The 219,086-nt window shown below is 34.6% G+C and overlaps 4 protein-coding genes across 8 annotated transcripts; 1 reads left to right on the top strand and 3 right to left on the bottom strand.

Moving 5' to 3' along the window:
- Nucleotides 1-4,871: 4,871 nt before the first annotated feature.
- Nucleotides 4,872-76,150, top strand: LOC120636231 (tyrosine-protein kinase Abl). Its single transcript, XM_039907600.1, has 15 exons — nt 4,872-5,269; nt 27,952-28,057; nt 36,135-36,247; nt 39,396-39,595; nt 40,846-40,944; nt 45,822-46,070; nt 51,104-51,387; nt 53,063-53,339; nt 60,066-60,216; nt 61,656-61,824; nt 64,327-64,415; nt 70,545-70,729; nt 71,468-72,946; nt 74,142-74,404; nt 75,384-76,150. The coding sequence occupies exons 1-15, from the start codon at nt 5,143-5,145 to the stop codon at nt 75,385-75,387; spliced, it is 3,795 nt and encodes a 1,264-aa protein (XP_039763534.1). The 5' UTR covers nt 4,872-5,142; the 3' UTR covers nt 75,388-76,150.
- On the bottom strand, nt 54,871-57,559 carry LOC120636229. Of its 2 annotated transcripts, none has more exons than XM_039907598.1 (4): nt 57,430-57,559; nt 56,715-56,845; nt 56,208-56,283; nt 54,871-56,141 (listed from the first exon to the last, which is right to left on the bottom strand). In XM_039907598.1, exons 1-4 carry the CDS (start codon nt 57,485-57,487, stop codon nt 55,936-55,938), a joined length of 471 nt encoding a protein of 156 aa, XP_039763532.1. In that variant the 5' UTR covers nt 57,488-57,559; the 3' UTR covers nt 54,871-55,935. The 2 variants fall into 2 exon arrangements, with proteins under 2 accessions (XP_039763532.1, XP_039763533.1); XM_039907599.1 differs by having other exon boundaries at nt 56,715-56,829; nt 57,429-57,553.
- A 22,855-nt stretch (nt 76,151-99,005) lies between the features above and the next one.
- On the bottom strand, nt 99,006-112,588 carry LOC120636001 (alpha-tubulin N-acetyltransferase 1-like). 3 transcript variants are annotated; one of them, XM_039907226.1, is made up of 7 exons: nt 112,365-112,588; nt 111,297-111,449; nt 104,307-104,478; nt 102,933-103,084; nt 101,108-101,195; nt 99,812-99,852; nt 99,006-99,165 (listed from the first exon to the last, which is right to left on the bottom strand). In XM_039907226.1, the coding sequence occupies exons 1-7, from the start codon at nt 112,466-112,468 to the stop codon at nt 99,114-99,116; spliced, it is 762 nt and encodes a 253-aa protein (XP_039763160.1). In that variant the 5' UTR covers nt 112,469-112,588; the 3' UTR covers nt 99,006-99,113. The 3 variants fall into 3 exon arrangements, with proteins under 3 accessions (XP_039763160.1, XP_039763161.1, XP_039763162.1); XM_039907227.1 differs by having other exon boundaries at nt 101,108-101,192; XM_039907228.1 differs by having other exon boundaries at nt 101,108-101,189.
- A 10,755-nt stretch (nt 112,589-123,343) lies between these two features.
- LOC120636666 (adenylate cyclase type 5-like) lies at nt 123,344-174,281 on the bottom strand. Of its 2 annotated transcripts, none has more exons than XM_039908230.1 (26): nt 173,976-174,281; nt 170,012-170,202; nt 167,637-167,788; nt 165,797-165,917; nt 162,773-162,929; nt 162,112-162,261; nt 153,397-153,518; nt 153,201-153,293; nt 148,754-148,900; nt 146,954-147,112; nt 144,670-144,814; nt 140,157-140,257; nt 136,912-137,068; nt 133,838-133,935; nt 133,535-133,619; nt 131,519-131,635; nt 130,921-130,998; nt 130,680-130,831; nt 129,845-129,984; nt 129,243-129,352; nt 128,078-128,297; nt 127,580-127,711; nt 126,429-126,553; nt 125,866-126,018; nt 125,206-125,356; nt 123,344-123,727 (listed from the first exon to the last, which is right to left on the bottom strand). In XM_039908230.1, the coding sequence occupies exons 2-26, from the start codon at nt 170,194-170,196 to the stop codon at nt 123,345-123,347; spliced, it is 3,633 nt and encodes a 1,210-aa protein (XP_039764164.1). In that variant the 5' UTR covers nt 170,197-170,202; nt 173,976-174,281; the 3' UTR covers nt 123,344. The 2 variants fall into 2 exon arrangements, with proteins under 2 accessions (XP_039764164.1, XP_039764165.1); XM_039908231.1 differs by lacking the exon at nt 123,344-123,727 and adding an exon at nt 124,442-124,701.
- Between the last annotated feature and the right edge of the window lie 44,805 nt (nt 174,282-219,086).

The following is a 219,086-nucleotide window of genomic DNA, read 5'->3' as shown; positions in this document are numbered from 1 at the left end:
TAAATTAAATAGCTGAATCTAACAATTTTTTATAATGAAAAAACTCTTTTATAATTTTAATGTATTCTTGAGTACAGAATACCTATTATTAGCTAATATTAGTATAGCACTATTATTAAGTCGCATAATTATAATATACCTTCAATAATTTTTATAAGGTAATTGTGTCAAACCTTTCTATTTCATAAATTTTACCGTGTCACCTAAATTTATGTGTGTACCATTTAACTGTTTTTTTTATTTGGTAACTGATAAATTACTGTTAATTAGCAATACATCATTACTTACTTACTTACATACAGTGTAATATTACTTAAGTACCTAGTATATGTTATATTAAATAAATTGGAATTGAACTTCAACGTTAATCATATTTTAATATAACTTCGTCAGATAAGTACATAAACATAATCTTCAACGTCAATAAATTAGACAGTCTCGATTGTGCTTAAATAATATATAGAATTTTCTTATCCTACTTTATTCACGACGCCCAAAATTTTTAACAGCTACACTGTTTACTTACAGAAAATTCAACTGAAACAGAAAATATTTATAGCAAAGTCAGAGTGTGCTAAGAAGTCAAATGCTATATATAGTACAAGAAGCTATCCTGAAGTTGTCGACAGAATTCCAAAATGCCGTTAATTCGTGCTTTGAGGCTGCTAAAAAAAAGAACGCTAAAGGTCGACGATTTACCTTAGAATGGATATACGAGTGTATATTGATTCGTTTAAAAAGCAAAAACACGTATCAATTCCTGCGTCACAGAAATATTTTACCTCTTCCCTCGATCAATACACTAAATAAATTTATACGGCAAATTAGCTGTTCTGCGTACGGCTTCCAGCCTGCTACTTTCTTTGCCTTAAAAGAAAGATGTCAAACAATGGAGAAAGGAGAAAAACGAGGAGTTATTTTGGTTGACGAGATGAAGTTGAGTGAAGGTATTTTTTTTGATCAACAATCAATGAAATTTTCTGGTTTTGTTGACCTCGGAAAGCACACCCCAGAGGATTTAAAAAATAAAACGGCAGATCATGCTTTGGTATTCAAATTTGTACCTTTTAAAGGTAGATGGGTGCAATCATTGGGCTGTTTTCTCTCAAACCATTACATAAACTCATTGTGGAATGTATTATACTTATGGAAAATAGCGAGATCAATGTTGATGCTGTGGTTATGGATGGTGCGTCTTGGAACCGAGGTGTTTGGAAAATATTCGGCGTAGATGAGAATAATATCAGCTGTGAACATCCATATGACAGCTCACGACGACTATGGATGATTTCCACCATTTAGTTAAATGCTTCCGAACCTCGACCTTAGATGATAAGCTGCATGAGTTTAATACCTTAAACTCATGCAGCTTATCATCTAAAATGTACTCTATTATACCTAATAGAGTACATTTTCTTATATTACGAAATTTTGCTATGTTATTCTTGTTATCAAGATTATATATTTTGCAGACTCCTTTTGGGACAGTAAAGAAACGGCATTGGGAAGCATTGTTGGAAGAAGAAAATTATCGTCAGCCAAACTTGAAAATCGCTTACAAATTAAAACCTGCGCATTTAAAACCAAAGGGTTTCCAAGCAATGAATGTTCCTCTTGCTACAGAAGTTTGTTTAATATTTTGATATTTCTATCTATTAATGAATTATTCTATTAATTAATTAATCTATTAATTAATTAACAATTAATTAATTAATCTATTAATTAATTAACAATTAATTAGTTTTATTATAATATTTTAATTTCGATGCTTACTTATAGGTATTCGGTCATGAAGTATCCGTTGCCATGGCTCATTATCAATCAACCTGCGACGAATTAAAAGATTCAACTCCGACGCAAAATTTTATTGATCTAGTTTTTAACTTGATCCAAGCGATGTCATCACGTATACCGAGAGATGCTTTATATGTAAAAGATGATTGCCGTCAAAGACAGGTAAGATTGGTTTTGAAAATAAAAAAATAATCAGAAGTTAAAAAAATTGTAGGTTTCTTTTGAAGAATATCACTCGACTAAGCTTTGACTCGACGATCATGGCAATAGTTACCACGCCTAAATTGTCAGGTACTCAATGCCGAACCTTTATGTGTCATAGTAAAAGTATCTTAGAAAAATTTATCGGATGGAGATTTTGATAAATTAAGCATATTTTAAAATCATTTCGTTAATTTGTGTGATAAAATTTTATTTTATACACCGTTTTGACATTTTAACACTTATTTTTAACACTTCATTTCATATTAAACATCTTTCAGGCGATTTTCAAATTCTTAAAATTCCTTGAAGATTGGGAATAGCTTGAGAAGAAAATACCTGTTTCGAGAAGTACCTTACTGGGATTAAAAGTGACCTTACGAGCAACTATTGGAATTTTAGAAATGCTTAAAATCGAATGTAATTTTAAATATTTAATGACTGCGACTTTATCGCAAGACCCGTTGGAGGTTATTATAATTATAATCATTATATTATAATTTTTAGTAAAATTCGTTCTATTTTGTAATAAATATTTATTTATTTTCTATTTCAGAGATTTTTTTCAGTCATGAGACAATCATGTGGAGGTAACGATCATCCTGACCCTAAAATGTTTGCTCAAGTATATCGCTTAGCATCTTCCTTCTCCTTGATACGTCCTATAAGAGGGTGCAATGTTTCAGGAAAAGATCTTTTACGGAGTCTAATAGAGGCTAAGCATGTCTTAACAACATCTGATACACAAGGCAAGGATTCGTGGCTTGAAAATATTGACGAAATGTTGCAAAGTCCTCAATCATTAGATAAAAGCTCTTCAATCGACTTGGACCACGATTATAACCAGGCGGTAACTAGCGATGCGGTCCAATCGTACATAGCTGGTTATATAATTCGAAAATTAAGAAAAACCATATGTCAAATTTGTTTAGAAGCTATAGAGACGCATGCTGAAGTTGGTAAACAATTACAGCGGAATGATGTTATCAATAAAATGGACTTATATGGTGGACTGCGGTTTGCAAGTAATCAATTATTTGATATGACAAAGCAATTGGAAACGTGTGTGTTAAGAGCTGTCAGTAAAAACTTGACTAATGTTGAAACAATTTGCGGAATAACTATGGAACTCAGAAAAGAAACTGTTATGAAAATTGGGTGCTTGAAAAATGAAAATAGTTTAACTGCAAAGGTTATAGATATTTATATTGTTATGTTATTTATAAATTATTAATTGTTATTTATTATATTTACAATAAAATATTTAATTTATTATTGATAATGTTTGTATGACATTATGTCTTTTATTGCTGTTAATTTATATTGTTCATTACGTGTTCAGTCCATGTTACATGACTGCTTTTGTAGTAATATTGAAATATACTAATTTATAGAAATAAATAATTTTTTTTAGCGAATAATATTGTTTTAATACGTTCAATGATTAAAGGTATCTATGTTTTTTTTCTAAAAAATTTTTAGATGCAGAAATTGATTGCTTACAGGAGAAAAATTTTATATTTTCGTTTTGCTCCTGATGAACTTTTGTACTCTAATTTTAAACACATTCGTTTGTTTATTTCATTATATTTATGTACTTATTTATTTTGTATAACATAGTTATTTCTTCTTATTAATATATTAATTTATTTTTTGATATTTACACATAAGCGTTAAATCGTTAAATGATACGTAAAAAAATAATCATAATATATTTTTTCCCACTTTATGCGGATTTTTAAAAGCGCGCCATAACTTAGCGGAAGTTTCTCTTTCCTTGTTTATTTTTCAAGCCTACTCTAACAATATTTATATTTGGCGCTTCTTTTAAGAGTTACCCTGATGCATATGTGGCGCCACCCTAATTTAATACATTTTGACGACACTTTTTCATATACACAGATGACTCTCCTTACCTCTATACTCCATAGTTTAAGGCAATTTATGGAGGGTAGAGGTAAGGAGAGTCATCTGTGTATATGAAAAAGTGTCGTCAAAATGTATTAAATTAGGATGGCGCCACATTTGCATCAGGGTAACTCTTAAAAGAAGCGCCAAATATAAATATTGTTAGAGTAGGCTTGAAAAATAAACAAGTATGGAGATACAAGGAAGTAAGGTTATATTTACCACAATATTTTGTACAACGTAAGTTGTTGAAATTCTCAATAATTAACTACTTTAGTCGATAATGACATTAAATTTTTTAACTCGGCATACTTCAATTCATCTACGATTGCTACATTCATACCATACCCTGTGCATCGACCAGCGCCATTGTGGAGGATTTTTGAACTGTTATTTAGCGCAACAACTGGACACTTTTTCAACTTTTCTCCCATATAAGATGACTCACCTTACCTCTACCCTCCATAGGTTGAGTTTAAGGCAATTTAAAGATTGGTGGACAAAGAGTAGATACTACTCGGTGATCACAGAAGATAATACTTGGTGCCTTATTCTTTTAGTTGTCACCACACCTTTCCGATACTATAGGACGACTTTCAGACAAACATAGTAATACACTCACAATCGCAATAAATGTAGCGTAAAATTGTAATACAATTTATTTCACTAAAAGCAATTGCAGTTTCAATATCGATACTAAGGATTATTCAATTCTGAATCAGATTCAGTCATTTTAACATGAAAAAAGGGAGTTGAAAAGAAAGGGAAAAGAGGGAGAAATATTTTTCAACTATTAGCGGTACAAATTGGTTTTAAAATTGGTCTTTATTGGAAAGTGTGTAGGGGCTCTGTGTCTGCAAAGTATAGACTATAGATGTAGATTGCGATGGTGCTGCCATGGCATCCAATCCTAAATTTCGAAACTAAAAATCGACGTCAAACCAAACAATATGTCAGTCAGTCGCATATAATGGCGGAGGTTGTGTTTTTTATTTATACCATTAATTAAATCCGGTAATGTTTTTTTCTTAAATGATTGATTCCGTTCGTGTAGTTTAATTTGATTGGCTAAGCCTCGCTTTACTTCGTTATTGACTTTTAAATAATGAAATAGTGAGGATTTTATTGAGGATGGAGATTGTGTACGTTGTGGTATCGATAGACTTATTGAATTAGTGTGTCTGAGCGGAGAGTCGCTCGCCGGCGTCGGAGCCGAGAGGGTGGCGGCGACAACACGAGATGGGGGCTCAGCAGGCGAAGGAGCGTGGCACGTCCAGCGGTGCGTCCATGCGCTCGGCGAGAAACAAGCCACGGGTGCCGAAAGACCCCCGCATGCTTGGCTCGAACATATTCACTGAACACAGCGGTGAGTCATCCATATTTTGATTTCCTGCACTTTCATATTAAAATCGGAGGTCCAATTAAGTAATTGTATAGAAACAATTATATGTCCAAAAGATGAAATTCTTTGTCCTCTCTGGATTCTAACTTCGTTAAATCTCACCCCTCCCGATTGAATCTGAGTGCACTATTTTTGGAAAGTGTCAGTTTTTTATTAGACAAATGATGCAGCCTGAAGATGGAAATCTACAAACCTACTGCCTTTTTCGATTCTGACAGAAGTCACCTGTGGTGAATTTTAATACGAAATTTGCTCCTATCAGATTTTAGCCTCTTTTCAATTCAGTTCATTCTCCCCACTTGCTCTGACATGCCTGTATAAATAATTGCTGTCAAATGATCTATTCTGTATGAATACCTTGGAAATTTAACTGATTCCAGCTGCTGCTGCCGAAATCTTACACTATACAAAAAAAAATTATCATATCATATGTTAGTGTAAAGTTTTTATTGTAGATGCTCAAGTGCGACTGTAAATGAGAATTGCTAACCAATCTTTATATATTGTTATGTTGAATAGGTAGGTTTGTGAGATTTCAATTTGAATACAATACCTACCATGTCCATGAATTATTTTTATTATCATATTAGGATACCTACCTAAGTTAAGTTTGCAGGTATAGCTTTGTGTATACAATACTGACTAAGCAAGGTACCTAAGCTTACTAGAGATCTATGGCATTCCGTTTGCTTTATTGCTGCAGGGGGCTAAGGGGGCTTAGATTCTTCTGAAATAAATAATGAAATTTTTAAAAACTGATATTCCATGAAATTCTATAAAAATCATTACAGGAGGCTTAATTTTTTTTGTTTCTGGGATATTGTAGGTCCTTTCTTTTTTAAATACCTAACTACAGATATACTAAAAATGTGAACACTAAAAATCTTTTAACTTCCACTAAACTTTTTATAGAAAAAAGTATCAAATTAATACTCATAAGTAAAATAAAATGTTATTTCTCATATTGTTATGACTAAGTTCAGTTTACCTGTTACCATTAAACCCATACCTCTTATCAGTTTCAGCGACACATTAGTAGGTTAGGTTAGTGTTGGTAGGATGGTAACTAGTCAAGGTCGAAACCTCCCACCAGATTATGAGAAAGAAAATTAAGGAACTGAAGAACCCGAGAAAATTAAGAAACTGTAAATTTCTAAATTACTTTGCTGGGAACTGAACCCGGGACTTCCAGTCATAATTGCACTGTGTTGTCTCCAAATTTTTATGGGGATGACAGGTTGTTTCAACTTAACAACTTTTGTAAAGTTATTGAAATATGGGTGATAATGCAGACTATATTGGTGAGATTTTGTTTACTTCCTTTTTACCTTGATCCAACCAAACATGATAAAGTATGTGTGACTGAGGGCCTGCATTCTGATAACAAATAGTGTTATCGGGGGTAAATGAAATTCTATGCCAGTCCATGCAACAGCTAGCGATACTGAGTACTTTTTTTAGAACTACAACTAAATTTAATGCCACATCAAAAAACAAAATCAAACGCAGACAAAGTTGCAGGCAGCATGTTAGTCTTTATATAAAGTTTACAACTGTCTTGCGAAGTACTACATGTAAATACATGTTTTTATAATATATAAATATAATATATATATAATAACAACTTGGTTACTAAATTATTGTCTACGTAGCCATCTCTACATGGCACATTTTTTTATTACCAGCTCAACCCCTGCAGCGCTCTTTCTCCCAGTTATTATCACTAACTTGTGATTATAATCATTAATGCCAGCCAACCTGAATTGGAGAAGTTGGGTGGGTCTCCAAAACCTGTCTATTATGAGTGACAAGACCTTTGCCCAGCAGTGGAATATTATTAGGCTGACAATGATTATGATATAGTATATTACTGGAACTAGTAAGAGTAGAACTAGTAAAGCAACACAATTGTAATACTAATGCTTTAAACAAAATTATAACCTATAACACATAGTAACCCAGTGTGTTCTTGAAACAGAATATACTTAAAATATTACAAATTGATTTGATTGAATGTTGTGTGAGGTGGGGGAGAGGCAAAGCGATTGGTTTATAAATTTTGACTAATAGGACACTGGAAGTTGTATTTAAACTTTATGTGGAACTAAGTTGCCCATATATCCCACTTTATATTCGACAATAACCAAAATGACATTAATAGATAGCTCAGTTGCTGTGCGAGAAGAGAAGGACTAACCAACAAATATCCACACTTGCTTTTGCAATATTAGAAGAATAAATATTACTTGCATTGTAAACAAAGTATAATGGTCATAGCATAAATTAGGTGATTTGATAGTATAGTGTTATTGATAGCTCCTTAAGAGTTATCATTATCAGGTATGACTTATCAATGTTATCATTCAAGTTATATGCTACAATATGTGGTTACAGTAATAAAATTAACATTTTGGTATGAACAACCTATTTGGATAGATAAATTGAGGATCTGGAAAATTCTCCACCATTAAAGAATATTTGTTTTTTCCTATTTAAAAGGACATATGAATATTATGTGCTTTAATGGTCCACTATTAAAGGATTTAATTATAATGTTGCTTTCTCCATTCACTTTTGAAACAACTGGCTCGCTGTTTGTTGTGATACCAATCTCAGACAGGCCCAGACCAGACAATTAAATTATTCTTCTTTTGAATTTGAATGATTTCACATAATATGTAACATATATAGTAGTTTTTTTTCTTTAGGTTGAATTCCTATTTATAAAATATATTTATCATCCAGCACCTGCTGCTGAATATTTAAAAAGTTAGGTTAGGTTATTTAGGTATGAGTGTGTAATCATCAAATTACGACTACAACTTTTTCCCATCAAACGGAGCGTCCACTGCGCTACATTAGAATTTCCCAAAGAGCCACCACATCTGGTCCTCAGACTGTCTCACTCATCCGCTTTTAAAGCATTTAAAGCAAAATTCGGATAGTTCAACCTTGGATTAAGACGGCAGAAAAGCCCAACTCTCGTCCAAAATTGGACACTCTCCTATAGGTACTAATAGCTGATATTACTCCGATTATTTATAGTTCCAATAGTTTTACTAGGTAAAGTAATTATGGCATGCGATTGAATTACAAGCCTGACGTGAAGTGTAGGAGGAGGAGGGTGCCGACGAGTACGTGGAATGCAATTGTGTGTTAATACGAGTGTCCACGCTTCCGCTCTAACGAGATGCTCTGCTTGTATAGAAATCTTTATTATTTCAAATACCTATTTACATTCATTGAGACTGTTGAATTGAAAGCTTTTTGTTATAAAAATAAAACTAAGCCGTTATTTGTGTACATAGCAATATCTACGGATTTCTTTTGAACTGACACGTTAAGAGTTCCAATATAAAAAAAAAATTTAAACCTGGGCATCTATTCATTATCCTAATCTCACTCAAGAACTAAATAAATATATAGATTGATCCCTCGTTCATACATATTTATTGATTGATGACTTCTATAAATTCAAATTCATCCATTGGAGTTCCAAACGTGCCCAAAAACTTGTAGTACTAGTGAACTAGAGAATAATAATTCTTACCTGAAGTTATATCAATCTTTATACCTACCGCGTATTAACAGAGTTTTCTTAGCAGATTTTCATATTTCGTTCTTCATTCGGTAAATTGTGGCTGAAATAAGTTAAAGTGATTAAAGTCTTCAAAAATGAAATAACCTCTGTAATTTTCTAGAAGTAGGTACCCACCCACTTTTTGTTTTTTTATAGCGTAAATGAAGCTAGGCAATAACAAAGTTTTCTATACGAAAGTTATTTAATAACTAGGACTACAACTTCGTGAAAGTTAGTTCATAAGTCTTCAACTCTAGCTTGTATAGTCGTAGATCCAAACATATAACACACTCCAGACAATAATTAAACACGTCTGTTCTGTTGTTACGCTAACTTGAAATTCATGTAATGTTGCGTGAAGAATAACTGCGTCTAAGACTGATCACCCTTAGGATTAACACTTAATTTCTGAAGCCTTTAACACAGCACACCCCCCACCCTTAATGGATGTGCGAGGAGTTCAATGGTGCCAGCGAGCTGTCAGTTGGTCATACTTATAGCTGTAATAAACAGTAACACTTTGTATACATTGAAAAGGAAAATAACATTTAAATACGAAAACTTATAACAGTTTTAAGTTAATATATGACAATAATTAGATATCTATTTAAAATATAATTATTTCTATCAGTAGAAGTAAAAATAAACAATATTTTGGTAGGTTTTTTTTTTAAACTAAGCATTCATTTGTTGAAATCGTTGTACGGACGTAAAAAAATAAGCTACGAAAAATGTGAAAAGCATTGTAATAAATTCATCTCATAAAATTCTATTTGTCTTTTACCATCTATAATTGACTGTAGTTCTACCTACCGTTTTTTTTTAAGTAATTATAAGTCTATTAAGTATATACAATCAGCTGTTTGTTTATCATAACGATAACTATATATTATATAGTAAATGATCTAGTGAACTTCACCACCTCAGGAGCGTCATTTTTTGAAAATAATCTGAATAGATAGATAGATATAGATAGATAGATCTGGAGTGGCTTTTTTTGAGGTTTTCCCTTATTTTATTTGGCGAACATAAGTCAAAAAACATTGATTTATTTATTTATAGCGATAGACGGATTAAAGATTTAGAATATAATAGAACAACTAGATATTATCTAAAGGCATTTATCACAATGCAGTGTCCGCTTAATATACTTGTACTTGAGATAATTGTTCTCATTTCCCCTAAGATTCTTGTGGAAACTCTATTATTCTACATTGAATCCAAACCATCTAGCTGCGCACGTGTAAATAACGTATATTATACGATCTCTATTGTCTTTGTCACCTCGTTTGTGAAACATTTTCCTTCACTCCTTGTCATCAATATCAATACAATTACAAAATAATAATAATCAATACATTATGTACCTTCAATATCAATACAAATCCATACTAATACTATAAATACGCCAAAAACCGAAAGTATTTTAAGTTTAAGTTATTAAACCACTGTACCCATCATGGAGAAATGAGGCACAGGGTAGCTTGCATCCAGACATACTGAGAATTTTTTTTAAATGTTATAATACATTTTTTATTCCGAAAAAGTAGAGAGTTCCTACGAAACAAAATGTTCGAAAATTAATCAAGGATTGTCACGTGATATAGATATTTTTATATCTTGTTGACATAATACAGTGAGAGAGTAAGTCAGTGCAGGTATTTCGCTCCACTTTGTGTGCTGTGGCTGCAAATAGGTTATTTAATTTGCGATAAATACACGTTTCAAATTAGTTTATTGCACTCTGCGAATTTGCAAATGCTTTTGTAGTTTCATGTCTGTCGCTGTGTTAAGAATTTAACCAAACCGCTTTTGCAATTATTGGAATTTAATTGATCATTAAAAGTGAGGTCAACTAGTTTTAAATATTTTCCCATATTTTCAAGAAAAACTAGGAAGTTCTTTTTGAATCTCTTCTGTTTGAATTCACATAAAAGAGAGCGAATTCTTGTATCTTTATAGAAAAAATGTACGTCAGTTGCTATTTGGAAAAAAAACAAACACTCCAACCATCTCACATGTCACATACAAGACACCAACTTGAACTCAGACCACCGTGGTGGCAGGTTTTTAGGAGTAGCTGCATTTCCCATCTTCTGCGCTGTTACTCGTATTTCACTGTGACTGCCCTATTTTTTTTTGCTCTAAGCTCTGCATAACTGTCAATAATTAAATAAATTTAAAAACTTAGTACTTTAGCTTAAGGACGGCAAGACAGAAGAAAAGCCCTGACTGCCTTGTCCTGCCGTCCTTGAGCTATAATACCGTCATACCAAAAAAAAAAAGATTTTCATTTCTGATAAATAACCGAGGATATAAAATTATGATACATTTTTTTGTTGCAGACTGGTTAAAAAATGTACGTATACTACAGCTACCCGCGTCTTCGTCCGCGATAAAATTTTGATTTGCCCCGAAATTAAAAGAAGTCCCTGGGACCACCTACATTTATTTCCCGCACCTCAGAAAAACCGGGCCATGATTTTTACGATGTAAGGTCACAGGCAGATAGAAATACATACTCCCTATAACTCTCTATACTATAATTTTAGATCTTATATATAAAAGCGAAGTTTTAAAAAACCTTTTGAAAACCTTTGCATATAAAAAAAAGGATATTAGTAGTGCGCACCTCAGTGGTGGTTTAAAAGCATGCCCGCGATTCCGTCTGTGTAACACCTCCTAGCAATCTATCTTTTCTATTTATGAGCGAATTTAAAATATCACTTCCTACAACGTTGAAGTAAACCTACATGCCAGAGAGTTCTCCCGAATATTCTCAAAGGTGTGGAGTCCACCAATCCGCCCTGGGCCAGCGTGGTGGACTACGCCTTAACCCCTTCTCAGTGTGGGATGAGACCCGTGACCTATAGTGGGCCGGTAATGGGTTCACATAATGAAGCCATCCCTCGCTTATCCTTCTTCTACTAGACTCCTTTTCGCATTTAAAACTTATCGTCTGTTGTACGTCCATAGGCCTATAAATCACGGATGGAGTCATCCGTGATTTTTAGGCCTGTTTATTTCTAATAATTTACCTGAATTTTCGAATTCCGGTGTCTCTAACCTGAAAATCATAGGACTTTCATTGAAACTTCCACCCCATTTCACCCCTTTAGTAGTAGTAGTTGAAAATTTCTCAAAACCGTTAAAAGCTGACCTATGTTCTAGAAGGAACCTAGCTTTCACATTCCAAGTTGTCTGGATTTATAGTTCCTGAGATTTCGTGATTAGTCAGTGAGTCAGTGGTTTTCACCTTAACCGGCTTACAAAAAAGGAGGAGGTTAAGAACCTCGATCCAGAAATTCGGTTGTTTTTTTGTTTCTTTTTATATGTCCTATATCAATCGTATTTTTTAAAGTAATCCAATCGTGGTCGCCTAGATTTCCTCTTTATATAACGATTACTTCTAAGTTATGTATCCAATTGGATTGAATTAAAATGTATTTTAGTGCTTGATGATAAAACTATTTATTTAAATAAGAATTAATACTGCGATTCTTACGCAAGTCACGGTTACATCGGCGATTTAATAAAATTTTAGAACAAAAAAGCGTCTATTGCGGCTTAACTATGATAGTTAGTTAGTTATGATAGTTAGTTAATAATGATAACTTTAATTATGTAGTACATAATTTTTATATATCACCAATAGTTTTCTCAGCGCACGCGAATTAAGGAATTTTATAGGCAAATTTTTGCTAATTTGGGCGACATCATTGCAATTTTCTTAAGGATCACCAATTTTTTCATTATAGCCTATGTTATATCGTGAAGGTTAAGCTTTCTTTTGGCGAAAAAATGTCTAAAATCGGTCCAGTATTGGGTACAAAGAAAAAAATCTCTCCTCTCCTCTTTATAACATTAGCATAGATTATTTCCTTTTATTTTGCTACGTAACCTACGTATTTTTGTTTATAGAAAAGTAAGTTTAAATAAAAAAAAAACAACAAATAAAAAAATACGGGAAAATTAAATAATCTATGCCGTAAAGTTATTAGTTAGATCTATATATGTAATAAAAGTACGAAAAAAAAAAATTTTCATATTATTACTAGACTTCATAATATGCCAAAAGATTGAACACACCAATTAGTTTGTATTGATTTCTATTTACGTTGAATAGTGCGGTCAAGAACACTATGTTCAGTATATCTAGTGGGGATCAGTGTTCGTTGCTAACTTCCTGCAATTGAAGCTCGTTTAGATTTCACACCGACCTTGACTGGTACAGTGCGATAATCTGTATTATTACAGCATTGTATTCTAATTACATTTTAAACAGGTAACATGACAAATTGACAGTGCGGTGTTAGAGAGGCTCTTCTTTACATTAGGGTAGATACACAAATGTGTAGCAAACGTGTAATTGGCCTGTATCTTTTAAAAATCATTTGGTACGTTGAGATGCAAAGCAAATTTGCAGCAGTATAATAAATTCGTTACTCATAATCAGCTTTTCTGTAAGTGAACATTGAAACGTACTGAAACCTCGTTCGTTCACTCTGGGAGCACTTCTTAAAGTAAATGCGTGGCAATTGTGTGGACGGTGGTGGCGACCATCATTCCAGTAACACCCTGCCTTTGATCTGCTTTGAAAAACCAAAGCCACCCAGATACAATACAAGATATAAAATCTTAATATTTTTTTTTTTGGTGTTTTAATAATCTTAGTTGGCAGAATTGCAACAAAATCTCGGAGTGAGCAGATGTCTCCGACTGCGTTCGTGAACACTTCACTTCCTTCCTTCCTTTGCAATCGGATAAAAATATTTAAACAAAGCTTCATATGTAATAATAAAACTAGCCAAAAAAATAAAGCTTTATATGTAATAGTAAATATATATATAGTATAAGTCTTGTCAATTTTTCGCTCGCCTGAACTAATACGATTCTAATTAGAACTGCGCCTACATTACAATAGCCGTACACGACGCTATGAGTTAGTTAATTAGTTCGTGAGGCGTCCAAATCACTGGGGAGCAACGAGAGCCATTATTTAATTTTAAAATACTACAAAATAATAAGTATAATTGTTTCAAGTACAATTATTAAGGATCGACATTTTGATATACTGACTAGTATTTGCGTAGTCTAATGATAAGCATATTCGAATACGAAAAACGAGGCTCTTGGTTCGATTCCCTCGACAGACCATAAATTTTTATGTATTTGGATTTTCTTCCATGCCTCTAAGATCACTTTTAGTTTTCCGTCACGATCTCAAACGCAAGTTAATAATTCTTAAAAATCCTCCAACCTGTACAAGAGTCTTATAGGCCTTCCCTCACCTATGATATGGAAGGACTGTGTCCAAACGTACCAATACTTATTAGTTCGTTTTTTTAAGACTGTAACGATGATAATTCTGCAATTTTAGCTGTTTAATACCTAGATTCTAGGATCCTTATATCGGTGATTTATCTATCACTAGGCTTGTTAAATCAATTATGTGTTTCTGAACAGTACAGTGCAAAATTTATTTCAGTTTTAAACGTGTGCTAACTTACTTTAAGCGATAGCACTTTTAACATTATACGTTAAAAGTTTTCATCAGGAGTTAGCAGTTAATGGACGTTGTACAGTTTTTAGAGAGTTCCGAGTACAATGTGGTTGTGAGTTAAAATAGGGTATGTAGGGAAACAAGGTGGCGAGCGCCCAGACTGGTTTCAATTTTGTTCCGAGTTCAGACTGCTAGACTACTTTCTTATCAATTTACTATCCGAAATTTTATAAACAAGCACCTAATAATAAAAATTTACTCGATCTTATTAATGGCTACTCTAACTACTATGAAGCGGTGTAACGGTAAGCCTAGCATGTAAAAAGTCAAAAATATCTTTATTAAAGTAGGTAGGGTTAGTAGGTAAGGCTTCGTCATCCCTTTCGGAGGGACCGAGTTTGTTCCACGGCATGCACTTCTAACTATTCGGCGTTGTTTTAATGTTTTTTTAAAAATTAAATCCTTTGCTTTAACCGCGAAGGAAAACATCGTGAGAAAACCTGCATGCCTGAGAATATTATGGAGACAACGATTTCTAGCGGGCTCGTGAAGTCCGCAAGTCGCACTTGGCCAGCGAACTACAGCTCCAACCCTTCTTATTCTGAGAGGAGAACCGTGCCATATAGTGGGCCGGTAATACGTTGACGATGATGATGATTACTCTATTATACTTTGTATACTGTGCGAAATCCCATCGTGCAAATCGTTCTACATTGAAAGTCTTTTTTTCTTTTCAATGTTTAAGTTTAAGCTGTCCGTCACAATGAGTTTATGTCTATTTCCGTCTAAAGTCTCTTATTGCTCCCACGCTAAGAAAGAGATTATAAAATAAATATACCTACTTGATACTATAAAGCTGAAGAGTATTTTTATCAACGTACCTATATTTGGAAGCGCTAATCTTAGAAACTGCCTGTTGTAGTTTTTAATAATCTTATTTTTGCGTTGGATTGTGCGTCTATTGTCTAACCGACTTCAGAAACAATTGATCACCTCCTCGGTGATCAATTCGGATGTTTTTAATGTGTGTTCGGGCATAGCTCCGACACATTTGCAAAATCCTTTTATTTGTTTGAAAGGCATTTATTCTAAGACGGTCTCATTTAAAGTTTGTGTCATCATCATCATGACATCAACCCTTTATCGGCCCACTACGGGACACGGATCTCCTTCCGCAGAGAGACGGGGTTAGGCCGTAGTCCACCACGTTGGCCCAGTGCGGATTGGTTTATGGAGTACTCTCAGGCATGCAGGTTTCCTCACGATGTTTTCCTTCACCGCTGAAGCAAGTGATATTTTAATTTCATAAAACGCTTAGAAAAGTTAGAGGTGCGTGCTAGAATTCGAACTCGGCTCTCGGAAAGTGAAGCCGAAGTCCTAACGGCTGGGCTATCAACGCATAAATTTTATTTACAATATACATACAAGATTTTCCAAGACAGACACCGGAACTCTTCAAAAAAATGACAGCAAATCAACTTGCCAGCAGCCGATTGGCGCAGCGGGCAGCGACCCTGCTTTCTGAGTCCAAGGCCGTGGATTCCCACAACTGCAAAATGTTTGTGTGATGAACATGAATTTTTTTCAGTGTCTGGGTGTTTATATGTAAATTATAAGTATTTATGTACATAATTCATAAAAATATTCGTCAGTAATCTTAGTACCCATAACACAGGCTACGCTTACTTTGAGGCTAGATGGCCATGTGTGTATTGTCGTAGTAAATTTATTTTTATTTTTATGCAATGACTGCTATCGAGTAAATTTGCATTGTTTACGCAATCACACAACATTTACGCAGATGTATTCAGTATATTTTAAATAAAATAATTTAGCACAACATGGTTGAGCATAACATGGTTGAGTTAAGCCAGAACATCGATAAAAAAACATCAAAATTGATAACCTCCTCATTTAAGTTGGTTGATAAAATTAGGTGTAGCATACATTTCTATTTAGCACGATGATTGTTATGTTTTATGAGCACGTAAACGTATTACATGTGTGTACAGAATCTTAAATAGTATGGTTGCGCCTCCTTGGTGGTGACCTACTTCCAGTACCACCTGATGGAACAATCTTAGATATTTATAAACGAAATATATAACTGTCTTACTAAATGACTAACTAACTAACTAATCAAGAATAGTCAGGCACCTGATCAACTATTTTGAACGGATTCAGAAAAATACTTCTTTGCAATATTTTGTAGTAGGTTACAGTTCCTACGGATAGACAAAATTGTCTAAAAAAGTCAAAAACAACAAATAATAATAATACTTAAAAGTCAATTAATACCATACCATAAAATTTGTGTTAGTATCCGGAAAGGCAAAGGCAAAGAAATAAAATATAGTAAATAGTTTGGAAATAAAACTGGACCTGGTGCTGAAATTAGGTTCTAGGTTTTTTTAAGATATTAAAAACGGTAGTAACCGATTTGGTGCAGACGAAGTAGGTCAGCTAGTAATAGATAATAATCAATGTTTAAGCAGTTTCGTTGTATGTCTTCCTAGTCCAAATCCTGCCGAGGTTAACACATCCTTGATCATTATTAGGAGTATTATCTTTGGAAGTATCGCAAATCTAAAACTAAACATCAAATTTTCTATATGATTTTGAGTAGTATCCTGGTTTATTTTTGCTGCCCAAGGTCCATAAAAAGGGGACAAACGAAGGTAAAATAATTATTAAAATCGGTTCATTAACAAAGTTAAGCTCGAACAAATATATTATAAACTAGCTGTTGCCCGCGACTTCATCTGCGTTTGATTTTGTTTTTAAAGTATTCAGTATCGCCTTAAGTGAGTATTGTAGTATATATGTAAATATATATATAACATGTGACAAATAATTTGCAATAAAATAAAATTGCGACTATAATTATTAAAGATCTAAGATATCCTATCTCTTAAGTTGGACCAGACTGCTCACGGTGAGCCAATTTTATTTAAAATCGGTTAAGTAGTTTAGGAGTCCATCGCGGACAAACATCGTAACAGGAGATTTATATATATTAAGATATATAATCCGAAGGAATTAATAGTATTATTTATATATTAATAGTAAAAAAATAATACACGGAACATAAAGTTATTATTAATGAAATATATATCGAAATATGGTGCTAGGGATACCGTATTATACCTACTCATATCATAACATTATTTTAGAGGGTAAATCACATCATGCCCATTACACAAGTTGAGAAGAAAATGCCGCCAGGTGCTTGGCGCTCGGGCGCTCGCCCACATCCTGAAAACACTCGCTTGGATTCTACCAACTAGTTTTAATAAAGGCGTCTCTACTACTTAGTGCCTTTTGTGTATGAGTGCTACTCTCACGTTCAGGCAACACTAATCATAATGATCGAACGAGATCTTCAGAAGTTTCTACAGTCATACTGTTTTAAATATATTATATTTTTAAACTATATTGATCCGACAGAAATAGTGTTACCTTTTCATGGGAATACAATGTGAAAAGGTCAGAACTACTTTTAGCCCGTCAATTTAGTTTAGAGATTTTTGTTTAAATTAATCGCCACTATTTTAAGCTTAATTAATGTTCATGGCAGGCTTATCTGCCATATGAGAGCAGGGTTCAAACTCACCATGCTGGTAGGTGGCTTAAGTATGGAACTTGGTCTCTTATGTAACGAATTTTTTTAGATGTTTTTATTTATTTTTTATTCTACTACAAATTAGACCTTGACTGCGATCCCACCTGGTCGTAAGTGATGATGATAAGATGGTAGCGGGCTAACCTGTAAGGAAGCATGGCAGATATATTAAACACGTACCTCTAATCTATTTCCGATGAAAAACTGAAAATTCTAGTAGATACTGCGAAACTGATTATACCCACTCGAAACGAAGAAAAATATAGGCCAATTGGCATCTCCAAAGCCGGTTACATATACGAGTATACACACCAACTCTATTTAAGTTAGCACAACTAGGAACCTATATGTCGTTCTAACGATGAGACAGGTGGCCTAACTTGCTCCCCGAAAAACGGAATGGTAAAATCCTAGTTCGGATCTCCAAAGTTGCCAATCTATCAATCGCCTTGAATAAACGTTGCCTAGCCAGCGCAATCCATTGATTTGATTTGTCCACACATATTAGACCACTCTGGTCTAATTTCCCCCTGTGCCTATCTTATTGCTATGCCAAATACTCTTTAGACTGCTACAAAGACTGTAAATTGTTGAACTAACGTAAACTGATCCAGTAAAGAAATACTTGTAGCAGTGTGGTTTTCTTATTTGTAAATGTCGATGTTTTATTTTCTTAATTGTATTTTGCTCGGGGTGTTGTGTCTAATGTTTTCCCTTATTTCCTTTACTTGAGTAGGAAAATAATTGATAGAATAACATTCTCTCATTTGTTACGAACGCTAACGACGAACGAAAGAACAACTTATAAAGTACGTTTCTTCGGTGTTTTATTTTTATTAAGTTTTGTTGACTTGATTCCCTATTATTATTTTCATTAGCTGTTTACGCAGCTTTTCTCGAGTGAACTGTATCCTCCTTGATTTTGTGCGTAACTTTTTTTTTATTGTACTATTTTTAGAAATTTCCAGCATAAAAGAAGGAAAAGACAACAAACGCGAATATATTATGAAAATTAAGATATTGTTGTAGTGTATTGTTTAATTGTTGAAAAATGTATAATTGTTAACAATTATTAATTGTAAAGTCAACAACTTCTGAGAATGCTCCGGTTTCGGAGCTTAAGAAGAATAAGCTAAGAAATTATAAATTACACCATACAGATTCTCCTGCTGTTCGCGCTATAGCAAATTAATTATAGCAAATTAAGCTTAATTTTCATAATAAACGCCTACTTGTATCCAACAAACACGAATACGTTTATTGCTCGTGGTACTACCAAACTCAATTAAATTGCTCAAATAGAATATTTACATTTTTCGGTATTGTATCCTATGTAGATGTGATTCGAAGACGTTAGATTCTTTAGTAACTATCCCTCAATACTATGAAATATTCAGTAAGACAAAGTTAGTAATAACAGATTTGCGTTTTAGACATATCTTATAGGAACAGTGCACCTTGAATTCCGAATTATAAGTAGCCTCACTCTCTGGCGCCTGCTATTCCTAATTTCCTAAAAAAATTAAGTTAAATCGTTTAGTTTCTTATTTCACTTTCGTATATTTTATGTATAAATGGATAAAAGTTACGCAACCAAAACTGTAGTCGAATAATGAAAAAATATATATCGTAAAGTTTAGGGGTTTATTCAAAATGTCAAAAATTTACGCTTGTGACGTCGCGTCATGCCTTACATTCTGGTGACCGAACCTAGTGCGCGGGAGAATGCGATAAGTTCTATAGTTTTCTACGTAACTACGTTAAAAATGTCATTTTACAACAAATTTAAGAAATGGTTCCTTGCCAGATTTTAATTCTGTTTCGTGTGCATATTTTATTTACATATTTAACGACGAGATATTAAAAGTCATGAATCTCAAATTCGTGACTTTAAATATTTAAGCAATTAAACGAATAAAGTTTTTAATGAAACGATGATAAAATAGCCGTATAGGTAAGATATTGTATAAAGAACACAATATCTTCTGAGAGTTACCGTAAATTGCACTACCGTTTTTTATCATCATTAATGACTATGTCATTGTTATGTGACCTTGACTACTCTCTTCCGAACCGAGACAAAAACAAGGCAGCATGCATGTTATGGGGTACTGTAGAACCGGTTCCAATGATGCGAGTTGTTCAAATTGTTAGGTATCGATGATATACGCCTATGATGTTGTATCGAAAATCACATACCGAACTTAAGTTTGAAGCCGACTTCAATAAAATAGCATCTTCCCAATTGCACGCACTTTACCTACCCATGTCTCCACAATCTTCACGCATAAGTTTAAATTGGTTGAACCTATTTATTAATTCACATTTATTTGATAGCTTTTGCTTTATTGTGTATATATAATATATAAAAATAATAGACAGATCTGAAAGTTTGCATTATAATATATGATACCTACTAGCAGTGCGCCGCGACATCTAGTTTAGCGCGTGTGTTTCCCTATGGTATTGAATTTTATAAATCCTGAAACGTGTATTTTACCATTTTCAACGTAAACACCAATTATTTTCGATATACCTAATTGGAAAAAATTCGAACGACTTCTACAAACTTCCATCCCCTTTTGAACGCCTTTATGGGTGGAATTTAAAAAACTGTGATACCGTCCTTTATTGTTTGTAAACCGAAATACCAGCTTTGGTGATTATAAATAATTTAATACATAAAATATCCAAAAACTAAGAAGCTAATATTTATTTTATTTAAATTAACGCTTAGTGGTTAAGTTATTAAAAATGACACAATTTATACAAACTATTTAATATCTATGGGGTTAAATTGTTAAAAATTGTGCTTTCTTAGCACACAACCGAAGGAACGTCGGACATAGACGTCATAAAAGAACTTAACATCAAAATTACAAGTTTCCATCGATTAAGGCTGTTCGTTGATTAATCAGTTCTTTGAATTTCACATATATTTCATCCCTTATTTAAACCCTTTTGGTGGTAGAATTCTCAAAAACTGCAAAACATATAACTGCAAAATTCATTGATATGACTTGAAAAATTACAAACTTTCTTACAAATTGAGGGTTGATCTTCATAAAATCCTTTCTTAAAGCGTATTTACGTTTAAAAAAACCTACTCCTAAAACTTCAAGTTTTTAACTTCAGCGGCTTAAGTTGAGTCTTGATAATATCAGCTAGTAAGTACTTTTAACTTTTAATTTTATATAGATATCAAATATAGCGACAGCTCATTATATAGTGGCACTGGTTCATATTGTCCACACACATAACGTAATATACCATCAGAAAAGATCGCACTGCAAATTATTGCCGCGCGCCGTGCGAATGTTTTCTCATTATTTTAGTTACGGACTTCATAAACTCGGAGTTTATTTGCATGTATGAGAGGTGTCACTAGTAATCTTATATTTCCAGTGGAATTCTTGCTTTAATGGGAAAACAGATATCCATCTCTGTTCTTATATAGAGTACGGAATAAGTTCCACTCTGCATTAAGCCAGAACGATTTTGGGTGCGTTGATTAAAAATCACTTGTTTGGATTCTTTCATTTCTCAAATTTTGTGTAATTGTTATGCTATGTTATGAATTTTAGATAGTTAATGTATTTTGTATACCATATAGCGTAATAGGTATTAAAATGAACCAGACGAAAATCACAATTTGCCCTATTGTACTAAAACTTTGAGTTCTGCATCTGGAACTTATAGTTTACACGAAAACTAACACTAAAGCTACTTAGTGTATCCAGTATGTAGCTTTAGTGTAAGTAGTAAGTATTAAGGGGAAAGTATAGGCGGGATTCTCTATACAAACGTATTCCCCTATTACCTCCCTGAATGAAATAAAGTCTAGTGTAGATATTGCGCTATCATTTTTTTTTTCTTGAATTGCTGGATACCATTGAAAATCGGACATTCTAAATTCACCAATAAATCACTTTTTTCCGCCATGTTCCCAGGACCAAGACTCAAAGACCAATATGAAAAATAAATTACACGAAAGATAGATATATCAGAAGATAGTCCTAAACTGAACATTTCTTAAAATAAATAGGTAACACGAAAGAAAGAAAACGCAATATTTATTAATGATTCTTCATTAATAAATATTGCGTTTTCTTTACCTAAAAGCAATATTTCTTAAAATTTGTGTGCTAAAAATTATTAAATCGGCTCAGTTTTGGATGAGAAAACAGTGGAATGCAAACGTCGCTCTCGTTAATTTTTTGTTGGTAAAATCGGTCTGTGCTGCAGCTGTCCTCATCGCACTCTACGGGGCAAGCCAGGCTAAGCGAGACGCCAATATTTTTTTAAAGTATCTCTTCATCAAATTGACGCTATACCATTGTCTTAACAGTTTACTACTATATATGTATCTGTATTTAATAAGGGAATTTGTATAGAAAATGAGGATAATGATTGCTGTGTCTCCAGCCGCGTGAATCATCATCGCACTCCGCTTGCGATGCCCATATGCGGATTGGGGCTTCCGAGATACGTGTGTGACTTGATTTTAATTCGGGTTTACGCTGAGTGAAACTCGAAACTTCATCTGTTTTACATCAGCCACTTTAAACGAATTTGTCGAACTGTTTCATCTTTTTTGGTTTTATAAAAAAAGTTTGCACAGCTCTTTATGAGTTTTGTGATCCAGTTGTTCGTAATTGATGTAATGTAATTAATACACGCGTTGAATTTATGTACATTAGCTGGTTGTAAAGGCTAAATAATTTTCTAATAATTTACAGATCGAAATTTTTATTTTTACTAATTTTATACAACTATTGCCACTGAAGATAATATATAGGTACATTTTTACTAATAAATGCAACAAAAACGGAAAATACATTTGTATGGTTGCGCAACCATGTTTCGCTTCTTTTTTCGTATGTCAAATTACATATGTTAGAAAGAGACAAATCGATCTGGTACTATTTAGCCGCCGTACAACGTAATATTAGTAAAGCAGCTTTATTCAGATGCTGTTCACGGTGTGTTTTAATTAACTGGGAGAGTGTGACCAAAGCAGGGGCTTAAATCCCTCTTTTTATTCGGTTTGTAGTGACAAAAGGAGCCTTCGGATCAGCGTTCTGTTGGTGGGTTAAAAATAACTTTCGTTCTGGTATAAACAGAACGTTATATCAATATATTGCGTTTGTTATGAAAAGCCTATAAAAAGGGGTTCTTTTAATACAAACCGCTACTAAACATAGTTGGTTCGGCTTTGTACATAAGTGATTATAAAATTTTACAGTTGAACTCGAAACTTTTGACGGTTCCTGGCACTTTTCAATTTCATTACAGAAGAAAATAAATAAATAAAATTATATTCAAGTCTATGCACATTGCGTACAGCCTACAGAATTCTAGGGCGAGAAAACGATGGGCTGCAGTATTTTTATTATATTATTTTATTTCCAGTCCAAAAATGTTCGAACCAAATCTTAATTGTTCAAAAAGTGCAGATGAATTTTAGATCGCTATCTTGTTAGGTACTTTTAAGATATTTTCACTTTAGTACCTTGACAACCGCAATCGTGCAGGCTCGTCGCCCCCTTTTTCCTACAGGATCTTATATGTTCCCTTTAGGGCGCAGCCTATCACCTGCACCTTAAAAATGCTGGAGTGCCGAATTTCTTGCCATTCCGTATACCGTTGCTCGCCAAACACTTGCGCGAGGGGAGTAAGACACGGAAACATAAAACCTACCGTAAGTCATTATGTAACCAAATATTTGCGACGGACTATGTACCTGCGGTGTTTCTAAAACCTACTGTAATTTCTGCACTCATGAAAGTCGGGTGAGTAAGTACTTAATGCCTGCCGCAAGGTGTGATAGATTAGCAGAGGCCGTTAGCTCTAAAGTTCGAACTATGAGATTTATAACAATTCATGCAGCTCCAATCGCGTCTACTAAACGTGAGTACTAAGTTTGAGTACTTTGGAAATGACAGCCCTTACCGTTTTTATCTAAGCCATCTCTTATCTTGTTATATTATTTTGAAGGAATCTTTTCTCTCAAAGACACAATGTACATAAACAGGACACACAAACATGCTATCAGGTAAGTCCGCCACCATCTTAGACGGCATCATCACTTACCACCAGGTGCGATTGCAGCCAAGTGCTAACTTGTAGTGGAATAAAAAAAAATTATAAAATATTCCTTGAACTACCGAATCGTGACCAAATTGTTGCGGCCATTTCTATAAAATGACAATCGTCATCAACCTATAGTAGATTGCATTGACTCAATTTGTACCTAATGATTATTTATTTATTCAAGCCTTAGCTCAAAATAATAGGAAACCTAAGTACATGCATGTTATGCACCACGTAAACTTAGCATTGATATGAATAAATGACTATGAAAATGTACATTCACAAGTCGCATAATGATGTCGTTGAGGGTATTGTCTTTCTTTTATCTCTGAACAACAAAGTAGAGTGAGTCTTATACTCATATCTTAATATATATAAATCTCTTGTCACGATGTTTGTCCGCGATGGACTCCTAAACTACTTAACCGATTTTAAATTAAATTGGCACACCGTGAGCAGTCTGTTCCAACTTAAGAGATAGGATAGTTTAGATTTTTAATTATAGTCGCAATTTTATTTTATTGCAAATAATTTTTCTATAATTAATTGACAGTCACATGTTATATATATATAATACTACTATACTAATTTAAGGCTTAGCGATACTGAATGCTTTAAAAATACAAAATCAAACGCAGACGAAGTCGCGGGCAACAGCTAGTAGTTTTATATATTTTTAGAAAAGCGAAGGAAACATGTGCCTCCTAATTCTGTAACATAGAATTTTTGCTCGTAAATCGCCAGTCACTTTTTCATTCGTTTTTAAAAGTTACCCTGTCACTTTCAAGTTTCAACCAACTACTCTCATAATGTAGTGAGTATACAACATGGAATTAGAAAGGTTTTACTGGGCAGAGTAGATTTTTACCAAATCGTGCCGAATTTTGCATTTGCGGGATACAATAGGAGGTACAGCAGTTGACTGTTGTACTCAATACTATGATTATTGATTATTGATACTCAACCATCTAAACGTCCTTGAAGGCTGGCTGATATTGGTATTAAAGACGGAAATCCGATATCCCCCATGCTCCACTGTGGTGCTGCAAAATCTAATATACAAACTGCGTGAAATAAGCAATCCCTAGAAAAAAAAATATTTTCTTTAATTTAACAAATGTTAGATAGCGGTAATCGTCGTCGGTTCCTGCCGAAGGTAGGTACCTGCCGATTAGAGTTCGGTGTATTTACACCACAAATATGTCATATTAATGCATTGGTTAATTGGTTAACCCAATGAATGATATGTGATGTTTTTGTAACTAGGACACTACACTCTCGTTTATTAATTTACGCCCACAAGTATGTTAAGGATTCCGTATATCTGATAGATGTACGGTAAGCTTACTTCGCCTGGATCTGTCCGTCCATCGTCTTCTTCTTCTTCGTCGTTTACTACATTACTGAAGGTCGTGTCCGGAATCAAATTCCTTCGTTGCGATTGTTACTACAGCCGTCCATCAAAATTAGAAAAAAAGTAATTTATTTCAAGTAGGCCTAATATAAGCACTTTTGAAACGTCAATGGCATCCTTTTCTATCCTCGGCCTATTTGATAGCTTCTGTGATAGGGAGGCCTGTGAGCGACTTTACCTGGTCAGACCAGCGACGAGGTGATCAGCCACGTGGTCTTTTACCCTCCACCTTACCTACAAGTATTAACTTTTCCATATTACTGGGCAGGCGTCGAGCAATGTCCGCCCATCAGTCATAGTTATTTACTGCTCAACACTCATTTAGATGACCATTTGCAATCAGTTTATACGTAATTTCAGGGAATAAGTGTTACTGTGTGGCCTTCATAAAATAAAATATTATGTACTAGCTGTTGCCCGCGACTTCGTCTGCGTTTGATTTTGTTTTTCGAAAGACAAGTGACAAGTGGCATTCAATTTAGGTGTAATTCTACTGAAATTTTTAAGTTGTGCATTCTTATATTACACAAACACTTTCGTCCCCTCTCCCAAAAGAACTAAGCTTAATTTCTGGAAAAAAAACATCCTATGTTACTTCTAATACCTTCAGGAATATGTGATGATCGGCTTAGTAGTTTTTGCGTGAAAGCGTAACAAACAAACTTACATTCACATTTATAATATTAGCAGGGATGTCAAAGTAGGAATTAAAAACCAACGTTCATTAATTTAGACAAAATTGCATTTTATATCAAGAATTGTTCCGCTCTATCTTAAGAACCATCACCAAGTCAAGATGACCATCATTATCATTATCAAACTAGCACTAGCCAACGCCAAGGCACGAGTCACCTCTCAGACTGAGTAGGTTTCGTTTAGCTGTACTTTACCACGTTGGCCAAGTTGGGATTAGTAGTCTTCACACGCCTATAAGAACACAGTTGAAAACATAGCATATGCATTTTTACTCACAACGTTTTCCTACACGCAATTGAAAACGCACATAACTCCGAAAAGTAAGAGGTGAGAGAGGAGAGATCCGTGTTGGGGATCGAACTCGGTTTCTTCGTAAGGGTCTCTGAAGTCAACACGAGGCTGTGATATGGGAAAATATCTTTTATTAAAATATATTTTATTTATTTTAGTGAAAGACACACAATACAAATTTTGCATCTATATTGTCATTTTAATTTAAATATTGTGTGTTGGTACGAAACCTATAGTGCACTTGCCCCATTTTAAGAGTATTGCGAGAGTTTTTTCCTATAATTACGTCCCGCAGCAGTAATTTAATGACTTGAAAATCGATACTCTTTGATATCACGATACCCTGTGAGGAGATTGAAACTGTAGTCCTTTTTATAATAAGTCTGAAAATATTATTAACTAGACCATTTGACCTACTTATTTTCAACTTGAACTTATCTTAGCTGCCATGTTAAATATTTTTCATACCGTTCTACTATATTGGAGAGGAGGCTGTGCTCAGGTGTGAGACCGACTATGGTTGTTGTTTATGATAATTATGGTCAACATCTAACATTCCCAATAGCTATGGAAATACGATCCAACGAGGCAGTCGAGTAAGTCTGAGAGTAATGCTATGTTATTTCTTTCATCGTACTTTAGGGGTAAAATGTAATTAAGATATCTTTCTTTTTTAGACTCCTAAAACGGATAATTTCTTCAGTGTCGCGCCGTAGCCTTAACCAAGCCTTTCTTCAATGTATAATAGGATTAGGCCTAAGCCTTCTTAATGACGTCGCCGGCGGCTTACTTCGTTCCAACATGCTAACTTTCTGAATAAGTTAATACCTATCTTGTGAACTAGGTTTTCACTTCGTGAAGTCCACCGTAATTTTTTCAACGGTCTTTTAGTAAAGTCAAGTGAAAATGTCGATCGCTAGCCCGCAGTTTAAGCTCAAACCCCTTCTTTTACATGAAGCAGCAGGGCTTAACCCTCCTATAGGTTGATTTTATTTTAATTGTTTGGCGGTAGGTATGATATTTTTACTTATTAAAGTACTTACATACCAAATTTTTTATTGTCTATTAAGCTAGATAAGTTAGATTTTATTGAAGGGTTTAATATTCTAACCACTGTATTTAGAGAGCGACGTTTTACCACTTGTTCCAGCAATCTTGCATTTCGATATGATGATGAACAAAACTTCCATCTTAAATTGCATTATCAGTTACTACCAGCAGCAGACAACATTTGGTGGAATAAAAACAAAATGCGAGACATCTTAAGGATCTGGGAAATCTTCCTTCGATCTTTTATTCAATTTTTCTAAATCTTACCGCATAGATCTGAATTAGCACACTTGTCCACTTTTAAGAAAAATATCTTTATTCAAGCCCTGACCACATAACTCTACATTATTACTTAACATCAGTACAATGTCTATAAAATGATGTTTATTTGTTACAGAAGCCCTCCTGCAGAGTCGGCCACTGCCTCATATCCCGGATTTGCCTGACGGAGAAGGCGCCTCCGCCGCGCCTGCCACACCGCAACCGCTCGATAGCGCTAACAGGTTCGCAAATTGATTATTCGTCTCTTCCGTGGACGTTGCTAGTATTGAACGACTTAAATGTTCTGATGGATCGAACTTTATTATGTTTATATCTGTTGATACTCTAGAATTCATATCTAAGTAGTGGAACGTTGTATAAAAAATTAACTAAATCCGCCGACTACTTTTGAGATTTTTCGACTATAACATTCGGATATTATCGTGTTGTATGTATCTCGTGATGTATCACGAGGCAGTGAGAGGGGTTTTGTAAGGATGTTCTCAGTACCATCCTGCCAGTGCACCTTTTTTGTTAAAGCCGAACGAGCGATAATACAACTATTGTCGAGTCGGTATTCTAGTAAACTTTTTCGCTTTCCTGTGTTTTTAAATGTTGTGTGAAATAGGTATTTAAATTTAAAAAAAAGTTGTTTAGGGCACGCTCTTAGCATGCGATTTTATCCACGACCAGGAAGATAAATTAAGAAAAATAATTTTTTTATGTGCCATTTGTGTATTGATGAATAGAAATATTTTGTAGGAAACAGTAATTTAAGTCTTATAATTATTGTCAGCTGGATTATTTTCAAGTTGTTGCCTAATGACGTTATCGTCATGGGTTTGTCAAAATCAATCAACACGAATAAAAATTGCAAAAGTAATCCCAAAACCGGCGAACTAATAGTATATTGTACTATTACCCTATACAACGTGTAAATGAAAACCTAAATAATTCTTAACCGGCTTTAGAGGTATAATATGTACTGTCTCTTAAACCGAAATCTAAAATTGTTTGAGTAAACCACTATTATTGGTTTTACTTAAAGAAATCAGATATAGTTCTAAGATCACTCGCGTACCTAATTTCATGTGGCTCATGTCACTCTATTAGGTACGTGCCGCGTAGCGTAGGTACTATGCGCGTGTCGATCTTTTATCTTCAATAGGGTTGTCACAGGTAAACAGTTAGAATTCTGTGATGTCGTTGGAATGTAAAAATAAATATGCTTCTTTTGATTTAACAGGTTGATACCTCAAGAAATATATTTATGCATCCTTCAATATTATTTCGTAATTCTGTTACATGTTGTTTGAACAAAAACAGATGAATGTATGGTTAATACTTTTTTATTGCGTATGGTGGCAGATGAGCTGCAGACAATAATTATGGCATAGATGGCTCTATAGGTATCGACCTTTTAGTTGGGCACGTAGACTGGCGAAGACTTCACACGCCTTTGATAGCATTATAGGGGACTCCCAGGCATGCAGGTTTCCTCCACCGTTAAAGCAAGTGATATTTAATTGCTTAAATTTAAAACGCACATAACTCCAAAAGTATTAGGGGCGGGCCGGCCCTGAAGGGGCGGTCGTAGACTACTAGACTGCAACAGCTTTTATCATTTCGAGGTTGTCAAATTAAAAATTGGAACTTTCGATATCGAAGTAGATAAAACAGAATTGTTTCACGGTTGTTCTAGTTTTAAGAGGGTTGTTATTTACAAAGCTGGATGAAAACAACAGAAATAATTTTAATAAGTGATTCTTAAAACATGACTACATAGGGCACCTTAATTGTTTACAGGCAACCGGATCGATGTAATAATTGTTGTCAAGTATTCTCATTAGCTATTTTCCTTTGTTTTATGCTTTACTGTACACGTGTTACGTTTACCCGTGAGTTCTTTCGCGTAGAAGCTCTGATGATATATTCTTTCGATACAAACTTTCATCGCATGTCCTATACTTTTAAGGCTTATTCATATTATTATGCCTAAAGGCAAATAACTTACAATCATGCAATCACCGTTTAGGGTATATTTTAGTAAAAACTGAAAGGAGCACCTTTTCTCTTTTTCCTCTTTGTCTTATCTTAAAAACACACAATCACTTATTTTTCACAAAAACTTCTTTGTGTGTTTCAAATAAATCTCATGGGCCTAAATAAGGGTATTAGTTATTTTGAAATCGCAGACTTACTCTAATTCAATTTAATAGATGTATTTTTGTTTCCCGCGACTTTCCTTTGCAAACTTCATCATGTTTTTCTTCACAAAGCAATTGATATATAAATTGCTTACTAACATATTTTAGTGTCCTAAATACAAATGGTGTCATACAATCTTTCAACCCCCATTTAACCCCCTTGGCAGCGGACTTCCACAGTTTGACAGTCCTAATCTTAATTCTAATACCCTAATTTAGCAGACATGATTTCATAAATAAAAAGTGACCTCCCGTGTAGGGGACACGGGACAGGTCTGGGTATGGTGAAACAGAGGACAGTTGAAACATTAGATGGATTAAAGTAAGAGTATTGAGAGTTTCTTATAGTTTGTAGAATACAGAACAATGATTAGTTTCTATTCACATATTTTATTATCATTCTTATTTTATACTGTTTTATACCTAAAAGGGGGATTGGGGACAGTTGATACAATTATTGTGGGTACGGTTGAAACAGTTGTTGTCAACATCACTTGTTTAACCAATCACATATGGTATAGTCTATGAACGCGAAAATGTTTCAACCGTACCCAGTCTGCCCTATATAAAGTGTGTGGGTATGTTCCGTATAGGCTCTGAAACGGCTGGACAGATTTCAATGAAACTTTCAGCGAATCTCCGGATTGACCTGGCGAGTAATCCTGTAAAGTTTGGTGATTCGTAGCACTCCTATTTTTGAACTGTCAAATACAGCTTTTATTTACTATGATGATATTCTATAGTTGGGTGTACATGGGTGTAGATAATGATCTTCATCCGCTCGAGAAGAGAATATAAGAGAATGAATACGGAGAGAAATAAATGATTTAATATATTATGAGACTTAAATTAAAAATTTAATGATGTAAGTTTATTATTTAAATAAAATAAAGCAAAATCTAGCCCGGCGAAGCGGGCTGGGTACGCTAGTAGTATAAATAATCTTTTACTTGCCTGTGAAAACTCCGAATCTCAGAGAGACAGACAAATGTCTTTAAAAATATTTGTTTGGGTTTCGCTATCATTAAAATAATCACCTGAGCTTAACAAAAGCCAGTTATTGCGAAATTACAGACATGCACTTCTATTTTATTTATTTGTATAGATATTTATAGGTAATTGATTAATTCAACTTAGTGGGAGAATTTTGAACGTTCCATCAATACAGCGTTATGCTCATTATTTTAATAAACCAGAAGCCTTCATTTCGTTCGAGTACTTTTTAATTTAAAAGGATCTCTTGTGCTGCTCGCACACTGGAGCGTAATTAAATCACCGCACATAAAGTAACGCTGCAGCCGCGCTGCTATGGGAGGGAGGGGCTATGCAGCTCATTGGAGTGCGTCCTCAAAGTCGAATATTTTAATACTTAACTAGCTAATCTGAAAGACGTCGCCTTGCTTAACTTCTATTTTCAAAAAAAATGGTGATTATTTCTTTAATTCGGAAAAATATAGTTCTGAGCGATCACTTTTCGTTGATTATTATAATTTATTTTTATTTCATTTCACTAGCCGTTTCCAGCCCGCTTCGCTGGGCGAATTGAAAAAGGAAATAAATTACATTTTATGTTTCATTTTTATTTATTTTTTTCATATTTTTATTATTCTCCTTTTTTTATTTTTGTATGAACATAAATAGGCCCGGCGGATAGAACTGTAAGCATCGATATTGTTTAGACTTACTCAAATTCCAAATTCCATCGATTTAGCCTGTATCTTCATCCATCTGTTGTTTCATCCAGGTGATTTTTCTCACTAATATTCATTGTAACTTTCAATGTGCAATCATTATAACATTTCCGTGCCTTTCTTCCAAAAATTAATAATAATTGACATGAAGAAAAAAATTTGAAATGAGCATTGAAAGTTTAAGGTAAAGTCATTGCAAGTCTCATATGTGAAGTTGAAATCTGTCTAGGTTCAAGTGCGACGAATTTTCTGTTAACTAAAATTTTCTCCGTGACATCAATTTTTTATAGAAAATTAATTGTGCATGTTTTTTATGAATTCTATTGGAATAAGTAACTAAATTTCTTTTCCACATCTCATGTGCTTGGAAAATGCATTCATTTTAATCTGTTACATTTCCGCGATCCCGCAATAAAAGAATTCGTCGGTTATGTAGTCTGCAAAAGTAAAATGAATGTAAAATTCTTAGTCCGTTGATTGGATAGCTACATGTAAAGTTAAGTTTTTGAAACCTCTCAATGACTTTTTCTCCGCTGCCAAAAAGACGATTGTTGTAAGGAAATACACGAATATCCCCACCAAATTTGGAGTCTGTAGAAGTTACAGGTTAGAAATAAAAATTTTAGATTTTAACACCCACCCCCGCAATTCCTGTCGGAAGTAGACTTTATTGAAATCCATTTTGAGATGTTCTTTATGTGAATAATAAAAGATTCCTACCATATTTAGAATTTTTAGAAGCTATATTTCGAAATTGAAATTTTTTATTGTTAACACCCACCCCCGCGAACCTTATTGGAGGTGATTCATTGTAAAATCCGCTCGAAGATCATTTTTATATTACATATAGAACACTCTCACTAAATTTGGAGTCTATAGGAGCTATCGCTTGGAAATTGAAAATTTTTATTGTTAACGCCCCCGCAATCTTCTTTGGGGTGGGATATCGTAAAATTTGTTCATAAATCATTTTTACATCACTTATAGAAAATTCCTACAAAATTTGGAGCTTGTAGGAGCTTTAGCTGGAAAATTAAAAATATTAATTGTTAATACCCACCCCCGCAACCCCATGTGGGGTGAGCTATCGTAAAATTCGTTCATAGCCTATTTCTACACCTCTTACAGAAGATTCCTACCAAATTTGAAGTCTATAGGAGCTATAGTTTAAAAACGGGAATTGTTCATTGTTAACGCCCCCGCAATCCCCTTTGGGGAATGAATTTCTTAAAATCTATTCATAGCTGACCTCTACATAGCAAAAGTAATATTCCTACCAAGTTTCACGTTTCTAAGTCTTATGGTTCCCGAGATTTCGTGGTGAGTGACTATATAGATGGGTTTTCTTCGATTATCATCGAAATTTTTAACTTTTTATCGGGCTTTTTAAAAAATTTCTTACATACAAAACTTTCTCCTGACAATTCTGAAGATAAAAAAAAGCCCAATTGATCCAACCGTTCTCCACTACCGTGAGTAGATTCTTAGCTGAATGTAAAAAACCATAATCCGTTTAATACACTCTGTTAAAATCCATGAAAACAAAAGAATCAAGAGAAAATGCTTATCTTTTGTTTTTATTAGCGGGATAAATGTTCATAAAAGTAAAACAGCAATAAAAAAATGAAGGAATGTTGGAATTCAAAAAATAGATAGCCATAAACCATCTAGGAAAAATTTCGCATCGAATGGTGGTAGTTTCATGTCGATACGATCAGTGGTTTAGGCGTGATTGAGCCTCAAACGAAGACCATTTTCATTATATATATATAGATATTAGCGGGATAAATGTTCATAAAAGCAAAACAGCAATAAAAAAATGAAGGAATGTTGGAATTCAAAAAATAGATAGCCATAAACCATCTAGGAAAAATTTCGCATCGAATGGTGGTAGTTTCATGTCGATACGATCAGTGGTTTAGGCGTGATTGAGCCTCAAACGAAGACCATTTTCATTATATATATATAGATTTCATCCCGTATCTTGAATGTCAATTTCAATCTTGTCTTTTTGACTCGTTTAAGGAAATTCTTAAACCATGCAAGCGTCTGCTTTCCCCGTATGCCAAAACATTCCATTTTGCGAAGAAGTAAAGGTATTGAAACAGTGTCTTGAGGCCTAGGAATACACCGAGGCATTTAAGTTCTTCGTTGCAGTATTTGAACTGATTGAAGTTGAACTTTCGGGATTTTTGTTTAACAATTCACGATTCTGCGATGTTTTTGTGGAATTATTTTTACGTGTCGTTTATTATGGTATTCAACGAAACGTAAAAATAATTACGCAAAAACGTCGTAGAATCGTGAATTATCATACAAAAATTCCTAATCAGTTTTGCTGTATGTTTCTGCTTAAAAACTATATTCTGAATATGATGCACATTAAATAATAAATAGCCACGTTCGTCCAGCCGTTTCCCAGTGATGCATAGAATTATTTTAATTCATCAAAGCATTGTGGATGACGTCATCCACTTGGATTTCCAGAACTTTGGATTGCGGTTCGTTTTGTAATGTTCTGCAAGTTTCTATTGTTAAAATATATTAATAAAACAAGAAAATAATCTATAACAAATAAAATTATGACAGTTCTAGGTTATATTATCATCATATAAACATTATTCTAGGTTTTATAAGTTTCTAGCAAAAAGCTCAAATGTTGAAAATTTGATTTTGTGATTAAATATATTATAAACTAGCTGTTGCCCGCGACTTACTACTGATATTTTTGGGATGTGGATTCGGGTAAAAAAAAATCGCGTGTAATTTTTTTTATAGTTTTTGTGTAGTTCTTAGTTTTATTAATTACAGAATCGGTTTTAAAAAAAATATCGCGCTTAAATGCGTGATATTTTGTGGGTAGGTTTGCAATCATATATGTCTAAGAAATAATAGGCGAATGTCAACTGCTCATAATCTTCTACAAAATCGGGGCGTTGATGAGTGGAAATGCGTTAATTATTGTGGAGTTCGCCCGGCACGTCACCATCAGCTCCTTTATTGCTTACCTATGATATACCGTTATCGAAACGCAACCAGTGTAATACTACTACAATAAATAATAATATTGTGTAGTTTCGGTTGCCATCCGTGTTTCTTCATCATCAGTTTTACTTAACCAATTGGTGCATTTCGATAGCAAATGCTCAAGTTACTTAAAAAAATACTGAAATTGCTATAGGTACCTAAATAATATTTGAAGAGTTTTCTCAATTACTCCAGGGTTACTATACCGTCTCAAACAAAAAATATTTTTTCAAATCGGTTTATAAATCACAGAGTTCGGAGCTAACAAACATAAAAAACATAAAAAACATAAAACCAAATTGAGAACCTCCTCCTATTTTGTAAGTCGGTTAAAAATTTACAATATAACGGGTTCAATTCAATTCTTTTATTTGCATTAAACATTGTATGAATACATGTTTAGTCAAAATCTATGACATGCAAATCTTAATGTGTTTAGATAAACCTATTTTGTGGAAATGAACAGAAACGTTGCGGTTTATGGCCTTATGTTTGCCGGCTCGTCATTGCTAGATCTTCATATCACTGATATTGGATCATAATAGGTTATGCTATGTTATTGGTTTGTAATTTAAAGGCGAGCAATTTATATTAAACGTGTCATCTATTTACACATATAGTCATTTTATTATCTTTAAGCCTCTGAACATGACATGACATACAAGATTTTTTATTAATGGGTAAAGGAAAAAAGCGTGAGCAAACCTGCATGCCTAAAAGTAATGTTCTCAAAGACGTGTGAAGTCCACCTATCCGCACTTGGCTAGCGTGGTGCACTACGGCTTAAACTATTCTTACTGAGAGGAGACCAGTGCCCTATACCTATTGGGTATTGGGTTGACGATGCTTAAGGAATTATCATGATTAGGGCAATAATGAGATATTTAAATTATAAAGGTGACGAGTATTATACATGGAAAATTATATTAATATCGATTGTTTGGGCCTAGAGTACGACTGCTAGCATTATTTATTATAAAATGAAATTTCCTAAATCTACTAAGAACAATTTAGAATTTCTTTGTACTTTTATTTTATACTGAAAGATAACAGTAGTTGCTTATTTCCACTAATGTGTTTACTAATAAAGTTTCTTGTACAAGAATTGAGTTTGTTTTTTATATCCACTTGTATCACGAAAGTGAATAGCTATCTAGACATTAGCGTCTATTAGAAAATGACAAAAATAAACTTTCAACATAAAGATGGACACCAAAAGAAACTAATTAACTAAAACTGCTCCGATTAATTTAATTGATTTTTTTTATTAGATTTAGTGAAAATTAAATTATGAGTACCTACATGCGAAATTGTTATTTCGCACCGGTGTCCGGCACTAGTGCTCGAGTGCCGGGTCGCCGCTACTGATTTTAACATAACCTTCTTTGTGTCAGGTGGACTTCGAAAGAAAACCTATTAGCGCACCACGAGGAAGATGACCCCCAACTATTCGTTGCTCTCTACGATTTCCAAGCAGGCGGCGAAAACCAACTCAGCCTCAAAAAAGGTAATTTTTATTGCAAACACGCTATTCCTATAGTTCATAATCCAAACTTAACAACATTTAATGTTAAACATTATTATTTACGTAAATTATTACCTACCTACTTAATAATAACAACAGTTTCATTAAGTTTTTGATTAAATAACGACGAAATCACTTTCACACTGGTTTTTGCAAGTTTTTTTTTCTATATGCCAGACCGGTTTTTTTGTTTCATACCCACTTCCAGCGTAAGTAATAATCTGCTCGGCAGATAAGCTTTTGATGTGATAACTAAATTGTTCGCTTAACCATACACTTGGGACAATAATTTTTCACTTAGTGGAGTACCACCCAGCAAACATACACAATGAATTGACTCGTTCTCGCATTTATAATATTAAGTGAAGATAATGTGCACGTCCTGTTTTGAGAACGGCGCTGGGTTATTATTTAAAGCTGGTTCATTTTTAGTTATATTATTTGCAGTTTACATCAACTTAATAAATAAACACGTAGTACAACACGGTGTAGGAAATTTTTATTATAATTTTCTGGTAAATAATATCGTCACGAAATTCTCATATGATACTAGAGGAATGTACGAAATACTAGATATATTAACTCTGAATAGATATATTCAAATAACCATTTATTATGCTAGTTAACTTCTATGAGCTGATCTCAAGTCCGACTTTTCACTTTCAGTTCTAAAAAAGTGTAATGAATTAACCTTGCTGAAATCATTGGCATTTTGGCGACCGACAAGTGCGCTAAAAATCAAATACAAAACTTATAACTTTACTAATCAAAGTCCATTGGTTACCAAATTAATTGCCCACAAATTGTGATCGCCACAATATGAACAATTTAATTATTACTATTGACTGCCTATATTAACTTTGAGTTGACGAGCATAATAACAATAACTGCTAAGTATTTATTGCTATGCAATATTAATAAAATGAAAATTAAATAAATCGTTCTATTATTCGATAATATGAAAAGATTCTCTGATCTCTTGACTGGCTGCTGTGAATGTATTCAATTGAGCAGGTATTTAATTTAGCACAGCTCAGTAAGCTTTCATGAATAATTTAATCCTAGAGTAAGTAATTAATCGGATCTCCTATTTACGATATCCAGCTTGACAGGCCTGAATAATAAACTCCATTTCATTGGTATATTGGTATATATACTGGAAACGTTATTAATGGAAGAGTAAGTAAAAACAGACGTTATTTTTTAATAAACTGTAAAGTAAATATCAAATACCGTTATAGTTTTGCTATTTGGATTTATCGTTTGCTTAAAGTAGCTTATATTATATTGGACTAGTCTTGCTATTGCAAGTGTATGTATGGGGGAAACAAAATCTTTTATCGAATTTGCTACGAGTATTAATGATGTTAAAGAATAGCAAAACCGCGTAATGTTACTGATTTTATAGAGATAAGTAGGTACTTGGTGCAGTGCTATGTACAAAGTTGACCTCAGTTATTGTAGCTGAAAATTATGACCCAAGTGTCCGCAAAGTTCTATATAACAAAGAATTTGAACGGAATAAATCAAAATGGTCTCCGACCGATTTGACATGTTCTTTCATGTATCAATACATGTTAGGTGTAACGTTGATTATGTACCTACGCCTGTACTGTGATAGCTTACCTTTATGAAGTATGCGGATTTAATATAATTTTCACCTGGCGGAAATTAATGTAATTTTCCTTTAGACCGGGGTAGTAACTGGATCTAAAACAATGGATCTTGTGTTCTTATTTAATACCAAGTGACATTAAGACTTCCACATCTCAAGCATTTATGAGATTATTTATATTTTTCAGTCAAAGCGCAAAGCAAATTTTAAATAATTGAGATTAATTGACAGAGATTGACTTTAGAGGCGCGCAGATTGTGTGGTTAATAAATAGTACTTTCTGCACACTCGCGCTCCCTCGGCAGCTAATGACATCAGCAGCGACAAAGTACTTACTGCCAGCAATTTGTAGACCCCTTATTTCCTACGGTGAAATGAGTTGATGTTCATTAAAATTTGTTTTATTGTATTTTTGCTGAACTGTTATTTCTTTATTTATTAATACTATCCTAAATACATAAAAACATCGTATGTGAAAATTATCGTTAGCTGGTAAAAAAAATATTCTGGTACTACAGACTATAAAGACAAACCAATGAGAAGCTTTACATGTGCAAACCTCTTTAGCCATTTTCATAATCATTTTTTAATCATTTATTTGCAAAAAACATGTCAAATTATAGATTTTACAAAAAGTTATACAGAACCATGTTTAGCCCATTTAAAGGCGTGCAAATCTTAACTAAAAAATAATTAATAATATTCAGAATTTGATTATTTACAATTAATTTCATTAAAGCTATATAATTACATTAATTGAAAGTGTATTCATTCATTCATTTAATTACAATTAATATTTAATTAGTTATGCTTTAGTTTATTTAGCTTAGTTTATTTTGTTAACTCGCGTTAGCATACTTCCAGAAAGAAAAGTATAAAATAACTATATGTACCAAGATCGATAAAAATTCTTTATTCACATATCTATTATTCATCTTGCTAAATATCGTTTACCCATTTGCCGCTCATAACTGAATTTTTAATACAGTTTGACTGGACGAGGGATTATTAGTCAGCATTCGAAATTATTAACTTATTGAACGTTTACCTTACAAACGTTATTTGTTTTATGGTTAAGTCAACAATAATAACTGCGGAAAAAGAGAAGCGTGATATATAAGTAAAGTACTGATATCTTTATCGTATCGTCTGACTCTATTTAATTACCTTATAAAATTACAGAAGTCTGTGCTTCTTTTAGCTTTATAGTTAATATAATATCTTTTTGTTCTTAAATACAAATAATTTATTTTTCTCTATTTATATATAAATTAATTTATATAATCTTACTCTTAAATTGATCCAATTTAGGATCTTTGAGGTAGATAGATAGCTTATGTCCCATAAAATATGTTTTCTGGATCCTTAATTTGTAATTTATGTGATAATTTATTTATCTACAGCTAAAGGAAATTTATAATGTTAAAATACATATCAAGAATGTCCCGCGGCATCGGCATTGTATGATATGTATTTTTATATTATACATTTCTCTTATAGAGATTGTTATCGCAGGAGAGCAAGTGCGTATAATGAGCTACAATAAAAGCGGCGAGTGGTGCGAGGCGCATACACTTTCCGGTGGCGTTGGATGGGTGCCAAGCAACTACGTAACCCCGGTTAACTCCCTGGAAAAACATTCGTGGTACCACGGACCTATATCGCGCAACGCCGCCGAGTATCTGCTCTCATCGGGGATTAATGGCAGTTTCCTCGTGAGTACGATGCTTTAACAAATCGTCGTTGATAGCCCGTAATAACGCTTAGCGGATATTATCAATTAAGTACCTACTGATGGAGCTCCAGAACTGCTTGAAGCTACGTGTTTTGCTAAAAAAACAATTATTTTGTATAAAGAAGAACAACCCAGTTCAAAATATCTGTGTGTTTAAAATTTGGCTGATTAGTTTTTAAAATATGAATTTACTGACTCGTGTAAAATAAGCAACCATACACTTACGCGGCGAGTTAAGCCGTATGCGACAATCAACGACAACATAAAAAATACAGATTTCAATATATATTCGGTTGCTCGAGTTGAATTCCAAATTTTCCACAAGATAAAAAACTTTTCCGGTGGTAGGCTTTATTCAATTCCAGAAAGTTAGGCGTACCAAGAGCTAAATGCTCTCGAGGTAATTTTCTCAAGATCGTAGCGGTTTACAGACAGAAAGATGCACTATCACAATATCGCACTTTATTAATACTTTTGATTTGTGTGAGTCAAAAGCATCCTGTTGAAAATATTTTAAAATACAAATTGCAAACACACACTGCGCTTTCAAATGAACCCGATGCAATACGGCGTGTACGCGCAATTATTTATATTTCCTTTATGTCGTTTCTTCTTTTAAATATTGCCTTCACAATTTTCACTAGACTTGGCCCTCATCTTATGATTTTTGATCAATCAATACACAACGCTCCAATTCATCAATATGCAATGAACACGCTTGTTTTAATGATATAAAAATGGGTGGGTGTGACATGTTTAAGTCATGGATGGAGGAAAGTGGCCAATCAAAAAGAGAATATGACCTAACAGATGGAAGGAGATCGATTGGGCAGTCAGCTGGACAGATAGTGTAGACAGATATGCAAAAGCCATCGACATACGAACCCGGAAAATTATTAGAGATAAACGGAGAGATCGACTGGAGATGGTCAAGTGACAGAGATAATTGAAGAGAGATCGATTGGAGCACGCCCGGGGCAGTAGTGTACTGAGAATGTTAAAGTGTACAAGTTTTTGTAAAGTTGAAGCAGATAATTTTGCCTACATTAAATCAAAATTATTTAAAAATCAAATCTATTGTATATAAAACACTGCTCCACTTTTGGACACCGAAAGAAATAAAAACAAGTTTGTTATTTCAAACGCTTACCTGTATCATTAATGGGACCAAAATGTATGTTAAAATTGCCTTCTTATGAATGAGAACAATAATACTTTTGTTTATTCTAGGTACGTGAGTCCGAGTCTAGTCCTGGCCAAAGAAGTATATCATTGCGATACGAAGGTCGCGTCTACCATTACCGCATTAATGAGGACTCTGACGGCAAGGTAAGTAGGGAATTAGATCGTATCGACATTCCAAACACAGGCACAAACATTTGTAAAGCATTCCGTCTATCTTTTCTTTACTTTTAATGTATTAATTATGAGTCAGCCTTATAATATAGATGCCGCAGATTTTTTAAAACGATTAAAGAGAAACAATTCTGTCATGAATTTTTTTAGTGTTACTTTATCCGTTTACGCGTCACATGCACAATAATTTTTCTCGTTTTTGAAACATTTTTCATTGATGCTCCGTTCTTATTGGTCGTTGCGTAATGTTATTTAGTATATAATAGCCTTCCTCTATAAAGAAACGATTCAAGACGAAATTAAGTGCCGTAGATCCAGAGATTACCCCCTAAAATCTCACAAACTTAACTAACTAAGTAACTTTATAATATTAGTGTAGATTAAGCGTCCAGTGTATGAAAAAAATCGTTACCGCACCGAGTTACAATTTGAAACACTTCATAGTAATAACATTATACTTCGAAATTTGTGTCTTTTTAATCATCTATCATTAGGCGCATTAGCATGAGGTTATATCCCATAAGAAGGTGTAAATTCATCACTAACCGTTCCGCCTTGCAAGATCTTATTTGCAGAGGGTATTTGTCTTGCTATGCTGATATAACTCCTTCCAGGCTATCTCAGATGCTATCCGAACTGGATTATTTCCTTGCGTTCCTATGTAATTGAAATCGCCCTGTAATTGGAATAGTAAGCGCTTCTGCTGTTTAATTAATAGGAGTTCTATTTGATTTTATTTACCTCTTCACATTCGTATAGTTAATCAGCAAGTATACTTAAATAGCTGCTTCCTACAAAAGCAGTGCTTTAATATTTTAGGGTCGGTATCGACTCATTTACCTATAAGGTACTATATGGATGAGCCCTCTTATATTTTATACAAAATCTATTTAAAGTCATTGAAACTTGTTACCGTTACACACTAGACTCTATTTTAGGTGACCTTCAATACTTAAAAAAGTGTGATTTTAATGCAGAATTTGTCCTATTTATGTTCTCAGTGAAGTCCAATGGGTCCGAATCTCGAGCGCTAACAACGGGTCTGATATATAAGCTCAGATTCGCTCAGCGAGCGACGGTTAAGCTCCCATGTTATCAAATCAGAATTAGGCGATCGGTATACGAACTAGAGTTACCGAAATAATTCAAGGGAACGTTTCAATTTGAATACCACACATGTCACAACCGCTATATTTATTTATTTTCATGAATTTTTATAACAAGTCGCACTCGGGATGATCTCGATCCACAGTTATAGAAATCATGATGGTATTAAGTAAATAACTTACAAACTTATTTTAATTTAATTAAGACGGCCGATTGGCGCAGTTTGCAGCGACCCTGCTTTCTGAGTCCAAGGCCGTGGGTTCGATTCCCACAACTGGAAAATGTTTGTGTGATGAGCATGAATGTTTTTCAGTGTCTGGGTGTTTATATATATATTTTAAAGTATTTATGTATATTATTCATAAAAATATTCATCAGTCATCTTAGTACCCATAACACAAGCTACGCTTACTTTGGGGCTAGGTGGCGATATGTGTATTGTCGTAGTATATTTATTTATTTAAAAAAAAAAAAAAAAAAATATATTTTTATGCATATATACAAAAAATATGTATGAATCCTAAAAACATTACACTCGTCCTATAAAAATCAGTGATTAATCGTGAATACAATTAATCTTCAATTATAATTATTTCGTAAGCTATAATCGACAAATATAATGTTTAGTTCATCTGGCGTCTTCTTGGAATATTTTAAAGAGAAAAAATGGAATTTCAAAACAATATTACTTTCTAATAATTCGTTTATTTATGAAAAAAAAAAATTCTATAGGCATGAATACGGCACCTAGGAGTTGTCCACTATTTACTCAAATAAACATATGCCTGGGTTGGTTTTAAAGCTTTAAATTTCATTCAGTCAGTCTACACGTCTTGCTTGGTGTAGAAAGTGAGGCTTTATTATATTTTCTTTCAATTGGTCAACTTGGCTATCCCAACTCGACTGTTTACTGTGCGGTCCCCTTGAGATTTATTCATGCAATCTCTATAATTGGATAGGGGCGGTTTGAAATTGTATTTCGTCAACAGAAACTTCCAGACAAAGTTCAGTGTATTATATGCATCGGATAACCCGAAATATATAACGTATCCTTGCTGATAACCGCTATGTTATTAGGTCTACATTGTACTACATCATAATTAATTATTTTTTTACTTAGGCTGAGGTTATGCAAAAGAACACTTAATTTCACGCTATTAATAAAGAGATTTTATTTTATTGTTCACATTATACTTTCTTAAAAAATTAAAAGTCTTTGTTATTTACTTGTATGAACTTGGCTGAATACTGAAGCACAGTAGTTCAGTAGTCAACGAACAGTTGGATTGTTTTTCACATAATACATTCGTTATTTCTTTAAATTTAGTTATACTTGAATAGCATCGCATATCTCCTTGCAATATCCAAATAGCATAGCTCCTTGGGCATTCTGCTCTGTCATATGAGAGAGAGATGGTTGGTTAAATTTTGTAAATTATTACTTTATTAATAATAATCGGTTCCGACAATCTTACAACTAACCAACGTGCTAAGAAACATCGTATGAAATTATACGTTCCTTGTTTACAAACAAACAAGCAGTCTTACTTTCAAAAATTACTTGCTACTTTAGTTTTGCTATAACGATGTTATATATGACTGGTAAGAGATAAGTAAGCATTTTCAACTGCCGATCGTGACGTTCTCTATTACTGGGTATTTGGTGGTGTACCATCTCTGAGTGAACAATTTCAGAGGCACAACGCAAAATAACTAACACTAACAAAACTTGCTCAAACGGGCACGTTTGAAAAGGTGGACGTGGTTTTATCTTGCCTTATAATGCGAACAGAAAAAGTGCCTCCACGCTTATAATGCGAACAGAAAAAGTGCGCTCCAGCTTAGGGATATTGAGGTTTAAATCGTTAAAATATTAATAGGTTTAGATGATGAAGCGTATAAAATCTAAAAGTAGTTTTTTTAATCCTTTATCTTGAAAGCTTTACGAGAACATCCTTGTTTATATTAGATATTATGTTTGTCGATGGATCTAGGAAAGAAGATAGATCAACTAGATATTATTATAATCTCGCCTTTCTCAGCCCGCAGCTATTTACATGCGTTCCTATGTAATTAAATTCCTCCTATATTTTGATAACGTCTGAGTCCTATACCTACTAAAGGTTCAAAGTATGACATATGAAATTGCGGTATTTAAATATTAAAACATTAAACATTGAAATACCTTTCTTTCAAAAACTTTATATGCACGATGATTAGTTTATCTTTGAAATATCAACAGCACCTTTATTTATTTTCTGCTGTATGAAACGACAGCAATTCATTGAAAAGATACCCCCGCCGCACTTCGCCGTTTACACTCGAGACAGGAGTATCAACATGTCAACTCTATACCGGCCCACTACAGGGCACGGGTCTCCTCCTACAATGAGAAGGGTTCAGACTGTAGTCCACCACGCTGGCCCAGTGCGGTATGGAGGACTCCACACGCCTTTGCGAATACTATGGAGAACTCTCAGGCATGCAGATTCAATTTGAGAGAGGATCTTTTCCTTCATCCTTGATGCAACTGATGTTTTAATTGCACAAAACGCACATAACTAAGAAAAGTTAATATGTCTACGCTGGGATTCGTATTCGGCCCTCCGAAAATTTAGCTGAAGTCCTAAACACTAGCCGGTCATAGCTCGATTTGGTATATAATGAGAAGCAAAAAAAAAATTATAAAATTGAAATAAATACTTATTTAAATTGGTTACTCATAGTATCAATCCTTTTGGGGAAATAAGTGTACAAACTTTTATCTTTTCTATCTTGTGCAGATTTTAACTCAAGTAGAATGACAGATTCCTGTAACGACATGAATAATAATAATAAACAAATAGACACACGTTGAATTTTCTAATAGTTTTAATATGTAATACAACATGAAGTGACCACAAAACAGCACATAATTTTTGCAGCGTTTTTGGACATTGTTCCTGTATTTTTCAAAGAACAAAGATTAAGAGAAGAAAATTTGGACGAAAATACGCAATGTATTTTCGTCCAAATTTTTTGCCACTACGTTATTTGCCAATTCCATATTTTTATTCCTATTAAATAAAATGCTTCATTTCTAATAAGCTTGAAGAGAAAAATCATGTTAACTACCACGCTTACAAAAAAATAATTTATTAGAAAGAAGTATAATATCGACGATTATGTGATATAGGTAAATGTAAGTAATGACTTACATTGCCCACACAAATATTGCCCACGTTTTTCCTTGAAATACTTATTTAGGATTTCAATGAAGCGATACACATAATTATTTTATGAAATACTGCTTTCCACTTAGACTTTTAAATCTCTTTGATGTTTTTTGTTTTTCATTCGAACGAGTGTTGAAGTGGCGCTGAGTGTGTTGGAAAGTTGTGAATTTAAATGTATTTGTATGTAATGTAATTCACTCACTCATATAGGCATAAGGCTGCATCATTTGTTTGAAGCATTTTAAAAACAATTGTGAGTTCGGTCGTGACAATGTCATACACAACACAACAATATGGCAACATATTGTTGTGAAAATTTTGAATTACTTCTTCTAAAGCATTAGGATCGACGCAGCCGTAGCTTACGATCAGTGGGGTTTTTTTTTTTTTTTTCTCAAATAAGTACTGAGTGAAGGTACTTCATGTGTCTAATAAATACCGTGGCGTGGTATTCTTATCTTTAATATGAAGAATGAAAAGTACGCAATGCAATCGAATTTATAATTATTAACACATTTCTTTAAACAGGTGTACGTCACATCCGAGTCCAAGTTTGGTACACTAGCCGAGTTAGTGCACCACCATTCAGTGCTTGGCGACGGGCTTATCACTCAGCTCCTTTATCCGGCGCCGAAGCGTAACAAGCCCACTGTGTTTCCGCTCGCACCGCCCGACGAGTGGGAGATCGATCGCACCGACATTGTGATGAAGCACAAGCTCGGTGGAGGCCAGTATGGGGACGTGTACGAGGCAGCTTGGAAGAGGTGCAATATGACTGTGAGTACTCACCTTTACGAGCACATTATAAATTAATTTCGAATTCCAACGGATATTGGAGTTTTATTTTCGTTTCTAGGGATTTAGGTACCGAAAGGTTAAAGCGTCACTCAGGTGTCTCTCAGCCTTCCTATCAGTTCATATGTCACGCATCTCTTTTTCCCTTACGAGCACATTATAAATTTATTTTGAAGGCCAACAGAAATTGGATTTTATTTTTGTTTCTAGGGATTTTCGATACTGAAAGGTTAAACGTCACTCATGTGTCTCTCTGCCTTTCTATTAGTCCATATGTCTCGCATTTCTTATCTCGTAGACGGAATGAATTACAGAATATGTTTAAAGAGTTTTATTATGTGTATAAGTGTGTTGTACCCAAAATAGAATTTTGCATATATGAATAGTAGTATTACCATGATAATTAAATGTTTTTTTTTTTTCTTAAAAGGTGTGTGTTACTATTTAATAAAAATCACTGTAAGTACCAATACATGTATTTTTTTACCTTCAAATACAAATCAATAACTAGAGTTAATAGTTTAAGCTTAATTTTCTTACCGCGCCTCTTTCTTTAAAACTAAATTTGTGAGCTATTCAAACCTTCATTTTATGCTACTTTTAACAACAAACATCTGAAAACCGACTATATATTTTCATATTATATAGCTTTACACCAATTTAAACTAGCTTATAGGGTATGGGTAAAAATTTTATAAACACCGCATGCAAATAAATAATATTAAACTAGCTTACGACTACACAAACACACAAGGTACGAAACCTATTAAAAATTGAAAATTAGTAACAGCTAGGATGAACATGTTTTTCGTTAATGGAGCTCTCGGGGAAAAGCACGTAATAACATCCTGTTTTCCGTTGACTGGTGCAAGTTATAATGAACCACACTGTAGCCAAGTTATTAATACATATTTTTCTGTTTATTTGTTTAATTTTCTAGTAGTTACGAGTTTATGCAATGTTATGCAAAAATACTTTCCTTGAACGGTTTCACATTCCAAGATGTTCTGTGTATGGTAGGTATTACTTCTGGGCTAGGAGCCACAGGCAGAGGCAGGAGATAAAAATTATAAGATCCCCTGACAGGGGGTATAGTCGGGGATATATACTTTTTGTATATTATTAACGTGTCCATTTGCAAAAGCACCGAAACATGGAATAGGAGAAGTTTACCCCCGTTTATTATTACACGTATATTATATGGACATTATTTTCACTTGTGCGCCTGTGCTCTGATAGTTGATAAAGCTGTGGGAGAACATACATTTTTATCCTTTCCCCGGGGAGATAACTGCCTCCTGCCCATGCTAGCCGTGCTGGAGCAGGATAGCGACAGGTCCGCTTTGGCAACTGAACGCCAGGGTATAGTTTACGTACGTCATCCATAAAGTTGTTAGTATATTCAGTGTTATATAATAGTAAGAGTGAATGTGCAGGTATTCTATAATAACACAGTGGTATCCCGTTCGGAAGCGGTAACAAGCCCGCTTAGTTTCCGCTCGCACCGCCCGATGGGATTGAAGGCGGTCGGTAGGAGGAAATAGCGCAAACAGTAGGTTTTGAAACTTGCTGTTGAAGGGCATCCTGTCTCGACGACGATAAAATGAGCACATAACGGATAATATCATGTTACATTTATTATCAATGCAAATAAACAAATCAGATTGAGGTGTTTGTATGTGATTTTGAAATTTTGCTTCTTATTATCGTTAATTTCTTATTGAACAAAAGCAAAAAGCGTCCTTTCGCTTTAATTTTAATTGTTATTATTTGCGCAGGCTCGCTAGAATCCACCGCTATAGGTGTGTGTATTAAAACGGTTTTCTTTCAAAGTAAGATACATCTGAATATAGATCCGTTTCTGGTGTTAGACTTAAATTCCATCCTTAAACTTATAAAATGGCCTGTGTTTTTAAAGTTACAAATATATTATAATCTGCGAATCAACAACATTAAAATTGCATATTTTATGTAGGTACTTTTGTTATTTCATCACGCCGAGGGAACTGATATTTTGTCTGAAATTTTGAATGGAGGTAGCTTACACGATATATTAAAAGTTTTCCTACAGGGATAACTTTAACGCAATAATTGGCAGACGAAGAAGCTACTTAGAAGAAAAAAATTTTTATGGAAAATTAATATACTTACATATATCCGAAATTGTACGCGGGTGAAGTCGAAAACATTGCCGTGTTCATTAATAGGTCTTTTTACAGAAATTGCTCTGTACAAACATTGATTTTTTTAAAATCTTAATTCGACGTATACGTTTCATACAAAGCAGTGTACAAAGGTGGACTTATCGCTAAAGCGTTATCTACACTCAGAAGATTAAGCGGTAGAAATTACTAAGAAACTAGTAGGTGCGGAAATTTAATGTTTAATTATTTTAAAATATTGTTAATAAATTAGGATTGGTTATAAAGTGATAAGGTTAGTGTATACTTCAAGAAAAGTATCGCACATTTACTAGGTATGTCATATTGTTTTTCACGTTTACACTCGTAATATTACTTTTTACGGTTCAAAGCTCTTGGGCCATTAGCGAGATTATAACGCTGTTCTCAAATAGGTGTGTTACTGTCTCAAATAGGTGTATACTGTAGGTTCTACCAACTAAGTTTTTTATTTATATTTATCTTAGGTACGCTAACTTGTAACATTTTACTAGGTGGATAGTGTTTGACGTCCATGACATGAGAAACAATTTTATTTTATCGTGTTCAAATTCTGACATATTCTGTGTACTTTCGTTTTGAAGTTACTGGCCCGACAGGATCGCTTTGGCGACTGAATGCCGGGTGAAAAGTTGACGGCACGTCATTCGTGAGTTTCTATTTTTTTCGCTACGCTTTTTATCTGACGTAGAAAAGGCAGAGTTTTTTTTTGTTGCACCAACAAAAACTCTGTACAAAAGGCGAACAAAATTTGAAAAACATTCTATTTGTTTATTCTACTATTCTATTTGTAAAAATTTTTAATTGGCTACACTATACGAGTACTACTTGTTGTTCTGTTAGCTCTAAGGTTTCCTAACCAATGAAATAAAATGATGAGCGTACGTACTTTCGATGTCGTTTGGTCTAGTGGTTAGCAGGTCGGATCAGGCGGTCCTGGGTTCCGTGCCCAGGTCTGGTCGTCAAAAATCGTTAAATGTTGGGTTTTATTGTTATAAAACTCTCAGTACCAGCCATAAGTTCTCGCTTTTACGCCCGACGCGTTCAATTTATTGTGGGGTATCAATAGGCTGAGGATGATGAATCGTAATACGTTTGAAACACTTGAGATGAACTTGTAAGAGGAAAGCTTTCCACCTTGAACGGTTCTTTGATTCTATGCGGTTGTACGTCTCAAAAGCCTCACCCTGTAAAACTGAATATTTAAAGCCTTTAATGAAGTTAGTTAGCTAGGTCATAATATATGCATAATAAGAGATTAAAGAGTCTTTAATTGAGCGTGCCTGCCTGCGAAAATGAACTTCAAGGATGAATTGTAATGCTTCTAGGTCACCTTAATGTCACCGTCTTCATTACTGTTCAGTGTATCTACTTATTGCGCTACCTACGTCATATCATATCTACTTAATATGGCGTCGCAAAGACAGTCTGAATATTTGAATAGGTATAAGTGACTGTAGTCGCTTATGATAAAAGTGCTCTGTGATAAATACCTACGGTGAATTTTTTGAGCTCGTATCTTATATGGAGACGCAAAAATAATATGAATATTTTGCTTGTGATACAAGTGCTCTGAGTTAAGGTGACATTTTAAGCTCGAGCCGTAGACTAGAGTTCTTATAATAAATCATTTTTTGCTTTTATTTTTTAGTAGGTAAGCTTGAATTCTATCAATGCGTTCCGGCATCATGCTAAGTTTTTTTTTACAGAAAGTAAATAAACGTTATAGTAGTAAAAAGTTATACTCAGTTATTATTCAATTATTTGAAAAGGTGCGGCAATTATGACTCTTAGTTCTAATTAATTTCCCTTGTGGTCTTTTTTTTTTCATGGTCACTTTCTATTTAGCCATATGTATTCTTTGTAAAGTGATATACGAACCCAACTCAACAATATTAGCTACGTAGTACTAAGAAACTATTTCAAACCTAAATTCATTTAACTAGGTCGCACTATGCTTTGTTTGGCTACATAGCCAAGAAGCTAATGGTAGCGTTTTCTCGCAATTGATTTTAAAAAGAATGCATAAGTCGGTCATAAGATCAATTTTATCCTGTATGTACAATGGCTTGTTTTATGCATTAGTTGTAGGTACATTATTACTATTATGCTAATAACATCCTGTTTTCGGTTTCGGCTATGGAGAACATTATGGAGAACTCTCAGTCATGCAGATTTCCTTACGATGTTTTCCCTCACTCTTGAAGCAAGTGATATTTTGTCTAACAGCGCACATAACTAAGATAAGTTAGAGGTGCGTGCTGGGATTCGAACTAAGCAAAACGAAAGTGATGTCGAAGTCCTACCCACTAAGCTATCACCGCTTACTGATTAGTAATATTAATTGCTACATTATTTGATAACAGCTAGCTAGGCTTCCCCCGAGTCTGGATGATCCCTGATGAAGGAGTTAGTTACCATACAGATACAATTCTCATAAGTTCTCAATCAATCGTGCAAATTATCTGTGTTATTGGTACAAATTAATTGCAGATCGCTAGGTTCCGCTTGAGAGCCCTGTTATCCTAGACGGTTAAATTTTTTTTTTGGTTTGTAGCTCTGAAATCCTTACCAAACATGCGACACAGGGTTTTTTTTTTTTTTTAACATCGTTTAAGATCATGCTAGCGCATTATTTATAGCTCCGCTAGAAAGGCCTTAAGTGATCTGAAGTGCTTGACAATTAAAGGACGACCAAGCGATTGCTTCCTGAAACTGCCAATAAGTCAACCAACGTGTGATCATAGCGCCAAGACTGATTGCAAAGTTTAAACAAGAATAAAAAAAAAAACGCTTAGCAACAAAGTAATATGCTTACTTTCCCTGCATCACCAGGTGGCGGTAAAAACTCTCAAAGATGACACGATGGCCCTGAAAGACTTCCTCGAGGAGGCGGCTATCATGAAAGAGATGCGTCACCCCAACCTCGTGCAGCTGTTGGGTGTGTGCACCCGCGAGCCTCCATTCTACATCATCACGGAGTTCATGAGCCGCGGCAACCTGCTTGACTACTTGAGGACTGGAAACCGCGAGCACATCGATGCGGTAGTTCTCATGTACATGGCCACGCAAATTGCATCCGGCATGAGCTATTTGGAGAGCCGCTCCTTCATACACAGGTATGTTTTTGATGTACATGCATGTTTTGTTTATCGATTTTTTTTTTCTTTTTTATCCATCTCCTTGGCCTTATAAGTAAGGTCCGTTCTCCGACAACTGCAATAATGAACTTATAATTACAGAGTTTTTCTCTCGGTCTCCTCCGTCCGAAGGCTTCGGTGGACGTTTTTTTAATTTTTTTATACTCCCTAGTATGTTAGACCGCTACCATCTCAGATTGTATAATCACTTGCCATTAGGTTAGTTTGCAGTCGTCCAAAAAATATTGCTTTGCTGATCCGTAATAACGGATCAGTTAGAAAACACGCTGTCCACTCCCATATTGCATCAGAGAATATCGTTGGACTCAGTTGTAATCATTATCACGATAATAATCGTTTAAGCCTGCAAACCCGCATTGGTGCGGAAAGGAGGGTCTCAACTCTAAAACCCTCTCCTATAAGATGCCAGTGCCATTATTTGTTTCAATTATGTCCTTATTTTTGCAGACGTATTCGAATGTATTTCTCTTCACGTGGTAAACAACTGGGAAACGAATCTCTCTTATGAAAGTAAATTTTCGATTTTTCATATGATTCCAAAGACACTGAGTTGGTGTATATCCTATAAAAATATAGCTACGTTAAATGCGTATAAAAGTTTGAATAACAAACAACAATACAGTAAAAAAAATATCAATATTTTGTTTCAAATACGTAACAAAAACAAACAGACCAATTAGCAGACAGTGCATGTTATTTTTCCGCGGAATCAAAAATAAATCCCGACGAACTGAATTTCGTCAAATCAAACTACAAAATAAAAAGTAAAATGAACTTTTATATTTACTTTGTGTTGGACCAGCCTTTGATGCTGTGAAACGTAGCGTGCGCCTGTTGACTTTTGCTCGCAATACACGTACAAACCAATCAAATAGTTGCGATCGTACTTTGTACAGCTGTGCCAGTATGCTCGCGTTTCGGTGTTTACACGAGTCGTAACATCAATATAAGTCGAAAATACGTGAATAAACTGCTTTATTTTTTGGTTTTCTGTTAATGGATCTATATGAATAAAAATATATCATTATATTAAATCCATTTCCTTTAAGGAAATAAGTCATCGCAGATACAAATACATAATTACAAACACATGCGAAGTGTTACTCTGTTTATGGAAGATGGTCTTCCACTTACCATCAAGTGGGCCATCTGCTTGGTCCTTCAATTGTTACTATAAAATAAAATATTACAAATATTAAGTTTGTATAATGAGTATACTGGAACTTAGCTGACATACTATCGTGTGTCTTGATTACAGTCATCTTCTTTGTATACTCGTTGAGAGTAACGGTTTGCAAGTTAAGCCGACCCGGTCTGTCACAGCAACCGCGACCATCTTTTTTGCCCCGTCGGGGGGCTAAGACATTGACTCTAATGCAGTATTTTATCCGAGACCAAAATAACGTACTTAGCCTCAGTCCAAGTCAGATCTAAAACCGCGATAGATTTACGTCTGACATGGCTCATATATACGGGTTCTCAAGTCTTTGGTAAATTTAAGCACGACTTTCAGATCTCAGTCTTAGATAAAAATACATTTAATTTTTTTCAGATCTTTATGCAAATTATCCACGCCTTTAAAGTATAATTATTCGTGTTTAATTTATTTAAATTAAATATTTTTGTCTGGCAGAGATCTAGCAGCCCGGAACTGCTTGGTCGGCGAAAACCATCTCGTCAAAGTGGCCGATTTTGGTCTGGCACGTCTCATGCGCGATGATACCTACACTGCGCACGCTGGTGCCAAGTTCCCCATAAAATGGACTGCCCCTGAGGGCCTCGCGTACAACACGTTCAGCACCAAGTCCGATGTATGGGCCTTCGGTATCCTTCTCTGGGAGATTGCCACATACGGCATGTCGCCCTACCCCGGCGTTGACCTGGCTGATGTCTACCACAAGCTTGAAAAGGTAATCTATTTCTCTATCTATCTATTTTATTAAAATAGCTGAAGATATTTTTGTTTTTCTGTTTTTTTATTCGAACGCGATAATTTCTGGATGAACAAGGTTTATTGTAAATATCTTTATTGAATTTAATATCACTGTTTCTTGAGGAAAGTAACGTACCTATATATAGCATATTTAAAATTATGCGAAAACCTTAGAAACTGAGGAAACGAAATAACAGTGGAAGCGGATGATGCGAAGCGGATGATGCGAAGCGGATCAGATTTTACTCCGATACCGAAGCCATTCTCAGGAAACGAGGACTTATAAAACAAAACTTTCCACGCAGATCTCTTTGTATTTCATTGACTTCCATCCTAGTAAGAAGTACCCCGCCCTGCTTCTATCCAAACGGGAAAAAATACTGAGTCCACCGACCTACCCACGACTCAACCCCGGACCAATCAGGAAAACAAAAATTGAAATGAATCTGGCCCCCCACTGACTATCTTCTTTATTTTATTTTAATTTGATTTTTATCTTCTGTATGTAAATTTTGCTTCTCTGTTGCACTAATAAATTGTTTCTTTCTCAGAGCAAATAAACTATAGTTAAGTATAGAAAGTTATGACGAATATTGATCAGTCGTCTCTTTCTGTATACCAGTAAAAACATGATATAAATATATGCTACTATAAACGCTCTGAAAAACCATTTTGCTGACATATTTTTCTCCAATAGAAACTATTCGGCGAGCGTATGCATATTTATAACAGCGCCACTTGATTAAACACGAGAAGCCATAGTATAGAATCTATACATATAGATAAACTCAAAGTGCCTCTCCGCTATATTAGACTACGCTGACGGTTTAACTTTCTCTGGCAGTTAGTTGTCTTAGAAAGGAATGATAAAAAATATATCAATGTGATTCTAAAACCCTTGGTCCGTCTCTCAATATGTCCGAAGTTTTTACTAAACGTAATCATATTGAAAATTATTTCATAACAAAGAAGAACAGTACGTAAAAATTAAAAAAAACTAGGTTACAACTGTTTTGTGTCGTGTGGTGACGGCATATAGTTGTCACCACCAGGCCTCTCTCCCGCGGGTGTCGACTACTACTCAGCTCTTAATCTTGGTGATTGTGGGAAAACCCTTCCATAGAGGAGCCCTTTAGTCCAGCGGTGGGATATTCTTGAATGATGTTCTTGGTGATGGGGATGATGATGATGTTCAGAAGAAGACCCAGCTAATTTGTCTTTGGACTTTTAAGAACTCGCGCGTTTGGAATCCTCGTAAACTTAGTTTTATGTTTCCATAATGAATTGCACACTTTTAATTTTAGTTGAATGTTATAGTCAGTTTATAGAAAATAAAATCCCTTTTTACAAACATCATGGCCTAACCAACCAATAATGTAAACAATGATATTTTGACTATGATTTCGTTAGAACCTTTGATAGGTTTATATTAAATATCAATATCCGATAGTTATATTGTATACTGAAATAAAAAGCGGGTTTTTTTTATATATCAGTCTAGACGACAATCTGCATTTATTTGAAGTTTGAAAAAAAAGGTAAACATGCTTAAAAGTAATATAATCACTGCTTAATTTTACTTACTAGAAGTACACGTATGTACAAAGTTTTTAACGAACACTTTTATAATAATATAGGGATGTATGTAACTATAAATAATGATTAAAATTATACAAATAATTTATATTTAAAACGAAGCCTAAATACACTACTGCTAGTTAGAATAAAACCATTTAGCCTAACAAGATTACAGTTTCAAAACACTTAACTAGTTAACATTTTTGCATTCCGTCTGAATATTGGTTTCATAGTTTATAAAACATATTATGTAAGCGCAAACATTAACATCGGCGCGAAACCAAACAAATGATAACAGTTCGCTTGGTGCGGCAGCGATTCTGTTTTCAATACATTTGCTCGTAAAGCAACTTTAATTTCACCTTTGTCGAACTTTAAAGTTGATTATTACGGCTGACTATATGTTGTTATATTTTTTCCTTTAAGGCCGAACGGAACTGGAACTACTGCACAGCTTAGATTCTTTATATGAGATAAATTTTCATACTGCTGTCAAGTTCGTAATTGGAACATTTCGTTACCGAAGTAGATTAACACTGTACGCTGCGACGAAATCATAATTCCTTGCATATTGCCGCTAAGTGCCGCCAAAATCCTCTGCAGTGCAGTTCTATTCAGTGCGTTTCAGCGCTTTTTCTGGTGACCTTTACTTTTTAACAATATTAGAAATCTTGTATGATTACTGACGTCTGCATTGGTTTGCGCGTACCGTAAGTGTTTAAACTTACACTTAAACCAACTGTTTAGTTTTATGGGATTAAGTTATCCCTACGTTACATGGTATAAAGTTACTTATTTGATAAAATAAATTACTTATTCAGATATTAGATAGCTGCAATTTCGTTGGAAATATGCAAGGAGCGAATAACCCAAGTTTTCATAGTCATACTTTTTCGGTCTTTCGCACATCTTTGTGATAAAGCTAACCAATTATTCTTATAACGAAATAGATACAATATACTATTACACCGCCCTTAATTTTGTGAATTTAATAGTTAGCAATGTGTCGCATCCGTGCATAGATGTTTCTTGCAAAGAGAACATTGTGGTCGGGTGACAGCTATACGCGAGAATATTTCCGAGGCAGACAGTTCTTTGCTTAGTTTGCTGCACATGGAATATGAAACAGTTTTCTTTGAAAAGTCCTTAGCGGGCACGCAAGTTCTCGCGCGTACTGGACCGATTTCTTGACCAGTCTCCACTGAAAATTTTTGTTTTAGTTTAGTAAAAGTTTACCTTTCAATGTAGCAACTTCATTATTACTTACCAAGTTTAGCAGACTCTGAAGTGATTACGATGCAGAGAAACGCCATTCCAGGAATGTAGCAATCAATGTTAGGGACCTGGACAATGATGTTTTTAATTATAGCAATAAACTTTTAAGACATATCTGTTGTTTTAATAGGTATTCAATGAAAGCTTATTATGAGATAACTAAGTATCCCAGAAGTTTACAGTGCATTTCATAATGGACAGGAGCATACGTAAGTGTATTGATGGCATCCCTGGCGCAAATGTGAGCGCTGTTGTCTCATGTGGGCGGTTACGGTAGATATCCGGGAATTTTTAATTTATGAAATTTCTCTGTGGCCAGTTACCCTACCGACAAAGATTTGCCGCCAAGCGATATCGCGTTCCGGTACGATGCTACGAAAAAACCGACACCGACCACCTACCTACCATCTTAGTTTGCATCACCCCTTAATACCAGGTCATAGCTTTGTGATTATTTTTTTTATTAGATATAGGTAAAAATTAGAAACTGTATGATTACCGTAATGTTAGCATAGTCTGGATGGTCAGGGTCCCAACAACCAGGGTGGTCAAATGATAAGCAATTATAACATTGGATACCCTTGGAAGTAGGTGGCACAAACTTTTTCGGTTTGACCTTCTTGTGTGTGCCTGATAAAGTACGAGAAAAAAAAATATTTAACGAAAATTGAAAATCGTAAATCGGGATAGATATACAAAGAAAATCAATAAAAACCTAAAACAACGCAAAAAAATAGCGTTATTGATAAATTGGATGCCACTTCGCATTATATTTTTAAAATATGGCGTTCGGATTGATAAAATATAATCGGTTATGTATAATATACTCAAAGCAAATTTCAAACTTAAAATTCTAGTCCACTTACGAAGTACCAGAAAATAAAATAATTAATAAAAAAATATTTTATTTTCGTATTAATAATATTACCCGTAGGCAAAAAAGCATAACATGAAAAATTTCCACATAAGAAGCTTGGATGCGCGATACGTATCCTGTCTTTTACAAACTAAAAATATTGAAAAATACATCTTAATTTGGTCATATTATAAGACATGTATTTAATTACTTTAAAAGTTATTGTATAAAACCGAAAGGTATATCGATATATAACGAATATTAGGATCTATTAAGTTTGAGCCGCTCTTTCCAATCAAATTAAAAAATAAATTATCACTTAATAATTTTATTGCAATATGATGTGGTCGTTGCTTACCGCCAACCGCAAAGGAAATCATCAGAAAACACACAATGGATTTTTTCAGTGTGAACATTTTGACAATTACACTCTATTATAACGAAAGATGTATGTAATAAGCTAATTGTTGTGCTTTGCTCCAACACTGTAACCGCACTGCTGAGTCGAGGGTCGCGGTCGTGTTTATAATCGGACGGGAAACAATGATGGTTGTTTTGGAATCAACGTCATCGCGCTATATACAGGCTACTGTAAAACATCCTCCTGCGCTTGTTACCATTTAGTTTTAATTTTAATTAACGAGAAACCCAATGTTCAGAAACTGTTTCGATGAGTCCGATCACGTTTCGCGAGAAATGAGAAATTTTCTTTAAAATTTATATTGAAATGGATTCAGTATCGTCAGATAACTTTAGTTCGTCTTGAGCTAGCTTTGCATTGTGATGAAAATGTTTTCGACTTTTAAGTGTAACGATATCAAGTGACTCGTGTTGTAGGTGTTCACGAGGAAGAAAATTTTAAGTGGCTTATTATTATGATAAGAAACTTTTTAACATTTATACGGACGTAGGGAGTGGAGCTAACGAGAGCTACTTATAAATACACTCAATACAAATCCATAGAATAAGATTGAGCCGCACATGGGCGCGTTTAGATGTACCTACTCGCGTAAGAGGGTATCTATATAATATAATATGACTAGCGGTTGGTGTTATGCGAACCCCGCGGGAAACGTCAGTTTTCCTAGCACGGCTAGTAAGGGCAGGGGATAATTATCTCCCCGGGGAAAGGATAAAAATTTACCTTCTCCCACTGCTTCATTAACTCTCAGAGCACTGGCGCACAAGTAAAAATAATATCCAAATAATATATATGTTTATTAATAAACGGGGTAATATATATTAGTAAACTTCTCCTATTCTATGTTCCAGTGATTTAGCAGGTGCACACGTGAGTTATATCCCTTGTTAGAGGATATAATCGGGGGATATCATAATCTAATCATAAATAAATGAATTTTTAATTTAATTTAATTTAAAGATAACTACTTAATTACAAATTTAATTTCACTTTAGTGTCTCAGCTAACTGCTGGTATTTGAGGTGGGCACGGACCTAAGCCAAGTGCACACCCAGTATCAAAAGGAAAAAAAAACCATTACTTTGTTACTTATTAATGAATTAAACTAATTATTAAGGTTGTGGGTTTGTATGTGTGTAGGATTGTGTTTGTGTAGAATGTCTTGTCTGTATAGAAGGTTGTGTTTGGACATTATTGTGAATGTGCGTGGGTTCACCAGTTAGACGTGTAGGCTCTTCATTAACCTGTAAGAATTTACGGACTATCCTGCAATTGTTCAGGATTACAGCTTTTTGGAGAGAGAGTAAGCTGAGTGACTGGTGAAGTTGTTTGGGAATATCACCTGTAGTGGATAATACTATGAGCTATTATATATAAATTCTCGTTTTATCTTATGAAAAAAGGTCTAGAAAATAGTATACACGCACGCATTAAAGCCCTCTTAGCCGCTATAGCCTATAACTGCTGCCCCTAATCACTACGCTGGGCTGACGGGTTGGTGATCGAAGGAGATTGTAGTAGTAGCACAGAGGACGTTGTTGCCCGTCCTCCGTTAGATTCCTTTAGTAGGCTTGTACGACTTTTGCGGGAAGAGGAGTGACAGCTTTATTCTGATCTGCCGTCACCACACTGAACAAAATATCTCAGAACTTCTTACTGGCCTTAAATTTAAGTAGCAACAGATTCTGCCGTTGTACCTTTTGTTATAATCATCTCCCAATGCCACATGTTTTTTTTTTAAACAGCATGTAGGCAGCATGTGTTATTTTATTTAATTGTTTGTTAATATCAATAGTAGCACCCGCAGATTTGCTACATCTACCCTTATGTCATTTGTATACAAACAAGTCCATTGTTAATTAATGCTAACGGAATGCATTTGTGTGCATCTTTACTTTTATTATAAAGAGGTGATAACCCAGTGGTTAGGATTTCTGCTTAACTTTCGGGGGCCGAGTTTCAAACCCGGCACGCACCCCTAACTTTTCTAAGTATGTGCCTTAAAACAAATTAAACTATCACTTGATTTAACGGTGTAGGAAAACATAGTGAGGAAACCCGCATGCCTGTGAGTTCTCCATAATGTCAAAGGCGTGTGAAGTCCTCCAATCCGCACTGTGCCAGCGTGGTGACCCATACATTAAACCCGTAGAATATAGGGCAGCTTGCCATTTGAAATCTCGCAGATAATGTATGAAATCTCTTAGAAAATGTATGGCGGCCAAGGTACAGACAGGCAGACAGACAAAAAAAAAAAACAGTGTGGGACCTTAAAAATCTCACTTTCCCTCCCCCTAGACCAGAAGCTGAGTCCATCACGCTGGTGTGGATTGGTAGACTTCCACGCCCTTGAGAACATTAATTGAGTACTCTCCGGCATGCAGGTTTCCTCACGGTGATTTCCTACGTCGTTAAAGCAAGTGACTTTTAATTGTTTAAATAAAAAATTAACATATCTCCTCTCAACTTGAAGTGCGTACCCCGAAAGGGAAGCCGAATACTCATCATGATAACTACCCCACAATTACTCTACTCTATACCAACTAGATTAAGTTTAAAAATTTATTTGGCAGGGCTACCGCATGGAATGCCCGCCCGGTTGCCCGGCTGCAGTCTACGAGCTGATGCGAGGCTGCTGGCAATGGAGCCCTGCCGAACGCCCTTCGTTTCGCGAAATACATCACGCACTCGAGCATATGTTTCAGGACAACTCGATCACTGAAGGTGAGATTATCGTAAGCATGTCAACTAATGGACGTCTACTGGTGTGTGTAGGGAGTTCTTAGTTACCATTCCAGCAACTTGGGCCCATCGGTTCTCGAAAATATGTGGCCTACCCATTGCCATTTCAGCTTAGCGACTCGTTATGCTATATCGGAAAATTAGTTCTTCTAATTCCTAATTTGATCACATAGAGATACTCCGAGCCAAGCTATCTTCATCGTCCGCTACATGACACCCATTGTTAAAAGGTGAGATATTTCAATCATATTACTAACTTTGTTTGTGTTTTTACATCTGGTACCAGGTATTAAGTTAGGTAAAATCTTTAAAAGCTTCGAATCTTTTTGCTTCTGCCACAAGTTTGGTATGCAGATTTTAAGGGCTGAATGGTACCAGTATGAAAACTTTAAGGCCAGTTCCTTTCGTCAGTTAAATACAGAACAGAGAACAGATACCACAGAATTCATATTAACTCTAAGCCTTCTGATTAGATGTTTAATAAAAGACCTGGTCTTAGCGTCGACGGCTGTATACATCGTGCTAAATCCAAAATCGAGATGCTATGACATAGGAATACAATATAGTTTGGTATTAATGGAGAGATGAAAATATCATAGGCTAATTTCATTTGCACAAAATAAAGTAGCCTTTTTCCATGTTGGTATTTGTTGTGCAGTAGGTTTTGTTTCTAAAACTAAACGTTGTTTAAACTATTTAACCAGTTGACATAGTAAACGTAAAGGTTAACAGTTTTGTTCTTGCTAACAACCCTTTAGTGTCAGACTTCAAGCGGCTAATTAACACTTTGCCAACGCTAGCAAGGTACCGCTAAGTGCTATTATCTAAGTTAACATTTGTTTTAATGGATTGAAAGCAAATGAATATGCTCCCAGCTTTCGAAACTTTAATAATATTTTTTTGCAATTATTAACTACCTCGTTGGTCTTGGGGTAAGCATGCTTAACTACGGTTAGAAGGTGTTGGGTTTGATTCCCGGGCCACACAACTATTTGTTAGTTACTGAGTTTTTCGATTTTCGAATCTCTCCAAATCTCTTTCCCGTAAGAGCATAGCAGCAGCAGCGATTTGAGTATTTTGGAGATGATATTGATAACACAAATATGTATAGTTTGTGATTTATACTTATTATATCATTTAAAACTTTTAGCGAGAAATATTAAGCATAACTTAAAAAAAATAACGTAATGATTAACATTTATTTAACTAACTTGTATTTTGTTTAAAACCTTAATAAAAGCGGTTGTAGAAGCGGGCAACAGCTATTTGTTAAATAAATAAATCAAAACACAATATCTTTTGTTGAATCCATACAACGAAGTCTACGCTGTTACAAGGTAGTTTATATGACTAAAAGACAGATGTATTATGACAAACGCATTCCGCCAGCGGCCGGATTATAAGATTTGTTTTTCTGTCAGAGGTAGAAAAGCAACTCCAGGAAGGCGTGTGCGCAGGCACGCCGCAGATGTCGATCAAGAAGGTGGGCATGGGCGCGTCCGCCGCCATGGTGGGCGACCGCGGGGTGCAGATGCGCAGGCCCACCAACCGCCGCGGGAAGCAAGCACCCACTCCGCCCAAGCGAACTAGGTAAACACAACCAAACATATATAAATACCATAGCGACATTTTTTACCTGCGTTGTGGGCATGACTGCTGTTGTTTAGTTTTTTTTGGTATTTAAGTACCTAATCTGTTATTTAAGCGGAATGTCACTCAGACAAGTCGAAAAGGCTTAAGTGTGCGAAGAATCTATATAAATAAATAAATATTTAATTAATTGCACAACTTTGACGACCTCCCAGTCGCGGCGGTGATGTTTCAAGTGAGAGGTCTCGGCAGACGCAATTTGGGAATTTTCTCTGGTCTGGGCTGATGGAAGGCTTCCGCCTGGCTAATTTCCACCCCACCGACAAATTTTTTGACAGTTTGTAAGGTTCTTATACTAGGAAAGTAGCTTAAGATGTTCAAGCACCTTAAGAGACCTTAATTTTTTTATTACAACTAGGAACTTGTAACAAAATTTGATGAGGTTTTTTTGACCTTCTTTTTTTGGTAGGAGAATGTCTTTAAACTTGCATAAAAGACCGAGACGTACAAAACAATAATAAAAGACACTTGCGACCTGTATACGAGACGTACTAAACATGCATAAAATACTCTTTCGACCTGTAGGCGAGATGCACTAAACTTGCGTAAAAGACGCCTGCGACCTCTAGGCGAGACGTACTAGACTTGCATAATAGACACCTTCGATCTGTATACGATACGTACTAAACTTGCATACAAGACACCTTTGACCTGAATTCGAGAAGTACCAAACATGAATAAGATACACTTGCGACCCATAGGCGAGATGTAGTAAACTTGCATAAGGACACTTGCGACGTCTAGGCGAGTTGTACTAAACTTGCATAAAATACACCTTCTACCTGTATACGAGACGTACCAAACATGAATAAAAAACGCTTGCGGTCCTGTATACGAGACGTAAACATGCATAAAAGACGCTTGGGACCTCTAGGCGAGACGTAATAAACTTGCATAAAAGACACCTTCGGCCCGTATATGAGACGTTCCAAACATGAATAAAAAAAGCTTGCGACCTGTAGGCGAGATGTACTAAACTTGCGTAAAAGAAGCTTGCGACCTCTAGGCGAGCCGTTCTAAACTTGCATAAAAGACACCTTCGACCTGTATACGAGGCGTACTAAACTTGCATAAAAGACACCTTTGACCTTTATACGAGACGTACCAAATATGAATAAAAGACACTTGAGGCCTGTTGGGGAGACGTACTAAACTTGCATTAAAGACACTTGCGACCTTTAGGCCAGTTGTAGTAAACTTGCATAAAAGACATTTGCGACCTCTTGGCGAGACGTACTAAACTTGCATAAACTAAGTTAAAATAATAAGTTAAAAATTAAATAAAATTACATGCACAGAGAAGATATAAAGCCATCCTCCTTTAAAAGTTGAGGCTTTCAGGCAAAATACATTTATTTTGGCTGAAAGCTTCTAAATTCAAGCTCATCTAATTTTGTAGCTAGTAAAATAGCGGCAAAGGAGCTATTCTTTTCGTAGATTTTTATTATTTCAATTTGCATTATTGCAAATACTACGATATCATGTGAAGATTAAATAATACAAATATATATGCCAGAAAAGAAGTTTCTACAATATTTCCAGTAAAGAAAGAAATAAAATATATATATTCTAGTTAAACTTAGCAAACGGCAGGTACGTCCTATTTTTTATATTTCTAGTGTAGAAACATTGAACGTATGAAATACTAAGAATGGATGGGCGTACAGCTCGGAATATGCCTTGCATTATAAATGCATACAATACACGATGTTGGTGCTCAAAACCGAGTGACTGCACAACTAAAAATAAATAAATAACTAAGTAAAGCAAGCAACATTCACGACATGGAAGCAGTAAAAATTTGATTACTTAAATGAATAAGTAAACTCAGTTTTTTATATGACAGCCAGCTACCTATTATAAATATCATAAAATTATAGACTTTTTTTATGTAATTATTAACGGACCGTTAAGTGGCCGTCACCATTAGGTGGCTGAGTGGAAACCCATCGTCTATTAACAGAGCAACACTTCGCAGAGCATGCAAGGAACTCGTTCTTCAGCATGCCGCTTTGTGTCCATCAACCTGAGTTTTAGGTGTGAAGCTAAATGTGCATGTAGTAACATCCATAACCACGCCCTTCAGACCAGAACGTTGCACTGTAACAATGCTGGTCAGCGGCAGAAATAACCATGGTCGTAGCATTTCCCCGAACGATCTGCCACAAAAATGTACGTATCTATTTTTTAACAGGACAGTTTAAATTTATAGCAGGTTTTTTCACGTGTTAACTGAAAAGTAAGCCTTGGTTACCATCACTGACATGGGATAATTATAGTTAAATCCCGCCAACACGCGTAGGAAAAGCTTGGTGGGTCAGTGATCGGATTCTTTCTCTCCAATGAGCAAGAAGAAGTGTTCCAAGCACACATACATTAATAGGCTGGCGAATTGGAAATGTGAGGTCGTACTCCAACTTATTTAATTACTTTTTTTGACAGCCTACTATCCTCGTGCAGTTCGTTCCGCGAATCGCAATACGCGGCGGAGGAGCAAGGCAGCCACGACGACGGGCTCGCCTCGCTCAATGGTAAGTTTTACCACTTACATCACTGTACTCAGTGGACTAAGCTAGGCGTACGCTGAGACGCAGGCGACGTAGCAAATATTTTACAGAAACAGTTGACGCAGATACAAACACAAGGCACCAAGTCTACCATTGTAAATTTGTATCGATCAATGACAAAAAGTACTTAAAAAAAAAAACCTCGACCGAGTGCGAGTCAGATGAAGGGTTCCATACCATTATCTATAAAAATGGCATAACGGCAACGGAAATACGTGTGAAAATGTCAATTGCCAAACTATCTCGTTTTTTGGGATACAGCCTGGTGACAGACGGCCAGACAGCAAAGTCTTAGTAATAGAAACCCTTTTATCCCTTTGAGTTCGAGTATGAGATTTGTACGTAAAATGAAACTTATACCTACCTTTTTTTAGAGCCCGAATTCGTCACTACGTATGTGAGCTTGCAAATCTTGTACTAAGGGCACGGAGTTTTTACTACATGAGGTACACAGCAGGACATCAAATGCAGCTGTGTCTCAGCGTACGCGATACTGCGCTTGCTCATTCATTCATTACTAAATCTACTCGGCTTTGCGCTGTGCTAAACTGCGTCGCTGCGCTTCAGTATACGCCTGGCCTCCAGGCATAAAGACTAATTTATATATACAGTTCCTTCAATATCTTTTGAATTATTTATTCGCATTGTGCAGCTAATTTCGTTTTGCACAACTCTATAACCTCAACTAAATGGACAGGTCTAAAAGTAGTACCGTCCGTTTCGATCTGAAATTAGATGACTCTTCTTTTAGACCTGTCTAGTTAGTTAAGTTTGTGTAGAACAGAATTGGTAACGATGTTTGCTACCTACATTTTGCTATTAAAGCTCAAGGAAGGGTCGGAAATGGGGAATGTCAGTGATATTTAAAAAAACTAACAATTATTTTTAAATATCACTAAAATCTTTTATGTGACGACGTTACTACGGAAGTATAGAATGGATACTTACCATCTCGTAATCATTTTTATCACCGTTTAGGATACTTATATAAAATTATGTGGATTCTTGTAGTATCCCGCAGCTAATTAATTAACTTGTAAAATGAATCAAGGACCACCTCCAGGATGAATTTTCCTTTAAATACATTCCCCCTTATCAAAGTATCCCTTCTATACTATGGAGTATTATTGCGTTATCTCAGCATAAGTATTTCTCGATAATACGAATATAAATATATAACAAAAAAATAATAATAATATGTATAATTATTTATGTAAAGAAAGTAGGTATCTATAGTTTTCCTTTTAAACCACGTACACATGTACGACAACGTCATTATTCACGCCCATAATAAATAATCGTTACGATCATTTCAATGTTGAGCATGTAACGAAATTGATTTCGTGACAGTGGACTACTTTATTCGCTATTTACTGAAGCATGTATTGCTGTCCGTGATACTGCAATCATTTTAATATTATTTCATTTCATAAAAATTTAGAAATGCAGAAAATCATTTGGCAAAATTTACACATTTAAATTACTGTGATTGCTATTAAATTAATTATATAATTTTTTAGTACTATAAATTTTATAAATAAACTGTGAATGCTTCCTTTTGCAGACTTTTACATAGATATAATGTGTATTTTTTTAATTTAATTCAATAATGAGTGAAAGAATATAACATACTACATAATGGTCATTTGTAAAAATATACAGAAAAAAATGTTGATTTTATATTATGACGAGGTAAAAAATAATTAGCTACAATAATCTTAGAACTTTCAGATGATCTAATTTGCATATGAAATAGGAGAATAACATTAGCAAGGAAATTATAATAAGTTTATTAATTTATCTTACACCTATATGTAATAAAAGAAATTTCAGTTTATGCGAACACAAATATTTGGTTTACAGTCAAATATATTGTGTGTTAGACGGATGCGTTCATGCTTCCTTATGAATGAAGAACTTTGTAGTTTCTTTATGGGTGTCCTCCAGTGTCTCCTGCTTATTGCTAATGGCTTTTATGTTTTAAATGTTATATTAGTTTTGTATGGAATCTTGTTTTGCTCGGGCATCGCCATAAGGACTTGATGTCATGCGAATAAATGTTTATTTATTGTGTATATTTTGTTCACATAATATATTGTATATTTATGCATAATGCAGCTATATAACATAAAAAATTTGAGCGGCGTACGGACGGTGTGATGAATAAAACTAAGTTGCTATAATTTTAAGTAATCATTAATACATACATTCCTTTAAACTAGCATTTTTGTCTGTTTGTCCGCTCGCTCAGGTGTATAGCAATAGGTTCGAACATTTTGTAAGTATACGATACGTTTCGCATAGAAACGATCATGCCTTCTCATTCAAATTATCCATTTTATTTACATCCTTAAATTAGATATGTTACATAATATTGTGTATCACTAAAATCATAATAATGAGTATATATTTAAGTTTATATTTAAAATAATATTTAAGACGCATCTGTCAAGGCTTTTAGTTTTTTTTCATATTATCCGTTTGAAATGCTGATCGAAAGTTGCTTTAAGCTTATATCCCCAGGAAAAGTAATTAACATCTCAATGATTGTTTACCTGTTCACTCCACTTTTCGGCTAATATATAAGAAAGTAAAGACTTTTTGAGGCAATAAATCGGCCTTTTTTTCGATGTATTGTTTGTTTGGGAAGATATGTAGTAGTAGTATTTTTAAACCGCGATGAAAATAGATCCACACCCCTTGCTACACTCAGGATTAATGTGATTTTAAAAATAAACGAAACAAGACACAAACCGAAAAATTATGTTCATGAATGAATGATATTCTGGGATTAAAATAATAATAAAGCGATATTTAACATAGCCTGTGAGCACAATTTTGTCATCATTGTTCTCTGAAATTCACTTCGATAGGATCCTTTCGTAACGCATTTTGTACGGATAATACTCTATTTAAATTGAACACTGAAAATTCATTCCATCAAAATTTGTTACTCTACGTGTTGTTAATTATTTAAGAGACTACAATATTGGAGTCAATTAATTGTACAAAGAGAATTTAATGGAGCTTAAATAATATTACGGTGAAATTCCGCGATCATTCAATTACATTTTAACGAGAAACTATAATTACATCTGCTTTCTGATATCAAAATATACTATACATAATACACTCAATATTTAAATAAACTGCTTTTTAACTCTTGACAGCAGTGCGACACTGTCATCATCGCTATCATCCAGAAGCACCCACTGTTGGGCATGGGCCATTTTCGAGAGCGTGCCATCACACGGTTCTCCACCTCTCTTAACCAGCCGCTTCCAGCTACCTAGCTACCTTCTTAAGGTCGTATATCAAACGGGCTAGAGTTCGTCCTAAACTACTTTTACATGTTTGGGGTCTATACTCCAGAACAAGTCTGCTACCGTGAGTTATCGAACCTGAGACAGACATGACACACCTATACTTATTTAAGGGTGCTAATTCTGTGGGCTCTGTCGGTGATGAATTTTGTCTCTAGGCGGAGAGAGTGGTGGCGGATGATTCATTATCATATCATTAAATGAAAGCTGATTTCCTAAAATTTTCATGCTAATGTTTCGGGACTGTTTGTCCCGGAATATCGGCGTGGTTAACTTTTATTGGCAATGTTCACTCATGGATTATGGTGGCTACTGTGAATGTACCTTCATCTTGTTTTATAAATGCATATTTATATAATAATCTCGAAAGTGTCTGTTTTTTTGTTATGCTATTTCGACTTTGCAAAGATAAGATTTCATCCTGGGGAACTATTTTTTAGAAAGCAAAAAAAAAAACGTCTCTTACGGCGTTAAAAAAACATAAAAGCCAAATCAAGTCACGATAGGTTGATTGATTACAGATATTATACAGACTTTAAAATTATTTTTAGTTACGGAACATAAATTTTCAGTTTAACCTTGACAGATCGTTGATTTTATATTTATTGGATGTGACATATAAAATATGTTTATTCTAGTTATCTATTCAAGAATTAAACAGGGCGTTAGAAAACATCTAGAAAATCTATGAAGTCTAGTGAAAAAAAAAAAAGACATACAGGAAAATGTTTCTGGCGCTCTGTTTTCTGGATTCTGTACTTTTCGCCATTCTAGAGGGCGCTTTAAATGTTATTTACGTTTGTGCATCCCCTTTCTTTCCCTTTCTTTAGCTGAGTGTTATTTAGGGTGTATGTGATATTTTATTTCAAAATTATTAAGATTCGTTAGCTAAAGCTTTGAACTAAAAGCAGACCAAATGACTTTGCTACAGTAATGGTATTCGCACATCATATCGACTCAACATCGCCTAATTTAAGCATTCCAATGGAAGCTGATATAACGTAAACTTTTTATGATTCTGGAATATAGATTTTTGTGGTACGAGTGGATAACGCGTTTCCAAAAATTCTAAACAATAGTTGTTTAGTAACACTATCTTAAGTTCATATTTCAGTTTTTAATTTTGAGTCGAGCCGGTGTTGAGCCGATACGATGTGCAAAAGCCCTATCTGCTAGATGTCACATAATAACGTGTGACAACATTGATGCGACTAATAGAAGCTTTTGATAGAACTGATGTTTTATCTGCTAATTTCTAGTATTTTATAAGTTTAATATAAGAAATCTAAAATAATTGGCACGTAAGACTTTTTACACTAATAATAACAAAATGAAGGTCAAAATACAAATTGAAGGCTTACCTTAGTTTTAAATTCCGGGTACTACAACAGTGAAGTGGTACAAGTTCTACAAAACGTATCGTTGCTGTCACGCTTTTAGTGTGTCATCTCGCTCCGGCAACATATTCCTGCTGCTTTTAGCTTAATGGTTTATCTATATAGCAACTAAGATACGTCTTCGTGTTTCTATTTTTTTATTTTTTTTTTTTTTTTTTTTATTTTTTTTTATATAATAATGACGTTTTATATTTGTATTCTTATTCTACATCCTTACACATACAGTCTTGGAAATAATCTATATAACAAAAATATTTGACGTGAGTTACATTATTTAAAAAACAAACGTGGTTGCTCCATTCATAATATTATGCATAAAAGATACACCTAACGGACGAATCATTCATATACTCGTACATTCTATGATGCAAATTTTCCAAAACTGTAAGGCATCAGGCTTCAACATTATTTCACTGCGTAGAATTACATTTTGTGTAAACTGGCTCTCATATAAATTCAAGCTTATGTTTGTTTATTTACGTGACGTGTGAATTGTAAAAAAAAATTAAATAATGCATTTCATGATTGGCCTATACTATACATATCGATGTTGTTAACATTTTAACTAATCTTAGTACAGTAGTCACTTATTTGTTAGCGGTATCATGTTTGTTTATTAGATGCTTTTATTATTCTTTATTCATTTACGCGCGTAGAATTCATAAAGGAACTTCCATCCATTACACCATTCAAATCATTCATTTAGAATTCATCGGAATAAAGTTATTCGTAAGAAAATAGTGCTAAGTATCAGTAACAGAATAAAGGAATCATAAAGGCCGGAAGGTTTTTTGGCTCATTAACAATTATGAGTCACCTAGGTAAAAATATAAATCATTTTAATCTGTCAAAAGCAGGTTCGATTCCTGTAAGTAGCGGATTGCGATGTATTATGCGTTGAACCTTTAGGAGTTGCGCAAACTCAGACACCTTTTGTTACCTTCACGGGTCACTATCAAAGAGAACTGCGGTTGGTGGGTCCGGTTGGACATAGTTGCAAGTTGCAACTTCTGTAATCTTGTTACAGTTGAACACCACTTTCGGTGTTGTTTACTCATTGGTTTCAAGTGTTCAAACAATAAACAACATAGAGTGGCATTCTAATTTAATTAATCTTGCTTGTTTCTTTAACAGACAGCATTTAGTTTTTCAAATGCTTACACCGAACATATTTGAATTTGGGTTCCGTGAGGAAGCAACTACCTCTGCGTAGGCAGCAGTCGACTTAACATTGATTGTATGAAAATAAAATATTCAATATTAAAAAGCTTGTATTCAAAAGTGTCTATTTTTGCGCAGCTCTTTAGTATTCACTATTTGGCATATTTACTTTATAGAATTATAAAAGTTTCTTGTTATTGTGTTGGGATCAGGCGGGGGCCGGGGGGGAACGCGCGAGGCTTCTTCCGAGGGTTCGCTGGCGGAAGGGACGCCGGATACGGACGAGTCGGGTGCAGGTATGGGCGTTATGGAGCACCGACATCGCTCAAAACGGAGGCATCATGGCCACGGGCAAGCTTTGCATCAGCACCCGCCCGTACACGACATTGCACCTAAGGTATATATTTTAACCCTATGGAAGATTTATAATTTGAGCAGTCTTTTTTCGTATGATAATAATTCATCTGTCTAAGCTTATTTACAATTTTAGTATAGGATTTCTCGATATAACGAGTTGTTGTCTTCGTTGTAGCTATCTCCACACATTGATTATGATTTTAGCTACTTCGTAAATCGGCAGGTTGTACTTTTTTCGAGATTCGTGTCTCATTTCCTTCAAAATATAAAAACATTAACCGCGCTCGAGAATCTCCAGTTGACGGTTTTTTGCATCTTTGTGACTCTTCCATTTTCTTATGTCACCCAGAATTTGTTAGATTATTGAAATGCACACTTTTTTACTAACTAACCTTTCCTTAATCTGACGCGATCGAGTTTTTCTATCGTTTTTTTTTTACTTATCTGATCGTCTGCCCTCGGAGATTAACCCTATGTACAGAGACCAGGTATGGTGATAATACGTTACAAGAAGCCAGGTTGCCCTCCTTATTTTAATCTGACGCGCTCGAGTAAATCCCGAAATTCCCGCTTGGGTTTCCCTACCATTATCTTCTCAAAACACACAAATGTGGTATAATGACATACCTGCTCATGTTCTTAGTGGAATTAAACAAACGAGTGCAATATAATATACAATGTGTGATATAAATATATTATTTTTAAAATTCCTTGAAGCAGCAAAACTACTGTGTTTTGATTATTTTAATTTTAAACTATTTATTTTACTATTTTTTAGCCAGGCACCCAAGTTGCGGCGCTCGAGGTGCAGAATGTCAAGCGTGCTATAAACCGATACGGAACACTACCAAAAGTAGCACGGATAGGCGCGTACCTAGAATCACTGCGACAGAGCGGCGGGGCCGGTAGCAATCAGCAATGCACCGGCGTCCCTCGAGAGCCGCCTCTACAGGACGAAGCACGATCCTTGTCCCCTAGAACAGCTAGAGCCCAACCGCACATGATTCGTTCCAACTCGTCTGGAGGCGTAACAGCACCCGCCCCCGCTTCGCCCCGCGCCCATCGAGCAGCGCCTCCTATGCGCTCTTTCACCAATAGCCCCGCTAAACCGAGGCCAAGACCTAGGCTGGCGGAACTCGAGTTCCCCCCTCCGCCGCCTGATCTGCCGCCTCCCCCGGAAGACACTGCACAACCTCCCCCTCCCCCGCCGCCGCCTGACTGTTGTCGCGACGCCGGGACGGACACTGCAGACAGGCTCGAAGACAGCCGCATTCTTTTACGCGAACGTTCTGAAATAGAGGACAAACCAGCCAAACAGATAATGAAAGAAATGCTGGAACTAAAACTGGTGGCTGAAATTAAGGAGCTAGCCGACAAGAAAAAACACCGATTAAAAGAATCGCCGCCACCCAACGACCTCCTTGAGATGCATACGTCATTCGGTGACCCTGTTACGCGCCTTGTATCTGAACTCTCTGAGAGTCTTAATATGGAAGCGCTGCGTAAATCTGATAAGAAGGTAGAGACTCCCAAACCGATCGATAATGGCAAGGATTCTATTTCGCCAATCGATCTCAAAGCTAGCCTCAGGAAGACATCGTACGGCAACAGTGTGGAAAAACGGTCTGAGCCTGAAGCAAAGGCGAACACAAATTATAAATCTCAGCTCAAGAAAGTTGACACAAATAAAATCAATAGTATCACTAAGGATGCAGAGGAGCCAGGTCGCTCAATCATTGATTTCAAATCTCGCCTGCGAAAAGTAGATGGTGGAAATTCAGCAACAAATGGAACCGCGAAGAAAATGGAACAGTGTTCTCCAGAGGATTCTAGAAAAGACTTGTCCAACAGGAGCGACGACTTTGATAAGAAACGTTACGACAGTGGAATACAGGATATAAGCGGAGCCGACGAAGAAGACAAAAGACGAAGTACCGGCAGCATTAGTAGTTTGAAGAAGCTGTGGGAGAGTAAAGAAACTGATGAGCGATTGAGTCCAAAAATGCGACCGAGAGGGGAAGAGAGTGAGGAGGGTTCGCCGGAAGAGAAGAGTACAGGCGCCCTCGGTAGAAGTGGAAGCATTCAAGCCCGCCGCGGGGAAGACAAACCCGCAGTTGCCAGCAAACCGGCAATGAGAGGGCGCCCTCTCGGCAAGAGTGGTATATACGCTACACCCCTTGCACCCCCCACCTCTTCCGACGAAGATGGAGATGCCCTTGCCCCTCTACGAGCCTCCCTGGAATGGTGCACGAATGAGGTACGTGTAGTTACTTTTATTAGGGGGAAAAAAACATCAAATCAGCAAGCACAGAGACATATTAGTACAGACTTATATTAATTCATGGTCTATTTAGCTATTTAACTGTACAATTTTATAGTCAATATAACAATACCTTACGTATCAGTGAAGAGTATCGGTTTCTTATATATACTTACTTGCTTGTAAAACTGCCGGGTCATTCAATAAACGAAACTCAATCTATCGCACATTTTCAACTTAATGTGAATATTAATTTGAGTGAAAATAATATTCAGGTGGATAATGCTGATGTGTATTGTACTGCACTATTTGATAAAAAAATACATTCTACCTTGACTATATTAAGATATGATCTAGATATTATTTTATTTTTGGCAACACTAATACGTACTTTGTCTGTGCTGTCAGGATGATAGATGATGTATGTAATGTCTAGCGTAAGCCAAACAGTTAAACAAAAAAAAACATTAAAATTTGAAAGTTTATTACATCTACAAATTTTGAATTCTGGGTGAACATAATCATTCTTAGGAAAGAATACTAACTTATATGTTCTGCTTGAAAATCCTATTTAAATAAATTAAACTAAATTATTTTAACTGAGAACTAACTTTAGGACCACCAGTCCTAAAGTTTTGCGCTGTGCTTTGCTGAAAACAAGAAATAGGGGAACAAAACTGGGCACCTGGAGTCTCTAAAGATTCGAGCTACAAAATGTTTGTACAAACAGAAGAATACTGGGCATCTGCAGTATGTAAAGAGTCGATTTACCATCTTTAACGGCCGATTGGCGCAGTTGACAACGGCCCTGCTCTCTGAGTCTGCCAGTCAAGGCTGTGGATTCGATTCCCACAGTTGGACAACGTTTGTGTGATAAACATTTCAGTATCTGGGTGGTTATTTAGTACATTATTTATAAAAATATTAATCAGTTATCTTAGTACCCATAACACAAGCTATGCTTACGTTGGGGCCATATAGTGATGTGTGCATTGTCGTAGTATATTAATTATTTATCAGCATCAACCACCTATTACGACCCACTATTTGACACGGATCTCGTCGTTAAAGCAAGTAATATCTAATTGCTTAAATCAAATGAAACGAAAAATTAAAGCGTACTGTGGGTCGAACTCTTACCGACTGGGCTATCACCGCTTACAGATTTACAAATTGTTTGTATTAAATAAAGGTGCGACGCGGTTGTGGTAGCGGCGGCGGCCGTGGTTCTTTGTGGCGCCTACAAACATCCGAGCGGCTGGCAAGACTGGGCGGTGCGTGCGCGACCGCAGCCGCAGCTAGCCGGTGCGCACCGCAGCTACGCGTGCAATTACGTGCGGCCGCCGCACGGTTGGAGGCAGAAGCGCGTGCGCTCGCTTCGCCCGCACCTCATCATCATCATCTAGCAGATGGCGTAGAACAGGCGCTTCGGGATCTCGCTACCATCGTGCATAGGTGACATTATTGTTATTATTATTATTTTTATAAACGCAATATTACACGGACCGGGGATAAGCAGGGCATATACACTTCCTAATTACACCCTTTTTATCTGACAGCCTGATGTGTAGTTGTTGAGCTCAATGTACGCACTTATGACCGTACAACGTGTTTGTAAGGTTTTATTGTTTGAATATGCCAGCGCTTCGCTGCGAATACTCCTGATTGTAAGTGATAAAGCAATCTAAGATAGAGCTGGTTTGTCTCGTAGATAGCCTAATTCATCCTTGGATTAAAGGAACCCACATTGTAGGTAGGTAGCGTGGACCAGGTAGCCGGAATACATGCCAGAAACAAGGAAGCAAAGCGCATAGCACATGTTGCAGCGGTAAAAAACCTTTAGACTCCTTGCGGTCTGATGGAGGATAAGGCAGGGTGGAACCAATTCTAACCATCACACGCTATTCCAACTATCTATTACAGAACAACGACCTTGAGAACGTTATTACACTACAATTTAAGTACTACTTTATAAAAGTTAATGAATGATGCGGATCTCCAGGTAATGAAATCAACGTTGAAGAGATCCGTAGTAGAACTAGAGTTACATACATAGTTAGAGAACATAGCTCAACGGGTCGTGACGCTGAAGTGGCAATACGCGGGGCACATAGCTCGGAGAACCGATAAACGTTGGTGCCCCAAGGTGTTGCAATGGCAATCCCGCACCGGTATACTCGGCGTTGGTCGATCCCAAACCCGGTGGTCAGACGCCATTAAGCGAGTCGCGGTGAGCCGCTGGAAACAAGCGACCCCGAATCGTGAAGTTTGGAACGCCCTACAAAGGCTTATGTGTGTTGCGATTGTTAATATAATAAATGTGTTGTTTTGAACATAGAATTTCAAGCGTTCGAATTGGTATATCGATCTACAACCATTCCGTTTACCTGGAAAGCTACTTCCAAAGTATCAATTGAGAAAAAAAATGTTTCAGGTAAAAAGGGACGCAAGCGCCACCACTCGATCCAGGTCTTACTCGTCGATGTCTGGGCTACGGAACGATTTTTAGCCAGGCCCTCTTACAGCTATTCTCAGATCAAGACATATTGAGAATACCACTGTTGAGACGAGCATCTTAACTCCTTACATGACGAGCGTTTCCACCTCGTTGCCGCTCGCATCGGATAATGTGAAAACGCTTTATCACGAACTATCCGAGTATATCTCAATTTCAACATCACATATTATGCCCTTGCTTCATCCACTGGACAGTATACACAACTACTACTTCGTTTATGTATTCATACACAACATTCATGAATTCTCTCCAAAATGGCTAGGCACTTTATGCAGCGGGTAACGATTTGTTCATAGAGTTTTGCATAGATCGGGACTTTAAATATATATATTATGTACGTACAAACTAGGATATAAAACAACAGACGGTTTTCTATGACCTCGTTCGCGATTAAATTTTCTTACACTTCTCCAGAGTCAAACTCGCCGGAGGGACTTTGTATGTAATCATTAATCCATTTTTATATACTAAAAAAAGTTTGCATGTAAAATATTTTTGGTCTTATTATAAAAAAAAATGTAGTGAGTTAATCTTAAAAAAGTTGAGGACTTTTTTTGACAATGTTTTCATATAAGGATAATGGTTTAGGCAGCTTTCCCCAATAAAACTCAGAAAGCTGGAGTTTAGCCGATTAAGTCTGTATCCGCAAATCCGAGAAACTATTCGAGATATGTATGCAGTTTCTACCAATAAGTTTACCAGTTTCTACCAGTTTCTACCCTGATTCTACAAGACGGTCTAGGAGCAATGTGATAAAACTTTAGTGTGAATCAGCTTAACTATATGATTCTTAACTATATGAACTAACTTATAACTATGATGTGATTCATAAAACACCGAGAACCTAGTGTTGTTCTCTTAACGGATAGATGGCTTGCAAAAGCTGGTTAAAGTTTATTGATTTCATAAAACTTGCAGTATCAGAAATCTGCTGGTTGAGACCGATTGAAAATATCTGCATTAGTTACTGATATTACCGCGCACAAACATGTCATTTCGGCTAAAGGACTTTGCGTTATACATGTATGTAGGGATATATCTAACCATAGTTCTAAAATCTTTACATAGTCTAAGAAGATATAAATAATTTTAAAATAGTGTATAATAATTTAATATAGGGTTAGTTTAATTTGTTAGTTCGTCGATATAATAGTTTAGATATGCCTCGGTGTATATTCGTACCGGATTGTGAAACAAACCTTTGAACAAATCGTTAAACCGCTCTCAGTATGTTATAAAAATAATCGCTAACGCAAATATCAAACCAAAGAAGTTATCCCAGTTCCGTTGAATACAAGCTGCCGAGATTTGTTCCATGGTATTATTACCTTCATAATATACTCTTGATTTAGTTATTTAGATAAACGTGTTCTCACTTGTATAATATTTATTGAATTATATTAGTACAAAAACTAACAATTACCGTCACAAACTAGATGCAAGTACAACCTAACTCGAGGAAAGAAAATGTCCAACTCGAGCGAAGAGATAATAATAGGAATAAAAACTATATTGGCTATAGCTTAAACTACAGGCTATAAAAGTTATACCTACTGTATACAGCTAATACAGCAGTTTTACTTTTATTGTTAACTCATGATAGTTGGTAATATACTGTACGATTTAGATGAGTCTGTATTATGACAAAGTATTTTGCAATATTTTTTTCTTTTTTCGTAACTAAGACTGATGACGACTAATTATTACTTCAGCGTAAATGTTTGGAGTAAGTGTAGTAGATGCAGATACAAATGTATTGATTTTTTAACACAATCATAACAAAAAAATGTGTTTTTTTTCTATCAGTTTTTCGTGGCGGAACTATAGAAAAAGGAATCTAGATATTGTCTGCATGGACTATATAAATACGATTTAATTCTGTAAAGGTTCAACTTCATAGAATAATACTGATGTGAATACTTTTTTTAGTTTTAATAAGAGGATGTAGTGGCTCCTCATTACAAACTCACGAATATACGCCTAGTTCTATGCAGTACATATTTATGTGTGTAATACGGTATTTACTAAAGTATAATTAATTGTTTATAGGTTACTAAAGTGTGTGACGTCCGTACACGAACACTCAGATCGCAAAACATTTCCATATATTTAAAAGTTACTTTATTCCGTACTAACATTTTCCGTCGAACCAATTTATTATATATCTAGAAAATGGGATTTGTTAAACAGTCTTATTGAACTTTTACATTGCTATCGAATTTCATGATTAATTTTAAATACATACATGATTTTTTTATTTCGAAATATAATAATTAAATAAAAAAAAAAAAAATTACTGTGTATATGTTTCAGTATTTATTTAATAAGTTTATTATGTATACATAACCAACAAGTGCGATTTTAATAGAAATATATTATGCTCCTTAATGGTTAATAGTTATTAATATGTAAAATAGATTTTCAGTGCCAAATAATACATTTAGTGCTGCTGATTTCTTCTGTGCGTATCCTTATGACCACATGGACTTTTAGGGTGCTTTCAAATTAGGTACCGTTTGCCGGTGCATTAGTATCATAGTTAGAAAGCTGGGGCAGTAATTTTTAATCTTTAGCTTGTATGGCTATGATTATAAACACCACTAATGTCAACTTCTGACTTAAAATTATTGCTATAAACTGACACGCGTTAAATCGCTCATTTCGTAGTACATTTTACATACGGTGCGGCTGTGACGACGTTACAACAAAATCACAATGATTAATATTAATATTTCCAACAACGTCGCCGTTCTCAGCTATAAACAAATACTTAGAAATACACATTGTTCTTTGTGTTTTATAAAACCAAAAAATGTACGCCTTTACGCTTATGTTCCACCAAAAGAGCTATTTGGACAGCTAATTTGAAAAGATCCTAAAAGTTACAATTTGAACAAAATACTGGCGCCATTGAATCAGGCGAATAAAAAACAAATACTGTAATAGTAGCAATATACTTTATCATTACTAGGTGTTAGTTGATTGTTATAGACTCAAGATAATTAGTGAGTGTTGTAGGTGTATTCGCTGGATCGATGCGATTGACGCATGTTACTATACAATTTGTATTATGTATTATAATTTACAATCCCATTATACTGGAGCTTCGAGTGTACGTTTTGACTTATAGGGGTTAAAAACATTGTGGGACGGATATAAGATGTGAAAAGTTTATGTTTATATTGCTTTTTATAATTAATGAAAACAAGTAAAGAAAGTGTTGAATAAAATAATATAAATAATATACAATATTTCTTTCCATGATATGAAATGCAATTAAAAGAGATTGAACACTGTTTGTATTCTGTGGCCGTCGAGAGCGGTTGCATGGCTGCGCATGAGAGCGTCATGCCGTTACGCAATAGTGCATATATATAGTTTTTGTTGATTGATAATATTTTTATATATAACATATTTAATGAAAAAATCTTAACTTATAAAATGTTTATACACGTCAAAAGTTACACTCGACGCACAGTAGTCCGAGACTCGTTATATTGAACTCAGCTATAAAGTAGCTAGTATAAAGGATAGCCAGTTTATCACAACTTTAGGGTTTTCTTAATACACCTTAGCGTGCACTTACGCACATATATGTCAAAGATACTAAATAAAATGGCTAGACTGTAAATAAAATTTCGTGATAGTTAAGTTACTTTAGACATTAATTCAATGACATCTGAAAAAGCTTAAAATAGTCTTCAATATGACGAGCCACGGTAAACGGTGTTGGGCCAGGCAGACTGACCTTTGGACTACACTTGCGTGGCCGATCACTTTGCCCATGGATATTTTAAATATCCTTAAAAATACTATACGCACTTAATTATTCTCTGGCATGTTAATAAAGTCACTATTCATGCGATTATTTTTTTTGCCAGATTACCATGCTCATCACATGTAAAGTCAGTTTTTATTGTGTGCGAGTGGCACTTTCAATAGAGAAGATCAATTAGAATTTAAATAATAATTTTAGGGATGACAAATAAAATGTTATGCATTCCAATTATGATTATTTATCCATCGATAATGTGTCCGAGCATGCAAGCTAGTACAATATCTGCACTGATCCTCATAGCCTTTAGTGAACATTCCTCTCGACGTCGCATCTACTTAACTTTATCGTATGCATTATTCGCCATTTAGCATTTAATAAATACATAATATATATTATATAAGTCTCTTTCGACTCGGACCAATAAAGATGCATTTTCGTTTTTATTGGAGGATCGCGCTGCTGTGTTTGCCTGGCAGCGGTGGCGCTTACGCCTTTGCGTTTAAGACTGACGTTAAGGATGGATTCGTTTCAAGCCAAAAGCATACAGAAAAGGTATCAACATTTAAGTTGACTTTAGCCAACGAGATTTACGTGCTCGCAATCATCTAGGCGTTTTCGAAAATCGAAAACTTAACTGAAGAGTTAAATGACCCTTTTTTCATCGTTTGAAATACTAAGTTCGTTAAAAATTCTACAGCCAGTGAACTAAAAATTCTACTTAAATTACTTTTGAAAATAAATATCAATAGTAAAGAATGCATGAGTTTAAAGTAGGAAATATTCTTTCATTTTACTCTCACGTTTCAGCGTTTCCATACTCCAAAACGAACCTGCGATCGCGAGCGTACTAATCTCGTATTAAGGGTACAGAGCGCTATAATTCCAGCCTTACTGATAAACGTATACTGGGTGAATAGTTACTCATACACTTATTAGTCGCTGTTTTTCATCAATAATTTGAGACTTGATAAAAGAGGCCAAAGACTGGATTAACAACTTATATACAGCGTTCATTGGTACGAAAGTAAGAGCATTAAGTCCAGATTCACTATTTGTGAAATATATTTACACAAACCAAATATGCTTCGTGCAACATTTAAGTTTGACGTAAATTAAATGCTTTAATGTGAAACGTGTCAGTGCGAGCTGGTATGCCTAGACGCCGTCGATTGTCGACTGTGCAAATCACCTTACTTTCTAAGTTGTTAGAAAGGACAAATGGTGAGAATACACAGTAATCGTGTAATATGGGGTTCCACCTTTTCTGTATGCTTGTTGGTTTCAAGCCTATTGTTACGATATACTTTGTATTATAATGTATACAAATACGATGCGTCACAATTATGTAGAAACATTATTCGCACCTATGTATGTGCGTATACGTCGCGCTTGACTTATAGTTTCCTCTGGACGTGATTTGATGATTTCCAAATAATTTGCATATTCTAGTAGTTAATTTATGTTGTAGGTTGTTGACGCTATTTAAAATCATAATTAATTATATTAAATGTCGAGAATAAAATAAAAATGATGATGTTAGCTAAAATTGAAATCCTTTCTAAGAAAGGTCCTTTCTAGCCGAATTTAAATCTAACCTAATAGCAGCCGTTCTGGTATATATCAATAACTAAACTGAACTAAATTGACACGTGTAAAAATAGTGTTTACTATTATTTTCTGGGGATACAGAGTGAAACAGTTAAGACCTGCCAATTTAGTTTTGTTTAGCAATATTTATAGAACAGAATCGCACCTAACCTAACCAACCACATTGAAACAATTGGATACCATCTTAACACTTCATTCATGGATTTTAATCAAACAAAAATCATAGTTATTTTATATAAATAAATATTGAGTCTTATTCACTTCACTGATCATCACATCATATCAGAGAGAATTAGAAGTTCGGTGAGGCCTATTGTATACAGATTTCAGTTATATTTAATCGATTTTCTTGATGATTTAAAAATCAATGTCACGATATAAAATAATTTAAGTTAGCGTACTGTGATACGGCTTATAGAATTCGATATGATTATGCTCAACAATTTCCGTTTTTTTTTATATATTAATTATATGTAATATCTATTAATCAATCTTAGGGTTATAATAATACTAAAGGTATAGACAATGGCCCCAACTGTAAAGTTTAAACTGCTCCTGCCACGCAGAAATTAAACATTGTTTCAAAATATTATAAGCATCTCTGACATCGGTCTAATAACTTTTAATGATGTTTTATTTTATAGAGTTGTAAAACGTTAAATCAAACCATGATGTTAAATATTATGAAACTTCTGTCTGGGAGGAGCATTAGAGATTGCGAGATTCTTAGGTTCACCTGTACAAAGTCAGAGTTGAAATCGAGCATGGAGGAAAAAATGTATACAAACATATTAAGTTAGTTCACCAAGCTCCGCCATAACATTATCTTTGTCTATGTTCAGGTATCTATTTACAGTTGATCGCATAAATGCGAATGACGTAAGCGACACGGGTCAACATCATCGGGCTCGCCAATAAATTGCGGATGACCTTGGCGCACCCGATACAGTCTACTCTTGCTAGTATCAACTGTAGATTTAGTACAAAATTTATTCAATCGCAATTGAGGAGTCGTTTTCGACTATTTATTAAACTACGTGTCAAAAGAAATGGACCTAATGACTTTCGTCTTAGAGTCGCAAATCCTGTACTTCTGATTATTGTTTTACAAACGTTCTGTGATGCAAATACATTTTACACCGATGTTCTAGTATTCGTCATTTGAAACGACTCCACGATTGGGAGCGGGCAAATCTTGTACTTAGGTTGTGTATTACTCTTAGAGCTCACAGTTTCGGCCATTCTGTACATTACAAGGATCGATTTCGATCAATAGGTAACATACCATTTATGTTGAAAATTATCATTTAAGAATTACACTGATATATGCTAGTCTTTATTATTACAATAAATGTATTACTTTATGTAAGAATAAAATATATACGTAAGTTCTCTTAAATAGATTTGCGTACAATTCTTCGTACTATTTTAATAATCATTGTAAGGGTAAATGTTTTGTATTAGACGGAGGGTATTTGTATTCTTGTGAAACCGAATGAATTCAATCCCTAATCAGGGTGACATCCCGTTTGCATATTAACCTCCGAAGCTCTGTAGATATCGCTTAATATTTAGAGGCGACACTTCACCACGGTGAAGGCCATAATATTATATTGTACTCGAAATTTTGCGTGTTATAGTTATAGCACACTCTGAAAACAGTTTAGAAGCAAGTGGCCAGCGCGGCAATGCTCAATACGGATCGAATTTAAAGAGATGGGTGGAGGCGCGACGTGGGTATTTAAAGCGTTCTTTATTGGCCTTTGTATGCATAACAACTCAAAGTAAAGCATTGAAGCATATGACATAAGAGTTTTTGTTGTGCGTGACGTGGTTGCACGACGTAGCACTTCTAGCGCAACTATATTGAAAAATTTTCTTAACACATAACTCATATTCCGATGCTTTAATTTTTGCAGAGTCTGCGATGAGTCGATATGTTGTGCAAAGAGTATATAGCTTACTTCAGTTTAATTATATTGCGACGTCGCGTTATGGCTTCTCGCGTTCATTTTCCCAGCATGAAAAGTTAATCAGAGCTGTATAATCGTTATAACCTCTGCAACAAGCTATATAAGAGCGCTAAAAAGAGAAGTTTTAATTGCTTTTCTTCTTCTTTCTTATAAGAAAGACACAATTGATTTAAATTTTTTTTTTTTTATGCATGGTATTCTTATAAGTTTTTTTTTATATTCTCATATGATTACTTTATCAAAACATTTTCGATTCCAAATGTAATGAAAATAATTTTACTTCATTTTAAAACAGGTGAGTAGAAATGGACGGTATTTACGAATGGCGCAACACCCAGTGACGCCCTAGGCGAATTAATTTTCTTTTTTGTTATCCATATAACTAGCAACCCGTCTTTTATGTAATAAGGTATTTGACGCTCATCAATAGCGTAATTTATTTATGTGTATTGTTAGAAAACTAAATAATAAAACCAACATACAGACAGACAAATTAAGTTAGATATAACATGCCTATTTTATAATTCATTTTATAAATACCTTATTATATTTGTATTTTGTGAGTCTTATGTTATCATTGATCAATTAAGTATAACAATATTTACAATAAGTAAGCCATAATGCGATGAAGTTTAATTTTTCTATTATATAGCTTATAAGTTTTCGGCCTTTGCGTGTAACTTTTGAATGTCAAAAAATATTAAATATTCTTGAAAAAAAAGATCTTAAACCGGTTTGGGATAAATAATGATACTATTATTTTAGGGCGATGATAAGTATGATCTTATACTATGAAATATTTAATTTATACATGAATGGGCACAACTTTTTGTATTAAATCGACGTTTATATTTGTGATACATTTAAAAGGTATTCCCAAAGTAGCTTTGGGTGGCTTCAAGTTAGTCTAGTCTGGAACTTTTCGGCTGCAGCCACGCATCATAGTTCTGGTACCATCGCGAGTTGGAACCTTTAAGAGGTATAAGTTTAATAAACTAACATACCTCTTCCACTTAAAAACACATCACTAAACATGAGATGGTTCAAGCGTTTACCCGAATTATTTTATTTTTTATTTAACGTTCAAATTGCAAGTCCTACTTAACTTAAATTTTTATTAATGTTAAAGTGATCATTGTCGAAAGACAAAAAGTTACATTCAATTTGTTTTGTATGAGTTTCGTAAACACAGGGCGCTCGGAGTGCGAAGGGTGTCATTTTCTACCTACGTTTACTTATTCGATCGCCTGAAAGTTAACTTCGATTTATATGGTATTGAAGGAGAGGTTAATTTTCACGCAATCGAATAAGTAAAAGAAGGTAGAAACTCAGATACTTGGCACTCAGTATATCTAGTCACGCGAGAACGTTTGGAATTGTAGCAGGATTTGAATTGAACTGCATTCAGAGTGCTAAGCTAAGCGTATGTTGAGACGCAGCATGTTAACGCAACTTGGTGACATTCTCTTGATTCTATTGAGTCAATATTATTTTATTATTTGAATTGGGAAATACTTTTTACTCGTTTCGGATACGATAAACCGCAAAAGTGTTGATCGCCTTCCCGGCATATGTATCTTGCCACTTCGAATTACCATTTCTTCGGCAAGCGCACTTCAAGTTAGACCTCTTTGCTTTTCGTCAGGCGTGAAAGTAGCTAAGCGGGAGCCTATTTTGTATAAAAAAAAATATCGGGTAACTCTTATATCCTATACGATAACAGTTATTTTCTTAAAATACGGAATAATGTCGAACCCTATCCATGGTCAGCAGCAACTCTTTTACCCGTCAACTTGGGGTAATCCTGAAGTATCCGGTCACGCCATTTTGCTTAAAAATCATTCAAACAACACAAAACTTAAAAAAGGCAAGACCCACCCTTAGTTCGAACTATGTAGAACTTATTATTTTTTGGTGTCAATTATTTGCCTTCGTTAAGGTACGAAATTTGACATTCGTGCAGAATCTCCATCCACGGGACCCTTGATGACACCACCTGCTGAGGTGGTGGCTTTATAGGCATCACGCGATTTATGACCATAATAAATTAAAAAATGCGTAGTCTACGCCTCAACATACGCCCAGCCTAATCAGTCTCATATTAAATGTACCTATATGTCTAATTATTATATTAATTATGATTGAACAAAAGTCCAGTAATTAATTGATTAAGCCAACCAAATGCCATATCCTCCTTTCATATTTTGTTCATACTGTAGCCTATTCGTATTATGTATCAGCCTAGTAAATATTGGTGCTGATTCAATGAACACAACTTACTCGCCTAAATTGACAGCCCTAAAATTATGGTTGACTGTAGCTGTCAATTTGGTATCACAAATATTTCCCGGAAAAATTGACAGCAAAGTTGCAATATTCAAAATAACTTTAGACTTGTGTATCTATTCTTGAAACAGCACTATAAGCTACTGTGCTTAAATGGAGATTTTGACCTCGCTTCTATTAATGTATGCATAAAGCAAGCTATTTTGATATAGTAAATATATTTGTGTACCTACACATATTGTGTCCCCCATCCTGGCTTGCTGATGAAACCCCACCCACCCTCTTACTTTTGTGGTTTATAGTTAATAGAATCCAAAGATAGACATTGATTACATTCAGATGTGCAGCTGTAATGGAATTAATAAAATGTTTTCTTTATGAGTTTTGGTTTTTTATTTAAATCATCCTTGATCCTCTAACACATTCTAATCATAACATTACTTACTACATTCGTTTGTTAACTAAAGACATTTGACCAATTTCATGCAAGCTGATCCAACTGTAACGTATTGCAATTATGATCAACGATGTGTTATACTACGATACGTAATCTTTTTTAAACACTGGGTTACCAGATTTCATTTTTAAGTAAGCATTTGTACCAATTATTATGATTAAACAAAAATCAAAACAAAGACCGGACGTTACATAGGAATGTAAGAAAAACACTGGTGGCTTGCTTTGGCTGATGACAGTAATTGTCGTTTGCTGCGTCTGCCAAACGTCCGTTTCATTGGCTTTTTTTCAGAATATGACCATATTGTAGCCAAAAACAATATTTACTCATATTTTTCGCAAACCCTTCCTTGGGTCGTGAAACTGGAAATTTGACAGCATATTTTATCATAATCTGTATTGTGGTAGGTTTCTTATTGGATCGAAACTATCTAACTATTTATTATGATAGGTTTTTCTTTAATTTTACAACCAAGGAGTTTATTCTAGAGGTGAAAGTTTGCTTAATATTTACACATATTTCTTACTTTTAATATTCTACCTATCTATTATAGGTACACCGTTTTAAGGTGAGGTGATTATAAATATAAAGACTTTTCTTGTGTGACTGATCTTTCATCGCACTGCCTACCTTGGGTCTAGAAACTGGAAATTTGACAAAAGATTTCATCATAATCTGTATTCTGTGGCAGGTTTTTTATAAGACGAAAGCATTCATCATGAAAGGTTGTTCTTTAATTTTACATCCAAGGAGTTGATTCTTGAGGTGAAAGTTCGTTCGTATGATTTTTTTTTAAGCAGAGAATATCCATCAAACTTGGAAGGTGCTGCATCAAGGAACTAAAATTAAGAAACTGTGTTTCCGTTTTATTTAGTTCACAGGAGGAGGAGGATATTTCCTTCATAATATCACAAAACTCCCTCGGTTTTCTGCAAGATTTCAGCGCGAAGTGCGGAAGCGGTGTGGTAGCAGGTCAGGACAGAAACAGATAGGTACGAATACGGTATAGTATGTACCTAGTAGGTAAAACTACCGCGGAGGCAAGGCACGCGTCTTGAAAACCAACGTCCCATACATTGGACGGCCGATTGGCGCAGTTTGCAGCGATCCTGCTTTCTGAGCCCCAGGCCGTGGGTTCGAGTCCCACTACTGGAAAATGTCTGTGTGATGAGCATGTACAAGTAATTTTCAGTGTCTGGGTGTTTATATGTATATATTAAGTATTTATGTATGTTATTCATAAAAATATTCATCAGTTGTCTTAGTACCCATAACACAAGCTACGCTTACTTTGGGGCTAGATGGCGATGTGTGTATTGTCCTAGTATATTTATTTATTATTTTTTTGAAAATACCAATTATGAGACACGGCGAAGTGTGACCAAATCAACATCCTACTGTATTAAGGAAGCGGTAAAAGCCTAGTTTTTAGGGCTTCGGCCTCCCTTTCGAGGGACAGAGTTCGATCTCCGGCCGACGCTTGTAACTTAACACAGTTATGCGTGTTTAATTTATACAATAAAATAGGTACCACTTGCTTTGACGGTGAAGGAAAACATCATGAGATACCAGAAAGCCTTACGAGTTCTCCGTAAGTACAAAAATGCTTGCGAGGTCTACCAATTCGCACTTGGCAAGCGTGGTTGACTAGCAACGGCTGAAACCCCTCTCATTTGGAAAGGAGACCCTTGCTCTTCTGTAGCGGGCCGGTAATGGGTTGAGATGATAATGATGATAGAGTATCGCATCAAAAGCCGTTCTATAGGGTATATGTCAAACACAATTAAAGTTTTAAAAACCTCAGTTACCTTAATAACAGGAATCACGAATTCGTTAATGAAAGAAGAATGGTATTTTTAATAGCTGTTTATTTTTTTATAAATAGTTCAATTCACTAGTAGGTAAATTTAATAAATTATCATTAAATTACAATCTATTACAATATGGAAGCTGCTAGATCTATAGTTTGTAACTATTTTTAAAATTTCATTAATATTGAGTCATATTTGAAATGCAATGAGGTAACAGCAGAACAAATATGATACTGTAAGCATCAAGCAGCTGAAACGTATAAGTAGCTAATTTCCGAAGCTTTGAATCATGTTACAGTACCTTTTTTGCGCGGTTGGATTAGATCATTAGCAGATAGGACTTCAACAACTGCAGACTTTTGAGTAATTGTTAATTTTTGTTAATATTATAATAATAATGATAATATTAATAAAATGAAAATACCTTTCTTTTAAGGTGCTGAGTGCTGCCAAGAGGATGAAAGAATGTTATCTAATTATCTACGTAGTTATCCACTTTATAAGAAAAAAATGTCAAATTCAGCTATAACAAAAAAATTAAATAGGTACGTTTTTCTTAGTTATTTATTAAATCAACCATAAATTGGTTGTATAAAGATATTATCTTTACCAATTTACCATTTTTGTACACCAAAAACAAATTTTTGTAAATATTGTGGGTTGTCCTTTCTGCTAAAATGCTAAGCAAGTAGTTTGATCAATGAGGAATATTTTGAACAACACATTAGTAAACTGTAATTAGGCAGAATCAACGTGAGAAAGGGGTGGGTTAAGAATAAGAAGCCTTATGCCAAAAAAGCATAGCATTTTATAAGTTCACCTGTAACGTAACTTTTTTTAGTGTGTTTAGGTTAGGTAGTATTAAATTGATATGCGATCAAAATGTTTTTATTCTGCACAATTCTGTGATCCCAATATTAGTAGACAATGTACATATGTAAAATAGCAATAATAATGTAAATTAATACAAATAAATAGGTACAATCAACATAAGAACAACTTGTAAAAATAAAAATTTTAAAACAAATATTTCGTTCACCAGATTTGGTTAGTTTATCACATACCTACTTACATAAAACTTATTCGTAACAATGTCAGGCACACACAAACACACATTTATTCATATATCAAGTAACGAGCAATACAAGCGCCTAATTAGTGTCGAAGAAATTCTAGGAATGTTTTAAGTCATTCATGACTATCGAGACAACTTAACCGTGCTTATATAAAAAACATACGCCTATACGTAGGTGCCTAGTGACATATAAATATACGATATACAGGTTTTTTGGGTTCAGAACCAGCTTTGAATGCATTTTGCTTTTGTACAATTTTGGACAGGCACAAATAAATTTCACTGGAGAATGCCCGGTATGTTTTTGGAGAAAGACATTAATTGTTGCCAACATAACAGTAAGAACTGTCAAAAAGATACAGAGTAACCGTCAGGCGTAGGGCCTCGAATTCTGTCTCCCGAATAGTGAAAAGCATTTTATTGATTAATTCAATTTTATTTGATGTTTTTGGCATTACATACACACATAGATTAAGTCTAAAAAAACATTAATTTAACATTTACTTAAATAAATAAAAACCTCCTCCGTCTTTATTATGGAGCTGGGCCCTAAAGGCTAACTAACGACCGTAAGAGGATCCATTCTCTCGATATGTGATCCTGGAGAAGAATGCTGAACATAAAGGGGACCGAACACAGGATCAATGTCTTAGTATTGAAAACGCTGCACCATCTGACCAAAGATAACACTCGAGTATCTACTTTGATCACACAGTCAGAAAAGTTGATGCTCATAGGAAAGATCGAAGGGAAAACACCACTCGGACGTTAACTTTGAGTTGGACGGACCAGGTGAAGGAAGCACTCGACTGTACCGTCCACACCTGCTTATTATAAGTCAGAAAAACGGAATAGATGGAGACATAAAATGAAACAGGTTATATCACCACGATCCTCAGTAATGGGAGAGATCAAGAAGAATTAAGCTCACACTGGATTCCTTAAATTAAAGTTTTGTATATGTTTATTCATATGCACCACCTCCCTCTCTTCTCGAGCTGTGTTTTACGCCATGGGTTGCCCGAAAGAGATCGCTTTATAGCGATAAAGCCGCAAAATTTTATACTTTTCGTTAAATTTTTATGTTTATGTGGTGTACAATAAAAGTGTATTCATTCATTTTGTCTGACTATTATTCTGAACAAAAGAGCGTCAACACTATTAAAATAATACTGATTTAAGTGATGACAGTAAGCTCCAGATGAATAACAAAAAACAATAACATTTTTAAATGTCCGTCTGTACGTTTTCTGTCTGTCTGCTAATCTTTGGAACGACTGAACCATTATTATTGGGATTTCCAGACAGGTAGTGACAGACTACTTACTTTGAAAATGAGGGTGAAAGTTTGTTTTAAGATGAAAGGATTTTTCCCATTAGGTAAAATTTAGAAAGGAAAAAAGAGTGTCACTAATTTCCATGCAAACTATGGGACAATCAGATAAATTGTACATGTTACGAAACAGAAATGAAACAAAACGCGACAGTAATGTAAGTAGTTGAAATGTGAAATATGTGCTACCAGCGATCCCGTCACGCGGCGGGCACTAGTCAATAAATCAATTGTCGCAATAAGGTACATGATGTTTTATTCCTGTGAAAAAAATATCAAAGTATCGTTATCAATAATTAAAAAGATAGGGATAGACAAATACAGCAAGTGTATTTTACAAATTAAATTCTAATTATATATTTATCGATGGATTATTATTTTTCAAATAAAAATAAAAGTCCAATAAGTGCCATTACATATTTGATAGAATAATTATTTAATGAAAATGTCCCATACAAAAATAGGGGTCGGAAGGTTTCTGGAGTTCAATACTTAAATTAAATTTGCTGTTACACTGGCTCGTGAAACCTTAGGCTGCCTCTCCATAAGAGGTATGCAAGGAAGCGTACCAGAGGATGTGATTCATTGTATTGGCATATTTGTAATACTTAGCTCTGATGGAAATAAGCTAAAAAAAAAAAAAAATATGCTTAATTTCAAAGACATCCTTGCATATCTTCCGTGGAATTATTTGGCGAGCAGCCACAGAAGTCGCCACTGAGACTATGTCGAATCCTACCACAATTTGTTGTGATAGAATTTGACGTCAAAGTAGCCGCGCTCAGTCAACTGCGAATCGCGTCGGGAATTCGTTGAACCGGCAGGCGACAAAGCCGGGGCAGGGGTCTCCGAAACAGGTTCCACTTGTAGACTAGAAGGCCTCTCGGGGCTCTTCTGACATCTGGCCAGCTGCAATTTAAGTTGATGTCCCGAATCTACCGTCGGTTTTATCGGTTCTATAATAATTTTATTATCTTTTTCAGTTAAGTGAGGAGTAGTCGTCTCAGGAGTGGCCGCAGTAGATGTTATCCTAAAATATAATTCAAATGTATAAAACTTTTAATTCAAATTTCAATAATACTTTGTAAAACCAATGAGATCAGAAACTTCGGTGATTTCCTAGCTTGTTAAACTATCTTGGACCCTAAGGCAGGTTCTGCTATGTTGTTCACACAATTGGTATATCTAATTTAAGTCGATCAGTACTGTATAACTTAGTATGTTATTTGCATGCTCGCAAATGCACAGATTTAGAGTATTGAACTAGTGTAAACAAGGCAAAATTGACTTAATGTTATTTGTTTTATAGTCGCAATTTGAGTAATTGCTAAGAGCACTTGCTGAAGAAGTTTGGCCAAATTTGAACGTTAAATAAAAGTGCATGTGTTTCAATTTTACGCTTGCTTTACAGAGTATCGAAAGGTTAAACCGACCTTCGATAAGTAACGTAAAAATCTAATAGTAAGGGTACTTTATAAATCCGTAAATGCGAGTCAGAGAAAACAAATTATTAGTTATTCGACCGGTTAGAGATAAGGAAGATATTATTTGCCCATTTGGTAATGAAAGAAAATTTTTAATGTTTTTTTTTTCACTTACAATGTTCGACTTCATTTCGATAGCATTAATATGTATCTCAAAATATTGTGACAAAAGTTTGTGATCCATTTTGTCCGTTTTGTGATTATTTTACATTTTAGTCTTAAAAGGGAATTTCTTGCGACATAGTATTTTTTACCGCAGCCACATTATACATTATCCACATTATAAATCTTGCAATCAATTTGAAATTATTCTGCCAAATGTTTAACACAAATATCCAAACGCCGTTACTGTTTTATACTAACACAAGTCTTTTCTTGTAAAAAGATTGTTAATAAAATTGAAAACACTAATTAAGTCTTACTGTATATTTTCTTCGTTTAGTACATTTTGTAAAATTTTATTTATCTAGAAACAATAAATGCTTTTTGGAATTACATACATACTTGTAAGTTGTCAATTTGGTCAATGTGATAATAATATAGTCCTACAAATAACTAGAAATAACTACATAACATTATTTTTGTAGTAACATGTATGTTAAAAGCGCGTTACACAAATTTGTAGCACGCTGTTTTCCGTCCTATTACTTTTAGAAAACATTAAATAACCATTATTTTGTGTCCCGTAAAAAGTGCGGTCTGACAATCTTATTGTTTCCGGTTTTCATATAATATATTTTTTTTTTTAAAACGCGATAGGTGTCTGAAAAAACTTTCGTTCTCTTTTTACGTGACACCAACTATACAACAATACCTAATCTAAAAAGTACACATTCAAAACATGAGATTATGAGAAGCATGCACAAATAAAAAATAATAAAAGACATTCGTTTAGAGTAAAAATAATTTTAAATAAATACTTATTTATACATTTTGTGATTACTCTTCTCTTTTTACGAGATTTCGCAGACAGGATTCTGCTTACGCAGTGTGCAGAATGATTGCGTAAGTTTGCTTATTGATGGTTAATATAATTTCATCTAGTTTGTAGGTATATAAAATACTGTTTATTATATACGTACGTACGTAGGCAGATGCATCATAATATTAAAGTCTACGCTAGTCAATTGGGAAAACCCCTGTAATGCTTGTCATAAGTCGAAAATAATAAATAAAATGATTCCAATTATTGATCGTTATAGGTAAATTAATATCGTGCCAAACTTATTTATTGGACCAACAACAAAAATAACTTATCTGAACGCAATTCCAGTAACAAAAAGTTCAGTTCAGTCATAATTAAAATTCCATATTGTAAAACAAATTTTTTGGGGTTAATTGGCTACAAAAACAATAACAATTAAAAGATTCATGTCAGATTTCATGTGAAAGATAAATCCATCCACGCCTTTAAATTAAAAAGATTTCTTTACTTTTTTCTGTAATAATTTGCATTTCTGTTTAACAAATCGTTGCTCTGAACATTCTGAAGTTGAATCAAACTACGCGTCCCAAAAGAAATGACCGAATCCTGTATGCGAAATTTCTAAGATTGTAGTTTCCTCCAACTTTGTCGAACATAAAATATTTAAAGTCAAAATTCATGTGAGCAGGAGCTCTGTGCTCTGCATTAGGACAACGATAGGCTAATAATTATAATAATTAAATAATAATTTTAATAAATAACAATTAAATACCTAATAAAAAAGCGGCTACTCCATATAAAGACAACTTTTTCTTAACTGCCATTTTAATTAAAGTTAACCCAACCTATCACTGACATATAAGTGCAATAAAAGTACATTCTTAAAGAAAACCTCTTTTTTAATTAATTCTTCTATTTTTTAAGCAAAACGAAAAGATAGTTTTCAAAATAACACAGTTAAGAAAAAATGGAGTATGTCAATTTTATATTATAACATTTATATATAAAATCTACTATAAGCATACATCAAATCAATCGTATACAAGTAAATGATTAAGTGTCGAACAAAAAATCATGCGCGTGCTGAATAAACAAATTACCATTCAGTGTACATTTATTATTTCATAAATAACTATGAAGCGCGATATAAACAGTTTTCTCATAAATAAGATGAAATACCTACCACTTGAGAATTAAATTTGGGAATCTACCCGCGTTTAAAGGCAAAGGCAAAAATTTTACCTTTATACGAAGACAGATTGGTGCGATAATAATTTTGCTGACGTAAATCTTATACTAAATTATTTAACAAAGGTGATATGATAAGTGCCACTTTTGGATCAAACATATGGAAAATTATAATAATACTTCAACGGTAAATTAACTTTAGCTACCATAATATGTGTGAAGAGTATGCAATGATTTTATCGTGCATTTTTGTGTCTGTCTGTACACGCATATAATGTTATAATTTAAAATAAATTAGTTTTCAGAATGTTAACTTATTCATTTTCTCAACTTTTAGTCATACATTTTTATTGAACAACGACATTACAAAAGAGCATTGTGTATTGTCGTCTAAGTGTTATGTTATACACCGGCTTCAATAATCTGCCATGACTTACAGTTACACGTAATAAGAGCTGTAATATGAACTCTAAGGATACGATACAAATGAATGAATTATATAGTTAACAAACCTTGCATCTAGGTTCAAGTCACTTAGCTTAAATGTTACCTTCATATGGACTAACAACCCCACAAATCCGATCCAATACATTACACCCAGGGACACAAAATAACATGCACAAAAAAAAAAACTGCCTAAAAAAAATATCACTCGTACAGAAGGACTTCACCATTTTATGCAATCTTCCTGCATTATACGTCCTATCCTGGCATTATATCTACTATCCACTGCACATTTGAAAATCATGGGACTTGCTAAGCCTGTTTTCATATCTGAAAATCTGACATCAAAAATGAAGAGTTTTCTTTTTGGCCAGAGACTATGCGAAAACAAATGACTTTAGGTTTTGTTGGGTATCGACGGCAAGATTTATTTGCGCAAGAGGGAGGGTAGTGCTCTGTTTCGAATCTCAAGCGAGTCTGACCTAACAAAATTACAAAAACAAAAGTGACTAGATTGCGAAACATCCGCAACAAAATACTGCAAGATTTTGTTGCGGATGTTTCGCAAGAAGATGCAGAAAAATGGTAGTCTACTTCGAACGCAGCGAGCGTTCGAAGTAGATTACCATTTTTCTGCCTGGTTACATGAGCTGTTCTATATTATCCTATTACCCTCATACCTATACCCTCCTATCCTATAATTTTCGCGTACAGGATAAGTTTTGTTATGTACCTATTTATCATCACACACTTCGCTCACTTATACTATTATACACTCTTACTTACATTTACGCACACTCACAAGTTTTTCTTTCTATCAATTCCCAATGTTTTCAACGTATACCTTTCTTTCTCAGTTAGGGCTCTATCGTACCTTCCATTTATGGTGAGCTTTAGTGCAGTTCCTCTGTTTATTTCTAAAACACAATTTAATGGATGACATAACCAATATAATAAATGATATTGATCATTCGTCGTCGCCAAAATCTGTAGTTTGCCTTGAAGACACAATACTTCACGTAGATAACATAAATAATCTATTCAAAGTTGCAATATTTATGCATGTTAATATACGAAGAATAAACTGCAATTTTAATAGCCTATAAGTTTTACTTCACAAAATAAAGCATCGTCTTGATATTTTCGTTTTATCAGAATGCTGGCTTACTAAATCCCCATTTCTTCCACCATTGGATGGTTTTAAGCCTCATGCATCACACTTTAACAGTCAAAACGATGGAGTTGTTGTATACATTAGATCAGAGATTCAATATAAGGTGGAATCCGCTGATATTATTGACGCTAATAATCTTGTTATAAAACTATCTAACTCGCTAGCAGTGGTATCAATCTATCGTTCTCCATCTTACAAGAATTTGCAACCATTTATCAACATTCTTGACCAAGCCTTACAGCTATTTAATTCCTATAGAAATCTAATAATCGTTGGTGACTTAAATATTAACATCATAGCCGACAATCGACTTAACGTGCTGCGCACGGTATGCTTCCCGCACACCATATTCCCACTAGACTTAACAATTGCCTTGACCGTATCATTTATAGATCTCCCTATCAAGTCACCAATTTGGTGTTAGATTCTTTAATTACAGGCCACTCTCCTATCCTTTTTTAATGTGAAACGAAAGTTAGAGCACCAATGTCTAATCGGACATCCCTAAAATTAGATATCCGAGGCATTGTCGGATGTTTGGAACAAGAAGATTTCTCTCCCATTTTAACTTCTTCTGACCCCAATATTGCGGCCAGTACGCTGATAAAAACAATTTCAGAGGCAATAAAAAACAACAGTCACATTCTTAACATCCCTAATAAAAAACTAATAATTTAACCCTGGATAACTCCTGGTCTTCTGAGATGCATACGTCATAGAGATAATTTATATAGAAAATCCAAAAAACAACACGATAATTTAATTCTCAAAGCTGTCTTCATTCGTTACCGCAATTATTGCAATAACCTTCTTAAAAAACTAAAACGCGAATATGAACAGGGTGAGTTTCAGAAGGTCAGAAATGATCCAGGAAAAACCTGGAACTTAATCAAAAAGGTGGCCAACCTCAAACAAAAAGAATCAAGCCCTTCGGAGTTGTTAAGATTATGTAGTGATCCACATGATTCTGTTGCTACCGTGAACAACTTTTTCTCCAGTGTGGGTAAGTCTTGCAGAAAATATTACTCCACTACCTCAGGGTCTGACTAAAGATATTTCTCCTCGCAGCCGTGGTGAGATTAATGCAATGGCTTTACCCGAAGTAGAATTCGGGGAAATAGAAGACGCAATTCGCAAGCTTAAAGATAAATGTGCGTAGGGTTGGGATTGCATTCCTGCTTCTATCATAAAAGCTAGTGCGCATGTTCTTATCCCTATCCTACATTATCTTTTTAATCTTTGCATAAATCTTGGTATTTTCCCCCGTGTTTTTAAGAAAGCTGTTGTGCACCCTATCTATAAAAGTGGAGACAGGTTTAGTGTATCAAACTATAGGCCTATTTCTGTTCTTAATACCTTGTCCAAAATCTTTGAGAAGATAATCTTTGATAAGAGGCTTTGATAAGATATGCCTTAGTTACATAAATCAAAATAATTTATTATCAGAAAATCAATTTGGATTCCGAAATGGCAAATCAACCGAGGATGCAGTTTTAAGAGTATCGGAAAATATTAGGAACATTGATAACAGGTTGCCATTTTCTTAGATATTTCAAAAGCCTTTGACACTGTCCCTGTCCCCAAATTGCTAACTAAGCTTGAACGAATTGGTGTTAAGAGATTTCGCTCTTAATATATTTAAAAGCTATTTGACTAAACGTACTCAGTATGTTCAGATCGATAACGTTCAGAGTGATGAGACTCCCATTAATTATGGTGTTCCTCAGGGTAGTGTACTCGGCCCTACCCTTTTCCTTATTTATATAAACGAGCTATGTATGCTTCCACTCCCAAATTGTAAAATAATTACATATGCAGATGATACAGTACTTCTTATTCACGGTAAAAACCGGAAAGAAGACCAATATTTCTCCGAATCTTCATTACAATCGATCTTGAGATGGCTTCAGCTGAATTGAAATGAAACTTAATTTAAACGTATCTAAAACATAATTCGTTTAATTTGCTTCTTCTTCACCATCCCAAGCACCGCCTACCTTCACCATTCGTGCCCACTCCTGTTTTAATGACAATTATTATATTTGCAAGTGTGAACCAATTGAACGCTTTATGAGCACCAAGTACTTAGGTGTAACAATTTATGGTTCTATGACCTGGAGGCAACATATTGACTCTATTGTTCATCGGCTCAGAAAACTTATCTTTGTGTTTTGGCGACTGAGGAATGTGGTTGATTTCAACTGCTTAAAAACGATTTACGACTCTCTAGCAAAATCGATCCTTACAGCATTACCTGTTGGGGCGGTTCTGGGATATCTCTAATGCTGAGACTGGAAAGAGCTTAAAGGTCGGTACTTAAGGTTATGTGCATAAAACCTTTATATTTTCCTACCACTGAGCTGTACTCAATCACTGGAGTGTTAACGGTAAGGCAACTATTTGTCCTAGCTGCGATTCTTCGTAAACATCCCGAGATGCGCTATGACCCTAACTTAACAATCACGAAGCGTAGATCATATATGGTATGTAGGATGGAGGCAACCGAATGAAGTCCGAGTTGGATTCGGCGGTTCACCTCTTTCTCAAAATTGGACCTACCTAACTGGATCGTGTGTCGTAGGTATACGTACTCGTCTACAATTTCGAGTGCAGAGCTCCCAATTATTACTGGTTGGAGCGGAATATGAGCGTTAGACATAATTTTCGTCTTGCTCATGTCCATACGTAGGCCCACCTGTTAAGAAACTCTGAGAATTGAGCATCGTATTAAGGTCTCCCAGAGTCTCTGCCATTATGACCACATCGTCGGCAAACCGAAGTTGAGTGATGTACTCGCCGTTAATGTTAATGCCAAACCCGTCCCATTCCAGAAGCTTAAAGACGTCCCCCAACGCAGCGGTAAACAGCTTCGGGGAGATAACATCTCCCAGTCGCACTCCTCGCTGCAATTGGATCGGCCTCGTAGTCTAATCCCGAATACGGACTGACATGGTGGCGTTTTCATACAAACACTTCAACACTTGGATGTACCGGTAGTCGATTCGGCATCTCTGCAGTGACCTTAACACATCCCAGGTTTCCACCGAATCAAAGGCTTTCTCATAGTCCACAAACGCTATCCAAAGTGGCCGGTTATACACTTAGGTCTTCTGTATAACCTGCCGCAGCGTATGTATGTGGTCTATGGTACTGAAGCCCTTTCGGAAACCGGCTTGTTCGGGAGGCTGGAAGTCATCAAACCTATAAGTGAGACGATTCGTAATGACTCGCGAGGACAACTTGTAGACATGGCTCAGCAGCGAGATGGGTCTGTAGTTCTTCAGTAAGGTATTGTCACCTTTTTTGAAGAACAGAACCACCACGCTCCTGTGCCATGCCTTTGGCGTTGTGCATTGGTGGATGACGGAATTGAACAATCGCTGAAGGACTTTAAGTATTGGTTTTCCACCCGCTTTCAGGAGTTCTGCTGTGATTCCATCATCACCCGGTGCCTTGGAGTTCTTGAGTTGCTTGAGAGCCATACTAATCTCGTATAGGCTGACGTCCGGGATATCTTTGGTGAAGTGTCGGGCCAAATTGGCTTTAGGATCTTTAGCCAGACAAAGACACTCATGTAAGTTAAAATGTTAAAAGTGGCTTCAATCACTATCTTATGAAGAGACGGAAAAACTTTTAATTATTTTGAAATAGGTTCAATTGAAAGATTCTCTCACACACACACGCACGCACGCACGTACACACACAGACACTCGCACGCTTACACACAAAATACATACACTCTAACACACAAACTCGAAATCAAGATTAACATGTTACATGTATCCCTTTTGATCGTTGTTTTTTTTTGTATCTTATTTTATTTTAATTAATATTTTTGAATGTATTTAGATTTTTTTGATAAATATCCAGTGAACAGTGGTAAATTTTAAGTTTTGGAGGTGGGCGTGATCACTGTTACGCAGTTTCATACTTTTACAGTGATCATCGTTTCATTTATTAAGTTATGTTATTGTTCACAAATAAATAAAAATAAATAAAATATATTTGTGATTGTGTATAAAAGTATCACATAGTTTTTTTTAGGAATAGCTATATCATAATTTACCTTAAACCTGACATTAAAACATCTAAGAAAAACAATAGAATCATCTAAGTATGTTGCAAGCTATCTTGCCTGCTCATTTGTCTGCAACGGTAGAAGCTGAAAGCAAGCAAACGAAAAAAAACTTAAACAAATTGAAAAATAAGCGAAAAACAGCCACTAGTAAAACTACTTCGAAATAAATAAAACCGGCAAGTGCGAGACTAAATACGCGTCGAGGTTTGCGTACCTTGGGTTCATACTGAATAATATAGTTAAAATTATTCGAAATCGTTATCAAGTTAAAATTATTCGAAATCACCGAAGGATTAGTTTGTAAAGAGTTGTTGTTGATGTCGGTAAAAAAATTGTGGTAGTTACCTAAAACCAATGAATAATTTCTGCCAACTCAGTTTATTTAAAAAATTCCACCAATCCAGATTCGTGCAGATCAGAGGGGAACTGGTGCTATTTATGTAATCAATTAAAACCGGTGAGGTATATAAAAATAGATTTGGGTCCAACTCTATTTTTACTTTTCGAATGATATCCCAATTAATTTAGAAACCCTGTTTTAATTTTTTTTTCATGAGGTTTAAAATGTATTATTGTATTCTACGTTACGTTCTATTTATCTCTCTTCCGCGCCGTGCTACAATGAAAAACAATAGTCTAAGTAGACTATTTAAGAGAAGGTAAAAAGTGTACATCTATTACATTAAAGCAATTGTTGTTGTTAAAGATGTTACAGATATTTTAAACATACCCGTTGCTAGTCTCCTGGTACCCAGAGTCACCATGAATTACCTAAAAGAAAAACAGGTTTGAATAAAAGCAAGCATTACGTCTTAGAATACGGGCGCTGGGATATATATCCGAAGCGTAAGAAAGGATTCTGGAGTAAACCTCGCTCGTAGTGAGACTGTTGCATCTAGAATCTGATTTAGGGGCGTCCAGCAAGCAAGCGGAATTTATTCCTGCGCTGAATAATATACTTATAAACTCAATTTCGGAAATATGTTTACTCTAAACTATGGCTCGCGAGGGATTTGGCAGCGAAGTTAAATGACGCCAGATGGAGGGATGCCGTCTTTCGTCAAAGTGAGGTAGCAATCAAATCACATTGCAACCCATAGAGTTAAGCCTTGTGTTTACGTTAGATAACAGGTGTTATAGTTATTTAAACTACTGATCCAATAAACTGATTATATAATTCAATTATGCATACTGTTAGTAACCTTCTTAAAAGAGACATTCGAATTTTCGTACCATGTGATGCGTGTCAAACTGACGTATAGAGTTCAAATTCGATGACTCAAAGGAAGGCCATGTGTTAAAAGTGAGCCTTTTTTATAAACGCTTAAATATTAAAAGTTGTGGGTTTAAATAAACTCTACCCCCTAGATTCTACCAAGGAGAGGAAAAAATAACCCTGGTGGGGTTATTTTATATTTCTTTTAAAACCTTAATTACCTAATTAATCAACTAATATAACGAAACACATATAATGCTTTTGTTCAGCTTCCCATTGGCACGCACGCGCACGCACGCACGCACCTCTAACTTATCAGAGATATTCGTTCATCAGCGTTTTTAATTTAATTAAATATCACTTGCTTTGACAGTGAAGGAAAACACAAGTTCTTTAAGTTATTATCTATTTATGTATGTATATACAGTAATCATTGGTAGACCAATCAGATGTCCCTTCTGATATTAAGTGAAAAACCAATACCTAACTTTGTTTGTACCTAATCGGAACATGTCCTACGAGTACCTTATGTAATTACACCGGCGTCCATGCCCGTCAAACCGGAACACAGTAATGCTGCTTTGCGGCAGACAACACGATTACTACCGCAGACAATCTCCACCACTACTATTATACATGATAATGTTGACATTATATAGATTAAAAAAACAACAGACATAAAAATAGATTTATCGTTAATTTATCGTTTCTTTAAGTTAAATCGACGACCTGTTAGGAAAGCATTCCTTCGACGGCCGGAGAATAGGGGTAAGTTTGTTTTATGATGTGAAAAAGTGAAGATATACTTACGTTGGCGATCACCGACTGGGGTTTCGGGGCTGCGAAGCGTCCAACTGATGTCGTCACCACTGGAGTGCTACGCCCGGACTTACTGCTACCACCAAGCAAATGAGAAAATTAATTATCACTCGTCATACCAAATGAGTGTTTAACTCGGTTTCTAAGTGTTCCGTATCAAGTGATCTTTGAGCATTTAAATAACTGGGAACATAGGAATTGTGTTCTACTGCACAATGATGTAGATATCTTTTAATGTTTCTTTAATTTTATAAATTTTGTAACAGTATTTACATACAATCTTTTTCTGATATTTTAACCAAGTATTATAGCAAATAAAATATTTTTATATGCATAAAATATCAGAAAATATATTATGTGTAAGACAAAAAATTTACACAAATTAACTAATACAGTTAATTTGTTTTTCATTTTGTAAAAAAGGTACGGAACCCTTAAACACCCTTTGCAAACATTTCTTTGAAGTTTCACAGTTTATTCAAAATTTTACAATAGGTTCCACCAGACTATAAAATTTCGTCATGTTTAAAGACTTCATAGGATACAAAATGAGACTTCATAGAAACATTTGTGCATATGGATGACAGTTATGCGTTATATGGAGCTAAGTTATTAAAATGGGTGTCCACATTAATAAGAAATATAAATAGTCCGTCATTGATGAAAGTGATATAACAATACTCAACTAGTCTATTTTATATGTATATGTATATGTCAATATGCATGTAAAACTTGAATTTAGAATTTTAAATTTACAAATATGTACAAATATGTACAAATAGTATGAAATATATTATCAAGCTAATTGTTATATAATTTTAAGTTTTAATAAAATATATTTGCAGCTGTAGTTAAATTTAATTTAAAGTGTTATAATATTAACGAAATATTAAATGAGCAACGACTCTATTTCTTAGTCTTAAGTTATGTTAAAAAATAAAAGACTTTAGTACAAAGTTCGTTGAGGCCGACGGCTCAAGGCGCTGGAAAAAAACGAAACACTTATTTAATCCAAATTAACAATCAAACCATCATGACAACAATAATAAATATTTGTGGTTTAGAAAAATTCCAAACGTCGTTCGTGGCCTAAGCCAATTTCCAAATTATTTTTCATAACTTTCAGCTTTTGTTTTCTCCAGTTGTGTAAACCTGGAATCGAACTTAAACCTCTTGAGTGTAAGGCAACAATTTAGCGACAGCTGTATATACATGATCTATATTGTGATTTAATATAGATTATGTATATGCCTTATAGATATAGATATTGCCTTATAAGAAGTAATCAAAAATTGACCTATTCGTGCGAAAAGGCGGAGAAATTTTTATTTAATTTCAAATTTAGAGAAATTGTTATAATTTCGAATAACGTTTAATTCGGATTTAATATAAAGTTAAAGTTTTTAGAATTTTTACTTTTATTGTGGCATTTGCCGACAGCAACAAAGACCATGCGATCCGTGCCTCAAGTATGCTATTACAATTGCATGTCAGTGGCTAGTCAATGATGGAAAGTACTAACAAAAAAACAAATATAGTAAAAAAGGTTAAAACAATTTGACATTAAATAAAATCAAATTGTATTTAATTTTCACTCGGTTATAGTTAGTTTGGTCACTATTATAATTAATACGGTTTTTGTTTAAGAACAAAGTGTGCACTAATTGTTAGCATGCTGCATACATAATTGTTTTACTATGTTTTGTGGTATTTTAATAAAAGTTTTTTTTATTTTATAGGCTTTGTCATTGATCAACCACTGAGACAAAATTGCAATTAACTTATTGGGTAGTAAAAATAATATTGTAATACGTACGTTTCGGCAAAAGCAGTGAAGAAATCCGGTGAAATAGCAAAATTAGTATTTTGGCGTATCAGACGTTGTATTCCGTAGTTCTTGCGGAGAAATTGCTCCATCTTGGGCGAAGGACCATCAATTGCCAGCTCTTTGGGCGTCGCATTCAAATCCTGAAATATTTATATTCTATTATTCATTTCAAAAAGTCAAAGTTCACTCGTTCAACTATTTTAGACACATCATTTATATAATTTTCTAAATCCTTCCAGAACCAAGCTTATCGAATCGAGCCATTTGGACCCCTTTAACTAAGTACCAGTAATATGGTTCTCATATCAACTCACTCCAGTATTTTAATATCACAATAATAATTAATAAAGAATTCCGCAAGAAAACACATTTAAATTACAATTTTCCTCAGGAATATTAATAAGGAATTATTATTTAATAATAATATTACATTTGATTTAGATTTTTCAAATTCCAAATTAAAACGTAATATTATTGTTTTTGTTCAATGTCAATATCAAGCTAGATTCCTCGCAAATTGTTTGGCGATACGCTATTATAACGCTTCGCTTTATTTTACGCTATATTTTATATTACACTATAATACCTATTCTACCTATTCTAAATTGTCAGGCTAGGTCGATATGCTGACCACAATTAGCGAAAGCTACACCACAATTTCTGTGTGTCCGGTGTGCGTGAACGCGATACAAAATTTGTTTCAAATAAAAATGTCGTATGGATATTGTGACGTCGTAAATGTTGCGTGAATCTAGAGTGTGTTTCCGTCGTGCGGCCACACTAATGCAATACAAACAAAACTCACCGCTGTCACGCAACACACGCTCACTCCGACAACGCATATTGAATTCAGAACATACAATTGCAAATTTTTGAAATTTCGCGCAGAAATATCTGGTATTCGCGGATTATAGTATATTAGGTTTAGTGTTTATCGTATAGCAAATAATGAAATAACTCCTGCTTCTATTCTGCATCAACCTCGCCAATGCTCTATTTTAAAAATTTTAGTCTTCTTTTTCTTGCTTTTATCTCACGTTATGATCTGCACAAAATGTGTCGCTCAAACTTGGAAGACAGACTTATTGAATTGTTTCGGCATTTATTTTTTCATTCCACCGCAAGTTATCTCTTGACTACAATCTCACCTGATGGTAAGTGATGATGATGCAGTCTCAGATGGTAGCAGGCTAACATGTTAGGGAGTATGGCAGTTATACTAAACTAAAAACTAACTACTAAAAACTCCTAAATGAGCTTTTAAGATTTTATAAAGATTTAAGATTTTATTAAGTTTTTAACAAACCCGCGGCGAACATTTACTAAACTATAGAATATAATAATAAAAAAAATATCACGTACTTTCAACATGTGGTCGAACAGCACCTTCCCGTAACCGTGTCTCTGATAATCAGGCAGTACAAAGAAGTCAAGGACACACAAGGGTTCAACTTGACGCACTTTGTCCTGCTCGTCGAAGAGAAAGAGATGCTTCCAGCCTACTTTTAGCAAACCAATTAGTTCACCTTTGCCTCTGTAAAAAAAAACAATATGTATTTTTAAAAAATAGTTTAAATTAGAAACGTTCCGTATCCTATCGTATTTAATTCTAGCTGAACCCAGCCACGCTTCGCTGTGTAAGTCAGCCTGATATTCGAAAGTATATAAAAACAGTCATATTAAATGCAACGATGTGTAAAACCTTGAAGTTAATCCATCGAGCATTATTTCGTCTGGCAAACACAGAGGGCTTAGTAAAATTTGTAACTTTCGAAAAATGTGTCAACACAAATGTTCATTCACAAGTTTACAGGAACGAATTAAACATTTGAGATTTTTTTGCGATTTTGGGCAGCATAACTGATTATATTCAAAAAATATCATGCGTAGTTTGTAATCCGGTTGCTTAACTCTAAATGAATTCCAAAGATCAAATCAATGTGGTTAGAGAAACGGTTACCATTCTAAAAAATGACACTTGAAACTTTTATACAAGTTGTTTGAAACTTATAACTTAGCATTCACGCTTTTCGTGATATTATTCGAGAATTATCTCAAATTAACAGTTTACTCGATTAAAAGCAAACCTACATATAAAACTTTAAAGTTAATTCCATTCTAAACCGCGCATGCCAATTAATGACGTCATTTAATTGTATAAATACACCGCAGAACAGCCTTCGCTTTAAGATTACAAGCTGTTGACATTGACGTATTAGGTATGATTTCCCATTAAGGCTATAATCACATTCTTAGGCAGGCTTCGTTTCACCTTACTAATTTGTATTAGTCATATGATACCCTGCGCGGTATTTTAAAGCCGTCTTTTCTAGGCCGCGGATGATGAAGATACAAAACGCAATTTTGCGAAATGACCGCGAAGCACTGGTATACAGATTTACTCTTGGATGCATTTGGATTTCCTCCATTCGGCTATAATCCAGAACTATAAATTCAGAAATAAAGTTGAGGGGACGGGAAGGGATGGGGTTGAAATGTTCACAAAGTATTCACGAAAAATGTTTCAGATTTCAAAAATTCTGTCGTGTGAAAACAGTGTGGTACTCTTTATTGTGTAGTTCCGATGACCATCAGCAAATGATCAAGTTACTTTACAAGATACTCAAATCGCTATACTTAGGTGTCCCTATATCTAAGATCTCTTCAACAGACCTTGTCTTGATGAAAATGGGATCAAATGAGAATTATACAGTCACAAAAAAAAGTAGTAAGCTAATAAACATTAAAAAAAAACCTAATTCCTACGAACCAAATAAACGAAAAACTAAAACCTAAGAACCTCCTCCTATTATGTAAGTCGGTTAAAAATTGTACAAGATTCTAGATTAATATATATTTATTAAAATAAACAAAAAAATACCAAAATAATAGATAGCTACTCCATCAATTATAGTTGACAATCGCTCGAAATTGTCGAAGCTGCGCAAGGTGATTTTATAAAACTCCTCCCAGTCGAAGGTGCATGTGTTAGAATTATCGTAATGGGGATATATGATTCAAATTGAAAGGTTTAAAATTATTTAAATTTCTTTACATGTATAGGATAACTCGGGGCATTTTTTTCGTAAATTTTGTACTAGACCCGCCGTACAATTCATATTAGTTATTAAAACGCTTACAAGCCAGTCATTCCCCGCAAAACGAGTTTCTAGTTCGGGGCAAACTGTTAGTATTCAAATGTTAAAACAGTATCAAAATAAAAACGGAGAAATTGCGCGGTTTAGTCGGATTCGTAGGTACATTAGAATATTATTAGGGTATGATTGCGTTACGTTGGCTGATTGCGGCGTAAAAAATACGTGTCTTCTTCACAGTTCACGGACCATGAATTATGTGGGACAATGGGCATACTTCCGCTGTCTGCAGAAACTTAGAAATGGTTGTTTGAAATAAGTCGATAAAAAGGTATGTCGGTTAAGTAAAACTAGACAAAAACTTATTATCATTAAAGGTAAAAGTTTTGTTACGTAAGAAGGTCCATTAAGCATTGCGTAATTTATACAATTAGGTACGTGTGAATGATTGCGTCTTGTTTATTTCTACCTACATTGGTTTCTACCTGGTTGGATAAACCAGTATAAGGTATTTAACTCAATAATCCATACAATTTCTAGCTCCTCAGACTAATAATCAGTCTAATTATATAGGACGTAGGCATTTAGGCCTTAGACCATCCACATGGGGCGTGGGTTGGTTGGCTTAAACGATATTAATTGCATTATCACATATCTGGCTTACTTAGACTTACTGGACCAACGAGCCAGGTAAAGTATAATATATTCAAATGCTCATATAAATATTCCACTGCGCAGTTAAGGTTAACACCGAGGCGCACAGCACATCGCCAAGCCAAACTGCATTCTAACGCAGCGTGTTTAAGTGAATATCAACATCACACTACTTCACACAGACACGGGCCTCAACCCTCTTAGGAGTGTCTTGTTTTATAGACCCACCACGCTGCTCCAACGTGAGTGTCGGGCTTTGACCTAATATTAATTTATTTTTATTGGTTACTACTAGCTATCCCGGCGAACTTCGTACCGCGGATCTTTTTTTTTTTTTTTTTTTTTTGATGAATGTTATATTTCAATACTTATTATCCTATTCAAGACTAAGACAAATCCAAGAAATCAAATATCATAAAAATAGGTCCAGCCGTTTTTGATTTATAAATGTTGTAACTAACACAACTTCTTCCATTAAATAAAATAAAATGTAATTGAAACTAACTCGATGACTGAAGCTGTCATAAAAAACTGGAAGAAATAATTAAATTGACTCATAAAAGTTTTGAAACAGGTTGAATTTAGGAAGTGCATAAAAAATGGTTAAAAAGAAAATTCTGTTGTGACAATTTTCGTAGTCGACTTTTACACTTTTCCGTTGGGTTTTTTCTTATTTTTAGAATAATATAGACAATAATTATACTATTTAGAATAATATAGATAAATTTTTAGGGTGTTTTCTTGAAAATCTTTAAATTAGTTCGATTAGAGGTAACTTTAAAAAAACGCCTCCTCTTCATCTTCTCGGTGATAGACAAGATTTTCAAGGTTGACCTTAGTTGCAAAGAAAGAAATGATAATATCGCTAAGCATTTTCAATGCATGTTATAGCTGAATTAAATGTAACACAATTACTTTTTAGCGGGCGAAGGTCGTAACTTGTTATAAAGTAGCTGCCGAAATTCCAAATTCTGAACAAGACATGCAATATATTGCGTTGATTACCCGCATTGCGGATATCGGCCCGGCCCGCGGGTCAGCAGTCTTCTTGAGAATATTAAAGTAGCTCTTATCTAAATAATTTAATAACCTTTATAAGTATGTGTGCGTGTGGGATTATGATAGTGTGTATGTGTCTGTATATGTGCGCGTGTGTGTGTGTGTGTGTGTGTGTGTGTGTGTGTTTCTGTGTATTTATGTGCGTGTGTGTGTGTTCGTGCGTGCGAGTGTGGCTGTGGGATATTGTCTTGTTTTTTTATTTAAATGGTGAATCAGTCAGGAGTGTACTTAGGTGTTTGGTGAAAACGTGTTTAAGATGGCCGCCGACAAGCCCCCCCCCCCCCCCCCTGGTATCTAATAAAATGGCTTGACTAGTACAATATTCAAAGTCTTTTTTTTTATTTTTTATTACGGTAGGTTTTCGCAGGTTTCTAAATTAGTATTTTGTTTTGCACAGAATGAAGAACATTCAGAATCCGTGTACGCGACTAATATTAAAGAATCAAAAACTACTCCACTTTAGTAGTATTTCTCGAACAGGCGGTTAATCAATTCATTCATTTAGCAGTTCAAAGTAATTATTTTAACTTCAATGTTCTAAAAATTACCATAAAATGAAGAAAATGGGAAAAGCTTATGAGCTAGCGACATTCCGCGTGTGGGAAGTGAGAGGTGCTAGGGGCGTCTTCTCTGTTTTTTGACACAATGCACTATGTATGCTGGCTGAATGAGGATTCTGAATGATCTTAATTCTGTTACGTGATGTTAGTTGACCTCTTTTCTTCCTGAAGTAAATACACGGATATCAAACTGCAAAAATATTTATCTGCGAATGATACATAGCTCCAACATTAGCTTGTCCAAACTAAAAAAATCTAAGCTAAAATATATTATAAGTAAAATAATTACGTGTTGTTAATCCATATCATCGCGTTGATTGCCAGCCGGTATTGAAACAGTGTCGTGAGTCTATATTCCATATCCCTTAGAAAAGAGTCTAAGAGATTTCTCTTAGAAAAGAGTCTAAGAGAAAAGACTTTTACCCAGTTGTGGGGCATTAAGAGCAGATGATAATGGTTTATTTATAGTTTAAACGAGCTCAATCTATAAATAAATTCTTAGCTATAGAAGCTAAATTAATTCTTCAGTTTATGTGCGAAAATATTTGGCGAAAGTAAACATGGATTAGAAAGTAATAATAGTATGGGCATAACGATAATTTTATTCTCACGAATAAGGTAAAAAGTGAATGCATTATGAATTGAAAATTCTCATAAATACCGCTCATCATAACTGGTAGACCCATCTATGCTAATTATTTATTTTATTCTACACATGTAAATAAAATTAAATGTATGTTTGTGATTTCTTGAATGCCTGATATCATGATTACTTAATCGAGAGAATAACCCAAACAAACGTTACATATTTTTATAATTTGTTATTAGTGTTTTAAACTACACTTGGCGGATTTATCATTTTATAAATTTTTACAATTGATACACAAATTACGGAACCGAAAGGATTTGAACCTGCAATTGTCTGGCAATCGCGGCCTGAGCGCTTTAACCTCAAGGCTAGGGTTCTCCCACTTCCGATGCCGATATTAGTATAATGCTTTTTTATATCAAGACTGACAAAGCGACTGTTTGAGTGTTATTGATTAGTATATGGGCCTCATAACAAGGCTCAGAGTCACTCAGCGGGCGATGGAGAGCTATGCTCGGAGTATCTCTGCGTGATCAATTCAGAAATGAGATACCGACATAGCTCAACGAATCGCAAAGCTCAAGCGGCAATGGGCGGGACACATAGCTCGGAGAACGGATGGACGTTGGGGTCCCAATGTGCTGGAATGGCGGCTCCGCACTGGTAAGCGCAGCTTTGGTCGACCGCTCAGGAGGTGGACAGACGACATCAAGAGCGTCGCGGGGAGCCGCTGGGTACAAGCGGCACAAAACCGTGGAATTTGGAACTCCCTTCAAAAGACATGTCCAGCAGTGGACTTCTAACGGTTGATATGATGATGATAAGTTTATACCATTTAAGCTATAAAACTGATAGAAAAAACATACATTTTGGTATCGGCGGTTTTCTCGGCAAATTTATAAAGTAGTAGCTAGTTATCACCTTAACGACAAAGACGTGCCGTTTAGCGATATAGCATTTCGATGCCGCGTAAACATCGATAAGGGTTATGGGTTTAATATAACTGCGATACTACCTAACAGGCTAGCAGGTGAGTCAAGGGCTGACTTATAGTGAAATAACAAAAAACGTTTTCCTTAGAACAGACTTGTCATCATCATCAACGGGGAGTAGGTATATCATTCAACTCCAGTTTACTATTTAATCGTAACGGCAGAGACTTTTGGAGACCTTTGTACGATGAATTATGATTCCAACCTCTACTCAACGAGTGGGCATACGAATGTACAAGATTTAGGTTGTCTCGTATTTACTTACACCATAACTCATATATAACATAAATCTCAGTAAGTCTTTGAAGAACAGCACTCGCAAATGTCTAGAGTATGGTCAGCACGAGTTAGGAAGTCCCAATTCGAGAAGAGAGTGTCTGAAGGCCAGTCTTGGAAAAGTGAGTGCTGTCAGTTATGACGTCTGGCACCAAAGACATGGTCGCAAAGTTAGCACTAGTTAAGTAACACTCAGCGGGAAATTGAGAAAGTTATACTCTATCTGTACATGCTCAAATCGTGTATACAGCTTAAGTCGCGAAGCTGAGGTGGCAATGGGTGTGGCAAATATTTCGGAGACCTGATGGATACTGGAGTGGAATAGCAACATTGCACCGCTAGTAGTTAGCATCCAGCGGGACTACTGCAGTTGGAAGCAAGCACCACAAGACCGAGAAATTTTGAACTCTCTACCTATTCTACCAGTGGACTTCCATTGGTTGACATGATGATAACAAAAAAATGAAGGTTAAGGGAAATGATGGTTACAAATGTTACTAAAAAACTATAGGGAATTAATGAAAACAAGTCATCTTGCCATAGTTACTCATCACAACAACCCATTATCGGCCCACTAAAGAGCATGGGTCTTCTCCCACAATGAAAAGGGGTTAAGGCCGTAGTCCACCAGGCAGTCCCAGTGTGGATTGTAGGACTCCACACACCTTTGAGAACATTGTGTAGGAATCAAAGGCATGCAGGTTTCCTCACAATTTTTTCCTTTACCGTAGAAGGAAGTAATATTTAAATTACTTAAAACGCACATAACTTGAAAAATTTTTAGTTCATGCTGGAGTTCAGACTCTGCCCCCCAAATGTGAATTTGAGCTCCTAGCCAATGTTACACATTAAGGGTTAAATATAAAATCATTTAAATTTTAAGCTACAATAGAAAATATTATTATTTCTTTCAAATCCATGAGAAACTGTTTATTGTACCAGATTCAAAAGTATTCCCCTAGGATACAAGGATACTAGGCATTAACTATGCCAAATTTCATCAAGATCAATGCAATTGTTTGCTTGTATAAATACAAGCAAACAGACATTCATATTATACCATATGAGTATGAAGTTTTTCATTGAATTACAGTTTCTTTACAAAAAAATTTAATATTGTAACATACCCTTTAGCACTGGCATCTTTGAGAATGTATAAGATGAGGTCCGGTGAGTTGCGGAGCTTCTCTGCTGTTGTAATCACTCGATTCAAGTTTTGTGCTGTTGATGACTGTTCCCCCAAACGATCAATCAATTTTGAAAGAGTTTCTTGCATAATCCTGTACGGATAATGTTTTAACATATTCAAGCGAACTTACAAAAATTGGCATTGTTTCTAAAAGAATCATAATAAAGATGAATATTTAACACTATAAACCATAAAATTCATAGACAGGTGTGACTCAACACTTGGGACTATCTTAAAAATGAGTGGGTGTGATTTGCTCACAAACAGCTTATATGTCAACATACTTTTAAGAGTTATAAGAAAGTTGCTTTTGGGATGTTTGATTATTATTAATGAACATGTTTTTTGAAAAGATGTTTATTTATAACAATGTGCCAAATTTCATGGTGCAGCTGTTTGGGCAAACAAGCCAATAAATACATTCAACAAATAACATTTTTGCATTAGTATGAATGATAGTTAGTTTTAAAAGTTATTTTTCAATTAATAGGAATCAAAGCTATATGTTATTCTTTTATAACATTCACTGTAAAAATTTAATTCCCGAAAAATTATTTTTTCAGGAAATAGACAAAAATAAATGAATAGGAAAATACACTGAACAAACCATAATTTTAATTAGGCAAAGTTCACTGTTATTTTAACTGGAATGCAAGAATTAAAATTTGAGAATGCAGGAAATTGCAACCAATCGACATTTTCATAGCACGATTGGTACGGAGCACTATCAATCTACAGCAGCCATTTTAAGCCACTGTTTTTAATTTTAAGTTAGTCGGCGAATAGTTCAGTCACTTTTTTATCTATTCTTTGTTTAAATTTTTCTTCACCACACCTAGTATCTACGCTAAAAGCAAAAGTTAGTTGCGATTTGCGCAGCAAGCACATGGGACGGTGAATAGATTTTAATGAATCGCATTGCATCAGTTGTTACAATCAAGTATACAATACTTATTTAAATATTTTGAATAAATAATAAAAGTTAATTAAATACAAAATATCGTACCTTACGCTTCGTACATCTCCATGAAACCCGGGTGGTATTAATGTATTGTTTAATTTAGTAATTTTGTCTGTTAACATTTCGTTAACAGGTACAATAAAATCCATTATAGCGATAAGTTCTTCACTTTTAAAAACTTAGCCCAATTATTTTTAAATACGTTATTTAGATTCAGTTTATAATTTTATGAAGACGGTTGAGAATCCTGATCGGCAGAAAATGATATTAAGGGCAGATCATGATTGTGAGTCAATTTTAAAAATGTCAAAGCCTTCTTCTCTATGGTTTTACTAAAAAAAAAAAAATAGGATTCTTATAATCCGTTTATCTATACTTGACGCGAAACGGGTTGGCACTGTTGCAAATTAAAATATGAATTGCAAATTAAAATATGAATTGTATGTGCCAAAAAGTTAAGGACTACACAAATGTATGCTTACACTTTATTTTTAAATATAATGTGAGCTAAATAAGAAGTCGCGTTTGGTTCAAAAGGAAATATATATATCCGCAACTTTTCCAAAAAAAAAAAAACAGTTTCTTTTAACGCAAAGGTAAATCAGGTAAGATTTACTTTCGAATGGTAGAATAATGTTCCTGTAAATTCAGTGATAGTTTACAGGAACATCGTCCTTGATTCACGTCAAACCGAAACCAATACACTTGGTTTTTGGTGTTGTTTGGTGATTGAGATAGTTGAATGAACTGAAAGTTTTAGCCTTAATAGATTATATATCCTACAAAAAATATCTCACAAAATACCCAGTACACATAAAATTCACAAAATATAGAAATTATAATAACATTAGGTTAAATTAATAATAATGAAACTTAAGTACTAAAATCGATGTTAAAGAACTTATTTCTACTCGGTGCACAGATAGCATATATGTAAAGATATAACTAGGCATCCGTCACAAACCATTTGAAGGATGCTGTTTTGTGATGACTTTTACGAGTATAACAGCATAAAAATCAGGCACTCTTGATTCAGCAAACATGCCAAAGGCTCTGTGGTATCTAGGCAAACCCAACAACACACGAAAAGCATCATTGTACTGTACGCGTAGTGTAGTGTAGGACTTCCAAAAAAATTCGTCCACAGTTGACAGGTGTAGAAACACTGGCAATACGCGTTTAACAGTGTTGACGGGTTTGCTACTTCTCCCGAATCTCCTCTTTCAATCCTTTCTCTTTCAATGTCACAATTGCAATTCATTATTAATGCAATTTCAGCTGGCCATTAAATGACTAAAAAGCAAATTGAAAGCTGAATTGCATTAAAATATTCAATCCAATCCAATTTTAACGGGTTTCAAAAGAAAGATACCTAAAAATAAGGGCTGTACGGTCCCTGATCGTTGCCTATCTCGATGGGGACAAATCAAAAAACAACAATATAATATTTAAAAAAATGATGTGTCGTGGGACACCAGGTAGGAACGAAGTTAATACAATTTTATGCAGGTTTTCTTGATTTTTCTTTAAAATTTTGCTGATTAGTTTTTGTTTAAGTACAAGAAAGTATTTAGGAAATTCAGTATTTTAGGAAATAATAAATTACTTAAAATAAAAAAACAACATCGTAATTCAAATTATCAACTAAAATAACAAAATATGTCTCTTTATCTTTGTTTGACAACCTAAAATTACATAGAAATAGAAAAATAGAAATAAAAATAATTACAAAATCATTTAACGCGCGTAAATTAGTCGCGCAGCAAAATTGCTATCCCTCCAAGCCTGCCGTAAGGGACTTCGTTCCGATATGTCAAAAAAAATGTAAGAAAACCATTTTCAGAAGTTTTTTCATCGTTTTTCATCAAATAGTTTTTCGTCACCATCAATATAAAAAGTAGTAGGTATGTTTAACTCACACCCCACTTTCGCTCTTAAACTATGTACGCTTCCAAAAATCATGGTCGGGAATGTTTGTTTTTCGTATGGTATTACTCAAAGCCCAAAGCCTAATAGATGGCGCTGTTTTGCGCTTTTAATCTAAAACGGGTTATCGTTGCGCAGTAGATACTTTTTTACCTTAACGAGCGAGGTTAGCCGGCTAATAATCCTAAATTGCTTGGGGTAACTATAACATATTCTATAACACCTTTTACTTTGGATTACTTGTTCTGCTTTTGGATACATTCTTTGAGTTTCCTTGCAATTTGGTGCTGTTATCTACGATTTATCTCTGATTTTATTTCGTGCGGACTAAACCAAGAAAATGTTTGATTTTTTTCTGGTTTCTCGTGTTCATTAACTCTCTTTCTATCTCGTTCCTCGCATACGTGCCCTGCGCACTGTTCTTTTGTTTATGGGCGATATGATTTTCCACTTACCACCAGACGGGCCATTTTCGTTGTCCGCCTTTCCGTCCGACTGATCACTACATATATAAAAAAACTATATAAAAATTATAATCATTAAAGCTAAAATGTTTGTTTGAATGTTTAGTTTACGACCCGTAATTGACGCGGGCGAAACAGCAGGACACAGCTTATAGGTAGGTAAGTAACATTTCATGAATATCGGGATACCAAGGCGGTCTCATTAGCTACATAAGAGCACCTATCTTCAAATGTCAAATGCCGAATTCAAAACATTTTGTTATCAGGTTGCAGGTTGTATCATTGAAATAAGAACATATATTATTGCTTGCAGCGCCTTGTGTCCAAAAACACTGAACACGCGCCACGCACGTCTTACTTTACACCCTCGGAATGTGGCTAGCTAACAAAATTTTACTCATCTTATGGTAAACGCTTAGAACATTACACTTACAATAATTACCGTCAATTGCTAAATGGTATGAAGTGCAGGTGAGGTTGGCATTTTGGGAGGCTAACTGGTACTAGCCTCCCATTTACACCCCTGTTTGTCTGAGACACTACTAAAGTGGAGTGGTTTTTGATCATATTAGTCTTGAACAAGGTTTCTGTATGGTCTTAATTCAGTGCCTTTTATATATCACATAATATTTGCATGTGTTAGTTTAATATATATTTTTTACCTACCTATCATTAAGACTTAAGTGAGGGGTTTGATGCGGTTCGCTATTGGTCCTATCTTCAATGATATTGATCAGATATTTACAAAAATTTGGCAAATCTAAACTGATGCATTATTACTTAACTGATGATACAAAAAAAAATTGTTGATATCGGTCAAGATTTTACGGAGTTATGGAAAACTTTACACCTCTTTCCCGTAGTAAGTAACTCTTTGATTGTTCGGGATAAACAAAAGCCTATAGAGCTTTAGGCATGCCTATTACCTACTCGTATCTAATCGGATTGGAATCCGTCCAATAGTCTAGCTAGGCATGATGCGCAGACAGAATTAAAGACAAAAAACAAAATTTATCCGTTTCGGGTTTCATTAGGTAATCCGTTAAAGTATAGTAAAGCTTTTACAGGTTAATTTGTTATTTTTTTTTTACAACAATCGACTAGTTACCGTCTTAATTTAGGTACCTAGAAGTGGTGATAGCCTAGTCGTTGCGGCATCGACTTCACTTTTCGGCAGAGTTCGAAACTCAGCACGCACCTCTAACTTTTCTAAGTCATGTGCGTTTTAAGCACTTAAAATATCACTTTCTTCAACGGAAGAGGAATGGCATAGGTGCCATAATGACAAGTCATGTAAAATAGACTTGGGGCCCATTTGTCACTACCCCGCTTTTTCCGCGGGTTCCGTACGAGACGACTGACACGTCTGTTTGCCATGGTTATTGTGGCCAAATAGTCTCGTTAGACGGCCTTTGATCCAGCAGTATACTGTTAAAGGCTTTTTAAGATGCTGATGATGAATTCGTCAACCTAAAGTCAAGAAGTATGTGTCTATCTACTTAAGTTTATGAAGGGTCACGTGCAATAAAAACACTAATTTTACACATAACAACATTTATTTATTAGAATAAATATATTTTAGACACTAAGTATAAGATAATATAATTTAAGATAACTACGTTGAAAATAGGAAAGTAGGTATGTTTTGACACATGCAATTAAATTTAGTCTGTAATAACATCGTAGAATCTACTCCTTTGAAGGAAACGTTGCAACATTGTTACATGATAATATAATACTTAGTAAAACATCAAGACATTTATGTAGGCAAAGTAACCATAATTATTCGTATCGCAAATTAAAGACATTTATTTGTTTACCTACTTATAAACATCCACTATTAAATTACACAAATCTTACCTAGGTACTCGCGTGTATTTAAGTACACCGGGATAAAAGTTTAATTACATTATTAACTTAGACATTTTTATTACTATAGTAAAAATAATTCCTGACTACTAACATAGGTAGAAAATTTGTACCTACCACTTATTACTTTATTAAAGATCCTTAAGTCCCACAACAATACTAACTTGAAGATGCTAAAAATCAAAACCATTTGAAGAGGCTGTTTCTTTGTCAAATAACTAACTTGTCTTTTTTTTATTTCATGATAACTTAGAAAATAATTTCTGGCTACCATGTACTATGAGAATATAACTTTTCTTAACAATTGAATAAAAATCAAACGGTAAAACTGATTAGTGGGCAACGTAACGTATCACAAATCATGAGCAAAGTGAGCATCTTCTAGAAAACAAGATTAGACAGCAAATATATATGTATATATAAATATATATGTATAATATTCTTAAAAATATATATGTATATATATACTTTTATTTAAAAAAAAAAAAATAAGTAGTAGGTACTAAAAGTAAGAATAGTTGCCCGTAGTAGAAACTGTGTAGTTATCTAGTTATATATTTATTATATTAGCAGCATGAAAATATCGATTATGCGTTTGAAAAGGCACCGATCACCGATTTCGAACGTTTGATAGTAGTTTCAATACTGCTTCTAATATGTTTACTGACTACTGGTGTGACAGAAAGTACCACGGGCAAATAAAAAGGGCTGTGGCTGGTACTACCAATTGGACCACCCGTAGTACCACGGTTAAGAACTCATATTATCTCCAAGTTAAGTCCGCCATAAAAATTAAAACGCCTCATCGGGAAATAACAAAACTAACCGAAAATACACGACGGGCGAAGTTGGATCTACAAATACCAACGAACCTAATATATATTAAAGAGCTAACTGTTTAATTTTGATTATTTACTATTATGTAATGTGTCAAACTAAAACACTTAGGTTATTTTAGTTAGACTACACTAAGACAATGACTAATAAGTACTTAACAATAACTATCAAAGGTGACAATATAATGTTAACGCAATGGTCAGCCCCATTACGAGAACTAAGTACATACTATGAAATAGATGTTATTATTTTCTTAATCAAAATATACCTATTACTTTCCATACGATAAGTGCAATGTAGATTCAAATGATGTTAAATAATAGGATAACTAAAGTTTCGTAGTCTAAAATACTTCGATCTTCATCAGTGAGTTATTAAAGTCAAAAGTCAAAGTCAAAAATATCTTTATTCAAGTAGGCCCACAGGTGGCACTTTTGATGCGTACATAAGAATTACACGGTAGTGAGATGATGGCGATAACCACATTCGTAAACTTAAAACTAAAGCTACGAGGGTTCCAAACGCGTCCCGGTCTAAGAAGAAGCCCACAACAAACTTAGCCGGGTGTATTAATAATAACTATTAAACCAAAGTCACGTGGATTTGTGGTTTTGCTTTTGAAAAATCGGCTCTCAATGTTGAACTGGTTGGGCTGATTTCAGATCTGTGACGAAATCTTATTGCACTTTTCGTAAGGACGGCAGTACCTATAGTAGTAGACAATCTTGTGAAGGATGAGATTGGTCATTTCCTTTGTCCAATTTTCCGATTCATAATTTTGAAGGGTATATAAATGTACTTAATAATTGTTTAAGGTAAAAATAGATTACAATGTTAAGAAAAACAAGGATTACGATGTTATAAGGGAATGTGTGAAAACATAGAAACATTTTCATTTACCTCTTTCATGAGCGCATAGCTCAAATAAACTAAATCAAAATTAACTGCTTTAATCAAACATTGTATCAATGATATGTACTTGTGGAGTGGAGTATCGATCTATTGTTATTTTATCGATCTTCTATTTAGTTGTTCAGACTAAAAAACTTATGACTATTTTTATTTTCAGCCCAAATCTATAGCTTCTTAAACTTTTAAAGGACCTGTGAAGAAGTAGAGTTGGCACATGTTATCATTTAATTAATATAATAATACAAACATGTATAGAACATCAAAAATATGTAAATATTCAACTACATGAATTTTAGTAATAGGTTTATTATCTCTTCTAAAAGGGGTAAATAACTTTATGAATACTAACTACAAATGTATAAGATTTAGTTATAAATAATATACCTACATAGATTTTTAATAGATATAATATATAGTCGATCATTAAATTACAACATCGACAAGTTGCACATACTATTAGTGAAACATTAATTATGATGATAGAGTTTAACTTAGAATTAACTTACACCATCTGAATATATATAGAGATATATATAGATATACAGAGATATATAATATAGCAATGCGTGCCTCGCGATACCAAGTAACAGTTACAACCTTAAGTTATAAGGAAATTTCTATTAATCATAATAAAATACCGTTAACATAATAAAATAACCTTCTAAGTACATATAGTAATTATTTTATTTTTGTTAATAGCCTGTAGCTTAAGAGCTTCAGGCAATATATTTATCCTTTTAGAGCCTTTGGAATGATTTGGCATCGAGCTTTTGGAATCGAACTTGACGGAATCCTAATAATAGAATTATTATTAATGTTTAAACTTTTCGAATGAAATTTTTTACTAAGAGAATGAACTATTCTCTTTATTAAGAACTATACACCTACCTACTTTATAACATCAATATATATTTAATATAATTTTCTCATATTTACTACACAGTACAAGTACAGTACAAATAATTGAGTACAATTAGTCAAAACATCATAATTTAGGCTCATATCTATAGTATAAATGAAAGACTTGTATTAAATAAATATAACAAAGTGCATAATAAAATAATGAAATGTATATGTAATAAAAAGTTTGAGCGTATTCAGACTTTGTAGGGAGCAAGTACGGAGTATGTATACAATGTCCCTTCCTGCGAAGCTGAAATTGCGTAACGCACTTACTATATTTATAAACCTTGTGCCTTTTATTTACCTGGTGGTAAATTATGTAATCTAAAATGTTAACGCACTAACAGAGGGCATTTGAAATGTAGGCAAACGCACAAACTTTAACACGATAAATCCCTTTATGTGTGAAGCTAATTCAACTTCAGGTATACTTCAGGATAGACAAGTTCTCGGCTAGATTTATCGCAAACACCCGATGTTTCGAATTATTGCCGTAAATGTGGCCGCAACATAATTATTTATACGTTGTCACCAAATTATACAGCAAAGATTCGCTGTAGCGTTGTAGCTTTAAAATTTCAGCGATGGGTGCTGGTCACACTCAGCTTACTTCATAATAATTATTGCGAAGTTCGAAATCGGTCATACCGCTCACACCGTTCAACATCTCGCTATAAAAAAAAAGCGCGCGCAGTGTAGCCAACCGCACGAGATTTCTTGGCCAGACGTATCGCGACAACACAAATCATCGCGTCGCGTTTTTGCGATAATCTCGCTCACATAACATAATACATAATGGCATTGCATAACGTATTCTAGTCTGATTTTTTAATTGTTAGATAACAGGTTAGGGATAAAATTTGTCTGATTTCGTTAATAATTTAAATTTATTCCTCTGAATTTATTTGACTACTGAAAAACCGACCCAAAGGGTCGGTTTTACAAAGTTATTTACAAAGGTAATTGGAAAGGTTATTAATTTTAGTTACCTTTCCCATGTTACAAGATTAGGTACATATATAGGGATATTCCATGCCAAATCGACCACTTTTGAACCTCACCCCTTTAGATTTCGCTGAATTTTTTTTTATCTTTTTCTACTCGATGAAAGACATTTTTCAGAATTTTTAAATTTTTTTTATCCAACCCAAAAAAGTTAAAAAGCTTTCAAAAAAATGGCTCTTTTATTTTCAAATAGCCATAACTCTCTCAAAAATTGACCATTCGGACGTTTCTTTTTTCAAAATTTTTGTTTTTAATTGAATTTTTTGAAATAATAAATAAAAAAAATTTAACATGATCGCTTCTATGAAATAATCGCGTTATTTGTATAAAATCGTTATTTTTTCGTAGTTCTTCGTTCTAAATTTTTTTCTTTTTTTCTCAAAAGAACTTCAATCAATTCTACAATTATTATCCCTGTGTATCCCAGAGAGGGCCGATTTTTTTTTCTATTTTTTTTATTTAATTGAAAAATGTCTTTATCAAGTAGAAAAAGATAAAAAAAAATCAGCGAAATCTAAAGAGGTAAGGTTCAAAAGTGGTCGATTTGGCATGGAATACCCATATATAGACCAAATAATACCTATAATTCTGGACATAAAAAGGTAACATACAAAATCAGCCTGCGAAAATTCTACTACATAAAGATCGCGTAAGAGTCTCATAGCACCAATTAAAATAAAATATATATATAAAAATTCCAACTCTCAATCAGTTCTCTGCTAGTAAAAAAGTAAAAGTTAACTACTAATAATGGTATCCAAAAAAAAAACCTTACAAAAAATTATATAATATGTACAAAGTTACGAACTAATAATAAAAAAATCATTTTTATTGGGTGAAATCTATCTTAACTAACGTTGAGATTGTTCCTTTGGTTGAGCTTTTAAAAATACGGCTTGAAAATAAGGAAGATAAAATTAATCTATTAAATGTTAAATGCCAATCAATTATGCACCTACAACAATTTACTCTTAAAAAAATATAAAAAAAAAACAGGCTTATTTTCCTATGGAGCCTATTATTAGTCACAAGATAAATAAAATAAAATTAAATGTTTTAAAATAACAGTCTTTCTTTTAGAACACAAATTAATAATGTTATTTAGATTTCCTTCACATACAAATTGATTTATAGCTTTAGGTTGGGTACCGCTCTCCTTACGTAGATAATTACGTTAATCTTATCCATTTTAGTAATTGAGGGTACCTACCAATAAAACCTGCCTCCACCGTTTTATGAAACACATTTTTTTTTTCATTCGACGAGATACAAGTTTGACTGCAATCTCACCTGATGTTAAGTGCTGATTCAGTCTAAGATGGTAGCGGGCTTACCTGTGATAGGTAGGACAGTAATTAAAATAAACAAATATTTTCTACTGTTCCGTCAATTACCTAGCTACAAAATACGTGCTGAGTTGAAAACTGTCGCTATCAAATTATGCGTTTTGTACGAGTTAGCAACTTGTTGGAAAAGTTAGTGAATGGAGCAGCTGAACATGACATCGCATATCTGACGCGTTATATTGTCGATTTGTAGCAGTTTGTTTCTGGTGTAAGGAAATAATACAATTTAATTTGACCGAAACCCGTAACGTTACATTAATGTTACAAATAATGTGTCAGGTATACAAATAACAGTATCATTTGTATTCAAATCTGGAAACAGGTATGTAGATAGTAGTTTCGATGGAGATCGGTAATAAGAAAATACATACTTAAATCGTAATTCTTAATTGTTCTAAAATATTTTTTAATTAGGTTTGATTACTAATATAGATAAGTACTACTTAAGTTCGTTTCATAAAATTAACATTGATACTATTATATTCGATTTTTTTTTTGTTTTTTTTTTTTTTTTTTTTTTTTCATTACTACGCATAACATTCTTGAAGCAGCTATTCTACTTATTCAAATAAGCTCACATCTTATCCATCTAATAAGTACTATAAGCATAAAATAAGCTTCAATATAGCTTAAAGACTGACCGCGTTAAATGAATTAGTCAACTATTTACAAGTAATATTAAAAAATAGAAGCCGTCTTTGGAAAAATTCAAGAAAAAATATATTCGCCATAAACATTGACATTTATTAATATTCCTATTCCTATTGAAAAAGCCAAGAGAAAAAACGTTTTAAAAACATGTATTTATCGTCATTGACCAATCATATTATATGGTACCGAGGTACCGCCATTTCGTGGCGCTTCTCTCGATATACTCGATTACTATCGGTATATCGTCGAGGCCACGAGTCGGCTATTACGTTAAATTCCGGTAGGTATATTAAGAACATAGTCAAATTCTGAATACAGCTTTAACCACCTTACAATATAGGAAGCAATAAGATAATTTGCCAAGACAATTTACCTTTCGATTCCTATCTAACTATCTATAAGCCTTCTTTGATACGAATACAAACGTGGTAATCTTCAATAACATATCGTTATATATGTAGCTACGTTAAAATCATGTTCCCGCGTCGAATTCGAATATAATCACAACCACGATTTTCACAATCCGCGTACATATTTAACTTTTAATACCAATAAATTCGTAAGTTCGTTACGCAGATACGGGTTCGCACTACGTAACGGCGTTGTATTCATCAGTACAGTCTTAATCAGTCTTCACTGTGATTAACCCAAATTTAGATTTTGAAAATTGTTACCGTTTTTGTTTTCTACTTTTTTAATTCCTAGTCATCATATTCCAACCCCAACCGACGCAACGCCACGCGTGAATTGTTAAGTCAGATAAAAACGTGCCAAGGCCTAAAACACGCGTGTCGTGATATCGGGTCGCGCCGAAGTGTTAATCAGTCTTGACTTTTAACTAGTTTGTTCTTAATTCCATGAAGTCATTTCCGGTATAAATAGCTTATCGAGTCGCATCTCAATATGTTTAATTGGATTTTGCATATTGTTCAAGGGAATGGTTATTGTAATTGTTTTCTGTGTACCAAAAAGAGGACAGAAAGTAGCAGTGGCGATCAGCAAGCACCAGGAGGAGCTGGTGCTTGCTGATCGCCACTGCTACTTCACTCTTAAACTGGTTTGATGAATCGAAATTAATAGACTATTAAATTATCAAAAATTAAAGCCGATATTTACTGCATATTCATAGGATTTTCAATTATGCATACGGGCATCGAGTTTACTCTCGACTGCTCCCTCCTGAATATGAAATCGGAAAGGCTTGAAGTTCGCCGTGGGCCGCCAAGTAGCGACTCGATATCGCCAATGCTCCTTGATTCCACAACTTTACGCTTTCTGGATACTTTAGGCCTGGTGGGGATCTCATTTTCGTAGGTGATAAATTCAGTTGAGTGTGCCTTGGAGTGTTTAATCGAGGTCCCAGAGAATGTTGACGAGTCAGATAGTGATAGAGGTCGCTCGTAGCGGCTGAGTGGTGCCCGCGCAGTGCTCACGAGGTTACCCTGAGATGTCGATCTACCACCCAGATTTGCACCGACCGGGCCGTTTTGGGTCCCTGGAAAAAGGTTAAATATTTAATTAATTATTAAATCTATATTGGTAGCTGCGCTCCGCGTTAGCAGCAGTAAATAATCTGTAAGTATACGCTACGGGTTTGTTATGCAATTAGGTCCTACGTATATAGAACTAATTTGGTTTGCTTATAATGTGGTAGTAATGGCAGAGACTCTGCCCTTTTTTAAAAATCGCTCGGGAACCAACAATGTTTTCGGGATAAAAATATCCGATTAGTGTACCTATATAATTATTGACAATTTTTTGTAAAACTATGTGTTTGACATGACTTCTGTATAACATGAGATTTATTTAAAAATATAACACATACAGTACAATATTTTATATTATCTATCTTGTTCCGACTTAGAAATTACGTTTCGAAATTTGAGTTTTAAATGAAACCAATTAAAACTCACATTTGAATCAGTATTACCTACTAGTTAAATCATCGCTTAGCAACAAGATGTAACTAGTGTGGGGTGAGTAGTAACGTCATACTAAAACAACAGGTTTCATTATTTAATGCTTGTATTATAAAATCAACGAACAAATAATAAGAAAATTGTATCTTACAAAGTAATGAGGTAAAAACTTTAACAATAGTCATCTTTTGACACGCATATCAGACTCTTAGATTAATTAAAGTTAGATACTAATAAAATCAATCATCAGTGAAAACTTTTTTTTTCAAATTGGTATAGTCGACATATACTTAACAATTCTTTTAATAAGAAATCTTTATAGTTTTGTTTTTACTTAACTATAACAATCAATGTGGCAAGCTCCATGAGCTTCAATAAGTGAAAAAAAAACAAAAGTATATGTGTAAACTTGGGTCTGTATACACTCGTTCCAATCTCCTTTACTATATTTTTTGCCATTATCTAAAACTTCCTTTGCAGCTTCTTATCAAAGGTACCTCTTCAACTTTGACGTGCGTTCTGACATCCTTTTATAATTCTCTCTCGCATCCTAAAACAAAACAATAAACTTGATAAATAACATATAAACTAATAAACCAAAAATGTAATAGCTAATAAATTAATGTAGCTTGGGGCAATACGTTTTTTTTTTAATTTATTTGAAAACTGTCTCTGTTTATGTGAAGAACTATCATGCGATAGTTTAATAAATGCACGACAGATGCATGCTCCCGCTCTGTACACAGCTGTACTGGCTGCGTTTACCTCGTAGGCCGTTCTTTAAAGAGCACGTTTCGTTAGAAAAAAAAAAAAACAACCAAGCGGAGTTTTTAAGCTGTAATTACTTACCCCCGTCACAACAAGCCCCTCTCTGCCATAGAACTCAATATCATAATTTCCATGATCACGAATTTTGTATGATGATGACCAATCGTCACAACAGTCAGAAAAGATACTCAAAAGGCAGGCGGGCTGTACAAGTGGTCAGTAGGCATACGACACATTGCTGTGGCGATCTATCCTCTGATTTTTATTTTATAGCGTAGTTACTTACGCTTACGCTTCGGGTACGAACGCGGTGCGCTTCTACCTTCCTCAACCAAGCATCCTTCCGAAAGGGTGTCAAGTAGTTCCTCCTCTCTTTGGTCGTCGTTGTCACCATCGCTATAGTTACGTCCCATACCAGAAGTCGACGGTGTTGGGTTCTGTAAGTAAAATTTTATTCAGTTTCCTTTCCAATCTCAATTTTCATAATCTGTGTGGATGCATAATTGTATTTTAATTAATATTATGATATATAGGATTGCTTTGCTTTTGAAATATGTATTCAATGAAAACCTATAAGTAGACATAGGTATGTGTATGTAAGTATGCATATTATTGTGTATTTTTAAAAAAAAAAAAATTTAAAGCAAGTGACATTTTAATTTGATAAATATCTTAAACCAGAAATTTATCCAATTAAAATTTCACTTGCTTTAATCGAGAAGAAATCCATCGTGAGGAAACCGGCATATCTGAAACTCCTCCATAACATTCCCGAGAGCGTTTGAAGTCGACCGAGTCGAAGTCTGTAGCGATGACGGCGTACAACACACATGACTTGGAAAGTACTTCTGCACTTACACATTTAAAGATCACGCGCTCACTCATGTAAACCGAGCAACGCTTCGTGTGATGAAAATGCTTTAGAGGGAACTGTTTAGGGACTTACCGCATATATGTCCGTTGTTGAGTTTGGAGGGCACGAGCTGACGCCCTTCAAGAGGTAGGTTATCATGTCACCCTTGCCCTTTACAGCAACAATGCCACGGCAGATCAGTTTGTATCCTCGCGTAGACAGAATGTCATACACTTCTTTAGTGACCTATTGAATATGCGCAACAGCATTTATAGTGGGTAATGAAAATATATTACATCATTATTAAATAATACATTTACTTGATACGTATATAAATTCGCAATTAGCTTTGAATGCATGAACACAAGTTACTACTTATTAAAGCAATAAATATATGGTACCACAGCTATCGCAATGCTTTTAAATATAACTGTCATTTATAAAAAGTAAGCGAATTTATACACGTCGCGTTAATAAATTTCCAGATTCCTCTGCATCGGACTTTACTAAGCAATAGGCTATCGAATGTTTGACCGTGACAAGTTTTTACAGTGGCTTCCTTTTGACTTAACTGTACCAAATTAAAAAGTAGTTATTTCAGAGTTAGCTAGAAGTTTATTAGCACTACACATTAAATATTTTATTTTGAAATTCACCTGTATCTCGCCTACTACTCCAGTCGAGTCCATTCTTGAAGCGACATTGACTGCATTCCCCCAGATGTCATACTGAGGTTTGCGTGCACCAATGACGCCAGCAACGACAGGACCAATGTTTATGCCTGTTCAAATAAAACGAGTACGTTGTTAACTCTGCCTACTAATGTTCAATGTTTGCCACTACAATTTATTAATACAGGAAATTAATAACATTGACTTTTCTTCGTCTTACAACGGAGACCTTGATATGATGTTCAATGGATACGTTGCATGGTCATCTAATAATGGGATGCATATTGCTAAATGCATATATACATATTATAATATTTTTAAAAATATTCAATAGTGAATATTTCCCCGTTGGTCGATTGGCGCACTAGGCAGCCTGCTTTCTGAGTTTAAGGCCGTAGGTTTGGTTCCCACAACTGGAAAATGTTTGTATGATGAACATGAATGGTTTATGGTGTTTGGGTGTTTATCTGTATATTAAAAGTATATATGTATATTATTCATAAAAAAATATTCATCAGTCATCTTAGTACAAGCAGCGCTTACTTTGGCGATGTGTGTATTGTCACAGTGTATTTATTTTTTATTTAATTATTTTACTCACGTAAGCGAATAATATATACACTATTTTGGTGCTTAATTTATTTGGCCGCAAGAAGCTCAGAATTAAAATCGCATTAAAATTTCAAATATTACCTAGTGATTCTTTAGATCGAACAAATTGAAGGAATCACCGAAGTAAGACAATTAAAAGTCGCCATGCGATATTTATACATAAAAATATTCATATAAGAACAGTCGCATTGATCTAGATGAAGATAAAATCAAGATTCATGTCGAACGTATGGGCACGGTTCCAAAGTTTTTCTGACCCACTCTGACCCGGCCGCTACAACCGGAAACTGCCAGAACATGTTGAGCCATTGAGCCATTGAACATGTTGAGTGCAAGTACTATAATTGTCTCGGTCAACCGTTTTATTTCAATACAAGTATGAAAAGATATTTAAACCGTGCCCTTGAAATTGATAAAAACATCGCAAATAACAAACCACGAGAACAAGTCGCAAATGCGAAATACATAAAACATATATAACGCAGAGCATGCATCTTAATTTTGAATAAGATCACATATCTTACCTATCCTGATATTGAAGGTATTGAATGAGTGCACATTTACATATAGTAATTGTTCGCGTAGTTTAAGCGCATAGTCAGCCATTGCTGTCACATGGCGGTAGCCACGGAGATCCCTGGTGGCCGCTGTTAGACCTGAAACCATTTTTATATTAATCTGTCTATCATCGCTTCAAGTTAGAAGTTTTCAGGACACACAAAACCACTCTCTTACAATATTATGTAAGAATCAAGCAAAAATCTCATACACATATCTAAGAAAAAAGCCAACATTATAAGCAGGTTTATCAGGCACATCTTTTAACATTATAAGCAGGTTTATCAGGCACAGACCCGATGGACTTTGGGTCACATAATATGCGGCCCTTCGCCGGAAAAAGCAGCTAGGTGTCATCGATCAGTTTAGTGGAAATCCACTTAACTGATCGATCACATCAAATGAACGCAGGAAAGCACGTGGAAGATCGTATGTTGAGATGATGACATGGTGATGATTCTTACCCGATGCAGCCATGTAAGTAGATCCGGTGCTCTTGATTTTCTCTATGTATTTGAACTGATCTTCCGAAAGGATTTCGTCAAAATCGGCAATTATTTCGTTGAGAAGTCGGAGGCACTCCACACCTTCATTATTCCCCTCTAACTCAACATAGAACTCAGAGAAGTTGGGGATTGATGCAAACATTACGCATACGGATTCACATTGCTCATGGTAGAGTTCCTATAGTATTAAGAAAAAAACCAAATTATGTCTCATAAGTTTACTACTCATACTAATATTATGCGAATTGTTGTGTGTGTGTCTGCTGGTTTTTTTGTTTGCTTGTTTGTTACCTCATAATGTTTGGCTCAACCAACCCACTCCCAAACAATTTGTTTTCGAGTGTTTTTCTTGCTAATGAAAAATTATTTAATTTGTTTAGTATGAATTCCTGAACATTATCTTCTTAAGGTTAACCTTTAAATAAAGTCGGGATAGAGATTTTGTGGTTTGAAGTTAGAAATGCAGTTTTTGAATCCTCTTTGGTTTCTAAATTTTTTATTTCTTTTTCTTCATGAGTATCTAAAATATTTTTTACTACGGTTCTTTGGCACATATGTAGCTTGTATCTTGGAGATGGACATAGGTAATATTTATCACGGAAAAGATTCCGGTTAAAGTTACCCGCGTTATTAAAAAAAATTAACATTTGTTACAAACTGTAAACAGTTTGTATTTTCGTTTGTAGTTTGAAAATAAATAAATAAAGCCGGTATAAATACCGGCAATAAAAAACTTCATTCGGGATTTTTTGAAACCAGAAATATACACGGAAGAAATTGCGGGCAACAGCTAGTAGCATACTGTATTCTGATCCAACAGATGATCGCTCATCTTGATGAAAATCAAATTACATTTAATAGTATGCTGGTACGCCGATGCAATAGTTGCAAAATCTTATCTTTATATATATATTTCTTGTGTGCGTGTGTATGTCACTGAACTCCTCCTAAACGGCTGGACCGATTTGAATAAATCTTTTGGAATGCCTTTGGGGGACACCCTGGATGGTTTAGATTCACAAATCAGCCCGACAGATGGCGCTGGGGTCCGCTAGTATATTATAAAAAGGTACTCAAACTTCCTCGCGGAGTTAAAGAAAAGAATAAAAATAAAATATCTTACATCACTGTTCTTGTCATTGCGCAAAAAATGTTGTGCGACGTGTTCTGGCAAAATGTTGCCAAGCAGTTTCTTATTATATGCTTCTAAATGTTCCATATCCTCTTTTTCTTCTGTAAGCAAATTTATTATCTAGTGATTAATTAAAAAATGAATTAATACACTTTTGTTGTACGTTCGTTCGACGCTAGTGGAATACACTACTTATATTTATTTAATAATAATTAATAAATCAACACATTTGTTTTTTAATTACATAATCCATCTTGTTTAACATATGAGAAAGTTATACCTAATTTAACTTTTTATCCCGGAAAAATGTAGGTTCCCGTGGCATATATGTAAAACCAAAAAAGTTACTTATATATTATTTTAACTACGTTCATACTATATACTTACTGACTAACATATAACATAATGGCTTATTATAATTTCATTATAAATAGTTGGATAGATTGTTTTTTCTATTTCTTATGTTTGATAAAAAAACAAGTAGATAAAACCCAAAGGAACCAACCAACACATTGTAAAAATCTTATGTATGGTTCTTTGGTAAGTGGTACCTTGTAATATTTTAGAGGATATCTGCATTAGAATGTACCAACCCTGAGCCTGAAGTTTCCAGATGAAGTCGAGCCTGTAGGTACTCTCAGCTTGGTGGGAGAGCAAAGACAAACAGCAAAAAGCACCGATAACCATAACAAGGTCCATGAATGACTGGTCAACGTCCACACCGCATAGGTACCTGTTAAAAATTATGTTTTTTTTTTTAACCTCGTGATAAATCTATAGAGATATTTAGAAAGAAACACCGTATATCTAAATGTGTTGATAAACCTGAGAAATTCATTACATGGAATACAAAGAGCTCCCGTGAAATAAACAGGAGTGGTTTAAAGGGCTGTTTAGCAAGTTACTAAATTTATTGCTTTACCACATTTATTTATTCATTGTTTTAACAGCACGCGCCTATAACTTTTCTAAGTTTAGGTAATTTGCGTATATAACTTTATTTAAATAACTTAAAATGTGCGTTTTAGGTAATTTAAATAGCACTTCCTTCAACGGCGAAGGAAAAAATCGTGAAGAAACCTGCATGCCTGAGAGTTCTTCATAATGTTCTCAAAGGTGTGTGAAGTCCACTAATCCGCACTGGGCCAGCGTGGTGGTGGCCTTAACCCCTTTCCATTTTGGGAGGAGACCCGTGCCCTGTGGTGGGCACATAATCGGTTGATTGATGACGATAATTGGTTGGGTTTTACCGAGCACCAACATTTATTTCTGTTACTAATTGTGGACCACTAGTTAGTTTACTTTCAATATCCATTATGTTTTTTTTCAAACATCGAATTTATATTTCCTTAGAAGAGAATGCTCATGCCTATAGGTATAAGACTTAGTTATAAAAATAAATAAACAATTGCGGAATAAAATACTTACTGGTATTTGGAGGAAACCAGGAAGATTTTGTGCAATGTAAACGCCGTATACGTCACACAGATTAACGCGAGGATAACCACCTTTACAACTGTCATCAAAATCTGGTGGACTGCGCATGTAACCATAACTACCAACGTCAGATGAAGGAATCTCTGAAACGAAAATCCAAGGTTCATAGTAGCGATAAAATCTAGAAATCCGTCCAGTGACACTAGTTTTTTAATGTTGGATTAAATCTTACCTCGTTAACATAATAGACGCAATCTGTGTAGCCATCCTTTGCCTTCACGTTTTGGTTCTCAGACATCGTGTGAAGTCCCTGGAACATAATATGATGGTATCAAGACATCTGAGGGTGAATCTTTTTTGTGGAAAGACGATCAGATTAAAAAGACAAGGAAATAGTAAATTTGTTCGTTTATAACGTCGCCGCTCCGCTCAGCTAATTAATAACTTTATTTAATTTTTGGCATTTGCGCTTACATCGCTCTTTAAGGTCTTTCCCCAATATTCCTCCGATTTAAGCTACATAATGCACCGGCATGGAAATCATCATAAGCCTATGAACGTCTCTTTTCCATTCATGGGAAATGGTTTATGAGCGTAGACTTAAAACATTTATTATCACGAGTTAGTGATAATAAACAATGCAGCTGGCTTAACGTAAGCTCCGTGAGTCCGTCTTTTTTGATTAATTCGAGAAGCACAAGAAGGTAGTTGTAACAGACGATTAACGTTTTAATGCAAAAGAAGTTTTGAATAAATCAAGGGATTTACAAAGTTCCGATTTCAGTAAAAGCAGTCTCTAAAAAGTAAAAATAAATAGCATTATAACATACGAAAATGAGCATGATCTGAAGTGCGAGGGCCGTCATCGTTAGGAACGAGAGCAGTTGAGCAACGTTGCGGTTATTGTGCACAATCATTGATAGCCGCTTTATGCGCCTTGGTACATTCTGTAAAAGAAAAATAAAAAAAACGTTTTAAAATGGTGGCACGTAGAAGCATAAAGGTTTTCGGCACAGTATTAAGAACACGCCTAATATTGAAGCATCAAAAACCACTTCACTTTAGATTGGTTTCACGAACAAACGGTAAGTCACTTCATACCAATTAGCAGTTGACAGTAATTATTTTACCTCTAATGTTCTAAGCGTTCACCATAAAATGGGAAAATGGGAAAAAAATTGTGACTTAGCAACATTCCGCGGGTATAAAGTGAGACGTGCGCGGGACGTTTTCACTGTTTTTGGCCACAATGCACTGCAAACAATAATTGCTGAATGAGGATTGTGTATGTTCTTAATTCGATGGTTTTCGGCTGAATTTAAAGGAATTTAAGGGTAAAACCTTTTACTAGTATTTATTTTTATTTCACTACAAGTAAGCTCATGAATGCTACCTCCGAGACGAATAATAGTGGTATGTAAGAGATTGCCCCTTATTTAGCCATACTTTTTAGTGAATGTGTGATAGAGGTACTTTTCTAAATTTAATAAAACATAGTACACTTATTCCTCTATTTAAATCTGGCAATAGAAACGACATGAACAATTACAGACCCATTTCAATCTTGGCAGCTCTTAGTAAAGTCTTTGAAAAAGTTATTAAATCAACTCTAAATAACTTACTACATCAAGAGCGTACGGGTTCAGTAAAGGTCGTGCTACGGATGCAGGTGCTAAACTTTTAAAATATTTTTATGATGCCTGGGAACGTTCGCAGAATGCCATTGGTCTCTTTTGTGATCTATCCAAAGCATTCGATTGTGTTTATCATAAAACTTTGCTTCCTGAATTAGCTTACCGTGGTATCAAAAACGTTGCATTTAAGGTGTCTGTTGTCTTGTCTCAGTGACAAAACTCAAAGGAAATGCATTAAATATATTATGTCGCAGGAGTCTTGTACGTCAATGGGTGTCCCACAGGGATTTTGGCTACCCTTCTATTTTTGGTGTATATAAATGATCTACCACACCATGTCAGTGAAAGTTGTGACATTGTACTGTTTGCAGATGATACATCTCTAATTTTTAAGACTTATGGAGGTAGAGATCACGTGTGTCGCACTGGTTTACTGTCAATAATTTACTTTTAAATGCAAAAATAACTAAGTGTGTCGAATTTATTTTACCGTTAATAAATATATAATAATAAATGGAAGATTCCACAGTTTTAATGGGTATGCCCTTAGATTTCTTCTCTAGGGTACCCATATAGATACACTAGCAGGTGAATTAAACTCGGCAGCCTACGCCAAAATATTTGACAGATTACTGATGTAGAAACAATTTCTTCAAAGTGTAATGTCTTACGGGATCTTATTAGGCAAAGCTGCTGATATTGAAACTATATTCATATTGCAGAAAAGTGCCGTACGGTCAATATATAAATTTAAATCACGTGAATCCCTCCATGTAAGAAATATGTAAACTAACGGTAGCCTGATAATATATTTATAAAGAAATAGTTTTTGTAAAACAAAGAATTACTCTTTAGAAACGAAAAGTGGCTATAAATAACCGCCTTAATCGAAATGGGCATAAGTTAGTGGCATTTGCATATCGTTTGCAAAGTCTAAACCATGTTTTAAAACACATTTAATAAATCGTGGTTACTATACGATTGAAGAATTTCTTAACGACAAGGCTGAAGAGGCTTAGAAGTAGGCTCCGCTCCCATCCTCACAATATAGAAATTTAAAAGTTTGTAACCGTAAAATGATGTTGAAAGGGAGCAATCTGTTGAGTTTCTTGCCGGCTTCGGTGGAATCTGCCTTTTGAACCGGTGGTAGAGTCACCACAAACAGACTGACTTGACGTTTCAAAACTGACTGAAACTTGACTTTCAACTTACCTTGAGGTTCAGGCCATGTACCAAAAATAGCATGCTGAAGACCACTAGTCCAAAAAAGATCATAACGGCGACGTTAACCATTGTTCTGCAACAAATGATTAAATCTTTAACAATGTAAACTAAAAACTTTTCTAAGGTTTATAATATGAAAACATTATTTAATAATTTTTGACATTACAGTGAGAAATAATCTTCAAAATGCCGAATTACTGTAACTATCTATGAAGGGAAATTTATATTATAGAGATTGATAATAATTTTCGTAAATAATAGGAGGGTTTAAAAATTGAATTATTGACTTACATTTCGAAGGTCATAAGCTGTATTATTGTAATCACGAGGTACGAGAAGAAAGAGAAGTTGAAATAGAGCTTCAGCATCGTATCTTTCTCCGCGTTATACTAGAAAAAAAAAACAATGTATCATTTAGACATCAACATCTCATTTTTTTTATTTTTCTTATTTAAATTATAATGTCTTAAGAAAATGCAAAATAGTAAACCAAATGAGCTGCCAAGAAAACAGCAAAATTAAACGGCGGATGATCATCATCATTATCAACACATCAACGGCCCACTGCAGGGCGCGGACCTCCTTTGAGAAACAGAAGGGCCGCCGAAGTCCAAGTTTGGATTTTTCATTTGTACCCATTAAAAAAAGGGAAGAAGAAGAAGAAGAAATAGTTCATAGCACACAAACATCAAAATATACAAAAAATAAAGAATAAACAAAAGAACAAGAATTGTAGGCATGCAATGGCGGCCTTATTGCTGCAAGCAATCTCTTACAGGCAACCTCTGGCAGAAGAAAAAGCTGCAAGAGAGCGGGATAGTGCAATTATATATACATATATATTCGAAAATAAATAGACATACAAATTATTCCAAATCACAAATGCCTTAAAAGTGGAAGAGTTATCGAAGAACTTGGTTTTGCAAGATGGGAGTACCAGACGGTTATCATGCCGAGATCGGAGGTCAGTATGTGAAGCAGAATCGGAAATATAGCGAAAACGGTATTTAAGGTACGAGGGTGTGACTGGATTATTTCTAGAAGGGGTAGAATTGTATAAAATATTTTTTTAGTACGAAGCTCAAAGTAATAATTAAGCTCGAAGCACTCAAAGTTTCAAATTATTGCATTCGTCTGTTTGAACTGTAGGTTGCCTGTGAGTCAGTCAGAGTAAATTAGTAATGCAGGTATTAATTTAAATTGACATGTTTTGATAAAAAAATACTTTTTGTTAACTACATAATAGAAGAAGCAACAAGTTTAACAGTAACTGGAACACGGCCTATGTAGCAATTCATGTCGTTAACTGGTTGGTATAAAATGCATACTTGTTTGTGCGGAAAGTTTTTGTTTCAGAGTAACATTTTGAATGAAGTCTGTTCACTCGTTATCCAGAGTTGATGCGAGCTAGCAGCTACGAAATTAAATACTTAAAAGTATTTTTAGACAATGACCGTTTCGTAAAACGTTGTAACAACATGAGGAACTTTCGTCCTTAACTCATTATTTACGTAGCAATAGGCTGGGATGGTATTTCCACAGCTCTGTTAAGGAATACCAGACATGTTTTGGTACCGATATTGACACAAATTTCAATAACTGTTTTGTAAAAGGAGTATTCCCCTCCGTCTTTACAAAAGCATTGATACATCCAATTTATCAGGGTGGAGATAGACTCAGTGTCAACAATTACCGACCGATTTCTGTTCTTCCCGCGATATCGAAGGTTCTGGAAAGGCTCTTAAACAATCGTCTCGTTCATTACCTAAATAAATTTAACTTACTATCTAATAATCATTTAACTTACTATCTAATAATCAATATGGTTTTCGAAGTGGAAGGTCAACCGATGATGCAGTTCTGGAGCTTACCTCAACAGTATCTCAGAACTTGGATAAGAGAGAAAAAACTATTGCTGTTTTTCTCGATTTGTCAAAAGCTTTTGATACTGTATCCATACCTATTCTTATTCAAAAACTAGAACGCATTGGCATAAGAGGTTCTGGACTAGACCTCTTTATTAGCTATCTAACGAATAGAACCCAGATTGTCAAAATTGATAGTATTTTTAGTGAGGAGGCGGATATAACATATGGCGTTCCCCAAGGAAGTGTCCTCGGACCAACTCTTTTCCTAATATATATTAACGCACTCTGTAATATTCCGCTATCTCATTGTAGAGTAGTCTCTTACGCAGATGATACAGCACTAATAATTCAGGGAAAGAGCTGGTCCGAAACACAGCATAACGCTGAGGTCGCATTGACAAAGATTTTGTCTTGCCTGTCCTCAAATTTGTTATCACTTAACGTTGCCTAAACCAAATACATAGCCTTTTCCTTCAATAAATCAATGCAGCCTCATAACTTATTTAAGATAACTGCGCACTCATGTGGGTTTATTAAAAGAAGACGCGAAATTAATCAATAGACCAGGGTCGATAATTTTTGAAACCAAAAAAAATAATAGTAGGATGAAAACGATTAAAAAAGGATGAGAATATATAAAAAAATAAAGGAAAATAATTTACGGGCGATCTAACGTCGGTAAGTGGAAGTGGGTGAGTTTTTAAGGGTAAGAAACGGTGTATCTCAATTTCCGGCAAAACTACAAGTCCTATGGAAAAAAATTAAATGACAAAGTTGTAGGTAATAAAGAGACCGGCAACTTTTGTAATTACACTTTTTTCACATAACCTCAAAATTTATGTAAAAATTCAATTAATCAAGTTTTTGGTTTTTTATTTTCATCTTACGCAAAAAAAAATTATTTTTTTCACGAAATTTTGTGAAAACTTACCTTTTTATGTTCTAAAGATACTAAATAAATATTTCAAATCATAAATGAATGAATAAATGATTTGAAATATTTATTTTTCACCTTATTTTGACTTAATATCGAAAAAACACCCTAATTTTCAATCGAAAATTCTCGCGTCAAAATATCAGCTTTTTAAAAAAGTTGGGGAGTTTTTTGTTCGTTGAAATCTCTTCTTTCTGATAATGTAAAAAAATATATACATTAATATGGTTTCATAATTTTTTTTCACTTTTTACCATTTAAAAAATTATCGACCCTGGTCTACAAGGCGTTACGTCGCGTACATTCGAATAGTATTCGTTTCTCGTAATTAATTGTCTAACTAGTTGTCACTTGTCACTGCACTAGTGGCGCCACGTTCCGTTCGTCCCGTGTCGGTCGCCGTCGGCTGTCGTCGTCATATTGGCGCCAACAAATCATAGTTTTAACTGATCACATACTGGCGAAATGATAGGTACGTTTTTTTACTGCGGTCTCAAAATTTAAATCTATTTTTATGCTGAAAAGTGTACGCTACTTATAACTACTATGAAATTATAAGTTACCTTTTTCTCGGTGTCTGTATTAAGGAACCTAAGTGTGGTAGGTCTGCAGTGGTCGGAGCGGAGACGGTCAACCGAGCGAGCATCAATTGCCTTCATTAGGTAATCATTCACCTCATCTTCCGGCTGCTTGTTCTCGTTGCCAGCTTCTACCCCGTTCCTATGTTTATAAAAACATTGAGATTTAAAAATAGTTTTCAAATAAAAAGAAGATTAATAAGTAACAGACAAAAGGCGGTATATATTGATTAGTTGAAAGTTTTATATGTATTTTATACATACACTTGAAAACTAATGACTGTAAATCGGTTCGAGATATAAATTGCTTCGCTCCGTATTCTGTTTGCATACAACATCGGTGGTATAAAGTACTATGTTTATGCATTGATATTTTTAAAACTAACGTCTTTGCGGGAGACCTAACTTTTTTGTAATAATTGACGGAACAAGTAGATGGCCTACTTGATGATAAGTGGGAAACCATTGCCTATTAACAGAGCACATTTCGCAGGGCATGCAAGAAACACGTCCTGCAACGTTATGCCCTGTCTCCATTATCTTGACGCGTAGGTCTATAAAACAGCTTAAACAATAGCACATGACTCAAATGTAATTGGCGGATTAACTAATGCTCTTGATCAGGCAAGCATGGAGATGAATTGTCAAACACAACCAGCATGCTAAAGTAACACATATTTTCTTCGCTTTAACTAACTAAGGACGCTAGCTCACTGAAACTGACTGAAAATGACGCTAGCTCACTGAAACTGACTGAAAAGTTAGGATTATCTGAATAATCCTAATTTTGACTAATAGCTGGCTTAGCCATAAATAGCCGGCTTTACTCTTATGAGTTTATTTGAAATGTAAAATTTCAGAAATTTGTAACATACGTATGTTCTTGTCTTAGCTGCTGAAGCAGAATTTGTAAATTAGTTCTCTATAGCTGGATATGAAAACTTACGATAGAGTTTAAGTAGTTTTAGTTTTAGTTGTAAGTGAAAAATAAGATGGAATTTTCGTAATCTTTAATGTCAAGTCTTGAGCTAAGATTAAGGCCGGCGAAGCGATTTCAATTTAAGATTTCTAAGTTTGGAACCTCTCGCGTCTCGACCTAATTTTGTTTTTTTTTATTTATTTTTAAATAGCGGTCCTAATAGTATATCAAGTAACTGGAAAAGGATGAAAAATCTTCTAGTATATTTACTAAAAATAACTTAAGATCAACAATAAAAAAGAAAGGCAAGAAAAAAAACAGGGCTATGTACCTACTTAGTACTAATGTAAAAGTAGATATAGTGATTTGCTATGATCCGTTAAGTTCCCTCTCAACGAATATGCATTTCACAGGATGTAAAACTATTACATTTGAATAAAGCCACTACAGGTATTTTCGATCCGAATAGGACTATTCAGATTGGAATAAAGACATTTATTATTGACGGTAATTATGGTAAAAATTAAAAACTTAAAAAAAAATTAAATGTTTTGAAGGTATTGATTGAATCTTCATACAAAATTAAAAAATCAAACCATAGAAAAAGAATCAATCCTGACAGCTCTTGGTCGAATACCTTTGTATCTTCGAAGTGGCATTGAATTTACGATAAAAACCTTTTTTTTGTTTATTTCGTACTACAGAATGATTACCATTAAAAACTATGTCGTTATGAAAACTAAAGCTTTAGCATGCAATGTAATATGTCTACATAGCAGAAGCCAAAAGTACCTACACAATATGTAAATTACCTAAACAATATTTTATGACGAATAAAAAAAAATGCTGCAAAACAATAAACTATTCCCATATTGCGTCAGGTATATAACAAAATATCAGTCATAATATCCATAATCTAGTAAACCTAAGTATAAATGTTAATTAGAAATTGCAGCTAACTATGGTAAACCGATCAGACGTATCAGATATCGATTACAATATGAATACGAATCCTGAAGCGCTGTGGTGCAAATCTGAGTGAGATGTATCTAATTAAAATCTTGCTTGCATATTGGTTTGATTTGATTTCAAACTCGACGTGAGTGTCACATCGTAATTCCACGAAATATATTAACGCTGTTATAAGTTATAACCATATGCCATTTACCTACTCTACAGTATTTATTTAAATTACGCAGAATTAAAATACCTTTTGTAAGAGTACGTATAAATTTATCAAATCTCAAGCTGTTACCTAAATGGTAAAAATAAACCATTATGGTTCGATTTAGTTCGTCTGTAGTTTATTGGTTTGTTATAAGGTTCTGGAATACGAAATTCAAAATTAAGAAAATCCATCGACAACGTCAACATCTACAATTACGAGGGCATATTTAGTGTAAAAAAGTTTAAGTGGAAATTAATCACAAAACAGTTTTGGCGCATTTGAAAAAACTGGGTACACAATAATCTGGATATTTGGGTACCTCACGAGCTCACTGAAATAAACCTAATAAACCGTGTACTCATTTGTGATTCTTTATGACAACGTAATGAAACCGAGCCATTTTTGAAGAAGCTGATAACTGGTGATGAGAAGTGGACTTTGTACGACAAGAACGTGCGAAAAAGGTCGTGGCTGGTCAGGCGCCACAGACTGGGGTGAATTCCGGCTTAACTCGCAACAAGGTGATGCTGTGTGTGTGGTGGTATTGGAAGGGCGTTATTAAATATGAGCTGTTACCACCAGGCAGGACTATCGTTTCTGAACTCTACTGCGAACAACTAATGAGATTAAAGCAAGAAGTTGAGAGAAAGTGGTGTGGTTTTTCATCATGATAACTTTACACATCTTTAGCCACTCAGCAAAAATTAAGAGAGTTTGGCTGGGAGGTGCTAATGCATCCGCCGTATAGTCCTGACCTTGCACCTTCAGATTTCCACCGTTTTCGGTCTAATTCGGAATTCTTTAGGCAGTGTCAGTTAATATCTCGAGAGGACTGCCAAAACTACTTGTCGCGGTTTTTTGATCAGAATCCCCAAAATTTCTATAGCAATGGGATTATGTCCCTACCAACAAGATGGCAATGAGTTATAGAACAAAATAGTACCTACATACTCTAGTTAAATGTAAATAAACTATACAAGAAAACGTTTTGAATTTTCTTTAAAACTGCGAAGTAACTTTTTCCCCAACCTAATATTATAGATTCAATCACTTCCGATGTACCTAATAATAATACCCCGGCTGCCAATTGCTTTATTTAAGGCCTGGACAGGAATGTATTAAATAATGAAGATGTATACTTACTTTGCATTAGTGTTCCGACCAGGTTGCCCTGCATGCCCCATCACACGCATTTCCTTTGAAACGTCGTCATTCAAAGTTGCTGCGTTCTGCGGCTTCTTATCCTGTTAACAACAAAAAATTGGCTATTCATGAAATCATAATTTTTGTAAATTATTGTAATTATTAAATTATTATCATAATTCCAATATTATAACTATACTAATACATACATAATGTTTTTAGTTTTGAAGTTTGTATGCAATATATAAAATTAAAAACTACGTATCCTATTTTAAAGAATTTCTAATTAACAGAATGCAACAGGATCAGTGATTATCATATTTTATTTCAGCCTGAAATAATGGTATTTGTATAGTTAAAAGGGAAAAGTGCGAAGTTAAATTAGTGCTAAGTAAGTTTTTCCGAGTGCGGTGTAAAAACATTGTAAGTATACAAAAATATTGGTGTTTAGTAGTTCTAAAAGAAGTTCGTGATACCATTATGCCTATGTATTATAAATAAGCCACATGCGTTTTAAGTCGAAAACATTTTGATGAAATATTTATGTTATAGCTTTGTTTGTATAAACTTAAATGTATAATATATTCGATAGGAACATACTATTTAAATAAAATAAGACAGCTTATTTCTAAAGATATTTATTCCAGGATGTCCCGAAAGTGAAAAAATGTAATCAAGATAATTATTTTGTGTAGCTATTTAAAGTAATTACAATATTTTTTAGTTTGGCTATTATATACTCGAACAAAAGATACAGTAAATACACTCTTTCTTCAGAAGTGGAAAATTCTTTTCAATCTAAATACAAACATTTTTTAAAGTTTTATTTAGACATAGGTAAGATAATGAACTTACTTAGGTGTCTACAGATATAGAATTGGTAAATTTGCGAGAGACTTATCAAAACTATAATTATTAGAACACATAAATACAATTCATAAAATAAATTCACTATTCATTCAGAAGTGGAAAATGCTTTAGTAGCGTGCACTTTATTTTGGTACATTTGCTTTGCTTAAAGCGGAAGTAATCTGACACAAATTTAAGCCACCATTTTCCTTGTAACATTATTACGTAGCACGGAATTACCGTGTTAAACGAATATTTTATGAAAGCGGTGCATAATATTTTCAGTAGATGAGCGAGGATTTTAAACCATCTATTTGAAGTAAGCGTGTTAAAAATAATCCAGACTGTGCTGGTGAAACCGTTGGGAATTTAATAGGAGAGAAGTTAGAACACCGATATCTATTAACGGATTTTATTTTCACAGATTTTCTTATTCATTATTTTATAGACTATAAAATGTTTTGCGCAAGCAGATCGAACGAGATTATAAAGATATTGTGTATCAAACTTTTCTTTTATGCATATTTTTAAGTATTTAGATATAATATCGTTTGCGAAGTGAATTGAAGAATTGAAGTAATGATAAAAATATTGTCAGTTTAAATAATAATGTGAATGTGCGGTGTGCTGGGTATCATTACAAGTAAACTAACGTCACATCCACATTAGCGTAGAACTGTCATTTTGAAGAAGGATCAAACGACAAAATCTGACAACCATACAAATTTGTCATTTCTCCAAAGAAGTAAATTAGTAATTAGAAATCATTTTAAAAACCGAAGGTTTTTTGTTTATTCCAAAACAAAAAACCGAAGGTTTTTTTTTTATTGTTAAAGGGGCAGTAAAGCATTAGTAAAGTGTGGTAGACTAATCCAGCTACGCTTTACTGCTGCTCAGTAAGGTTATTGAAAACGTTTGCAATTTTCCGTTCACGTGAAAACTCTTTAATGTTAACTGAAAAATGCTAGTATTTCTACTAAAATTCGCGGTACTGCGAGCAATAGATTGATAAAGTTTTATAGTAATCAGATTAAGATAATATTTGTAAATAAGATAACTAAGTAAGTACCGCCGTATTTTTTTCTACATTCGAATAAAACTTTAAGATTAAACTTTGTCCAACATCTATAAGATTCCCGATGGGACTAGCGCACGGCAGAAGAACTCTGTCTTTGTTTTACTTTTTACAAAGTTTCGTGCATGAAGCTTTGCATGAAGATACTGGAGAAGGCAAAAGTCGTGGACATTGATATATCTCTGTAGAAATGAACATTTTCAAACATTGCCGATTTCACCAACCAATGTTTGTTACTCGACCCGTTAAGTGCTTTAACGGACTGTTGGTGGAAACGAGTGTCCATCTTGACATATGAATCGTCGCTAATAGTCTGCTATATATTTAACGGACCTATACACCATCGGTAGACTACCGATGAGATGGACGACCAACTGAAGGCCACAATCGAGGCTCCTCAACATGAATGCGCAAGAAAGGCAACCGTTAGAGAACAGTTGCGAAGGATTGTTAAGCGAGCCACAACATCCAGATGACGACCACGACCAGTCTGTCAAGACTGTAACGACTAAGAAGAAGGATACACCAGCAATTAACTTTAGAGGCCCATAAGGAAATATAATCACTTGTTGGCTCGTGGTGGGACACTCGTGTTTACCAACTGTCCGTTAAAGCACTTAACGGGTCGCTAAAGAAACAAACATTGGTTGGTGAAATCGGTCCGGAAGCATTCAAATAAAAATAAGCATTAGAATATAACCAATCACTAAGAAATACAATGACGCACGATTCCTGACACCAAACTGCTTTTTCAAAATTACTATTTAGGTCTAGGGCAGCCTAGCTACTTTAGCATCGTTTATCGAAACGCGCCGCGCTGCTTTCGAACAATTCTAGGGGCGCACATAAAATTATTTATTTACTTATTGCGGCGATTCACGGCTTTGAAGCAGATGTGGTTAGTTCCCAAAATGCGATGCAGCATTTAAAAAAGAACGACTTCGATACCGCGTTCGGACACAGAAAGAGGCATAGGTGAATCAGTCGCAGAATAGCTCTACAATCGTTATGTTCAAACATAAATTCGAAAACAACACATATTTATATTTTAATGCATTATAACGAGGATAATCATCAAAATATTTCACTCTGTTCTAACGAAACAAATCTCTTGTAAACTTAATTAAAGCTCTTAAAATAGGGCTATGGTCTTTAATATGGAGCATTGTCACAAGAATAGCACCGCACTTATTCTAGAGTTTTCAATTAAAATTAGGTTTGAGATTTGTGTACAAAATGGAGATATATATTTAAATTTGTTCTCAGTTAGTTAATGTTAACATTAAAACAGCCAGTCTACTAGGTTACTAGCCTAATATCATCCATAACTGAGTTAATAATGACAAGGGTGCTTGGAAGCATCCGGCTCCGCTTTCATCTCTCACAAAATAGAAAAATGAATTTTAAAATGTAAAATGTAAATTGTGGATATTGGAAAAGAGCAACTGCTGAGTTTCTTGCCGGCTTCTTCTCGTTAGAATCTGCCTTCCGAACCGGTGGTAGCGTCAGACAGACTTGAAGTTTCAAAAGTGCTTATATTAGGCCTACTTGAAATAAATGAATTTTATTTTTGAATTTGAATTTTGAATTTTGAATAAAAATAAACTAAATATGAATGTAATAATTATTTATTGCAGTAGTAATAAGACATTTTGTAAAGTGCAATTATTAAAATTCACTGGAATCTGTTCTTAAAAGGTCAAGGCAAGGTCCGGATCCCGATGTACTGTGCGGAATATTTAGAATTACCACTTTTTTTTTCTTTGGAATTTGAAAAATATAATTTATAAAAATATATTTAAAATATCTGGTGGTGTGCTGTCAAAACTTGAATCGCTATTTTTTTTATAACCAAAACTATAAAAGTATCGAATAAAACTACTTTAATTAAGGCGCGTGGCGTGAACCCGGGTATGCGCGGGAATGAATTTGTTAGTTTTTTTGAAATTGATACACATACCACGCATAAGGCAGTAAGAAACAAGCTGTCTGTCTGAGATCGAAAAAAAAACAAAGGAGTGTGTTAAGTAATGAAATTCAGTACAACAGTTATTATGACTTTTGGTGTTTTAATTTAGAATATTTTATAGATGATTTAAAGCATGGGAGTAGATAAAAGCAATTATATGTCTTATAACTACGAACATTTGGATAATAAAGTGTAACGTTTTACAAAAACATGTTTTTAACAATGACATAAAGTTAAACCAGCAAGGGTTATAATTCTTTTTTTTTTTAGTAATAAACGAAGGACCAAACAGTTGGCCCACCTGATGGTAGGTAAAAATTTCTCCGTCCATAAACAAAGCAACACTTCACAGGGCTGACAAAGAATACGTCCTATAAAGTGCCGTTAACCTGAGGTGCAGGTGTTAAGAGTCACATGCCTGCAACTACAACGGTCACCACGATCTTCAGACTGGAATACAGCTATGCTGCTTGACGGCAGCGATAAGCATTGTGGTAGCACTTCTCCGCAAGAGCTCTGTCACAAAAAGCTTTACTAGTTTAGCTTTACTAGTTCAGCTTTACTACTTTAGGTATAATAAGATGACAAAGGCTGCAATTAAACACTTAACTACGACTTACCACACGACTGGTGTCATCCGGTACAATGAGGTATGTGTCAATGTTGTGGTCCTTCAGATAAGCATTGCGCTGACCTCCATTTCCGGGCTCGACTTTATATTCATCTCCCAGGCAATCCAGCGTCTCTTTAGTTATGTGCACCCGCCTTAGCAATACAAAAGCATATTTCACTAAATCAAAATAAAAAATAGGAAAATTATACTAAACTGTAATTGTCATTCGTTTATATAATGATCCTCTCATAAATAAACGCTTAAAACTATATATCAATTGGTTTAATAACCTATTTTTGAAGTTTAAATCAAAATAATGTAATATATCTTGAGGATATTCCGGTGTTAGAGCGAAATTATTTGCAAAAAAGAAAATTAAGAATTACACCGTAGTACAATCTGACGAAATATGAAATTGACGAACACAATGGGTACGAAAACGTAGAAACGGTATTAATTTCGCACCAGTCTTCATTGGTTCGACTAACAGATTACACTCACAAAATGGCATATTGCATGGTAAATACGTGCAAAAATTACTCTACTTAAGAATAAAAAGGTGATGGCGTATTTTTTTTCTAGGAAGTAAACAATTGTTTTATCATTTTAAACTATTATTTGGCTCAGAAACTCAATATTTTATTTATTTTAACTCAATATTTTATAATTAAATCTGAAAACCGATCACGAAACTAATCAAAATAAACAAAAAATAATATATCTTTTCGTACGCGTTGTGCTAGAGACAAAAATAGACCAAATCTGTTCACTATATTCGGCTGAATTTCTGTGAGCGATCCAACGATTCGGAAAAAAGTAAAGTCGCTTATTGTACACAATAATTGTTGTGATTTTTATATAAAATAAGTTATTAGTTATATTGTTTATTGTTTTTAGTTATTCTTTTTGTATGGCATGTTATGTTTAGTTAATTTCAGTTTTCCTAGAGATACTAAACGTTTTTTAGTAAGGAAAAACATTGTAGCTCGGTCGCAACGAGAAAAATAATTTGATCCGATAGAATGCCACCGTGTTTGCTAAATACCGTTTAAGTAGATAAAACTTCATTTATATAGATAAAACCAAACCACGACATTTGAATTTCCCCCAGGAAATTCCAGGATTCAACTCATATGCAAATTTATGTGGAAAATTGTTTATAAAATTTGTAAGTAAAAAAGGTTTAAACAAAAAATAACCGACCTTGTTATACAACTAAAAAGTAAGAAATAAATATTTTATACAATATTTTTTTGCCGGTGCCAAGTAAAATGCAGAAAGTTACTATGTATAGATCATAATATACTTCTTATTACTTTTTAAATAGCAGTTAGGCAAGTACCCTTTCAGTAGGTATTTTTTTATATTTTACTTGGCAACGACTTTGTTTTGTCAAAAAAAATCGACGCATTTGTGGGTAGGTTTGCAATCATATCTAAGTTATAATAGCCGAATGTCAACTAATCATAACCTTCAACAAAATATTGCTTTTCCCGAAGGCGATCGGCGGCGGCGAAAAAAAAATACACGTCCTCCCTTTTTGTAAGTCTGATAAAAAATTTACACGATTCTAGATTAGACTTAAATTTTTGCGTTCTTTTTTTGAAAATTTTATATGAGACCCGCCGTCCATTTTATATTACGTCAGTGAGTACAATAGATGTTTTTATGCAGTGAAATAATTTACTACATATATTGTACACTTAACATATCTTGAGGATGTTCCGGCAATAGAGTGAAATTAATTGAAAATAAATAAATAATCACTGTACCAGTATAACAGATATTTTTAATGCAGTCAAAGAATTTACTACTATTAAAATGTAAACTTGGGTGCTCTGGGGTGCACAAGCCGCGTACTCCGACCCTCGCGAATTCGTTTGGTAGCGATTAGTTACACTGTCGAATTACCTTTGATTTGAATAATCATTTTGATGGATTTCGTGGTTTGCTTACGATAAAAATCTTGAGCGGTATTAAAAGGCATACCTATTTATCAAGCTGAGGAAGATTTAATAGTCGGTAAATTTAAATAATACCGGGAACTTTGTGGGTTCCCGATTTTGGAACTCTGAATTTATAGTGAAATCAAAGCATACCGGACCCGCAATGCCATCTTGTTGACTTCTCAACCGAGTGAAGTACACAGTAAATGTAAAAATTATTCACAACGCATTTCTACATGGCAGAGTTACACGTAATTGGTGGTCTACAAAAGCTACGTTTTCCTCTTCAACACCCTAGTAAGCTACGTTATGTAGGTGTCTTTTTGTATATATAGTTATTTTTACCCAGCTACTCCTCCGCTCTCCATGTGGTTAGCCAGTGTAACGTCGTTGGACCACACATCGAACTGCCACTTGCTCAAGCCGAGCACAACGCAATGTACACGGCCAGTGTGGATGCCGACTCGCATGTTCACGTTAACTGCCAGCACTTCGCGTACCAAACTGTCACATAGATATAAAACAGCAGTTAGACCACGTTGAAAAATCACGATGTTCGGAAGCATCTATATCATCATATTTAATAAATAAATTATATAAATAAAAGATTTTTACCGAGAAACAAAAAAATAAATTAGGAAACGGTTGACCTAAAGGCCATCCTTGCAACTTTCCGCTAATTCCATACTTATGTCGTTCTTCGAGGTCAAAAGTCTGATAGAAGTTTCATAAAGCAATATTTTTAGAATTCTAGATCAAGAATCATTCAGACGAAAATTTTGAAAATTGTTCTAAATTTCTAATTGTTCTAAAGTTCTAAATTTTTCGTTTTCGATATCTCTCGAGCGGATCAACCGACTTTGACCGTATTGACGGCGGTCGACGGGGCTTATCAAGCTTAAGAGCTGATAAGTTTTTGGGATCGATGCTCGATGGGTTTTGTGATCAAGCCGTTCAAAAGTTATGAGAGGTTTACATACATACATACGTACACACACACAAACGCACAGATATGATGGCAGCATTGCGGGAATAAAAGCGGGAAGCTTTCTAGGACAATCAAAACGTCGACTCAACTGATGAAAACTCGATTTTCGAAAAAAATATTATGGGTGAAACCAATAACTTCCCAACTTTTGAAATTTTTTAATTTTCTTAGCGGGAAGTTAATAAAGTGTCATGGCCGCACTCGTGACTTAATAGGCAAATTAGATCTACAGTAAGTCCTTGTTCCATAGCTAGTTTGAAGTCACAAAATACATGGAATACAACGCAGAGATTTTTAAAGTACAAGTGGTACAAAATTAAGTTTATATATAGACGTGACATCCTAATCTTGAATTCAGCGTTTCACCTGTCATATAAAAACGATATTTTATGATTCTTTGTCACTGTCATCATGCTTGTTGTACAAAGTTGTAAAAAAAAGTGTGTGCGTGTAACCTTTACGCGCGATTTAATTTTATTATTAAATTTAACTAACTTTTATTATTATTTCTTGGTGAAAGAGTAAAATGTTCCTGGGACTCCGCCATTCCATTTAATATTTACTATTTCATTTTATATTCTATTTAAAATTCATGAATATCGTTTTCACCTTTTATAAACATTTTCATTCGTTAAAGAGAATAATTGAGAGTAGAAAATTGAAGGTTAGATCAGCACATGTCAATACCCAAAAAGCACTAGGGTATTTTTCGCGAAACTTAAAAATAAATATATGTACAGCTGCGCCCCTAAATCGATCTTAGCAAAATTATGCATTAATATTTATCTTGCTTAAGATCATGATAAGATTAAGCTTGCATCCAGAATGGATATAGAATAGCAATTGGGTGTTATAAATTAGACGTGTTGCCTGAATTGTGGCATCGTTTTTCCTGAACGGATGAACAATTTTTTTTTTAAATTAGAATTACTTGGGAGTTTTTTTTTCTAATTTTTCATGAAAATCGGTCAAAGATGGCCACCAACACCACAATACGGCGGATAACATTTGCACATATCCCTCAATATGGGTATCAAATGAAAGGGCCTGAATTCACTAGTAGAATAATGGACACCATATAGCCTTAGAACACGTTGTTATCGGGCTAGGCAGTCGATTCAAATATTATCGATAAAAGTATACGTTGAAATACTCACGCAATCGCATCAATCATGTCCAGGCCCATCTCAACACAGCACCTGGCGTGGTCTTCCCGAGCCTCCGGCAGTCCTGACACGCAGTAGTAGCAGTCACCCAATAACTTAATGCGCAAGCAGTTGTGCTCGGCGGCCAGCTTATCAAACCTATGGCAACGAAAACACATCAAGCAATGCGCACGGGTGGTTAAAATATCCAAATAATATACATGTAATATCAAATGGCGGTAAAATTTTTTTTTTTTGCGGTTGCCGTGCTTTGGTAGGTGGACAAGTAAATTGTGTTTCTAGTCAGTGGCTATTATCGGAGAAAATTTTTCTGCTTCCTGCCTATGCTAGCCGTGCTGGGGGCTTATTAACATGGCGTAAATGATTTTAAAATAACATTTTATTTAACTTACCTCGATGTCCTAAAAAGGGTAATAAAACAAAATAACAAAACATCAACAGTATTACACTGCTTTATGCTCTTATAATTTAAGCACTAGGTTACATCAGTAGAAAATTGAGTCGCAGAGGAGGGGCGAGGAACCGAAGCCGCGGGAATACACTCAGTGTCATGCATGGAAGGGACGACTGGAAAATCCTAGAGAAGGGCATGCCACGATAGTGGCGATAAAGCCCGTTATGGAGGACTGGTTAGGGTGCCACCATAGATCTAAGTATCTGTGTCGCGTTGGTCGGGTGCAATCGCCCGGTTGCCATCATTGCGAAGACTACCTCGAGGATACTGCGCAGCACACCTTGGAGGTATGTCCAGCAAGGGCAGAATAGCGCCGTGCCCTCTAAAATACGGCAGCTGGTGACCTCTCGCTTCCAACTATTATTCAAGCAGTAGTTCGGAGAGACTTAGCGTGGAATACCGCTGCCCTTTTTTAGAGGAGGTCTGAAAAGGAGGCGGCGGAGCGAGACAGAGAAAGGAAATCAGCACTTCCCCCTCGCAGAAGACGCACCAGGCGCCAGAGGGCAATCAATGACCTCAATGAGTTGCAGGGCTGCGGGTTGTGAATTTAAGGGGAAGTTGGTCATCCAACGAATGTCAGGCCTGAGAAGTCGACAACTAGGCCATCGGCGATAGGACCCGCCATGCATTGGGGGATCAAAACCTTGGCGAGAGTGCGGTGAATACCGTGCGTATTATATTGCGAATCCCATGCTCTCACTTATAGGCCTATCGAGGGACAAACAGAGTTTTTAGTGGGTGCAATTCCCACATAACTACACAGTTTCCCCCAACTGAGGGGAATGCGTCAAGCATTTTCTCTAGATATAAAAAAAAGTATAATAAATGGGTTAACTGCCATTACATATGCTTGGCAAATTCTTCTATTTACTACAAACAGTCCGTTGAGGGACACTGGACAGACTGGACTTTCCAAAAGTGTTTATAGCATAAGCCTATTTTAACCAACTTACAAAAAAGAAGAGGTTCTCAACAGGTTCTTTCTTTATGTTTGTGAGCTCAGATCTCTGTCATTTATAAACCAACTTAAAAAAAATGTTTTTTGTTTGAGTCGGTAAGATTCCCATGTGGTCCCATTTTGATCAGGTCAATATCTGTAGAAAAGATCCTGGAGAAATTGAGAGAAAATTCCAAGTATTTCTAAAAGTAACTTGAGCATTTGCTATCGAAAAGCACCATTTAGTCAAGTGAAACTGATCATAAAGACCACGGATGTCCACCGGAACTACATAATAATAAGTATTAGGTTAAGCTTTGAATATACTATAAACTAGGTAAGCCATCATTTATAGGTAGCTCGTCACAATAAAGACCCAGGGAGACCTACTGAAGCATTAACGGGGCGACTTCGGGAAAAGCATTATTTTGTGGAAGGTTAAGAGCAGATATATTATTGTTATAGAAACGATTGCAAACCTACCCACCCACACAAAAGCGTGAAAACATTTTTCTGACAAAAACAAACGACTTTGATGTGTAACTAAAATGTATGAATCAATATTTACTACAACATTCATAAGTCGGTGCCAAGTATAATGCAGTAAATTACTGGTTCTTTCTTTGCTACTATTATTTTAAGCTTTGTAAGTTTTTTGATTTTTATTTATTCAACTTCAAGTAAGCCGTTGACTTATCACTCACTTGTTAAGTGATGCAGTCTAGTTTAGAAGCTGTCTATGCATTTATTTGTATGCGCTAACGCGGTATCGTACCGGAACGCCAAATCGCTTGGCGGCACGTCTTTGTCATAATTTTCCACGACACTAGTCCTTCTTGTGCAATTTTGCATGTAGATCAGTTGCAACTTCCTCGATTACTATCACTGGACAGGGGACAGGTTTTTATCACTTTTTTTTGTCTCCAATTGATTGAAGCCACTTTGGCCCTGAACGTTGAGAAACTTTAATACGACTGCTCAAGGAACTAAAAGAACAAGACCTTTAGCAACTTATTACGTCTTATGACGACCAAATTTTAACTGCCGTTTGTCTGGTCAGCGTTAATAATAGATATCAGTGTTGTAAAGTGATTTTTTTAAATAATAAATAATAAGAAGTATAGCAACTTCTCGATAATAGTTATACTTAAAAATTTTTTGTTCAAATTGACGGGCGGGTGGTAGGAGGAACAGAACGGAAACTAGAGTGGTTCCTTGTGTGACTGTGGAATTGAAAATATTTGGCTCTACATATTCGCGTCAATCTCAATTGTAAGTCAGGGGGATCAAGCTTACGAAAGGTATCGTGTAAACTTTGTGATGAGAGCACAGATCGCGGGTGAAGTTAAACTTATGTGTGACAAAAACCTCAATAATAACTCGTTTAACTGCAAAGGATGTGTCATATTTTACTATAAATTGGCAAAATATACCCCTTTATAATAATATGTGGCGGGTAATCGATAGAATAAGCAATATACTCGTATTAGGGTGGATAAAATATTCAAAGGGTCAATGTTGCCGCCCACGAGTGATCGGTGGTAAAATATTATGTATTAATTCATTTCATGCCTCCCGGCCTCCCACAAAATGTTATATTATGAAACATGTTTTATCTGTGGCATAATATTTCGAGAGAAAATAGCAGAGATGCTTAAAACTGAATGTAACATGCAGTGTGTTGCAGGTTGACAATAAGTATGGCAGACGTGTGAATTGGATCTGGTATAGCTTGCTTTTTGGAGACTAAGTACCTTATAGGCTACCACGGAACAATTACCTAAATACACGAGAAATCCTTTATACCCACTACGCATAAAACTACGCTTAGTTTGGGGCTAGATGGCGATGTGTGTATTATCGTCGTATATTTATTTATTTAATAATCTATAAGAAGCCGCCGTTTGTATTTCAAGTAGGTAATAAAAGTATTTCTCGTCAGACTGTATTTTTCATACTTTTTGGTCTAATGAGGACCGCAAGGATGTTTCGAAAATGATTAGAACAGAGCTTAAAAGTACTTAGCAGCGTATAAGCCGTAAAATTCAAAATAAAACCGTGCAAAAGAAATAAAATACTTAAATGAGATTTTTCGAAGTAAGGTTCTTTGTATTCAGAAAATATTCTAATTGGAAGCTTAGAAGAAATACTGTACCTCGGTAGGTATCTTATAAATATGACTTTCCATATCTTTCTAGTTTATTTCAGCTCAGTAACTGTATACAAGTCAGACATACCGTACCAGTGTACGGTACATATAACTGGTACGAGTGTACCAGTAATTATATGAAAATTAAAATGAAAATTTAAGGTAACTTTAAATCTTCTTTGCTACGTTAATTATTCTAAATAATTTATATCCTTGTATTTAAAAAAAAATAAAAAATTATATAACATAATAAAAGTAGTAGATTGACCCCGATGTATCATGAAACAGTATATAAAAAAAAGCCTTCCAGTTAAATGCTTCAATCGGATGTCAATTAGCGAATAATAAAGAATCATTACAGAATTTGTACATATCCTGCAATGTTTAGTTTATTATAAAGTGCCATCTTAATAATGTTTAATTTCAAATACGAGTCGTAGTTCATGAATGTCTTTTCCACCTTCAAATACTGATCTGATATGACAGCCAATCTAACAGGACCAATTTCAGTGGGTTTTCATTAAGTTTAGCGGAGCTCCTGTTATCATAATATCAGCTCTTAGAAGACATATCAAAGTGTTTTTATCTTCATATATGTAATTTAACCCTGTTTTAGTGTTCTTTTCGTTTTTTTTTGTAAGTTACGTTTTTTTCAATTTTAAATTAGAGTATCAGAGGGTGATGTAGTTTTAAACTTTATTTAATACATCGATAACGCATTTTGAGTTAGCCTTTAAGTGTATACAACGTTAGTCCTGAGTTTAGTTTTCTTTTTGCTTATGAATGTGTATTCATTGTATACCGGTGGCTTCCTGTTGATAAATAAAACTTGCAGGAACTTAATATAGTAAATAGCACTCGAAGTGAAGTGAGAGTGTGTACTTAATATACACCTTACCTTGCAAATAGTTCGTTTAGGAGTCGCACAAGTTCCTCAGCAGTACACTGGTCCGAAAGGGTAGTAAATCCACAGATGTCAGCGAAAAGGATGCTGTAAAAAAAGCATCATCAAATATATGAGTATGTATGTAAAAACAGTCAGATTCCCGGAAGCCCTTGGCAACCTGGGTGGCTACTTTTAGAACAATACTAACCTTACGTTCTCGTATTTTTGGATATAGATCTTATGGAATTGCTCCTGGCGTGGTTCTTTAGCAATGTCTGCCTTCATCTCCATGGCAACATGACGTGGCAGCACCGACAGGAGGAGCCGCTCCTAATAGCAACAGGGAAAAAAAAATTATACGTAGTGCGCACTACAAACAAGTTTCTGGAACTGGACATAAACATTAAATATATATAAAATTCTTGAATAAACAATATTTAGATAGTAATTGCTACATTAAAAATAAAACTGTGGCAGTAGTATACAGTTGTCAATTGTTTTTACATCACTAAGATCTAAGTGTTTTAGTATGATAATCTACTATTTTAAGTGAAATTTTACAGATAAACTGTTTTTAGCGATGAAGCACCATGCAAGGCGACTATTTATAACTGGTTTGCAGAATTCATGCGCGTTTGTGTCAAAATCAGTGACGAATTTCATAATGGTCGCCGTCCACCGCTGTGAACAACAAAAACATCGATGCACATCATCGATGTTTTTGTTTTGTTGTCGTATGATCGAAAAAGATAGTCATGTGACCTACAATCAGACCCTATATGCCTAAGAAGGCATAAGCATGAGTCAACAATCGATGCAATACAAACAGTTGGTTATGAAAAAGCTGAGCTCGCGGTGGATCCTACACAATTTGACAGAGGCTTTAAAACCAAACCGCGTCACTTAATTCATGCTCACCGGGTTTAAGCAAATAGCGTCAAATTCGGTATGAAACACAGTAAACAGATGACGGGACATGGATTTATTGCCGAGACCCCAAAAGCAATAAACCGTGTGCCGAAACTAACCAAAGTGGCGCTTGAGCGAAGTACCTAATGATATGAATGATATCTTCTTTTTTTAATAAAACTGGACACGTGGCTACTACTTGGAGCATTATCATACCGTGAATAGTGATTGGTACATCACCATTTGTTTGTACCACGAAACGAACGAACTCCGCAAAAATTACCGTAAACGCGCTATCATCTTGCATTACGACAATGCAAGCGTTTATATTATAACAAACAGATAAACAAAGAACTTACTAGCAACATATTTTCAAGGTCACCAGGGACCAGTGGCATAAATATTTTCAAAATTAGTTTATTCGCATGAAAAAGTGCTATGTGTCGCATTTATGCTAAAGGAAAATGTTTTTAGAAACCTTTAATTATTTTTTGTACATTCATTGTAATTATTTTGTTCTCATTCATTTCAGATATTTTCAGTGTGCCCGAAGTATGAGTCCAAATGCCGTAAAGCGTAATCGTATAACTTAATGCAGGGATGTTGAGAGCGTGCGAAATATGGCACGAAAAATAATGCGATGGTAAGTAATGATAACGGTACAATCAATACAGCGTAAGATGGAGCGTGCTTCTAGAAGACGCACTCACTCTTGATTTGAAGGTAATTACTTTATACCTAGGTATATCATAGCTGTAGCCCACGAGTTTTCGGTTTTTGAAAATTCCCGTTCCCGAGGACACACCGACAATTTGACATTTATAATATTAGTATGCATGCCATCTCGTAATATGGCATCAAAGCTACCACGTATTATTTTCTCTATTATGATTTTTATCATTTGATTTAATATCGAGATGGTTTACTTATGATTTAGCAAGACGATTATATTTCTGAAATAGCATTTAGCTATATAATTGTGTCACCGTCAAGGCTTAGTTGGAACACACTTGTGACAGGTCGTATCGGACTCGGTGGTACTATTAAATCTACCGTACAATTCTGTGCGACCTATTTAGCTCACCTAATCTCGTTGGAGGAATTAATCCTTTTGGGACACACTCGATCAATGGCGGGTGCTATTCCCTTATTACGAATAGTACCTAGTGAAAATAAGGCTGAAAGGTATACTTTTCCTATAGTATTTCCGATTTTTAACTACTTAGTTCTTTAAATTACTTTTTAATGAATTAGCTACTTTGGACTGAAAATACCTTAAGGTCGAATCCAGCTTTTAATTTAGGATCAATGCCAAATTGGTAGGAGTCATGTCTTTGTCGGAAGGGTGGTACCTAGCGATGGCCGAAGCCTGCCAACAAACTAACTATGTATTCTTAAAATATATCTACGGTAGGCTTAGCAATTTTAAATAAATCTCACATTTATTCAATATTCGAATACAGTTAGCTTTTCCTCCAATATACATCGTGAACTCCAATTTCATGCTTTCGAATATCATGGAAAAAAATATGTTTCAAACATTACACAATATTAACGGCGTGTTTGCCAAGCAAACAGAGCGCAAATTATCCAGAAAAAGAAAGGTTGATGGTTTTAGGTCCTACTTTTGTTATTTACTGCAAGTTATTTTAATAACTCGTGAGTTATATGCTTTCACTGCACTGTTTGATGAAACATACTGAAGAGAAAATATAATGAATGGTAAGATTGTGTAATTAACAAAAGAAAAGAAACAAGTTAGTTATGCAAGTAAACTAGCATTCCGTTTTTAACCTTTAAGGCGGAAGTTTACAAAACTGTCAACACGTACTTCTTTCTTACTACCGAAAGTCAAATTACAAAGATTAACTTTCTAACTGGTTTGAAAATGAAACAAAATATAAGTCTGACAACATCAGAGTAAATTCTTTTATTGAAATCTTACCGGCCATTTTGAATTCCACTTGAATCAAACATAGCTAAGAACACTCTCGACTAATTCGACCCAACGAAAACAACAAAATCAATTCATTACATCCGTTCGCACACATCAAACTTAAAACACCCCGTCGTTTTTGCGTAACCACGAAAATTGGGTAATGATCACCAAATGTGGTTTGACAAGTACTATATTTGCCAAAATCTAAATTGAATATTCATGTGTTGTAAAGGTTAGAACATAAATATTCATGTGCCCGGCCGCGCACTTAGGTTCTATTGATTACTCGTAACGTGGTAAAAATATTGTTAAAATTAAAGTTAAAATATGTGGCTAAAATGTAAGTGCTTTTCACTTTTGGTTAAGCAATTTTTACTTATTTTGGAACATTTTACTCCGATATGATAGCAAAATGAATTTTTTTTTGTTATAATTTCACATTAGGATGGTATTTTACATTTGGTGAACATTTACTATTCGTGGCAGTACAATATAATTCTATAACGTTATATTTTAATAAATCTGACATTTATAAATCACTTCCTACAAGTCCTGAATGACTGTAACGCCCTGTATTTAGACAAGTTTTCTGTTTTACCCATAACCTATGGTGATTGATTATCTTCAAACATGGCATCTCCTTAGCCAGTATGCTCCTCATTAGGCCACATCATTACTTAGGTGTGATTGTAGCCAAGAGATACAACATACATTTTTTGACATACACACTGGCTTAATGTTTAAAAAAATCTGTATCGCGAATGCACTTCAATAAATATTATTGCACAATATATGCACGCTTCAGATAATTTCATTTCGCTTACTAAATTAATAATCATTTGTAGTACTGACAACGGAATTCCAAGTGAATGCAATATTAATCACAGGTGAAAGCTTAATGCAGTAATACGGCTTTCTGACTAAGTAGTTAATAATATTGTACGCCACGAGCGAATTCGAAATCTTAATTTCTCCAGTATGAATAAAAACAGATGGTTCGGCGAATAACAATTTTGTATTTATTTGACCAATAAAAGATATCTCTAAGACTTAATGAACTTATGAACTCCATGGTCCAAAAATGAACCACGAATATCCAAATATTTTGGTCATTATTTTTACGTTATAATCTTGTTGCAACGGTAAGTATGAGCATACATATCTATTGAATAGTTAGGGATATGTGTTTATTATGATATTGGGTTTTAACAGTACTAAATACAACAAGTATATTTAGTTCTATACTATTAAGTAGGACAAGGTCATCTCGTGCGCGCCCGCCTGGTGCTTTTTTAACGTTTTTGCACCAATAAGTCGGTTCAATTTTGTTTGTTCATTGAACAAGTCCATACGCAGTAATATACTGATTCGATGTGAGCTACATACTAGTTAAGTCTAATAAATTGACTTGATTTCTATTGTAATAGCATAGATTTAAAATGTCTCAAGCTCAAACAATGCTTTTCTGATTCAATAAATTAAAAACTTATAAAAGAGTAAAATAAATTAAAAGTTTTCATATTTATTTAAATAGCGTTAAATTAGGATTAAGTAATATTATTATAATTTAAAATAAAATTATTCGTGAGTTGCTGGTCTCTTGTTAGTTCGAATGCAAGTTCCTCTTTAGGTAACGATAATTAGAATAGATGTTTTCTTTTCATTAGCATTCGTCACTTCCCGCTGCTTGTAGACATTCTGGTACACTCAAGCAAATGACCGATAACAGCAAATTAATTTGATCGGTTTATCGCATGGGCAAACGTTCCATGCGCTCTGGTGCCTTCAACCTTGCACAGTTACTAGGCGCAGCAATTTTATCGCTGGTTGAGTTTTTAAACTTATAAAACAAAGAGGTATATTAAACTCCCTTCGTCACTTCAGCTTCGCAAATTTGTTGGCTATTTTGTTGTTATTCTGGTACTTTTATGAATAACTTACTAATTACTCGTTTGACATATTCCAAGCAACACATGTACTCTTTCTGAATACTTTGTAGCTTCCGAATAGAACTCATTAGTGATGTTTCAGTACACACCGTCCGTTTGACCCGCACACACATAAAATTTAGTAGGATGATAGTCCTTTCAATCAGCCACTTGCAGCTGCACAACCCGGACGCTATTTACCCTTTGATCACCTTATCAGTCGGTCTATGTGTATTTGGGGATCGTACTCAATTCAACAAGATCTAGAGAAACGAATGGTATCCGATCCTGGGGTACCGTTGTTAAGTTCTACGTTTCCTGACGCCATCACGGCCTGCTCTGCATTCCTTAAACTAGTAGACATTTAAAACAAATCATAAGTCATTAGGTACTGAGCGTAAGTTCACGCGCGCATATTTAAAGGTACAATAAAGTATTTTTATTTGTAGCGTTCATATTCTAGCTATTTGGTTATTGCAAATCCAATATCCATAAGATAAACGAGATCCTAGTGCACAGTACCTGAGAATTTACACAAAAAGCTTTTTATCAAAGAACAAGCCGATTTGCTATCAAATAGGAAGGAAACTGACTTACCAGATAACGTTCTTAAGGTACCCCTCGACAATCGTTGTCACCAAATATTTACTGCTCTCTTTGACGTAGCTACATTAAGGTCCTTTTTTCTTGTCACTTCAATCAATAGCTTCAAGTTTCTATTTTTCACTGAGAGCGATCCATGCAAAACACTTGCCTGACTCTATCAGGATTGGTCGTAGCGTTTGATGTACATAAGGTCAAGCGACGGGTACAGCAAAATTATTCTCTATTAAAATTTCTTAACAAATCTATAAAAATAGTGGACCGATAATTAGGAAATCCTTAAACACAACGTTTTTAATTATCTCTAACATAAAGAAATACTGGTTTACGCGGAACATGTCGTAAAACAAACCGAAAATAAGTTACATATTAAGTACCTTGATGTGCTGAGTCCTTGCTATACAGATAAGGATCAGTTAAGAAATTTGTATCAGCTCGATGTAAGGAAATTAGTTGTTCAGCCCTGTGCCTCGTAAAATAGAACACGTTAAACACCATCGCTAGGCCTTTGATATTATCAGTAATATGTAATCATCAGTATATTATCAGTAATGAGAAGGGGCTAAAGCCCACCGCGCTGGCCCTTTTCGGATTGGTGGACTCTCACCACACCTTTGAGAACAACCTAACGATATTTTCCTCCACTGTTGAATCAAGTGATATTTAAATTGCTTTAAACGCACATAACTTGGAAAAGTTTGTGGTGCGTGCTGGGAATCGAACCCGGTCCATCGAAAGTGAAGTCGAAATCGTACCCACTGGGCTATCACCGCTTCCGATTTTTGAGATGTAATAATAAATGTTATTGTGCAAGACTTGGGTGCAGCTGGTTAATAGCGGTGACTGCCGAGAAAGAGCAGGTTATGAATCCCGTAGCCTTCTAAAGCCGTCTGCAGCAGTGAAGACTGTCAACACTTACTGGAGTAACAGATTTAGGCTCTGTCTCCCTGTCTCTCTCTCATATGAGAATAGGCCTAAGTAACGCATAGGGTGAAGAAGATGATAATGATTCAAGGAATTATTAAATACTATCTTCAAGACATAAACTACGTCCTACTTGCATATACAACTCTTATCTTAAAATAATCAATACTTTACTGATAAATACCGACGGTATCATGTTTCAAAGGAAATAAAATCTCCTACCAATAAAGTCGTAATATTATATTGAAAGTAACCTCGTGTGCACTCTCTTGTGGAATCTTCGTGCATTCAATTTCAAACTTATGCTTTGAGTTTCATATTCATTTTATAATACTTTCTTTGCGACAGGCTAAGTCTTATTTTGCTGAGGAATTACTTCGAGTTTGTATGTTAGACTATTTATTTAGTAAAGAAGAAATTAAGTATTATTTAAGTAATAAGATAGTTTTAATCATCATCAGCCTATAAGTCCCACCTAAAGAAGGGACGTGGGTTCCCTGGCTTTTGATGATTATATTTACATGTCAGTAATAATATCGGAGACCGGTGGTATACCCTATTCGTGAAGGCACAGGGATAATAACGCAAAAAATTTCTTACTTCGTTCTTGTATTACATTTTTCTTACGAGGAAAACCTATCTACAAGTTCGGTCCGAACAGGAAATCGTATCCAATACCTTGTAATAATTGGTTGACTATGTGAATTAATAAGGCAGTAGGTAATTTGATTCTACATTCCGAAAATGGATGGTTTACTCAAACATGTTTAAAAACTTTAATAGGGTTAAAAATCTTCTTTAAGTATAAAAAAGTTATCTTACTTAGATAAAGCTTTTCAAAATATACAGTCAATTCATAGATTTTGTTAAATAATTTCATATAATTTGTATACATGAAATTCAGTCCAACAAGTAATATCAACCATTCAGTCCAAAAATAAGTTTCAATAATGCATTTCTATAATATGGAAGCCATTAGGTAACCTTGCGAATAGTGCAGCAAAAGATTAAGGTATTCAATTGACTCAATGTAAATAAAAAAAAAAACTATTTAATATTTTTAGACAATCTTGAAAAGAAAAGTTGCAAAGGTAAAAATTAATATAATTGTATTTCTGAGAAAAATAACCATTATAATTACTCAAAAATTCAGTAATATGCTTAAGCGTAGACTATGCGTAGTTAAGTCGCAATTATTATAATCTAATGGAAGTTATATAATTCGTAAGTGAGATAACTTTTAAAAATGCATTAAGCTCAAAGAAAATTATGTCTACCCATCATTAATAATAGTACGAAGATTATTTCTACTTGAATATTTATATTTACTATGTATAAGCATAAAATTAGGTACCATGGTATCACATAAAGGTCGTAACGTAATGTTGTACTGGTCAGTGGCGATTACTTATTCCTCGTCCGTACGTTCCGCTTGTGAATATAAAAGACGATTGAAATTTCTATATTTCAATACATCAATGTGCTTAGGGAGATGTTGAGGAGTCCTCGACACTGCAGTGCGTTGGCAATATTTGCGGATGCTTGTTCGAATGACTTCTAAGCAAGCGTGCAGCGTCCTTAATGAGCAGGCTATTCAGAAGTCTCAACACCCTCTGAGCACATTGTCTGATAAGCTAGCAAACCTTCTCTAGGAGGAGCTGGAATTGTGTGCACATCAGCACCAGGGCATGTCGCAATGGCGTGTGGCCCGGGCCATGACGTAGATCATAAGGACTAATATAGAATAAGTAATTGTTACTGCGACCAAAAAAACCTTACACAATTTAGTAACTAAATTGTTACTAAAAAAAATTATAAACCAGAAACAGGATTATTTAATTATTGTTTCAACATTAATTAATGCGTTATTGTGGCTTATTTATAAGAAATGGAAATAATATTTCACGGACATATATTTTAATTTCACTTAAGACTACTTTTTTCATTATTAACATAATATTTTTGTATGACTGGCCATTTAGACACGAGGATAAAACATATCGCGAATGGTTTATCTCTTGGATTGGTTAACAAATACCATTATTTCAGACTAAAGTGTCGCCCTATGTCAATTAACTTGAAGCGTAGACGTTATCCTCATGTGCCTGCAATGACACCAGCAAACATTCCCTTCAGACTTTATAGCTAGCACTTCCCTGGATGGGCTCTGTCACTAAAAGCTACTACTGTTACTAAGAAATTTAATTATTACTGAGACCAAATATAGCTGTTACTGTAGGATAATATAGCGTTCTGATGGTGAAAACATACTAAAATCGGTTCAGTTAAACGAAAAAATCTTTCCTGTTAACAAAATTAGTGTAGATAAAGCGCTAAGATAATGTTACATATGAACATAATTATAATAATTCAGCAATTATAGCTGGTACCTAAAGTTGTTCCGAGTTATATTAAGTTACTCGAGTAGGAAATATTGTTGCAAATGAGAAACGGGGAAACTGTGGAATTATGGTGTTATAAAATGCATTAGACATACATATGTGTATCAATGGCGTTTTTTTCTTAAAGGTAACATTAAATATTTTTGTTAACATTATCAACAGTTGAAAATATATGCTGAAATCATAAGATTACAATCAGGGTAAAGAAAATTACGTACCTGTTGTTCGTTATCCTTTTGTATGGCGAGACGCGCTTCCACGCAGTTTCTGGTCTCCATAAAAGCTCGACGCTGGGCCTGCTCCCTCACAAAGTGAGTCAACGTACCAGCGACATTAGAAACGATCAATGCCATAAGGCTGCTGAATATCTGAGTAAAAAAAAAACATTACATGATCATTTTTTTAGTTTTCATAGACATTTTACCGCCATGTGAGAATATATTATGTTACATGATACAATGAAAAATAGAAATATCATAGCGACGTGATAATAATACAATTTGCATATACAGCTGTCACCACCCCATTTACCGTGGGTGTCTTAAGAGGCCACTAAGGGAATATAAAGGAGAACGGGCAGCATCGTCCACTGTACTACTTCTACCATCTTCTGCGATAACCAGCCCTTGTGCCTCCCATGTTGCCAACCCACCCGTTGTGAGAGGCCTTGAGTCCAGCAGTGGACTTTTACAGGTCATTGATGATTGATGAAAACTGATTTATAAGTGGTGCCAGACAAGACTAGAGGAAAGAATTCTAAATCCCGAATTCCGGGGTTACCGGGACCTCCCACATTTAAAACCACAGCGTTCACCGCTGCACCACGGAGGTCGTCAAAATATAGTAAGTATCCGAATGAAAGGTCTTAGCTATACATACCTGGAATCCATCCGACTCTTTGCTCATCATTTGAGCAATAATGTTCACGACTCCAACAGCAACCGCGCCCACTGTTGCTTCGTGCTGCCTTAGCGGAAGTGCCGTGTACGCGAAGAAGGTGCTTAGACAAGTTGGTGCTGCGGAGATTAGCACATTCCTACAAAGAGATATATATCAATTGAGTATCAATTGAATCATATAATTTACTTAAAAATGTATTAATTATTATATATAGATCATTCTGAAGAAAATCTGCATTAAAAAAGAAAAAAATTCACAATTTCACACAAACAAATTGTATTAAAGAAGTTGTAGGTACACCACGGATCCACCCGCGTCAACTAGCATAGTGATTTGCAGCCTTAACCCTCACTAATAATAAAATATTTTTAATTTTTATTTATATATTCTAGATATAAACACCAAGTTCAGGTTTATAATGTGAGGTGTAGATAGTAATGATAGCCATGAAACTTTTTTCAACGCAATTCAAGAATCGAATCAAATAGGTGCCAAAGAGTAGTATGCCTATTGGAGATTCAATCGCGCCTTCATTTGAAACATTAAATCAAGAAAACATTGAGAATAGCAAATGGCCGAAGGCACTTACTTTACTCATACTTTTCATTCTCTAACGCAAACAATAATCTAGGTCCCTGGCCTATGAGTAGCTGCACCAACATAAGTCAATTGTGGGTAAGCAACGTTAATCCAAGTTGGCAAATGTATGGGTGGCCGACTGACCGACGAATCGAAACCCCGAAAGTCATGGTAAAACTGAAAGCTTTCACATGCACTCTCACAGGTATGCAGATTTGCTCCCGTTGTTTTCCTAACTAGTTGAAGGCGTATTGATATTTAATTGCTTAGAATGTACTTAGCCTCGAACTCAGTCCTCCATAAACGGAAACGAAGCCTTATCCTCTAAGCTAGTGTTATCGTCTTCCTACTCCTTATGGACGATAAGGATAGCATTTCTGAATTAAATCTGCCATCTCAAGGTTTTGGATTCGATTCGGGCATAACGTGTTAAAGACGAGTTGTCGGAGTTATTCCATTAACATGCACATTTATTGCGAATAATAATGTGACATTCAATTTAATCCGAATGAAAAAATTTGGTGCAAATGTAAATAGAACTTTCATATTCCGAAAATAACTTTTGAACGGAAATCAGGAATCAAGTTAGCCTCTGACCCAAAAGTTGTTTACATGCATCAAATAAAGTCAATCCGACTGAAGCACGGAACAAGCTCTGCAAAAGCTCCATACAGTCAAATTTCATTTTGAATGAAATTCACAAGGTTTGCAGAAAAGTTGGGAATCGCTTTGAGTATCTGGTAGGCAGGTATACAATAGCTTTGGTTTGGTGTTTGACTATTAAATGACAAACAACAGACGATTGAGTTTATTTATTTATTTTACTTTTATTTACCAACAGCATATGATTCAGTAAAACAGGGTCTCGTAGAAAAATTTGGACCTTAAATAGTACATAAACTAATCGTACCGGGAAGTTTTGAATTCAAGCTGAGCTAACGAAAAATATATTCTGCTCGGGAAATAATAATTACAAACTAATATTTACAATTAATATAAGCCGTCTAACTGTTCACGTATGGGCATGGTACCCAAAATGCTGGCGCTATTGCTCCTTTGAATTGCTATAGTTCGTAAATTGGTTGAGTTAGCCGACATGAAGGTGTTTCTAATCGGGCATGGTCAAATATTATATAGAGCCTAATAGCCTTTACTTCTCAAATAAAATGTTTGCAATATTTGTTTCTTGAAGATTCTGTGAAACATCACTGACCAAAATTTCAGTTACTTAACAAGTATTTTTTATTTACTTTTACGTTTATTTGTTATAGGCATGTTTGTTTATGTGTTTGATTAAATTCGCCGAGAGAAGCTGGCATCCTGGATACGGACGTAGGAAAGGATACATATATCCTGGATATTTTAATCCTGGAATAGCATCGGGAAAAGTATTATTACTTAGCCACCCATTTGAGTCAACGTTGAATTTGGGTTTAGGCCTTTCACTGCTTTGTGCGCCGCTTTGACCCTTTCCCCCACGCGTACTGTTCGCGACATATTTCTGTTTATTCCACCGACCTTTGTATTAACTGTACCCAGACTGTCCTATATACGCAATAATATATTCAAACGACTAATATATGTTTTGCTGCTATGCCAGTTTTGTGAACTAAAAATCCGGCGACTATTTAAAGTCATTATAGAAACGAAAAGCATTCAAGTATATAAGAAAAATTCTGGGAGCAATTCTTTTAAAAAACCGAGTAACAAGAAAGGGTTAGAAAGAATTCCGAGAAAATCTGGAATAACAGCGCGCGCGGATGTGATGGGTCATAGAAGAACAGTTTAAGGTTTGTATGGGAAAATTTACTTATCAAAAATTGTCGGACGAAATCGTGGAGAATCTGTAGTAAACGATATATTTTGTAGACTATATTAAAAAGTAATGCTGATGAATCGTGGGGCACATCTATTCAAGTTTTAAACATGGCTACATCTACTTAATTATATTTTCTACTGCGTCAATTTATTTTAATTATTATTTGGATTATTATGTTTTTGGGAAAAAAACTAGGTGTATTTTGTTAAAATACTGTGTTAAAACTTATTGATGGTTGTATTCAAAACTAAGTACGTACATTATTATAAGGCTTTTAAAACCATTTTTCGTATTGCTTAGAAAGCTATGTTAAGTTTGCGAACGACTGTGAAAACGATTGTATAGCATTACAAAAGATCTCACTGTAATGGAAAAAAAAATATGTGCGTATCAAAAGAGCGCCCTTTGGGTCTTCCTTGAATAAAGAAAGTTATGTTTGTTTTGTTTTTAAAATAAAATATGAGCCCATTAAGAAATATTGTGTTTATTTGTGAACTTGGTTGATTATATTATATAGAAGTAAAAATGATTGTGCATTAAAATTAAAAGTCACATGATCTATTCGAATAAAATGTATCGACGAAGTTATTAGAATTTTAAATTACCTGAGTACGGCTGACGCACTGTATGTAATTTCGGTTAGCAGGAACATTACGATGACTACGTAGGAAATAGTCAGGAGATAAATCTCGTTCACTGCCGGCCGGGCTAGTAACGCTAGCAATACTGAAAATAAGAGAATAGTTAAAAATGCAAAACAAAATCTATTAATAAATAAATATACTACGACAATACACACATCGCCATCTAGCCCCAAAGTAAGCGTAGCTTGTGTTATTAGTAGTAGAATTATATACATAAATACTTAGAATATACATATAAACACCCAGACACTGAAAAACATTAATGCTCATCACACAAACATTTTCCAGTAGTGGGGATCGAACCCACGGCCTTGGGCTCGGAAAGCAGGTTCGCTGCAAACTGCGCCAATCGGCCGTCAAAGATATAATGAAGACTGCCGAGTAATGAAGTAAAATCTACAAAAAAATTCATCGCATATCGCGAACGAAGCCTATTGTTTTTCGAGGTGAAAAATATTTTTTATTTTAAGCTATAAATGTACCGAATTGCATTCAAATCCGTTCAGTAGTTTTTGCGTGATGCACACACCAAAAGACATACAGACAAACAGTCAAACAGACACATTCAGACATTCAGAACAAAATTCCAAAAATTACATTTTTACGTTCTATTGCGTATTTCTGTCGTCTCCCAGTTATCTTTTTGAAAAATCTTGAATGTACAGACCCTGCTAGTCTACGATTTTATTATATTTATAGAACAATATATGCGTATTTAAAATCTTTTAAAGTTTTATAGCTTACGAAAACATACGAAACAGATTCAGAAAGACAATTAACAATGAAGTGACAAGCTGACCGTTTAGGTCAACCCTCAGAATAATGAGTATTAGGGTTATAATTAATAATAAAAGTACAAAATAGTAATAGTAGTTTTTTTAAATTTTCCTTGTATTTTATGAAAATTAAGCTTAATTTGCTATACTCCGCGAACAGCAGGAGAATCTGTATGGTGTAATTTATAATTTCTTCAATCCTTACACAGAAGAAATGTTATAAATCGAAATACAATTTTTTTCTGGAATTATTTTCTGGAACTTTGAACTGAAGAGACGATTAAAGTTATACAAGAGCCTACAGGTGTTATTATTCTAAATATTCGTACTTTTTTTTAATACAGGAACATTCATGGTACCACTCCGTTGGGCGGTACGCAGTAGATTAGTGGGACTTGCGGCCACTAAAAAATATATGTGTCCCTCGATAAACCTATAAGTAAGAGTACGGGATTCACTTGCGTATGCAACGCACTCTCGCCAAGATTTGACCCGCCAATGAATGGCGGTCCCATCGTTGTTAGCCTGGTCGTTACCGAATCCTACCACGAGGCGCGCGCTATAAAGCACGCCGCCTTTTCAGGCATGTTATTAATTGGGTGACAAATTTAAAAATATTCGTAACCTAGGTACCTATATAATTATATATATAGCTTGCTGTTGCCCACCACTTCATTTACGTTTATTTTGGGTTACTAATAAAAAAAATCGGGAAGCTAAATCCTTTAATAAAAGAATTAAAAAAAAATTACGATAAAATTAAAAAAAATTAGGGGTGGGTCACCCTTATCATTAAGGGGTTGAAAAGATAGAATCGGCCAAGCCTTTTCGGAGGTGTGTGTGCTCGAACACTATGACACGAGAATTTCCTGTATTACATAATACAATACGATAATATTTAGCCTTTGAATTATTTATAAACGCGGATAGGATTTCTTGTACTAACGAGATACGAGTAGCAGGAGTTTTATTCAGGATTAAGATTTAGTATCATAAATAGATATTATAATACACATTATACTTACATCCGAGAATGGCCACTATGCCTCCCATTACTGATATGTTGATAATGTGAGCAACATGACAGTTTTGGTAGTGAACCTGTTCAAGCAAAGTAGCGTTGTATTCCGTTAGAACCATAGCTGTAGTCGTAGTTATCGGCGCCTTTTTCATGAAGCTGTTGAAAAAAAGAAGAAACCGTTAGCAGTAATAAAAACAACTTACGGACATATTCCTAGTTTTAAATTACTTTCATTATTTTAAAGTTAATAAAATATTATTTTGTACTTAATAGATTTCATGTAATTTAAAATTTTCGCGCTTAGGCCTTCCTTTCAGAGGGACAACGTCCGATCTCCGGCACGCACTTCATTCTCTTTGAAGTTATCATATTTTCGACATTATGTGCTTTGAATAGAAATAAATACTTATCACTTGTTTTAACGGTTAAGGAACACATCGAGAGGAAACCTACATGCCTTAAAGTTCTCTATAGTGTTTTTATTTCTCTAGGGTCTCTCTCTCTCCGAGAAAGACCCCTCCTATAGTGAACCGGTTATGGTGTTGATAATAATTATAAACTATCATTCAATATTTATTATAAATGCGAACCATTGTAGGACTGTACACAATTAAACGCTTGTCTTATTTACCGCAACATGACAGAAAGTTTGTATATGAATAAAATGCAAGTAAAGATAATAATATCTATAGTCATCATCATCAGCGCAAGTTTTGAATAAGTTTTAATACTGCGATGCAAATGCGAAATTATTATAGATCGTCGGTAGAAACACAAGGGTTTCTACCAACCAGAACCGGGCTGGGTGGTGACCGTCAGATCAGAACATAGTTGTCACCACCCCTACTCTTCCCACGGGTGTCGTGGTTACCTAAGGAATATAACAGAGAATGGGCAGCAGCGTTCTTTGCGCTACTAGTACCATATACTACCCAACCATCCATTGGATGATATTTAAAAAAAAAAAACAGATTTTCACGTCTGGCAATTTTTCCTATTATTTTTTTATTCATTAAAATTATTTATTTTTTAACTTGATTACAAAAAAATTAAAACATGTACGATAATATCACGAGTATTCGTTTCGAAATATTGCGTTTTTAGTAGTAATATGACCGCCAGGACGTGAAGGACGTGCTAGGCCGCTTCAGGGAACTTCGTAAGAGAAGCCCTAAGACCACGTTTTAGTGGCAGTTACCACAAGTGTATTGGTGAGTGGCGGATGAACGAATTCTAATGTAACCATAATTATAATAAATAACCTAAAATATATTTCCTGTGAATTTCTGTCCACTTTGGTTTGACAACCTGTGGTTGGTACTACTTAATAGGGGCCTTACAAAAATAAGGGTTAACATTTCGGAATGAACTTCAACTGACAGAACAGTGGCAAATGTGGCGTTTTCATACGTTTATTTTCTTTATTTTTATAGAATTTGATATATGGAGTTAAGTTTAGGTGAGATATTTTTACAGGTTTGGTTATTGTATATGGAGGAGGATTACAGGAGGAGTTTTATAGAATGTAATATTTTTCATGTGTTACACAAATAACTACACTGGAGATTTGTTTCTCATGCTTTTTACTATAGACACTTATATACAAAAGTTAGAATAATAAAAGCGGCCTCTTATACGGTGGTAAAAATGCAAGCCTTTAATGCATTGGGAGTTGGGGTGTCAGTACAGAAGTACCACCGGTCGAGTACCGGTATATCCAAGTGTTGAAGTATTTGTGTTTGATAGAATGCTCAGTAACCTTAACAGAGTTTCACAATAAGTGGTACTTCGAATGAATGTGATTAAGAAAAAGGTTACGTCTAATACTCATACTCTTCTCCACCCTTTAATCGATTACCCTCAAGACTTGTATATCTTATCTTATTTGTAGGCAAATTTTTAATACGTAAACCAAGCTGAAACGGAAAACCTGCTTGGAAAGGATGTGAAAAATAAGTTGTAAGATAATAATAAGAAAACATGAAACGTATTAATACCCAATTAGGGCAATTAAAATTCAGAAAGAATTATTCCTTTTTGTCGTTATTCGCTAAAAAGGAAGTCACTAAAATTCAAACAGAACAGGGTGAAATGGGAATAATGCATAAAATATATCTACATACCCTACCTTGCCAGACCTTTAATAATCTTATTATATGCCTTGGTTGCTTGGATGAGATTGCTATGTAGCGTTAAGCCCACTTAATTGTGTCTTTTATCTAACTTGCTCTTTCGAATTTATAATATTTCTGTGATTTTTGTCTTTGGTGTACAGTTTATTCATTATTAACTCCCATCCAACAATTCATGCCTTATCTACGGTCACGTGTCAAACCTAACTAACCATTAGACCAAAGAGTAAGTTAAAGCTATACTTACTTCCTAATGCTCGAGCTTGTGGTTGTTGCCGTGAGTGCTTGCGTAAGGTTCTCAACCATGTAGTCTGAGTAAATCAACATCTTCAATTGCACAGCAAATGCCGCAGCCCCAATAAATATCAAGAATACAATAAAAAAGGACATATTTGATTGATTCATCCGCAGAAAATATCGCTGGTACAGCATTTCGTTCTGTAACAAGAAACTTTTATTAGAATGGATCAAATGACGATATGTTATAATTACTTTTACCATAAAATCTATTGATTCGACTCTTCCATAGGTACTTAAGTAAAACTTAAGTGTATCAAAATTATTAACAGACTCAAAATGGAGGAGGTTCTCAATTCAATTTAACTTATATTCATGTGTACGTTTCAAATGCTGTGAGGTGGAGGCAGCTCTCCTCGTGAATATAGCGGAGTACGGGCACCACCGTCCTCTGTGCTACTACTATTATGACATGCGATCACCAACACGTGTACCAATCGTGGTGATTCTGGGCAAACATACCCCAACCAAGAGGCCTTAAGTTCAGCAGTAGGCGGTTATTTTGTTGATGAACGCAATATCTCTGACATCGATTTTGTTTCATGTACTTTCAATGTTCGAATCCAGGAGTTAGCGCGCTACTCACCCCTCACTACTGAGAACTCTGTCGAATTTCTCTGTCCTTAGTCTCGCACGTTTTTCGCAGTAGACACGGACTAGAGTAAAACTTCATTAGTAATAACATATGATAAATAATAGTTGTGGTATCAGCTTACTGACACAGTGATAACTTTAAATGTTAAATACATAGGTACCCATTCATTGATTCATATACTACCTAATATGTTACAGTATACAATTGTCGTATAACATAAATCCATAATTTTATTGGCACCCTCGACATACACGGAAGGTTTATCAAAAAAGTTTGACTTTCGCCGTCGACTAACAATTATTTTCGCAACTGTTGTATACGTTTGATGAAAGTTGTTCGTTAGAATACTGGCCACTGCGAAACTTGTTTTTTAAACCATCTGTCTGCCAATGATATTTGTGAATCCTATAAATATAGACATAATAATTAATCGTACAACGTGCAGAAGTTGCCCGCCTTTGAAGTCGGTGAATGAAGCCTTTTTCATCATACAGACAAATACAGAACGGTAATACGAGTATGTGTAAGCAGTCTATGTGTGTATGTATAATTTTTATAGAAAATTAAAACTAGCAACACAAATATAAGTTATTGTTAAAAACAAACAGTAACCCATAAAAGTTTTAAACTCTGGTTTATTTAACGAATAAAGAATAATCAGTGGTCACAATTTATTCGTCATTTATTTTCAGAGCTCAAACGACGGTGGTGGTTTTAAGAATCCGCAATGATTATACGGTTGAAAAACACCGCATAGCTAACACGACTATGGTGGCGACCGACTAAGCCTTTAATTTGTTATGTTTTAAAACAAGGCTATTATCAATCTAAGGTTCATAATTCATTTTCCTCTCATATACGAGAGCACACAACGCTGCTCCAATTCGGTTTGGTGGGTATTTTACTCTTATACTTGCTTATTTTCGGGCGTTTTAATCACACATGATATAAATTTCAGTGGTAGTTCACGGTTCGATTTTCGTCTCTTCCTCTCTCTCGCTCGAAGAATTTATAATTCGGCAGGTTTACACAAAATACAAAACGACAATGGAAATGGTGGTGGCACCCGAGCGAATCTAGTCCAGCTTGTATTCGTTAAACTTTTCTCTACAAAAATACTTTTGCGTACGAATTCATTAATAGCAGGGTCAAGTAAATATTTTCCCTCCTTTTGGTAATAAAAGCCAACCCTTTGATGTAAAACATTTTGTGGTTACTACTATTATAAAATGGTTTCAGTTAATTTGTTGGCCATCCTGGGGATAAAAATATTGTGTCCGAACGGCATTGTGTCAGCCTTTGTCTTGTGCTTATAAACATAAATGTCTGCGGCAGAAATAGCCGTGATCACATTTGTACGTTTGAAACAAGGTTTTCGTTTTAAAGTCTTCCCACTCCACTTTTTAATTTCGTTAAATAATGAATTATTATTATTAATTTTAAGTTATTTAAATTGTATGGTTATTACGATAGCTGGATACGATAATGATGAAAGTTATTTAAAACTCAAAAAACGTATGTTCCACGGAAATCAAAGGCTTAGTATCCTTAACAACTCTGATATGTAACTCCCTGATATATTAGTATTATTATTTGTTGCGAATCCACTGGAAAAAGCAAATGCCATTTTATAAGTGACTAAACAATTATGCGTTGTAAATTTCATACAGATTCTCCTGCTTTTCGATGTGTATAGCAAGATAAGCTTAGTTTTCATAAGGTCGTACCAGCAGTTAGTTCAAAGTGTAATGCAGTGAGGATGTGTAACACATAGTGGTTCAAGTTTGAAAGCTTAGAGTTCTTTAAGATAATGTTATGTGAATCGTGTAAATACATGTGGTTTGTGTGTTGAACGTGAATGTTTTTGCTGGGTGTTTATCTATGTATTATAAGTATTCATGTATATTATTCATAAAACATATTCATCAGTTATCGTAGTACTCAAAACATAAACTACGCTTACTTTGGAGCTAGATGGCAATGTGTGTATTGCCGTAATATATTTATTTATTTAATACTGTCATAGGCGGTGATATGGAAATAAAAATAAGATTTCCTGCTTTTAAGTCCAAAAACTAGTGAGGAGTAGTAAATTTCTTCTGACACTTACTATTTATTAACGTGACAGATCGATTGAATTATTAGTAGGTTATATTACTTATTATGATAAACAGTAGATTGATGAGCAAGCGTTCTACAAACTGCAAACTGTTACGTCATGTATCAAATATCAGGTACCCAGGTACCTTCTGAAAGTGTTTATAAATTCCTGCTATTTAATACCCTAATATGCTGATTTTACAAAGGCTTTTTGCATGGTTAATTAGTTATTTTATTATAGCAAGCAACGTGCGCATGGTATCATAGTAATAATAATTTATTGTTTAATAGTAACGGTGTTTATGAATGAAAACTAAAGTATTTTCAAGGCGATTGATCTAAAGTTCCGTAGAGGTCTGATACTAATAGGACCTGTTTATTTCAATAATCAAATATTTAACATTTTTTTATTGAAATAAGTAAGGAAAATATCAAATGAGATATCATTTAATATTTTTCTTACTTATTTGAGCTGAGCTATAATGATTGTCAATATTAAAATTATATATTTTTTTAATGCACTTAAGACCCAGACCTTCGTTATTTTATAAAAGCTGAACTTTCTAAGCGCATGCTCTCAACACAACTTAAAACTATGGACAATCAGGAAGTTCCTACCTTTTATTCTCTGTTTTTTTTCTCCTAATCACTCTTTTTTGGACATTTACGAATGCAACTTCTAATGAAATTGGAAGGGGTTAAGTTATATTCTCATAAAAAAAAAAACACATTTTTATATTTGATGAACTTAGGTTGTTATATAGCACAAAAAAAAGTGGGCTCTTCTTAGACCAGGGCGCGTTTGGAACCCTAGCAGCTTTAGGTTTAAGTTAGCGAACGAACTTATCACCATCCCTTTACAATTATTTAAATATATATGTATGAACGCTTAAGGCATAAGGGCCTGTGATAGGCGTACATGAATAAAGAAAATTTGAATTCGAATTTGAATTTAGAACCGCTTCCCTGCCAAGGTCACGATAACCCAAACGCCATGATTGTCTGAATAATTCTCACCTACCAGTGTTGGAAGCTGAGAAACTTTCAGCTTTTACAAATTAGCGATAACAGTAACAGAGAAGAAATAAAGTTAGATACTAATAGTTATGTTTTTTTATCTATAGCGCAAGGTTTTCTTCGGACACCTTAGACTTAAACGTCGAAGACCTCTTTAATGTTTGTTTAATAACAAAAAAAAATATGTATAAAAAGAAGTTACCTGATTATTCACTGTTCCCAATTGGTGTGAATTAAGACTAATTGCAAATCTTTATAATTGAAAATATTTAAAAAAACTCGCTGTCAAGTGGGATTTCTTTCGCGTTTGTTTCGGTTTCTATTTATTTCACAGGACCGTTTTTTCCCTAGATAACAAGTATCCTATGTACAATCGGTCAGGTTACAATTAATCTCCTTACCAAAATGTTATCGAAAACTGTGTGAAATTTACTTTCGAATATATAGTATTAACGAGCGAATAAATATATATATCCGTACAACCATGTGATATTATTTTTTAACTGGTTGGTTACAAATTGTTAACATTATTGCTTGAAAAAAGTTACACTATAATATGTCAATAAGTTTTTTTCAAGTTTTATTACATTTATGGTCATTTAAATGGTATTTCATTAATATTTTTAAATTATTGTACGTATGTATATACTTATTTAGGTTTATAGAACACTCGTCGCACATAAAAGTTTGATATTATTCGAAACACTGTGCAGAATTCGATATTGTACCGGTACATCCAATGCCGCTGGATGTATTGCAAATAGAGGTGAAATCAGGGAACAGTAACGGTACGTGTTCACATACCTATCGGCCAATAAACTACTGACTTTATTGAAGCCATATTTGCAATTTGTGTTGACACATCAATATTTACAACTCAGTAGATTATTTAGTTTCAACCAATCATAGATTCACACTCTCTGAGACTAAGACAGAATTATATAATACAATGCTTTCAAAAAACGAGAATTCAATTATTTTTTATATTTAAAACACTTATAATATATTCTATCTATACTTATTCAAAGTAGGAATGTATACATAATATAATAAAAAAATATATATATATATATATATATATATATATATATAATACTAAGTACGACAAACACACATTACCATCTAGCCCCGAAGTAAACGTAACTTGTGTAATGAGTACTTAGATGACTGATGAATATTTTTATTAATAATATACATAAATACTTATAAATTACAGATAAACACCCAGACACTGAAAAACATTCATGTTTATCACATTACAATTTTCTAGTTAGTGTGATACGAATCTAAGATATCAGGGAATCGAACCTGTGGCCTTGTCTCAGAAAGCAGGATGATGAGCAGGATGCCTACTGCGTCAATCGGCCGTCAATAATAATTTAAGAGTGATTAAATTTTAAAGACCGCGCATTGTATCTGCAAATTCTAATAAAGACCATATAAATCAAATCAAATCAAATACACTTTATTGACAACCAAATAAAAAAAAACAAGCAATAAAAAAAATACACAATTAAAATTAAGGAGAAAAGGTACAATAGGCGGCCTTATCGCTTAAAAGCGATACCTAAGCTATCTCTACCAGGTAACCTACCAAATCAAATTGAGTACATGAAGTTAAGAAGAAGGGTTAGGGTGTACACAAAATAATACTTAAATAAAAATAAACATTAATATAGCCCACCCGCGTCGTAGCAGCGTAGAATCTCTGTTTTCCAAACCGTCTTGCCTATTAGAGAAGAGTTTGCATTGGGATGTTTATTCAAAATTCAAAATCCAAAATTTATTTGTTTCAATTAGGCCTGGGTTATAAGCACTTTTGAACCGTCAAGTCAGCCTGTTTGTAGTGACTCTACAACCGGTTCAGAAGGCAGATTCCACCGACAAGAGCCGGCAAGAAACTAAACAGATTGCTCTTTTCCAACATAATTTTATAGTATAACATTCTTTAGATTTTTTTTAACAAGCCAAACAGTTGCGACATCTGTTAACTTTTGACATCTGACCGCTTGATAGACTGATTAATATAATAAAAACACTGATTAACATTTTATCAATACACAGGTTTCCATCTATTACTACCACTATTTATTGAAGAATTTTTCTTAATTCAATTAACATAACACCCATAATTTGGAAGGTATTGATTTCAGTACGAAATTGTAACGCTGATAAACCTTATGATTGTTTATATTATACAATGAATCTTTTGAGTGAGTGTTGTGATATCTACTCTGCAGTAATGAGGGTTGACTGGCTATCACAATATGTAAGTAATAATATCTGATACGTGCGTTAAGAAGAACTGGGGTGGACAACACAATTTTCTTAATTCCGCGAATAACTTCATCAAAATACACAATACATTATCAGTTTTGAACAAAACGAGGTATCGAACTCTGGACTTCGAAAGCCGTCGAAGTCCAGTCCGTCGGACCGATATCAAGCATGCTAGACCAGTGAGGCAGTTTAATAAATTATACTTGAAGTTTTACGTCACAACTAGACATAGGTACCTAATTTAAAATTGAAATCTGTATGTTACGACCTGAGAAGGACAGGATATTGTATTTCATAACATTTCACGTGGCATAAATCACATGACACGTGAAACTCTTGAGATGAAACGAATGATACCTCATTTATCAATATAAAAAAAGCAGTTTGTAAATTCATTGTGTACCTTATGAGTTAATCATAAACTATTTACTTCAATACTTGTCAAATGTACCTATTGCAGTAGATATGAAAGAGAAATGAATGGATATATTTAGAAAACAATAATACGTGGAACTGATCGCATTTATGCTCATAATCCCAAGATATTTAAATGTGTTTTTTACTTTATATTACTACGCCGACTTACATTGGTACAACAAAACACAAGTTTTGTTTTACCAATGTCTGTCGGCAAAGAATACATATTTTAACTTTAGATTTTTTAATACGAAGAATTTTTTTGCGGCTAAATATTGTAGTGTTTTCTTGAATAAGTTAAAAAATATATGATTGTAATCAATGCACTATATTCATCTATAGGTAGATACAAATAAATTTAAACAGTTTCATGTACTTGGATGATATACTTTTGATTTCAAATATAAAATAACATAAGACTAAATTGAGAACCTTTTCCTTTTATTGGAGTCGATTAAAAAACTGTTCTAAACTTTTTAATTTCAAGTAGGTCTTAGTATTTTGAACCCCTGCGCCTTATATGTGTAAAACATTGTGAAGGAATTTAATTGAAAATGTTATTAGTTTTATAGTTAAAAACAATTTATCATCTCCGATAGTATAAATCTATGAATCGGCATGGATGGGCTAAATTCGTACAAGATTTACATATTCACTTAAGTTTTAGAAATTCATGTATGGATATTATGAAAATTTATTCTCGGATAATTATTGTGACTAGATTAGTTTTATGAGAAAGGTAGACAAATATAAATACCTATTTAGTTTGTTTTGACTTTGTCGAAAGTGAAAATGAAAGGTGTATACACTTCACCAAGTGACGCGCTGTTCATGCTGGCATTCTACTATTTGCTTGTAACTTTATTGAGAGTTAAAACAGCATGTACAGTATTAGAAAATAAATATTGTGTATCGGCTAAATACAAATTACCGAACATGACCGACCTCATCGAGATATTAAAGACATTTTATAATAGTTAAAATTACAACTGTTTTTAGGACCGAGTTCATTCGTCAATTTGTTTTGTAATGCGAATAACACATTAGGCTTACGTGTCTTGTTACGCCTCACGCAATCTAGATTGATTATTAACTTCGGGTGTCAGTATGTACATTACATGCCCATTCTGTGTAGAGCCGTGCTCACTAGACGTTCACACAACGCGTCTTAAGAACAACTTAAGAATTTAAGACTAGGGTACCCGCCTCGATTTAAAATATATGAGATCGATAAGCTTTTTATGTACAATTGCACACCACGATGATGCAAACCGTACTCTGACGTGTAACTGACGAAATCGATTTACGACACGTAAGTTTCAATCGTACTGTAAATTCAGCTGAATGTACAGTACGATTGTTTTCGACGTTTGCCGATACAAAATATTTATTTTGAAGTACTATACATAGTTATTATTCGATGACCGTCTCTACCATTTGCTACACCTGTTTTTACGACTGCCCGAACGAAGGAGTATAATGAATGTTCAGGATTCATATTTTTATGAATGAGCATTTTTATTCCACGACTAGCTATATCCACATCTTCGTCCGCGTTTGCAAAACACCGGAAACGAAATGAACTAATTCATGGACACACTTTCGCATTCACTATTTTCTGCAAATTATTATAGTAAAATATCTTGTACCTGAAGTGATTTGGATGGATGAAGTACCAATAAAATTCTAACATCATGGCGACTGTGTTGTAGAATTTTTTAAAGTGAAAATTCTTTGAGTGTTCTGCAGTCATGTTTTTAATTACGTACTTGCTACAGCCCTAGCTTTGTTTGGACACACTTACAACATAAAAATTATAATTGTTTTTATACTTACATCCACGTCAGCAAAGCGTTGTGTAACGCATATGCCACGAACCGGGTCCGGTAGGAGCTGGATGCAGCATTCATCGTTAGTTTCATCTTCTTCCTCTTCGGAACTTTCTTCTCCTTCCTGTTCAGGTACTTCTGGGGACAAAATACCTGTTTGAAATTATGTGATTTTTATTTTTACAACTTCACAAGTTAGTCCAGCAATTTTAATTGGTAGTCAGAGATCACTCAGTCTAAGATAATAACAGGCTGATTTGGGAGGGATGTGTGGTGATTATATTAAAACATTCCCGTTATGAGTTGCTACGCAGAATCGTGCCGGAACGCTCAGCCACTCGCAGCTAAATATTTAGAAACTCTTGGCTCGACACGAGAACGAACCCAGGATCACGTAATCAGAAGTTAAACATTAAGCCGAAAAGGCATTCATTAATAACATACTCAGCTACCGGAAGGACAGAAGAACTTCTTAGCTAACCTTCTAGTCAAAGAATTTTAAGTCCTTCGGTCTCATAACAGTTCAGACTCTGCTTTAGGGTGTATAAAGATAATTGTAATTCTCATCTTTATTCCCACTGCTGGCCACAAGCCTTCCATTTCGAGGAGAGAAGGAATTTAAGCATAAGAAACAACCAAGATGGACTTTTTTAGATCAAATCTGCCTGTCTTTATATTAAAAGATGTCCTTCGTAAACTGAGCCAATTTATAATAATTTAGAAAATGTTTGAAAGCAAAAGGATGCCCGGTCTGGAATGACATGATCTGGTTATTTAAAAAAATGTAAGTGAGTTTTGGTTTTTTACAATCATGTTGAGTGGTAACAGGTTAACGTGATTTCTTTATATTATTAGTATTTATAATTATTGTAACTACTGCAACAGGGAGGTCGTCAAAAATAGTCGATATTAACGGCAGAGGTCCTTAAGATAACTAATACTCCGATGTTTAAATATTTAGGGGAGAACGAGAACAAATAGCTTTCATGCTTGAGTTCTCCCTAAATTATTAACTTATAGAATACCGATAGGCAAATTTTTATTAAGTGAGTGTTAACAGTAGGATTTGGTAATAAGTATATGTGTTTTGATACTTGTGATATTTTTTTTGAATCTGCGTAATATGAAAGTAGAGAAAGTTAATGAAAACCACCTTCTCACTATGTATGTGATCTTTACGCTTTTTGACTAAAATACCGATTACAAAAAGGCTCAAAAGGATATTGCATTGCATATCATCAATAGTCACAGATTCAAAGTATATTAATGAAGAGTGAAGTCGACCATTAAAATTGATATGCATGCCGATTTTGTTATTAACGATTGACACTAAGCCATGTACTTTATACTTTTCATTACTATTCATTACACTTGCTAATAACATGGTTGTTATGACATCGCTATAAAGCTCACAATTCACATTACCGCATTTGTGTTCCATTTATACTTCACTGCAACTATGTAGTCAAAGCTAATCTAATAACTGGGTATTATAGTTTTTCTTTTATTCCAGCATAGAGTATAAAAGGCTAAAATCAAGTCTTAAATACATTTAAAATTGTTTAAAGTATACGAAAATATTCGCTGTTTTCTTAGCATTTGATGTATGTCGTTTAAATTACCCTTACACTCGCGCGCCTCCTTGAAAACAAAAAAAAAAGATGACTTTTTACGTTACGTCACGTTATTTTTATATATTCGTTGTCGCTGCAGGAACAAAGAGCAATATATGTAGATTTTCCGCCACTGGAAATACTAACCAGGGAACAATATGCAACTTTTGTCCTATTGCCACTGATATCTAGAGAAAAACCGGCCAGTCATTTTCGGAAAACGTATTTAAAGTAGAGTCCGGTTTTACTTCACAAGTGTCTTCAAATTTGCATTGATCAATAGATATCTTAGTATCACAAGTCTACGATACCCACGTCTGAACTTTAAGAAAATTGCAATATTCGGATAAAATAAATTTTTCCTTTCTGGCGAAATTAAATTTGCTTTAATTATGAGGTATTTTTCCTTTTAATTTGATGGTGGCAAATTTTTCACAGCCTTTTTGGTTTGTGTCCTTAAATTTGGCAGAAAACAAAAGTTGTCCTCACTGAAACTCAAAAACCCAGCCGGTAAAAGTGATATTTTGTGTAAGGACCAACTCTATATACATTTATATGTAATTTGAATATTTCCTCGCAAGTTTGAGAAAAGTACGTTTGTGCCAAATCAAAAGTGGCAGTCCATGTAGATAAACTTTGCAGAACACTTTTCTGCAAAGTACTGTCTTCAAATAAAATATTTGGTCTTTTGTGAAGTGCGATCATCATCAAATCAACCCAGAAGAGAGAAAGGGTTAAGGCCGAAGTCCATTACGCAGTCCAGCGCAGATTGGTTGACTTTATACCATTAAAATACCATATTACATATAGAGGATCACTCTCAATACTTCCAAGATCTTGGATTAACGTTAGTAATAAAATGTAAATATTTCTTACACAAACTTTCATTTGACCCATCCCTTTGCATTGCAAGCTCATCGCCCGACACCTAAAGGCCGTAGCGGAATGTTGAATAGTCTTATATAGCCTTAAGACTCTGGCTATCAACAACGTTTTTTTGCATTCAACTAGTAGCCCAGTCAACGCTCGTCAATGTATTATTCATCTCTTTAATTGTAATGAAAGTGTAAAAACAAACATAGCTTTAGTGATAAGTTAATGAATATTTTTGTGTTTAAAGGATAATGCAGTCTAAGATGGTCACGGGCTAACCTGTAAGGGATATGGCAGTAACATTAAACCTATACGCCTAATCGGTTTCGACGCGACATCGTACCGGAACGCTTAATAACTTAGCGGAACGTGTATGTCAGTAAATTAGTCACTAGCCACGGCCGAAGCATCTCACCATATAAAAAGAAATTTAGAAATTAGATTTTCCTAAATTTTGAAAGAACCCGGGACCTCAAACTTAAAGCAGCGCTCATCAGCGACAGGAGGTCGTCAAAAATACATATTAAAATCACCATTCCATTGTGACAACAGCAGGGATATGTACGTGAACGTATGAAAACATGTTACCAATGCCCTCCAATGGTCATCTATATAAATTAACAGCTTTAGCTTCGACTTTTATTTTGTAACAATATAAATGGAGTTCACTCCGTTCAAACTGTCACTGTTCTATTGATATCAGGGTATATCACTCTCGTTCTCTTGAAACATTATACCCTTACACTGATTTAGTGAATACTTACTAGTTTATGGGGTGAAGACCCTGATCAGCGTAAGTCGCATTACAGTTTTACGACCTATCTAATTGCCAACCGCCAGTTAAGGTTTATGCGGGTAATCATAAGTCCAATCACTTTATTTGAGTTATTAAAATAAAAAAATTAGTCTGCCTACCTTACAAGTTCTTTTGCTAGAATCTTATCTTTTAGTATGTTATTATTCCAATGTATATTTAAAATGTAAATTGTTGATTTTGGAAAAGAGCAACTGCTGAGTTTCTTGCCGGCACCTTCTCGGTAGAGTCTGCCTTCCGAACTGGTGGTAGAGTCACTACAAAAAGACACACTTGACGTTTCAAAAGAGCTTATAGTAGTCCTACTTGAAATAAATTAATTTTGAATTTTTGAATGACATTTCATTAAAGTGTACATATATTAATATTTTATATAATCCATACTAATATTAATTAATTATTTATGCGAACATTCGTCTGCTTCGGTATTTTATAGTAATGATTCATGGAACAAGCATCATTATCATCATCAAGCCATTAACGGCACATTACAAGGCACGAGTCTCATCCCAAAAGAGAAGGGTTAGGGCCGTAGTTCGCTACGCTGGCAAAATGTGGATTAGACGGCTTGAAGCAATACGTTTTTAAGCGATATTTATTGAGTTAAATTAAAAAGCACAAACTCCGAAAAGATAGAGGTGCGTGCCGGGGATCGAATTCGGTTCTCCCGAAAGGGAAGCTGACGCCTTAGCTACTAGGCTATCAGCGTTCCACAAGCAGATGTTGCGTGGAAAACCATCGCCTATAAACTGAGAAACTTTTCCCAGGACATGCAAAACGTTAATGGGACACATTCTGCAACTTGCCGACTTGTGTCCATTAACTTGAGGCATAGGTGTGATCAGCGGCGTGCATAGAGGGTATGCACAGAGTATGCAAATGATACAAAGCGAAGAAAATTTTCAGTACGAAGAGTTATGAATACTTAAGGGTCGACTTTTTATAACTCTTATAAAGCCGTTCCTTAAGTTTTTTATAACTCAGACTGAAGATTTTCTTCATTTTATATCATCTGTATACCCGCTTGTGCATGCCCGCCATGCACGCCACTGGGTGTGATGTGTTAAGACTCATGTGCCCACAATTACACCGGTAACCATGCCCTTGAGACCAAAACATTATGTAAAGTATGGAACCCTTGGTGCACGAGCCTGTCTCGCACTCGCTACTTTTTAATTTTTTATTATACTGAAAGCACTCGAAAAGGTTATTATAGATAAAGCCCGTGGAATTGCGGTTATGCCTCTCTGGCAGACAAAACCGTGGTTTATTTAGGTCTCGACTCTCGACTCATTACATAATCCTTTCCATTGTTATTACCTGCCTATGGCCATGCTTTTTTATCTCGTTTCAGTTACAGTCACATAAGCAATTCGTCTACACAGGTCGAAAGTTATTTATTTGAAAAACATTTCTCCCAAGAAGCTGCTATATCGAGTATGTACTAGTTATAAATTCGTTGAATCAAGTCGTAATATTTCCGCATCAAAAGTACTGAGTAGTTATCAAATCGTATACTCATAAATCATAATAAACAAAAATATAGAACCTACATAAATATCCAGAACTAGATTTCCATTATCTAAAAATAAGTCAGAAAGTCTGACCTGTTTCTCGCGTCCCGCGTGTAGTTATAAGAAAATAACTGTATATTTTGGTGAAATATCTATATTTTTTAAGATTCATCACACTTTTAAGTTTAACTTATAAAAAGTCGAATTCTGCGAAGAGTTTTTATAAGTGAAAGGTCCCGGGTTCGATTCCCGGCACGAGCTTTTAGGGGTTTTTTTTGGTCGTGCCTGGTAGCAGCAAATCAATTTAGCGTTTCGGTTTTTAGCCGCATATCAATCGATTAGGGATATACATTGAATATAACTGTCATACCCCACGAGGAGAGGTGAATGTGGGTAAAAGTTAGAGAAAATCGAGCTAATAGTGCTTTGAGATAAAAAAGGATAAACTTTTTCCAATAATCTATATAGGTAGTATAGAGTTGACTTCGAAAGTTATTAAGAGTAAAACGCTTATTATAAAAAAAAAACAGGTATTAACTGGAAATAACAATAAACAATTGTCATCTATCCGTGACTATCAGCCTACCCCCAAATGATTTTTTTTTCGATTATCTTCACAAGTTTATTATAATAACCGTGTAGAGACGTTAATCATAATACAGTTGGCAACACCCCATCTCTTCCCGCGTGTGTCGTACGAGACGACTAAGGGAATGTAATGGAGAATGGGCAGCAGCGAGTTCTGTGCTACTTCTACTATACAATGGCACGTTTAGCATCATGATGCGCAACGTGGATCACCACGTTCGGCATCATGAGTCAACCCTCCGGTTGGGAGAGGGCTTTAGTCCAGCTGTCCAGCAGTGTACTCTTATAGGCTATTCATGATGAATTAAAACAACCAGGATCTCTTCGAGCCACGGGTCTTGACTTTGCTAATTACCCAACTCCGGGCTGGTGCTGGGAAATAATTAACAGAAAAACCCAATACATAATGCCAAATAGTAGCATATGCCGATGACAGGCTGTCAATTGTTTGCAGTTAATATTGGATCGAACCAAAGAAAAATACGGAATATAAAGTACTAGCCGTTTCCCGCCCGCTTCGCTGGGCGAATTGAAAAAGGACATAAATTACATTTTATGTTTCATTTTTATTTTATTTTTTCATATTTTTATTATTCTCCTTTTTTTTTATTTTTGTATGAACATAAATAGGCCCCGCGGATAGAACTGTAAGCATCGATATTGTTTAGACTTACTCAAATTCCAAATTCCATCGATTTAGCCTGTATCTTTCATCCAGGTGATTTTTCTCACTAATATTCATTGTAACTTTCAATGTGCAATCATTATAACATTTCCGTGCCTTTCTTCCAAAAATTAATAATAATTGACATGAAGAAAAAAATTTGAAATGAGCATTGAAAGTTTAAGTTAAAGTCATTGCAAGTCTCATATATGAAGTTGAAATCTGTCTAGGTTCAAGTGCGACGAATTTTCAGTTAACTAAAATTTTCTCCGTGACATCAATTTTTTATAGAAAATTACTTGTGCATGTTTTTTTATGAATTCTATTGGAATAAGTAACTAAATTTCTTTTCCACATCTCATGTGCTTGGAAAATGCATTCATTTTAATCTGTTACATTTCCGCGATCCCGCAATAAAAGAATTCGTCGGTTATGTAGTCTGCAAAAGTAAAACGAATGTAAAATTCTTAGTCCGTTGATTGGATAGCTACATGTAAAGTTAAGTTTTTGAAACCTCTCAATGACTTTTTCTCCGCTGCCAAAAAGACGATTGTTGTAAGGAAATACACGAATATCCCTACATACACGAAGATCCCCACCAAATTTGGAGTCTGTAGAAGTTACAGGTTAGAAATAAAAATTTTAGATTTTAACACCCACCCCCGCAATTCCTGTCGGAAGTAGACTTTATTGAAATCCATTTTAAGATGTTCTTTATGTGAATAATAAAAGATTCCTACCATATTTAGAATTTTTAGAAGCTATATTTCGAAATTGAAATTTTTTATTGTTAACACCCACCCCCGCGAACCTTATTGGAGGTGATTCATTGTAAAATCCGCTCGAAGATCATTTTTATATTACATATAGAACACTCTCACTAAATTTGGAGTCTATAGGAGCTATCGCTTGGAAATTGAAAATTTTCATTGTTAACGCCCCCGCAATCTTCTTTGGGGTGGGATATCGTAAAATTTGTTCATAAATCATTTTTACATCACTTATAGAAAATTCCTACAAAATTTGGAGCTTGTAGGAGCTTTAGCTGGAAAATTAAAAATATTAATTGTTAATACCCACCCCCGCAACCCCCTGTGGGGTGAGCTATCGTAAAATTCGTTCATAGCCTATTTCTACACCTCTTACAGAAGATTCCTACCAAATTTGAAGTCTATAGGATCTATAGTTTAAAAGCGGGAATTGTTCATTGTTAACGCCCCCGCAATCCCCTTTCGGGAATGAATTTCTTAAAATCTATTCATAGCTGACCTCTACATAGCAAAAGTAATATTCCTACCAAGTTTCACGTTTCTAAGTCTTATGGTTCCCGAGATTTCGTGGTGAGTGACTATATAGATGGGAATTCTTCGATTATCATCGAAATTTTTAACTTTTTATCGGGCTTTTTTAAAATTTTCTTACATACAAAACTTTCTCCTGACAATTCTGAAGATAAAAAAAAGCCCAATTGGTCCAGCCGTTCTCCACTACCGTGAGTAGATTCTTAGCTGAATGTAAAAAACCATAATCCGTTTAATACACTCTGTAGATCAATGAAAACAAAAGAATCAAGAGAAAATGCTTATCTTTTGTTTTTATTAGCGGGATAAATGTTCATAAAAGTAAAACAGCAATAAAAAAATGAAGGAATGTTGGAATTCAAAAAATAGATAGCCATAAACCATCTAGGAAAAATTTCGCATCGAATGGTGGTAGTTTCATGTCGATACGATCAGTGGTTTAGGCGTGATTGAGCCTCAAACGAAGACCATTTTCATTATATATATATAGATTCTTAAGGTTTAAACGATAGCGATATAGCTTGCTTGCAGCAGGAGACTATCGCCTTCCAATATTTGTCGCTGCCTGCCAAAGCTTTGACCACGGCTGGCATGGAGAGGTCTTCTTACCCCAGTATTGCCACTAGTGCTACGCGGGGCTCCTCCAGCATTCAGGGGCATTCAGCCAGCGTATGCTGCGCCGTGTCTTCTGCACAGCCTCTGCTCATGGCACATCATCGCCAGTTCCCGTCAGATCGGAATGGCCGTCCTAGTTCAAAAGGTCGTTGATTTTTTAATAAATTTCTAGGAATATTATTATAAGTTGTTTAATTGTAAATGCTTGTAAATGCTCTATTAGATTAATTAACGCCAAATTTGCGTAAAAATATACATAATTACCTAAGAGTATTACGTTTCTCACGGTATTTCACACAAAACTTGGTAGTTTCAAGTTTCTTTTGATTACAAACCGCCTTAATGTCGCAGGAAAGCCTCATTATGAGTGTAGAGATATATAGATCTTGCGAATTAAAATTTGTCTATAGAGCAATTGAAGTAAAATAATCAATGCGCTAGCCGTCATTGTTATGTCGAAATATTACGTACAATATAATCCACACCTAATAAAATCTCTTCATCACATACCTATTCAATATAGTAAAATTTCATTTCATGAGAAAGATAAGGGTTGGCGGACTCTTATCGTTTTCATTCTAATATAGATACCTATATTTCCACGAGCTCACTAGTTATCGGTGACGTGAAAATCGCTTCGACTGAATTGCCGATAGCTTTCAAACGCGTTGAGGTGCTTCGGACCGCCTTTGTAGTGAAAATTCTCATTTCCTTCCAATCTCTGTTCGTCGTATGCAAAATGAAATGTTACATTTCTTGCAGTTTTCATAAATTTAAATTATTTTAATATAAGTACGTTTGAGATTGTTACTTAATTGATATAATTAGACGTTAAACGTTATTATAATATGGGGTTAATCATCCTCATCCTGAATGAAAAGGTTAGTAGAAAACAAAATGCGTTTACAATAACAATTTCCGACGACTAAACCGGCGTTTTGAAGTTTGTTTTTATTTGTTTAATAAAAAGAATAAAATATAAAAATAATTATCTTACTGTTCAACTAAAAACTTAAACGTAAAAATTTTCTAAATATTTTTCTGTAAGTAAGTTTTGGATTTATTTAATCCACAGATTAATAATTTTCATGTTCTCATTTAAATAGAATAAATTTGAAATGCCTTTTCCAATTTAAATACAAGTTTAAGATTGCTACATGATTACGTAATTATAAAATGCAATTATCTGGAGTTGGACTAGTGGATTTGTATTAAGTCTTCGGTCGAGCTGCTAACAACGCCATTCGATTTCCGGTCGTCTAATTAAATTAAATACTGGAACAGGAACGAGCTTTTCATTAACAGTATTACCGTTATTAGATTTTTTTTACATTAATTAATTAATTAAGGATTACAACTTATTGAGTTTGCCGTAGATCTAAACAGTAGGTAACTTGTCTGTCATTTGAATAGAACTTTAATGGGACATCGAATCTTTGGCCATAACAAACTGGGGTTAAACAGGTGAAAAAAGTTTGTATGAAAGTTTCTAGTTATAACAATACCAATGAAAATTGTTCTCTATATGGCTTAAAAATATTTGGGTTTGAATAAAACAAAACTCTTTTATGGTTTTTAAAAATACCACCCACAAATTGGTAAAAATAAAAGATTGTAAAAAATCAAATAAAATAAAATTTACTCTATACATTTGCAGTTGTTAACACCTACCTATGTATTTACATGTGTTAAAAATATACCTATATCTACCGGTGCGATGACTATGTCTGTCTTTCGTTATTAGATAAATATTCAAAAAGTCCTAAAAAGATGCATACTAATATTATAAAAGTGTGTTTACGCTAGGGTTAGACGTAGGATAATATTTATCCCGGAAAACTTGCTGTTAAGAGTTACCCGTGAGATATAAAAACATAGCGTTCGTTACCTATCATGGCTCACCTTATTTTGGTGAAATTTGGTATCGTAATGGTTTGTATCTCGGATACATGTTATCCCGGGAATATAAAGGTTTTTAAGAACCCCAATAAACGCGGACAAAGTTGCAGGCAACTGATAGTCTCTTATAAAGAAGAATAAGTAATGCATTATGTGACGAAAATAATTTAAAAATTAAACTATTGACACTCTACTTTGGACGTTGCCGCCTTATTAGATGACTTATTTATTTACATAAAATATTTATGTGTTAAAGTAAACGTACCTATACACAAGTAAAGGATAGGGAAATTTTCAAATGGATCAGTTTTTGTATCGAAATATGTCACAAGCACGCTCAATTTCCTCGTGTCAATCGCGATAAAACGACACTTGTTGTTGAACGAGCGTAGCCGGCAAAGGGATACCGACGCGTGACGGTTCATAACCCTTATTATTGGATACATATTTCAGAACAAGCTCGTCTAGTCATGGTTAGATTTTCATAAAATTCAGCCATAAGTAACTTACGCGTCAGAAAATAACGAAACTTATAGTCCTTCCTAATATAATAAATACGAAAGTGTGTTAAATTAGTTTGTTTATCCTCACTCCTTAACTAAAAAAGCAATCAGCTTGTTATTTGGCATGTAGTTAGAAGGACGGAGAGTACATAGGCTACTTTTTATCCCAGGAAAAGAAATCGTTCCCACGAACTTTCTTGAATCACAAAGTAAAGAAATTGTACAAGGGCGAAGTCGCTGGTATTTTATAAAAGTATACAACTATTATTAAATAACTATTTAAAGAGTTCGTTAGCTACTAGAAAAGAGTTAATATTGAATGAATTTAAACTACGACACGTACGTACCAATTCTATGAACGTACCTTTCAATAAACTCTTGCAAATCGGCTACTGAAGATTCAACATTCTGTTATAGGTACTTTTCAATCGTTAGTTATCTCTCATTCGTTCTTGGCATTCCAGGCTCCAGCCTACATTAAATATTTTTAAAAGAATTAAAAATAGCTTAAGCTATACTCTTAGCTGTCCTCGCAATATTTTCCACCAATTTTGTGTAATTTTATCATAAATATAATGGAATTCTATAGAACGAAAATAATTTAAACAATAATGGAATATTGAAAGGATGGTGCAAAAGAGATACTGGGCTTATAAATTCTTTTTTAATACGCTCACTCTTCCGTATCGAAAACAAAAGCAAGACAATATTTGCCAATACATCAATATATCGAGCATTTGCAGTATGTGAGACGGACAATACGGAAAATTCGTATGATTTAATAAAGGATTTCATATTACAATGGCACGAACTAAGCCCGCGCCTGGAAACTGAATATATTAATTCCCGTATGCGCTCCAATTTTCTTTTCCCAATTGGAACCATTGTTTCATTAACGATGTTGTGACACTGACGCAATGATTTGGGGTGGCACACGCGACTTACTCCCACTGTCTAAAGCAATACTATTTTGATATTGTTGAAAAAAACGAATACGAATAATAATTTAGATTTTTTCCGTATCTTTAAGGCGCCCAGTATTAATTAATTTTTAGAAGAGCGCCTTAAAAATATGCAGCGGCTTTTACCAAGCAAAAAGCTCTCAAAAAAAATTTAATTCTGTGTTTGATTATCTTATTTTCAGTTCATGTTAATATAATTACGTTGGTTGCAAGGTTTAAGTCATTAATTAACGCTTGGAGTCGAAAGACATTAACACAAAAATATATATATTGATCAAATTATAATAAACGATGTACCTAATCATATGTATGTACCTAACTATGTACATAACAAAAAATTGACAGCCTGGCTGAAGACACTAACCTATGAAGAAACTGAGGCGCTTCTCCAGTTTATTTCTATTTAAAATGTAATGGATATAGACGCACATAATAACATGTACACACACACTCACACACAAACACACACGCACGCGCGCACACACACACACAAGACACACTACTCAATCGTTTCACTTTTATTTTATCTTGTTTTTGCTATGGAAGAGTACCTAAGGCCTCCGGACACAGGTATTTTGATGCTTACTAGGAGGTCTTCACAACATGTATATCATTTACAATGTAAGAAACGAAATAAAAGATTTTTATTTTTAATCATAACTGTCCAGTGGAAATGTCGCGTTTTTAAATTAATTGTGATTTTTGCGTATTTAAATCTAACTAGTTTCCCCGCGACTTTGCCCACATACCAATTTGTTCGATACAAACTTTCATTGTACTAACCACCGCGTTCGCGATGTAGTGCCCGAACGTTGCCCGACTCATACGGGCTTAAGCGTCGTCCTAACCTTTCTCAGATATTGGGTCATTAAATGCAAAATATTTTTAAAATTCAACTGATAGCTCCAGATATTAGTGAAACTGCAACGTTTCCTACTAGATGACGCTACAGTCGCTATAAGACTGATGTAAAAGGCATACACTTAAAACCTGTTACATGTATAGTAAACACGATATTCTTTTTTTATTATCTGAAAGGCGAAATACCAAATCGCATGGATATGCGAGTAACTTAAAAATTAAGGACTTTAATTCAAACTTTCAGTCCCTAATTCGTTTCTTTTGGGTAGAATTTTTGAAAACCATACTCAGACATACTCTAATAAATTAAAAAAAAAATCTTGGTTAACGTTTTGCATACAAATCAACTAACTATGCGATTTCGATTCTTCCTTTAGCGATTTCTATTCTTTGTCAGTGATAGGATCTGAGATTGATGGATGGAAAATTATCTTTCAAACTTCTAAGGACGGGCATCCATCCATTTACTGACTTGGGTCAATGTTCTTTGCTAGCGCTAGACAAATATGTAGTGCTGTATACAAATATGTAATGTTAAGCCATACATTTTAATACATTTTGTTATAGGGAATTCAAAGTGTTTAAATAAAGCAAAAGGAGTCCTCGGGCTGGTCTGTTTCGATTGGCAATGTTTACGTGATTGAATGTTTCAAATAGCGTGTGATTAAAACTCCGCCCACATTTCAGTCGTTGCTATAAATATGATGAAATACTCTCTGTACTAAATATCATAGTTTTGTACTTTTGGTACCACTACGATTGGAAAAACGTTTCGTAGCTGATTAATTGAGGTACGTGTAGAATATGTAAAATAACGCTGCGGTCCGTAATTACGCGATCAAAGCCACAGGGAATATCTAATAATATAATAAAATTTTACCTAAGACTTCGCGACCGGAATTTATTTCTTTTCAACGATAGGCAATTGTAACATAAAGTAGACTTAACAATTCCTTTATTTTCACAATTCGTAGAAATTTAAGTATACCCACTTATCAATACTTCGAACGATTCTTCGTTTCATATAAGTGTTTTGCGAATAATATGTATTCAACGAGTGGGTTTCATATTGTTGAGTTAAAATTTCTTGCAAAGCTTTATGATTGCTTTTGTACCTATATCAAATACTTATAAAGATGCGAAGACGACTCGTTATTAGAACATGTAATTTCGAAGAAATCACCAAGGTTGCCCTGGTGGGGCCAGCATCCAAAGAATCGTTTGATGTTGGCCTAATGCCTATGAAGGCTGTGTTTTCGAGATCGCGGTCGCCATTTCAGCACCTAGGTTCCGCAATATTTATCAAGGTGCTTGCCCAACCTTCTGTCGCTGCTCAACTTATTGAGCTGCCTCGCCTGCTACTCTCAAAAAAGACACCCTGAAAATGTTACCTACTTAAAGCAACAGGGGCTATTCTACGAATTTTGATGATACTATTCTACTGAAGCTTGGTCGGAACTCTATCGGGAGAATTTTTGTTAAAAACTTGTATTAATGACTAAGCAGCAAGATGGCTTCGAATTTTGTTAAAAAATATTGCCTTCTTTTGTGAAGAAGAGATACATTTTTTATATCTCTTCCATGAGTTTTGTCAGTGATTCTTCTTTTTTATTTTTGAATCTTTATAAAGGGTGGATCTGATAAAACTATATACTAGGTCATTAGACTATAACAATGTAACTCGCCTTAATTTAGTAAATACATTATTTTTTTACTTGTAAATACAATTTTATAGTGTTTAACCGATTACTGATATATACAATAAAATCTCTGTACTCGTAAAGAAGCCGTAAATCGGTATTAAAAAATAAAATTAGAACACTCAGGGTTTTATGGTACCGAAAGCCGAAAGTTACTTAAATGAAAAATAAAAAAAAACATATATTTGAATTGCAAATACAGTCTCAGAAACGACATTTAGCTACAAAAAAGTACACTTAGCCAAAAATCCGCGCCTTTGGCACACATTTTTTCAACGCGGAATACAATTAAAGGCTTCTTTTATTCCTTTCATCTCAATACAAGTGAGTTCTCGTGAATTTTATCAAGTATTGTGTCTGAATTTCATTATAATATTAAATCTACATTATAACGAATTCTCGAAAGGAAATAATATACAAAAAGATTATAAAGCTTCATTAAGACTTATGACTAATTTCATTTTTCCATTTCAATTTTACAAGCTCTTTTGAATGGTCTATATTATATATATAAATATATATATATATATGTGTGTGTTTTAAAGAAACCTATCTTCTAAATTTTAGGTTTGTAGATTTAATCATGAAAACAAACTTTAACTAACTAAACTCTTTCATCCCCTATTTAACCACCCTTTAAAGGTTATATCCAAAAACAGGTTGATAAACCTAAGTATTTTTTATTTATAATGACTAACCTAAATGCGAATTACGGTGTCTCTAAAAATACCTGAAAAACATAGGACTTCCACCCCTGTTAGGGGGTTAAAGGGGTAACCTTAAGTGAAAGATTTAGATAACATATTTTCTATTTTCAAAATTCCTCATTCCACCCTTAGCGGGGATTTTCCAAAACAATTTATCTAGATTATTTTTATTTAAAGCTATTAAATTAAAAAACTTTCTTAAAAACGTCCAAACCCCTATTCGACCCCCTTTGGGAGATCATTTCTCAAAACCGTTTCTTAGCTTCACCTAAGTTCTAGAAGGAACCTTTTTTTTTAATTTCGAGTTTGTAGACTCTAAAGTTTCTGAGATTTTGTGAGTGAGTGTGCCAGTGGTTTTCTTTTTTATACATTTTGTTTTGTATATATATAGGATTCGCTAAGAACGGATATGTATAAGAGAATAATTTCGATTCTCATATTGAATTACATTAGTCGAAATATTAAAGTAACAAAATATAAGATATGCTGTCCCAAACAAGAGTACTATCATGTTTTTGTCCTTCTAAGGTGATCGAATAATCTCAAAATTATATTAATTATTTATAAGCTACCTTCCAAGTAAGGAACAAAAGTTCAAATAGCAAGCACTAAATATTTAAAAAGACATAATGTTTCGCCGTATAGAGGGAATTTAAAAGTTGCTAAAGACTGAGCGGTGGGACTCGTCAGGGAGAGCGTTTCAGAGCGTTGCTTTTTGAAGTAAATGAACAAAACATTATTTCCTTTTTAAGTTCTGCCCTAATTGTCTACTTTAAAATGAGCATTTTGTTGATTTAAATCAAGATATTTGTTGTATTATTTATTTTGAGAAAAGAAGCGGAAATATTTTATCTTAAATTTTAACAAAATTGCTTGGAATCCGCGGCTAACTCGAGTAGTCGTTCAAAGACTAGTATTATTTATTTTATATATTCATTCAGTTTTATGGCAAGTGAAATTGCCACCTGCCGTAGCTGCAGTCCTACACTTAGTTTAATTTATTGAAATTAAAGGAAAATAAGAAAGAAAAACCCCAAGGATTCTATCTTTTATACAGTAATTATGAAAAAATTCTGAAGGAATGTGTTCAGTTGTATTAAACGAGCAGTACTTGTATTATTGTGGTACTTACCTCAGTACCACAATAATTCTTATATATTGGACTGCACTATTTTGAGATAAGATTTTGCTTCTTAAGTCATTATACCAAAGAACGCGTAAAATAGAGTAATATGCGTAAACAACCACAATGTAGATTGTGGTTTTAAAGATTGAATAAAGTTTTAAAAGGTCATTCACGTTTATAACGTAAACATATAAGTTCTTTTATCATTATATTTTCGTCTTTTGGAATTTTAAGGTGTGAGGTAAAATAATGTACCTACTTACAGAAGGCCTGAGCTCGCCTCGTGTCCGCAACCTACTCGGTCATTGACCTATTCAAACTGTGTTCAGGAACATGAAACTTTATGGACTAAGAGTCCGTGATTGCTAGACCTTCTTAATTTAATAAAAGTCAAAAGTGTTTTGCTCATGCTCCTAATAGAGGCAGGAACGATCAGCGAATATATAGTTTGGATAATCGCGGTATTGGTAGGTAAAAGGCTAACGACATACATACAATTCAGTTAAACGATAGTAGTATTACAATATTATTAAAGATTTTATACTCCCACTGTCTAAAGCAATACTATTTTGATATTGTTGAAAAAAACGAATACGAATAATAATTTAGATTTTTTCCGTATCTTTAAGGCGCCCAGTATTAATTAATTTTTAGAAGAGCGCCTTAAAAATATGCAGCGGCTTTTACCAAGCAAAAAGCTCTCAAAAAAAATTTAATTCTGTGTTTGATTATCTTATTTTCAGTTCATGTTAATATAATTACGTTGGTTGCAAGGTTTAAGTCATTAATTAACGCTTGGAGTCGAAAGACATTAACACAAAAATATATATATTGATCAAATTATAATAAACGATGTACCTAATCATATGTATGTACCTAACTATGTACATAACAAAAAATTGACAGCCTGGCTGAAGACACTAACCTATGAAGAAACTGAGGCGCTTCTCCAGTTTATTTCTATTTAAAATGTAATGGATATAGACGCACATAATAACATGTACACACACACTCACACACAAACACACACGCACGCGCGCACACACACACACAAGACACACTACTCAATCGTTTCACTTTTATTTTATCTTGTTTTTGCTATGGAAGAGTACCTAAGGCCTCCGGACACAGGTATTTTGATGCTTACTAGGAGGTCTTCACAACATGTATATCATTTACAATGTAAGAAACGAAATAAAAGATTTTTATTTTTAATCATAACTGTCCAGTGGAAATGTCGCGTTTTTAAATTAATTGTGATTTTTGCGTATTTAAATCTAACTAGTTTCCCCGCGACTTTGCCCACATACCAATTTGTTCGATACAAACTTTCATTGTACTAACCACCGCGTTCGCGATGTAGTGCCCGAACGTTGCCCGACTCATACGGGCTTAAGCGTCGTCCTAACCTTTCTCAGATATTGGGTCATTAAATGCAAAATATTTTTAAAATTCAACTGATAGCTCCAGATATTAGTGAAACTGCAACGTTTCCTACTAGATGACGCTACAGTCGCTATAAGACTGATGTAAAAGGCATACACTTAAAACCTGTTACATGTATAGTAAACACGATATTCTTTTTTTATTATCTGAAAGGCGAAATACCAAATCGCATGGATATGCGAGTAACTTAAAAATTAAGGACTTTAATTCAAACTTTCAGTCCCTAATTCGTTTCTTTTGGGTAGAATTTTTGAAAACCATACTCAGACATACTCTAATAAATTAAAAAAAAAATCTTGGTTAACGTTTTGCATACAAATCAACTAACTATGCGATTTCGATTCTTCCTTTAGCGATTTCTATTCTTTGTCAGTGATAGGATCTGAGATTGATGGATGGAAAATTATCTTTCAAACTTCTAAGGACGGGCATCCATCCATTTACTGACTTGGGTCAATGTTCTTTGCTAGCGCTAGACAAATATGTAGTGCTGTATACAAATATGTAATGTTAAGCCATACATTTTAATACATTTTGTTATAGGGAATTCAAAGTGTTTAAATAAAGCAAAAGGAGTCCTCGGGCTGGTCTGTTTCGATTGGCAATGTTTACGTGATTGAATGTTTCAAATAGCGTGTGATTAAAACTCCGCCCACATTTCAGTCGTTGCTATAAATATGATGAAATACTCTCTGTACTAAATATCATAGTTTTGTACTTTTGGTACCACTACGATTGGAAAAACGTTTCGTAGCTGATTAATTGAGGTACGTGTAGAATATGTAAAATAACGCTGCGGTCCGTAATTACGCGATCAAAGCCACAGGGAATATCTAATAATATAATAAAATTTTACCTAAGACTTCGCGACCGGAATTTATTTCTTTTCAACGATAGGCAATTGTAACATAAAGTAGACTTAACAATTCCTTTATTTTCACAATTCGTAGAAATTTAAGTATACCCACTTATCAATACTTCGAACGATTCTTCGTTTCATATAAGTGTTTTGCGAATAATATGTATTCAACGAGTGGGTTTCATATTGTTGAGTTAAAATTTCTTGCAAAGCTTTATGATTGCTTTTGTACCTATATCAAATACTTATAAAGATGCGAAGACGACTCGTTATTAGAACATGTAATTTCGAAGAAATCACCAAGGTTGCCCTGGTGGGGCCAGCATCCAAAGAATCGTTTGATGTTGGCCTAATGCCTATGAAGGCTGTGTTTTCGAGATCGCGGTCGCCATTTCAGCACCTAGGTTCCGCAATATTTATCAAGGTGCTTGCCCAACCTTCTGTCGCTGCTCAACTTATTGAGCTGCCTCGCCTGCTACTCTCAAAAAAGACACCCTGAAAATGTTACCTACTTAAAGCAACAGGGGCTATTCTACGAATTTTGATGATACTATTCTACTGAAGCTTGGTCGGAACTCTATCGGGAGAATTTTTGTTAAAAACTTGTATTAATGACTAAGCAGCAAGATGGCTTCGAATTTTGTTAAAAAATATTGCCTTCTTTTGTGAAGAAGAGATACATTTTTTATATCTCTTCCATGAGTTTTGTCAGTGATTCTTCTTTTTTATTTTTGAATCTTTATAAAGGGTGGATCTGATAAAACTATATACTAGGTCATTAGACTATAACAATGTAACTCGCCTTAATTTAGTAAATACATTATTTTTTTACTTGTAAATACAATTTTATAGTGTTTAACCGATTACTGATATATACAATAAAATCTCTGTACTCGTAAAGAAGCCGTAAATCGGTATTAAAAAATAAAATTAGAACACTCAGGGTTTTATGGTACCGAAAGCCGAAAGTTACTTAAATGAAAAATAAAAAAAAACATATATTTGAATTGCAAATACAGTCTCAGAAACGACATTTAGCTACAAAAAAGTACACTTAGCCAAAAATCCGCGCCTTTGGCACACATTTTTTCAACGCGGAATACAATTAAAGGCTTCTTTTATTCCTTTCATCTCAATACAAGTGAGTTCTCGTGAATTTTATCAAGTATTGTGTCTGAATTTCATTATAATATTAAATCTACATTATAACGAATTCTCGAAAGGAAATAATATACAAAAAGATTATAAAGCTTCATTAAGACTTATGACTAATTTCATTTTTCCATTTCAATTTTACAAGCTCTTTTGAATGGTCTATATTATATATATAAATATATATATATATATGTGTGTGTTTTAAAGAAACCTATCTTCTAAATTTTAGGTTTGTAGATTTAATCATGAAAACAAACTTTAACTAACTAAACTCTTTCATCCCCTATTTAACCACCCTTTAAAGGTTATATCCAAAAACAGGTTGATAAACCTAAGTATTTTTTATTTATAATGACTAACCTAAATGCGAATTACGGTGTCTCTAAAAATACCTGAAAAACATAGGACTTCCACCCCTGTTAGGGGGTTAAAGGGGTAACCTTAAGTGAAAGATTTAGATAACATATTTTCTATTTTCAAAATTCCTCATTCCACCCTTAGCGGGGATTTTCCAAAACAATTTATCTAGATTATTTTTATTTAAAGCTATTAAATTAAAAAACTTTCTTAAAAACGTCCAAACCCCTATTCGACCCCCTTTGGGAGATCATTTCTCAAAACCGTTTCTTAGCTTCACCTAAGTTCTAGAAGGAACCTTTTTTTTTAATTTCGAGTTTGTAGACTCTAAAGTTTCTGAGATTTTGTGAGTGAGTGTGCCAGTGGTTTTCTTTTTTATACATTTTGTTTTGTATATATATAGGATTCGCTAAGAACGGATATGTATAAGAGAATAATTTCGATTCTCATATTGAATTACATTAGTCGAAATATTAAAGTAACAAAATATAAGATATGCTGTCCCAAACAAGAGTACTATCATGTTTTTGTCCTTCTAAGGTGATCGAATAATCTCAAAATTATATTAATTATTTATAAGCTACCTTCCAAGTAAGGAACAAAAGTTCAAATAGCAAGCACTAAATATTTAAAAAGACATAATGTTTCGCCGTATAGAGGGAATTTAAAAGTTGCTAAAGACTGAGCGGTGGGACTCGTCAGGGAGAGCGTTTCAGAGCGTTGCTTTTTGAAGTAAATGAACAAAACATTATTTCCTTTTTAAGTTCTGCCCTAATTGTCTACTTTAAAATGAGCATTTTGTTGATTTAAATCAAGATATTTGTTGTATTATTTATTTTGAGAAAAGAAGCGGAAATATTTTATCTTAAATTTTAACAAAATTGCTTGGAATCCGCGGCTAACTCGAGTAGTCGTTCAAAGACTAGTATTATTTATTTTATATATTCATTCAGTTTTATGGCAAGTGAAATTGCCACCTGCCGTAGCTGCAGTCCTACACTTAGTTTAATTTATTGAAATTAAAGGAAAATAAGAAAGAAAAACCCCAAGGATTCTATCTTTTATACAGTAATTATGAAAAAATTCTGAAGGAATGTGTTCAGTTGTATTAAACGAGCAGTACTTGTATTATTGTGGTACTTACCTCAGTACCACAATAATTCTTATATATTGGACTGCACTATTTTGAGATAAGATTTTGCTTCTTAAGTCATTATACCAAAGAACGCGTAAAATAGAGTAATATGCGTAAACAACCACAATGTAGATTGTGGTTTTAAAGATTGAATAAAGTTTTAAAAGGTCATTCACGTTTATAACGTAAACATATAAGTTCTTTTATCATTATATTTTCGTCTTTTGGAATTTTAAGGTGTGAGGTAAAATAATGTACCTACTTACAGAAGGCCTGAGCTCGCCTCGTGTCCGCAACCTACTCGGTCATTGACCTATTCAAACTGTGTTCAGGAACATGAAACTTTATGGACTAAGAGTCCGTGATTGCTAGACCTTCTTAATTTAATAAAAGTCAAAAGTGTTTTGCTCATGCTCCTAATAGAGGCAGGAACGATCAGCGAATATATAGTTTGGATAATCGCGGTATTGGTAGGTAAAAGGCTAACGACATACATACAATTCAGTTAAACGATAGTAGTATTACAATATTATTAAAGATTTTATAGGGTATCTGAAAAGGGGTTGCCATCATACTAAGTAACTGGCATTAAGTAACGTGATATTATCATAATCAATAGCATTACAGCCCAAAAAAGATAAAAAAATCTTTATTCTTGGACGATTTTGCGTACCTAATAATTATACATAGATCTTTGCAGAAGAAATTACAGCTTTTATATAATGTACATTTAAACGAGAGAATAATACAATTTTAAACTTACCAATACCATTCTCGATCGTTATTTCAACATCATCCGGCCTACCGGTGGGACATAGTGGTAGTTGGGGTGGTGGTGGTCCGGAAACACCGGTCATTTCCACCTGTAACAAAATACGTGCTTTAATATAATACCAAATCAGATAAAGCACTATCATGCAACTAAGCGTCGCGTAGCGTACTATGTCAGGTACTATGCGCGAGTTGGTCTTTTATGTTCAATAGGGTTGTCATAAGTAAACACTCAGAATGTTTTTAGTTACTTTTTATCGAAAAATAATAAAAAGTATGCTTCTTTCGATTTATTATTTGTACAGAGTGATTTCTTTCAAAATATACTTATGCACCCTTTCGTTATTCCGTTACACGTTGCATAATATGTGTAGGTGTGTTTGTGTTTGAGTGTGTGAGTGTCTGTGCGTGTGGGTATCTGTGGTATCATAGTTTTGTTATATATAATGTTTTTATTTTTTAAAACTTGATTATAAAATGGTTTAATCAATTCTTGTAACAATAATAATGATTGAAATAATGACATATTCGTATGACATTCAGAAAGTGTACACTAAGGTTTGATTCAATTAAAACTAAAACATAGTGTTAATATATCAGGGGTTCACTAAATAAATTGATTCATTCCTAATCTTAAAAGTATAAGTTGCTAAGCAGTTAGCAAGGTCAAAGCTAGGCTACTGGACTACAAGTACGATTTTGAAGATGCACGTAGTTTGCAAGGAAGGTGGACGACTGTTGACGAGTTTAATATAACTGCCATATCCTTGCCAGGGCCCGCTAACTTGTTAGACTTCATAGTCTCTTTCACACCAGGTGAATTTGCAGTCAAGGGCTAGCATGTAGTGTAATGCACAAAAAAAATGTGCCGAGTAGACTATTAAAACTAAACAAATGGTGACTGTCGCCTCGCTGTTCAAAATTGTTGATTTTAGTGAGCCGGCGTGCAATTCAAATATTTTACGAGTCTATACACCCTCCCTTTATTTTTCCCTCCCTTTGTATTTTTTGTAGGCAGGCAATATATAAATGCAAATGTGAAAAAAAAACCGGGCCTCGCGTGATGCGGTTTTAAAGCGATGGTCACACCACCTCGTACGCTCTGCGTCCTTAACGGCGTTTGCTTTAAACTTGCGACCAATCACAGGACTGTTGTTCGCAAGCTTCTTGTTATTGGTAGCACTTTTCGCCTTGCCTTAAGGACAAGGCCGTGGGCAAGGCCGCTTCATCAAAGCCTTACAACGCAATTGCTTCTAGAAGCACACACCATAGCATCAAAGTTGGCAAACAGTACGATGTTAACGGGAAATCACCCCGGGGGTACCCCGGGCATGAATATTATCTTTTTCCAGCGAGAATAAAAATTGAAGAACTAGTTTTTAAAGGTGATATTGCTTTAGTATTTATATTTTGTCGTATATATACTTAAATTGTCTTAAATTGATGATAATTAATTTAATTATGTCTTGTGAATTTGATTTAATGATGGGTAATAAAATTTATAATTGGACAAAATTCGTTCTTCCGAAGAGGTATTTGATAGAGATGTGTGTTTGTTTTTTACACTTTATTCTTTATCTGCTAAGCATCAAACACTATATGTATAATTGAACGAGCGTAAAAGGTTTTTAGACTTATTACTATATTACAAAGTGGAATCTACGCCTGCAGAACGATGGTGTTGTCAAAAAATTGCGGAATTTCGAGGAGGGCTTGGTACTCTTTTACACTCTAATCGTACAAAGCTTTGAACACGCCCACTACACTTTAGGCGACAAAATTTTTAGTACCTGTATCAACAGGCGTCAAACTGAATTGCAATTAAGTCAATACCGAACATCTTTTAAACAGGTTCTGTTATTATGTCGCAAAAATATAGTTCAAATTGTGTGTGATTAGAATATTACAAAGAGTGAAGGAATTTTTTTTAATGATTTAGGGAATACGGAAGCAGATAAGAAGCACAAAGTGATACAGTTTACTCAACATAATATCTCTAATTGTACTTAAAAATGTAACGGATCCAATTCTGTACATTGAAGATACTTTAACTTTTTTTTGGACATTGTAAATTCAATTCTACGCCAAAAAAGCAATGTTGCTTATTTTTGACGTTCTGTATCTTGACTGCGCATGACGCTAACTGCAGTACTGATTGAATTTAAACTAAACTTGGGTTCTAACGTGAGTTCATATTATGAGGTAGGACATAGGATACTTTCCATCCCGCAAATTCAGCTCAATTCCCTTAGAGCGAATGGAAGTTTTTGACAATCCGTTTACTCCTTAGACAACAGCAGTAAACGCCTTACTTAAAACCTAACAATACTGAATGGATGATGAAGTGTTGTCACGTACATGAAAACTTCACCGCTATGACTGAAGAAAAAAGTTTAAACATTTTCTTAGTTAGCAACCAGTCTGCCTACATTCCTTTTCTTTGTCAGCCATAAGAGCTAAAACTGATGGATGTATAATTTGAAACCTACCCATTTTCTGCCATCGAACCACTTTACTAAGCGCTATTGACTAATATGTAATGATGCTACCGGACCATGTGCAAGTGCTGTGAAAGTGAATTAAAACTATGACGGGTAAAGTGACGCTGGAGCAGGTCCTCGGGTCGTTCATTTGCGATCGGCATTGTTTAGGTTATTTAAGGTTTCAAATAGTGGGTGATTAAAACTCTTCGCAGTCCGCGGATCGCAGGACCATCTTTAATTATTAGGTATAATTAACATTATAATAACATTAAATAAATATATCACTGACCGCAGTAACATATTCAGACCCGCTTGAAACATGCCTGTTTTGTTAGGTCACATAAAGAAATAATAATTTCTGTTTTCTTTGAATGGAACACAATGACAGAAATCTGAAAGAACTGATTATGCTTTCATGTTGTTTTCCGATAAATATTGCAAAACTTTACGGGCATTATTACAATTTTCAATGCGTTTACAATGCCATTCGTTAAAAAAACATTGTAAAGCTTGACAACAGCTTGACCGTTCAACGATTGATGCAAATTTTGATACAGATAAAATTATGAACTCTCAAATCAAATTCACTTGATTCGAGTATTCGTAATTTTATCTGTTACGTCAAGAATTTTATTTTTCTTCCGAAAAAAGAATAACCTACATAATATATTATAATTTACAGCTGGCTTACGAATGATGAAAAAATACCTATTGTTCTTCATTGTACGTATTGAAAATAACTTAAAGTGGTATACATTTTTATAGGGGCGTGCTGGATATCCCTACTCCCTACTAATATTATAAATGTCAATGTAAGTTTGTTTGTTACGCTTTTACGAAAAAACTACGTAACTGATCCTCATGAAACTTTGTACACATATTCTTAGAAGTGTTAGAAGTAATATAGGATAATTTTTATCTCGACATTAAGCTCGGTTCCTTTGGGAAAGGGGATGAAAGTGCTTGCGCTTTTTCACCATAACTACGAAAAATTATAACCGATTTAAATAATTATTTTTGTACTATAGAGGTTAGAATTTAATTAATTTTGCCCAAACTGTGGTTGGAGATAGAGAACAGAACTCTTCAGCGGACAGCAGAAAACCCCTCATTTAAGGCTTAGCGATACTGAACACTTTTTTTTGTCCAGCAGTGGACTGTTATAGGCTATTGATGATTAAGAAAACTGCCACTGGACTGGTTATGCGGATATGAGATGATATATTTTAAGTTAGAGTAACCGTTCTATCTCAATGGGGCAATGGTGAGGGGGCAGATATCTCAATACTGGAATTGACCCAATCTACTGGAATGGGAGCACTTCGAACATCGACGTTCGGACGAGTATTGGGAATTCCCTACAAGAGATTTTGAAGAGAAACTTCTTTTAGCGCCTAACGCATATTTTTAGATGAGATAAAATCTCTGGACTAGCGACACCCTTATGAAATCCAGCTATTTGTATTTTTTAATAGAGAATTTGATTTAACTATGCCCACTCAACGCATAAATCGTAGTATATATAAAATATATATACTACGATAATACACACATAGCCATCCATCTAGCCCCAAAGTAAGCGTAGCTTGTGTTATGGGTACTAAGATAGCTGATGAATATTTTTATGCATATGATACACATAAATACTAATAATAAACAGATAAACACCCCGACACTGAAAAACGTTGATGTTCATCATACAAACATTTTTCCAGTTGTGGGAATCGCAACCACGGTCTGGTGGCAGAAAGCAGGGTCGCTGCCCACTGCGCCAAGCGTCTGTCAATAAAATAAAAGTACAATTGATGCGGTATTCACGAGATATTTGAATACCTTTGAATCAAAATTATTTATTACCTATTTTAGTTGCCATGAACCTATAGTTTCTAATTTATAAGATTCTAATATTTTTTATGATAATGATGATGATACAAGAGTCGAAATTATTAACGATGATTCATAAAATAATATTAAATATATTTTAATATAATTTAATAATTAATAAAATACAATTCATAAATAAAGTGCAATTCATAACCCAAAAACCCAAAATAAGTTTGCACTTCTGTCGGCACTCCTGGAGTGCAACGCGTATTTTTTTTTAACATCGACACGAGCCGCTGGTGACGTCGACGACGAATTCAATAATATTGTTTGCGTAACTTTTACTTCGAAAATGCTGTTTTGAAATATTTCAACGTCGCAGTAAAATGCGAGTATCGGCTATTCATGGAAATCACTTGGAATATCATTTAAGACTATATGACAATAATTTATCACGAGATTTTCATCGATACGTCATTTTTCTAAACTAAATCTAGTAAATGTCAAAATATTATTGATTGTATCAATCTTATATGTAATCAAAACAACGCAAAGTTTTGTTCGTAACTATTCGATCGTTAGCAATGCGCCAAATTTGATGACATGAGATTCTTGTTTTCTCCCCGCGCTGCAGGTATTCCCGAGGGTGGGGTCCTTTCGGCCCCTTTTTCCATTTTCATTAACTCTACTTTTTTTGCCATATCCGCTTTATTTAATTTCTATGCCAACAATCGACAAATTCACGCTTCGAAAACCGTTGATGGAATCTTAACCGCTATCTGTAGGTTGGATTGAGGCTTGACTAGTATTTGTAAATGTGTTTATTTGATGGGGTAATTTTGACATAGTGCGATGCGGTTAAAAACCTTCGTTTATAAATATTAATTATAGGTAGTACACTCTTGCTCCGCTTTGATCTCACCACAGAGTAAGTAGTTAGTTTAAAAAAAAACATTTTTTTTTACTTTTTTTCACTAGAGACCGCTTTTAGCAAAAACCAGTCTTTTATTTTGCAATTGGTTGATTGTTTTGTTACGTTTTGGTTTATAACAAGAAAGTGTACTCTCATTTTATTTCGTTATTTTGTAGTTTAGTGTGAAGTTTTGCGACATTTTATAGAAGAATAAATACAGTTGCAGTGTCTGTCTGTGATTCGGTAATATAACTTCTTGAATGATTGCATAACAAATGCATAGAAACTTTTAAATAAATGTTTGCCTGCCTAAAAATAATTGGAATTGATGTTGGCGGGACGTTTACAGACAGGTAGAGGATTATAAAGGGAGTAACATAGATTTTGTTTCGTAAACTTTCAAATGGTGTTTGGTAGATTTTGTGACTGTCCATTGTTTTTTTTTTCTAAGTTAGGGACAATAAAGTTTTAAAAATAGGTTCCTTTTACTGTAATGTTATCATTAAAGAAAAGAATTGCACTTAAAATTAGGTGGCTACTGAGAGTAGCGACGCAGGAGTTGGAAGATTCGTATGAAATTCTTAAGTTTTTTATGTTAGCTCAGTAATAGATTAATCAAATACTGATGTTTGATTAATTACGAGTTTCAAATAAAGTACTCTAAGTGTTTAAAAAAAACACTTTAGCGTAGAAAATTAAGTCGGTGTGGAAAAATTTAAGGTACATTAAATTGCAAGCGGACAAAGTTGTTTTTCTTCAATAAGGGGATAATCAAATCTAATATATGCATTATTCAGGGTTTCGTCGTCATATCCCCGTGACATATATAACTTATTTCAGAATAAATTTAAACAGCGACATATCTCACCTCGATTATATATATCTTGTTGTTCATACGAGCTTATTTGTGTCTGATGAATAAGTATCATGAATGGTAAAGTTACCCTTGACATTTGTTTGAAGTCCGCTGGAATGCTAATTTTTTTACTGAATTTTACATGAGCAGTTTGTAGAAAAATGACGCTGTCTATTTTAAAATATGACAGTAGTTCAGTAAGGTAGGGCAGTGAACAAATCAAATTTATTTACAAATCAATTTCAATCAAAAACTATGTTTATAACATAGTTCTTTTTTTGTCTTATATGTTTATCACCATTATAAAATATAACTCCAATAACATTTTTTATTGCTAAATATAGCAGTATCTACATAGTTATGTACGTTCTGAATATATAATCTTATATACCTAATATTACGGATAACTTAGTAAACCTACCGGAAATGTTTTATTCGTTTTACGGTAATACTGAAGTAAAACGTTTCTATTCTTACGTCATTGGAGACAAATACGAAGAATAGTTATTTACTTCAGTCTCCCAAGTTTTTGAATTAACTCTGCAATCATAGTAAATTTTCCACTTACGTAATGCAATGGTTTCCAGTCAGATCGACCTTTTAGCCTATTATATCAAACAAGCAAATTATGCTTTTCATTGATAAACTCAATTTGTGGTTCTAAGAATTCTGTGTTAAAGGAATGACATTTCCGTCCGCTTGTACTTATTACCTGAATACTAAAGGGTAGGTATATTGTTTGCTTTGTTTTTTTGCGTGTACGAGAAGCGCCCGATTGGTTTGACCCCAATACGGTCAAGTACAGCGCTATCGAGATACAAGAATGTTTGTAAATAAGCAAAAAGAAGTTTTTCTCATTGACTCCCGATTTTAGGGGCGCCAACAACTCATCTCAATTTTACACAATGAGTCAAAAACTAAACCATTCGTTCAATAGTGGTTAACCTTAGCACCGGAAAACTCCTCATACTTTGTCACGTTAAAGTCTAAGTCAGCATGAAGTGCTAAAATCACAAGCTTTAAGACTCGGTGCATAACGATCGCTGGCAAAAAGCTGAGGCAGGCCAAACTATGGCTAGGCCAGACGCAATGCTGCCTGTTTATCAGTTTTTTACTGGAGGGAATAGTGTGTTCAGAAACTCCATAATCTTTTTCTCCCGTCGTGATTCTAACACCAAACATTGAGACGCCGTGAGCGGTGGCTTCCATAAGTGGTTGACATCCAATCAACTCGCATAAAACGTTTATCCACGTTTCTGATGCGAACCGCTAAAGTGCTAGAACGCCCTTTCCGATATGTGACCAAAATGGAAATACAAAGATAATATTACAATGTAATATTTTCCTTCAACGTTTAATGTGTATTATTCGGTTCACATCGTAATGATTTATCGATAAAAAATATAGAAAGATTCTGGATATGTTTTTCGACGAAGCAAGAATATGCCGCCTTATATCTGCTCAATATTTTTTAAAGGTGTTTCTTCTGTATATTATTGAAATCAAAATTTGATAGGCAAATAATTTTTGAAGCGGTGATAGAGCATTGGGTACAAAGCTCGACTTCAATTTCGGGGGGCCGAGTTCGAATCCCAGCACGCACCTCTAACTTTTCTAAGTTATGTGGGTTTTAAGTAATTGAAATATCACTTGCCTCAACGGTGAAGGAAAACATCGCGAGGAAACCTGCTTGTACATAATGTTCTCAAAGATGTGTGTGGAGTCCACCAATCTGCACTGGGCCAATTTCGTGATGCCACCTAGAGGGTTTTTGTTTTTAATTCATTTTAAATGTAATACGGTGCTACAGGGAGTGAATCTCATATGTGGATACATAGGTGGTAGTGAACAATGGACCGGCGTCGTGGTGCGCTTGAAACGTTATATACCTATCTGGTGGTAGTACTATGAAAAATACCGTTGCTTACTGTTTTACCTCCAAAAATAAAGTTTTAACTCACAACAACAATTTCGCGGTTCCCGTGAAGTTGTTGTTCGGTGTTTGCGAAAATAATGACTCCCATCTCATTAGTGCCAGCGCTAATACGAAAATAACTGCGTAGTGACTACGTTCTGATATTGAAGTGACTCTCGGTATCGTATAGTAATCCATTGTGCTTTCTAAAGTATTTACATTCAAACCATTTAGATTCGTTTGTCTTGCTATATTTATTAATAGATATTACATTGTTTGGAATTTTAATTAAATCATCCAATAATACTGAACAAATGAAACTATCACAATTAGTAAGTATTGGTTTTAAGTACTTAATACTTATATTGAAGGAATATTTTAAATGTTCATTGTAGTCTGGGTAATTAATAAACGTGGAATCGTCTTAATTGTTTTCGATCAAATAAAAAGGAGTATTTCTCGATCTCGACTAGAGTTTTATTTAAAGGTGATTCAAAAGATCTAGGAATCGTTCGAGTGAATGGTAATTGGTATTTTGCAGTCGCTGTAAGTTGTCCTGCTTGCTATCGGACGCTTCTAGAGTTATTTCTCACATAGTTAGTACCTATTGAACATATTTCACTTAGTAGGTACATCGAGGATCAAATACCTATATTTTATTGTGTAACATCACAAATCAGAAGTTGCATATTTCTAATTAGTGACATAAAGAAGTTGATGTTACTTGGTGGAAATATATGTTAGTTAAAAGATAAAAATGTATTAATTCACTCTTATTTTGTTCTATGTTTAAGCGTTCTCATGACGCGTTAGCGCAGTATTATTCTTAATCGAAGCAAAAATTATTAATGATAAATCAATAAAAATAAATAAATATACTACGACAATACACACATCGCCATCTAGCCCCAAAGTAAGCGTAGCTTGTGTTATGGGTACTAAGACGACTGATTAATATTGCTATAAATAATATACATAAATTCTTATAATATAAATAATATAAACACTGAAAAAAGGTTCATGCTCATCACACAAAAATTCTCCAGTAGTGGAAATATATATAACAATTATGTAATCTATATGACATTGCATTGGACTTCTAATTGAATAAATAAATAAATAAATAAATCGAACCCACGGCCTTGGGCTCAGAAACCAGGGTCGCAGCAAACTGCGCCAATAAACCGTCATAATGTTTTTTTTTTTATAACACTTTAATAATGTTTTTTTATTTATTACGGTACTGCCTGCCCAGTTACAAATGGTGTGTTCTCTTCCAAAATAAATAAGTGATTGAGTTACCTTACGTTTTCTCATGATAAAGAAAGAGAACTTTGATATGACTTTTAATGATTTTTTATTTACAGCAATAATTAATCTTTGAAGAAGGTTCTTATAGAAAGTTGTGAAAATTAGATGAGAGTTTCAAACTAGCGTAGCAGCGAGGTTTTGTAAAGTTAAGTCTTGGTTCGAAAGTCTTTGATAGTTAGATCGTTACTTGAACCAATCTTGTCCAAATCAGACAATTAAATACGCCTATATACTACAAAGTAAGTGGGTTCCTACATACTTTGCTAGTGCAGAACAGCTTTTTGAGAATAGAGCTGTTGATTTATGGGTTGCGAAGTTTATGCATACGTCTTCTACTGCTACTGTTACTAAATTAATTGACCATTTTTTTGCGTACAGTAATGACGTAGGTAGGCCGAGGTATGACGTAGGCTATTTTTTATCTGGGAAAAAAACCTCAAGGAAGAAAAGCACGTGTAAAAAGGAATCGAATGGATTCTATAAGTGCTTAACTCTTTACACAGTAAAAAAATTAAGAAAAACTTTTATTAAAGTTTCGCAATAAAGTAATCTCTGCGGCTTCGCCCTTTTGTACTGTTACCCTACTTTTCTTTTCACAAACAAACTCACTTTCTAATTTATTATATTACTTAGTTTTTAACTTTTTTATTATTTCAAAGCCTTAAAAGCGTACACGATCAAAATAATTTGACGGCCGTTTGGCGCAGTGGGCAGTGACTCTACCTTTTGAGTCCAAGGCTGTGGATTCTATTCCCACAACTGGAAAATGTAGGTGTAATGAAGATAAATGTTTTCCAGTGTCTGGGTTTTTATCTGTATATTATAAGTATTTTTGTATATTATTGACAAAAAATATTCATCGGTCATCTTAGTACCTACCCATAACACAAGCTACGCTTACTGGCTAGATGGCGATTAATAATATTATAATATCAATCCATTACCGGCCCACTACAGAGTCTCCTCCCACAAAGGGTTATTGCCGTAGTCCGACACGCGAGCCCAGTGCGGATTGGTGGACACAATACACCTTTGAGAACATTATGTAGATCTCTCAGGGATACAGGTTTCCTCACGATGTTTTCCTTCACCGTTGCAGAAGGTGATATTTCAATTACTTAAAACGCTCGTAACTTAGAAAAGTTAGAGGTTTTTTTATACAGAGAAAATGCCTGACGCATACCACTCCTATGGGGAAACGGAGTAGTTATGTGGGACTTGCACCCACTAAAAACTCTGTGTGTCCCTCGATAGACCTGCAAGTGAGAGCACGGGGTTCACTACGTAAAATATACCTACCTACTTATCTAATATAATAAAGGCCCTATAGAATATATTTTTTTAATTGTTTTTATTAATGTGGAAAAGAAATAAATAAAGAATTCTTAAGTTATTAATTTAAGTAGCATTTTTAGGAAAAAATGTACCTTTTCGAGTGGTTGTGCTTCATAAATTATTTTCATTATATCATCGAGAGTCTTCAAATAATTATTATAAATGATTGAAATACATACGAAGTGAGATTTTCTTCAAAGAAAAACTCCTACACATATCCTCATATCACAGCGGTGAGCGCTGTGGGTTTAGGTGGGAGTTCCCGCGATCAATCTCCGGCAGGGGCAATTTGGAAATTTATAATTTCTGAATTTTCTCTGGTCTGGTCTGGCAAGTTACCACCTTTCCGCCAAAGACGTGACTGAATTTAGCATTCCGGTATGCTGTCGCGTAGAAACCGATTAGGGGTATGCGTTTTATATAACTGCTACACCCCTAATAGGTTAGCCCGCTACAATCTTAGATTGCACCATCACTTTCTCGCATGCGGTAAGATTGCAGTCAAGGTTAACTTGTATAAAAAAATGCCAACATTAGCATGTTAGGCATTAGCTAATACAAAAAAGCTTCTACAAGGTATTTTCCTCAAAGTTGTAAATATAATAAACTTACACTTCAATGTGTCTCCTTAGTAAGTAATCTGTTAATCAGATCATACTGGATTTGGTACTATTTTACATCAAAATTATGGGCTAACTCAAGTTTATGTAGATAATTGAATTCGTTTTAGTAATAGCTTACTCCTCTGTATAAGATTTTCGAGTTTTCTTATAAGCAAACCACGGCCATTAAAAAGCTTTAAGTTAGTTATCTCATAAAAGAATACAAAATTCGATTTAACTTATTTTGACTGGCTCATGTCTAGAGGCAGTTCACTTAGGATCAACGCGTAAGTAACGTCGTTTTGGTTTACAATTGTTTGTATAGCCTACTAGCTGATGGCCGCGACTTCGTCTGCGTTTGATTTTGTTTTTTGATGTCGCATTAAATTTAGTTGTGGTTCTAAAAAAAAATTAAAGTTTGGTATTCTTATAAAAAAAACTGGTGTAGTCTGATCAGTCATAGTCATTAACGATAGGCCAGCGTTTGACGACAATCATGCCCGTTAGAAAGCAATGATGAGGTCTAGGTTGGAGCACGCTTGCCTAGAAAAAGCCTATTCACTCTAGCCTTGAAGGTACTTAAATTATACGTGGCAGGAAACACAGTTACCGGGAGGGCGTTCCACATCTTAGCGGCACGTATCACAAACGTGGATAAAAAACGTTTCGTGCGTGTTGATGGGATATCAACCACATAAGGATGCCACCGCTCTCGGTGTCTCGCTGTTCTGTGGTAAAACGGGGAAGGGGGAACAAGATTGTGAAGTTCCTGAGCACACTCACCGAAGTATATCCGGTAAAAAACCGATAAACAGGCAACATTGCGTCGGTGCTGGAGACTATGTAGTTTCGCCTGCGTTAACGAATTGTCGCCTATAATTCTCCTGGCGCGACGATCCACCGAATCCAAAGCTTCAAGTTGGTACTTGGCAGAGCCACCCCACAGGTGACTACAGTACTCCATGCAGGTTCGCACTTGAGCCTGGTACAGTGCGAGGCGTTGACCTGGCGTGAAGTACCGCCTAACCTTATTGAGGATACCAAGTTTTTTAGCTGCCACTTTGGCTTTGGACTCGATGCATTTGCCAAAATTGAGATTGGATGAGATGTTGACACCCAAGAGCTCAATATGGTCGCTAATTGGAACGGATACACCCCGGAAAGTGGGAGCCAAGGTGAAAGGGCTCTTTTTTGCGGAAAATAAACATATGTTAAAGGTTAACCTTTACGAAGAACATTTTTAACATTTTCTTAAACCTCCGAAGCCATTCTGCGATGGGGTGTCTATATAAACAAAGTTGTGAAAGCTTATAATAGTTTTTGAGACACTATTAGTTTGTTTGTCAAAGCTTTCTTTTGTGTTTCGATTTTTGCGCGGAAATATACACTTTAACTAAAATAAAATGCACATGATTAAACTTTCAGGTGGCAATATTGCAAGTTCGCAAACATATTTGGCTTGTCAGTACCTAATAACGAGATGGCTGGATTAAATTGCTGGCTCGGCAGTGGTCCCACGGGATGGACTCGTGACCGCCACGCGGTCGTACAATGTGTGCCCCTTGTGTACATAATGCTAGTTGACCCTTTGAATTTGCCTTCATAGGTAACGATAATAAAAGAGCTGGAAAATAAAGTAACAAAATATACGCGGGTAATCCGATTCGCACGCGGAAAGCCGAAAACTCGTTTCGTAGCACTTTGAACCGAAATTTTAAATTTCAGATTACGGTAAATAATAATAATTTAATCTTGCAAGTTGTTGTAAAAAAATACGAAAATGTACAGTTTTAATTTTTTTGTCCTTCTTTGGCACAGCAACGTAGCAACTAATTTATTTATTTATTTCTTTCTTTTATGTGAATTTGTGTTAGTATACAGGTCTTAAATATGGTAAGCACTTTACCAAATTCCGCTTAACAGCATGCAAGTCTTGTAGGTACAAAAATAACAATAGTTAGAATTATAATATTATTAATTTAAAAAAACATGTCAAATTAATGTCACACCTTATTTATGGGATAATCATTAATTGCGTAGTAACTCGTATCTAATACGAATTCCTTGATATTCGCTAAAACGAAGGTAATTCGCGCGACTCTATTTAGCGCTTATGCAAGTGATTTTACTAAAGTGGACTAGTACAGAAAAGCTTTTTGAGAATAGAGCTGTTATTTATGCGTAGTTCATGCATAAGTCTTCTACTGCTACAGTTACTAAATTAATTGACTATTATTTAATAAGCCGAGGTATGACGTAGGCTACTTTGAATCTGGAAAAAAATTCAAGGAAGGGAGGAACGTGTTAATATTTATATTGTAGTAAATTTTTACACAGTTGAAAAATTAAGAAAAACTTTTATTAAAGTCTCGCAATGAAGTAATTTCTGCGGCTTCGCCCTTTTGTACTGTTACCCTACTTTTCTTTTGACTAACAAACTCACTTTCTTATTTATAATATTGCTTAGTTTTAAACTTTTTTATTATTTCAAAGCTTTAGAAACCTATAGCATCAAAATATATTTGACGGAAGTTTGGCGCAGTGGGCAGTGACTCTACCTTTTGAGTCCATGGCTGTAGATTCGATTCCTACAACTGGAAAATGTTGATGTGATGAAGATGAATGATATCCAGTGTCTGGGTATTTATCTGTATATTACGAGTAAGTATTATGTATACTATTGATAAACAATTTTCATCAGTCATCTTAGTACCTACCCATAACACAAGCTACGCTTACAAGGCTAGATGGCGATTGTGTTGTCGTGGTATATTTATTTATTTATATTCAGAAACTAACAGATTAATCACATTAATCCATTACCGGCCCACTACAGAGTCTCCTCCCACAAAGGGTTAATGCCGTAGTCCACCACGCGAGCCCAGTGCGATTTGGTGGACTCAACACACCTTTGAAAACATTATGTAGATCTCTTAGGGATACAGGTTTCCTTATGCTTTTTCCTTACCGTTGAAGAAAGTGATATTTTAATTAAATAAACGCTCGTAACTTAGAAAAGTTAGAGGTGCGTGCTGGAATTCAAACTCGGCCCCCGGAAAGTGAAACCGAGCGCGCGTGACCCAATGCGCTATCACCGCTTCATACAAACAGATTAAATAGATAGAATAACGGAATAAATGCTTTTTAAATGCCGTGTCTTTTTTCGGGGTAAAACGTATAATATACATACCCACTTATCTAATATAATAAAGGCCCTATCAAATATATATTTTTTTACTTGTTTTCATTAATGTGTAAAAGAAATAAAAAATAAATACTTAAGCAATTAACTTAAGTAGTAATTTAAGGAAAAATTGTACCTTTTCGAGTGGTTGTGCTTGATAAATTATTTTCATTATATCATTGAGAGTCTTCAAATATTTATTATAAATGATTGAAATATATACATAGTGAAATTTTCTTCAGAGAAAAACTCCTACACATATCCTCATATCACAGCGGTGAGCGCTGTGGGTTTAGGTGGGAGTTCCCGCGATCAATCTCCGGCAGGGGCAATTTGGAAATTTATAATTTCTGAATTTTCTCTGGTCTGGTCTGGCAAGTTAGCACCCTACCGCCAAGGACGTGCCGCTATGCGATTTAGCATTCCGGTACGATATCGCGTAGAAACCGATTAGGGGTATGCGTTTTATATAACTGTAACACCCCTAATCACTTTCCCGCAGGTGAGATTGCAGTCAAGAAGAAAGAAATGCCCAAAACGGCCCAAGCACATTGAACCCATTCCCACCTCGGGTTCCACAGTCGAACATGCTAACCACTAGGCTTTAGCTAATACAAAAAAGCTTTTACAAGGTATTTTCCTCAAAGTTGTTAATATAATAAACTTACACTTCAACGTGTCTCCTTAGTAAGTAATCTGTTAATCAGATCATACCGGATTTGGTAATATTTTACATCAAAATTATGGGCTAACTCAAGCTTATGTATATAATTGAGTTTTAGTAATAGCTTACTCCTCTGTATAAGATTTTCGAGTTTTCTTATAAGGAAAACACGTCCATTAAAAAGCTTTAAGTAAGTTATCTCATAAAAGAATACCAAAATCGATTTAACTTATTTTGACTGGCTCATGTCTAGAGGCAGTTCACTTAGGATCAACGCGTAAGTAACGTCGATTTGGTTTACAATTGTTTGACCAAACAATTGTAAACCAAAAGCGGTAGTTGTGTCACGCGGGAACAAATGGAACTGTGAGGGGAATATTTAGAAAATATGTAAAATAAATATAGCCTATTCTGTGTATTGGTAACAATATCATACAATATTCACTTGCTAGGCTACCAATTTTGGATAACCGAAGTGTGGATTAAGTATAATAATGCCTATAAATAAACGGTTAACCGCATTCACTTTTCTGAGCACGTTCGCGTATTTTCATAAAAAAAAAGCATCGATTTCCCTTAACTAGCGAACGGGAAGAATATAATCTGACTGAAGAGTCTAGACTTTATTATAGGGGATGATGATGCTTAATCTTCTGCAAAATATTTGGCAAAGAAAGGCAAAGAACGGTTATTCTAATTAGCATTTATTTGGATCTGAGATTACGAAAAAAAAAATTCTTTATGACGTATAAAAATAGTATAGCTATCTCATCTCAACAGCCATCATCTCAACAGCATTCATCCTTAACTTAGCTTTAAATATTACCACCATAAAACAGTTTTATTTTAATGAAATCACTTTAGGTCTATTTTAAATTTAATGAAAAGAAATGAAATTTAATTTAAAACGCACACTGACATCGAAGTCGCTCCTATGAGAACACAAGGTCCGTTTTAGCATTATTATTTTTGTAAACAACCTTATACACCATATTACTTGTTACCAAATAAAAGGCTAATTTTGTGAGAGCTACCTTATTTAAAAGGGAGTAATAAATTGTTTTCATATTTAAGTTAGCTTAGGACGGCGTATCGCTTTGTACTTATCACAAAGCGATAAGTACGGTTATCATTAAGTAATTTAATTTTATTCATTTGCTTTGTGGAGTAATTACGTCAAGGTTTCAGTTAATAAACCCTTTAAATAAATGTACTCGTGTAAAATTAAACGACCACTTGTATTTCCGTAGTAGCTTTAGTCTACGGCTTTGCTTATGAAATTTATCATTTTGTTTGGTAATTTTTTTATTAGATTTCATTTATTTTTGCTAGCTCAGAACTCTGTCATTTATTAACCGATTTGAAATAAAATTTCTTTGTTTGAGACGATATACTTCCCATATGGTCATATTTTCATCATGTCAAGATCTGTTGAAGTGATCTTAGAGAAATCGAGGGAACTCTTCTAATTTTATATGGGTATTTTATAAAGTAACTTGGTCAAGTTAAACTGATGATGAAGACCACGGAAGGCCGCCCGAATTACACAATAATAAGTGCTTCGATTATGTTTTGTAGAAGGTAGACAATTTATGCTCGTCACAATAAAGGAGCTGGATGTGGTGAAGTACCAAGAGAACTCCTCAAGCAAAAACGCCCCGGTTTCGGAAAAGGCAATACTTTGTAGAAGGTTTTGGGCAGTTGACATTCAGCTTAATAGCTGAATGTCAACTGCTATAATTAGCTTAGATATGATTGCAAACATATCCACTAAGAAACCTAAAAAAAATGTTTTTTTATTAAAAAGAACCGACTTTGTTATATAACTAAAAAGCAAGGAATAAATATTTTCTACAACATTTTTAACTCGGTGCCAAGTAAAATGTAGAAATTTACTGGTACGGTCCTTGCTACTTTATAAAAAGGAATACAAATTATATGATAGTAACTTTCTACATTTTACTTGGCTCTCTATTTATGTGAAAATAATTAAATAACATCATCATCATCAAATTCAAAGAAACCTTTTTAACGGACGCCTACGCCATTGAATGAGTGAATGAATGAATACACTTTTATTGTAAACCATGTAAAAATTCAGGAAAAATCATAAAAATACTAGTTTACACGATGTATACATAGCTGCCTTATCGCTACATAGCGAAGCAACCTCTCTTTCAAGCAACCGATGGCGTAATACACTGCTCAAGAAGGGAGGTAGGTTGTAAGTATAAAAGTATTATGCATAAATCCCTCAAATGTAAACATATATCATTATATCTATCTGCATGCTAAATTCCTGCCCGAGCCTCATAATGGTAATAGCTTTGCGTTGATAAATCAGTCAGGCAGGTATTCTTTTCCTTCATATATTTAGACGAACAGTATGACCCTCATTTGTCTATCTGGAATTAAATATCATCTAGCTATACTATAATGGGAAAGGTGGTAGAGATAAGGTAAGAATAAACGTAGAACTAACATGAATAGAATGTCACTTAAGTATGTCCGTGCTAAGATCTACTTTGTGCTACAGGTGCGAGGCCGCCATTCCCCAACATCCTATCAAGTTACGAGTTTGTGCCTTGCAAATACTTCAGCTTTGCGATTTGTTAAGCTATTTCAGTAAGTTCTGGATCTTGTAGGTACGCATCTTATAGTTTATAGATCTAGAGCATAGCTCTATTTTCCAAGTGACTTTAAATTCTTTAAGTTCATAGTTACTCATAGTGTTTCAGAGTCTTGTGTCATATATGGTATGTAATCTTAGGTCTTCTGTAAGGCTGGTGAAGACAATGAGAAGAGGTTAAGGCCGTGGTCCATCACGCTGGCCTATTAGAACATTATGAGAACATTTTGTAACTGTCAGGCATGCAGATTTCCTCACGATGTGTCCCTCCAACGTTGAAGCATGTGATATTTTAATAACTTAAAACGCTCATAACTTCCTAACTCCTGGTATTCGAACTCGGGCTCCCGAAAGTGAAGTCGAGCTTCTACCCTATGCGCTTCTACCTCTTCCGTAGATACTGTATATATACTGAGGGATTTTGTTTTCCAAGCGCTACCCAGTCGAGTTGGACTGGGTGGCGTGTTATTTTATTGTATTAGTTGTGTAGTCTGTTTGTAAAGTATCAAAATTTCACTAGCATATTTTATTAGTAATAATTGCGTACCAAGCAGATATCCCATCTGATGGTAAGTGGAAACCCAACGAAAATAAACAACGCAAAACTTATCAGGGTATACAAGGGGTATGTCTCATGTATCTAAAGCGCAGGTGCTAAGCTGCATGTGCCAGTATAATATAAATTATCTACCCTGGAGTTAGGAGATTAATGAGATGCCTCGGAAAGCACGTTAAACCCTCGGTTCCGGCTACATTAACTATCACGTGATCATAAAATAAGATCAGAGGTTGTCTAGGGTTATAATTAAATCCTTGCCACTCCTATTGCAGCCGCTTAGCTATACGGTCTAAGTAAAGATTTTAAACTAAGATTTTCGTGGTTAATCAACATTTCTTAAGTATACACAACGGGTAAATACCACGATAATATTTTGAATTTGTCCCAGTTGCATGGATCGTGGTCCCGTCGTGACCACGATCCATGCAACTGGGTCGAAATATCGACTAGGACTATCTCTACGTGATGTATCTCTACGACAGAAATGAGGAGATCCGTCAGTCGCGAAGCTGAAGTGGCAATGGGCAGGGCACATAGCTCGGAGAACCGATGGACGATGGGGTCTTAAGGTGTTGGAATGGCGACCCCGCACCGGTAAGCGCAGCGTAGGTCGGGCCCCAACGAGGTGGACAGATGACATCAGGCGAGTCGCTGGGAGCCGCTGGAGGCAAGCGGCCCAGGACCGTGTATTGTGGAACTCCTACAAAAGACCTAGGCTCAGCTGTGGACGTCGATTGGTTGACATGATGACGATGATGAAGAACACTTGGATATTGCATTTTTTAACGTTGCTGGATGTGCCGTATTGTGAGAGGGATTAGAATAAAGTTGTCATCACCCCCTCTTTTTTAATATATCGGAGAACGGGCAGCAACGTTCTTTATGCTATAACTACCACCAACGACCAACCTGTCTGCCCAGCGTGTTGATTATGGGCAAACCCTCCAGTTTGAAAAGTTAGTCTTTAGTCCATCTGTGGACTGTTATAGGCTATCGATGCTGATTCAGCATCAGTCCGAAACGGAAATAAGCCTACACTAATTATCATG

Source organism: Pararge aegeria, chromosome Z (assembly GCF_905163445.1).
Source record: "Pararge aegeria chromosome Z, ilParAegt1.1, whole genome shotgun sequence".
Lineage (NCBI taxonomy): Eukaryota > Metazoa > Arthropoda > Insecta > Lepidoptera > Nymphalidae > Pararge > Pararge aegeria.
Note: the sequence above shows the minus strand (reverse complement) of the source record. Positions and strands in the feature narration are given on the sequence as shown.

Excerpts from the sequence above, each read along its gene's own strand:
- LOC120636231 (XM_039907600.1), top strand. The coding sequence starts at position 5,143 with ATGGGGGCTCAGCAGGCGAAGGAGCGTGGCACGTCCAGCGGTGCGTCC. Across the intron at positions 28,058-36,134 it reads CCGCTCGATAGCGCTAACAG|GTGGACTTCGAAAGAAAACC; the intron begins GTTCGCAAATTG and ends TCTTTGTGTCAG. Across the intron at positions 70,730-71,467 it reads TACACGACATTGCACCTAAG|CCAGGCACCCAAGTTGCGGC; the intron begins GTATATATTTTA and ends ACTATTTTTTAG.
- LOC120636229 (XM_039907598.1), bottom strand. The coding sequence starts at position 57,487 with ATGTTCACACTGAAAAAATCCATTGTGTGTTTTCTGATGATTTCCTTT. Across the intron at positions 56,284-56,714 it reads CAGACTATGCTAACATTACG|GTCCCTAACATTGATTGCTA; the intron begins GTAATCATACAG and ends ATCATTGTCCAG. Across the intron at positions 56,142-56,207 it reads TTCAGAGTCTGCTAAACTTG|TGGAGACTGGTCAAGAAATC; the intron begins GTAAGTAATAAT and ends AAAAATTTTCAG.
- LOC120636001 (XM_039907226.1), bottom strand. The coding sequence starts at position 112,468 with ATGGATTTTATTGTACCTGTTAACGAAATGTTAACAGACAAAATTACT. Across the intron at positions 111,450-112,364 it reads GGAGATGTACGAAGCGTAAG|GATTATGCAAGAAACTCTTT; the intron begins GTACGATATTTT and ends TTATCCGTACAG. Across the intron at positions 104,479-111,296 it reads AAAGATGCCAGTGCTAAAGG|AGGCAAAGGTGAACTAATTG; the intron begins GTATGTTACAAT and ends TTTTTTTTACAG.
- LOC120636666 (XM_039908230.1), bottom strand. The coding sequence starts at position 170,196 with ATGCTGTACCAGCGATATTTTCTGCGGATGAATCAATCAAATATGTCC. Across the intron at positions 144,815-146,953 it reads GAGAGCGGAGGAGTAGCTGG|GCGGGTGCACATAACTAAAG; the intron begins GTAAAAATAACT and ends TGTATTGCTAAG. Across the intron at positions 126,019-126,428 it reads GAGTAGTAGGCGAGATACAG|GTCACTAAAGAAGTGTATGA; the intron begins GTGAATTTCAAA and ends CATATTCAATAG.